Source organism: Podarcis raffonei, chromosome 15 (assembly GCF_027172205.1).
Source record: "Podarcis raffonei isolate rPodRaf1 chromosome 15, rPodRaf1.pri, whole genome shotgun sequence".
In the NCBI taxonomy this organism is placed as follows: domain Eukaryota; kingdom Metazoa; phylum Chordata; class Lepidosauria; order Squamata; family Lacertidae; genus Podarcis; species Podarcis raffonei.
The window spans coordinates 9,822,544-10,076,774 of NC_070616.1; the positions used below are offsets into that span (position 1 = coordinate 9,822,544).

At 44.0% G+C, this 254,231-nt stretch overlaps 1 protein-coding gene across 4 annotated transcripts; it reads left to right on the forward strand.

Annotated features, from left to right (window-relative positions):
• Positions 1 to 99,859: 99,859 nt before the first annotated feature.
• Positions 99,860 to 242,078, forward strand: CALN1 (calneuron 1). 4 transcript variants are annotated; one of them, XM_053366781.1, is made up of 8 exons: positions 99,860 to 99,983; positions 115,214 to 115,311; positions 137,531 to 137,739; positions 170,240 to 170,364; positions 200,961 to 201,104; positions 212,813 to 212,925; positions 239,721 to 239,874; positions 241,092 to 242,078. In XM_053366781.1, exons 3-8 carry the CDS (start codon positions 137,606 to 137,608, stop codon positions 241,217 to 241,219), a joined length of 798 nt encoding a protein of 265 aa, XP_053222756.1. In that variant the 5' UTR covers positions 99,860 to 99,983; positions 115,214 to 115,311; positions 137,531 to 137,605; the 3' UTR covers positions 241,220 to 242,078. The 4 variants fall into 4 exon arrangements, with proteins under 4 accessions (XP_053222756.1, XP_053222757.1, XP_053222758.1 ...); XM_053366782.1 differs by lacking the exons at positions 99,860 to 99,983; positions 115,214 to 115,311 and adding an exon at positions 131,763 to 131,930; XM_053366783.1 differs by lacking the exons at positions 99,860 to 99,983; positions 115,214 to 115,311; positions 137,531 to 137,739 and adding an exon at positions 144,637 to 145,183.
• The last annotated feature ends 12,153 nt before the right edge of the window (positions 242,079 to 254,231 follow it).

Below are 254,231 nucleotides of genomic sequence, written 5' to 3' on the forward strand. Positions count from 1 at the left end.
TTTCCTCCTCCAAAAACTAGGTGCGTCTTGTGGTCTGGTGTGTCTTATAGAGCGAAAAATACGGTATATTCTTAGTTGCCTACATAGGCCTGGTGGAATAGAAAGGTTTTCAGCAGAAGTTGAAAACTTAAAGCAGAAGATGCCTGCTGCATCTCTGCTGGCAGACCATTCCACAGGGCTACACTGATAGCACTAAAGTCTCTATTTATCATTGTTATCAACATACTGTCCAACACCTCAAAGGCTAAAACTGGGATGCCACCTTCTGGGATGCTATCTTCCCATTATTATTTTTTTCCATGAAAGCATGGGTGCCATTACCTTGCACAATTTCACACAGTGATTCCCCCTGAAAAAAGCACCTTTTCAGGCATGGTGCCCTAAAATGGGCATTTTAGGGTGCTGTGCAAGATAAAGCAGTTTTGCAGGAGGGAATTGCGGGAGATCACGGCGCTTCCTGGGGAAGGTTCTCTGCATTTCTCAGCCACTGACATCCTTTAAGAGTGACTATTACAGCACCTAAGGACTGCAAACCCCTTGCATTGCCAAATAGATCTTTTGAATCTAAGAAATAATTGAGTTTCGCCAGTCTTGCCAAGCGGTGGGATTTTACTGTCCGTCTTTCTATGATGAACTGCTGAAGCTGTGCATCAAAATGGGCTTCTGAAGATCACTAGAAATAAATTAAGTGACAGTCTACTTGAGCAACTTCTGTGATTTCATGACTTTTTTTCCATAAATTTTTAGACTTCAAGCTTTCATCCATAGGATTCCAGGTTGCATTCCACCATCTATTATATACAGTGGTACCTCGGGTTACATACGCTTCAGGTTACAGACTCCGCTAACCCAGAAATATTGCTTCAGGTTAAGAACTTTGCTTCAGGATGAGAACAGAAATTGTGCCCCGGCGGTGTGGTGGCAGTAGGAGGCCCCATTAGCTAAAGTGGTGCTTCAGGTTAAGAACAGTTTCAGGTTAAGTACGGACCTCCGGAACGAATTAAGTACTTAACCCAAGGTACCACTGTAGTGGGTTTGTGAAAATTGACCATGATATACTGAAACAAAAATATTTAAGAATATCCTGTATTCTTATACTCACCCCACTTTCCTCAGTGGTCTGAAATTTCAGGCAGGCATTGTCTTGAAAGGAGGTCACAGGAGACGACTTGGGATCTCGTAATATGTGTGTTTATTTATGGACATGTAAGGTTCAGCACATCTCTGTATTATTAGTAGTATTTTGTCAAGTCCAAGACTCTGTTAAGCTATCGCCTAAGGGCAGCTCACAACGACCGTGGGTGATGGATGGATCAGCCAATTTCAGTTTCTAACTTTTCCACACTTTGGTTCGGTTCTCTACATTTCTGCATCAGTTTGTTCTTTTTGTTTTTAAAGTCATCATAAAATTCAATCGCATTTTAGTGCAAAATTTCTCCTGATATGCACATTTTAGATGCAACTTTGCCTGGTGCATGTAAAAACACAGGAAGAACTTGCTGGATCAAGCCAGTGGACCATCTAGTCCAGCCTCCTGTTCTCACAGTGGCCAACCAAAGGCCTGGAGGAAATCTGTAAGCAGGATTCAAGCACAAATACCTGAAGGACCACATCACCCCATAAAAACCATCCCAGACCCTGTGTTCATCATCTGAGGCTCTTCTTTGTGTGCCTCCTTTGTGTTAGGACCTGAGGGTGGCAACACGAGAACGGGCCTTCTCTGTTGTGGCTCCCTGTTTCTGGAAAGTTCTCCCCAGGGAAGTTCACCTGGCGCCTTCATTATATATATTTTAGGCACCAGCCAAAAACATTCCTCTTCAGAAAGGCATTTTGTTGATTAATATTCTACCATCTTTTAAATGTGTCTGTGGGAGGTGTATTGTTTTGCTGTTTTGTTCTACTTATTGTGATGGTTTGTGTATACTTCTCGCAATAAGCACCCTCTGCTCACTCAGAGAGATATTTACAGTTCTTTATTTTACATATGTACAAGCAGCACAGTACAATCATGCATCTGAATCGCCTGGTTCAGATTCGGGGAGTGGTCTTCTCCTGCTTCTCCAACAGAAGAGGTGGGGAACTTCATGGGACATCTCTGATCCCTGTGCTTTAACCCTCTCCTTTACTGTGCCAAAGGCACAGGCATAGGTTCTCCGTCAGTTCCTGAGCTTCCTGTGTGGTGCTGGGGCTCTGCTTCAGCATCGGAGAGCCTTCCCACCTCCTGACTCTCTCCCTCTGCCCCTTCCATCATTTCTTCTCCATCTTCTTCTGACTGTTCCTGCTCTAACTCTTCTCCTCCCCCTGACTCAAGGGCATTCCTTGCAGTCCTGTGACACTTACTTACTTATTTTCATCCTGTATTTTATTCTGTGAACCATCCTGAGATCTTATGAAATGAAACAGATCTTTATAAAATAGAATAAAACTAAAAGCACCCTTCCCTCCTCCTATTTCCAGCAACTGGTCTTCAGAAGCATTACTGCCTCTGACCATCCAAGGAAGCAAAGCGTAGCCACTGATAGCTTTTATGCTACATGAATATATCCAGTCCTTTTTTTCTCTCTCAAGCCATCTAAGTTGGTGGCCATCACTGCCTCCTGGGGGAGCAAGTGCCATAGATTAACTATGAGCTGCATAAAATAGTAATGTAGTACACGAAGAAGTACTTCTTGCAAGCAATTTTCCCTAATTTGATGCATTTTTAATGCACCTTTCCCCTTAAGATACATATTATGTGGCTGAAGAATTGCACCAGAAAGTTCAGAGAAGGGGAAACATCAAAGAGTAACTATGTTTCAATTCGCATGTTGCTTCAGAAACTTTAATTAAGTACCTTCACATTAAAATATGAACCCAACTGAATTTTTCCTCAACCCCTACTGATAGCTTTTCTCACAGAAATGTCACAGTGACACAAGAATTAAAGACCCAAGGTGTATATATATATTATTTTAATGATGTTTCACTCGTAATTGCATTTAACATTTTAGATAGAATGCAGAAAGGAAAAGGTTTTATTTCTGTGGGAGGTTCCTGGGGGCCTACATTTTACAGCCTGATGCTCTCTAGGTTGAAACAAGAAAGCCTATCTGACCCTAAAAGTGGCACAAATGTCCCTTCAGGGTGTTATTCTAAGTCTATCGTGAGTTAGCACCCGAAACCATCTATCCTTGAAACTTCCTGGGGGAAAGTTGTTTGTGTCTTATGCTTGTTTCTATCTATGTAAGTATTTGGCTTATAATTTACTCTGATAGAACTTGCTTCCCCACACCGCTTTCAATCTGGTGCTGAACTAATAGGGTTTTTTGTAGTCCATCTCCCAAATGTCAAGCTTCCCTTAATTCCTAGAGGGGTGGAGAATATTGCCATGTGCTCCCAGCCCCTTGGAGTACAGTAGTACCTCGGGTTACAGACGTTTCAGGTTACATACGCTTCAGGTTACAGACTCCGCTAACCCAGAAATAGTGCTTCAGGTTAAGATCTTTGCTTCAGGATGAGAACAGAAATCGTGCTCCGGCGGTGCGGCGTCAGCGGGAGGCCCCATTAGCTAAAGTGGTGCTTCAGGTTAATAACAGTTTCAGGTTAAGAACGGACCTCCAGAATGAATCAAATTCTTAACCCGAGGTACGACTGTACACTTCTAGCCAGGACTCAAACAGGAGCTTTGTCTAAGATTCAAAGATGCTTGGCTGCGCTCCGCTGAGGTTGGAGCATGCTCAGCTAAGGAGAGTGGGTGGTTGTTTATGGCTGGAGGGCACCTGACCAAGGTCGGTTAACTTTGGAGCAACTTTTGCTAAGGGTGGCAAAAGCTGAATGGCACACAGAGCTAAAGCTGGAACCTAAGAACAGAAGAAGAGCCTGCTGGGTCAGATCAGTGGCCCATCTAGTCCAGCTTTCTATTCTCACAGTGGTCAACCAGATGCCTATGGGAAGCCTTCAAGGAGGTCCCGAGTACAAGAGCATTCTCCCCTCCAATGGCTTCCAGCAACTGGTTTTCAGAAGCATGCAGTATCCAACAATGGAAAGTTCAACATAAGGTTGAAGGCATGCTTGGCAAAGATCAACTAGAATGAATCTATCTGCCCTTGAAATGGCTAACCATTTCGTTGTCATATACCATACTTTTCCATGTATAACACATCCCCATTTATAAGTCCCCCCTATTTGGGGGGACTCAAATTTAAGAAAATGGGGGGAGATGGCACAAAGTTGTTGAACTTTTTGGGGCAGGATTGCCCAAAGTTGTTGAGCTTTTTGGGGGGAGGGGTTACCCAGGGTTGCTGAGCTATTTTTTCGGGGGGGATGCCAAAAATTGCTCACCCGCATGCACCAATCGTCTGTCCCCTTGCCAGTAGAAGCTGCAAATTGCCCGCCCACTTGCCACAGCATCATACAATAAGAAGCACCCATTAACACAGCAACCAATAACATGCACAATAGCCACTGACAGCCACAGCAGCAACCAATGAAATGTCCACCCTATGCACTACCTATGTATAAGACGGCCCCCCACTTTTTAGCATGATTTTAAAGGGGGGAACCTAGTCTCATACATGGAAAAGTACGGAACATAAGTTCATGCATGTTATTGACTGCCTTGTAACAGAGGTTATCTGGGCAACATATGAGATGGATGCAAGAGCAAGTTACAAAAATATGGCTTGTGTTTTCTGACATATATGCCCATCCAAGACAGTCATCCTCAATAGAGGAAGGATTGCTTTATTTTTCTATATATTTTTTGCATATTTTAGAACTGCTGACTTCCCTAGTTAGCGTGAAGCCTTGTGTAAAAACAGATGGCATGGTAAGTGGTTTGCAAATAACTCTTAATGGTAGGAGACAGAAGCAATCTAAATGGACTCTTTTTTTGAGTTACTCTGCATCTTATATTTTATGGGATATCACTGTGGAATTGTGTCAGCAGATTTTTATCATTCAATCAAAGCACTTATGGCTGCAGTCCCAATGCACCCTTGGGAGAAATTGTGCTGAGTTCAGGGAGGCTTTCCTTTTAAAGTAAACACCTCAATGGTGATGTGCCTGCTAAAATAGATTTCATGTGAAAGATTTGGGTTCAAGTGTCAAGAGTTGCAGCCTCTGTAATTTCCATTCTGATTTTTCAACTTGCTCATTCTGTAGCATGAAACTGAATGGAGAAGAACTGAGAGTGGTCTGTGCAGAAAGATGGAAAGAGACAGCCCTACCCTCTATATAAGAATGGCTGATAAAATTATTGGATTTGGCTGAGAGGGCAAAGTTAACAATTAGAGAAAAATCATTACTGACATTTGTTAAGGATTGGAAATTTCTTATGGACTTATTGCATGAGAGGGAAAATGAACTTTTGATATTGGGATTCGAAAACTGAAAAAAATACTGGTTTGTAGAAGATAGAATGGTTGAATTTTAAGGAATGAATATCATATGTAGCTGAGGGACAGCAATGGAGAAGCAGCCTAGATGACTACTTTGCTACTCTGTCCATGCAATCGTATGATGAATGGCTTCTTTTCCTCAGCTCTTGTGTGGCAGAGTCAGCAGAACTGAAGCAGTACATTTTTCAAGCAAACACATCTATATAGGATGAAGCCACACTTCACAATGTTATTGCTCTTGATATGATCTGTGGCTCTCTGAGTCTAGCCGTGCTGGGCTTAGATGATGAAATTCTGTCCAAGGTTGCTTGTGAATTTTGAAGGAGAAGCATTTAGCATATTCCCCATCTACTATACATTTGGGAAAGTGGTTTGTATGCTTTTCTGTCCATCTGTCGGTCCATTCTCTCTATGGGCTTGGTTGCCTCTAGAGATATCATCTGCGAACTCAGCACGAGGGGTCCTGAGATGGGGGCTGTCACGGTCTGTATTTGAACGCTGACATCCATTTTGAATTAAAGTGGTGGACTGAAACTTTCACTTTGGTGTGACCTCGTCTTTTTTTGGCATAGGTTGGGCTGCCACACAAGATAGGCAAAGGCCGATGAAGAAAATAATAGGTCAAAAAGACTGCAAGCAAAGTGAGCAGGACCTTGGATAGCTCCAAGTGGAGCCTAGACTGGAATAACCATTAAGCCTCAGCAGCCTCAGACAGCCCCCACCAGCCTGCCTTCTTACTTACTCATTACCTGCCGTCACCTGCTGTTGGTCTCCCTGCCCTCCACCCTACCAGACCCAAGGAGCACCAGCCACAGCTAACCTAAAATACGCATCAAAAATACTGATTAGCTTTTCTAGTAGGGTTGCTTCCCATACAATTTGGTACCAGTGGTCCATGTTTACTCCTGAAAGGTCCCTCCAGTGTCTAGCCATGATGCTCCTAGCTGCTGCGAGTAGCTGGCTTATGAGTTCTTTGTAGACTATGAAAATCCTTTAATAAAAACAACTAAAAATAATAATAAAAGCAAACATTAAGAACAAATTGACATAATACTTTATCTTTAAAATAAATTATGAGAAAACATATATAGCTGTATAATCCTGCTTTTGCATATGTGAGTTGAACACTCAAGATGAGCCATATAAGTTGGTATTGCCATTGGTCATAAGACTGAAAAGAAATCTGTTAAGTCATTGCAAAGCAATGGGAAACAAAAGACTCATGGTGTGTTTTCCACTAACTGATGAAAGCCTTGTCAGTAATGGAAATTGACAAAATTGGATTGTTGAGGCTATGCTGGAATGGAACCAGGAACTCTGATGAGCTGCTACAGAAGTAACTCCTTTTTGTTGATTATATTTGTCAATGCTCTCATTCAGAGGAACACATTTATTCTGTTTCATAATGTGGGGGATTAGTCATTCAGAGACTCTTTCAAATCTCTTTCTGGCCCATATGCTAAAAGTTTTGCCTTTCCTGTTCGCTGCTGGAGGTCCTTTGTTAGTCATAGATTTTCTCTGATCCTGATTACCTGGATGTAGGAGTAAGTCTCATTTAATGTCTGGGAATTTTACTTTTCAAGCCTGCATGCAAAGAATTGCAGCAATGCTGGCATGCAGGCTGTTGTATGTACTCGCACTGCAGTATGGTGTTTGTAGTACTTAAGGTAAGGTAATGAGGGTGAAAGAAGAGAGAGCAAAATATGGTCTGAAGCTCAACATAAAAAAAAAAAAACTAAGATCATGACCACTGGTCCCCTCACCTCCTGGCAAATAGAAGGGGAAGAAATGGAGGCAGTGAGAGATTTTACTTTCTTGGGTTCCATGATCACTGCAGAAGGTGACAGTAGTCACGAAATTAAAAGACGCCTGCTTCTTGGCAGAAAAGCAATGACAAACCTAGACAAAATCTTAAAAAGCAGAGACATCACCTTGCCGACAAAGGTCCATACAGTTAAAGCTATGGTTTTCCCAGTAGTGATGTATGGAACTGAGAGCTGGACCATAAAGAAGGCTGATCGTCGAAGAAGTGATGCTTTTGAATCATGGTGCTGGAGAAGACTCTTGAGAGTCCCATGGACTGCAAGAACATCAAACCGACCCATTCTGAAGGAAATCAGTCCTGAGTGCTCACTGGAAGGACAGATCCTGAAGCTGAGGCTCCAGTACTTTGGCCACCTCATGAGAAGAGAAGACTCCCTGGAGAAGATACTGATGTTGGGAAAGATTGAGAGCACAAGGAGATGGAGACGACAGATGATGAGGTGGTTGGACAGTGTTCTCGAAGCTACCAACATGAGTTTGACCAAACTGCGGAGGCAGTGGAAGACAGGAGTGCCTGGTGTGCTCTGGTCCATGGGGGTCAGGAAAAGTTGGACATGACTAAACAACTAAACAACAACAAGGTAATCTGACAAGCTATATGTTAGCAGAAATGGGCCACTGCTTGGGGCTTGCAATCAAGCTCAGAGTGTAACATTTACTCCCCAGTAGGTTAAACCACAGAGCCTAGGACTTGCCGATCAGAAGGTTGGCAGTTCGAATCCCTGCAACGGGGTGAGCTCCCGTTGCTCGGTCCCTGCTCCTGCCAAGTTCGAAAGCACGTCAAAGTGCAAGTAGATAAATAGGTACCACTCCGGCGGGAAGGTAAACAGCATTTCCGTGCGCTGCTCTGGTTCGCCAGAAGCGGCTTAGTCATGCTGGCCACATGACCTGGAAGCTGTATGCTGGCTCCCTCGGCCAATAAAGCGAGATGAGCGCCACAACCCCAGAGTCGGTCACGACTGGACTAATGGTCAGGGGTCCCTTTACCTTTTTATGTCCATTTAAAAAGGAATGCAAATGCCACCTTTGATCCGGATCAGCACAGACGACTGCAGCAGGATTAGTTTGATTTTACATATAAAAGTAGCTTTAATATATAGGGCAAGGTTTGTTAGCACATCAAATAATATGCTAAGAGCTTGATCTGATCTTTCTACTTCTTCCCCTGGAGGCATTGCTGTGTTCTGCAGCCGATTCAATACTAATTTAAAAAAAATAAACCAATAAGATCTGAGTTATTCAAGACCACAAAGAACTTTTAGGGTACATATTGAAAATAATAACAAACCGCATCAATAATGCTTAGCATACCTTCTGAGGATTCAAGCTGGTTTGCATACATGAGCTCATTTCATACAACAACATAGCCGGACAGTCTCTTCTCATAATCTCTGCATTACTGCTTGTAATTGGAAGAACTGCCTATAGTCACCTGCTGATTTCATAACAGAGGAAAGATTTGAATCAGAAGCTGCACATGTTTCCACCAGCACACAGAAGAGGTACAACAACTCTATTGATCTCTGTGAAATTATGTGCATGCAGCCCCCTCCCCCCCAATTATTTTTTCTTGACACGGCCTGAAGCATAATCTCTCCAGTGGTGTGTTTACAGATGTGAAATGAATACTGAATTTAGTTTGAAAAGCAGTGGTGGTAAGGAGACTACAGCTCAGTGGATCTGAGCACATGCTTTGCATGCAGAATGATAAAGATGCGATTCCTGGGACCTTCAGTTAAAAGGGTAAACTGGAAGATCAATGGTTCTGCAATTGCCAATGCTTCTAGAAAGTGAGGAAGTAGCAGCAGCCCATCTGTTATTCTTCGATCCAGCACCACGATGGACCAAAATCCTACCAGCTGAACTTTGTAACTAACAGGGGTGCCAACTTGAATAAAATATTTGGGGGAAGGCCGGTAAGCCCTGCCCCCCACATAATCAATCACAAGACACACACACACACCATTTGAATGGCAATGCCCATCAACTTTGGGAGGGCCCATATTAAATATTAAAAATTAAATATTTTATTGTGGGAGCCAAATGGACCTCAACCCCTCACTCGTATGGTAACTAATAAGTAATGCCTGAATTCTTTCCTTCTCCCTCCCAATTGGTTCCCCTTTTCTGCCATATATTTTAGATCAGGGATGGGAAACCTTTGAACCCTCTGGATGTTGGCTGACTCCAATGCTTTTCTTTTCTAGGAAAAAAAATACTGGTACTCACCCGCAAGCAGGGGGAGGAGCCAGCATGTGGAGGAGGGGTGTGGCCTGACACCAAGGCTGGGTGGTGAGTGCAGGTTAGCTGCTTGATGTTACCTTGCCCGCCCACCCACCTACTGGGGTGCTGCTGCCCAGGTGAAGCAGCCTTCCCCCCCCCCGCCTGGTTTTGGGAAGGAGGCAGCAGGGCTCCAAGATCCTGTCAGAGCAGGGGTCAGCAAACTTTTTGAGCAGGGTGCCAGTCCACTGTTCCTCAGACCTTGTGGGGGCCTGGACTTTTTATTTTTTTAAAAAAGAACAAATTCCTGTGCCCCACAAATAATCCAGAGATGCATTTTAAATAAAAGGACATATTTTACTCATGTAAAAACACACTGATTCCCGGACTGTCCATGGGCGGATATAGAAGGCGATTGGGCTGGATTCAGACCCCATTCCTTAGTTTGCTTACCCATGCGTTAGAACATCATGTCTCCTTCCCTAAGTTGGGCAAATGCTTCCTGGGCTTGGGGAAGGAGACACGATGCTCTGATGAGATCTGAGAGCCCTCCCGCCTCCCTGCCAAAAAGGGGTAGTACTGTGTACCATTCTGTACCTCCGGGGGGGGGGGAGCACTGGCTGACTCCAACTTCCAACAGCCCTAGGCAGTGTGGCCAGTGGTGAGAGATGATGAGAGATGGATTGGCAGGTGCAGGCTTACCTGCTGTTTGTGACCTATTAAATTCCCCTCAGTTCCCTGAAGTGATGCTACATGACAGCATTGTAGGGAAAATAAAATGACAACCCCCATCGGATAACAGCTGGCTGAGGTCCCACAAGAAGGCCTTTTGCCCAGAGTCCCCTCAAACCTAGAGCTGGCTTTGACTATTGCAATCCCGCTTCATCCTGGAGCCTGGAGTGCATTCATCACTGCCTGGAAAAGCCATCTGCTCCTCTCTACCTGCAACAAGTCATAAACCACTGCATTGGCACCATCTCTACAGATAAATTCTCAAGCTATTCCAGCATTCCCTGACAAGCTAATTAAGTTAATGAGATTGCAGAATGATTAAACTCAAAGGTAGAATGATCACACCAACAGGCTGTACCACTAAAGAAGCATTTAATACATTACCTTTTTCATAATTAGAATTTGCCATCTGTCCTGCATAGCATTAACGCGTTAAGTGGTTTAACGTCAGGGTTGGATAAAATATTTGCTGCCGTGAACTCCCTACTCCCCTGAATGGTGGGGAAATCTAAGGGGTAGCATTAGTTGCATGTAGGTTGGATGAAACTGGAGACCTGTGGTGTTTTGTAGTATTTCACTTATTTTAAAATTTGCAAGCAGAGCAATAGGTAAAGGCCAAACCCACCAAAATGAGAGAAACCATCCACATGAGTTTACCAAATTCAGATCATCCTTCCAGACTCTCCCTCTCAGGGGTGGGAAACTCTGGAACTTCCATCAGCCCCAGCAAGCATGGCCAATGCCCAGGGATGGTGGGAGTTGTAGTTCAGCAATATATGTAGGTCCAATTGTTCTCCACCGCTGCTCCAGCCCACCCCTTCTTTACAGTTTCTGAACAAATGAAGCTGTCTCATAATTAGCCCATGAAGGTCAGTGGTTCCTAACCCAAGTGCCAATGGGTCTCTAAACCTTGGGCAGAGATTTATTTCCTGGCATTTCTTGGTACCAGACACAAGAGTTCTCTGGGAACAAAACTGACACCCACAGTGTCCCCCCAGCCAGCTTAGCCCTTCAAGGCTTAGGGCAAATGAAACCGGTGACCTCCCACTATGTGCACAGGTCTGGGTGGGTGTTTTGGGTAGGTGACTTAAATCCCCCTGAACTGGGATCCTAGAGAAATATAAGTTGTTGAAGAATGAACCTCAAAATTTATTAATGCAAAGCAGGTGCACTTCTACTGAGGCAACCCCCTCCCAATCTTTCCCCCGATATTCTCCAGAAATATCTCTCAAGGATTTATCTCAACAAGTATAAATCACCTGCTTTCTCCTTTGAGCCTTGCTTTCCATCAATTTATGATGCTACTGGGTTATGCAGATGAAAAGAAGAGGCACCAATGATATAGGAAGCTCATACAAAATTTACTAGCAGCAGCGGAATTACCTGCAGCAATACAGGAGAATCGTTGAGGTGCTCAAATATTAGCGGAAATATAACACTGGTAAAATATGGGGTAGAGAATAAAAAAAGCAGTTGTAACAATGGAGGCTGCTATCCAACTGCTTTTCAAAGATGTGTATTGTACTATAAGATTGAGAGAATTTGTTGCTTTTCTCATGCTTTTTTATTTTTTACAAATATTCCTTCATATTGTGAAATGCTATACATTTAAATCAGTATTTGACCACTTTAAGGAACTGCGGCTTCCACTCAACATTTCTGGAAAGTGTAGTTCAATAAGAGTGCTGAGAGTTGTTAGGAAAGTCCTTGTCCCCTCAGAGAGCTACAGTTCTCAGAATGGTTTAACAATCGATCCCTCGTCCCACTGGCCCATTTAATCCAGCATCCAGATGCTTATGGGAAACCTGCAAGCACAACCCAAGTGCAAGAGCATTCTCCTCTCCTGTGGTTTCTAGCAAATGGGATTCAGAAGCATACTGTCTTCAACTGTGGAGGTAGAATGCAGTCATTATGGCTATGCAGCCATTGCAAGCCTTTTCCACGAATGTGTTTAATCCTCTTTTAAAGTCATCTAAGTTGGGGGTCAACTTGCCGACAAAGGTCTGTATAGCTAAAGCTATAATCATGTATGGAAGTAAGAGCTGGACCGCAAAGAAGGCTGATTGCCAAAGAATCGATGTTTTTGAATTATGGTGCTGGAGGAGACTCTTGAGAGTCCCATGGACTGCAAGAAGATCAAACGCATCCATTCTGAAGGAAATCAGCCCTGAGTGCTCACTGGAAAGACAGATCCTGAAGCTGAGGCTCCAATACTTTGGCCACCTCATGAGAAGAGAAGACTCCCTGGAAAAGACCCTGATGTTGGGAAAGATTGAGGGCACAAGGAAAGGGGGACGACAGAGGATGAGATGGTTGGACAGTGTTCTCGAAGCTACCAGCATGTGTTTGACCAAACTGCAGGAGGCAGTGGAAGATAGGAGTTCCTGGCGTGCTCTGGTCCAGGGGGTCATGAAGAGTCGGACATGACTAAACGACTAAACAACAACAACAAGAATTTGGGGGTCATCTCTGCCTTCTGTAGGACCACATTTCATAGTTTAACTATGTGTTTTCTGAAGAAGAAATTTATTTTGTCTGTCCTGAAGTCCCCAGCATTCAACTTCTTTTTTCAAGAGATCAGTGAAGGGGGGAAGTTTATACATACCTTTCAGAGGTATATACCTTTCACACCTATACATAGGTGTGATGAGCCATATATATTTCCGCTGAGATGAGAGCATAGTTGTCTGCTTTAATGAACATAACCAGGATGCTGAACTGCTCTTCGAAACAAATGCTTGCACATTAACACTGCCACATTCACCAGCCCTTGAGTGGTAGGTCACACTTTTTCAAACTCACCTTCCATAGCAGCTTTGTAAGACAAAGGGACCCTTTTCTTTGCTTCAGGTCATCCTGCTCTGGACTGGAATAGAGTCTGTTCCTGTCCAGTATAGTGGTGTTACAAAAGGTGTCTGCAGAAAGTCATTTTCTACACCAATTAGCAACAACTTTCCAGGGTTTCTGATGAGGAGCCTTTCCCAGTCCTACCAGAAGATGCTGTGGATTGGACATTGGACCTTCTGCTTGCAAAGCAGATGCTCTACCATTGCTGTTGTTGTTTATTAAGTTTGCATACAAAGATTTATTTGGCCCCTCCGAAAAGTGGCAGCCAGTACTTTCTGGTTCGAGGGGATCTGAATAAGAAAGCCTCTTACTTGCTGTTGATCTTATTGATCTTATTGACCCCAAGGTTCATTGGCTTGTGGGCACACAAACAGGGCCTCTTGGGCACACCTTTCAGGTGCATAGATCTGCGGTGATTCTGGAACAATCAGATGAACAGAAGACAATGCTCATTTGGGAAGCTTGAAATCTGGGACCAGACTAGTGATTCAATGGAGCTATGGTGCATAGTGCAGCCCAGTTACTGTAGCTTCATTATGGGGGGTGGGGGTGGAGGTAAAGTGAAAGCAGGATTTGGACACTGTTGTTTGGATTGCCAATAGGTTCATTAGACACCCCACATCACAAGGGACCAGGTTTTGGTTCACAATTAAGCTGCACGTGTAAAATGTTCATCCTAGATGTGCAGCATCTCTCTTGGACTTTATTTCCTAAGCTTAAGCAACTAAACCTTTTAATCAATTAGAAGCAGCTTATGGACTCTTTTTAAAAAAGTAGTGTGCACTCTGTGGACTGATAGCTGAGTAAACCTTATTTAATTTACAGTATCTGGCTCTGTGTCTAAAATCCAATCAATTAAGCAAAAAGCAACTGTGGAGACTTGAGCAGTTAAATAAGACTTAATAGCAAGAGGAATTAAATATCCCATATGTAAAAAGATCATTTTCCCCTTTTCTGTAAAGACTAGGCATGCTTCCAGGGTTAGCTTTCCTCAGAACTGAGGCTTGTTAGCATTTCCCCTCTATTTTGTTATTTTATGTGCTTGTTTGCTCACTAAATCTACATACCACTTGATAGTCAGAAAATTTTCCATTGTGGCTTAATACTATAAAACCAAATCAGCAATAAAACCGCCAGTGCTTGCAGAAATTGAGGTCTTCCTCAATTGTTAAAAATAAGTTTAAGGACATAAGAAGTGTCTGGTGGATTAGGCCAATGACCCATCTAATCTAGCATCCTATTCTCACCGTGGCTACATGGATGGCAAGCTCACAAGTAGGACCTGAGAACAAAAACACTCTCCCAAGCTATGACTTCCAGAAACTGGTATTCAGAAGCATCATTGCCCCTGTCCATAGAGGCAGAGCATAGCCATGGATAGCTTTCTCCTCCATGAATTTGGCCGATCCTCTTTTAAAGACAGCCAAGTTGGTGGCCATCACTTTCTCCTGTGGGAGGGAGGTCCATATTTTAACCATGTGATGTGCAAAGGACTTTATTTCATCTGTCCTGAAGCCCCCAACATTCAACTTCTTTGCGTGTCCATGAGTCCCAAACGCTGCAACCTTTCTCAAATGGAGTTACTCCATTCCTTTAACCACTTAAAATAAGTCTGGTTTTCTGTGGTCTGAACCCCTGGGAGGTGTGGATTTAATTCATCTGGATTCCCCATGGGTGAAACTTTTCCTGCACCGTTCAACTTTTTATAAACCTTTTATTGTATCACCCAACCCACACTTCCAATACAGAAGCAAGCCACCACTGAATTCAGTGGGCGTAACTACTAGCTCAGGATTGCAGTCCTACTTGCCTCCCCCCTTTTTTTGGAGGGAGGAGGACAAAGTTCAAAGTCCTTGAGTTCAGCCTTCCCCATCTGGTGCCCTCCATATGTTTTAGACCATAGCTCACATCATCCCTGAGCATTGGCCATGTTGGCTGGGGTTGATGGAAGCTACAGATCTGGAAGATGGCAGGTTGGAGAAGGCGTCTTTAGGCTTTGCTCATGGGAAAGGTGTACAATGGAGTTCTGTCGGGCATGGAATCATGCTTCTCTCACCCAATTCCTTTCCATTGGGACAAATGTGTGGTTATGTTACTCTTCTCCTGTGAATCCACAATGTCATCGCGTAATACACACTTAATTAAGCTGGTTGTAAGGCAAAGTTGTCAACCCCTCACCCCATTGCCTGCTTGCTTAGTGTCTTTAAGTGAATGCAATACTTAACAAGGGTAATTATATATGGGTTGGAAACGAGCATCTCATAAAACTACAAAAAGCTAACCTTTGGTTGCATCCACCTACTCAGAGTTGACCTGTTGAAGTTAATGGACTTGGCTAACTTAGGGTCAATAATTTATATGCGGTCTACTCTCAGCATAACTTATCTGGCTACAAACTTTTGCTTTTGGTACAGCTATGTGGCTGAGCCCCAGTGAACTTTCTTCCTGCATACATATAATCATAAGCAAGTTCCAGAATTCTCCAGGCTCAAGAGGAACAGTAGACAATTTGTGGTGACAAGCTGAAGCCTCATCCATTCTGAAATGCAGCTGACAAAAGTGAATTAGCTGCAGCTTCTGTGGGAAAGTAGAATATGTCCTTTTTCTTAGGCCCCTAATAATTCTATTCGTTTAATAATTTCAAGATTCCCTGCCGCCACCTTGAAGGCGAACATTTCTTTTCACATACTTGCTACCGTAAATAATGCTTTCTGCTTGCCTTCCCTCCTCCAGTACAGATTCCCAAAATGCTGGGCAATTATTCATCCCCTAGGTGGAGGGACGTTTTTATAATCACTTGAAAGGTAGGATAAATTGCTTGCCCAAGGGTTTGCTATGAATCTGTGGCAGAGCTGAGGCCAGATCCTAGAAGTTCAGTGATAGGTGGCATAAACTAGGCTGTAATAACATCAAGACCTTCACATCTCTCCCTCCCTCCTTCCTGTAGCTTTGTCTTGTATCCCCAAACCTTTCAACAAGCAAACATTAGCATTTGCAATCCCTTGGCTCGCTTTCATTACTGCCATTCCATGATCGACCTTTCCTCCAAGAATGAGAATGTGGGGGGAGGAATTGTTCCCTTACTCTCTTTGGATATCCTATCTATTGATTTATGTCAAGACAGCTCACCCAAGGTTGTAAACTTCCAGTTATTAATATACATTTTTGTTCTTGTGTATGCTTAACTCAGACCCACGCTTGCCTTCCACGGTTTCACATTTTGCAAAATCTTCTGATTAATTGCCTGAGTCTTTGGGGTAATACTAGTAGGTGGCCCAGGCATTCTTAAGGATGGTGCAGAGACAGGATTGGTTGCAGGCAATATTGATACGCTCAGGGAAAACTGAAATGATCTGAAAACTCCCCATTGTACTCAGCTGCTATCTTTCATCACCTTCTCATAGCATTATGCTGTGTGAATCACAGCATGCATTCAAACTAGCTGCATCACAATCTCCAAATTGGACATGTTTAGAATGCAAACCTTCTGCAACACAATGGGAGAATGTTCTATTTTTATTTTTTTGGGCCCTATAGCGCACGTGTTTTGTAATGGGAAGGAAGGTCACTTAGATGATGGTGACAGTTGCAGCAGCTTCCTGCTGGAGACATGTGGGTTATTTGACTTTGTGGAATGAGTGAATTGACCATGGAAAACCCTGACTTTGGAGGGTCTTTTATTATTCTTATTCTTATTATTAAAGATTTTTTTTATTTACAAAAGTGTATGCAATGTCTCTCTCTCGTATTATTTCTCCCCATGTAACATTTTTACAAATCAGTTTCATTTGCTGAGACATTAGGAAGAAAAGGGGGAAAGAGGTGGAAAGGGGGGAAAGATGGGTGGGGGTGGGGTGGGGTTGGGTAGCGATGTTTCTATTTTACTTACCATTTGTAGGGTTTGGTGTCAGGTTCTTTGCTGTTCACTTGTGTTCCTTTAACATCTTCCAAGACAATAATGCCCACTTACACCACAAAGAACTCATAACCCACCTACTTTCAGCAGCCAGAAGCATCATAGCCAGACACTGGAGAGACCTGTCAGGAGGGTCTTCTGAAACCCTGCAACAAACTGAAGCCCACTGAAGGAGTGGACCATTCGGTAGTGGGTGCTGTGCTTATTTTTTTTATTCAGTTGATACCCTGCCCCCCCCCCAGTCCAGGGTACAGGATGGTTCACACCTGGGGATGCCACCCATCCCTAGACGAACATGATCATCCTTTTTATTTGGAAAAGTGTCCCTTGTCCTATTTGGACTTCAAATGGGATGCCTTTTCACATATCCAAGCTCATTCTCATCAACATCCTCAAAACTTCATGGGCAGAGGGTGAGTCCAGTGAGAGGAGGAGGGTGAGAGCCTGAGCAGGAGTTTGTGTGAGCAGAGGGTGGGTCCATGGGGAGGAGAGCCAAGAGAGAGAGAACAAGAGATATTGTGGGATGTGTGCAGAGGCCAGGAGGAGAGAGAGAGAGAGAGAGAGAGAGAGAGAGAGAGAGATTTTGCTTGGGCAAATGGTGAGTCACGGAGAGTGAGAGAGGGAGTTTGTAGGGCATGCGCTTGCTATGGTGGAGTTTTGGATTTTGAATGGGCAGAGGGGTGGCTTTGTAGGCCAGAGAGTAAGAGAAAGGGGTTGTCTGGTATGGGAGAGAGTTTCTGCATGGGCAGAATGGGTGGGGTAAGCCAGACTCAGGGAGTGAGCAGGGTTGCAAGGCCCTGGTGGAGAGAGTTTTTGCACAGCCAGAGGCAGGTGGGTCAGAGACAGAGACTCGGAGTCAGAGGGCAAGAGATAAGGAGGTTTGCATGGGCCTGGTACGTCCATCAGGTGGAGAGTGGGGGTATTGGGAAAGAGCGTTTTTGTGCATATAGAGAGAGACAGAGAGCGAGGCGAGCGGTTTTCAGCAGCACAGGCCTGCTCTGGTGCCGATGGAGAGAGATTTCTTTTCAGAAAGCAATTCATCATTTTTATCACCCCAATCCTTCTTCACCCACTAACCTGTCCTGTACTTTGCCCAACCTGCCCTTTATTTTGCCTGACCAAAGCTGGCAACCCTACTCTCTTTGTGAATTAAAACAGTTACAATTAAAACTTACTTAATAGGTGTAAATGCTTTTTTTAAAAAAATGTAGCCCTATTAAAACATCACTGAAAACACTTGAAACCATTTAAAAGCTCACAAAAAACTACAACACTCACCCTCCAAAGACAGCTGCCTGTTAGTGGCCAAAGGTCTACCAAAACAAAAGCTTTTTGCCTGCTGGTGAAAGGAATTCAGAGACAATGGCCAGCCTAGCCTCACATGGAAGAACGTTCCACAATCTGGGAGCAGCCACCAAGAAGGCTCTCTCTTGTGCCCTCACTGAATGTGTTGGGACTGAAAGACCTCCTCAAAACATCACAAAGCCTTGGCAGGATGCCTGCTAATACCTTTTCTGCACAGGAAGATAGATGTCGTTTCATCTACAGGCAGACAGACACTTGGAGACCTGAGAGTATTATATGCGGTTTCATTGTCAGCTTAACATATCTTCTAAATAATAATAATAATAATAATTAATAAAACTAGGATGGAAAAAAATAATGGACAAAGATGAAAGCAACGGAGATGGGTATTTCTTTCCGGTGCTGTTTTCCTCATTTTCATTTTCATTTTCACACACTGCTAAAGTAGCAATTAGAGTCAACTGGAAGAACAGGGTCATCTGTAAAACGGGCACACTTAACTTCCCACCTTGTACCTTGAGAAGTTTAATAGAACAGCTTGGCAGAAAGTCGATGGGTTCTTGATGGGCTCCAATGGAGCCTGTCTGTCTCTCCCTTCCCTGAGATGGCATGATTGAGCTAAAATGGTAGTCTCCTCAAACCCACTGCCTCCTTCCCAGATTGCAAAAGTAGGTCCCAGGAGAGTCTAGAACTTGGGTCTTCTCTGCATGCCTGCAGCAACTCGTGTTGTTTACTGGTCGGCATTTTAGTGTGAATTCCTCCTAATGAGCACCTTTCCTGTATGCAGTTTTGACTAATATACACATTTTGGCTAACACATTTAAGCGTGACGCTAACAACCAATACCAAAATGAAGGTGTACGAGGCTTGCATATTGAGCGTGCTGTTTTATGGCAGTGAGACAAGGGCAACATACACCTGCCAGGAGCGATGCCTCAACACCTTCCACATACACTGTGCCAGGAAGACTTTGGGCATCACAAGGCAGGACAGAGTCTCAAACAAAGACCTGCTCTCCCAAGCCTACATTCTCAGCATGTTCATACTTCTGTCTCAATGACATCTATGCTAGCTTGGTCATGTCCAGAGAATGAAAGCTGGCAGGATCCCCACAGAGAGCTATCTTCAGGCACCATTGCATACCCTTCAACATTTCTCTGATGAAAATAGAGACATCCCATTATTATTATTATTATTATTATTATTATTATTATTATTATTATTATGTCCCTCCCATCCACTCTGGGGGGCTTCCAACATATATAAAAACATAATAAAACAGTAAACACTAAAAAAATCTGTTGTACAGGGTTGCTTTCCGATGGTTTGGCAGCTGGTTAACTCCATGCCCTCCAACATTTCTTCGATGAAAATAGGGACATCCTAAGGAAAAGTGGGACATTCTGGGATCAAATCAGAAACCGGGATGGCTTCTGTATATCTGGGACGGTCGCTGGAAAATAGGGACACTTGGAGGGTCTACCACTGTCAGACGAATTCTGTGTTACAAAGATGTCCGCATACGAGACACGAAGACTGGCAACATTAACCCTGCTGTGTGGGAATCCCTTGCAAATGACCACAGTGCCTGGAAACAGACTGTGTATGCATAGCAGTGACCAGATGAGGAAATATCACTGGTACATGTACAGAAAGAAGAAATGACACGGTACACCTCCATCAGCACAACCAGACTCCTTCATCTGCCCCAGCTGCAGTAAAACATGTCTTTTCTGTATCGGTCTCTGCAGCCACAGCAGTCCCTGTCTCTTCAGTGAATTGACTTCACCCATGAAGGCACACTCTTCCATTGTCTCCTGAGACAGATGGATGCCAACACAACACATTTTGACAAGCAATTCCACCCCACAAAGGAGCCCAGGGCAGCTAACACAAAAAGTTAAAACAACACCATTGAACTGTTACGAAAAAGGAGCAATGCAGAAGCAAGCACCAGGTGGCTGGAATGGTAAACAGGATGTGGATGTTATTGGATTGTACCGTGGGAACCAGGAACAGTCTATTCACTGCTCTGAGCGCCGGATGTTAGCTCAGAGTGACACATGACCCTGTACTGGAAGTACATGGGTGGAGTTTATTCTCTCTCTGCAGTTGGGAAGCAGAGTGTGCAGACATGTTTTCTCTGTACTGGTGAAAGACAGGAATAAAGACATGTAAATATATTTCTGTCTGGCTCTTTCCCCCTCCCTGGGAGAGGAGTGGGAGGAGTGGTGTGTTCTCCTTCACGTTGAGGAGAATCGCCGAAGAGACCTCCTTTGATCTTGCCGGCAGACGCTGGCAGGAGGTCTTAAGGATTCAAGCCGGGCACCTGGAGGGTGGCCAAATTCCTAAGAGCTGGAGGCTCTGCTCGCTTGAATTCCGACATCTGGTAGCATACCGATGGATATCTGATCTATGAGATTCTGCATGAGAGGTGAGAGGTCGATGAATCGTTGCCATCCTCTGCACCTAAGAAGATAAAGAAAAGCGTCTGCCTGCAGCCAGAAAGCTGAAACAGACAGCTGGACACCGAGAGGAGTGTGTTTTAAGGCAACGGAGCCAGAAAAGGTATGCTGCATTTCGGGCTAGAAAGAATGAACGCAGAAAGGCTTAATTTCTGGTTCACAATAGCTGCGTTTGAAAAACAAGCTCTGAAAGAGCAGGCTTGCATACCAGGAATTCCTGTGGTTAGATAAGGAGTTCCGTCCTGAGCAGGTTGCTAGGCAACGTCTGCCAGCACTTGTTTAAGTTACTGAATGGCCTAAAAAGAGCCTGGGAAATCGAAAGTGTATCTGCGCAGCTGTGCAAGGGTTTTGAAAAAAAAAAAACAGCCCAAAGGTTTGCCTGCCAGTGAAGCAGTAAACAGAGACTTTTGGAGTTTACTGGCTTGAAATGTGAAAGCTGGCTTGAGATTGACTGTAAAGCTGACCCTTGGATTCAGCATGGATGCCAAGAAGGGGGGAGTGCCCCTGAGTGCCATGGTTCTAGATGAACACAGCCGGCATGCTGCACTGGAAGAAAAGGACAGGGGGAGGGAGGAACGGAGTTCTAATTCCCCCACCGATGAGGCTACTGGAAAGGAAGCTGTAGCTTTGAATGTTGTCCAGTGTTACAATTGTGGACAGGCTGGGCATCTTCAGCGGAACTGCAAGAAGCCACGTCAGCCTAAAGGAGCGAAGGGCCGCTCAGCAAAGCCTGAGGCGTCAGGCAAAGGTCATACCAAGACTTCGGTGAGACCTGGAAAGGCATTGATGGCGAAAGGAACCACGCCAGATGTTGGGAACGCGTTTGTAATTGACACTGGAGCCACCGTCCATATGTCCCCACACAGAGGGCTCTTTTCATCGTTTAAGAAGCAAAGCTTCGCTGTGAAACAGGCCAACGGTCAGGAGCTGGAAGCGGCCGGCGTGGGGACTGTCTATCTTAAGAGTCTGGACTTGACAATAAACAATGTTTACTTGGTTCCTGAATTGAAGTTCAATCTGCTAAGTGTTTCGCAGATTGCAAAGAGAGGACTGAAACTGTCCTACGATGCTGAGAGCTGCGAGATCTACAAAGATGGAGAGTTATATCTTTCTGCCAAACAGAAAGATGGACTATATTTGTTGACTTTTGCACAAAGTGATTACATGGAATGTAATTCATCTGTGTCTAACCTAGTTTCTCTTGCAGGTGTGAGCAAGAAGAAGACCGGAGTCAACAGAGCATTTCAGCGGGTGTATGCTGATGTGATTGGTCCTCTAGAACCATCTAGAGGCAATGCAAGATATTATCTTGTGTGTGTGGATCATTTCTCTAACTATGTCTGGGTTTATGTGTTGAGAAAGCCACAGGAAGCCTTGGAGAGGTTTCAAGAGTTTTGTGACAAAGTTAAGAGTATGCATGATGCTAACATTGATTGTCTATTCACAGATGAGAAGCAGATTTTTCTTTTACAGGATTTCCAAAGGTTCCTGCAGAAGAAGGGGATCAGACACAAGATTGCTGTTTCAGCGGAAGCGTGGAACAGGGGTGTCTGTGTACGGGTGAACAGAGAATTGCAAAAGGGGATGGAAGCGCAATTGCTTAGTTCACATCTGCCACATGAGTACTGGGCCGAGTCTCTAATGTCGTTCTGTTATACGAAAATGAGAAAGGTTTCGAAAGAGTTGGGAAGTTCTCCTTTTGAGAAACTGTTCCACAGAAAACCTTCTGTTGCCCATTTCAAGGTTTTTGGGTCTCATGTGAGAACAGAAGCTCCAGGTGGAGTAAAGAATGCCAGAGGCATTTTTGTGGGGTATGAAAAGGGTCTCTACAGAGTAATTTTGTCTGAATCTGGTCAGGTGATTCTCACAAAATTTCTAGAGAGTGCTCCTGAACAGGAGAGAGTGATAGTACACACATTTCCCACTGAGGACGATTCAGATGATGATGATTATACTGATTACAGCTGTAATGAAAGTGATGACACTGATAGCTCGGAGAGCTCAGTTGTCACAGTCATTGAGAGGAAGTCTCACACAATAGATAGGCCTTCACAACTGAAGGATGAACCACTGTTTACCATTGGAACTAGTTCTCCAAAGAGTCCTGAGACTGGACCAGTGAGCAGAGAGGATCAGCACCTCATACGTAGGTCTGAGAGAGTTACAAAGGGTCAACCACCCAAGAGGTACTCAAAAGAGTTTGCTAACTTAGCTGTTGCATGTGTTGCTGTTGTAAACAACCAAGGACAGGTTGGAGCTGTGTCTAAGTCAGAGACAAAGACACAACAGAGAGTTGCTAGCCAAGGTAATGCAGATGCACTCATTCCTTGGAAACCAGACAACCAGAGAGGTACACTGGGGAAACCAGTGGCGGGGAGTTCCAAGGGTGGAACTGAAACAACAGGGGAGTGTTATGTGTATAACAACTGTTTGTTTTCTTCTCTGGATCATGCTTTGCTTGCTGCAACACGCATTGATTCTTTTTGGGGAGGATGTTACGAAAAAGGAGCAATGCAGAAGCAAGCACCAGGTGGCTGGAATGGTAAACAGGATGTGGATGTTATTGGATTGTACCGTGGGAACCAGGAACAGTCTATTCACTGCTCTGAGCGCCGGATGTTAGCTCAGAGTGACACATGACCCTGTACTGGAAGTACATGGGTGGAGTTTATTCTCTCTCTGCAGTTGGGAAGCAGAGTGTGCAGACATGTTTTCTCTGTACTGGTGAAAGACAGGAATAAAGACATGTAAATATATTTCTGTCTGGCTCTTTCCCCCTCCCTGGGAGAGGAGTGGGAGGAGTGGTGTGTTCTCCTTCACGTTGAGGAGAATCGCCAAAGAGACCTCCTTTGATCTTGCCGGCAGACGCTGGCAGGAGGTCTTAAGGATTCAAGCCGGGCACCTGGAGGGTGGCCAAATTCCTAAGAGCTGGAGGCTCTGCTCGCTTGAATTCCGACATGAACACCCCCCCAACACCACCACACACACTTGAAGCAATTTAAAACAATCACACACCCAACCAGTTAACAATTTCAAGGTTGTATAATTTCAATCAGTATCGTTTAGCCATCAAATGTCTGTGTAAAGAAGACTGGTTTTAAATCACTTCTGAATGTTAGTAATGAGGGAGAAAGATTCACTTTCCCAAAGAAATTAGTCCACATATGGAAAACCACCAAGCAGAAGATCTTGTTATGGACAAACTCCAGTTGGGCGGTTACCAAAGGTGCTCCCACCAATAGAACCTCCCCTGCAAATTTTAGGATCCTAGAAGGTTGGTATCAGTAGCTCACTGGTAGCCAATGCAGTTCTTTTTGGAGCAATGCTCCATGGTCCCATCAGGTTGTCCCACTTAACCATCCTAGCAGCTGCATTCTGCATTCTGTCTTCAAGGGCTTCAATGGGCTTCTGTCATCAATGCAGTCCAGGGGGAGGTTACCAGACATGGAGAACTAATGCCAGGCTTTCCCAATCCAGGAATAGCCATAGCTAGCAAACTAGTGTAAGCTAGGCAGAAGCACTTCTAGCCACAAAAGTGTTAGAATTCCTGATCTATGATTGCAGTCATGGGATTTTTGTCTTTCACATGACAGTATATGTTTTGATTCCACAAAGTGGGAAGTGACAGTATCAGGATGTTTGTGTTACTGTGTTCTGTGAAGTGGGACTATTGTCCTTTGTTCTTTCTCTCTTTGCTGTCTGATGCTAGAGAGAGAGGGAGCCATGTTGCAGTGCTCCTTGTGTGTTTATATGTAAATAAAGTAGATTAGCCAAAATGCTGAATTGCTGAGGTCTGTCACGCAAGGTGTGCAAATTCTGTGGATCTCTAAGTGTTCCAGTGTTGGTTGGTCTACCAGGGTCCTACTCGAGTGTAGGCTGAACTCCTGACAAAAAGACACTTGAGATACCAGGTGACTGGTTGGAATCCAAGAGAACTCCCAGGCTATTATTGCATGCATTTTATGCATCCTTTCCCCACAGCATATGCATTTTTTGTACACCATGGTTGAAGAACTGCATCACAAAATTCAGGGAAGTGTGAATTTCAAAGGTTATCTGTGTTTTGGTTCAATTTATTGGTTTTGAGAAGTGTGAATTTGGTAGCTTCTCATTCAATTGCAAACAAAATTGAATTTCTCACTCATTCCTACCTGAGACTAAATCTCACAGAACTCAACGGAATTGGGTTGTGCTTTAAAAGACACATGCCTGTAAAATATAACCCTTGTAAGCTTAGATCGTGTCTGGTTTGCTGACATTTTCATAACACAAATTAACTCCCTATCACAAAAACTGAAATAGAAGGGTAACACATGAGCACAGTCCTCTACAAAAATCTTAGCTGTAGCCATTCTCTTTCTCTCATTCTTAAGCTGGGTCTTGATGGATCTAGCTGCTGTGACTTCTTCTCCACCAAAACGTCCACTGTGATCTTCAAATAAGAGCCAGAAAAACAAGATGAAAGCACCATAAATAGACAGACATGTCTCATTTTGAGGAATTCCACACATCATTCCAAATACATATACTAAACAACTTCACCACCAACCTGTTTCCAAGTGTTCTCACGCTACAGAAAGGAGTCAACCCAAATGTTTTGAAGTAATATAAGTTAGTTGGCCATAATGGTGGTTACTCAACTTTCCCCCTGAGCGTATCTAGCTTTGTTAAAGTGGCATAAAGCAGTGGGTTACATTTTCCTAGGATGCTTTTTTAAAAGTCAAAAGTCTAGTAAGATGGGTGATTTTAACAGCTGGCCAAAGCCCATCATGAACCCATTGACTTTCTGCCAAGCGATCCTATTAAACTTTTCATGGCACAAGGTATGTAGTTAAATGTGCAGCTTTTACAGATGACCCTGTTTGGCTGGTTGACTCTAATTACTACTTTAGCAGTGTGTGAAAAGGAAAATGAGAAAAGGGCATCAGGGAAATATATATACCTATTTTTCCTGTTTTCCTCTTAGTTCTTTATCCCCCCCACCCATGCTGATTTAGGAAGATGTTAAAAAAATTCCTTCCAGTAGCACCCTAGAGACCAACTAAGTTTCTTATTGGTATGAGCTTTCGTGTGCATGCACACTTCTTCAGATACACCGAAACAAAAGTCACCAGACCCTTATATATTGTGAGAGGGTGGGGAGGGGTGTTACTCAGAAGGGTGGTGGGAATGGGTAATTGGCTGATAGGTGTGGTAAACCAGTTGACGACTGTTCACGACTGCATTTGGTCTTACAGGAAAAATCAAGTGATGAGATGGCCAAAAATAGCTTTATCATGTATAATGAGATAAGACTCCAATGTCTCTATTCAGACCAGGTCTCTCCATGGTTTTAAGTTTGGTAATAAGTTCTTATTTTGTTTCGACTATGGCAGACCAACAAGGCTACCTACCTATATTGGGAAGATGTTGTAAGCTTACAATTAAACCATGCATGCTTTCCCCAATTTTCCAAGTGTGTCTGTAGCTAAAAGGACACATCTTCTATGCATGGGGGCAATACCATGTTTTGCAGAAGTACAAAAACACAGCAACATTTTGTCACAGGTCCCACTGGTAAATTTTATAATTAGCACTAAAACATTTTGTTGCAGGTTCCAGTACACGCCACAACAATGCTGATTTCACAACTTTTGCAGACTTATTCTCAAGTGTTTCTCTTAAATAGTCCCAAAACAGTGGAATCTTGAGTTGTGGATGTAATCCATCCCGGAGGCACGCCCGCAAACTCGAAGTGTTCACATCCAGAAGCTCTGCGTCTGCACACGTACACGGCACAATTTAGCACTTCTGTGCATGCACGAGTGACAATGACCGCTCCCCGCTTAAAAACGGGGGGCGCCCTTTGCGTGGACGCGTGCAGCCCCTGGATCTGGAGCGGCTCCAATAACTTAGGCTTGGCCTTGCCTTCCCTCAGGTGGGATACGTGGGGTCTCCGCCTACCTCAGTCATTTGCCCAATCCCACCTGGGGGAAGCGTTGCCAAGGAGACCAGTCCAGGTAGGGGAGGGATTACCTGCCCACACAATAGAGGGAGGATCTTACCTGGGAATCCTCACTTGGCTCCAGAGCTTCTCCCACCCTACCCACCCTCAGTTAATGTCTTATTTTGAAGGTTAACCTTTCTTCACAGGTTTCGCAGGTTAACTTTTCTTCACAGGTATGCGGGCGCTGCTACGTAAGGTCGCTGTTAAAGGGCCGGAAAGGAATTTCCCTGCATTGGCAGGTTTCGCCTTTCCCGTAGCAAAACGTCACAACTTTGGCGGTATCAGGCCTTGGGCGGAATCCTTTAGTCCATCTTCCTCTTTGCGGCGGCGATACCAGGGTTCCCCGTTAAAGGGGTTTCTGAAGGGAGGCTTTGGCCGTGCGCCGAAAGGTTGTCATTGCTCTCCCCTGCGGCGGTGGCGTAACGGGGGCAGCTATCTCTGCTTGAACATATGTTCTCCAGAGCCGGCCCATCCCCCCCACCCACACTGGATAACCCTGATGCTCCCTAGGTCCCCGGCTGGGGACTGGGGAGGGAGAACGCCCAATGCCTGAGCCAAGGTCTACCCACATTTGAAATTCAATAAAGTTGTGGCCAATTTAATCCCATAGCACGTTGTCTCGAGTCGTTATTCCGCATGACGGGGGGACCGCGGGGGATCTGGGGACTCCGCCTGTCCACGCAAAACCCGGAAGTAACCCGTTCCTGTACTTCTGGGTTGCTGCAGGACACAAGACGAAATCACCCAACCTGAAGCAGACGCAACATGAGGTATGACTGTAACTGTATTATGAGCTACACTGGAAGAAGCAAAGATCCCCAGTGTCGAACCAATGATTCTTCAACATCAACTTTGTTGGACTGGTCATGTTGTGCAGATGCCTGATGATCGTCTTCCAAAGCAACTACTCCATTCCAAATTTTAAAATGCCGGTGGTCAACAAAAGAGGTTTAAAGACTCTCTCAAGGCAAATATAAAAAAAAGTAGTATAAACACCGACAACTGGGAAACACTAGCCTGCAAGCCCTCCAATTGGAGAACAGCCTTTACCAAAGGTGTCATGGACTTTGAAGATGCTCAAACTCAGGATGAAAGGGAGAAACATGCTAAGAGGAAGGCGCACTTGGCAAACCCTCACCATACTGAACCCCTCCCCCAACCTATGTCCCCCACTGTGAATTGGCCTCCTCAGTCACTTATGGACTCACTGTTAAAACCATGTTTATGGAAGACAATCTTACTCAGCTACAAGTCATCACCAAAGAAGATTATAAGGTGCCTCAACAATGCTTTCCCTGCTCCAGCCATTCAGTGAGTTGCCTTATCCTGAGTCCAACCCTTTATCTCTCTAGTCCAGGATGGTGTACTCTAACTAGCAGTAGCACTCCAAGATTTTTAACTGGAGATAAGTGGTGGCACCATAGCTCAGTGGTAGAACAGATCCATCATATGAAAAAGGTCACAGGTTCAATCCCCGGTGTCTCCAGACCAGGCTGGGAAAGACTCTGGATATGAAACCCTGGAAAGTCACTATAGATCAGTGTAGACAAGGCTACAAGGAACCAATGGCCCAACTCTTTATAAGGCAGCTTCCTATATCAATAGTACAGCATCTGATGTGCAGCTAGAAGGTCCCAGATCCAATCCCCAGCATCTCTTGGTAGGACTGGGAATACCCGCATCTGAAACCCTAGAGAGCTACTGCCCATCAGGATAGACAATACTGAGTCACATGGACAAATTTTCTGATGGTCTAAAAACAGTTTCCTATGATATTTTGCCCAGGAATTGATACTGGGACCTTTTGCACACACACCACCTGTGCTACCATTGAGCTCCAGTGAGCTCACAGAAAGCTTCTGAGAGCTACCAGAGGCTGATCAAACAATTTTCAATGTTCATACCATTCAATTTTCTTTTTGACAGAGCTTTCAGGAGGAAATTGAAGTTGACACAGGCAAGCGAAATGCTGACCAGAGCACTCTTATAGTTTGCAGAGGCAATAGAAGTAGGCGTTTAGGGTTGCTAGGGATCTCTAAACAGGCAGAAATGGGATTCTGAATAGAAGTGGGGGGGGAGCTGCTTCCCTGTGTTGCTTGTTCTGCAAATGCTGCTCCATCTTTTACCATGTGTTGTTTGTCAGGGATGAAAGAAGGCATTGTTTTCCATTCCACTCTGCGTTTCTTACGCTGTAGTTTGTCCTCTGCCCAGACCTACTCCATTGCTTTCTCTGTCTGCTGTGGCAAATCATCGTAACTTACTTGTTACAGACAGGCCTTCTCTGCAGTGGCTTCCCATCTGTGTAATGCTCTCCCCAAGGAAGTTCGCCTGGTGCTTTCGTTATACACCTTTCGGCACCATGCAAAACCAATCTTTTTAACCAGGCCTTTGGTTGATTTGATTTACATTCTACACCAATCCGGGGGGGGGGGGTTTGTTATTGGCTTGCTGTTTTTATTTTGATTATGTACTTTGTGGTTCTATATTTTGATTTCATTATGTGAACCGCCCTGAGACCTCCGGTTATAGAACAGTATATAAATTCTAATGATGATGATGATGATGATTTATGTTACCATAACGTTATTTCATTCTGTTCATTTCGCTGCAAATGGTGATGGGAAGTAATCAGTCGTGTACTGAAAGCAATAACAGCAAATGCTGCTCTTATTTGCTGAACTGGTTTTCATTCCAGATGGGGGACAAATAAGCAAAATCAGCAATTTCTTCTCCTGTTTCTGCTTTCATCAAAATTCTCGAACCCTACTCATAATCTTATTTATTAAGCTTAGCGAATCCCAACGTTTCACTGAAAAACTCATCAGGAAGGGCTGGAGAGGGACTACCTTGGCCAAAACGATCGAAGCAGCCATATTTATGAGACAAACTCTGTATTGATTTTAAACTCAGTTGTCTCTGGTGTGTCATGCCTAATTCCAGAAATGGAAAACCAGTGTTGTATTTTATCCTTTTCTTGATATCCAGAGTACTGTGTGCCCTCCCATCCTTTAAGCAGATGATATGATATTTTTAAAAAAATCATCATCAAAATCTGGGGCATCGAAAATCCCGTTTTTCTGTTATGAATTTATGAGGGGGGAGGGGGGCAGATTTAGTAAATTTAGTAAAGGAGTAGAATTTAGCTGGGTTTTGGAGGGAAGATACCAGACCAGTGGAAAATACAGGCTGATAGCAATGCCATTAAGAACACAAGGTGAATTAAGTACTGTGCCATTAAGAGCAATTGGCCATGCAGATTCTTGTCCTTCCCTCTGCAGAGAAGTGGACAGAAACAGAATAATTGAGAGAGGCATGTTGCCAGGGGTAACAGGGGTGCGTGATGTCACCAAAAGAAGAAAGGTGTCCTTTTATAACAGGAGTGGTTTTCTGCAAGTTCTGCTGGGAAGGAGGAAGTGGGCAGAACTCCATGTGGTGGCTGTGTAAAGAAAACAAAGGCATTTGGGGACAGTATATACCATGAACTTAAAAAAATATTTAGATATACTTTCCCTAAAAGGCTGCAGGCATTTCTTTTAGGAATGGTTGGGGATGAGATACCAAAAGAAAATGAAAAACTATTTCTGTATGCGACATCGGCGGCCAGAGTTTTGAAAGCTCAAGAATGGAAACATCAAGATCTGCCAACTATCGAGGAATGGCAAACAAAGATGGTAGAGTACACAGAATTAGCCAGGCTGATGGGACGAATTCGTGAGCAGGACAACCAGATATTCCAAAAAGACTGGAAGAAATTTATAACTTACCTTGAGAAACACTGTTTACATATAAGAACACTGGCAGGTCTGAGGTAAACCTGACAATGTATAATTGATGGAGCATTCTATATGAGATTATAGAAAGAACCATGTATAGGTATGAACAGTATGCTGATATAAATCAATGTGGAAATATTATAGTGTGGAAACAAGAAAACCAGAAGAGGGGTAGAGGGAAGTGGTAATCCTGAGAGTTTTAGGTTACTAATCTTGTAAGAAAGTATAAATATATAATATGAAAATCAATAAAAACAATTGGGGGGGGAACCCTCCATGTGGGGACCAAAGAACAACAGCCCTGCTGATTGGCTGTTTCAGAGGGATGCAGGGATGTTGCTTAGGATGCCTCTGAATCCAATGATGTGCTCCTGGGAAGGGCAAATCCCTCCTGAGATGTAAAAGCTGTGAACTCTCTCTCCATAAAACTCATGTGTAAATATGTGTGACTAAACCATATATATATATATTTAAGACATTTGTCTCATTTTACCCAAGGAAACACAAACCCTAGTTAAGTCCCAAGACTCCTTGAAACTTGTTACTGCACGGCTGAGATTGGGGTGGCCTGTGACATTTCACATCTGAAATATAGAGCGCAGGAGACAGCAATGCTTTAGGAATTAGCCGGAGGTGTCAAGGACCTTGTTCATAAAAGATTTTTCAAGATGAGAAAGGAATGGTAATTTTATTTTTGGGAAACTATTTTCTATGAAAGGATTGTGGGAGGATCTGCTAAGCTTAAACGTACATCCACAGTGCAATTATAGTTGACCTTGAGCTACAGAAAAGGAGAAGACCGGAGAGAGCTTTTGGCTTAGAAGTATGCTTTGAAGGAAGGGGGATGGGGAGAGAAGTGTACCAAAATTGAAGGCTTTGGATTTTCTTTTATTTTTTAAAAAAAATCTCGATGGGAAAACTTCTTTAAATGGGCAGCCTGTAAAAGCCCCATAAAGGATTGATTTCTTTAGCAATGCCACTCCCATCCCAAAGGGAGACAAATTTAGCTCACCCAATCATGAATTAGTTGGAGGGGCTAGTTGTGAGACTTCTGTGGCCATGGGTCTAATCATCTGCTCTTCAAGCCAGCTCCCTTCCCCTCTTGCAGTATTTATCCTCCCACCCTGCAAGGGGTGGAATTTCAATTAATTGAAATTGTCCTTGTTTGTCCATCTGCCCCTCCCTCTTTGCCTACTCCATAGTACCTGGAATTCTTGTTGGCTTATTAATAATAGTTTTCCATTGTCTGCTGCTGCTATTATTCCATGATGAGCATTTTAGTTCGGGCAGTAATTGGGCTGCAATAATGTCTAAGATAAGCAGCCTAAGGCATCATTGGACAAAGGACACTCTCTAAATATATTCCATTCTGGCATGGCTGGGGTGTGCGTCCTTGAATGCTGGAAAATGTGGGTGGGGTGCATAGGTGAAATAATAAAGGTTAGAAAGGTAAAGGACCCCTGGACGGTGAGGTCCAGTCAAAGGTGACTATGGGGTGCGGTGCTCATTTTGCTTTCAGGCCAAGGGAGACAGAGTTAGTCCACAGATAGCTTTCTGGGTCATGTGGCCAACACGACTAAGCTGCTTCTGGCACAACGGGACACCGTGACGGAAGCCAGAGTGCACGGAAATGTCATTTACCTTCCCACTGCAGAGGTACCTATTTATCTACTTGCACTGGCATGCTTTTGAACTGCTAGGTTGACAGGAGCTGGGACAGAGCAATGGGAGCTCACCCCATTGTGGGGATTCAAACCACCAACCTTCTGATCAGCAAGCCCAAGAGGCTCGGTGGTTTAGACCACAGCACCACCCGCATCCATATAAATTAAATACACATGCCCAGGGCTCCCTTGGAACAGGATATATTCTGCTTTCCATCCTCCTCTTTGGGATGGGGACCACCAGAGTAAACATGCCCAGGTAATTGGAGGAATGCATCCATACCTGCCTGCACTTGCATCATTAGCTGCAGATCTTCATCTTGTTTAGATGATGACTTGTTGAGTCTTTTTCTGGGTGTGTGGGCCATGTTTTACCTGAATGTCCTAAAGCTGCATCTAGGAAGCGGTGGGTGGTGATGGCCTCCAGATTCTTATTTGTTCCTACTATTTGTAAACTCAAGACAAGAGCACCTGATTATGGAGGTTCTATTGAGCTATGATAGGGAAGCGGGTGGCGCTGTGGGTAAAACCTCAGCGCCTAGGACTTGCCGATCGCATGGTCAGCGGTTCGAATCCCCGCAGCGGGGCACGCTCCCGCCGTTCGGTCCCAGCGCCTGCCAACCTAGCAGTTCGAAAGCACCTCCGGGTGCAAGTAGATAAATAGGGACCGCTTACCAGCGGGAAGGTAAACGGCGTTCCGTGTGCTGCACTGGCTCGCCAGATGCAGCTTGTCACGCTGGCCACGTGACCCGGAAGTGTCTCCAGACAGCGCTGGCTCCCAGCCTATAGAGTGAGATGAGCGCACAACCCTAGAGTCTGGCAAGACTGGCCCGTACGGGCAGGGGTACCTTTATCTTTTACCTATTGAGCTATGATAGCTAAATCATCATTGATAGACCTATTGTACTTCAATATATCACATTTTCCAAAGCCATCAAGCCCAGAAAACTCCGCATCTTGGGACAGTGATGTCACTTCCAGACATTCATTCTGATTTGTTTGCAGGGAGGTTAGATGCAGTTGCATCAAGTGAACATTATCCCATGCTTTTCACTGCAGTCACTTTCCTTATTGCAATAAAACAAAATGTCCAATTTTGGAGGGTATATTGTGTAAGAGCTCCCAATGAACTACTGGTTGCTGGTATGTGACCCAAGAAGTGTGACCCTCTGGAAGCTCCCGAAATCCCATCAGTTCATAAAAAATGAAATACGTTTCTTCTAGTCTGTCCTGAATCTACAGTACTTGCCAATCATTTTCTGTGAGTGATGCCTGAAATCTATCGTTATGAGAAAAAGGTCTCCCTATATGCTTTGTTCAAACAACGCTGGTGCTTTCATTCGCTATCCAAAGGAAACAAAAATGCCCCGCATGAGTGTAAGATTTGTCTTGCAGTGATATATATATGTGCATTCACACATGCCCTTGAAAATAAACCCCTCCCCTTGGCTGCTCCCCTGCAGATAAATAACTGCCCTTGTCTTCTTTAACTGCCACAGACAGTCATTAATGTTGCCTAATTCCCCACTCGGGCACCTGATGGAGCAGAACCTTATTGATTAGCCGCTTGCAGGGGACAGTTGTAAGGTAATTTATTTGATAGATTTTTCTTTTCCAGGTAGCAATTTTGTCAACCTGGTACCCTTCAGAAGGGCATCAGCGACCAGAAATTTTCTTCCCTGTACCACAGTGCTTGAAACATGTCCCCCGCCCCTGCTGTTATGCTTTGGTGTGCAAAGATGTTTTGTGTCCTAAGAAGCATTTGCTTGCTGGTTTCATTTATATCCTCAAGTTCCTCCAGTGACCTCAAGGTGGTGTGTGTGTGGCTCTCTCCCCCCCCCCTTTGATCCACCCAACAGCCCTATGAGGCAGGCTAGGTGGAAAGATAGGGGCTGGCCCCATCATTGTGGTTGATTGCTTTGTAGGGCTGAGCACTGGATTAGGCCAAACCCTGAAACTATTTGGGCTGATTCAGGGGCATCTGGACTTTGGCCAAGTTGGTATCATTGAAATTCTACTCAATATTGACCCAGAGTAGATTCCAATGTATAGTTAGCAGAGTAAAAACTTAAACACGTTGCAGGATTCCCTCAGAATAGACCAGAGACAATTAAAATTTCACCCAGCAGAGCTTTACTGAGCATAATGGTCACAAATCCAATACATTCAGGATCATAGCTGTCAACTTTTCTCTTTTCTTGCAAGGAATCCTATTCGGAATAAGGGAATTTCCCTTAAAAAAAAGGAAAACATTGACAGCTATGTTCAGGATTGGCACTGGCACTGTCTACAAGAAATCCAGTTACAGCATACTTAACTTAAATTTACAATAACTTACAATGAGACTAAACCTTAACACTATATATAGAACACCACACCTGAAGGAAGAGAAAGAGAAAGTGAAACCTAGGCTCCTCCTGGCCCAAATTTTATAATCAGCATGACCTTGATAGAAAAAGAAAAGAGAACCAGTTTAAACCAGTAGTATTCAGCTTCTCTGAAGGTATAACCCAAACATCACAAACCTTCTGCTTGTTTCTTTCACACAGAGCAGCGTCCAGAACCCTCTTGAATTAATTAGAATATGAAAGATCTCTACACATCAGATCAACACTTTCCACACTAAGAAATGCAAACTGACAGTTGGGTGGTGACAACCCCAGAGCCCACCCCCACCCCAAGCTGGTTCAGGATTCCTGGAGAATTCTGAGGCTGTTGGAGGATGGAGCAGTAAGCAAAAAGAAGAGTCAGATGCACTTCACATACTCCTTACAGGGCATGGCCCACTTGCTGGATCATCACTTTGTCGTGGTGAGTGGGCTTGCATGTTCCTATGACCCTTGTGAGCGACTACTCTGTTCTGAACTTAAAAATGGAAAGTGTAATGCTGGTGGTCAACAAAAGAGGTTTAAAGACTCTCTCAAGGCAAATCTTTAAAAAAATGTAGTATAAAAACTGACAACTGGGCAACACTGGCCTGCGAGTGCTCCAGTTGGAGAACAGCCTTTACCAAAGGTGTCATGGGCTTTGAAGACGCTTGAACTCAGGATGCAAGGGAGAAACGTGCTAAGAAGAAGGCACACTTGGCAATACCACACTATGATCAACTCCTGCCCTGAAAGAAATGTCCCCACTGTGGAAGTATGTGTGGATCCAGAATTGGCCTCCACAGTCATTTATGGACTCATTGTTAAAACTATGTTTACGGAAGACAATCTTACTCTGCTATGAGTGATCAAAGAAGAAGAAGAAGAAGAAGAAGAAGAAGAAGAAGAAGAAGAAGAAGAAGAAGAAGACAGGGTATGGGCTGAGGAAACACACACAAGCAAGACTGAATCCTCTGCACACCAGCTGGTGAGTGGAGCATTCACTCCTGAATTGGGTGTGGAAGGGTGACCATCAGAAAATGGTGGGCTGAAGGAGTTTTCTCTCTTTAGTATCTCCCAGAGGCACCAGCTTGCAAGGGTGATGGGGGAGGGAACCTCGCATGCATGACATAATGCATGGAGCCAAAAGTGGCAGCCATGTGGCTTCAATGGTCAGCAGCTCCTCCTCTGCCTTCTCCTGGTGCCACCACCATCAGGAGGCTGCTTTAGCCCTCCTTCTCCTCCACAGCAGCAGGAGGAGAAAGAGGGAGCCCCTGGAGCTGTTTCATGCTTCTCCTCTGCACTTTTGGGACATGGTGGAGGAAGGCAGCCCCAACCCCCAAAATATTGAGAAGGCCCAAAAGGGCTTGGCCCCCCAGGAGCTAGTGCCCCTGGTATCATCAAGCATGATAAGTGCAGACCTTAGGCCTGCTGAAGGTTGATCATCCTAATCTGTGTTAGTTATGGTTAAAATGGAAGCAGGTTGATCTTAACTCCAGATTAGTTAAATGCAGAGCATATCTGTACATGGTTTTTCCTGCCCACAGTCAGCATACATCTTCCCTTCATTGCCCTTGACAGAGAGGGATGGAGGAAAGCTAAATCATAGAACAAAGAGTCTAGGTCTCAGAATGTAATTGCTGGAAGTGTAATCTAGTAGTACAAGCTCCTGCTGTCAGATTTCTCCTCTGGAGTATTTGTATTCCATATACTGGTGCCAATATCTCCTGCAATTTATACTGGCACCCAGAGGTCCCATCTACCACCATTCTCAAAGATGCAGCTTTAATAATTGCCTTGTTATACTGGATTTGCTTTGCACTCTGTGGGGTTTCCACATTCCATCATAACAAGGGTCAAGTCAGGGCTAAAATAACCATGACACAGAAGATCTTTGAATAGGATCCCCTGCAGGTCTTTAGAAGGTTAAACTGTGATGGGAAGGCCAATTATAATCAGAGCCATGGTGCCAACAGGAGGGGATTAACCCTCTGCCCATTCCATTTCTCCATCTAATATCCCCCATTGATTTTCTTCTTCTATGAGAGAATAGATCAGCTGAAATAATCTTTCCTACAGCACCACAGTTCTGAAACACATGCTCATACACTAATGCACCAAATGTAGGTGCTATATGTTTATTTGTGTATTAAATTTATATCTCACTCTTCCTCCCCAAGGAGCCCAAGGCAGCAAACTACTTAAAAGCAAAAACAATGCAAAAGCATTCCTAAAAGAATACCAGTTAAAACATCCTGTTACAACAGCTCCATTGGATAACAGTCTGTTTCCAGGCACAATACAAAGTGCTGGTTAGGAGCTATAACCAAGCTTAGGTCCAAGCTATCTAAAGGACTGTCTGCTTCTATATGAACTTGCCCAGCACCTGAGATCTTGGGTGGAGGCCCTTCTCTCAGTCCTGCCACCTTCATAGGCATTTAAGAGCCAAATTCTGAAACCAGGGACCTCTTGAACTTGTGAAGACTCACTAGATGCCTTAGAACATTTCGGCCAGGTTTCTAAAGTGTCCAGGGAGCCTCCACAAAGATGGGAAGCTTCCCACACAAGAAGTTAGCCACTAATTCCCAGAGGATGATGGAAACAAAGGGAAGAACTTATTTAACCCTCTTTTCCCCACTCTTGTGTTGGTGTATAAGCGAGTAGCTACAAAGCAGTGGAGGTTTAGGATCTGTTTCCTTCTCCTAGATGACTATCCAACCTCTGCTTAGAAACCTCCAAGGAAGGAGAGCCCACAACCTCCCGAGGGAGACTATACCACTGTCAAACACCTCTTACTGTCAGAAAGTTCTCCCTGATGTTTAATTGGAATCTCCTTTCTTGTAATTTGAAGCTATTGGTTCGAATCCTACCCTCCAGAGCAGGAGAAAACAAGCTTGCTCCATCTTCCATGGGTCAGCGCTTGAGATATTTGAAGATGGCTATCATATCTCCTCTTTTCCATGATAATAATAATTTTATTATTTATACCCCACCCATCTGGTTGGGTTCCCCCCAGCCACTCTGGGATGCTTACAGCATATATAAAAAACATATAGGGCTGCCTTCAAATGTCTTCTAAATGTTTTCCAGGCTAAACATGCCCAGCTCCTTCAACCTTTCCTCATAAGACCAGCTCTCCAGACCCTTGGAGTGAGGCTTAATAGTGCTGACAGTAGATGTGTTCTTGTTAGGAATTTAAACATGTTTCTTAGAAGGTTGTTAATAAGAATTTTTAATTGCATTAACAGGTTTACTCTCCTGAGTTCCTTCAGGAGGAAGGGTGGGATTATTCTTATTTTAAAATGTGTATTTTGAGAGAAAATACATATTTCAATGGTTGTTGTTTTAAACCCATTTCCATGTGGGAAAAAATGAGTGGACTTTCCCCCCTAAAAAGAAAAAAAATATTATTGCAGAAACAGGACAATGGGTGAATACATGTTGTGAGTGACACAGACAAGAAATGTGATCTTCCCCATCCATACTCATGGGGAGGACTCATGGCGCTTTAGAGGAAAATAAGGGGCAAGTGAAGCTCATCAACCTTGCAGCTATACTCATTCATGAGAAAGGCAGCCCAGGACCTCCATACACACTGCCCATATAGGTCACTTTGGTGCAGCTAATGCAGCAAAAACAATGTGGGAGGCAGCAGCTTTGAGTTTCTGGTCTCTGTAGCCATAGTGGCCGCTGTGATTCTCCAGTGATTTGACTTCACCCCCGGAGGCACACTCCATTGTCTCTTGAGACAGACTGGTGGCAACAACTCATGGGGCCCCTTGTTCTTCTCCAGGAAAATCAACTGAACCCCTTCATGGTGATCAGCACCATAATTATTGATACAAATTATGAAACAAAGGACTCAGCATTGAAGAACCATTCAAGAGTTAAATTTCCAAGTGTAAGAATTTACCAATGCAACACATAATCACCAAGAAGCAATTTTGCCCTGCTGACAGCCCAAGGTTGAATACAGGACTCTCCAGGAGATGAATGGAGCAAAAGAGAAATCTGAACAGAATTAAATTAGCAGGATCCCTGCAATATTATCTGGACAGCCCCTTTCCAGTGGGAAGGATTAATGCAAAACTGAACATTGCAGCTAATTTGAGGGGTGTACCGACACCAAGCAAGCACATTTCTGATTCTCGAGAGTTATGGAAATTGGATTGACTCTAGAACTAATTGTATGTAGGAGTCTGTGGGGATCTTTTCCAACAAAGCCTTTAGCCATGGCTGGTGCCCTTTGAGACTGGTGGGGCAGAAGGCAGGGAGCCCAACAGTAGGTGGCGCCAGAGCCAATGTCAGTCAGAGCCAACTAGTTCTAGTTTTCTCATCTTCCTTTTCCCTGCTGAGTTCAGTGACATTGAGACTAAGGAGAAGAAGAAGCTGGAATGCAGGGTCACTTCCTGCACTGGTTGTAGGTAAGAAGGCAGGCATGCAGGGAGGTTGGCTGGGGGCAAACTGATGGTGATGTGTGGGCACCCCATTCACCCTAATGGATGAGTCTCCAATGGCCACGTATCTGCCCAGAGACAGCAGCTTTCCTTTTTTTAAAAGAAGAAAGAAACAACAATCAGTTGGCTTCACCATCACCCTAACCATGTTTTTCTGCTCTGTGGGTCTCAATTAACTGAGTGGTTTTATGGTGATATACTTGCTCAGGTTTTACAAATATTTCTGAGAAATATTTGTGAGCAAGCTACTTCCTTGAATTCTACATTTTTCTTCCCACATTTGTCAATCATCCCTGTTTTTTTAAGGACAGGATGGTTTAAGCAGCTGTGAGAAGTGCGGGGAATTGACAAAAACTGGTTATAATGAGGCCAGCTGCCAAAGGTCAGAGAATATCCACAGCTTTTTTTTTTTAATAGAAGCTGCAAAGAGGTTAATGGAGCATTCCCTATCTTCTGGCACAAAAATAGGCAAGGGCAATCCAAGTAATATCATTGATGAAAATATGTTCGGTTTGTTTATGAGACTTGCTGACTGGGAGCTGAAATGTAAAGGGCAAAGCACTTCAAGTGTAAGTGCACGAAAATATTTAAGCAATACAGAATATATTATTATTATTATTATTATTATTATTATTATTATTTATATATCACCCTATACCCAGAGGTCTCAGGGCGGTTCACAGAATATATGAGTGCTTTGATGTGTTTATAATACATTTTGCCACAGGTTAATTATTTTTGGCTTTTGGTAACACAGAGGTGGCCGTTTTCACTGGTGGTACCAGTGTTCTGGAATGTCTTTCCTGCCCTTTTGCCAGCTCTTGAAGACACATACAGTGGTACCTTGGGTTACATATGCTTCAGGTTACATACGCTTCAGGTTACAGACTCCACTAACCCAGAAATAGTGTTTCAGGTTAAGAACTTTGCTTCAGGATGAGAACAGAAATCATACGGCGGTGGCGTGGCAGCAGCTGGAGGCCCCATTATATAAAGTGGTGCTTCAGGTTAAGAACAGTTTCAGGTTAAGAACTGACCTCCAGAACGAATTAAGTACGTAACCAGAGGTACCACTGTACCTGTTTAGGAAAGCATAGGTAAAAGGTAAAGGGACCCCTGACCATTAGGTCCAGTCGTGGCTGACTGGGGTTGCAGCACTCATCTCGCTTTATTGGCAGAGGGAGCCAGCGTACAGCTTCCGGGTCATGTGGCCAGCATGACTAAGCCGCTTCTGGCGAACCAGAGCAGCACATGGAAACGCCGTTTACCTTCCCGCCGGAGCGGTACCTATTTATCTACTTGCACTTTGTCATGCTTTTGAACTGCTAGGTTGGCAGGAGCTGGCACCAAACGTGGGGAGCTCACCCCGTCATGGGGATTCGAACCGCCAACCTTCTGATTGGCAAGTCCTAGGCTCTGTGGTTTAACCCACAGCACCACCTGCATCCCTTTTAGGAAAGCATACCCCTGAGCATATCTCTGATCTAATTATTTTAACTTTTTTAAACAACAACAACATTTTAATTGTTATGCATTTTTACTGTCTTGCTTTATTTCCTGTTTAAATTATTGACGTTTTAATGCTTTGATGCAAATCTTATGTTGTGTATTTCAGTTGTGTGCAATTTTTATATTTTAGACTTGTAAACCAGAGTGGTTTAATAATCAATCCCTCCACTCAATGAACTCTGAGAATTGTAGCTCTGTGAGGGGGAAATGGGGTCTCCAGCACCCTTTGCAAACGGCAGTTCCCAGGATTCTTTGTGAAGCATCATTGTTGTTGTTGTTTAGTCGTTTAGTCGTGTCCAACTCTTCATTGTAATTCTTCATTGGATTATTGTAACTCGCTCTACGTGGGGCTGCCCTTAAGACTGACCCAGAAACTCCAGCGGGTGCAGAATGCTGCAGCGAGACTCCTTACGGGGTCTTCACTGCGAGATCACATTCATCCGGTGCTATATCAACTGCACTGGCTCCCGGTGGAGTACAGGATCAGGTTTAAGGTGCTGGTTTTAACCTTTAAAGCCCTATACGGCCTAGGACCCTCGTACCTACGGGACCGCCTCTCCTGGTATGCCCCACAGAGAAACTTACGGTCTTCAAATAAAAACATCTTGAAGGTCCCAGGCCACAGAGAAGTTAGGCTGGCCTCAACTAGAGCCAGGGCTTTTTTGGCTGTGGCTCCGACCTGGTGGAACACTCTGTCACAAGAGACTAGGGCCCTGCGGGACTTGACATCTTTCCGCAGGGCCTGCAAGACAGAGCTGTTCCGCCAGGCCTTTGGCCAGGGCACAGCCTGACTCCCTCCCTCGGCAATCTTCGCAGAGCTCTGGCCCAATGGTGGCCAGTGGCTTGAATTTAATTAATTTTATAATGAATGATTTTAGAGTGTTGTTTGTGTTGTACTTTTGTATTGTTTTATTGTTGTTAGCCGCCCTGAGCCCGGCTTCAGCTGGGGAGGGCGGGATATAAATAACATTTATTATTATTATTATTATTATTATTATTATTATTATTATTATTCATGACCCCATCACGTGTCTCTTCAAAGTGTGGAGCATCATGTTCTCTTCAAAGTGGTATGATACTACTTTAAGCAGGGATGCGGGTGGTGCTGTGGTCGAAACCCCTGAGCCTCTTGGGCTCATCGATCATAAGGCTGGCAGTCCGAATCCTGTTGCTTTGCCCCAGCTTCTGCCAGCCTAGCAGAATGATGCAATCTTTCCTCATTAGGGGAGTTGGTCTATCTCCATGATCTTGCCTGTTTCTGAACTTTGCCCAACTCTATACTATTCCTTTATATCCTCTCTGTATACCTTTTTGAGGTGCGGCTACCAGAACTGCATACAGTATTCCAATGCAGCTGCACCATACATTTGTACAACGGCATCGCCATATCGGCAGTTTTATTTTCAGTTCCTTTCCTAATGATCCCTAGCATGGGATTTGCATTTTCTTTCTTTTTTTAAAATATTTTTTATTAAGGATTTTCTTGTTTTACAGAAGTGTAGTGCCTCGTATTTTTTCTTCTTCTTCCATGTAACATTTTTACAAATCCGTTTCATTTGTTGAGTTATTAGGGGGAGAAGAAAAAAGAAAGAAAAAAGAAAGGGGGGTGGAGAGAAGGAAGATGGATGGGGTGGGGTCGGGTGGCGGTGTTTCTATTATGTTTAATGTATGTAGAGTTTGGTGTCAGCGTTGCTTGTGTTGTTCACTTGTGTTCCTTTGGTGGTGAGAGAGGTTGGGGTTGGCCTAGGGTGTGATTGTTTGCTTGTGATTGGCTGTGGTGATCTTTGTTTTTGTGTGTGAGTGAGGTGGGTGTGTGTTTTGGATCAGGTTAGCCATATTGATTTGTATGCTGTTGGTGGATTATTGTCATTGTCCTGTTGGGTTGTGTATGTGATAAAGGGGAGCCATACCGGGGTGAAGGCGTCTTGTCCCCGTGTCAGTTTCAGTTTATTAGTTAATTTTTCTAGTAGGGCTGTTTCCCATACTATTTGGTACCATTGGTCCATGCTTACTCCTGACAGGTCTCTCCAGTGTCTGGTTATGGTGTTTCTGGCTGCTGAGAGCAGGTGGGTCATGAGTTCTTTGTGGTGTAAATGGGCATTGTTGTCTTGGAAGATGTTTAGTAGGGCCAATTCTGGGGTGATGTCTATTACTTGCTTAGTTATTTTACATATTTCTTGTATGGCTGTTGTCCAGAATAGTTGAATTTTGGGACACTCCCACGGGATTTGCATTTTCACAGATGCTGCACACTGGGTCAATCTGTGGAGCACTTAACCTTCTCCTCTCTAGGCTAGACATACCCAGCTTTTTCCATTGTTCCTCATGGGACTCCATTTCCAGACCCCCTCACCATCCAGGCTTCCAGCAACCTACCAAGCCTGGCACGAGCATGCAGCCATGTTAAGCACTGGCTGTGGGCTTCAGAGGTTTAGAAAGGCTTCTTACCAGCCTGACTCACTTGCCCAGTCATTCTGCTATCTGCCACTTTCTCTGCCCTGCTAAGTTCAAGCCAGCAGGGTGAAAGGGAGCGTGGAGCTTCTGTCCATGTCAGAGACATGGCTGGCAGAGAGGACTCTGCAGAGGGGGAGGAAGAGGCAGAGGAAAACAGGAACTTGGTTCATTCACACCACGAAAGTGAGATAAGCCCTTCTCGCTCTGGATTGCTGCCTGTAAGGTTTCGCAGCAGCACAGAGATGAAGGAGCAGGATGCAGGTGGTAGTAGAGGGTTGGATTCAACTACAGAGGAGGAGGAATTGGCTGTACCTGAGTCTCCAAGAAGTAGGAGGCGGAGCAAGCGATTGGAACAAAGGAAGACCAGCAGGAAGCAGTGGTGGGCTTGGAGTATATCTGGCCTTGGAAGGGGCCAGAAGCCAGTTGAGTCAACTGATTCGGACAGTGAGGTATGAGTTGTGGGAAGCTTGGATTGCTGAAAGTCTGTTGTTGATAATAAACCTCGACTAGTCAAACTGCCGGTGTGTTGTGTCTTGAGTGGGAGAAGTGCTAAACCTGACAGTCCATTTCCAGTCCATTTTTTGTTTGCTTGTTTACAGTGGAAAGGGAAATAATAATAATAATAATAATAATAATAATAATAATAATAATAATAAAATTTTTATTTATACCCTGCCCTCCCCAGCCAAGGCCGGGCTCAGGGCGGCTAACAAGCAATAATAAAAACAAGTTGAATGAATACAACTTAAAAACAAAATTAAAATACAACATTAAAATATTGAAACATTAAAATATTAAAATCTAGACTCATCGCAGGAGGAGAAAGGAAAAGAAAAAAGAAAGAGGGGGAGGGAATCAAATTGGCTCCAAGCCAAAGGCCAGATCCTGCAGGGCCCTGGTCTCATGAGGAAGAGCGTTCCACCAGGCCGGTGCCAGAGTTGAGAAGGCCCTGGCTCTGGTTGAAGCTAATCTAACTTCCTTAGGGCTTGGGACCACTAGGGTGTTGCTATTTATGGACCTTGAGGCTCTCCATGGGGCATATTGGGAGAGGCGGTCCCGTAGGTACGAGGGTCCTAGGCCGTGAAGGTCCCATACGTACGAGGCTCCTAGGCTTTAAAGGTCAAAACCAGCACCTTAAATCTGACCCTGTACTCCATCGGGAGCCAGTGTAGCTGGAAAAGCACTGGGTGAATTGGAGGGAGAGGAGTGGTAGAGATTTAGGCATGCTCTTGAGCATGACTAGATTTCTTCCTGGAATGGGACCATGTCAGGGGACCTTGACAGCTTTGCTCCTTTGGATCCTTTGGTTTCCATTCTGCTGTACTTCACCTTCCACCAAAAACAAACAAACCCTACAGTATTTGTCCCTCTCTGCTGTGGCAAAACTACAGTATTTATATAATTAATTATGTAATTTATGTTGTCATTTTATTATTCCACTCCACTCATTTCAATGCAAAGAGAACACAGTGAATTTTTTTGTGGGGGTGGGGAGGGGATTCAGTATTAATGTTTTGGATAATGTTCTACTGGATTTTTATTGCTTTGTGACATTATGTACCCTGACTCTTTGCTTGTGATTTTATGATTGTAATTTGTGTGAAGCACTTCGAGATTTTGTTATATTTAGAGGCCTGCGAGTTATTAAAATAAAATGAATGAAAATGAAAAACGTAATCAATTTCATATTAATTTGCAGACTGAAAACAACAGTTGTAATCTTTGGCTTGATTTCTGTTCCAGACATCAAATGAATAAGCAGACATTTTTTTTACTCTCTTTCCTTTTTTGTCAGAATTCTCAGCATCCCAAAGTCTAAGATGCTTCTCAGTTCTCCCTTAGAACATCCTCTTTTGGGCCCAATTGCTTCAATGGGTTTTGGGCCACAGGATCTGACACTGGTTGGAAAATCAGAGATGAAGATATTATGTTCCCTGGGACACCCTGGTATAGAACTGCAGCCTAAATAAAACTCAGAGGTGATAGCAATAATAATGAGGTAATCTGGGCAGTCTTAAAATTTCCCACCAAGTCTTTTATCCATATGATGTGTATGCCATTTACAACGCTACTAAGGTCTATAGGTTCTTTGCGAGTGAAATCATTAAAAGCTTGTATCAAAGTATAAACTTTCATCATTATGCCACACATTACGTAGCCCAAATAAGCAGACTCAATATTGGTTTCTTTTTTCACCCAAGAAGGTCAACTGGATGTACAGAAAAGAAAGCAGAAATGAAATTGAGATAGATAACTCTCCCATATGCCACTAACCCTTGTAATGGACATGATTAATACACCAGGAAATGAGAAATTGTCCTTTCTCACCCAGGCTTTTTGAAATATGATCCAATTATAGTTGAGATAAAAAATAAGAGTCCTCTTATCAGCATGTTTCCTTTACACTTGCACTCAGAGGTAAAAGATGCTTCTTCCATAGTATGGACAATGAACATATTTATTTATTATACAGCTATTATTTCCGTTTATGGGCCACCTAATTAAAAAACATTCCCTATGTGACTTGCAATAAGAGTATAAACAGAAAATAGAAGCACAACCAGAATCGACAATTCAACAATAAAACCGACCCAGCAACGAGCTCAAGCAATAAAATCCAACTCAGCCACAAATCAGCTGCTGGCAACCAGTTCTACTAATATAACAACAGGCTTATTCTTTTTTAAAGAATAATTGTCACCCATTACAAGACTAGAATAAAATCAGCAACGGGGAAATAACGTGAAGTGGTGTTAAAAATATTAAGGGGCATGGAAAAACAAAAAAGTTCTTCCCAGGCACTAAAGGGACATTAAAGTTGGCTCCAGGTAATACTCTCTTGGGAGAGCATTCTTGGAACGACCCTTTTATGCCACTTCTATTACACAATCCATAAGGTTGCTATGTGATTCAAGGTTGGCCACTGGTGTAGAGTTGACCCACTGCGTGTTGGGGGGCAAGGCATAGCACTAGAGGAAGAAAATGAAGTGGGACCCCAAGCTTCTGGTGTTCCCCCCCAAAAAAATGCTCCACTGAGATGCAAATAGAGGCAGGGGTATGCTGCATGCTGTTGAATCTTCCTCCTGATTGCCCATGCTTTCTGCTTAGTAAGACCAGGTTCCTTATTTGACCTAAATTGTGCAACTTAATGAGACCCCATCTGCATTATACATTTAAAGAGATATTTGTTTGTTTTTGTTTATTTCATATACTGCCCTTCATCATAAGATCTCAGGGTGGTTCACAGAATAAAGGCAAAGGATGGGGCTGTGGAAACCCCTGGGTATGTTTCTCAGACCCCCAGGGGTCCCCGGACCATTGATTGGGAACTATTGCTGTAGAAGATTAATCAACCAAAAACCTGGCTGAAAAGGAATGTTTTTGCCTGGCACCCAAAAATATATAATGAAGGCGCCAGGCAAACTTCCCTTGAGAGAGCAATCCATACCACTTTAAACAGTCAATGCATTCCACCTAAATAATCCTGGGAACTGTACAGTGGTACCTCGGGTTACATACGCTTCAGGTTACATACGCTTCAGGTTAAAGACTCCGCTAACCCAGAGATAGTGCTTCAGGTTAAGAACTTTGCTTCAGGATGAGAACAGAAATCGTGCTCCGGCGGTGCGGCAGCAGTGGGAGGCCCCATTAGCTAAAGTGGTGCTTCAGGTTAAGAACAGTTTCAGGTTAAGAACAGACCTCCAGAACGGATTAAGTCCTTAACCTGAGGTACCACTGTAGTTTCTTAAAGGTGCTTAGAGTTGTTAGGAGACCCCTATTACCCTCAGAGAGCTACAACGTTATTTGTTTATTCATTCCATTCACAAAGCTACAATTCCCTGAGCAGTTTATTAATTGACCCAATCCCTCTTCCCAGGGAACTCTGGGAATGATAAAGGTAAAGGTAAAGGGACCCCTGATCGTTAAGTCCGGTTGTGGACGACTCTGGGGTTGCGGTGCTCATCTTGCTTTACTGGCCGAGGGAGCAGACAGCTTCCGGGTCATGTGGCCAGCATGACTAAGCCGCTTCTGGAGAACCAGAGGATATAGGGGCGTCCAAATAACTCTCAGCACACTTAACAATCTATAGCTCCAATAATTATTCGGGGGAAGCCATGACTGTTTAAAGTGGTATCCATCATAGTGCTTCAAATGTATGAATGTGAATGTGGCCCCAGTCATATTAGGAACCCTATTCTAACACCTCGACTTTCTCTGATGCCATAAAGGTAAAGGTAAAGGTAAAGGGACCCCTGACCATTAGGTCCAGTCATGGCCAACTCTGGGGTTGCGGCGCTCATCTTGCTTTATTGGCTGAGGGAGCCGCCATACAGCTTCCGGGTCATGTGGCCAGCATGACTAAGCCGCTTCTGGCGAACCAGAGCAGCACACGGAAATGCCGTTCACCTTCCCGTTTACCTTACCTTACCTTTACTTGCACTTGGCGTGCTTTCGAACTGCTAGGTTGGCAGGAGCAGGGACCGAGCAACGGGAGCTCACCCCATCGCGGGGATTCGAATCGCCGACCTTCTGATCGGCAAGCCCTAGGCTCTGTGGTTTAACCCACAGCGCCACCCCTGATGCCATAGTAGCTGTCTATTTTGAAAGAGGCAAGTTTCCTGGCCTATTTTAGGAGGTGGGATATTTGCCACTCTTGTTCGTTTCTTTTCTGACACCTCTACTTTTCTCATATCACATCCCTTTCCTGAAACCCAGAACTGTTTTTTAATGGTCCCCCCTTCATTTTCCTGAGTCATAATACTTGGTCAGCAAAAAGTAAGGATGAATATAGGACAGAATAATGAAAAGAGGCAACAAGTTCTCCCACTTGATTCCTGAGGCAGGATGGAAAAGATTTACACTGGTATGGCTTTGGTCCTGGAGGGAAACAACCACACAGTTGAATTGTGAGGAGATTAATAATAATAATAATAATAATAATAATAATAATAATAATAATGCTCTGATGATTCTAATACCCTTTATCTAAGTACACCTCCCCACCAAATGTTTTAATTAAACTATCCTCATGTCTTCCCAGCTTCTGACTTTGAGATTTTTCCACTTCTCCATTCCCTCCATCTGACTTTTCAAAGTCCATTTATTCTCCATGTAAATTGGATGCATATTTCTGCCTCTTTTCTTGGGGGTGGGGGAGATGAACTTCAGACAATTTTTGGGCACTGGGAATTTAGCACATATTAGGCAGCTGAGGTTTACATTTCATTTCATTCTTTTACCCTTTTTAAAAAAGTGCTCTGACATAAGTGTTACTACAGAGTGGGTTTTGCTCACGTTGAAGGCAAACATGGCTGTAAACTTTAAACTGGATGTTTTACTTATTACCACCAGGCATTGCTGATTATGACAGAAGCATAGCGGAAACATGGAGAGAAAGTAGAAGTAGACAACTCTGGAAGACTACTTATCTTCCTGTTCCTACATAAATTAACCCTCTAGGGGCTTTTTCCTCACAATACAGTGGGTATTAAATAATTAAATTATTCAAATAGTAAGAACGCAAGAAGAGCCCTGCTGGATCAGGCCAAAGACCTATCTAGTCGAATCCTCTTGTTTTAATAGTGACCAGCTAGATGACCATGAGAAGTCTTCAAAGCAGGACTTGGACTTATCAACTATGATGTCACATGTGATTCCCAAGAACTGGTGTTCAGAGCACATTGCCTTTGACTATAGCAACAGTCACAGATTGCCTTTTCTTCCATGAATTTGTCTCTTCCATGAACTGCATTGCAAAATTCAGATAAACATGAATTTTGCAGGATGACTGTGTTTTGGTTCTCATATTGTTTCAGAAAGTGTGAATTTCATAAATTTGGCCTTAAAATAAGAGCTGGATCAATTTTCCGCCCCTATCCCTACTTAGAGCAAGAGAAAAACCTCTCTTTCCTCCACACCATTCCCAATTGTGTGCAGCAGAAGAAGGGACCCCAAAATGGTGGCAGCAGCTGAGATCAAGGTCAAATTTCCTCTGGTCAGAAGAAGAGGCTGGGAGGGAAGCCTGAAGCCAGATCTTCTGAATAAATTGGCCACAGGGGTGCATAATAAACATGGACTTGTAAGGGTAACTGCCAAAGGTCGATGCCATAAAAGAAAAGAAGAATCAAAAGAACTCATTAAATGTGACAGTTTAACTGAACAGTAAGGAGAAAAATAAATGGCTTCTAAGTGGTTATAGAATCATAGAAACATAGAATTGTAGGGTTGAGTGACACTCCAAGGACCATCTCTTCACCCTTTGCAATGTAGGAATCACAGTTGAAGAAGCTCTATCAGATGGCCATCCAACCTTTCTTTAGAAACCTGCAATGAAGGAGAATCCACCACCTTCCAAGGTAATGCATTCCACTGTCAAACTGCTCTTATAGTCAGAAAGTTCTTCCTAAGGTTTAGTCAGAGGGCTCATCTTCCTCTTGTCCTGCTGCCTTTCCCCAGGGGAAACCACTCTTTAGCGCTCAGAGCAAACAGCAAGCTGGGTTTTCCACAGATGGCTGTTTGGTCTTAGTTAGAGCTAAAGATCAGGTTTTCTCAGGGACATGAGCAGAGCAAGGGAGAAGCCACTTGGACACATGCCTAGAAAGCGTGGGTCAAGCTGAAAACTGCTTGGACCCATGCTTAGTAGGTATGGGACAAAGAGAAGTGTTGACGAACCCAGAATCTCCTTCCTTGTAATTTAAATTCATTGGTTTGGGTCCTACCCACTGGGGCAGCAGAAAAGAAACTTGCCCTCATCTTCCATGTGAAAAGCCTTTAGATGTTTAAAGATCACCATCTTACCACTCAGTGCTCAGCCTTGTTCTCATATTGTTTCAGAAGATCACTCTTCCATCCAGCTTGAAAAAGAGTCTGGGCAGGATCACCTCCTGGGTGGAACTAGAAGACTGGCATGTCTCCAGAAGCTGGCAATTCCTGCCAGTGGGAGGGGTGGGTGGAGGTTTTTAAAACCAGACCACTCATCCATTCCTTGTCTTTCTCTCTGGTCATGGCACCCAACCCACCTTCGTGGTATGCAGTTAGTTTAACTGGCTGTCTTAGTGAGGGCTGCCTTCCTAAGGGAAGAAGGGAAGAAGCCGCCTGCAGGATTGAATCCTCTGCTCAACTGAGGATGAATGGAGAATTCAGTTCTACTGCTGCTGCTGCTTGCCCAGTGTGTTCCCTGTGAGGAATGTGCTGTGGAAGCAGATCTCTGCAGCCTTCCCACCTGACACCCACCTCTTGACAGCTCATGATCATTCCAGGCAACCTGACCCGTGGCAATCTGCAACTGTGTTAATCCTACTTGGTCCAATAATGGTTGAGGATGGTCCCCATCCAATATGTGTGGCACATCCCTGTACAAGTTTATGTGGGCAGCTGATGCAAGAATCTATTCCAGCACTTATATAGAGCCAGGGTTTGCTGTATGGATGGAGGAGTGTCTGCCAAATCTATTTTAGATGCTTGAATCCTGAGTTATTCATAATGTCCCCGCCCCCACTAACATAAAACTTGTGAGTTCCTGTGAGCATAGACAGAGTATTTCCCCCATATGGGGTATAGACCCAACCCAACCCTCTGTGTTCTGCTGTTGAACAAATCTTCTGGGTCACTTCTGTTGTTTCCACATGGTCTTCAAGTCCCAATGTCATGCATTTCACATATTACGAAAAGCAGTAAGAAGGCACTTACTACTACTGTTCTCATCTCTTGGTCTTGGCTGATAATTCAATGATAGGTGAAAGCATGCCACATGTTTGCCACTGCTAATGGCTGTCTAATTACCGATATTTTTGTCAAGCTGAACTGTGCGGCATCCTTAGATGCTTCTACAAAGGGTTATTTAGAAGACTAATTTGTCAATGTTATTGGAGCAAGACACAGCTATTAGTTGACATCTGTTGTTTTCCTTTTGCCGAGTGATGCATTAGCATCCTACTCAGAGAATTTCTTTCTGCATGCTTTCTTGATACGTCCATCAGTGAAGCCTCCACATTTTCTTTTTTTGCAGGACTTCCCCCTGAATTAACGGCTTTTCATTTATAGTGTGACTGTTGCATATTCTTCGAGTGAAGGTTGGTTCATTATGACATATATGGCACTTCCCCACCAACCATAGTCGCTTATTGTGCAATAGACGAAGGGACCACATCCATGTGTCTTGTAAGCAACTTGGTGAACCCTAGCTGATTGGCTACATAGTAGCATGACATCATCTCACCCTGTAATTTGTCCCTGATTGACATGGGGCATTTCAGGATATTGCCTACAGTAGTATGTATGGTTTCATAACACAAACTGGAAAACCAGAAGGGAGTACATCTCTCTTCCCAGTCTCAGACAACGCTTGTCAGATACTGCCCTCTGGATAGACATAGAATCATAGAATCATAGAGTTGGAAGAGACCACAAGGGCCATCGGGTCCAACCCCCTGCCAAGCAGGAAACACCATCAGAGCACTTCTGACATATGGTTGTCAAGCCTCTGCTTAAAGACCTCCAAAGAAGGAGACTCCACCACACTCCTTGGCAGCAAATTCCACTGTCGAACAGCTCTTACTGTCAGGAAGTTCTTCCTAATGTTTACGTGGAATCTTCTTTCCTGCAGTTTGGATCCATTGCTCCGTGTCCGCTTCTCTGGAGCAGCAGAAAACAACCTTTCTCCCTCCTCTATGTGACATCCTTTTATATATTTGAACATGGCTATCATATCACCCCTTAACCTCCTCTTCTCCAGGCTAAACATGCCCAGCTCCCTTAGCCGTTCCTCATAAGGCATCGTTTCCAGGCCTTTGACCATTTTGGTTGCCCTCCTCTGGACACGTTCCAGTTTGTCAGTGTCCTTCTTGAACTGTGGTGCCCAGAACTGGACACAGTACTCCAGGTGAGGTCTGACCAGAACAGAATACAGTGGCACTATTACTTCCCTTGATCTAGATGCTATACTCCTATTGATGCAGCCCAGAATTGCATTGGCTGTTTTAGCTGCCGCGTCACACTGTTGGCTCATGTCAAGTTTGTGGTCAACCAAGACTCCTAGATCCTTGCTTTGGTTGCAAAATTAATTCTTGACACTTGTTAGCTCCCACTTTTTCCCTTGGGAAGAGATTTCACTGTTCCTCATCTGTTTCTCTGGGTAAATAATGAGAAGCTAATATCTTTTTTAGAATAGCACAGTTGTTAAAGTGATTGATAATAGCCATGGACTGCAGTTATTAAATACTGCTCTTCCATCCTCCTGTTTTATATCATGCACGGCAATTAATACAGTTTTGTTTTTCATTAAGTGTGTTAAGTCAGGTACTGAAAACTGCTGACATTTTTGCTTTTTGGAAATGCACCAGCAATCTGTTATTATTGTGTGTCTGTATGTGGGCCCCAGCGACTGAAAGTCTGACTCACCCATGAGGCTATTTTTTTTTTAATGTTCTTTCACTTGAGCCATATCATTGCAATCTGTTTCGTATGTAACCCAAGCTACTCCCCCTGAGCTGAAATGTGGCTCACTTAAAGCCACAGAAATCCCAGCTACCAATGTTCTTAGCACCCTTATATATATTGAGCAATGTAACTGGGTCGGTGTGACATTTCTTTGCAACTTTCATACTGCTGTATTAATCATCTTGTGATAGGAGAATATATTTTTCTCCACCTTCCTTGCGTTTCCAATGAGGAAGCTAAGCATTTAGCCTATTAATACTCTACGAAGATTGCTGTTGTTGTTGATCACCTTCCACACTCATGTCTCAAGGCAATGCACTAAATGCAATAAAAAAGCAGTTAAAAACAGCACAGAGTATAACAGCAGAGAAATTCAAAATCAATACAAAGTAGACGCCCATGGCAGGGACCTATTCATCCTGTTGAGAAAGCTTATTGGAACAAAAATGTCTTCCGCTGCTTCTGGAAAGTGCAGACAGTTCCATAGTACAAGATCAGCCAAACTAAAAGCCCAGCTCAGGTCAGGGGCATAGCGTGGGTTGCTGGTGCCCGGGGTGGGGCAAGTGTTGCACCTCCCTGGTGAACTGAGCAGTGGTCAGTCCCTTTGGCAGCCAGTGTCTAATCAAGGGAGTCTCTCTTTGCAAACCAGCTCCAACCTGGGAGCAGAGATAAGGCAGAAAAATGTGAAACCAGGAGCACTGCTTTGTTGCCTTGCCCTTCTGTCCTTGCAGTGAGGCACTCTGGGCAATGCACGTGGTTCTGGAAGTGCTTTCCCACCTTCCTCTTCCTTCCTCCCTCTTTGGTGGGTGTAGTGGCACCCTCTCCCTCCCTCCCTCCCTCCCTCCCTCCCTCTCAGCTGGCCAGGGGCAGAATGCACGTGGATGTCTCTTTGCCAGCCACAATGAGAAGGGAGTGCTGCCACCCCCAACCTGAAGATTTGGCCTGAGTGCAGCTTACTTTCCCCTGGCTCCAGCCTCAAAGAGGGAGCCTGTTATGGGGGTGCCTGGTTGTGCCCCCCCATCCAGGACCATGCCCCCCTACCCCCATGCTACACCACTCCTCCAAGTTACTGTGCAGTAGATTCCTGCTTTCTTTGGGACTTGGAGCAGAAGATCTTCCACAGACTGGAAACATAGGGGATAAGGTGTTGTGAGATCTTTCTTTAAATCTCTCATGTTCTATCCATTTGTTTAAAGTAGCAAATGGTTCAATTGAAAGTTTCTCTCCCTCCAAGGTAAAGGTGCCCCCTACAATAGGACACCATGCTCTCGTTCCTTTTAAGCAGCTTGGAAGTTTAGAAGTAATTGAGTTCTATCATTCTTTTGTTCTTAAGCTGCACTTAATAAAATAGCCCTAGTTTATCCCATACGTTATGTCTTGCCTCTTTATTTCTGCTCTCCTAATGCAACCAAAACACCAGCATTCTTTGTAATTTGCACTTCTCCAGCATTTGTGATTCACTTCTCCAACCAACCAATGTGTGCAAAAATAATAATCATATGTTAGGGGAAAGGGTGCATAGAAGTGCACACATGAGTGAAAATGACATACAAAAAAACTCATTGGATATGGGAAAATTGCCCGGAAAAAAAATATGTATTTTTGGTATTAAGCATACAAAAAAGTGTCTATTTGGAGAAATTCATACTAATATGATGACAAATTTGTTTTTTTAAAAAATGCAATCCGTTGCAGAAACATGGAAAACTGAAATTAAGTCCAGAGAAAATGAGAAACTGAAATTAACAGATGCTTCCATGCCCATTTCCTACAACTCTATTCCATTACACCTGTCCTATTCCAACTTACCAGAGCATTTGTTAACTCAGACAGCCCAAAGAATGACATTTCTGCTACATAGCAATTTACTTTGGCATGCCTTCTGGGGAAATTTGGGTACAGATGCTTTAAAGCTCTAAAAACCCAAGATTTGCTAAGCAACTTATTCCATCTTTGGCTACTATACATCTACTGCTGTAATGTCTTTCATTGTTCTAATTCCCCCCGCCCTTCCTTTTTCCCAATGCTTTGCAGCATGTCAAGGATGTAAAATAACTTAATTCCAAGAAACTATCTTCTTGGCAAATTGCTCCATAAATAATCCTTTATTCCAGCAGTCTCTGCTCAAAAGATTGCAAAAAAGAAAATGGAAGAGCAGGAGTATATATATATATATAATCATCCAGAGAAGCAAAAAGTACAGCAACTTAACTTGGGATGGGATGGGATTTCCACGCCCACCCCCTTGCTTGGCTGTCTTTGAGGAGAGGACTAGTTTCCATTACTTACTAGACAGAGCCTTGATTTCAAATTTAGTAGCAGTCTGTATACGCATTGTGAACCTGAACCTAATTAGGGACATCCATCCCTCGGCTTAATGTGAACCCATTGTGTCTCCTTTCATCCCCCCCTCATCCAAGCAGTATTCTCTTCCCACTACCACTGCCCACCCCCTTTCTCCACTCTAAACCTGGAGATTTCCTATGCAATCAATGTAACCCTCTTATTCAAATTTTCAAAGCACATGAAATCTCCGGGTTTAGGGAGACAAAACCCACACAAAGGCCAAGACCTACATGACTGCTGGCTGCATCTTCTCCTGATACCATCTAACTCTCCTCGTTTTCAGAATTGCTGCCTTCACTCAGCAGCTGTTGTTCAGAGGTATCAAGACTGCAAGTTGCAGGTACATCTCTGCATGCAACTTTCCTAATGCCCCATTCTTGTGGACCTCCACGTGTTTCAGCTATGCTTCTGGTACCTGCTGATCCTGACAGTGTATAAGAAAGAGTGGAGGCTCAGCTTGGACTCTTTCCTCGAATATGCAAGCTTTCTCCATGCTGGGAGTTGATTTGCTTGTTGCTATTTTTTGTTTGTGTGTGTGTTTTTGTTTTTTTTTAATCAGAATGCATTCAGATGTGCTCAGAAGTAATTATTCTGAATTTGTGAGTGAGGGCTTAGGGATATTGTTGAACTGCAACCCTGGTCACCCTGGACCACTGGCCACGATGACTAGTGCTGATGGTACTCTCCAAATATTGTTGAACAACACCACCCATCATCCTGAACTATTGGTTATGATGGCTGGGGCAGATGGGATCTGAAGCTCTGGATGGCACCAAGATGGGGAAGGTTGCCTTGAAGAGGGAACCAATCTCCTTACACTCTTGTTCGTGGTTGAAAACTTAAGAGATGATTTATGCTTCTACTGTGATCTTCAAGTGCCCTTGTTTCAACTATTGATCCATTATGCTAACTAATGCATACAGAAATAAATACTCAAACAACAAACAAATAAAATACTCAAACAACAACAAACAGAAACCTTGGATAAATATTTTGATTTTTGCATGGATTCAGATCTTATTCCTAAATGGCATCATGTAGAGTTGGAAAGGACCCTGAGGATCATCTAGTCCAACCCCCTGCAAGCAGTAAATTTCAACACATGGTACCCCATCCAATCTGAAACCATACTGGACCCTGCTAAGCTTTGCAAATGCTCTAGCAGTTTTATTGCTGCACCACTAAGTGATTTTTATGCCACTTGATTGTAAAAACCCTCAGAGTGGTTTACAAAAGCAGTTTATTTAATGCAGTATTATACCACTTTAAATAGCCATGACTACCCCCAAAGACGCGGGTGGCGCTGTGGGTAAAACCTCAGCGCCTAGGACTTGCCGATCAGAAGGTCGGCGGTTCGAATCCCCGCTGCGGGGTGAGCTCCCGTCGTTCGGTCCCAGCTCCTGCCCACCTAGCAGTTCGAAAGCACCCCTAAGTGCAAGCAGATAAATAGGTACCGCTTTATAGCGGGAAGGTAAACGGCGTTTCCGTGTGCTGCGCTGGTGCTGGCTCGCCAGAGCAGCTTCGTCACGCTGGCCATGTGACCCGGAAGTGTCTCCGGACAGCGCTGGCCCCCGGCCTCTTAAGTGAGATGGGCGCACAACCCCAGAGTCGGACACGACTGGCCCGTGCAGGCAGGGGTACCTTTACCTTTACCCCCAAAGAATCCTGGGAACTGTAGTTTGTTATATGTGCTGAGGATTGTTAGGAGATCCCTATTCCTCTCACAGAGCTACATTAACCAGAGTACCATTGGGGAGAAGGGTAGATTGTTAAGCCACTCTGCAAATTTTGCTCTGCGAGGGGAACAACTTTCAGCACCCTTAACAAACTACAGTTCCCAGGATTCTTTGAGGGAAGCCATGCCTTTTCAAAGTGGTATTTAAATGTATAGTGTCAACATGGCTAGACTTTGCACATGGGCGTGAAGAAGACCGTGCACAAGGCTCTGGCATGCTCCTGATGTCCAAACCATAGCTTGCACTGCAAACTGTAGAACATAACATCTGAACTGAGCCAGAGAAAAGGAGAGAGAGAGATAACTGTGTTGGGATATAGCCTTGGAAGTAAGGTAAGGTCTTTGTGATTTTAAGCACCTTTTAATGAGGCATAGTGATGTAAAAGAAAGGAAAGAGAATTTATGTGTATTGCAAACATAGCAGGAGAATACGCAGCTACAAAGAGCTTTTTCCTTAAAAGGAACAAGAAAATGACTTATTTCTTTGATGTTTCACTCATTTCCGAATTTCCTTTATGCTGCTTACTTGAATACTCATTATTTCAAAATAAATATGTCACCAAAACATGTTTGGCCTATGTCACCCTCAGCTGAGCGCCTTAGCAATGCTGAAATGGCCTCCTTGAGAGGCATTTATGTATCATTCATAAGGACAGAGGGAGATGGAAATCTCTGCAAAAGACCAGGAAGGTTATTTAAGTTTTTTTTCCCCTTCCAAAAATTGCAGCTTGGCCAATGACTTTGTTGCTAGTAGTTTCGACCTGAGGCGACATGTTCTTTTGAGGAAATTAGGTAATGACATGCTCACTAGTGCTCTCCCAGGTAAAAAAGAAAATGGACTTTTGTATATTTGTAATTAGAGCCGAGACAAAATGCCAAAATGACCATGGCCTCCACCATCACAGGCAGCAATGCCTCTGAACACCAGCTGTTGGGAAATGCAGGTTGGGAGAGTGCTGGCGGGCTCATATCCTACTTGCAGGTTCCCCTGTGAGAACTCGATGGGTTGCTGCCAATCAGTGTGGGCAGTACTGAGCAACGTGGATCAGTGTTCTAAGGCTTCCTATGCTAAGACCTGAAAAGGTTTCTCATTATTTGAACATCTCGAAAAGCATCTCTCCTGGGTACCATAAGAAATAAGAACTGTCCCTGGCACATAAACAGCATTAGTAGGAGCACATGAACAACTGAGAGTGTATTTTTGTTCTCCCAATCTCGCTTCTCTGACAAGGGAATGTAACGGCCCTCTGTGCCACTCAGGAACCCAAATAGTGATTTGTTTTGTTGGTTAGTTTTGATAGGCAGTCTAATTAAAACCTAATAAGGGTACTGAGCTGCACATCAAACTAGGGTGTTCATATGTATAACATGCAGTAGGCTTGACACCAGAACATATTTTTCCCCCTTTCTAGTTGCCAAGCAACAGCATCAAAGCAATCAAATGGAGAAGGGGTTGAAGAAACAAGCTGGCTCCCTGCTCTGTTTGCTTGCTGACAAAATAGGTGAAGACAATTCATTCTGAACTTCTCCGGTGTCAAGCCATCCTGATCATCCTGAAGTTGCTTTGAATTTGGTGTCACAAGCTGTGTGGTGGTCTGGAGGCTGCAAGCACAGGACTCAGAGCTGACTCCAAAAGACAGGAAGACCACTGTGCCTAAGGCTGATGAACAGGAGGTCCCAGAGGAACCACTAGGGCCTGTAGAGTGAGAGCCTGGTCCTTCACGGGCAAATTCTCCTAGGGCACCATATGCTTCCCATCACTAGTCCAGTGGTTCAGGAAGTGCACCAGGTGGGAGACTTTGGAAAAGAGGAGGACTGGCCAGAGGGTTGGCCCTTTGAAGCTTTGAAGTTCTCTACAAGGGGATCAACAAATGAAGGTGGCTATTGGAGCACTTCTTCAGTGGCCCTTGGTCCCCCCCCCTTTTTTTCTCTCTCTCTGAACATTTGGATTTGAGTAGACTCTGAGATACCTACCACCAGCAGCTGGTGTAGCCAGATGCCCCCATCCCACATGTTTTATTAGTTCAAAAGCCTAATTAAACATTAGCAGTTTGAACTCTGAGACTGAAGCAGAAGCTGGAGGAGGGGGGCAAGAGGCAAAGTGGAGACAGGCTGCTGAAGAATCCAGGGAGTCTCCACCTCCTGATGCGATCAGCTCCATTCCGCTCTGGGAGAAATGAAACAGGCAGAGCAGAGGGTGGTTTTGCACAGACACAGCCTGAGACCGTGTGGGAAAGACCCTGTCCCGGGGTGGAGGAAGGGGGGTAGAGTGGGGGCAGGCCACCCCAGTTGTCACCACTGAGGGGGGTGACAAAATGCCGGGCAGCACTCACCAGGGGCCTGCAGCACACCCAAGCCAAGCATCTCTCCTTGGAGTGACGTGGTACCTTGTGCACCGTGCTGCCCCAAATGGTCCACCTGTTGCATCCCCCTCAGCTGTAGGGTGGCTGAGTGGGAGGTGGCATGCTCGGAGGCCCCATGGTGTGTCCTGCCCTGGTTCGCTCCACCCCGTGGATGGTTGGCCCCACCCCTGGGCACAGGGTATGCACGCTGCCCCAGGCGCCCAATTTGTTTGCTTCGCCACTGCCCTGTCCTAGTGGACACTGAGAAGGCAGGGACCTTCAGTCCTCACAACTGGTTCAGCAGGGGCAAGGCCTGCGAGAAAGAGTTGCTGAGACCACTAGGCATGAGCTGTGGTTTGCTTCCTTGAATAAATATTTAACTGCACTGGCCTTGGGTGATTTATTGTTTTTGTCACTGGCCTATGCCTGACTCCAGCCCTGACAGTGGTCTGTGCATAGTCCTAATTCATAACTCATTTTAGACAGCAGGTTGAACCATAATACCACCAGATCAGCATAAAAACAGCACAAAGGTTGCAGTATATTTGGGGTTGTTTGCTTGAGAACTGTTTCTGGCATCCATGAACCATGTAGTCTGGCACAGAGCCAATTCTGAGAAGCTATCCCCCCCCTTTCCTTTTTAATTGGTGAAGGCAGTCACTTTGTGCTTCTAGTAATTAAAATCTCATTGAAGAGTTAATTCCCTCTCTCTCTTTCCCTCTCAAACACTCAACTAATCCTTAATTTGACATGGGTCAGGAGATGAGATCAGGTGTTCCCTTCTATGTCGGCCTTCTTGACCGTCAGAGCAATAAATCTGCTTCAATGCATTAAATAACAAACCCACAGTTACCAGAACAGGGAGGCAACCAAGAGAAAAGAGTGATCTCTGGAACTTCTCTCAGGATGTCAAATCCACCACGTGTGTTGAGTTGTTTCTGAAAGAGTTGTGTATTCCAATTTATGAGATGGCTTTAAAAGAAGATTAGACAAATTTATGGAGGATTGTTCTGTCAATGGCTAGGTGTTCTGTCAATGGCTCTCAGGATGTCAAATCCACCACGTGTGTTGAGTTGTTTCTGAAAGAGTTGTGTATTCCAATTTATGAGATGGCTTTAAAAGAAGATTAGACAAATTTATGGAGGATTGTTCTGTCAATGGCTAGGTGACCAACGTAACATTTGTAAGTTTCTCTACATAATGTTTTGTGTTTTATTTGATATTATTTAACTCTGATAAACATTCAGCTATTAATTTTTAACTAGCTTAATCTTCCCTGTTAAAAATAATTGAGAAGTATTTAATGAATTATGAAAACTATGAGGCGGGAGAGAGGGAAGTCGATAAGCTCGTATGAGCAAATAAGTAAAGAGTGTATTAAGGATGTATTTAAATATTATAAAATGGAAATTCAATAAAAAATATTATTAAAAAAAGAGAAGTATGCCACGGATATTTTAAAGGTATATGGCCCTTAACATTCTCCCAGGTCACTCCTCTCACTGTCCCCTGCTGGCTGGGAGGTATTGTTGAACTTGGATAATACCGTATTTACCAAAATCTAATGCTCACCTTTTTTGCCCAAATTATGTTGCGAAAATTGAGGTGTGCATTAGATTCGATGACACATTAACATTTGCCAGCAAATACTTCTTTTGGTTTCAAGGTTCTGAAAATTGAGGTGCGCATTAGATTCGATGGCGCATTAGACTCAAGTAAATACAGTACCTCTTGCTGTGTGAGTGGAGGAAAAAGATGTGAGAGCCTACTGCACAAACATTACATTTGTGGCCCAGCCTGCTTTAATCTCTGATCTTGCCCAGCACTGGAATGTGGTTCTTTGAAGGTGGTCTGGAAGGGAATTTACTTGCTTCATAAAATGTACACACTGCTTGATTGTAAAAACAAAAACGAAGTGTGTGCGGGTTTGTTTTTTTTAAAAAAAACCCCAATAAAAACAAGAAATTCAAGGGGGAAAATCGCAATACTTTAAAACATACAAAAAGTTAAAATGCTAAAACAGATGAAAATTCTCACCAGATTTTCTAAGCATCTGGGTAGAGTAAAGGTAAATGAACCCCTGACCATTAGGTCCAGTCGTGACCTACTCTGGGGTTGCGGCGCTCATCTCGCTTTATTGGCCAAGGGAGCCGGCGTACAGCTTCCAAGTCATGTGGCCAGCATGACTAAGCCGCTTCTGGCGAACCAGAGCAGCGCACGGAAACGCCGTTTACCTTCCTGCCAGAGTGGTACCTATTTATCTACTTGCACTTTGACATGCTTTTGAACTGCTAGGTGGGCAGGAGCAGGGACCAAGCAACGGGAGCTCACCGCGTCGCGGGGATTCGAACCACCGACCTTCTGATCAGCAAATCCTAGGCTCTGTGGTTTAACCCACAGTGCCACCCATGTCCCCAAGCATCTGGCTAGGCTGGCCTAAACTAAGAACATTTTTAGCAGCACTGAAAAACTACAGTGAAGATACCTGCTGGATATCAATAGGCAAGGAGTTCCAAAGTGTAGGTGCTGCCACACTAAATGACTGAGTTCTTACAAATGTGGAATGGGTATTGTGTGGCAGCATAATGTAATCTTTGGGCTGAAAAAAGGTCCACCATCCCTCAACTTAAGCTCAGGAAACACTGTTGCAAAGGTAAATTGTGTTAGGAGGGCAGAAATAAAGAAACAAGGCACAGGTTATGGAGTAAACATCTGTAGGAGCTGTAGAGACATTTGAACTGATAGTGTACTAAAAAGGGAGGTGGTGACGCTCTTCCCAATTCCAATCCATTCTAGCCATTGGAATTAAGTTTGTCTCAGCAAATGTCACTCTTAATGAGCCACTGAGAAACCTCTTTAGTAAGGTTGCTATGGCTTTCCTTTTCTTTGAAAGAAAGAAAGAAAGCCAGGAAAAAGCATTACAGTAATGCATTTCTGATTTACTATAATCTGTTCGGGATAAAGTTTAATATATACCAGACAGAGATTCCACAAGGATGGTTTTATATTTTTGTGTCTGGTGTTTTCTTTCAGAGCAATGTGAAGTGTTATCGACCTGCTGCAATCAATGTTGCTTTGAATGACAGAATCATAGAATTGTAGAGTTGGAAGGGACCCCAAGTGTCATCTAGTCCAATCCCCTTCAACCCAGAAGGCTCAACTAGATCATACATGACAGATGGCCATCCAACCTCTGCATAAAAACCTCCAAGCAAGGAAAGTCCACTACTTCTTGTGGGAGACTGTTCCACTGTCCAACAGCTCTTGCTGTGTTTGAAAAATGCCTAAGTTTTAACTGGAGCAGACCAGCACTGCAGGGGGTTGAATTAGATGACCCTTGGGCTGGGGTCCCTTCCAATTCTGCAATTCTATGAGACTTAAAATTAATTGACCTAACCTTGTCATGTTCATTGGTTTCAAAAGGTCTGCTCTAAACAAAATTCAGTTGAATGCCTCCTCAACATTCCAGGATGGGGAACCTACAGACACCTAGATGTTGACTACAGCTCCCTCCACCCCAACCATTAGGCATGATGTCTTGGGCTATTGAGAGTTGGCATTTTGCAACCTAGGGGATGCCACAGTTCTCCCAATCCTGTCTCACATGAACAACCTAATGAAGCCTGGTGTCTCCAAAGCAATTCCAAAGGAGGTGGTGGAACACAAACTTCCCACTTCTTTGCCAACAATGATAAAGCCCCACACTGTTCATTGATTTGTGCCTCCAACATATAAATTACTACCAGGGTAAAGGAAGTGACAACCCAGCATCTGCCTAATTAATTTTATTCTAAATTAGTGATAGAGTTATCCATATTAGAGGGAATGGATTGATTTTTGGCTACTTTCCACTTCTTGTGTTAAGCATTCTTTGTACTTTTTTCCCTCCCTTTTATGTTCTATATTTTATCCTGCCATATTAATCTTGCAAAGCATCTATCTTTTCCCCCTTGCAATTAGGACTGTCTAGGGAAAATGCAGTTTGCAGCATTCACTTTATTATCTTAGATAAATTCATTATGAAAAAATAGTGACTGGTGTGGGGGAGGAGTATTAAGACAAGATTGGGACTTCTGATGAAGACATATGCAATACGGCACTTCCCTAATGGAAGTGGTAATTGCCTTTGAATTGATAATGTTGTCAGACTCTTTTTAACAGCAGAAGTAACACTTTGGGAAGTAGCAAGAATAAACTTCTTAAGAATGAGCCAACAGTTCCTATCATGCTCATGCTCTGGTTTTGAACTAAAATCTGGTGGTTTGGGATCCACTGACTAGAACAGTCTTGCTTTACAAATTGGGGTTGGTCCATTAGTATGAATGGGGCCCTGCTCCAATAACTTCAGTCTGCCCCCAGCCAGCCCCCACCAGCTACAATAGGAAGGATGGCCCCAGCCAATGGGGCCCATTGGGAGTTGTCCATGGTCCTGACTCAGTTCAGCCAAGCACCTCCTGTTTGCGGTTGGCTAATGGTGGCTGGTCCGTTCAGGTGAATGGAGCACTACCCCACCAATCTCAATCTGCCATCAGCCAGCCCCTACCTGCCTGTCTTCTTACTTTCAGGCATGGCCCTAGCTGTTAGCTTCCTCCTCCTCCTCCTCCTCCTCCTCCTCCTCCTCCTCCTCCTCCTCCATCTCAGTGTTGCCCTTATAACTCAGCAGGGAAAGGGATGGGGACAAAACTAGAATTAGCTGGCTTGACTGTGATGGACTGTGGATCTACTTAAAGTTGGTCTTCTTGACTTTCACCCCATCAACCACCCCTGCCATTCTACTATGGAACAGTGAAACTTGCATGTACCCAAGTTAACCATATTCACTGAAGTTTGGAAATAGCAGTGGGATTATATTTATTTACTTGTGAAATGTAATAGCTTTTTATCAGATGGTGCACATGGTGGCTAACGGTAAAATACAAGATAACAATCAATACATAAGCACAGGTAGGTAAAACTTCAAATGAACAGAGCAATCAGTTGATGAGGTTGCAATGTTTACAGTGGCTATAACAGTCAGCTTAGGATATATTCATTTAAAAAAAAATGTGGCACCATTTCTGATTATTTTCCTCCCACTGGCAGGAACAGATTGAGAATGCAATAAGAGCCCTGCTTGATCAGCCCAAAGACTCATCCAGTCCAGTACCATGTTCTCATAATGGCCAACTAGATGCCCATGAGAAGCTCACAAGTAGCACCTGAGTCAACAGCTCTTTTCCCATTGATAAGCTAGGAGCCATAGGACAAACCAGAACTGAGGACCAAAAAATAAGTCAAAACTAAAGGGCAAATGAGAAAGCAGGGCTGAGAAATGAACTGGAAGTCAGAATCATAGGAACATTAGGAAGCTGATTCATACTGAATTGGCCTACTTAGCTAAGTGTTGTCTACACTGATTTGAAGCGACTCTCCAGGGTTTCAAAGAGGTCCCTGTCCTACCTGAAGATGCTGAGATGCTGAGAATTGAACCTAGGATCTTCAGCATACATGTATATGCTTTAGAATTCCCCTGGAACCAAGGACTACAGAAACATACCAAAGCCCAGGGAGCCCATGACACTCAAAAAAATTGTAGCTAGGACAGGAAACACCAATTTGCAGAGGGATCCAGTGGCCTGCCTGGCTGAGCAGCATCAATAGGGCCTGGCTGAGCTTACTACTGAAAAACCTATGCTGGGCATGGGGAGCCTGCAACCCTCTAGATCAGGCATAGGCAAACTCGGCCCTCCAGATGTTTTGGGACTACAGTTCCCATCATCCCTGACCACTGGTCCTGTTAGCTAGGGAACATGGGAGTTGTAGTTCCAAAACATCTGGAGGGCCGAGTTTGCCTATGCCTGGTCCAGATATTATTGGAATCCAACTCCCACCCGTCCCAGTCACTGATAGTCAGGGATGCTGAGTGTTATAATTAAACAGCACCTGGAGGACTACAGGTTCTCCATCCCTGGCAGCTGCTCAGGCGCTAACAGCTCCTGGCATGGGAAACATATATTTTATTCATAAAGGCCTTTGGCCTCGTAAGTTGACTGTAATGGCAACGGTAAATGTTGCAGTTATATCAGCCAGCTGTTCTTTTGATCTGTTTTATTCGTTTTTTATTGACATTTCACCTACCTGCGTTTGTTTCTTGATGGCTTATGAGGTATCTTATTACATGCAGCCCAGCTTGTGCTGTAATATGTCTGTTTCAGCTGTCAATAAGCTTCCCCCCACACACTCCAAATGGGAAGCAAATCAGATAGAATTGGACAGAAGGCGGGTTTTTGAAAGTTGTCCATAGCAGCAGAATAACATTATGTCAGGAATCAAACTTGCCTGGTTTATTTTGTTTGTAGGCATTTATGCCCTAACGCCCTTTGTGAAGATCTCAGGGTGGCCTTAACAAAGAACAAAAACCTCCTAAAGTTATAATTACGACATTCAAAGTAAATAGAGTGATGTCACTGAAAACATCGCTATGAAAAAGAAACCGAAATAAGACAAAGTTCTGTAAAATTGATCAGCAGAGATCATTGCATGCATTTTATGTACCGCTTTCCCTAATTTATGCATTTTTGTAAACATTGTTTGCAGAACTTCATCACAAAATTTGGAGAAGTCTGAATTTCTAAGGATGGCTGTGTTTGGGTTTGCATACTGGTTCAAGAAGCGTGAATTAGGCAGTTTCACACTGAAATGAGAAGAAAAAATGAACTTCTCTCTCATCCCTAGTGGATGGGAAAACACTAATATCATGGCAACTTAGTGCTCACCGGGAATGTAAAAAGGCATCATTTTTCTTTAAGAACATATGTATTAAAGATTTTCTTGGTTTCCAAAAGTACATGCATTGTCTCTTTATTCAGGTTGTAGAGTCTTTCCTACATTTGATGTGAGACATTAGTGTTGTATACAGATTTTTTTCCCTGTCACATGCAGCGTGGTTTCATTCCACCACAGTTCACCTTTAGGTTAGATTTAGGTTTGATGAGGTCCTAAGCTACTGAAGGTAACGGGGCCCTTTATATGTGATCTTTTAGGGAGTAGGCTAGCAGTCTGGGCCCATTACTTACATCATAGGAGCCTACACAATCCAAAACAAAACACTGTTGCTTTATGTAGGTTTTATTGTTTTTTTTTATCTTATATTTTGGAAATGTACATCCAGGTTTTTTTCCCTTTAATTTTTTTTTTTTGGGGGGGGGGCAAGAGACTGAGGCCCTAAGCTATAGCTTGTTTAGCTTATTCATAAATCCGCCATTGCAAAGCTTACCTTATTCAGCTCACTGTCCACAGTAACAAAAATACATAACTAGCATAATTTCAGGTAGCATTGTTGTTCCATTATTACACCTTTTTCATTTCAATGCAAATATGGGGGGAAATGTTATCAGTTATGTTTCTCTTGTGAACTGAAAGCAACAGCTAATACCAGTCACATTTGCTAGATTGATTTCCATTCCAGACATGAGCTGAATAAGTGAGCGTTAACAACTTCCATTTCTGTTTTTGTCAGAATTTTCTGACATCCCCAGTATGAACATATCCTTATTGCTCCACTCTCATTCATTTCCCAACCCGTTCTTCTGGAGTCCAAACTTCTGCTGGAGATCAAACTTTTTCAAAAATCCAAAAACTTTCTGCTGTACGCTGTTTATTGGCAAATGCTTTTACTTTATTTTATATAAAAAATAGAACCTTTTGTTTTTAATCATGTCCAAAGATTTATTTTCCAATATATCATCCTTGTAAGATACAAGTTTGCTGCGGGTTTGAGCTGCAATAAGTTTTTTATTGCGACAGCTGCTATCTGGTATGAAATTGACAGTGAAAGAAGAAAGGTGAGGAGGTTAGCCAGTTCTACAAAGGATGACTTTAGAAAAAAAAGGAAACACCCAGTTGTAAATACTGGTTTTTCTACAACCATTGTCAATTAGAGCTTTATGCTCAGGATATATGCAAAATAGGGAGGTGAAGTGAGGAATGAATAATAAAACTTGGATTCAAAAGATGAACAACATAAGCAAGAGACCTGCACTAGCAGTTGGTACTTCCAGAAGGCTGGGAAATAGACTTTCCATCATTGCCCCCCCCCCTTTCCCTTTTTGCTGCTGTCATCCTCTTCTGGAGTAAAGACATGGGAGCCATCTATATGTCATCTACCCCTCCCCTCTGAACTGTATTTCAGCCAGGTTATTTGGAGTGCAGCAACACCAGTACCATAAACTTTATTGCTGGTTAACTCTTGCTTTGCTATGCATCTAAGCCTAGATTGTTTTTTGTTTGCTTGCTTGCTTGCCTTTGAAATATTGCATTGATTCTTGTGGTTGCCAAATCATCATTTTTCGACGCTTTTTAAATTTAGTGACATATTCTGCATTTTGGATATCTGTATTTCAAATGCTCTGCATTTCGATGTTTTGAATGTTTGCTGTAAATTGCTTTGGGCACGGCTCATTGTGGAAAAGAAGCATACGAGGAAGTCAATCAATCAATCAATCAATCAATCACTCCATCTTCAGTCTCTGAGCCCCCAGCAAGTCACTCTGGAGGAACCCTCTGAATCCCATATTTGGCAGTTCGCAATGTACTGCAGAAATGGGGAGATGAAAATCGGTCACTCCCCTGGAGAAAGCTGAGCCAGGAAGAACTTTGGATCTAAGCCATTGATTTCTTTACATTCAATAATATGTGGAGGCATTTATTCGGAGCAATTAAAATAATTTTTTTATCTGAATTTCGGCTGATGCTAGCATTTCCCATCCCCAAAGGGTCTTTAGCATTTGGCCAGGATGAAAGAAAGAAAAATCCAGTTTTAATGCTTAATCTTCTCCTTTTTGTAGGTCAACTGGGAGCTAGTACATCTTGAATCTTTTTGGGATAGAATACTTAGATAACTGCCCCTTTTAACTGAGGATCCAACAGAGGAACTAGTATGAGTTGCAACAAGCACTGCTATTTCAGTATCTGCAACTTGTACAATTCTGACCCCCATCTTTCCCTTTGGCACCATAAATCTGTGAGCCATTAAAAAGGAATTGTGGCTTTAATCCAGGTTTATGGCCAAGGCCATGAGAAGCCTATCTGCTGTTAGAGATTGGAACTGGTTCATTTTCTGCTACCATCCTTCCATTATTTACATTTCTCATGTAGTTTTAGACCCTATTACAGGACCTTAATATTTCTCCCAAGGTGGTGGTAGTGGGAGAACCCCATCATGCAATTAAATAATGTTTGAGGGGGTCACAGGGCTGCGGTGCACAAGTCTACACCTGATCACACTGGGCACTCTATCACATTCACTGCTGACCACATGTTTGTGGACTGTGCATAGCCTGTGAACTGCCCTGAGACCTCTGGGTATAGGACGGTATATAAATTCAGTTAATAATAATAATAATAATAATAATAATAATAATAGCCTGTGAGCAGTGCTTTTTTCTGGAAAAAGGTGGGGAAACTCATCACAAAGTTTGTTTGCTTGCTTGTTTATTGCAGACACAGTTGCAATGGCACACACACCATCTCAGTGACTAAATGTTGTAGTTGTTGTTTAGTCGTTTAGTCGTGTCTGACTCTTCATGACCCCATGGACCAGAGCACGCCAGGCACTCCTGTCTTCCACTGAATCCCATAGTTTGGTCAAATTCATGTTGGTAGCTTCGAGAACACTGTCCAACCATCTCGTCCCCTTCTCCTTGTGCCCTAAATCTTTCCCAACATCAGGGTCTTTTCCAGGGACTTTTCTCTTCTCATGAGGTGGCCAAAGTATTGGAGCCTCAGCTTCAGGATCTGTCATTGATCTGGATTATAAATGGCCACAACGTTATTGATTGCAGATACAGGTGTTTTTTTGGCTCAGACATCTGTTCCAGTCCCACCCTCTCCCAAACAACAACAATAATAATTTAATTTTTAAAGGGTAAGTTCCCACAGGTTCCTGCTAAAAAGAAAAAAACCTGCATGTGAGCCCAGTTATGTCATTTCCGCCATGCCATTCACACCCAATGTCATTCATGATGTCAGGTGTGGGGCAGGTAAAGGCACGCCTGGAACACTTGGGAGCTAAAGGGCATTTCTGATGGTTCCTTGGCAAGTGGGACTCCGAGGGATCCATAAGAAGGTAAGAAGAGCCCTCTTTCCCATCCTGTTCTCTGTGATGAGGCTGTTTGCCTTATTACACTAAGGAAGGAGCTTCTTAGGAAGGAGATGAATGGGAAGGAGATGAATGGAGTTGGTTGTGCAAGAGAAGATCTCTTGAATACTGAATTTCTTGACTTCATCTCTGTGTGCTATAGGGAGGAAGAAGAAGGAAGAAAAGGCTTTCCATTCTCAGTGCACTTTTGATCCCCACCCTGCACTCAGCTCTCACCCGTGGCTACTAGAAGCTGTCAGCATGCAACAGCAGCCAAACCCCAGGAATGGCTTTGGTGAGGGTAGCTGATGGAACTCAAAGCTCAGTGAGTTAAGGACAGATTGACAGATTGCGTGGCGAGACCAATAGCAGGTCCAATGGTCAAGAAGGTGGTTTCTGAACGTGCTGTAGAGGGAAGTAAGGTGGAGCTCATCAACCTGGGAAGGGACCTCATCTAGGAGAAGGAACTCTGACCTGCCAAAAAGCTGAAAAAAAATCTTCATGTATGCGACAATGGCCGCAAGAGTTCTGGTAGCACAAGGATGGAAGACTGAAGAAACCCCAACTAAAGAATCATGGCAAGAAAAATTGAGGGATTATGCAGAACTGGCAAAACTGACATATAAGCTACGGGACAAGGATAACTGTGACTTTAAAGATGAATGGGAACCCTTTCAAAGTACCTGAAGACGCAACAAAACGAACTGGACTCCTTGGCAGGTTTTGAATAAACATTCACAAACTTTTTATTGATAATAATCAAATAGTTTGAGGATCTATACAACTTTGTAACATGCAGAAAACAGCAGTCTCAGAGAAACCAAAGACTGGAACTGAGGGAAGTCGGGGGGTGGGGGTGGGTGGGTTTTGTGTGGGAAGGGGGAAGGGAGGAAAAATGGGGGGGAACAAGGATGATATGTTTTTGGATAATATGTCTTGTTTTAATTTTGAATTAAAAAACTAAAAAAACCCCCTAAAATAATAATATTTTTTTTTTATCTGAATCCTAAACCTCCACTATCTTGCAGGATATATTCAAGAGTAGAAAAGGATAATGAGTAAACCCTACGCAAATCCAGACTGGAGTCCCTAAGGCGGTTCGATGGCACCTTGTGTGCTTCCTTCTGGCAACTCCTGCAGCCAAGCTGGTATTGCTCTGCTTTCCTTTGGACCACATCAGCGAGGCTGAGAGTCTTGTCATCTGGGCAGCCAAGGACCTCCATACACACTGCCCAGGCTTGTCACTTCAAGACAGATGGATGCCAACAAATTCCTCCTTTACCCTATCCCCTCCCAGGAAAGATACTCTTACCCTTTCAGCATTTGCCACCAGAGATGGGCAATCTCTGCCCCTCCGGATGCTGATGGACTACAACTCCCATCAGCCCCAGGCAGGGCGATGGATGTTGTAGCCCAAAAACATCCGGAGGGCACCACATTGGCCACCCCTTGCATAAACTGTGCTGAAAACTTAGCTACTGTGGATCATCTATCCCTGTCATTCTTGCTAGAGAGCAGAAGTAAACAATTTCCCATTTCTCCTCCTCCCCTCAAGCTCTCACTCTTTGGTTGAAAGCTGGTATTGATCTCTTTCAATTTAGAATTAGGGAGGATATGGATTTTCTGCCCCTTAAGAGTCTATTCACTCTGTAGCAGCTGGACCTTTCTAGACACTGTTGCTTTTTCCTCTCAGGGACTCTACAGCCACCATTAATTTATTGGACACGATCCAGGGGAAAAGTGTCACTTCCCACCAACACCAGGCAGAAGTACTTCTGCTGTAGGGGACATCATGGTTTCCCAGCTATCAGGCGGCTAAATCAAACCACTTGATAAATGGTGATTCTGCAGGCAGCAGACATAACTATTGAGACGGCCTACCAGGCACATCCAGACTTCTCCCTTATTGGATTGAGGCAGCCCTGGATTTTTCAAAGCTGCCACACACTTGGTTGACTATTTTTATTGCCACAATATAGCAGGAAATGTATTTCTGCTGCCGCCCCTCGGACATTGTCCTTTCTCCACTGCTAACCTTCTCCAGAGCTGGAATTCACATCTAACACATTTTTTAAAAAATAAGCTGACTATTCTAGGCATTGAGATAACACCTCCCATTGTGTGGGGATGGGGATATCCTTGGTGTGAATAAAGGCATTTTAGGATGAAAATAGCTATGACATTTCAGAGTGGTGGGGATCTTTCACAGCAACTTTTCTGCCTTTAGAGCACACAGTTGCTTTCCCTATCCTGCAGTGAGCTCTGATCAAATGTCTGTTAGAAATGGAGATGAGTAGAACAGAACAGTTTTGTTCCATAATTGTTCTGGGATTTTATATCAACAGGTTGGTTTTACCTTGGTTTAATTCCATTACAGCGGCAAGAATGTTACTTGCCCAAAAATGGAAAGAAGAAGAAGTCCCAGTGAAAGAACAATGGATACAAAAATTTATGGAATATGCACAAATGGGGAAACTTACCGGGGGGGGGGGGAATAAGAAATAACAAACTTTTTATAAAATAATGGAAATGGTTTATTGAATATTTACGAACAAACTGTAAACAGATAAGAACATTGGCAGGATTATTGTAATAACCCGCAGTTTTATAAGAGTATATATTTAAAGTAGATGGATAAATGAGTAAGTTAAGTTAATTTGGAATTTGCAGAATATATATGTGTGTTAGTGTGTGTGTGTGTGTGTCTGTGTGGGAACCACAGAAAGAGGGGGGAAGGAAGTTGAGTTTCAAAATGTTAAAATGATTGCAAAATTATTGAAAATGTATAAAATTGAAAATCATATATATATATATATATATATATATATATATATATATGATTTTCAATTTTATACATTTTATACATGATCTATATACATATATTTGGAAATCTGGGTTTTTTTTAACATAGAAGGCTGGATTTTGCATATGTATCATTTCCTTAAAGGTGGAATAAAGAATAAGTACATTTTGGGTGGTCGGGTGGAAAAACCACTGCAGGCTACTTTACTGAATGTGCAAGATGTCATATACCAGGTAAACTGTTTTTATTGTGATTTATCTATGACCTTATAACCATCCCGTGTTGGGAATATATTTGAGCTTGTTTTCCGTTTTGCACATGTTGTTATTTCTTATACTTACATACTTGGAATCCTATTAAAAATAATTTATAAATTAGTTGAAATTTTTGTAGTTGATGTACTAATTATCATAATAAAAACTGTACATACATATTTAAAAGGTGGAATAAATACGGATGGAGAAAAGAATCTTAGATCCATCCTCTGTTCTTTCTTTCCTGCCTATCAACACAAGCTCTGTCATTTTAGCATGTGTTGCGCAGCTAACATGATTGCCTTTAAAGAGCTGTCTTCCAGAAGTGAAGAAAAAGCTACTATTGCTTTCTAGTAAGGCCTGTTAGAAATGTTTAAGTTGACAGTAACATTTTCTCTCTTTTGAGTAAGCAGTTTTTAGAATCCTCAGATCTCTAACCTGATCCCTCTCTAATCCCCGCAAAGCTTCTATTAGGAATACTTACCTTAGCGTGTAAAAACCAGTGGTGGGATTTTCCTTGCTTTTGAGTCACAATTAAGATATCGGCACATTTTGAACTTAATGCTAAGCCAAACCAATGCAGTACCACAGCCAATAAATGTGTACAAAAATTTCTATAATAGGAAAGAGGGTGCATGCAAATGCAAATATTAGATAACATAACATGTTATTTTAATGCATTGCACTTGAGCAAGAGTTCAATCCTGAACCCGCATACAGTGGTACCTTGGTTTGCAACCGTTTTGGATTACAACCACGTCAAACCTGGAAGTGGTGTGTGTCCCTTTTTTTGGATTACAACCCATTTTTTGGGGGGAGCCCCATTGGTGAAGGTGTGCCTTGGGTTACAACCAGTTTTGGTTTACAACCAGAACTCCAGAACGGATTATGGTTGTAAACCAAGGTACCACTGTACCAAAATGTCTTATAAGAAGAGGGTATCATTTTTCTGATACATTTTAAACTGCAAATAAAATCCTACAAATCTGTGAATGTATTGAAAATAGAATCATGGAATTGTAGAGTTGGAAGGAACCCAAGAGTCATCTAGTTCCAACCCCCTGCAATGCAGGAATCTCAGCTAAAGCACCCAGAACAGATGGCCATCCAGCCTCTGCTTAAAAACCTCCAAGGAAAGAGAGTCCACAACCTCGGAAGGGAGACCATTCCAGTGTCAAATGCCTCTTACTGTCAGAAAGTTTTTTCTGATGTTTAGTGGGAATCTCCTTTCTTGTAACGTGAAGCCATTGGTTCAAGTCCTACCATCCAGAGCAGGAGAAAACAAGCTTGCTCCATCTTAATAATAATGTTGCCTAATGCAGTACAGTGGTACCTCAGGTTACAAACTCTTCAGGTTACAGACTCTTCAGGTTACAGACTCCGCTAATGCAGAAATAGTACCTCGGGTTAAGAACTTTGCTTCAGGATGAGAACAGAAATGGCGCGGCGGCAGCGGGAGGCCCCATTAGCTAAAATGGTACCTCAGGTTAAGAACAGTTTCAGGACCTCCAGAACAAATTAAGCTCTTAACCTGAGGTACTACTGTACTCATATAATAAGGTACTGATTTTTATGGTGAGTAGATAGATAAAAATGGATTGCCGTATTTTTCAGTGTATAACACGACCCCTATTTTTTAGGACTCCAAATAAAGAAATCCCCCATATGCACTATCTGTGTATAAGACACAGATATAGTCTTATACACGGAAAAATGCGGTATTTGGGTATACAGTACTTCCTTTCTTAGTTATTAAAATAATTTACATAGCACTGTTCATTTCAAAAAGGAATAAGCAAGGTGGTTCACAAAGAAATAAAAGCTACAGCAAGATAAAAGGAATAAAACCAATTTGCCAAAAACAGCTACCTATAATTAAAATGTGAATGCAGCATTTAAAATACAGTCTGCTCCCTGGTCTTGGCGCCTATGAAGTTTGTGATGTCTAGATCAATCTTAGCTTCCCATAAAAGTGTTACAGAGTGTGCTTCATGACTCTGGATTCTTGATTGGATGTGGCTTTTAAATGAATGGTTTAATTAAAAACCAGTGTTGCAGTAACAGATTTAAAGGAACCACCATTTCTTAAGGCTCTAGCTAACTATTTTCCATTTAACATAGCAATTCATAGCAGAAGAAAAAGCAAACATAATTTCTCCCCCAATCATATATTCACTAAGGAAAATTAATGTTTAGGATGAACACTGTTCAAAGCAACAAACAGATTTGATTGCAATATTTACAAATGTGATCAGTCCCCCCAAAGGCATATATACAATGTGCTTAGTTATTAGCTGATGCATCCCCCACCTCCAATTGCCAATGTTTTATGCTTGTCATATTTTATCATGCTGCCACTGATGGCTTATTGTACAGAACTATTTTCTTGGTTTTGAATTGAAAACAGTAGCCTGAAAATCTTAACATTGTGAATGAGCAGGATCAGCATTTTGATGCTTTACCGCTTGCAAGATTCTTGGTTTTCTAACCTGCTATAGGTTTAAATTGGGACAGCAAAGCTAGATGTTAAGGCATGGCCTGAAGGCAGAGGAAACAGAAATTGAATCTGAATCAGAATTTACATATTCACTTTCCTCCATTCCCTCCTTATTCAGTTTCCTCCATTGTTCTGTTTTCTTTTGGGATGTAGAGGCTCCTCTTTGTTGGAATAATTTGAGCAGAGGCCAGATTACCATCTGTCAGGGATGTTGCCATTGATCCCACAGCACCTGCTGAGTTGGGGTTAAGACAATATCTCTCAGAGTAGGAGGAGTAGCAGCCCAAGGTTGGAAGAGGAGAGAGTTCAAGCATAGGCTTGGTAGAGGTGTCCACCTCATCACAAAAGGAAGGGTGAGCCATCTGGTTCAGACTCCACTCCACTCCACTGTCAGCGAGCAAAATCTCCATGGTAACTGAGGAGGTGGCTGGTAAGTTGGCAGGGTCAGCTGAAGAGGTGGCAAAGGGAGAGTCAGAAGGTAGGGCTCAGGTCATGTTGCCAAGAATGTGGTGGTTTCTGGGACTCCACATTCAGTCTCAGACTCCTCTCTGTAGGAGTGCATGCCTGCAAGCACATTCTTCTCATTTTGGATTGCATGAATCAGTGGCGTAGTATGGGTTGCCAGAGTCCAGGACTGTGGAGAGGTAGGGAAACAGACAGAATACACATGTGCATTCAACTGCCTAATGGCATCTGTCTCACCCAGGAGATCACAGCCACAGAGAAAAGAAGAGCTGTTCCATTGTCTGGAGATGTCACTTCCTGGTTTGCATGGAGAAGACGTTTTCAATGGAGCCCAGCGACAGAAGCACTGGGTGTTGAAATTTTGCACCCCTAACAACTTTTCCCCCGGCTAACTGCCCCCATGCTCCCTCCATGCTACACCACTGGCATGAATGACTAGCTCCTCCCCACACTTTAAAAGCAGGGAAGGAGGGACATATTGAATGTTACCTACGTATTAGGAATGTTAATTTAAGAGTTCTGTTGTAGACTTATGAATCATGCATTGTGTGTCTAGTGCTAATGCTTGTGCTGTGTGCAGATGTTTGAATAAGTGTTCCATTTTCCTTGAGCCAAAAGTCCAAGGGATGTGTCCAAGAATGGAAGTCAGGATGGGTGGTATTGTTGCATCCTGCACTGAAGTTCAATTGGATCAGATGAACTCTATAGCCCCTTGGAACGCTATGTTTCTATGATTTTATAATTCTGTGAATTTTGTTTAAAGCATTTTTGGCACAATTCTGACCTCTCTTCTAAAAAAAGAAAGTAAGAAAAGCAATTTCAATGACACAAAAATGCTAGGATTTTAAGGGTTTGTCACCTGCTGAAGCAAAGCAGTATTATTTTGAGGTAGCCATAAATAAGTCATTTTGGTGGAAAGTTGCTTAATCTATTTTGTCTGTCTGTCTCCCTTTTCAGCCACTCAAATCACAGAGCTTTTACCACTTCCTTTGAATAAATGCACTACCCAAAGCAGCAACTATCTTTGGAGAAATGTGTGTCAGGAAATAAAGCTTCAGAAAAGTCAATTGATTTCCAGCTGTTCCAGTTGAGAAACTGTAAAAAGAAAACTAGAGCAAAGAATGCAGCTGTTGCAGTTTACTTGAGGTTTTCTAACCCAACTTGGCTTTCCATAAATAAGATGTTTGAAATGGAGTGGGAAAGTGGAAGTCTTCTTTTAAACTTTTAGATCAGTGGTTACCAATTAGACCCGCGGTTTTTTGAGAAGCCAAGCAGTGGAAACCCTACTTTTCGACATGTTTATATCTCTGTCGTAGTTTTTGTTATGTGAATAGTGTCACTATACCCTCCAACATGTCCCAGCACAAAACTGGGATGTGCATCTTCTGGGCTGCTCTCCCACATGAATCACATGACCCTGAGAGAGCATGGCACCCAAAAACATGTTTTGGGGCACCGTGATCTCATGCAAGACTCGTGGTTGGCTGCAATCTCACACATTTTTGGATGCTGTGCTCAAATTTAATAAACAACAACATCTTGACTTGTTGACCATGGCTCAAATTAACATTTAAAGGTAAAGGTACCCCTTCCCGTATGGGCCAGTTGTGTCCGACTCTGGGGTTGCGTGCTCATCTCGCTTAAGAGGCCGGGAGCCAGCGCTGTCCAAAGACACTTCTGGGTCACGTGGCCAGCGTGACGAAGCTGCTCTGGCGAGCCAGCACCAGCACAGCACATGGAAACGCCGTTACCTTCCCGCTATTGGACCTATTTATCTACTTGCACTTGGGGGTGCTTTTGAACTGCTAGGTGGGCAGGAGCTGGGACCAAATGACGGGAGCTCACCCCGCTGCGGGGATTCGAACCGCCGACCATGCGTTCGGCAAGTCCTAGGCACTGAGGTTTTACCCACAGCGCCACCCGCGTCCCTGCAAATTAACATTTATTGGCAGGTAAATCCAAGAGCTCAAAAAGGACAAGTTCATCCCCCCCCCACTCCCAAGTCCGATTGGACTTCCCTGAGATGCTGGCATCCAGGCCATCAAAGAGATTGTCACCTCCTTTTATCTTGATTTTATTGTTCCCTTCCATTAGCATTTGGCTGGAGAGGCATGTACAGGACATAGGACAGTGAGTATCCTTGGAGAGTCAGCATTCAAGGGTACTGTTCCAAGGGAAAGCTGTTCAATATGAGTTTTGGCCGCACTCAGAATTGGCAAACAGTGCTTTGTTTTTTTGTTTTCCCCAAAGTCAGCACTTTTACTCCATTGACTTGTTTTCAGACTTAATTCACTTTGCCCTTTTCTGTCCCTGGATGCTAATGCTCACATTGGAAAGTTGATTCTCTGCCCCTTGGAGGAGATGAGTAATTCGGCAACCAATAACTCCACAACTAATTTCTTGCCTTAAGTATTCAGTTTCCCTCCTAGATTTTGAAACGAGGGTGGGATTGAGTGATGAGGACGAAAATGCACATGCCACCATAGTTTGTGATTTTTCTTCTTCAAGTCCTTAGATTTACCTGAAGATAGATACTTCAGATCCTCCATGCTTTCTGGTTGCAACTTTGCAGAACTCCTTCTGCAGACTTCTCAAATGCAGGACATCAATTTTCAGTCACTACTTGTGTGTCCAGTAAACTGGTCTTTCACTTGATCCACTTATTAGCTCATCATTCAAATCATCAGGTAGAAGAAAACATTTTCCAGGACATAAAAATGTTATGCAAGTTGGAGAAATAGATCTGAATGGTGACAGTCTTGTTAGGAAGTTTGCAGATATTAATCTTTGTTAATTCCAGCAAACAAAGCACTGAGGTTAGGTTGAAAACTAGGGAAAAAGAAAAAAAGACCAACAGTGTGGTGTAGTGTAGTGGTTAAGAATGGTAGACTCGTAATCTGGTGAACCGGATTCGCATCTCCGCTCCTCTCCTCCACATGCAGCTGCTGGGTGACCTTGAGCTAGTCACACTTCTTTGAAGTCTCTCAGCCCCACTCACCTCACAGAGTGTTTGTTGTGGGGGAGGAAGGGAAAGGAGAATGTTAGCCCCTTTGAGACTCCTTTGGGTAGTGATAAAGCGGGATATCAAATCCAAATTCTTCTTCTTCTTCTTCTTCCTCCTCCTTCTTCTTCTTCTTCTTCTTCTTCTTCTTCTTCTTCTTCTTCTTCTTCATTGTATCTGTCAACTTGATCTCAAAGGGAGGAAGGAGTTTGGATAATTCACTACTGAACTGAACTTTTCTGGGATGAGTATTGTACTCATTTTTTAAATCACTTCTGTATAAATCACTGCTTACATTCTGGAAGAACTGGTTTGCAGTGAGAGCACACAAGAGGCCTCTCTAGTCCAGCATCCTGTTTTCCACAGTGCCTGAGCAGATGTGTCTCACAAACCCACAAGTGGAACATGAGAACAAGGATGGATGGGCCTGTCAAATTCAATTCATTTTGCCTCTAATTTATCTAAACTTAAACTCAGTTCCCCATGCTTTTGCAGCAGTTTGCAATTCATATTATTATTTTTAAATTCTCATTGAAAACTATCTGCATTTCAATTTATCCCAACAAACACATTTTTGGGCATTTTAGCACTATGGGTTTAAACCACAGAGCCTAGGACTTGCCAATCAGAAGGTCGGCGGTTCGAATCCCCACGACGGGGTGAGCTCCTGTTGCTCGGTCCCAGCTCCTGCCAACCTAGCAGTTCGAAAGCACGTCAAAGTGCAAGTAGATAAATAGGTACCGCTTTGGCAGGAAGGTAAACAGTGTTTCCGTGCGCTGCTCTGGTTCTCCAGAAGCGGCTTAGTCATGCTGGCCACATGACCTGGAAGCTGTACGCCAGCTCCCTTGGCCAATAAAGCGAGATGAGCGCCGCAACCCCAGAGTTGGTCACAACTGGACCTAATGGTCAGGAGTTCCTTTACCTTTACCTACCAATTGTTGCAAAGCTATCCCCCCTAATACAAGGCATATCTGTGCATTGCTTGCCCTGATCCTGTGCCTTTTTGTATGCATTACTTGGCACTGCAAAATCTGGAGAAGCAGACAGCAGTGAAAAGAGTTAGATATGATTTAAAGCCATTGGGCATTGGAGAATAGGATAGTAAAGGCACCATCACGTCAACATACATGTCTAGGGATGAAGTTTCAGAATTTGAGCCCCACCTCATAGAAGTCTCTTGAACAGGGCTCACTTTTTCATTATACGTAAGAGAGTATTCATTTCTTGAACCAGCATCATGAGTTCATATTGGATACTTGGGGTAGGTGGCTCCTTTAAAAATGAGATGAAGAAAATCCTCCATGAGGAAAGGTTGCAACACTTGGGACTTTCTAGTTTCCAGAAGAAAGGGACAAGTTAGATAAGTTGAATTATACATAGTGCGGACAAAGTGGATAGATAAAAGTTTTTCTCCCTCTTTCAAAGCAGAAGAACTCAGAGATATCTAAGGAAGCTGAATGCTGAAAGATTCAGGACTGACAAAAGAAAGTACAGCACATGGTTAAACAACAGAATTTGCTCCCACTCCCAGGCAGTGATGGGCACCTTGAACAGTTTTAGAGGCAATTTAGACAAATTCACGTAGGATGTGGCTATTAGTGGCTACTAGCTTGGACAGGGATGTTCCCCCTCTGCTGTCACAAGAAGTATGCCTCTGATTAACAGTTCACTGGTGAGGAGAGTGCTTGATCCAGCAGGGCTCTTCTTATGTCCTTCTGCACAGGAAGCTGTCAAAGGCTTGAGTTATTACAAATCAAAGGAGGTATCTTCCTGGCAGAGTTTTATTTAGCACTTTGACAACTTGAACATTCAAGGAGTGTCCGTGACTTATATTGTGTGTCAAGGGTGACTCTCCCTCTGATGAAATGAGTTGCAAAGTATCTTTTAACAATGCATTAGATAGATAGTAGATAGATAGATGATAGATGATAGATAGATAGATGATAGATAGATGATAGATAGATAGATAGATAGATAGATAGATAGATGATAGATAGATATAGATATAGATAGATAATAGATAGATAATAGATAGATAATAGATAGATAATAGATAGATAGATGACAATACGGGTGAAAATAATATACAAAAATGCATCATATTGCAGGAAATTACAATGTGAACATTAGTCAAAAGTGCAAATAATAGTGTTTATTGGGAGAAACATGCACTAAAATGTTGTTGATTTTCATGAGGTTTTTTTTAAAAAAAATATTGCACATTGCTGCATTATGGGAACTGTAGCATGAAGGCATGCCACTTGTGTGTGTGTGTGTGTTTTTAATGTGTGATTGGCTTGACAATCTTTTAAAAGCAGTCCATTGTTTACGAGACAAAGTTACCCCCTTTGAACAATTGGTCCTGGAGAGTTCCATTTTATTTAATTCCCACAACCACCTAACTTTTTATTTATTTATTTAAAGCAAAAGCCATTTTTTTTACCCTACTCTTCAGCTGAAACAAGGCTGTCAGAGCGCCTTGCATATGGATCAGTAAAAAGCAAGACAGTCCCTTTTGCTCAGGCTTACAATCTTACAAGGCACAGCACAAAAGGGAAGAAAACTCAAGCATCAATTCTTAAAGTTTTGCAGTGATGCTTAAAAATAGCCAGCTTGACTGAAAATGGGTCAGGGAGAAGGGTAGCCAAAGGGAGCTGGTCTCTCAGCAGAGGTGATACGCCAGCCCTGCCTCAGATCATTCTCTCTCCCCAACCCCCTGCAGTCTTCAAGGTGCTGCTAGGTGACAGGGATGGCAGAGAAATTTGATACAGCTTAAAATTTTGATTCATTTAAAGATGACTCTATTTGATCCACCGTTTCTGAAACTATGCGAATTGAAACACAACCTCTGTGAAAATTCACACTCCTCTGAATTTTGCAATGCAGCTTTCCTGTTAAGTATTGTTTACAAAAAATGCTTGTAGAAGGATACAAAACACATAATAACACATGCTTCCCATGAAGATTACATCCCAAAATGCATTATAGTCAAGGAAACATGTTTGCAAAATGTGTATATTAGGAAAAATTGCATATATGATATTAGGAGAAAGTTGTACTAAAATGCTGGTGAATTTTCATGAGGATCTTTAAAAAGGTATCAAGCTGGTTTAGAGAGAGGGGGGAAAGTGGAGAAATGAACTTAAGCCTGGAAAATTGAGAAACTGAGAGAAACCAGAATTGTCAGCTGAAGAGAGAAGGGCTGATGGAGCTGGTCTTTCAAGGTTCGTGACTTGATTCCACCAAGATTACATCTGCACAGTGTATGCCCAGCCCCTGCGTGATGTGAATTTTTCTTACTTGGAAATCTCAAGCCAAGGTAATTGTATGAGTCAGGACTGATCAGAAGCCAGAGTATTGTTCAGTGAATTGCAAACCATTTAAAAAAGCTACATAGCTTTATACTGAGTCAGGCCATTGGTACATGTAGGTCAGTATTGTCCACAATGGCTGGCAGGAGCTCTTGGGGGTTTCAGGCAGGGGATACTCCCAGCCCTACCTTGTTGGAGATTGAACAGGAGACCTTTTGAATACAAAACAGGTGCACTACTACTGAGCTATGGCCATTTCCCAATTGACACCAGCAATCGCTTCCTGATCCAGCTATTGTCTTTAGCTCAGTTGGTTAAAATATGGTGCTGATAATGCCAAGGATGCGGGTTCAATTCCTGTATGGGACAGCTACATGTTCCTACATTGTTGGGAGTTGGACTAGATGATCCTTGAGGTCCCTTCCAACTCTATAATTCTATAATTCCAAGCACTGGGCCAGAGGAATGCAGTTGACTCAGGTGCAAAGTAGACACACAAGACCACTGTGCTCTCATGCAGAAAAATCTTTTACTTTTCTCCAGGGGCAAACAAGTTTCCCTGTGAAAATATAGTGGCTTATTGTGGCTCCCCTTCTTTGGAATGCTCTCTCTGGAGAGGCCTGACTGGCACTTTTGCTGACTTTTGGGTGCTAGTGAAAACTTGCCTCACCACCCCCAAACCTTTTGATAGGCTGAGATATTGGTGTGACACTGTTTCATTCCTGGTGTGTTGCCAAAGCTCCCTGCGCTTGTGGGGCTCGCTTTGTTTTTATGGTACATATATAGTTATATTTACATTCTGAAATTTGCTGTAAATTGCTTGGATAATAAAGCCGAATAAAAATGAAGATGAAACTGAGGGAGATGGAGCAGCAGCCAGGATCAAAAGACCAATCAGGAAAGTTCAAGCCATGAGAGAAGGGCCAAAAGGCAAGTTAGAAGAGCTGGAAAACTAAGCAGGAGGCAAAATTGAAACATAACCAAGAATTCAGGAGCATACTAGAACTCAGGAAGACTCTGTTGCTCAAACAATGCTCAACTGGAACATGAACCACCACCACTCCAGACATCCTGTTTTGTGTCTATATGAGCAGAGTCAGTGAAGGCCGCTATATTAGGGCAGATGGGGCAATGCCCTGCCAATCTCACCCTGCCCTCGACCAGCCATTTCCCTGCCTTACAACCAGTCCAGAGGTGGCCCTGACTGTCAGCTTCCTCCACTTCCTCCTCCATTTCAGTGTTGCCCTTGTAGAACTCAGCAGGGAGGAAGTGGAGACAAAAGTTGGCTCTGCCAGTCATTGGTTCTGGCTGCACCTACAGTTGGGCTCCCTGACTCCTGCTCTACCAGTCCAAATGGGCACCAGCTACCATTGGGCTGAGTCAGTCTAAGTGTAGGGATATGGAACCTCAGGTCCAGGGGCCAGTTGTGATCCTTTATCTAAGGAAATATATCCTGGTGAGGCTGTTGCCATGCATCTCCCAGGAGTGCCCCCTCTCTCTGCCCACCTGTCATCACAGAGACTTCTGTTTTTTTTTAATTATGTTTATTAAAATTTTCAAAAAAGAATACAAAGGAAAACAGAAAAGAGAAAAAGAAAAAAAGAAAAAAGAAAAGAAAAAGAAAAACAGCAATTAAAAAAGTTTACCATAATTATATTCCATACCCAATTTCCTTGACTTCCCCACACCTACCCTTCTTGTATTCCAATTCCAATTTTTAGCTCAGCAATTTTTATCCCCCCCACTTTACCTTATTTCCTCTAATTCAATTATCTTAAACAAATTTTAACTTCTAAACCTCTATCTTTATATTTCAAAACTTATTCTTAACATACTTTCCCTAAATTCCTCCATCAATTTAATTAACCTATTTAAACTTAAAAATCCCAATCTTTATACACGAAACACTTATTTTTGATAATCTTTTGCTAAGGTCGGCCCCAAATCTCTCCCCAAATTCCCCATTTTTATGTTAGTGGCAAAAGCCAACTTAATTAAAACAGAATCATATTTTTACACCCTTTAAATTCCCGAAGCCCTCCCACCCCCTTTCCCGGTTTCGATCCCCAACCAAAGTCCATCAGTCCATCCAAAATCAGCCTGGCGATCTCACATCCGAGGCACTTAACCCTCTCTCAATTTCTCTCTGCCGGTTTTCTTGATAGTCCTTTATTTTAAATTCCGAATCTCGAAGAGGCTCTGTTCCAGTAAAATCCATATTTCTTCCAGCCAGACCTCCATATTTAACAATGGAGCCAAAATCTTGTTTCTTGCTTCTCATAAGTTCAAATGTCCCAAAGACTCCAATCTCTGTACTGTCCATATTTATATTCCATATGTCTTCAGATCCCCATAAGAGGAGATCTCTCCAGATTCCATTCTTCACTTCCAGCCAAACTTTCATTGTCATGTTCTTATTTTCAATTGCTTCCAACTTAACAGGCCTCTGGCTCTCTTTAGCCATCTGCAACATCCCAGCGCCTCCTTCTTTCTCATATTCTTTAAATGGCATCTCAAATGACTCAGACTCTTTCTCCTGTTTGGCTATAAGGATTTTTGTATCAGCAACAACACTTCCCTGTTCATCTGCAGGAGCTTGAATCATATCCTTTCCAGGTTCAGCAATTTTGTTTACTGTTCCCTTCATTGTTATTACACTCATAGTCAAAACATCTGTCTGCTTCTGTAGATTTCCCAAAAGACGAAAGGTCTTTTCCAGTTCAGCCAGTATTTTTCCACTTACAGCCATTTTTGTAATGTCCTGAACCCCCTCTAGAGGGATTCTAGTTACTTAATGACAAATTAACCTTTTCTTCTTTGTTTTTAACAATTTGTTACCAAATTGTATCAAATGTAACCAGCCAAGACAGCACAGACACAGTTCTCCTTTTTTTTCCAGCTTTGACAGCTAATTTGACAGCTGTCAAAGTCTATAAACCTCTTCCACAGGCTCTCTGCCCGATCGCTCCCGGGTTTTGGGGGAGGGGTGAATTCCGTTCTCTTATCCTCCAGCACAGTCACTTAAATTGGCCCAATATAAAGTTAATTGCGCTTTTCCACAAAAAACAAAAGACATTCACACAACCTTAGTAATAAAATCCTTGCTTTACGATGCTTACAAGGCGGGCAGGTTGACTTCCTTTTTAGCACCTTACCCGATCTTGCCGAATTCCCAGAAGTAATTTTCCCTTTTAAGTCCAATTACCGTGTTACTCACGGGTCGTTACTTTGATCCAAAAGTTCAAAAGAAGAAGTTAACGCTCTCCGTCCATGGCATGCGGCTTCACTCAGCAGGGGAAGCAGTCGAACTCTCAGCACCACACCTCCCTCCGTCCCCCGTTCCGAAGCCTTTAAAAAGGCTTCTTTGCGGGTCGGGGGGGCGCGCAAATGGTGCCCACCAAGTCACCAGGTCCACAGGCTTCAGCGCCTGTGGTTTCTAAGGGTCCCCGCGTCGCCGCCGCGGCAGAACCCGACCCCTGTTGAGCAGATTCCCTCCGGAGCTCGGAGGGAATCCGCCATTAGACTATGGCGCCAACCCGGAAGTCCATCACAGAGACTTCTGAAGGACTTTCTTGCCTTGATGGGAGAAGAGGATGGTGACCCAGTGAGACTACTAACAATGTATCAAAAGCCTTTGCAACCAACCCAAGGTCAACTTAAATGAGATTATCTCAGATTTATATAAAAGATTATATATTTGAGGCTACTGGGAGAGCACCAAGGGTTAAAAGGGCACATGGAAGATCTAACCCAGGGTGTACTATAAATGGGAAGCTATATGATCAAAACCTCCACTTAGAGCAATATCAGCAAGGGAATTTCAACAGGCAAAGCATGTGCCATAATATTGTATTGTGTTCATCTCAAAGAGACCCCAAATTCCTTTTCTCACCTAAAACATCCCTTTGCTCAGCATTCATTTCATAATCAGAACACCCTGTACTATTCACCCTCTTCTTGGCTGCTGAAACCAGCATTGCTTATTGGTCCAGCTCCAGAAAAGAAAGAAAAAAAAGCCCTCCCCTCTCCTCTATTGGCTGTAAGCCTTTGGAAGGTTGGCAGTGCCTTTAAAGCTTTTATGCTGATAGAAGTTGAAAGACGATAATCAGAGACATATAAAGCTGAGTAAAATGCAGTCGCCATGCTCTGGAAAGCCCACGTTTTAACAGCCTGCAATGCTAAAGTTGTGTCTAGTCTGATTTAATTTTAAAGGAGCAAACTGGTAATGGAGTGTAAAATGTATGCGGACACTGTATTGCTTTCACCTGTGCCAGAGTTTCGTCTGTATGTCCGAAAGGGATGTATATGTGTAAACTGAGATGAAGTAGTGGCTGATTCATTCTGGCAAATGGGTCAACTTAATCCAGTTCCCAACAGCCTTGGTGTCAGCTTCTTCTTCCTTAGTCAGTGTGGTGTAGTGGTTAAGAGTGGTAGACTCGTAATCTGGTGAACCGGGTTCACGTCCCCGCTCCTCCACATGCAGCTGCTGGGTGACCTTGGGCTAGTCACACTTCTCTGAAGTCTCTCAGCCCCACTCACCTCACAGAGTGTTTGTTGTGGGGGAGGAAGGGAAAGTAGAATGGTAGCCGCTTTGAGACTCCTTCGGGTAGTGATAAAGCGGGATATCAAATCCAAGCTCCTCCTCCTCCTCTTCTTCTTCTTCTTCTTCTTCTTCTTCTTCTTCTTCTTCTTCTTGTCTCAGCCTTTCCCTTGCATAATTCAGCAGGGAGGAGGAGGATAGGGATCAATCTAGCAATCATTGGCTCCGCCCATCATTGGCTCTGACTCCACCCACTGTCTACTTTCCACCTGCTTCTTCAATGGCACTAGCCACCACCGCTGAAATAGTTTTCCCCCGTGTAGTGAAAGCTCGATTCAGATTTCTTGCCTGTCATTGGCTGACTCTGTGGCCTCTGGTCTAGCCACAATCTCTCTGCCTCACTTGCACATCTGTAAGATATGAATAACAGATGGATCTTCTTGTCCTCAGGTGTGGTGGAAAGGGGGTGTTGTATCACCAAACAAATAAACAATGGCCACACTAGCCAGCTTCTTTTTGTGGTGAGAGGGCATACCCTTTTGTATTTCTCCAAGGACAGCAAAAGTGTGCTGATTAATAAGATTCTAGAGGTGATATAAATCCCTTGAAATCTTAAATTTGTCCTCTCCCCACAGATTTCCATTTCAGCCTAATGATTTTTTTCTTGTCAAGCCACAGAGTACATTTGGAGTTATGATGTTCTGCATTTTATGCTGTTCAGTAAAGGCTGCCCTTTGAAATATGGGACATCTGTTGCCCCTGCAGGAGGCAGAAAAGTCATCATGCAAAATGCACCATTCCCTGCATCCCATGCTACAAAAAGACGCAGAGCTTTGATTGTGATGGACGTGACAGATGGGCAGGGGCATGGCTGATCCTTTAGGAGGCAAATGGTAAGAAAGACTGAATGATGTAAATGGCAGATGGAAGTGGAGCAGAGGAGAAAACTGAAAGCATTTTCTGCTTTGAAAAGTGATTGGTAGAGCCAGAAATTAAGCAAACTCTCCAATATCAGTCCTTGCATAGCATTGTTAGCATGTTCTGGGCATGTGAATGTGATGTCACATCCTTCCATATGCAGCAGGGTGTTTTATATAGCACAATTAAGTCCACCACTCCCTCCCAACCTTTTTTTTTGGGGGGGGTGAGAGCATTATGCATCATTCAAGCTTTTTCCTATCCATACGATAACTGTAGTGTAAAAAAGAAGAAGAAAAGGAACTCATTAAGTGCTCCTTCTTCTGCACTAGGGAGGTGTTCTAATGAAAATCCCACAGCTCTCCAGAGCATCATCATGAAGAAGAGCCATTTGATCTCAACAAAAGTTAAAGAAGTTTAAAATAACTCGGGGGGGGGGGGAGATGTGTGGAGAGGGGGGGAATCGCTTCTTTGTAGCCATGTCTCTCTGTGAGATTGATTAATTTTGACATGAAGAGGGCAGTGGCACACACAGATGCTGGAGTGCGGGATTCTTTGACCGAATGGGTGCCAACCTGAAAATGCAGCATCCGTATCTGGAATCACCAGATGCGATGATCAGAGACAAAGATGACAGCAGTGATATAGGCAGGAAGTACCTGTTCGTAAAGGAAGGCTGATCTACGCGGAGGACCACAAATGACAACATTTTGGAGGTCCCAAGTTGCAAGGTGGTTAGATTGGTCCCAACTAGGGCCAGGGTCTTTTCAGTACTGGCCCCGACTTGGTGGAACACTCTGTCACAAGAGACTAGGGCCCTGCGGGACTTGACATCTTTCCGCAGGGCCTTCAAGACAGAGCTGTTCCACCTGGCCTTTGGTTTGGACTCAGTCTGACCCGTACGTTTCCCTCCCCTTATGGTTTTGATCTATGGGCTACTTTTAAAATGAGGCTGCATTTTAAATTGTATTTTTAACCTGTATTTTAAATTGTGTTTTTTCACCCCTATTATGTTTTTATTGTAATTTTACTGCTGTTAGCTGCCCTGAGCCCGGCTCTGGCCAGGGAGGGCGGGGTATAAATAAAAATGTTTTATTATTTTTATTATTATTATTACTACATGTTCACAGGGATCATGTGGCGAAGGCATCCTTGGAACTGGGCCACATCTGAACCATGTTTAAAGCTGTCATTAGCTACTAGCCAATGGGACACGGGTGGCGCTGTGGGTTAAACCACAGAGCCTAGGACTTGCCAATCAGAAGGTCAGCGGTTCGAATCCCCATGACGGGGTGAGCTCCCGTTGCTCGGTCCCTGCTCCTGCCAACCTAGCAGTTTGAAAGCACATCAAAGTGCAAGTAGATAACTAGGTACCGCTCTGGTGGGAAGGTAAACGGCGTTTCCGTGTGCTGCTCTGGTTTGCCAGAAGCGGCTTAGTCATGCTGGCCACATGACGCCGGCTCCCTTGGCCAATAAAGCGAGATGAGCGCCGCAACCCCAGAGTCGGCCACGACTGGACCTAATGGTCAGGGCTCCCTTTACCTTTACCTTTAGCTACTACCCATGATGACTATGCTCTTCTCCTTATTGCAGGCAATAATGCTTCTGGATACCAGCTGCTGGAAATCATTGGAGTGAGGAGTACTCTTGTGTATGCAGGCTGGCCAATGTGAGAACAGGATGCTGGACTAGACTGCCCATTGGGAATTGACTCTTTATATGCACGGATTCCACGCAGGGCAGCAGCTGTTTGCCTCGCTTTTATAGGACAGTTTATTTTAATGCGTTACAAAAAGCCAAGCCAAGCAAGTGCAGAGAGCCTTCGGGAGCGGGGGAATAAAATAACTCTGCAGGCTGCATGGACTCAGTCAACCGGTTCTGTTGACCTTTCTCTCTCTGTCTCTCTGGCTTGGAATTTTAATGACTATTCAATTATCATGTTGACATAAAACTCAAACATTAGAAGTCCCACTTGAAGGAGGCAAGGTTCCTGACAGGACAATTTAAAAGGCCTTGGTTAAAGAAAAGAAAATCCATAATATAATAATTACCCTTTTCGTAGATCTACGCTCTCCTCACCACACCTTCAGTGGCTTTCGAAAGACTGTTTAATTTTCAAATGCGATTATACTAAATCATCTTTATTGAGCGTTACATTCAGCAGACGAATCTTACTGTGCTTCAAATAGTTTGCCAGGATTTTACAACAGGTTATCAAAAAGCCCATCGCAACAGCGGACCATGAGTGCTTCCAATCACCCTTTATTTCATAATTTATTTTCCCCTTTTTATTGTGATTTTCAGAGAAAAGAAACGGAGTTTATGTTAATTATTTGGCACACAAGGCAGGTGTTGTGTGTAAATGAAAGTCAGAGGTTTGGGTACTGCCCACAGGTTTAGATACTGAAACTATAGAGATATGAGGGAAGAGGAGTAGGAAACTAAAGATACAAAAGATGCATATGAGGATACCTGAACAAAGAGAGAAGTTATTATAAACAAGACAATTAACATCCACAGCTGAGACTAGGAATGAGCAAATCTGTCAATTTCAGTTTCTTTCAGTTTCTCAGGTTTTTTTCAATCTTAAATTAAGTTCTCCATGTTTCCACACCAGGTTGTTATTGTTGTTAAAAGGTCCTCATGAAACTTCATCAGGATTTTTGTATGATTCCTGCCCCTCATAAACAGATTTTTCTGTGCAATTTTGCCTAATATACACATTTTTACAAACCAATTTTCCCTAATACAGTGCATTTTTGCATGGTTTTTCCTTTTCTTTTTTATAAGATATTTATTAAGATTTTTTAAGAAACAAAACAAAAAGGTCATAACAAAAAAGAACATACAAAAAGAAAAAATTACAAAAAATACAACAATAAATGACTAAAACACATAACAACACACACACACAAAAATAATAATTAAAAAACAAATCAATTTTTCACATTTTCCAGAATTCTCATTAGCTTGTTTCTTTGACCTCCTCACACCTCCCTTTTTTGTATTCCCAATCACATCATTAATTCAGCAAATCCTTTTTTTTAATTTAACTCAATGTTTGAACAAATTTACATCTTTATACTTTAACCAATTATCAAACCATTTTTACATATTCTTACTGATCTTATTACTAAGTCCACTTAGGTCCAGTCCGACATCACTTTAACATTCATTGATTTTACAGTATTTCTGCAAGTAGTCTTTGAATTTCTTCCAATCTTCTTCCACCAACTCTTCTCCCTGGTCACGGATTCTGCCAGTCATTTCCGCCAACTCCATATAGTCCATCACTTTCATCTGCCATTCTTCCAGAGTGGGTAAATCTTGGCAAACCAGAGTGGCACATGGAAATGCCGTTTACCTTCCCGCTGGAGCAGTACCTATTTATCTACTTGCACTTTGATGTGCTTTCGAACTGCTAGGTTGGCAGGAGCAGGGACCGAGCAACGGGAGCTCACCCCGTCACAGGGATTCAAACCGCCAACCTTCTGATCAGCAAGTCCTAGGCTCTGTGGTTTAACCCACAGCACCACCCGCATCCCTATACCTGCCTATACCTTCATGTTACCGGCCTATACCTTCCTATTAATTACTAACTGATTATACCAACTGTTTAACTGACTCCTCCTAACAGATTCTCTCACTCACTCACATCAAACTATCCCAACCCACAGACGTATCCTCTCTCTCTCTTCTCTAACACCTGATTGACTCCTTAACAACACTAACTCTAACTCCTCCCCTTGGGTTCCCACTGGCCAATCGCTTCACATTCATTTAACCCTTTCCTTATGACCCAGCATGATGTCACCTAGGAGGGCAAATGCCACAGTGCCCCCTCAAAAAAATGTGCCCAGGGCAATGGCCCTCACCAGCCCCTCCTGCATGCTACGCCACTGCCCAGCAGGGCAAGACAGCATTTCTCATTTTGCCTCAAGAAGTGAAAAAGCGCAAGCTGGGTCAAATATATGGTGGAAATGTAAAGAAAAAGAAAGTACTTTTGACCATATGTGGTGGGAATGTAGAGAAGTTTAAAAAAAGGGGGGGGAAATGATATATAACGAATTGAAAAAAAATGTTTAAAATGACATTTGTAAAACAACCAGAAGCATTTTTGTTAGGAATTATAGGACAAGACCTGCCAAGAAAAATAAAATTATTTATGTATGCTATAACGGTGGCAAGAGTCTTGTTAGCACAAGGATGGAAGAACGAGGAAATCCCGATGAAAGAACAGTGGCAAGAAAAAATTGATGAACTATGCGGAATTGACCACATTGACATATAAACTGCGTGACAAGGACAATCATAACTTCAAGGAAGAGTGGGAACTTTTCACAAACTACTTAAAAAGATAACAAAATGACTTGGACTCCTTGGCAGGTTTTGAATAAACATACACAAATTTATTAGTTGAATATATGATAGACAAGGCAAGGATATGTATAATTTTAGAATATGCAGAGAATAATATGTGCAAAGAAACCAGAGAGGGGAGCTGAAGGAAGTCCTGGATGGGGGAGGGGAAAAAAAAGAATGTAATTGAATAATGTAATTGAAAATATTAAAAAAAAAAAAGAGGTGAAAAAGTGCACAGCCTACCTCCACTGTTGGCGTCAGTTACAGGGATTTTCAAGAAGGGAGTGTGTTGTTGTGCTTGCAAACTTCCCATAAGGCATCTGGCTGTCCAGTGAAAGAACAAGTAGATGGGCCTTGGACCTGATCCTGCAGGGCTTGCCTTATGTTCTCAAGGCAACAAGAGGATCTTAGATCATTTTTGCATGAGCAGAGTAAACGACCATCAAGACAGTTCTAGTCTCCCAACTGGGTTCGGGAAGAAAAGATCCAAGATTCAAAGCTCAGTTTGGGTCTTTTGAAGAAAGGCACACATATCCATTCATCATTAGTCCTCTTCCTTTTTATCTTCTCCTTCAACACCTACTGCTGTTTTCAATCTAAATCACAGGATTGCTGCCTATTTTGTTTCATTGAAGCTCGTGTGTGTGTGTGTGTGTGTGTGTGTGTGTGTGTATATATATATATATATATATATATATATATATATATATATGAATAATGGAACCCTTGCAATTATCATGCAGGGATCCTGTCAGTTGAATCATTGTTATTTAAAAATAAATGTCTCTGTCTTTATGATTAATGCAGCATTACAAGACATATGCCTTCAAAAATCATGAGTCAGACCTCATCCGTACTAGGGGATTGGTTTTAAAAATTCATTTACAGTTATATGCAGTAATAACATATTAGGTTTCTTTCTTTTTCTTTTTAACTATCAATCTCTTTCTAGTCTACCTTTTTACAATGGTATAAAAGGTGGGTTGCCCCAGATTTAAAACAAATGAACAAACTGCTTATCCTAAAAAAACGAACTCACAACAAAACCAGCAGTGGCAGAGACATAATCAATCATGGACAGAGGAAGAGCAAAGCCTCCCCCTAATAATAATATTATTAATAATAATTATAATAATAATGATGATGTTGACTTCACCAACCACATAAAAGCAGGCAGTCTGGGAACAACACATACTTTTTTTCAGAATGCTGATCTGAATCCTGAGCCCCGTAACAAAGTAGCTTTTGTTGTGGACGCTTACACACTTCATTTCAGCTACAATGCAACTCAAAGACAAGCCTCTCTAATGGAACAAAGGAGTGTGTGGGTGTATGTATGTGTGATACCTGAGATCTTCTGGTACCAAATCATTAAGGGTTTAAAAGCCAAAGCTAGCACCTTGATTTGATCTGAGAAGGAAAGTGGTAGGCAAGTGCCCCAATTTTCCAGGGACAGTCTCAGAATTACAAGAGCCATCCCAGCTTCTGATTTGAAGACAGTGAGTTTGGGGGAAGGGGGAGCTCAGAGACTTAGTGGGTGCCTGGGGAAGACACCAAGAGCTCTTCAGAGCTCAGGGGTACCATACTGGTGATTCACACCCTGGACCACATCTCCTGTGAGTCGCTCCCTGGAGGACAGAAACTATGGACAGAGCTGCAGTCCCTCAGTACTACCTTCTGGAACCTATCCAGCAGGTGGAACTCAAGCCACCACTAAACAGTTCCTGCCAAGTCCAGAAGAAGGATGAAGGCAGGGACTCCCTTGTCTTTATTGAGCTATATGCCATTCTGTGACACTTTGGGGCTGAGAAGCAGAGTAAAGATGCTTTAGATAAGAATACTATCATTGATATCAAAAGCTGTAGAGAGACCAAGGACATACCCTCTAACACTTATCTGATGAAAATAGGGACGTCCCATTCCATAATGATAATTTTACTATTTATACCCCTACAAGTGTCCCTATTTTCCAGGGACGTCTGTGATTTAGAGAAGCCGTCCCAGTTTCTGATTTGATCCCAGAATATTCCCATTTTCCTTAGGCTGTCCCTATTTTCACTGGAGAAATGTTGGAAGGTATGGAGTTATCCGAAGGGCCACTAGGGGCGCATCAGAAGATGGCTGACAATAACATCTCTCTGACCCACACGAGGTAATTTGGAGGCTGTGATGGGAGTAAATAGCCTCCCTACCCCCCCCCAGGATTGTGGGGGGGACTGCCCTTGCCTGCTGTGCCCTATACCACCCCCGAATTTGTGGGGATGGGGGGACTAGGCACAATGCCCTCCTGTGGGATTTCGGCGCTCCTGGACGCCGTCTCTGATCCGCACCACTAGCTGCAAGAACTTCAAAAGAAACAATTTGGATGAAGCGAATGCACATATTTCAAGGAAGGAGGGGGAGTAAAGACTGCTAACAGAAGAGATCTCTGATAAAACAAGACGAGTCGGAGGAACAAGTATAAATCATGAGAAGATACGCCAAGACTCGGTATGGCAAAGGGGCTGATGGGGGAGGGGGGAAAAACTTTCTTTCCTTTATGTGATTAAACAAGAATCCCCCCCCCCACAGACACAAGTCACAAGTCAGAAATGTCGTTGTAAGGACTTAAGCTGTGGATTTAAGGCTGTGTGGAGATAAACTTTCGAACCAAAGCATGTTTTAAGAAGAGCGTGGAATGTATAAGGGATTTGGAATGACGCAGTTAAAAATACCGTCGCCATGTTGTGAAGTTCTGTCGGAGGACTTAAGTCTGGGAGGAGAAATAGAGAAATAGAGCTGTTTTTATATTGTGGGTGAAACTCCTCAGAGGGACTTAAGAACGACAGTTCTGTAATTAATGATGGAAAGAGCGATGTTATTTATGAAGGCGATGATATATGGAAACCATCTCGATTTGAGGATTGGAAGAACGGAAAAATTCACACAGGATTATTATTGGTGTTTATCGGCTTAAGGAGACTATCAGAATAGATCATAAAGAAAAAAGAGAAAATATATGAACAAGATGTGATGTGGAAACAGCAAGATAAGACTGGATAGAATTATGAACTTTGTTTGGACTGATTTGGACATTAACGCAGTAGCAAGAAGATGATCAGAATCCCCCTTAGGATCTTGAAATATGGGTCCCCTCAACAAAATTTAAAATTCAGCTTTGTAATTCGGAATTTATGTGATGTGATGTGATTTGATTTGATTGGCCGGTTAATAAAAATATTTTTTTTAAAAAAGGAAGGTATGGAGTTATCCAACCGCTGAGCTGTCTGAAGACAATCCTGAATAGGGAAGTTTTTTAATGTTTACTGTTTTATTATGTTTTAATTATGTTGGAAGCTGCCCAGAGTGGCTGGGGCAACCCAGTAAGATGTGTGGGGTATAAATAGTCAAATAATTATTATAAGCATTTTGGATACGACGTCCCTATTTTCATTGGAAAAATGTTGAAAGGTATGGCCTCTGTTAATCTAATGGTTAGACTTTTCCTCACAGCTGATGCTAGCAAAAGACACCTTTCTTTCTGCTCTTCCTATAACTTGAGCATTTTGTTAGCCCTATGCTTTTGTTGTTGTTGTTTAGTCGTTTAGTCGTGTCCGACTCTTCGTGACCCCATGGACCAGAGCACGCCAGGCACTCCTGTCTTCCACTGCCTCCTGCAGTTTGGTCAGACTCATGTTTGTAGCTTCGAGAACACTGTCGTTGACAAAGACAACAGCCCTATGCTTACTGTTTGCCAATGCCCCTAGCACTGAGGTTTCCAAGAACCTGGCTGTCAGATAACCTAATGTAAGGCATTGTGAAAAGTGAGATGCACAACCTGCTGGTCAATGACAGAGGTTGCCAAAGTTGACCCACAAGGGCCAAAGAAAGATCTGGTGCCCAAACCAAAAGAATCTCCATCCTTGATGTATCCCATACTTCGTTGGAGTGGAGAGGAGGAAGGAGAGAGAATAAGGCTAGTTAGCAGTGTTGTTTTGCTATGCTAAATACTCCAACTTGGCCTCCTTTGATTTTGAGGTGTTAATTATTTTCCCAGAGGCTGAAAGAAAGCTTATTTAGCTGCCTTCAAAGCTCAGTTGTTCCTTCTTTGTAGATCGCTTCAATCAAACGTGTTTCTATCTCTTGCCATATTTATTTCTGCCTTCTGCTCCTGTAATTGGCTATACACGCTTTAAAAGCCTGTGCTTGTTGAGTTAGCATTTTTCTCTAAGTTGCTGGAAATGGCAGAATCTCTCCCTCTGGAGCACAAACCTCTTCTCTCTCCCCTAGTCCAAGTTACCAATTGTACTCCCTTTGGGATTAACCCTTTCAATTGTACTTCTGCATTGTAATTGCATGTACAATTGCCTTTTAAAGAGCTACAATTCCCAGAGTTCACATAGAAGATGGACTGATTGTTAAACCACTCTGGGAACTGTAGCTCTGTGAGGGGAATAGGGATCTCCTAACAATTCTTAGCGTCCTTAACAAAAGACAGTTCCCAGATTTCGGTGAGGGCAGGATAGTCATGACTATTAAAGTGATGTGTTTGTGCTTTAAATATACAGTGCTCGTTAATCTCTGCTGAGCTCTGTTTTAAGCTACATTTTTTAATTTAATTATGTTTTCAGCTGGCTGACATTTCTTTCTGACATTTTATATGCTCTTAATATGTTTTGCACACAGTTTTATTGTGCTAATTCTTATTACATCATGTGGATTTTTAAGGGTCTTTTTGTCCTTAAAAGTTTTAGTTACTTTTTTATGGGAAGCTGGGATATAAATGTAACAAGTAATGAATATTAAACACAATAAGCTAGAAGAGTTGCAGAAAATAATTTTTGTGTGTGTGTTTTAAGGGATAGATAAAATAGTATGTGGACCGAGAACTCCCAGAAGTGCAAGCTGGATTTAGAAGAGACAGAGGAACCAGAGACCAAATTGCAAACATGCGCTGGATTATGGAAAAAGAGAGTTCCAGAAAGACATCTACTTCTGCTTCATTGACTATGCAAAAGCCTTTGACTGTGTCAACCACAGTAAACTATGGCAAGTTCTTAAAGAAATGGGAGTGCCTGATCACCTCATCTGTCTCCTGAGAAATCTCTATGTGGGACAAGAAGCTACAGTTAGAACTGGATATGGAACAACTGATTGGTTCAAAATTAGGAAAGGAGTACGACAAGGCTGTATATTGTTTCCCTGCTTATTTAACTTATATGCAGAATTCATCATGCGAAAGGCTGGGCTGGATGAATCCCTAGCCAGAATTAAGATTGCCGGAAGAAATATCAACAACCTCAGATATGCAGATGACACAACCTTGATGGCAGAAAGTGAGGAGGAATTAAAGAACCTTTTATTGAGAGTGAAAGAGGAGAGCGCAAAATATGGTCTGAAGCTCAACATCAAAAAAAACGAAGATCATGGCCACTGGTCCCATCACCTCCTGGCAAATAGAAGGAGAAAAAATGGAGGCAGTGAGAGATTTTACTTTCTTGAGCTCCATGATCACTGCAGATGGTGACAGCAGCCATGAAATTAAAAGACGCCTGCTTCTAGGGAGAAAAACTATGACAAACCTAGACAGCATCTTAAGTGAGAGCTGAACCATAAAGAAGGCTGATCGCCGAACAATTGATGCTTTTGAATTATGGTGCTGGAGGAGACTCTTGAGAGTCCCATGGACTGCAAGAAGAACAAACCTATCCATTCTGAAGGAAATCAGCCCTGAGTGCTCACTGGAAGGACAGATCGTGAAGCTGAGGCTCCAATACTTTGGCCACCTCATGAGAAGAGAAGACTCCCTGGAAAAGACCCTGATGTTGGGAAAAATTGAGGGCACAAGGAGAAGGGGACGACAGAGGACGAGATGGTTGGACAGTGTTCTCGGAGCTACCAGCATGTGTTTGACCAAACTGCGGGAGGCAGTGGAAGACAGAAGTGCCTGGCGTGCTCTGGTCCATGGAGTCACGAAGAGTCGGACACGACTAAATGACTAAACAACAACAAAAATATTGTGGTTCTAGTTTATAGAAGAAGAAGAAGAAGAAGAAGAAGAAGAAGAAGAAGAAGAAGAAGAAGAAGAAGAATTATTTATATGTGCTGTAAGCTGCCCAGAGTGGCTGGAGAAACCCAGCCAGAGGGACAGGGTATAAATAAAGTAGTAGTAGTAGTAGTAGTAGTAGTAGTAGTAGTAGTTAGATTCATTCACAACTTGATTGCAGGTATTGCCACACAGATTGATTTCTTACAAATGCAGAATGGGTATTATGTGGCATCTGTAACAGAATGAAATGGTCAAGTGGACATATATGAGATAAGGCAATCTCACAGGTAAAGTGGTCCCAAGCTTTAAGGCCATTATCTACTAATAGTAACATACTGAACTTGGCCTGGTTCAGATCTCTCATTGCTGGTGTAACATGCCAGCAAGGTCTCCATCCTGTAAGCTATCATGCTACAGAATTGGGGGGGGGGGGGTGAAGCGGTGACCCACGCCCCCTTGCGGCAGTGATCCCAGGGTTCCCCGTTAAAGGGATCTTGAGGGGAGGCATTGGACATACACCAAGAGGTTGTCATTGCTCTCCCCTGCGATGGTGGCAAAATGGGGGAGCGGGCTCTCTGCCTGAACATATGTTCTCCAGAGCCAGCCCAATCCCCGCGCATTCTGGATAACCCTGATGTCTCCCAGATCCCCAGCTGGGGACTGGGAAGGATAAACGCCCAATGCCTGAGCCAAGGTCTCCCTACATCTGAAACTTAATGAAGTTGTGGCCAATTTTAATTCCATAGCAACTGCCCCACCCCATCCCCCCAAAAAACACAGCCCAGTGAAGATCAGCAGGTACTGAATACTCAGTGCCTGTTTGGGAAGGGCAGAAAACTGGAGTTGAAGTGGAGGCTGAATCAAGTTTCCGGAAGAGGAGCACTCCACAATGTAGCATTGTATTGATGGATCTGGCATGATTCACCACTACTGGAAGGAACAACAACACAACTGCAGTGGAGAAGATAGTTGTGATATTCCTGCCCCCTGACCACATTTACACGCTTCCTCCATTGGCAGTCTAAGGGCTCATCCATACCTCTGCTTGTTCTGTGCTTCCTCAGCACAGGTCCATGAGGTTTTTCTTCAGCCCTGTTGCTTTCTCCAGGTAAACCGGTTGTTTCCCACGAAATCATAACAAACGTCCATTGGCACAGGAGAAGCAGAAGAATATGCTGAACAAAGGGAACTGTGGTTAAGTCCAAAAACTATACACAGAGTAACATTCAAGGTTGTTGCTGCCAGCGTGGTGTAGTGGTTAAGAGCAGTAGACTTGTAATCTGGTGAACCAGGTTCGCGTCCCCGCTCCTCCACATACAGCTGCTGGGTGACCCTGGGCCAGTCACACTTCTCTGAAGTCTCTCAGCCTCACTCACCTCACAGAGTGTTTGTTATGGGGGAGGAAGGGAAAGGAAATTGTTAGCTGCTTTGAGACTCCTTGAGACTCCTTAGGGTAGTGATGGGGGACGCGGGTGGCGCTGTGGGGAAAAGCCTCAGCGCCTAGGGCTTGCCGACCGAAAGGTCGGCGGTTCGAATCCCCGCGGCGGGGTGCGCTCCCGCTGCTCGGTCCCAGCAGCTGCCAACCTAGCAGTTCGAAAGCACCCCCGGGTGCAAGTAGATAAATAGGGACTGCTTTATAGCGGGAAGGTAAACGGCGTTTCCGTGTGCGGCTCTGGCTCGCCAGAGCAGCGATGTCACGCTGGCCACGTGACCCGGAAGTGTCTCCGGACAGCGCTGGCCCCCGGCCTCTTGAGTGAGATGGGCGCACAACCCTAGAGTCTGTCAAGACTGGCCCGTACGGGCAGGGGTACCTTTACCTTTTAGGGTAGAGATAAAGTGGGATATCAAATCCAAACTCTTCTTCTTCTTCTTCTTCATTTCAGTTTGGATTTTTACAATGTTGTGCACACCAGAGAAAAGGGATGATGATGTCCTTCACCCAGTTGCACATTAACTGATTTGTTTCCCGGTGCCTGCAACCCCACCTGACTCCAGTTCATCTGGACATGAGCTGTCTTCTGCACATGTGCAATGGCTGCCTAGAGTGTCGGACTGGGACCTGAGAGACCAGGGTTCAAATCCTCACCCAGCCATGAAAGCCTGTCGCTGTCTCCAGAGGCAGAGCTAGCTGCTCTGGCACCTGGAGCGGCCCGCCGGGGTGGGGCTAGCCACCCATGGGGGTGCAACGGCGCACGTCCTAGGGGGTCGCCGTCCATGGTGATGTCACCCCCTAGGGATCAAACCCACCTTGCTCCGCCTCTGACTGTCTCTCAGCCTAACCTACCTCATAAGGTTGCTGTGGGGATTAAATGAGGAGGCTACCTAGAGCTCCTTGGAGAAAACAAGTAGGACATAAATGCAGTAGATAAAGCCAAACCCCACACAGCTTACATTTGCAAATCAGGTGGAAGCTGTTTTGTGGGAAACTGCATCAAGCAAGCAAGAAGCTACAGGATGCATATGCATGGTAGCTAGCAGCATGTGCACTCACTTCAAAGAGGCTGCTGGATGAGGCCAGTAGCCCCTCTAGCCCTGCATTGTGCTCTCAGAGTGGCCAACCAGAAGCCTCTTCCAGGAATCCCACAAACAGGACCTAAGCGCAACAGCAACTCTCCCCTCCTGCAGCCTCCAGTAGCCTGTATTACATAACTGGTATTCATAGACATCTACTCTTGCACTCCTTTCATGTTGAAGCATTGCTTTTCTACCTTTCTACTTTCAAAAGCCTCTTCTGTGCCTTTAAGATTACCCTCTCTTATTCCAAGCAGAGCCTCGGCTCCTTCAAGACCATCCAAATCTATTTTTAGCCAATACCACCAGGATCCCTTCCTGAACGCCAGCGGCCCTTTCAATTACTACAGCTAGGATCCGGTCCAAAACTCTCTTCAGGTGCCTTCAGATTAAGTCAATCTGCCTCCTTTCCCCATAAGGTAAGATTTATATGCTTTTTCTAGTTCTGCTGCAGTGCTTTGCCACCTTTGGGATCGAGCAAGCTGCCTTCCCCCTTAGCTGCATTCAGGGGGGAGAACTGTAGTCTATCCCTATTACTCTCCCCCCACCCTACTGGTGTGCTTCTGGGGGGATATGTTAGCAGTTCATTGATGCAGGTGAACTGGGTGAGTTGACCTCACCTTTTCTAAAACCCATTCCGGGATGCTTTGAAACGAGGTATCGTTTTACAAATGAAATTGGGCACCTGCATCTTTGCAATCAGACTTGTAGCCTCTATTTATTTGGGTGGAATTTCCCCCAGTGAAAATGACCACTTTCATTATTGAGATATGTGTTTACTTTGGGTTCCTTGGGAAGGATTTGGACAGGAGTCGTCTTGCTGCTTTTTAAAACAAAATAAGACGGAAATATTGGACGCTGGGAGGACTTGCACATGTATCATGCTGAGAGCATGTCCCACATAAATAGTTGTTTACATGGAGAGAAGGAGCCTCGTGGATAATTATCATGGGATAATTTGGAAATGGAGGGTGGGGGAGTTGTTATTTAACCTTGATTTTTTGCCCCTTTAAAAAACGTTCCATTTGATCTGATTGTTTACTTGAATCAGATGCATCTTCTCCCAGTTGTGGAAACTTTTTCAAGCATGAAGTCTTTAAAGCACTTGATCTGGAAAACCACATTCACATCCATACCCACACCATACAAGTAAAGCACTCCCATGCTACTGCAATAATCGTGGTTTCTTTCCAAGAATCCTGGGAAGTGTAGTTTGTTAAGGGTGCTAAGGGCTGCTCAGAAACCCCTATTCCCCTCCCAGAACTACAACTCCCAGAGTTCCTTTGTTAAACCACTCTGTGAACTGTAGCTTTGTGAGGGGAATATGGGTCTCCAACAATTCCCAGTATCCTTAACAAACTACAGTTCCCATGATACTTTGGGGAACCTGTGACTGTTAAAGTGGTATAGCAGTGATTTAAATGTATGGTGTGAATGTGGTTGTATATATACGTTCTGCACAAGCAGATACCCAAAGGGATATTTAGCATTTAAAGAGCCAATTAAAGTTCACTCAATGACATATGCCCAGTCTAACTTGGTTTCCCTCCCCACCCATTTATTATGCTAAGCTTCCCCATACCATATCACAGGTGGCTTATGAAGATTTCCTTTAATGTAGGTGCTACTGTTCAGTGAGGGACACGGGTGGCACTGTGGGTTAAACCACAGAGCCTAGGACATGCTGATCAGAAGGTCAGCAGTTCGAATCCCCACGACGGGGTGAGCTCCCGTTGCTCGGTCCCTGCTCCTGCCAACCTAGCAGTTCAAAAGCCCATTAAAGTGCAAGTAGATAAATAGGTACCGCTCCGGTGGGAAGGTAAACGGTGTTTCCGTGCACTGCTCTGGTTCTCCAGAAGTGGCTTAGTCATGCTGGCCACATGACCCAGAAGCTGTACGCCGGCTCCCTCAGCCAATAAAGCGAGATGAGCGCCGCAACCCCAGAGTCATCCGCGACTGGACCTAATGGTCAGGGGTCCCTTTACCTTGACTGTTCAGTGAGCTGTCTGAATCTGTCTGGGGCGCACAGGATCAGTAGGGGAAACCTCGGGGAGTCAGCCTGCTTAGGAATCTGGCCCAGAAGAGAGCTAACTCCACTGCTGGCTATTTGGATTGATGGGGTGGAAGGCAGGGAGCCGAAGTCAGAACCAATGAGAGGTAGGGCCAAGTACTTCTAGTTTTGATCCCCTCCTCCTCCCTGCTGAGTTCTAGCAGGGCAACGCTGAGACTAATTAGAAGCTGACAGCCATGACCACCTCCTGAGTTGGTTGTAAGAAAGAGGTTTGGGAGATAGGTATTGGCTGGTGGCAGACTGGCATTGGTAGGGCAGTGCCCCCACTCACTCTAACAGACCAGCCTCTATAGGTCAACTGCACACTGGAGATGCTTGGCTGAACTGCTTCCCCCACAGGTCTTTATTAGTGGAGGTCAGGGAAGTCAGCACCATGGAGAACTCCCAGTGAGCCTTGCTGATTGGAAACCTCCGTCCTATTGTAGCTATATAGGGATGGTATCTGAAGGCAGATCCACACCATACATGTTTAGGCAAGTCTACCCAGATATTTAGAAAGTTGAGGTCATCTTAATCCGTTTTAGTATTTTAACCATTGCATGTTTTAAAGCAGGGTTGTAATTTTTTCCCTTAATTTTACTGTTTTATCTTTTGTCAACCTATCTGAGGTTTCTTACAATCAAGCGGTGTGTAAATTTTATGAAATAAATAAACAACACATCTACAGCACATTAAATACTTGTTCAAACCACATGACTTCCCCCAAAGAATCACGGGAACTGTAGTTTTCCTATAACTGAAATACCGCTCCTAGCACCCTTAGCAAACTACAGTCCCTAAGATTTTTTGGAAGGAGTTATGTGCTTTAAAGAGGGACACAGGTGGCTCTGTGGGTTAAACCACAGAGCCTAGGACTTGCCAATCAGAAGGTCGGCAGTTTGAATCCCAGCGACGGGGTGAGCTCCCGTTGTTCGGTCCCTGCTCCAGCCAACCTAGCAGTTTGAAAGCTGTACGTCGGCTCCCTCGGCCAGTAAAGCAAGATGAGCACCGCAACCCCAGAGTCGGCCACGACTGGACCTAATGGTCAGGGGTCCCTTTACCTTTACTATGTGCTTTAAATGTTCATTGAATGTGTTTTAAATGTATAGTGTGGGTGGATCTGACCTTGACTGAAAGCTAAATCTGAAGCCTTCTCAGGGGTGAAAGAAGCAAAGTGTGGATGAGAGCCACATACTGTGGCCTTTCTCTAGGAACCCCCCCCCAGCACAAAATTGGAAAATGTAAATAGCGTTGGAGGCATAACTTTTCATTAGTACCACAGAATAGAAATAAAAGATTGAACTCCCCCTCCCACCTGCTGTGACCTCAGTAACTATCGGAACCCCAGGGAGAGATATTTGCATTTCAAACTAATGTTTATGTTAAATACAAAGATGCATCTAAAGTCACATCTAACTTGATCAAGTAAGTTAATGTTTCTTGGTCTGTTCGTTAATGAACTCCCTTTCTTGATTAAGCCCTGAAGCCAGTTTTGTCTTTTCTTCCTGCTTTCTCAACCACGTATAGGAAACATTTGACCCTCCAGGTGCTTCTGAACTGCATCTCCTACCATCCCTAGCCACTGACCATTCTTGCTGAGGCTGGTGGGAGTTGTAGATCAGCAATGCCTGTAGGGTTACACCTGCTCTATCCCAAAGATCCTAAGCTTCCACACATAGCTCCTGTTCATTGAGTTCTCATTTTCTGAACCATTTCTACCAGATGTATAGCTATTTGTCCTGCAGTGGGAAGTGGTTCCCTAGTACCAGACTAATACCCCAATTCTCTCTTGTACCAGATAGAAATGCTTACAGGACACTGGAATCAGTTTCAGATGTGTATCAGATACACAGCTTCTTGAGCAAACATGGTAACAGTTCCCGCCAGTTATATTATAACTGAAGTGTCTGAATGTCTTCAAGGGCAGTCCATATATAATGCATTGCAACCATCTAGCTGGATGAATACCAGGGTTTGGATAACTGGAGTTTGGGCTATCTGACCAGAAAGGGGACAAAGCTAGAGTAGATATATATATGTTACACTTTCCGGTGCCATAGGAATGTTGGCTAAACATCCAACTCTTAACCAAGGAATACTTCTAGGTTAGCTTCATCTATTAGCAAATGCAAATTAAAGCAGGGTTTAAAAGTCAAAGAGTGTCTTTATCAACTGTTCCAATTAGTGTTATTTATGGGCATTTCCTAAATTCAGGGATTTACCAGGAAATGTCCAAGTTGCTCAATCAGCAATTTCATCACCCTTAATAGGATAATCGCTTTCCTTGAGTGATAGGATAATCTCTCTCTAGCAGATTGTACCTCCAGACAAAGATAAACTGTGATTAAACAGTCAAAAGACCTTGTCTATTTGATGCAAACTTGTAGCATCCTGTAAACCTTTCAAGAGAAGGAAAATAGAAACTTTTGACCTTATGTCAGCCCAGCCAAGTCAGGAGGTCATAGGTCTTTGATATCAAAGGTAAGCTGCATTCACATGGCGGTTTATTCCATTTTCCTGATGTTTCCTTAACTGTTAGTAACTGCATTATATTCGAGTTTTCGCACAACATAAATTCCATTTCTGGAAATATAGCAGAGTATAGCTCAAAGTTAGCGCTTATTTCAGTGTTATTTGCAAATTAGCTTTCTTCTGGAAGCAAACTCAGAAATGACGAATCAGTTTTTTCAGTGTTTCACTATATTTCTGGAAATGGTCATTATGTATTATGTATTATTATGTATTATTATGTATTATTATGTATTATTATGTATTATTATGTATTATTATGTATTATTATGTATTATTATGTATTATTATTATTATTATTATTATTATACCCCAGCCACTCTAGGTGTCTTCCAACACATATAAAAACATAATGAAATTTCAAGCATTAAAAACTTCCTGATATAGGGCTGCCTTCAGGTGTCTTCTACAAGTTGTGTAGCATAAAAGTTGTGCCTTCAGGAAATAGTGTTATGGCTATGCAGCCTACCCCTCCCTCTTCCCAGGCCACACCATGAAGGTGAATAGGAAGGCCTTGCTGCATCACCATCCCCTGGACTCCCATAGCACCAAGCAGATGAGGCAGTTTTGCCTCAAAGGTGGCCCCAATCCAGCTCCAGAACCCCAGTAGCAAGCTTTGGGACCAACCCATCACCTTGAAATATGCTCAAGGGGAATCAATGGGCTGAAATAAAGCTGTTCCCCTTCCTGCACCTAATCGCCCACTGGGACCAAATTAAGTAACATGGCAGACCATCTAGTGCAGGCATGGCCAAACTTGCCCTCCAGATGTTTTGGGACTACAATTCCCATCATCCCTGACCACTGGTCCTGCTAGCTAGGGTGATGGGAGTTGTAGTCCCAAAACATCTGGAGGGCCAAGTTTGGCCATGCCTGATCTAGTGCCACCAAGCAGCTATTTAGCATGGAGTAGGAGACATGGGACATGGGTGGCGCTGTGGGTTAAACCAGAAGTTTGGCGGTTTGAATCCCCACGATGGGATGAGCTCCCGTTGCTTGGTCCCAGCTCCTGCCAACCTAGCAGTTTGAAAGCATGTCAAAGTGGAAGTAGATAAATAGGCACCGCTCTGGCGGGAAGGTAAATGGCGTTTCCGTGCACTGCTCTGGTTTTTAAATTCTCATTGAAAACTATCTGCATTTCAATTTATCCCAACAAACACATTTTTGGGCATTTTAGCACTATGGGTTAAACCACAGAGCCTAGGACTTGCCAATCAGAAGGTCGGCGGTTCGAATCCCCGCGACGGGGTGAGCTCCTGTTGCTCGGTCCCAGCTCCTGCCAACCTAGCAGTTCGAAAGTACGTCAAAGTGCAAGTAGATAAATAGGTACCGCTCTGGCAGGAAGGTAAATGGTGTTTCCGTGCACTGCTCTGATTCACCAGAAGTGGCTTAGTCATGCTGGCCACATGACCCGGAAGCTGTACGCTGGCTCCCTCAGCCAATAAAGCGAGATGAGCGCCGCAACCCCAGAGTCGGTCACGACTGGATCAAATGGTCAGGGGTCCCTTTACCTTTACCTAGGAGACAAAATCAACCCACAAGCCAAAACATGTGTTATCCAAACATTCCTACTCAGGCCGTAAGTGAGCAAATAAATCACACTGAGAGACAGGGAGAGAGGGAGAGTAGGTGCTGCTGCAAAGAGAAGTGAGTGGGAGGTGGTTGGCTAGCCCTTAAATAGGAGGCTGCCTCTTTTGGTCATTGAGCTACAAATGCACCCTGCCAGTCAGTAACAAGGTGGAATGAATTGCAGAACAGGGCTGTTGAAAATATTATGAGCAGGACAAAGTTACATTATGAACCAAGTAATTGCAACATTACTCTTCTGCTCTTTTTTGTTGCTAGGAATGGGATTTATGCATCGTACACACATTGCTTTTCTTCTCCTCTCCTCCCTAATGGGACAAACCTTGCAATGTATGAATCATGTGTACTGTGCTGTTCTTATTTACATTTATTCATCACTTACTACATTAAATGCCTCGAAGAGACTGACAATGGTAAAACAAGAACATACAAATGCAAAGGTTGAAAACAACACTACTTGAATAAAATGGCATTATTTATGAAAAGTGCTTATCTGGTGATATCATAAGAAGGGACAACAGCCTAGGGTGTCATTTTGTCATGTAGGTGGTGTGTGTGTATATATTTTATTGATTGTTATTATTAATAATAATAATACCAAATGATCCTAATTAAAAACTAAATGTTGCCTCTTCACCCAGGTCTTAAAGGTTGATAATAATGGTACCAGGTGTAATAAGTTTTGGTTCTCATTTCTCAGAAGAAGCCACTTCACTGTAGTTCAAATGAAAATTGTCTCCCGAGTGGCCGTTCCCTACCTGGAGGCCCACTGCTGGAATGCTTTCTAGGATGGCTATGCGTAGAATCATAGAATCATAGAATCATAGAATCATAGAGTTGGAAGAGACCACAAGGGCCATCGAGTCCAACCCCCTGCCAAGCAGGAAACACCATCAGAGCACTCCTGACATATGGTTGTCAAGCCTCTGCTTAAAGACCTCCAAAGAAGGAGACTCCACCACACTCCTTGGCAGCAAATTCCACTGTCGAACAGCTCTTACTGTCAGGAAGTTCTTCCTAATGTTTAGGTGGAATCTTCTTTTTTGTAGTTTGGATCCATTGCTCCGTGTCCGCTTCTCTGGAGCAGCAGAAAACAACCTTTCTCCCTCCTCTATGTGACATCCTTTTATATATTTGAACATGGCTATCATATCACCCCTTAGCCTCCTCTTCTCCAGGCTAAACATGCCCAGCTCCCTTAGCCGTTCCTCATAAGGCATCGTTTCCAGGCCTTTGACCATTTTGGTTGCCCTCCTCTGGACACGTTCCAGTTTGTCAGTGTCCTTCTTGAACTGTGGTGCCCAGAACTGGACACAGTACTCCAGGTGAGGTCTGACCAGAGCAGAATACAGTGGCACTATTACTTCCCCCTTGATCTAGATGCTATACTCCTATTGATGCAGCCCAGAATTGCATTGGCTTTCTTAGCTGCCGCGTCACACTGTTGGCTCATGTCAAGTTTGTGGTCAACCAAGACTCCTAGATCCTTTTCACATGTAGTGCTCTCAAGCCAGGTGTAAAACACTCCCAGACCCTTACAGACCCTACCTTCCCCTCAGGTAGACAGAACCTTGTCTGCCCATAGAAAATCCCAATCTCTGAGACAATTTACAATCTGATCCCACTGACAGATAAACCCTATCTGAGTCCACTCAAATAGTGAGAGGTTATTTCTGCCTACTCAAGACAGAAAGTCCCTAACTGTGTTCCCTGGTCCCAGTCTAACCCAAAGAAAATCCAGGCTTCCTCTCTCCCAATTGGTCCCTATCTTGCCATTAACTGTCAGCATCTAAGTTCCACTTTCTCTCTCCTGAATGGCTGATCAACACATCACCTTCCTCTGGTTCCTGGGACATCAGGAGGCAGACCAGGAGGCATCACAGAGACCTCTTTCAGAAAGAAGAATGGGAAGTCGGATGAATTCCCCAAAGTTCTCGATTAGAGGGTAACAGCTGCACAAACAGTTAATCTTTCCTCTGTAGCCTGTGACTTGAACTGGTGTAATTTCACATTTGTTAATGGAAAACTCTGCTGGGAGACATTAGCTTCAGTTCCATCGGAATGATGGGATTTTCTTTGATGTAATGTACATTTGGGATTAACGGAAGGCGATTTTTAAAAGGGGTTTAAGTTTTAAGTAGAAACAGACAAGCATTTTCCTTAAGAAAATCCCAATCAAACATAATCTAAACTCACAGTTATGTGTGGTATTGGGTTAATCTTGAAAAGAAGGGGTCAAATACTCTATTAAATATTGGTCTGTAACACCATGCAGTTACAGTCCTTTGAAATTCTTCCAAAATAAAGACCTATCTTTTCTAATATACATTGTTTTTTCACAGCCAGCCAGTTTTGAGGCACTAAAATGCTAGAAATATGGTCTAGACCAGGCTTCCTCAACCTTGGCCCTCCCTCCAGATGTTTTGGCCTACAACTCCCATGATCCCTAGCTAGCAGGACCAGTGGTCAGGGATGATGGGAACTGTAGTCTCAAAACATCTGGAGGGCTGAGGTTGAGGAAGTCTGGTCTAGACCAGTGGCAGCCTATGTGATGTCCTCAAGGTGTTGTTGGACTACAACTCCCATCAACCCCATCTGACACGGCTAATGATCCAGGAAAAATGGATGTCGTAGTCCATCAACATCTGGAGAGCACCTTGTTGGTTACCCCTTCTCTAGATTATTCCTGTTGATAAATCTAAAGGTGTCCTGCCATTTCCTCTTAAGAAGTCATTGATAAAATTGCCTTTGTATGAAAGACATCTCATCAGGTGCAGCCCATAGTTAACTATGAGAGGCATTCTGTGCATTGCAGTGTTTTACTGCTTTGATCTTTTGAACTGCTCATACCTGATTTATTGGTAAATGGATAGTTACAATCTAATTTTCATACAAATGTTTATTGTATTTGTACAACCCTTTAATCATGCTGTCAATGAAACAGCGTGTCCTCAGGTAACAGCTTCTCATTAATGCACACATTAAATAGATTTATTTCTATCATCCCTGTAACAATGCATCAGTGCTCTCAACCTTATGCTGCAGATGGAGGGACATAGCTTAGTGGCAGGGCTTATAGAATCATAGAATTTTAGATTTGGAAGGGAAAATGAGGGTCATCTAGACCAACGCCTGCAATGCAGGAATTTTTTTTGCCCAAAGTGGGGCTCAAACCCATGATGCTGACATTAAGAATGCCCTGCTCTACCAACTGAGCTAACCCAGATATCATGCTTTGTAAGCAGAAGGTCTCAGGTCCACATCCTGGTATTTCAAGAGACAAATTCAACATCTGCACATTTCTAGCCATGAACTGGGCTTGCTATCTGTACTTCCCAAACCAGTGTTCCACCTTTGTTCTTCCACAATGTTCCAATAAAGTTCTCAGCTGAAGAACTGCAACAAGATGCATTTAAAAATGTGTGTTTTGAGAGGCAATGGCCACATTCATACCATGTAATTAAAACACTACTGGACTATTTTAAAACTCATGGCTTTTCTAAAATAAGCCTGGTGTTATAAGAAAAAGCTGCTCCTTTTTCCCTTATGGGTTAACCAAGAGCCCATGTAGAGTCCTTAAGTAGGTTCTCCATGGGTAGGAGAAAATAACAGAGGCCAACCAGAGAATATTGAGAGGCAAAGCAGCTAGTAAGCATGGACTTTATTAAACTGTTGCAACAGGGTCCTCCACTCACCCCATGCAGAGAGAGAGGAGAGTAACCTAGAACAATGGTGTGCAAGCTCTTATATAGACATTTGAAAATTACCTCCCCTGTAGCTCTCCAAAACATCATACATACATCACTGAAAGGACTGTCTACAGCAGAAAACCTGTCTGCCAGGATACCTGATAATGGTCACTGGTTGCTTTTACCTGGGCATCCTGGCCATTCTTTTGTGATAGTAAATACTCAGTTCCTGAATCCAGGTCACAGGCTCACCCTATTCGTACACAGATATGCCCTTAAAACAGGATTTGTGAGCAAAGAGCATTCCCATTTCCTTCCTCCTTGCAGAGAAATATTTGAGATCAATTTGGGAGAGTCAAAATGGTTTCAGGACTGCTCTCTTCTACCATTTCAGACATGTAGTTTGAACACATACTTATGTATGTGTTTGCCTTGTAAATTTATGAACATATGATTTTTATATATGACACCTTAAAATTCCTATCACACTGGTAGCTGTAGTTAGCTAAGGATGCTGAGAGTTTTTAGGAGACCCCTGTTCCACTCACAGGGCTACAATTCTTAGAGTAGTTCAACAATCAATCCCTCTTTCTGGGGACCTCTGGAAATTGTAGCTCTGTGAGAGGAATGGGGCTTCCTAACATCTCTCAGCTCTCTTCACTGGCTTTCCCCCCACCCTGAAAACCATCATGCCAAGTTTGGTAGTATCCCAAGAGGAGGCCAAATATATGTTTTAAAAAATGGCAATATCATGCTATTTTCTTGGGTGCTTTTCTGGGCATTGTACATATTGCTGTGATGAGCCTAAATTGATTCCTTCCTGCTTCTGCAACATTTCTCTGTAGTTTAATGGACTTACTGAGTGGGCCATAAAATATAATGTGAAAAATCTAAATGAAATATATAGCATCAGGGAGGGAATGGCAAATATAGTTATAATGATATTAAAACCTTGAGCACATTGAGGTTTATTTCTGTGATTTAATATTCTCCATTTAAAAGGAAGGCTTTTGTTGCATTAGTGTTTCAGATAATGTTGTGGGCCTCCGAAAATCCCAATGAAGTTAGGTTTATGAATCGGTGGCCGTCGCGCAGCCAAAGCTTTCATTTGTTTTCTGTTATACTGTCCAGTATATTCCCACCTGGTGACATAACCATGCCATCAGCACTCAGTAACATATCACAGAGATTAGAACATAAGAACAGAACTGAAGATTGTACATGTGAGAACCAAATTAACAGATCCAGTCATCCTTGCCAATGGATATCAGTGGCTACTAGCTGCAATGGTTATGCTCTGCCTCCAGAATCAAATACAGAAATGCTTCTGAAAACTATTTGTGGAAGTCAAGGGAAGGGAGAGAGCTCTTTTGCTCAGGTAGGTCCTGTTTGCAGATTTCCCACAGTGGTTGGCCACTGGGAGAACAGGATGTTGGACAAGATGAGCCATTAGCCTGACCCAGCAGCTTCTTCTTATTTTCTTAGTCCCATTCCTTTGTTTAGTCTAGAGGACAAACACTCAAAGAGGGCCATCATTGATACCTGGCATGGCAGCGTCTGGAGTTCAAAAAGGTTCTAGCATGGTCTAAGCTTGAAATGGGCACTATATATATATGAAAAGTTCAAAGAGCATCCACGTGTGACATCTTTGTCCCTTGGGAAAGAAAACATGAATGCTAGTTTTCTTTATTTCTTTATTTCATAGCTCAGTTGGTAAAGCATGAAACTCTTAATCACAGGATCATGGGTTTAAACCTCACCTTTGGCAAAAAAAATTTTTCCTGCATTGCAAGAGATTGGACTAGATGACCCATGTGGTCCCTTCCAACTTCACAATTATATAATTCCACGATAATTCTATGGTTTATTTCACCTTATGTTACATTGCATATGACCATTTACTTCCAGGTTCTCTGGGGTTGCACAAAATTTCTTTCAATTTTTGTGCTGCATTTGTTGCTCTTCCTGTGCAGAGTAGACCCAATGAAAATAAGGAAGACGACTAACTTGGGTCCATTAATTTCAGTCCGTCTGAATTTAGTAAGCTAGAATCGCTTGTTCATAGCTTTTTAGAAAACCTCAATAAAAAAAAATGATTCAAAAGGAAAATACATGCCTAGTTAGGCTACCTGAAAGGTTTAGCAGCTGCTGAAAACATTGCCGTGAACACACCATATAAAAAGCATATTGGTACTACTGGCTATTTTATTTGCAATGCCTCTGTTCATGTTGACTTTTCTTCAATCGCTTGCACTGCAGACTGAGTTGATAAACCCAAGATCTCATTTCTGGTTAGCCACAGCCGGTTTAGATCCTATCAGTACATACACTCTCATGTATAAATCCACAAATGCCAACGGGGGCATTAAAAATTGATGCCCACTTGAGAGCGGCCAACTGCCTTGTAGATTCTTGAAAAGAAAGCAATCCAATCCAATGGGAATTGAAGGTTCAAGTCTCCAGGTTTATTCCGTCTCTACCAGCACTGCAACTTGGTCCTCATTTTGCTGGGAGAAAAAGAAATACCTCTTCATGTTTCTAGAGCAGTATTTTTATATTAATGAGCAAAATGCAGCCGTGCGGATGTCATTATAAGCAACATTGCTGTATCTCAAACCACAGTAATCTAGAAAATAGTTCAAGACAGACGCATTGAGATGATGGAAAACTGATCCTGTAATAAATTGATGAGTGTGGGTGTAGCTTAGGTGCCAGAATGGCTACTAATTGGTTTAAATGTATAAAAACTATTATAAAGTAATTGCACTTAAAAGGCAAAATAAAACAATTCCATCATTGCATTAAAACATCCGTAATTAAAAGGTACAATAAAACAAACCAGTAAAAATCATAAAAATTAAAACAGTTGAAAAATCCAAAGCAATTAGATCAGGAAATCCAAATTCAGGAGAATGCTTGCTTTAATATATTGTTTTCTGAAACACTTCCCTCCCACCCAATATAGGCTCTCTTTTTTGTTGCAAAATTTAGATAACTGCACATTTCAAATGATGACAGTGTTTCAGTTCCCACTTCAGGGAGTGCAAATCTGAGAGATTCACCTTGAAATGCAAGCTGAATTGAATGTCTCACCCCTCCCTACTTGAACTTGACCCTGTTCCTTTGCTTCCTCTGGAATGAATATGATATCCCATTCCAATTGCTGAAAACCTCAGGAAATGAGAGTGTTCCTGTATTCAGATCCTGCTCAGAGGCTTCCCACATATATCTGGTTGGCTACTGCGAGAACAGGGTGCTGGGCTAGATGGGCGATTGGCCATCTAGGCTCTTTTTCATTAAGGCTCTTTTTATATCTTTATGTTCTGCCCTCCTTTGGCATGTTTTGAATACTGTTTTCTGCTCTCCTTCAGTTGAAAATTTGCTGATTAAACCAAGGCCTTGCAGTGGAGGGTTTATGAACTGAGATGAAATTGAGTTTTGACTTGGCATTCACAGCCTTACACCATTTATAACTGAGAGGTTGGCAGAGCGGTTACATTGCAGGCTAAGAGATGGGATACAGTCTTTCAGGCTTGCTGTTGTAGATGATAGTTTCTCAGAACAATGAATCTGCCCGAGGTATTAGAATCCTGAACTTTATTCACTTCTGGACTGCTGCCATTTGAGAATTCATTTCTCATCTCCCAACCAGAAGCGATATCAAACATCTAAGATGTTTATAGGCCCAGTCATAAAAAGAGAGAGACTGACTACTTACATAGTGCCAAAACAAGGAAATGCAACCAAAAGGACACGGATTTGCATAAAATCCCCATGTGCTAATTTATAGGTATAAATGTAATCTTAGAAGAATATAATATAATTTAAATGTAAACACAGGGCCCCCTCCCAGTTTGTTTGTCTGATGAGTGTGTTCTCCAATGTATCTTTGATGTAGTAATACTGTGTTAATGAAAGATTTTTACTGCACTTACAGACCCTCCAAGTGTCCCTATTTTCCAGGGACAGTCCCGAATTTACAGAAGCCATCCTGGTTTCTGATTTGATCCTTGAATGCCCCTCTTTTCTTTAGGACGTCCCTATTTTCATTGGAGGGTGTGGAATTATGCAAACCCCTGAGCCAAGGAGATAAGTAGGTTATCTCCTTGGCTCAGGGGTTATCTCCTTGCAACCTTTGGAAGACATTTGAAGGCAGCCCTGTATTGGGATGTTTTTCCAATGTGTAATGCTTTATTATGTTTTTGTATGCTAGAAGCTGCCTAGAGTGGCTGGGGCAACCCAGTCATCATCATCATCATCATCATCATCATTGAATAGGATGTGCCTATTTTCATCAGAGAAACAGTGTTTTAGTATGGACTTAAATATGTATCTCCATTGTAAATTCATTGTGCAGACAGGAAGTCTCTTGCTTCTATCAACCTTCTGCAAGACGATCTCGGATCCTTTGCACCTGAAAAGCAGAGCTGACATTGCTAATGATTAATAAATATATACGAGGACAAAAAGACTTGGACAGAAGGAGAAAACAAGCACATTCAGACATTCTTAGACCATGATTCATTAGAGTAGTATCCAATGCAAAACCATTCTACTCTGAGCCCATAACATTCAGACAGTAAAATATATACAGTGGTACCTCGGTTTAAGAACGGTCCAGTTTAAGAATGATTCGGTTTACAAATTCCGCAAAACTGGAAATAGTGTCTTGGTTTGAGAACTTTACCTTGGTCTAAGAACAGAATCCGAACGGTGGAAGGGCACTGGTGGCAGGAGGCCTCATATGGGAAAGTGCGCCTCGGTTTAAGAATGGTTTCGGTTTAAGACCAGACTTCTGGAACGGATTAAGCTCGTAAACCGAGGTACCACTGTATTGTAAAGTTGTGGTTTTTATAGTCATCTTTTTTAAAAAAAGAAAGAAAGAAAGAACACAATATGATTCTGAGAAGGAAACCAGTCCCAGCTGTCTGAGCTGAAAACAGAATGACTTTGGATGAATTTCCGCTCATTTATTTGTTTATTTACAGCTGCAATGACTGTAAAATATCTCATTTGTGAAAGGGAGAGGAAAAGTATACAAGGGGGAACTTACAATAACTACTTTCCTAGTACAGTGGTACCTCAAGTTACAAATGCCTCAGGTTACAAACCCTTCAGGTTACAAACTCTGCTAACCTGGAAGAGTTACCGCGAGCTGAGAACTTTGCCCCAGGATGAGAACGGAAATCGTGTGCCGGCGGCGCAGTGGCAGCAAGAGGCCCCATTAGTGAAAGCACGCCTCTAGTTAAGAACAGTTTCAGGTTAAGAATGGACCTCCGGAATGAATTAAGTTCGTAACTAGAGGTACTACTGTACCTTCTTTCTTCAGTGTTATGGGCCTGCTTCGAAAAAGCAGATTGCTGTGCTATATATACACACACACACACAAATGGAGGGGAAAGGAGGTGATCTTATTATAAACTTGGGCATGCATCTCGCAGTTAACAAACTACTTTTTTCCCATCCCCGCTCCAGAATTGCAGCATCTTCTTTGCTCGTCAGCATCTTTGCTTACTGTGCTTTACACTCCGTATTATTGATTTACAATTTGTTGCTCGCTGCCGCTGAGTAAACTACTACCGTTGCTTTTACTACTTGCTTTACTGACTCACCCTCAGCAGGATTGGATTTTGGAGGCTCGGCAGGCTGAGGTGCCAGGAGATGGCTCTTCGGGGAGATGTTGTAGCAAATTGGGAGTTTAGCTCTTTAAATGGTATCAGTTACTTTAAAAAAAGGAGACAGGCAGCCTCCGGATTCTTTTAATTAAGCTTGTCCTATATTCTGTCTTTGCAAGTTGCTGCACTCATTCTGGCTCCTTCGGAACAGTTTAACCAACCACAGCCATCATCACACCATGGATTATGAAAGAGGCTTCCCCAACATCCTGAGTAGGTAAGATATCTTTCTAAAATCTGGGGAGGTGGGGGCTTTGCAGCTGACATATATCCATGTATATACAGAGGGGGGGTCAGGCAAGGAAGGTTGACATCCCCCCCCCCGCTTATCTTATTCCTTTTCCTCGTATTATGCTTCTGCCTTTGCTCTCAAGATAGAAAATGTAGAAACTTGGCTCCCCCACCCTTCTCGTCCAGTGATTGAGAGAAGGAGAAGGTATGTCGCCTCTTGATTTGTAACCTGAGGGATGTAACTTTCTGCTGGGGAGAGCAACATTTGACTACAGTTTCATGCTGTGGTTTCTGTGGTTCCACTTGGCCTGAGACCTGTCAATCATGGTAGGAGGTGATGAAGCTGTGATGATTTCCCATTCGGTGTTCTGAGAGAGCACACCTTGTGAGATGAGACCAAAGGGAGATGTGTGCCAGCACTAGAGATCTACAGCAGGGACCAGCCAGGTCAAAAGGGGAAATTCAACAGCCGGCTATCTCACCATTTACCTCACAAGCATCATGCGATTGGTGGTGTATCATCCCAGAATATGAAAGCCCAATTTTAAAAACATGCATACCCCATCATTCCTAACCTATCACCTATGCAGCTAATCCTTTTTTTAAACAGCCAAATAAATGACCATCACCATACTTTTGATAAATGAAATCCATTGCAATTTTCAGCCCCCCCTTTTCTTTGGAAGGGCATAAAACTATATAAATTTGCTATATTCAACCCCCGTGCACCAATTCATCAATTAATCGGGTTCTTACTATGAAGAATTTTTCATAAATCTAACACGGCAGCAGTATTATTTTCTGCATTTTCTATAGGGGTGTTTTGTACAGAATAGTCACTGCTGTATAGTAGTAATGGATGTGTTTATAAATTGCCTCTTAGTCGTTGCACTGTGTCAGAAGAGCATTTAACCACATCGGCCAATGGATTATTATTCTTTTCCTCCAAGAGCACTGTTCTCAGCAGAGACTTATCACTATGGAAGAATATTGTGGGCACTTCAAGATGACCTGTACATCCAACATTCATCCTGATTTGTTTGCAGGAAGATTAGACAACGATGCTCGCTATTTAATGAGCATTCTGTTTGATTTGTTTTCGGAAGGGTTAGATGCTATCGTGTCGAAGCAAGTGTTTCTTATCCTACAATTTCCAGTGCACATTTTCTGTAGCAGAAAGCAAGATAATTTGGGGAAGCTGGTTTGTTGCATTACACCTCCCAATCAACTGGAATTTCACAACCTAAATCTTCCAGTAGATCGGTGATTCTCACTCAAAAATAGTGACAGTCTAGAAGTGCCCTGTATAATATGGTTTATGTGTTCCATTGACCTGAATATAGCCTGCCTTGGGAAACACATGACAAAGGGCAGACCATAAACAAATACAAATAAATAAATAAATTGAAATAAATAAATAAATAAATATTAATTCTTAGTTCCCTACAGCTGAACTGTTCTTAAATTACGCATTGATCGGCACTCCCTCATTTCCATCTCATGGTTGTCCATTAACATTCTTGTATCTTAATGAGCTTCTCGTTGTCTTTGCACTGGGGAATTTCCTGGTGAACGTAGAAGTTCTCCTTGATTCACTGGTGGCTGGTGCCCCTTGGGACTGGTGGGGTAGAAGACAAGGATCCAAAATAGTAGTGGGAGCAAAAGCCAATGACAAGCAGGGCCAACTAATTCTATTTTCGCCTCTATCCTCATCCTCCTTTCTGAGTTCCACAAGGGCAACACGGAGACCGAGGAGGAGGAAGATGGCTGCCAGGACTGTTTGTAAGTAAGAATGCAGGCCTGTGAGGGATGGCTGAGGGCAGACTGAGGGCGGTGGGGCAGTGCCCCATTTGCTCCAGTTGACTCATCCGCACAGCTCAGATGGAAAGTAGAGGCATGGAAGGGGGCGTTAAAAGTGGCAGTTCTTCTCAGTTTTTGACAAACGACCTATCCACTTGATGATTTGTTGGTTGGGGTGTGGTGCTCCTAACTCCAAAGTTGCAGGCTGAATCCCATATGGGACAGCTACATATTCCTGCATTGCATGGGGTTGGACTAGATGATCCTAAGGGTCCTTTCCAACTCTACAATTCTATGATTCTATGAAGAGTTACAAATCTGCAGCGTGCTCTCTCGTTCTCTCTCATACTTACATACACTTGCTTTCAATTCCCTTAGCATGCAAACCAATAATGCATTACAGATTTATGTCACATTAGAAGAGGGCTTAATTTTATTTCGTTTTCAAGGTTCCGGAGCCGAAATCTAAGTGCAGCGATGCTCTGCTCATGGGTGCTACTGCCTGGTGCAATTCAGTGGTCAGGGAAATTTTACTGTGTATGCTTCATCAACCAAGCCACCATTGAAAGTACACAGAGCGAATGAATGTTGCGGTTGGGTCTTGTTACAAACACCAGTTTCCTAAAACAAACTCTGAGGTCCTATGCAATTTAATAATAATAATAATAATAATAATAATAATAATAATAATAATAATAATAATAATTTATTATTTATACCCTGCCCATCTGGCTGGGCTTCCCCAGCCACTCTGGGTGGCTTCCAACAAAATATTAAAATACAGTAATGCATCAAACATTAAAAGCTTCCCTAAACAGGGCTGCCTTCAGATGTCTGGTAGTAGTTATCCTCTTTGACATCTGATGGGAAGGCATTCCACAGGGCGCGTGCCACTACCGAGAAGGCCCTCTGCCTGGTTCCCTGTAACTTGGCCTCTCGGAGTGAGGGAACCGCCAGAAGGCCCTCAGCACTGGACCTCAGTGTCCGGGTAGAACAATGGAGGTGGAGAAGCTCCTTCAGATATACTGGACCGAGGCCGTTTAGGGCTTTAAAGGTCAGCACCAACACTTTGAATTGTGCTCGGAAACGTAATTCTGGAATTAGGAGCTATACCTCATCAGACCTTGGTCAATCTATCTCAGTTATTGTCTATGCAGAGTCGCTGTGGTACTCCAAGGTTTCAGCTGGTGGTCTTTCCCAGCCTTTTCTGGAAATGGCAGGGATTGAACCTGGCATGTGCATGTTTGTAGGGCAGGATAATCAGAGCTTCTCCCCTAGCACTTTCCCGGGGCCTGTGGATTTCTTCTGGATGATACAGCTGTATTTAACATGTGAGCTACCAAGCACCTCCTATGCTAGCCTACTATGTACTTGGCTGCCAGTGCTAACAGATGAATCAACCACCAGTCCCATCAGCTTACTTGCCTGAAGCGGGAGGGCAATTTGTCCTTTGCCTCAGCAAGAAAATGTATTGGGATGGCACTAGTCATCACCCCAAAAGCATATTAAGTCTGCAATCCAATGTACTAGGGTTGCAATATTTCAAAAAGTGAAAATCCAGACACAAAATCTACACTTCTGATATGGGTTGCCATATGTCCAGATTTCCCTGGATATTTCAGTGAGTTCCCCCTGGGCACAGGTCTGGGAAGTTGAGGACGTACGTACACTTACTTGGGAGCAAGTTTCATTTAATTCAATGAAATTTTGGCCCTATCTGTTTTATATACTGGATGCAGTATCATAACACTTTAAATAGTCATGGTTTCCCAAAAGAGTATTCTATGGGAACCATTGTTTGTTAAGGGTATTGAATGCTGTTTTGTTGTTGTTTAGTCGTGTCCAACTCTTCATGACCCCATGGACCAGAGCACGCCAGGCACTCCTGTCTTCCACTGCCTCCTGCAGTTTGGTCAAACTCATGTTAGTCTCAAAGCGGCTAACAACCTCCTTTCCCTTCCTCCCCCATAACAAACACTCTGTGAGGTGAGTGAGGCTGAGAGACTTCAGGGAAGTGTGACTAGCCCAAGGTCACCCAGCAGCTGCATGTGGAGGAGCGGGGACGCGAACCTGGTTCACCAGATTACGAGTCCACTGCTCTTAACCACTACACCATGCTGGCAGCAACAACCTTGAATGTTACTCTGTGCATAGTTTTTGGACTTAACCACACTTCCTTTTGTTCAGCATCTTCTTCTGCCTCTCCTGTGCCAATGGACATTTGTTATGATTCCGTGGGAAACAACCAGTTTCCCTGGAGAAAGCAGCAGGGCTAAAGAAAAACCGTATGGACCTGTGCTGAGGAAACACAGAACAAGCAGAAGTATGGACTTTGACTACCAATGGAGAAAGTGTGTAAATGTGGTCAGGCGGCAGGAATATCACAACTATCTTCTCCACTGCGATTGTGTTGTAGTTCCTTCCAGTTGTGGTGAATCATGGCAGACCCGTCAATACAATGCTACATTGTGGAGTGCTCCTCTTCCGGAAACTTGTTTCAGCCTCCACTTCAACTCTAGTTTTCTGCCCTTCCCAAACAGGCACTGAGTATTCAGTACCTGCTGATCTTCACTGGGCTGTGTTTTTTTTTGGGGGGATGGGGTGGGGCAGTTGCTATGGAATTAAAATTGGCCACAACTTCATTAAGTTTCAGATGTAGGGAGACCTTGGCTCAGGCATTGGGCATTTATCCTTCCCAGTCCCCAGCTGGGGATCTGGGAGACATCAGGGTTATTCAGAATGCGCAGGGATTGGGCTGGCTCTGGAGAACTTATGTTCAGGCAGAGAGCCTGCTCCCCCATTTCGCCACCATCGCAGGGGAGAGCAATGACAACCTCTTGGTGTATGTCCAATGCCTTCCCTCAAGATCCCTTTATTGGGGAACCCTGGGATCACTGCCGCAAGGGGGCGTGGGTCACCGCTTCACCCCCCCCCCCAATTCTGTAGCATGATAGCTTACAGGATGGAGACCTTGCTGGCATGTTACACCAGCAATGAGAGATCTGAACTAGTTGTTGGTTTGCTACCAGGCCAAGTTCAGTATGTTACTATTAGTAGATAATGGCCTTAAAGCTTGGGACCACTTTACCTGTGAGATTGCCTTATCTCATATATGTCCACTTGACCAGTTCATTCTGTTACAGATGCCACATAATACCCATTCTGCATTTGTAAGAAATCAATCTGTGTGGCAATACCTGCAATCAAGTTGTGAATGAATCTAACTACTACTACTACTACTACTACTGCTACTACTTTATTTATACCCTGTCCCTCTGGCTGGGTTTCTCCAGCCACTCTGGGCAGCTTACAGCACATATAAATTCTTCTTCTTCTTCTTCTTCTTCTTCTTCTTCTTCTTCTTCTTCTTCTTCTATAAACTAGAACCACAATATTTTTGTTGTTGTTTAGTCATTTAGTCGTGTCCGACTCTTCGTGACCCCATGGACCAGAGCACGCCAGGCACTTCTGTCTTCCACTGCCTCCCGCAGTTTGGTCAAACTCATGTTAGTAGCTTCAAGAACACTGTCCAACCATCTCATCCTCTGTCCTCCCCTTCTCCTTGTGCCCTCCATCTTTCCCAACATCAGGGTCTTTTCCAGGGAGTCTTCTGTTCTCATGAGGTGGCCAAAGTATTGGAGCCTCAGCTTCAGGATCTGTCCTTCCAGTGAGCACTCAGGGCTGATTCCTGTTAGGAAACCCCTATTCCCCTTACAGAGCTACAATTAGCAGAGTGGTTTAACAGCCAATCCTTCTTCTCAGGGAACTCTGAGAACTGTAGCTCTTTGAAGGGACTAGGAGGGGGGGGTCTCCTAACAACTTCCAGCACTCTTAACTACAGTCTCCAGGATTCATGGTTGTTTAAAGCCATTGGCTGCTGCTTTAAATGTATAGTCAGATATGATGTCAAAAATCATGATTATTTAAACACGAGCAACTATGCACTCCCCCAAATCTATTCTAAGGTTTTTCCCTAACTCCCCAGAGCATATTTGAGGAGGTAAAGGTAAAGGTACCCCTGCCCGTACGGGCCAGTCGTGACCGATTCTGGGGTTGCGCGCCCATCTCGCTTAAGAGGCCGGGGGCCAGCGCTGTCCGGAGACACTTCCGGGTCACGTGGCCAGCATGACGAAGCTGATCTGGTGAGCCAGCACCAGCGCAGCACACGGAAACACCGTTTACCTTCCCGTTATAAAGAGGTACCTATTTATCTACTTGCACTTAAGAGTGCTTTCAAACTGCTAGGTGGGCAGGAGCTGGGACCGAATGACGGCAGCTCACCCCGCCGTGGGGATTCAAACCGCTGACCATACGTCCGGCAAGTCCTAGGCGCTGAGGTTTTACCCACAGCGCCACCCGCGTCCCTTGAGGAAGGTGCAGGCTATTCAGGGGTGAGAGAAGGGGTGAAAGTCCCATTTTACAAGTGGTTGCACTGATGGGACAGGTTAGTTCATGGGTAGGCAAACTAAGGCCTGGGGGCCAGATCTGGCCCAATTGCCTTCTAAATCCGGCCCATGGACAGTCTGGGAATCAACGTGTTTTTACATGAGTAGAATGTGTGCTTTTATTTAAAATGCATCTCTGGGTTATTTGTGGGGTGTAGGAATTAGTTCATTTTTTCTTCTTCAAAATATAGTCCGTCCCACAAGGTCTGAGGGACAGTGGACTGGCCCCCTGCTGAAAAAGTTTGTGGACCCCTGATTAGTGCCCAAGGTCTCACAATTTCCTTCCTTCCTTCCTTCCTTCCTTCCTTCCTTCCTTCCTTCCTTCCTTCCTTCTTCCTTCCTGGCATATATAAAATATTGTAATCCACAATAAATAAGAAACCTTATACCCATATAGCATTTATTTTTAATGGCATGTCATTGTCACTTGGGTTCCTGTGGCTTTCTCTTTCATTATGTTGCCCCCCCCCCCTCATTTTTGGCTAATAATTCATCTCACACTCACATTGCCCTCTTTTGCAAGAGGTTGCAACCAAGTGCCTTTCAAGTATGAATTCTGCACAGAACAAGGCAGCGCAGCAGAACAGGCTGCTTGTGGTGGTGACACATGCGCTCTGTGGAAAGGGGACAAAGGAGCTATTTTGTCACCTCTCCTTTCATGCCACTGATGTCTGCTTGTTCATGCAGAGATCATGGCCAGGTGCACTGTAGGCCGAATGACTTTCAAGGTAAGAGTCTTAGCTCCTGCTCAGGCCTGAGAAGCAGGTCAGGTAACAATCTATGTTGTGCCTCAGGCATTTCACTCCAGAAGAAAGAGGTGGCGGAAGAGCTGTCAGTTGCTTCATCTTAGCAGAGCTACAAGGTCTGCTCTCGCTGTATGACGGAGGGAACCGAGGGATGAATTATGGGAGGGCTGGAAGGAGGTCAGATAGAAGGAATGCCAAACGAATAGTTGCAGGAGGGTGCATTGTTTTAGGGATGGGAGACATACTTGAACCAGCTTCCATTTAAAGAAAACCTCACCCAATTCATACTTTCTGAAACAACAAACAAACCAAAATACAGCGATCCGTCAGAAAATTCGCTCCCCTCCGAATTTTGCAGCGCAGTTCTCCAGTCCAATAATGGGTAGAAAAAATGCATGCTGTAAAACTGTACTTATAAAGGCAGATATTAGTGAAAATAACATGCAAAAATGAATTAAATTACGGAAAAAGCCACTTCCAAAAATGTGTACATTTGTCAAAACTGCAAAAAAAAAAAAGTTTATTTGGAGAAAATAATGCCAAAACACTGATGCATTTTCATAAGGGTTTTGCGAGCTAGTGTTAAAATGTAGAGAACTGAACTTCAAGCTCAGGAAAATGGTTACCGTAACTAAGAGAAGCAAAATTGACAGTTTTGTCTGTCTCCAGCAAGCGTGCAGAACCTTTGGCCCTCCAGATGTTGTTTCAGGCAGAAGTCTCTCTTAGTCTTACCTGGGAATGAAATGGATTGAATCTTGGAAACACCCCCCCCCCCCCCGCATGAAAGGTAGATGCACTGAACCACAGCCCTTTCCCAATTATTCAGCTTACCCGCTTACCAGGAAGGGAGTCTGGACTAAACAATTTGCTCTCCTCCTCTCTCTGCACACATGGACATTTACCTACACCTGCCCTGCTAAGGCTTTATGGGGAACAGCATTTTGGAGGAAATGGGAGGTTGGCAGAGAGGAGTTTATTTTCTAAGCCTGCTAAATTTCCACTAAAATGATGGTGATGGTTTTTGTGTGTGTGTGATGGTTTCTTTTTTAAAATAAATAAATAAATAGCAAATTGATATGGGAAATGTGGAGAACATGGAATCATAGAAGCATATATTTGTAGAGTTGGAATGGGATCCCAAGGGATATCTGGTTCAATCCCCAGCAATGCAGATAGGAAAGAATGAGAAACTGGGAGAAACTGAAACTGAAAGGTTTCTCCATCCTTATTCCAGGCCATGTGAGACTTTAAGGAAAGGGGGAAGATAATGTTTGGGAGGTGGGGTAAGGGGATGGTAAAAAAGGACCCCTGGATGGTTAGGTCCAGTCAAAAGCGACTATGGGGTTGCGGCACTCATCTCGCTTTTCAGACCAAGGGAGCCAGTGATAGCTTTCCGGGTCATGTGGCCAGCATGACTAAACTGCTTCTGGTGCAACAGGACACCATGACAGAAACCAGAGTGCACGGAAATGCCATTTACCTTCCCACCGCAGCTGTACCTATTTATCTACTTCAATTGACGTGCTTTCGAACTGCTAGGTTGGCAGGAGCTGGGACAGAGCAATTGGAGCTCACTCCATTGCAGGGATTCGAACAGCTGACCTTCTGATCAGCAAGCCCAAGAGACTCAGCAGTTTAGACCACAGTGCCACCCGCGTAAGGGGTGAGGGCCCATGGGGAAGGGTGATTTTAGGGTTCAAACACTATGGGGCTTGGGAATTCCAGGAATTTAAAAGTGGTCCCCACACTTGAGCTAGGCTTTGTGCAGTTCCCAGACGACTTTTTCTGAATGTTGTCAGGGTCTTTAATTTCAACATCACAAAACGCAACTCCATTTCTTCTGTTAAATCTGAGGCTGAAGTAGCTTGGCAGATGGATAGATCTATTTAGATTACAGGGGCCTGACTTTTATTTGCCATGGATTCTGAGAATGTTGAGGATTATAGTCATTTTCAAAATCAGCCATGGCTATAAATTAGGTCTTTTGTTCTCTTTAATTAAACTCTGCATTCTGTGCTCATATAATCTGAGTGACAAAAAGGAATCCGCTGGAGGATGGGTGGGTATTGAGACATCCTCACCTGATAGAAAAATTAAAATCGACCTGGGCAAATAAATTAAAATGGAGCTTGGGAACATGGCTTAAAATAATAATAATAATAGTTTGTGTGCTGTTTGAGTCATGTGTTAGAAGTTCTAACCAGTTTCTAAAATAATTTCTTCTTTTGAAGTGCTTAAATCAGGAAGAGAGTATTTCTAGGGTTTTTTATGGAGGATGACCCCAGGGTCTCATGTTTATTATCGGCTCTTACATCTTAATTGATATGGGGCTTTGGAACATTTCCAAAATGTTCTGAGCTATAATTCATTGAGGGTGTCATGTAAAGCTTGGGGGGGGGGAGAGTACGGAACAGATGGCACACAGACCATGCTCATGACTGGGGAAATCGCAGGGACCGAGGTATCTTGCTGCTGTTGTTTACTGCGAGAGTCAAACGTTTCCTAAATTAGAACAGAATAGGTATGCCTTCGTAAACATTGTGTGCATGGTTGCAATTGAAATTCTGTCTAAACCTGAAATATGGCCAAGATAGATGAGATGAGGACTCAAAATGCCCGACTTCCCAGATTTCACCCTTCCCACCCCCCAGCAAATGTTTTTGGTGTCCCACAATGGCATCTGGTTGGCCACTTTGAGACCAGGATGTTGGACCAAATGGGCCACTGGCCTGATCCTGCAGGTTAGTCATATGCTCTTATGCAAATGACACTTGCAAGTGCGCATTTTCTTTAACAGGGCAAATAGCAGACTCATTTGTGTGTGGGGGGGAGATGAAAACCCAGTGATGAAGCTGCATGCTCCGGCACCAGCAGCAGAGAGCAGATGGGGGCATGGCTGGCACATGTCCCTGGGGTGTGGCATGCGTCCTGGGGTGTGGCGCACCGCTTGCAGGGGCAAGGCACCCGGTGCAGTGGGGGGGTACGCGGTGCATTTCTGGGGTGTGTGGCTGCAATGGTACACCCCTCCCCAATGCTGCTGGGAGCGGTGCGCTCCTCCTGCCCCCGTTCCTTTGCCAGTGGAAAAACCTTCCTATTATCACACCATATTTGAAAGCAGTGCCGGATTAAACCCTGCAGAGGCTCCTAGGCAGTCGAAATCTCAGGAAACCCCCTTGTAAATTCTCCTAATTTGTTTTTTATTTTACCAGCCAACAATTTTAATAAACCAACGGGCAGGCCCCTTAAAAGGTGTGGGGTCCATAGGCTGGCACCTGCTCTGCCTATTTGGTAACCTGGCATTGTTTGAAAGCTAAGATATTTGCCTAGGCACAACAAAAAAAGATCGGAATGAGATGTCATAGATTTATTCTTTATAGTCACAATATTTTGCACTGAATTAGGAGTATATATCAAACGAATCCTATGTATCAGCCTGACGGCTGACAGTTTAAATTAGACTTATGAATTAAAAATGCTCATGAAACGGTAGAACATCTTTAAGCAAAATGTGTCGTTCATCACACCTCACAACAGACGTGTCTGATCTGGGAGTTGTGGAGAAGGATGGAGAAGGATGAAAAGGTGTCATGAATGCAACCTGGGATTGGAGGGGAGAGTCACAGAGCACCAGAGTTCTCAGTTAATTCCATCTGTTCAAGAGCTTTCAATCATACCACACATGCACCCATGTTATCGTTTCCAAAGATAGTTGCTGCATCTAGCTAGGTGGCAAGTATAGTGGCACAAAGGGAGGCAGGGAGGTAGAAGCTGGTGGAATTGCCACACTTGTTCTCGGGGAGCTGTAGAGGTTTCCACCCCAAAATGGCTCTGTCTCCGGAGTTCTCATATTCTGCTATGGTCTTTCTTACACAACAATTAGGGATGGTAGAGTATGTTGGTTTTAGTTTCTCATTTCCCCACTCTTTAAATTCAGTTATCCTCATTCCCACATCAGTTTGTGATGATTTTTTTTTTTTTTGCAAAAGAAAACAAATCCCACAAATATAATGCATATGTGCAGTGCTTCTTTTCTTTAAAAAAATGTTTACGGGTACCCTCACTCTGACTCAAGAAAATCACCATTTTATAATTCAAAATTGGGGAAAATGAATACAGTAAAGGGACAAAAGTACAAAGAACATGCATTACCTCATATTACACAGCTGACAGCTCACTGTAACTTCCACATTCTCATGAGGTTGTGAGCACTAACATCTTCCTGATTCCTCTGATGAAAAATAGTTAGTAATTATCCTACTCATATTGAACTACTGCCCCTCAATGAAGCCAAACTTCCACCATTAAAACACCACACACCCACATTCCACACTGCTTCATACATTAAACGCTCGCTTCCGTCTGAGATTTAGGAAACACCAGGAAAGGAAATGAAGAGGCCATTGGGGGTAGCAATGGAAATTATGATTCACCATGCTGGAGAAGAAACTTCTTTTTTTTAAGTTAGTTTCTTCTCCTGTTAGATTCACAAAACGTTTAGGGGTATGCATACCCCTGCGTCCCCCCAGAACAAAGCACTACATATGTATATGTTATTTTCACTTATACACATTTTACACTATATGCGCATTTTACACATTAAATTTGTTTTAATGTGGCTGATTTGGTAAAAAATTGGGGGAAAAATCAATAAAATGATTTAGCATAGAGTTGTTGTTCAAAATCATAATATTTTAAATGTAACAAAATTGACTTCAACCTGTGAACATCATCGGAGGCCCTTCTTCATGTGCCCCTTCCACAAGAGGTCCAGAGGGTAACAACATGAGAATGGGCTTTTTCAGTGGTGTCTCCCCATTTGTGGAATGCTCTCACCAGAGAGGCTTGCTTGACACTTTCATTCCATAGCTTTAGGCACCAGGCAAAAAATGCTCTTCTATAAGCAGACCTTTGGTAGATTAAACCATCTATGGCATTTTATAGGTGTTTGTGGGAGGTGGGGTTATTGGTTGGTTGGTTTGTGTTTGTTTGTTTTTCATGTATTTTGTGTTCTCAGTTTGTATTTTTATGCTGTAAAGTGCCCCGTGATCTTCAGAGGAAGGGTGACATGTAAATTTAATACAGTGGTACCTCGGTTGTCGGACATAATCCATTCCAGAAGATGGTTCGACTTCCGAAAGGTTCGACAACCGAGGTGCAAAGGACGGTCTCCAAAGTCGATGGAGAAAATAGAAGGGGGAAAAACAGCAGAAGCCATTCAACTTCTGAGGTGTTTTCGAAAACAGAAGCATTTACTTCTGGGTTTTCAGTGTTTGAAAACCAAAACATTCGGCTTCTGAGATTCCAAGGTACCACTGTATATAAATAATAAATAAATGTAATTAATAAAAAATAATAAGTATTGAAAGACTTAAGGTAGGTTGAAAGCTTCCCAAAGATAAATGACTGCTTACTTCATATACCCACAAGATCTTCAGAGTCTTCCTTTGCAGAATCTTATCTGACATTGCAGTTGTGTGACAAAGGCCCCAAATCAGATTAATGGAAGCAATTTCTACCAATAATATGGGCCGTGGGGGGTGGGGTTTGGCTCCAGACCATGTTGGATGGATTGAGGCTGATTAAGAGGTGATATGAAAGCCATCTTCAGAGCTGGTAAATGATTGATTATACCATTTCTACCCAACAGCTGCACATCTACATGTTTGTTCCACATTCTCAAATAATTATAAAAGCCTGGTGAATTCATGCTGAATTCATCCTCAGCATGGATTATTCTTCTGTATGTTGAATAACAATTATGGTGCAACAGCCCCTTCTGGCAGTTTTACCTGGGATGACAGCTGATTGCTCTGCAGTTTCCCGGACTTCTGCAAGGTCCCTTTTGATTTCTTATGATATACTTAGATATTTTATTTTAAAAATCAACAATTTCATACTTGAGTTATCTAAGTACTTCCGAGGGAATGACACACTCTGGTGACTCGCAGCGTTTTGCTTTTCTTTCTTTTTTTAATTGTCATTTTGCTCTAACACACAATCTCTTGCCACCTCTGGTTTCTATACTTCGTCATTGGTACTCCCTGGAAACAAAGACTCTGGGAGCTTAACAGCATATTTATTGTTAATATTTCATTTTGCTTCTCTTGCAATTTCTCTGGCTGCATTCAGAAGGCAATTTACTCCATCTTCTCTGTGTTTCCTTACATCTTAATTTCCATGTTTTATGCGACCTTTAACAGGACATAAAAGCTACTTCTGGAAGTCTAGTGGAATTTAGCAGATGTTTAGCATGCATTTCCTTGTTAATTGTTTCTGGGGAAAATCAATTTGCAACCTCGTTAAGTCAGAAAATCGGGGGTGGGGTGGGGTGAGTTCTGCACTGTAATTTCACACAACAAAATGTGGGGCTGTATGCTAACATACAATTCTTTCCCACTGCTTACAATTTAGCATCACATGGTCGTATATTGATCAAAAAGCCACCGTTCCATAGCACAACAAGTACTGCCATGTGAAAGGGACATTAGAAAGTGGGACAGAAGTGCCGGCATTATAATCAGGAAAACTAGCACAATAGTTTTCACAGCAGAATTGCACCTGCCATCTTCTTCAATGCTTCTTTGATATATAACTGTCACATCAATGGGCTTTCACTGCTATCCTGCTGTATTTTAATAGGGGAAATTGCTTTGCAAAGATGTAGTAGACACTGGGGGAAATCGCATACAAACATGCATGTCTTAGGAAAAATTTCACTAAAATGCTGATGCATTTTAATGGGGACATTAAAATAAACAAATCACAAACTGGTGTGGAAGTGTGGAGTACTAGACGTAAGACTATATAAAAGAGAAATGGAAATGAACAGATTCACTCATCCCTACGCAAGAGAAAGGGTGCCTGGGGACTCTGGGTCTCTTTGACTGCAAGTTGTTGCTGAAACATCTTCAACATAGAAACATAAGACTGTAGGGTCAGAAGGAATCCAAAGGGTCATCTTGTCCAATTCTCAGGAATCAAAGCTAAAGAATCATTGGCAGAGGGCCATCCAATGAAGGAGAGTCCACTTTCTTCTGAGGTGGTCCATTCCACTGTCAAACAGCTCTTGCCATCAGAAAGCGAGGAAGAATCACATTTCATCTCATTTTAATGTATTAGTTTGGGTCCTCCCCTCTGGAGCAGCAGAAAACAAGCTTGCTCTATGCCTTCAGATAATTGACATGTCTTCAGATAACTGAAGATGGCTATCATATCACTTCTCTGTCTTCACTTCTTCAGACTAAGCATACCAAACTCCCTCAACAGTCCATCATAAGGCTTGATTTCCAGACCCTTTATCATCTTGGTTCATCTTGGTTCCAGCAGTTATGGTTGAGGTTTGGTCCAGGAGACCAGAGTAAGGCCTCCTCCTTGAGCCTTCCTGTTTCTGGAAACAGCACAGGTCTCTGGCTCCTTACTTCTTACACCTGAACCTTGTCACCATGCTGTCTGCAAATCCACTATAAGACATTCTGTACACAGTCATAGTGGGACATACTTTGGAGAGGAAGGTCTTTACCCAGGTTGAAGCTACAAGTGAGTGCCTGTGAGCCAGGCATTTTCCTCCTGCTTTGAATCCCCTCTCCACCTTTTTCATGCTCGACTTCGTGTTAAGGGAATTTCACATCTGCTCAATGATGTGACTAAACTAGGGCAATTTCAAGCTTTATTAGCAGCGTCAGTTTCCAAATACCGCTAAAACGAGAATCAACAGCTGTTCCAGGCACAGTCCCTTTGGAGAATTCAGGGCCTTCATGTTCAGCGATTCAGAACTCTCTAATAGTCCTAAAATTGGATCTATTTCCATAACATGGCGTGAAAGAAAAATGTGTTGGAACATGTAGGACAAGTGTTAGCGGTGAAGAACATAAGCCATGAGCCAATGTCCCATTCTGGCCCTCTGAGAAGGCAAGGGAGCTGCCTAGCAGGTTAAGTACCAATAGAGTTGGGTTCTAAGCACAGGCAAAACACAGATGTTCCAAACAGAAAGACCAGAGAGTAAAATGAATGCAAAATTCACATGGCATCTCATCGCTTCTCCACATACTTATCAGCCTGATCATCACATTCTCTTTCAGAGGGTGTTGGGAAATTTGTTTCCAATGTCGAGTAGAAATAAATTAAATGGAGGGACGACAATATCTACAAAATCCAAAAATTATTTGTTTATACTCCCCTTGAACTTCTCCTGATAAAAGTCATCAGTCAAGGTGGCTAAGGCTGTTTCAGTGCCACAGGTCTGAACATCAGTTGCTGGAAAGCGGCAGGAGAGGAGCATGTGCCTGTGCTTACGTCCTGCTTGTGGGCTTCCCATGGGCACCTGGTTGGCTACTTTGAAGACAGGATATCAGGTTTGATGGGTCCTTGGCCTGATCCAGCAGTCTCCTCTTATGAAGCCAGATTGAGATGGGTCTAGATCAGAAACATGGGTCTCCAGCTGTTTTTGGACTACAATTCCCATCATCCTTGACCACTGGTCCTGCTAGATAAGGATGATGGGAGTTGTAGTCCCAAAACAGCTGAAGACCCCAGTTTGGGAAACAGTGGTCTAGATACCTTGGATTACAAACACTTCAGGTTGCGTTTTTTTGGGTTACGGACTGCTGAAACCCAGAAGTACTGGAACACTGTATGGTGGTACCTCGGGTTAAAGACGCTTCAGGTTACAGGCGCTTCAGGTTACAGACACTTCAGGTTACAGACTCCGCTAACCCAGAAATAGTACTTTGGGTTAAGAATTTTGCTTCAAGATGAGAACAGAAATCGTGTGGCGATGGCGTGGCGGCAGCAGGAGGCTCCATTAGCTAAAGTGGTACCTCGGGTTAAGAACAGTTTCAGGTTAAGAACGGACCTCCAGAACAAATTAAGTTCTTAACCCGAGGTACCACTGTGTTTGATTTATTTAACAAAATGCATATATCGCTTGATGGTAGCAGAACCTCTAAGTGAAACCACAAGAAGCTTCCCCCAGGTTTGCCTGACACTCTCTGGCAACCGTCCTCTGAATCACCTTACCAGTGAAGGAAATGTTATCAACTGGGTGGTAGTTGTCCTAATACCAAAGACCAACCATGCCTCCCCTAATCTTTCTCTGTCCTGCAGCATATCATACCCAGGCTCTTTCAACCACTCCTCATTGGACTAGCCGCTCTAGTGATTTAGCAAGACTCATTCCCAGCTCTTAAGCAGTAGAAGATTCTAATTAATTGCCGTTGAAAGAATGTAGGGCTGAAGAAATGCTGATTTAGCTTTTGGCTTGGTTCACTGTGTAACCCAGTCCAGCTTTTGAACAGTTTCATGCGACACTGCTTTGGGGTTGGGGGAGGGGAAAGAGAGTCAGTTCTTAAACAAGAAAAGCATTGTAGAGATCATCGCCTGTTTCCTCTCTCCTCCTCCTTAAAAAAAAAAAGTCAACTGGTGATAAATTGATAAAAATTCTAGACCTCTGGGCTGGCTACAGTAGGTTCAGGTGAGCAAATGAGTGCAGGTATAGTCATCCTAAACTTTGTCTTACATGAATTGCTTTTGGAAGCAGACAGCATGGTTCTGTGAAAGCGATCTCGCTAGAAGAAAAGAGGTCTAAATCCTTTCTTTGCGATAACAGGATTTGAAAGGTATCTATAATACAGTCTTCTACTTTTAAAGAGAATATTTAAGTTTCCTTTTCTCGTGTGTATGGTCTTTTTAAAAAATGCTTTGTGGAGGAAGTCTCTGTATTATAAAATGTGTGTGCCTGTTGGTGGGTTTGCTTGTAGTTAGAAGAGCTCGTAGTTATAAAGTCTGAACAGATGCATTTCTTCCCTGAACGCCTGTTTGGTGACTTACAAAGTTTTGTTTTAGCCTCTGTCTTTTTGATAGGAAGCGAGTGTTCACTTCTTTCAAAAATAGTATTAGAGCCATAGTGAGGTCACTATGACGCAGAAGAAAGGTGTCAGCATGTTTTGGTGAATCCTGCAGTATGCAGAAGAACAAAAACTGTGGGTTGTATCCAAAGTAGCGCTGAATAAAGTGTCCTGGCAGTAGGACTGCCCTGTTTTCCTCCCCTCATGCCCCCTTCTGCTCTGGAGGGTTGCTGGAACCCCAAGATTTGGGGAGGGGGCATGCAGAGGGTGAGAGAAGAAGGGAGAATGTCCCGCTGCACAAGTGGAAAACCTCACACTGACAGCAAACACTAATTGTATGCACATACCTCAATAAGACACTTGTGAACTGTGCATGTGTGATCAAGGTCACTGGGCTACAGGAGTGTGTTTGTCACACTCTTCAGCCACTCTTCCCAGAGCACAAAAAGCAGTTCATGTTTACAATACGATAATACAATACGATAATCTTTATTGTCATTGTCCCATACAGAACAACAAAATTGAAAAATCTACATAAAACATTCAAAACCCAACAAGCCTGCTATCCCAGCTATCCCAACCTGGTTAGCCCCCTAAAAACTCTGGTACCCCATTTTTAAATACAATATACTCCCATAGAGATGACCTTATGCTGTGTTTAAAACCAAAATCGCATTTGGGTAGAAACCATTTCTCAGGTGGCTAGTCCTAGTCTTTATAACCCTGTACCTTCTTCCAGAAGGCAGAAGCTGAAAGAGATCATTTCCGGGGTGTGTACTATCCTGCGCTACCTCTGCAGCTTTCTTATGGCACATGGATGCATGATCCACGGTGGGAAGAGTGCACCCAATTATTCTCTCCGCAGTCTTTACAACCCTGGACAGCATTGTTTTTCCCCTGAAGAAACATGCACGACACAAAAGGGAAGTGGTTTGAGGAGGGAGGAGGAAATAAGCAAACTCAGCTTCACGTTCTGAGTTGCAAGCTGTTCCAATGACCAGCTGGGATGGAAAAGTTCAAGGAGAGGGTAAATGAAAGATGTTAGTCAGTTTGCAGAACCAATGCCCTGGGCCTGCGTCTTTCCTCTCCCCTCCTTGGTGTAGTGACTGCTGCCAAGTGACAGGCATTACTTCCCATCATGGCTGGGCTACTGTAATGTGCTCTATGTGGGGAAGCCCTTGAGCCTGGCCCTGAAGCTCCAACTGGTGCAGAATGCAGCAGCTAGAATGCCGATGGGCACAGATGGCTGGTGACACATGACACCTCTGCTAAAACATCTGTACTGGCTGCCTATATCAAACCAGGGCAGGTTCAAGATTCTTGTGTTGATATATAAAGCCCTGAGCAACCTGAACCAAGATCCCTCAAGGACCACTTCAGCCCTCATATCCCAACTTAATCACTGAGATTATCCAGAGTAGCGCCAATAGTTTCGCCCCCTGTTATAGAGACATAACTGGCCACAACTAGAAGTCAGGCATTTAGTGTCGCTGGTCCCATGGGGTGAAATACTCTTCCAGCACCATTTTTGCAGGAATCCTTGCTTTTGACTTTTGGGAAACTCTGCATAGAAATTTATCATTTTCCCAGTCATACAGTTCTCCACATTTCCACATGTAGTTTTTTTTTTTTTTTTAAGAAGTCCTCATGAAAATTCATCAGCATCTGAGTGTGAATTTCTCTCAATATATACACACTTACATGCAATTTCCCCCAATACCCACCATTTTTGCAAAGCAATTTTCCTTAATATAAAAAGACATAGACTACTGGAAAGTGTGTATATCATATAAAAGACAAAAAGGGATCATATGTATTATGCTGCTGACAAACTGTCTTGCAAAATTCAGAGAAGCACAAATTTTTGAAGAAAGGTTGTGGTTTGGTTTGTGCATTGTTTCAGAAAATGTGAATTAGGTTGGTTAGCCTTTAAATGGGAAAGGAATGATAATAATAAAAATCCTCTTCCCTGGATACAACTTGGAGGTGGTGCAGTCAGGGAAATATTTTATCTTAACTGTCTTGTCTTTTTTTAAAAAAATTGATATTTATTAAGATTTTTCCATTATAATACATAAAAAAATAAAAAAACGAAACAAAATTTTTTAAAAACACATAGAATTCAACGTCCTTATTTTCAATGACATATTTCCCTGACTTCCCCATACCTCCCCCTCTTGTATTCCAATTCAGATTGTTGGTTCAACAAGTTCTTGTCCCCAATTTTTAACCTTTTTATATTTAATTCATTTTAGAAAAACCAATTTTAATTTATAAACATCAATATTTAAACAACAGTTCAACAAGTTCTTGTCCCTAATTTTTAACCTTTTTATGTTTTATATTTTATATTTAGTTCATTTTGAAAAACCAATTTTGCCTTATAAACATCAATAATTATACATCCGTGCTTATTCTTAAAGCCTTTTCCTAAAGTCGACCTAAATTCCCTTCCACGATTTCCTCAATTCTCATACAAATGACAAAACAAAATAAAAGCAAAACAAATTATAATTATACACCCTTTGGATTCCCAAACGCCACCCCCCCTTTCCCGGTTCCAATCCCCAATAATCGTCCATCAATTATCTTAACTGTCTTGTCGAGCGCCCAAGGGTCCCAATGCCATGAAGGAATGTTCATCCAACCATCTTTATTGATAGGTCTATACAAATTTGGACCACGATGCTTGAAAAATAGTCTCACCTGTCATACACCCAGTCAATCACTGTGCCCTGCATATGAGGGCCTCTTGCAGACACCATCTTATCAGGAGTTTCTTTCGTTCCTTGTTAGCACTTCTAGATAGGGCCTTCTCAGTAGTGGCACCTGCCCTGTGGAATGCCCTCCCACCAGATGTCAAAGAGAAAAACAACTACCAGACTTTTAGAAGACATCTGAAGGCAGCCCTGTTTAGGGACGCTTTTAATGTTTAATAGACCATTGTATTTTAATATTCTGTTTTCTGTTGGAAGCAGCCCAGAGTGGCTGGGGAAACCCAGCCAGATGGGTGGGTTATAAATAAATAATAATAATAATAATAATAATAATAATAATAATAATAATAATAATAATTTAGCACAATGTATAAATCAGACCTTTAGTGTTGTGGATAATTGGAATTCCCTTGCCTTGGGTATTAGGCAAGTGCCATCTCTGTTTTCTTTTCATCTCCTATTGATGACCTTCTTCTTTCAAGAAGTCTTTTAAGCCAAGATCTTTCACAGCTTGCCTCTATATTGGAATTGTTTTTATGGTTTTTTATTGTTTCCATCACTTGTTGTTTGCTGCCATTGGTTCCTTTGGGAGGAAAGGCGAGATATAAAGTTAACAAATAAATAAATCAAGCCTAGTTCTCTCCAGGTTGAGAGGCAATGTGTCAATGCATAGTCCTCATGGATGTTCATTAACATGTTAGTGCAAACATCTCCTAATCTGCACATTTTTATAAGCAATTTAAATATACATATTTTTGCAAAGCAGTTTCCCCCCAAATAATTTTTTTTGTACATGAATACAGGTATTTTTAAAATGCACTTTCATATTACTTGGCTGGAGAATCTCATTGCAAAATTTGGAGCAGCACGAATTTTGAAGGATGTCCAGCTTGCGTATTCTTTCAGAATGTGTGAATTAGGTAGATTCACATTTAAATATGAACCAAAGTGGATTTCTCTCTTGTCCCTACCAAAGGATAATAGTTGCTGGAGGGGACACACAGTGATGAAGAGTCGTTACATTCATTCATTGCCTATAATCTTTCACAGAGGCATTTGGCATTCAGCAGAGTCTTCTGTTAAGTATGGAGCAGTCACAGAAATATAGACACACCACGTAGGCTAATAACTGTGAAAGCATATATAATAGAATAATGATATCATTCAAAAGGTAGAAATAAATCTATTAGAGTTCATGTATACAATGTAACAGACTAGTGGCACAGAACGTTCAAGATAGGCACCAGAGGTCAGCCTCACAATGGTTATTCAAAGGTTTCAACAGAAGACGTCTCAAAAGTCTAAAAAGTTTTCTCAATAGTTTTTCAAAAGTTTCAATGGAAGACGTCCCAAAAATCTCAAGGACAGTGTTTCCGGAATTGTGCTGGTCCTGAGGGTTAACCGTGCGGTGAGGTCCAAGTCCAGTCCGAGGTCAAGGGTGCGGTATGGAGGCTGTCCATCAAAGCTGAAGCTGGGTCCAAGGCAGGGAGTCGGGTGAGGTCATGAATTCTGGCAGAAGAGCAGGACAGGGTGCAGGCAGGAACAGGCTACCAACAATGTTGCTCCTACAACCTGGGACTGGGGCTGACTGGCTTTTATTTGCCCCGAGGCATAGGGCAGCCCCAGTCCACAGGTGAGTCGCCTCTCCTGGCCTGGAGGCGAGCACTCCTCCTGCGGGAACTTAGTTCCCTCCACCTCTCTGCCCTGAGCCTCTGCAGCTCAGGAGAGGCTGGAGGGTTACCGGACCCAGAGGCAACCCCAGCTTCCCCTGATGGGGCTGAGAGTGGAGCATCTGCAGGCAATGGGTCCTCCATCACCTCAGAAGCCAGAGTAGACTCAGCTGGTGCCTGCACCTGAGGATTCATCACAGGTGAGGACCCTTCGGGCTCAAGCCCCAGCCCCGGCTCAGCTGGTTCTGAAGGCGGGGACTCCTGTGCAGGCTGGGATTCCTCAGGTTCAGCCTCCGAGTCCGAATCCCAGGCCATCACAGGAATGATACTACTGTTTCATGATAGTCTTCATCAGCTGAAAATACAATACAAAGCATACAACCAATGAACGATAACAGAATTGATCTACCCACATACACATTGTATAATAAAACAGAATATACAAAACAAAGAGTATAAAGAAAGGTACGTACCCAAAGTATGGAGCAGTAGCAACAGCAATAAGGCTCCCTCTTTAATGCTGAGGTACTACTGTGCCCCCCCCCCCCCGCTTTCTGGGAAGCCTGGGAAATGCAGCATTCCTAAGGCTCCCCCGGTTCCAAATTTCAGCACCAACTTCTGTTGTAATGAAGCTGGCACGACCTCTCCAAATGTGACATTTACAAAGCAAGCAAATAAAATGCCATTCCAGCAATAATTCCTTATGACTTGTAAATAGCTGAGGCCATATCCATAAATGCAGGCCATTTACAAACAAATATACTCTGGTAGCATCGAGCTTTTATGACTCTCCAAACATCTGCTGCACAGTTGCAGTGGTTCGCTCTCGTCCTGCTATTGCGAAGGAATTAATTGTTGTTGTTTTGTAAAGGAGGGGGTGGAGAAGGAGGGCAGCATGAATAATAAGGGGGGGGAATAGTTTATTTTAAATAAACTATAAACTGGTGCAAGCTGTGCAGTTAACTTCCCGTCTCATTTCTTTCAGAGTCGCATTGCTGCCTTTGATGTTGTCCTGAAACACTTGAGCTTCTCCCGGGAACAGCCACCTTTCTTCTGCCCAATGAGGCTGACAGCACAACATGGAGAGGGTCAGCCCAAACCAGAGGAGGACCAAAGGGAAGACTCTCCCACTTCCAACGAGAGGATACTGGAAGACTGTTTGCAGAGAAACAGAGAGCTGGAATTTTCCAACTGGTTAGTTTCATGATTTGTTTTCTCTTTCTTGATTTTCTAATGATAATCACCACCACCCCAAAGCAAATCATTCTACAGGGGGACAGAGCAAAAAGGACAGTGGAGGCTAGTCCATTGGGGCAAATGGGATACTGTCTCCCACAACCTCAGTGTGTCACCAGCCAGCCCTCACCTGCCTGCCTGCTTGTTCTAGCCAGCAGGGCCAAAGTGAGCTGTCCATGGTTCTGACTTCCTTGACCCCTGTTGAAAAAGGCACCATCATTATTACAGTGGTACCTCGGGTTACAGATGCTTCAGGTTACAAACACTTCAGGTTACAGACTCTGCTAACCCAGAAATATTACCTCGAGTTAAGAACTTTGCTTCAGGATGTGAACAGAAATTGTGCACCGGCGGTGCAGCAGCAGTGGGAGGCCCCATTAGCTAAAGTGGTGCTTCAGGTTAAGAACAGTTTCAGGTTAAGAACGGACCTCTGGAACGAATTAAGTACTTAACCCGAGATACCACTGTATTTATTTAAGGCATTTGTAAACTGCTTAATAATGTGCTTTTCTATTTGGTGCACATAAAAACAATGCAGAAAATGGGACAATAAAGTAACAACAAAGTTATCACTTACTTAAAATGCTTGCTGGAACGAGAGTGTCTTAGTCATACACCTGCTGCTTAGCAAGGAGGGTTTCTGTCTTATTTCAGTTGGGAGGGAGTTCCACAGGCTTAGGCCCAGAACACTGAATGCACAGCTTCTAGCTGTTATGAGTCATGCGTCTGAGACATAGGAGGCCACTAACAGAGACTCTCTGCAAGACCTCAGACAACAGGCAACAAAACTCTCAATGAGCAGCATTCTCATCTGCAACCAGAAGGTTCCCTGTACATTCTTTTCCATAGAGCTAAGTGGGAGAGAGCATTTAGGTGAGTGCAAAGGAGCAGGGATGGGCAATGAATAATTACTGATGCACTGCACAAGACCTTGGCAAGAAAAAAAACACACCACACTATTATGAATGAATGAAATAAATAATTCACTAAAAGAAAATCCACACAGAGAGAAAACCCCAATAGATATGAGATAAGCCAATCAGCAGCTTAGAATGATCATGTGATGCTCACTCAAAACAAGTCCAACCTTGAAACCAAATATGCAATCTATGAGGCATCTTTCCTTAGAAGGATCCATTGTGATTTCCATACGGCATCTGAAGCTAAGACAACTGATGGCATGCCTTATTGTACCTATTATACGTCAGCTTCCATTCCATTTGTTGAAAACCAGTACTTGGCAATATATTCTTTGGAAGAATGCAAAGCCTTAAACCAATGCTTTGGTGTGGTTTGCTTTCTCATTTGTTTATTTCCTATCTAATATCACACCTGCCTAACTTTGGTTGAAATTAGCTTCTGAAATGCTCTTCAGGATTTCACCCCACATTCTGGAGATTCAGATGAGCTGGTCTTGTTACCAAAGCAAATGTGTTCCATTTGGAATTCCCAGTTTTGCATAACTTTTAAATTTCTTAATTTGTTAGCATCTTGGTTTGCAGATCCTTCTGTTTCCTTCCTGACCCATAAGAGGCTCCACTGTAGTTCACAACTGTTACAGAAAATAAAAAAGGAGAATATTAAAACTACTATGAAACTCAACAAAATTAAAACAGACCACAGAGTCAAACATACTATTAAAAGATTTATGATTTTTAAAAAAATGTTTGGATTGCCCATAAAAGCCATCAGTGAAGTCCACACTATCCTTAGGAGAGTTTCACAGCTAAGGTGCTGCCACCAAGAAGTCCCCATCTTCTGTCATCACTTGTCAAGACTTCTTCAGTGTCAGAACACTGAGCAGAATCTTGAGTGATAAATATACAGTATGTTTAGCTTGGATAAGAGACTGAGAGATGATAGCCATCATCTAATATCTTAAGGGCTGTCATGCATGGAAGACGGAATAAGCTTGTTTTTTCGGTAGTCTTTAGAACGAGAGGGGCTGGAAACTGGTGTCAACATACTGATATACAGAGGATATATATCGGTGCACAGAGGTGACTGTTTTACTGTACTGCTTCCTACATGATGGTGTTAAGACATGGAGTGTGCAACATATTAGGATGACTCTTGAGTTGGAGGGCAAGGAGGGCATTCAGAAGAACCACACATTCATGACAGGTAAAGTGCCATCTGTAGAAGGCAACATAAATTGATTTCTGAAGTGCTTTGTGGTTCCTCGGTGATCCAGGTTTCAAAAAAAACCTATGCTGCAAACAAGCATCAGTTGAAAGAGAAAGTAATGCCTTTAAGCTTACCATAATGTCATGGCTCCAGGGTGGGTTGATGGGGGGAAAGAGGAAACCATGAGCCAAGTGGGGGAAGAGGGTATAGGGAAGGCTCCATTGTGACTGACAGGTCAAACCTGCAATCAGAGAGAATAATTTTACCTGGAAACAAAAAACAAAAAAACCCTTTTAATTCGACCCCCCCCCCCAAAAAAAAACCCAACTTGGCAAAATCAGAACTTATGTCTCTAGTTCTGGGATGAGGAGAGCAGGAGGCAGAGCTGCTTCACAACTGACAGGTCTGGCTTGTAATCAGAGGGAATGATTTACCAAGAATCAACCAATCCTAGAGCTTTGGGGACAAAGCAGCTTTGCAAAAGCAGAACATATGTCTCCAAGCTTAAGGACAGGGAGGGGAGAACGCAGAAGCAAAGCTTCATTGTGAGCAACAGGTCAAGCTCAAAATCAGTGGTAGTGATTGTATCCTATTTTGATGTTACATTTGCAGATGTGTTAGGCTGTTTTGGATTCTATGTGAGAAATAACAGGGGGGAAATGATGGTAATGATAGGATTTGCTTTCTGTGTAGTATTAATTGTTCTTCCCACTCAAGAATCAACTTTAATGGTGCCCAGCACAAAATACCCTGGGTCTATCCGCCAGTAATTTGCCAGCGTTTGTTCCTTGTGAGGCTAGTGTGACCGCAAATTTAATATTCTATCAAAACAGGGGAAATGTTATGCAGGGAAAAGCATCGTAATTGTGAAGAGCTGGGAAAGAGACAAAGCAGTCACAGATGGACCCCAAGCCAAACTGGGCAGTCTATGAAATGCCACAAATCAAGGTGGACTGGTTTCTGAAGCTTTGAATCAGGGTGTAGACCAAATCTTGCAGCCGACTCACACCTCTCCCATGCTTATCAAAATCAAACTGTTTCAAAAAGATATGCTGGTTGATCCCACATCTCAAACAATGATTCGGTTTCCAGTAGGCTGCCAGAAAGACATTATGTTCTGTGTGTGTTTTCAAAGAGAAACCAGCTTGACATGTGCCCAACTGGTGTCCTGGAATGTAGCTGTTTTCCTGTGTCTAATCTAGCATTAGACACGGAAAAACAGAAGGAGGGGAGAATAAAGTTTTATTTATCACACTCCCAATTTACATGCATTAATCACCTTGTTTTGATTCCAGCCAGGAGATCATTCCCATTTAGTCAGGCCAGATCCTGGGGATTTTTTTTTAAAAAAATAATTAATCATTATGTGTGTGGTTCTTACACTATCAAATTTATCAATCTCCTGGTGGTAAAATTCTAGTATTTGACTGGATTAGAAGGAACAAACTTTACTTAGCAGTGTAAGAGTTGGGTAGCAGTTGCTGTTACCCAAATGTATACAAAACTGAAACTAGACCGTTCTTCTCAGCTTCTTTTCTCTGCTGGTCTTGCCCAGAACTGATCCTGCCCTCTATCCACCAAGGGAGCACCTCTGCCATGTAGAGAACCATTTCAGACCCTCCAAGTGTCCTGATTTCTTAGGGATAGTCCCAGAAATACAAAAGCCATCCCAGTTTCTGTTTTGATCCTGGAATGTCCCATTTTTCCTTTTTCATCCCCTCCACATCTTGGAGAACAATTAAAAGGTAGGGGTGTGTGTGTGTGTGTGTGTGTGTGTGTGTAGGTGCAAAAACAGAGTCCTCTTTATACTGAAAATGAAATTCCTGCACCAAATGAAGGAAATGGTGATGATGGCATACAAAGCCCTTCCAATAACTTTGAAGGAAAAGGTCACCAATCCACCTTAAATTCTTTAATTGAAATGCTTCGGCAGCCAGCCATTTCTTAGGAAACGCTTGCAGTGTTGATTCCTTTATTGTAAACGGGGCCTTATTTGGAAGTAAGCCCCACTGTATTCAATGGAGCTTACTCGCAGGTTATTGAGTAAAGATTGTGCAGCCTTACACTACAACCTGAAGCATTTTTACTCAGAACTAAGTCCCACTTAGTTCAATAGGATATACTTTCTGGCATGTTCCTGAACATTCTCACAGTTTCCATTAGTATTAGTACCATAGTATCTCGGGTTACAGATGCTTCAGGTTACAGATGCTTCAGGTTACAGACTCCACTAACCCAGAAATAGTACCTCAGATTAAGAACTTTGCTTCAGGATGAGAACAGAAATCGCACGGCGGTGGCGTGGCAGCAGCGGGAGGCCCCATTAGCTAAAGTGGTACCTCAGGTTAAGAACAGTTTCAGGTTAAGAACGGACCTCCAGAACCAATTAAGTTCTTAACCCGAGGTACCACTGTATTAGTATTAGTATTTTAGTATTAGTATTATATACCACCTTTTTCCCTGAGAGGGATGCAAGGCAAATTACAGCTACAATTTTATTTCATTCCCTTTATCTGCTGAAGATGTTGTACATGATCCCTTCCCTCACACATTTTTGCTTTACAACAATCCCGTCAGGTAGTTTTCATGGAGAAGTTTTAATTGGCTCAAGGTGACAGATGTATATGTGTATATGACATCTATGTGTGTGCAGAGAATCAGATGCAGGAGGAGCTTCCTGCTGTAGAATAGAATGCCCCTATTTTCATCTGAGAAATGTTGGACAGCATGCCATTTCTAAATCACTTTAGTTCCTAGTCACATTGCAGGAATAAGTTATTGAGCCAAAAGTGTTGTCTGAAAGCAAATTATGCAGCAAGCTTGATGAAACTAAGTGGGTCTGGGCCTAATCACAAGCTGTAGTGGAGCAGCATTTTCAGGAATATTCCTGGCTGGGTGGAACAGTCATTTGCAGTCTAGTGATGGGAAGCTTACTGTGACAAGTAATGACAGTGGTAGCTGTTTATTTTTTAAATTATTATTTAACTACCAGCTGCATTGTTCAATGAAGTGAGAGTAACCCAGAGGGTGCCATTCCTCTGAATGTCAAATGAGCTTCCACTTCCCCTCTCTCATACCTGGTGCTAAACTGGTGCCAGACATGGAGTCCTCTAAGGATGAACCAGACACCCCACAGATCGAAGATCCTCAGAAGCAGGTAGGGTCTCTGACAGACAGTACTGAGAATCCCCTTCAGGGCCCTTCTGGTGGGAGACCTGCTGGAGAACCTGTGAAGCTATCGAAGGATGAGGTGGAGCCATCTCTCAGCACTGGAGAACATGGGCACCAAAAAGTCTGGACCTAGACCAAAGAGCAATGAGGTACAGACGTTTTGGTGCCCATGTTCTCCAATGCTGAGAGATCAAAGAGTTAGCTCATGAGTAAGGGGTCTACATCTGCACTCAGTGGTTAGGAAAGGTTCCTTGCCTGAAACCTTGGAAAGCCACAGCCAATCAGTGTGAACAATGCTGAGTTACATGAACCAATGGTCTCCCTCGGTGTAAGTCAGCTTTCTATGTTTCTAAGCATGTGATGCAAAGTATTTTAGTTGTGAGACTCTGTCCAATGAGCCTGGACAGTTGCAGTTGTATCTCCAGTCTTGATTACAACAGCCTGTGAAGTCAATGAAGTCATTATAGACATTCATAGATTTGCACTGTATGCCATTTGTTTAATTGTTTGTTCTGCATTGTGTTTCAAGAATAGAAATGAGCTTGGCTGGAATATTCCCCAGAAGGAGCGGTACAAATAAGAACAAAAATAATAATACCATGGTTCAACGGGGAAGATGTTGGATCTTGGAATATACGTTGCCTTTAGATGACTTCTTTACTGAGAATGGTCCCAATTTGTTTGTGGGGAGGTTAGATGCACCAAGCAAGAAGTATCACACACTTTCCCCCATCACTTTCCGTCTTGCAAAAAGTCGGACTGGTTTTTGGAAGGTGGAAGAGCAACCAGCTTTAATTGCATGACTTGGGTTTCCCAAGAGGTGATTGAACCACACCGCAACATAGCAATGGTCTGGAAGCACCCAGTGACTGATAGAAATCAGATTGCAACTACTAATCTCCTTGTTGGTGTATGTGTGTGTTTTCAAATCCTTTGGAATGCGGGCAGCTGCCTTGGAGAAAGTCAGACCATCTGTCTACCTAGCACAGTATCACCTACACTGACTGGCTGCACAGGGTATCAGGAAGAGAGTCTCTCCCAACCCCACCTGGAGACACCAGGGGTCAAACATGAGACCTTCCGCATGCAAAGTAGATACTCTACTCATTGAGCTGCAGCCTTTCCCTAGAAGGATTTGTGGTCTGACTTGTCAGTACTAATGCAGCGGACAATTGAGCGTTTCCAATTGAGCGTTTGCCCCATATACAGGGTCTCAATATACCTCAATAGCAACGCCTCTGGGTATCATATTGTTAGGTCTTTGAATCATAACATACAAAGCACAGAGGACATTCTCAGTCTTACCTGGAGATGCGGGGAGGGGAGGGCCGGATCTGCCACCTTCTGCATGCAAAGCAGATGCCCTACCACTGAGCTACGACCCTCCCCTCCTTTTTCGCATTTCCGAAGAGGTTATTGGGGGGGGGGATCTACAGACAAGGTTGGTGATTGATGCCTGGTAAGGAACGGGTTACTGTGAGACCCCGGCGTCCAGGCACCACGAGGACGAGCCGTCTGCTTTTTTTCCTCCTCTTCTCGTGCTGGAGTTTTAGCGTGGGCGAGACGAGGCAGGAGGAGCTGGAAAGCGCGCACGCCGGGGGTGGGTGGGCTGTTTAGAACAGGATTTCTTTCCCCCTTTCCAGGCTTCCACGGAAAGGAGCTTGTGCTGGGTGGCTGAGCTGCCGTTGGGCAAAGGTGCGTCGCCGCTCCCCCCCCCCATCCCCACGGAAGCGGGTGGGGCCGGCGTCTGCCATGGCCACCTGCTGGGTAGATTTGTCCCGGAGCGCAGCGCGTTTGGGATCGGCCGGGCACCTGTGGGGACCAGCTGGGCGCACCTGAGCTGCAGCGAGCTGTGCGCCCCCTCCCTCCCTCCCCTGCTGCTGTCCCTCGAAAAAGGGAGGTTTTATGCGGAGGTTGCCGGAGACCCCCTGGGGGGCCGGCGCGGGTTCTCTTTCTTTCTCTCCCTCGGGTGAGAGATCTGGGGCGGCGGAGAAAAGAAGGCAAGGAGAGACGCGGAGAAAGAGGGGGAAGCACGACGGAAGGGAGGACTGAGGAGGCGGCGGGATCCAGACCTGTAGGAGCAGCAGAGCCGCCTGCCTGGAAGGTAAGACCCAACCGCCCCCGCCCTGCTTTTCCTCCTCGGCGCACCGCCGCCGCCTGTGCGCGCAAGGCTCCTTCTCCAAACGTGCCCAAGAGAGCGCAGCGCACGGCGATGCTTTTCGCTCGGGCACGCGAGGACCGCGGTGCAGGTGAGCGAGCAGGTTGGCTTCGGGGGCTCGCGACGGCTCTAGGCAGCAGCTGCTGCTGTAGCTGCTTCTGAAGGACAGGCGAGGGTGGGAGAGATCCTGACGAGGAGAGACCTGTTAGCAAGCAAAAGGCACTGGAGAGGGTGGCGGAGGAGCGATAGAGTTGATCCGGCTTGGGTCTGCTGTGTCGGTGGCCGCTGACATTCTTCCCCTCCAGGGCTGGGTGTGAGCGGCGTCCTCGGAAGCAGAGTGAGAGCTGTTCTGTGGGTTTTGGTTACCGTGTGTGGTGTGGAAGATGCTTACATAAAATCAGGATGAGCAAGGAAGCCACAGCAAGCTGCTGGTTCTTCTGAAGGGGCCACAAGATTATCATAATAATAAAAAATCTGGAATGTGATTCCTTTTCAGTGCCCCCGGGTTATTTCCCATGTTGGTCCTACTCGGAGTAGACCATCTTGAAATGAATGGACCTAAGTTTGCCATGCCTGTTGAGTTCAATGGGTCTCCTCTGAGTAGGGAGGGAGCCCCCTTCTCTTTAGTGTGGCTTGAGCTTTGGGTTTAAGAGAAGGCTCTCTTCCAGAATTGGCATTCATCTTCTAGCGTTGGGAGGTTTTGCTCTTCAGGGAAAGGCTTAGGTGTCACATGAAAAATGTACCCCTCGGATTTATACCTTGGAAAGAGATTATTGTTCTTAAAACTGTGTCCTGGGTATAAGATGCTAGCAGAGGAATGAGGGACAGTAGTCACAGGAAGGGTTCATTTCTTATTTGGGAAGGGTGAGAGTGGTTGTATGTGGAAAGTGGTCTCCTCTACCCTCATGTACTCCTGCCTTTGTAGTCCTCTGTCTCTCTCTTCTATGTTTAGTTAATAAAAACATAATTGCTTAGGGCCTTGGCTCTGTGGTAGATCACCTGTTTTGCTTGCAGAAAGGTCCACGCTCATCCCCAGCCGGTTCCAGCTAGGGCTGGGACAGGAGAGCCATTGCCAGTCAGACTAAACAGATGGACCCACAACAAGCTAGATGGACCCAACTCAGTAGAAAGCAGGTTCTTATGTTCCTCACACACCAACATGTTTTCCCTGGGCAACCAGCTGCGGAGAACATCGGGTGGACCATAAGGAAAACAACAACAACAACAACATCTCAGTGTTGTCCTTTCTCTCACTCACTACCGCCCCTTCCATCCCTCTCAAATTTCCCTCCTTGTCCAAGATGCACAGATTCTGCAGGACTGCAGGAGAGCTGAGGCTTCTCTCATAATGGAAAACTCGCTTGACTAGGGCTGAGCGCCCTGGGAAAGATGGTTGGGTTCCAAAAATAACTACGAAGTTGCTAAGCATCAGGTTGTTCCATTCAGGAGAAAACTGGGGCGGGGGGTAAAGTGTGTAGTGTGAGAATAGGCAGGAAAGGTGGAATATTAAGTAATCAACAGGATGTCAGGCTGCATGTCAATTTATGTATGTGTTTAAAGCTGGACGGGCCTTAATTTGTGCATAATGCAAAGACCCAAGAGAACATTACACAGAGACTTTGTTATTAGGTATACCAAGGCTCTTGGACAGGGCAGACTCAATTTAAAATGAGCATTGGAAGGTCAGCTGCATTTATACAGGCAAGTCAGTCTACTAATCCTTCTAGATTAGGGAAGGGTTGTAGCTCAATGGAAGAACATCTTCCTTCTACGTGGGGGGGGAAACATGTGCTCTATCTCTGAGCAATGGTTCAAGACCTGTTGCAGGTTTGCTTCTTGGTTTCATTTCTCTTCCTTATGGCAAATAGGTTTAATTCATGGCTCTCTGTACACAGCAGAAATACAGTTCAGGAAGCAAGCTGTTTTGGCAGGCTGGCAAACCACAGGGCTTTCTCAAAGGTCCCAGGCTTCCTACCTGTCAGAGACAGCAATGTGTCTGAATATGATTTGCTGGAAGCCACAGGATGGGGAGAACATTGTTGGGGCACATGTCATGCTTGTGGGCTTCCCAAAGGCATCTGTTTGCCCACTGTGAGAACAGGATGGGTCTTTGGCCTGATCCAGCAAGACTCTTCTTGTGCTCTCAAGTCAAATCCTGGGATTGCAGATCCTTGTACCCATAGACAGTGAGGGCGTTCTGCATGCAGAGCATGCTCTCTATTCAGAGAATTCATGTTTTGCACACGGACGTGCCTGCAGCTTTTTGCACAAATGGCATTTCTGCCCAAGATGCAGGAATATCAAATACCTACTCATTTTATAGGAAGTTTAGGAGCAATGGTACATATGCAAAGGGGTGGGGAGGCAATGCAAATAGCTTCTCCGCTTGGGAGCTAGAAGTAAAATATTCAGAGTCACCCCTTAAATTAGAGAAATGGACAAATTAGAGAAGTTTATTAATGCTTTAGTCTCAATCTAGCACCTTTTTTTGGCGTAGGCACTCAAAGTGTTATCTTTGCAACCTTGTTATCCTGAAATGCTGAGTATAAGTTTGATTGGACAGTCACACTTTTCCATCTCGTTGTGTTTACTTGGGAGTTAATCCCACTGAGTTGAGTGGGGATTAATTCAGGTGAGCCTGAACATCACTGGTCTTCAACAGGTTGGTTGGGAGCCACTAGTGGGCTGAAGCTTGATCCAAGGTTGATCGCCATAGGAACACAACCATCATCCAAAAATATGGTGAAAGGTTAAGAAATGGGTCCGGTTTGCAAATACCTGTTTGGGTTAAAAGTTGATCCTGGGTCCGAAAAGGTTGAAGATACCTGGTGTATAGAATTGCAGCCCTAAAGGTTGTTTCAAAAGGTGTTGCTTCAAAATAAATGCCTAAAAAAATACACAAGTTGCAAATTCATCACTGTCAATTATGTCTGGGCTGTTAGTTTACTTAGTAGTAAGTTCAGGGGGTGATTTTTATTTTATTGAGATGGCAGAGTATGAGGAGGGGCAGTTTTAACCATTTCTTTGTATATGTACTCCGCAAAAATGGTCCACTTCTATAGAAAAAGAAAAAGCTCCTACTGGCTTCTATTCGCAATCCTAATAATTCATTGCAGTGTGTGTATGCTTTTCATGGAGATTGCTGTCAGAAAGAAGAGCTCTCTCTCTCTCTCTCTCTCTCTCACACACACACACACATTTATTTACTTACTAGATATTAAATACACATAACACCCTAATGTGATTGGCAGCAATGCACTTAACATCAATAGGCACCCAAGTACTTGCAAGACCACCTCCCCCAATATCAGCTACCTGAGACCCTATGATTGACAGGTGAGTCCTTGTTGATAGTGCCACCTCTGGGGGCTACCCGCTTGGTGCTGGCCTGTGACAGGGCCTTTCTGGTGGTGGTTCCCCATTTGTTCAGTATCCTCTTTGGTGGGGGGGTGTCCCTCATTGTTGACCTTTGAGAGGAATTTGATAGATAAAATGTATTGTTCCTGGCAACCCTGAAATCACTGGTTGAGAGAATGTTTTTTAACTGGTTTTAGAATGCGTTAAAAAAAATGCTTTTTTATTGTTGATGTGTCTACTGCCTTGAGCCCCTTTGGGATGAAGTGTGGGATAATGATAGATGATAGAATTCTAGTTAGAGACCCTTAGTTGAGAGGAACACTCTGAATTTTTTCTTTTCCGTCCACTCCCAGAGTTGACCGGTGTAATCCCACAAGATTTTAACCTACTACCCCAAAACTGCATGCTCTGCCACTGAATTCAGAATCAATTCACATTTTTGCATCTTGGGTGTTCATGATGACCCACTTAAACTTGGGGAGCTGGCGTGATGCTGGGTGGGTGAGCTCTGAATAGGAAAATTCAGGTCAAATTATTCTACCTCCATAAACTTCACTTGGAGGCCACAGATAAGCCTTGGCTACATTGAGGAGAGAGTGATGCTGACCTAACTTGCTGGGTTGTTTTAAGGATTGCAGCAAGATAATGTGTATGCTTCAAGCATTCTGAGAAACTACCTGAATGTCAAGTATGAATGTCAAGTCCTAATTATTATTGCACCATCTCCAGCCTTTGCCGTGTGCTCCCATTTTGCTTTTGCTTCTCTACCTTAGGTAATGGATACTAGGGATCATTGTAGTCTTTGTTGAATTAACAATGCAAATCCTGAGCTATTTCATGGTTTAATAGTTTTCCTAAAGAATATATGTTTGCTAGGCTGTATGTTTGTCTTGAGAACATTGCTCTTCTCTGGAACAGCCTTCTTTGCATCACAGTGTTCCAATGAACAGATGCTATTAACACCTCCCAGTTCTTCCAGGAACCAGCTCCAGTCATGTACCCAGCCACATATCAACGTACTGTCACTGTGTCTTCCCACAGCACTTTGGAATTTTCAAAATGTTTTACCATCTAGATGTTTCCAGAACTCACAGTAGGGCAACATCTTTGTTAAAGGTAAAGGTAAAGGGACCACTGACCATTAGGTCCAGTCGTGGCCGACTCTGGGGTTGCGGCGCTCATCTCGCTTTATTGGCCGAGGGAGCCAGCATGAATAAGCCACTTCTGGCGGACCAGAGCAGTGCACGGAAACGCCGTTTACCTTCCCACCAGAATGGTACCTATTTATCTGCTTGCACTTTGACATGCTTTCGAACTGCTAGTTTGGCAGGAGCAGGGACCGAGCAATGGGAGCTCACCCCGTCACAGGGATTCGAACTGCCAACCTTCTGATCGGCAAGTCCTAGGCTCTGTGGTTTAACCCAAAGTGCCACCCGTGTCCCAACATGTTTGATAGAACCAGCCAAAAAAAGTCACAAGCTTTCAAGTTCTCCAACACTCTTCATTGTCAAGCCTTTTCCCATTTCTGGATAAAAGCCTGTTCACTCTGTTGTGACTCTTGAGTTGTCTTTGTGGTTTTATTCTTCTTTTAGGCCAAGGTTTCCCAACTTTGGATCTCTGGTTGCTTTTTTGGACCACAACTCCCATGATCCCTAGCTAGTAGAATTAGTGGTTAGGGATGATGGGAGTTGTAGTCCCAAAACAGTCAAAGATCAAAGTTTCGGAAACATTGTTCTAGGCCAACACCTGTCATTTATGTCAGGGGCAGGAACCTGTAGTCCACTATATGTTGTTGGACTCCTTCAACCACAGACAGCATGACTGATTCTTGGGGATGGTGGTATTGTAGACCAACAGAACCTAGAGGACCATAGGTTTCCCATCTCTGATCTATGTGATGATTGCAGAGAAGACAATCTTTTGAGGCAATGCAATTGTTCCACTGTACAGATCTGAGACCAGAAAGGACTGGTGTTCCCAAAGGGTTGCCGTTCTGCGTAGAGCATCTGCTTTATATGCAGAAGGTCTCAGCTTCAATCCCAAACATCTGCAGGTAAGGTTGGTAGAGAATCCTGCCTGAAATCCTGGAGAGATGCTGCAAGTTAGTGTTGACATTACTGAGCTAGACAGAGCATTGGTTTCACTGATTATAAGACATCTTCCTATGTTCCTAAGCCTTATAGTAAGTCTACAACAGAGGTGGGGCTTGAACTCAGAGCTCCCTGACCCATTTATTCTGGTGTCTGCTGCAATTTGTTTGCCCTGTAGGGTTCCTTATGCAACTATTTTTATCTAAACTCATAGGCCATATTTTTATTTCCGTCTTCCTCCAGGGAACTCATGACAATGTACATGATTCTTCCACCCACCCAGTCTCATTTTTTTAATTTATTAAAAATATTTGTATATTGCAATTTGGTTAAGAAAAAAAGAATAGCAATTATAGTGCAATAAAAGTCTTACGGATCACCAGTTAACTATTATGGACAATGTTTCTTTTCTTAATTGTTTGCATAGCCTGAAAAGTTTTCAGCAAATGTTTGAAGGTTATCATGGAAGGCGTTTGCTGAATCTCTACTGGAAGAGCACTTCACAGGAGCAGGCCACTAGCCCTGAAGACTTGATTTGGATGAAAAATAAGCCTCACCAACTCCAGCGACAACCAGCAGTGCCCTTGCTGATGCTCTCAATGATCAAGCTGGGGTATAAGGGTTCAGGTAGTCCCAGAGGGACCCTGGACCTAAGTTGCTTAGAGCTTTGTAAATTAATTCAAGAACCTGGTTCAGTAGTAGATGGGCTACCAGTGCAGTTGTTTTATCCATGGTGTCACATGCTGGCAGCCATCCAGGTGGGTAGCTCAGTTGGTTAGAGCATGGTGCTGATAACGCCAAGGTCACAGGTTTGATCCCGTATGCATATTCCTGCATAACAGGCATTTGGACTTGATGATCCTCAGAGTCCCTTCCAATGCTATGATTTTATGTGCTCCCATCTGTTATCTCATCACTGCATTATGCACCAGCTAGAGCTTTGGACCAGACCCAAGGGCAGCCCCACATGGTGCAATTCTTACAACAGTCCTGGGAGGTAGTTAATTCTGAAAGACAGTGACTAGTCCAAAGTCTGACCTGGTATAAGAAAGGATTCCTCTTTGTCCATGAGGCTCAGTATGGGACTCAGGCAGAGGTTTCCCCTTCACTGATGATCTTATTGTTTTAACTGGAGAGATGCCAGAGGGTTGAACCTCAGACCTTCAGCCTGTACAGTCTGGGATCTATTTATTGTTTTATTACCACCACCCCTTCACCACACAGAACTATAGTCCCATATGGAATCACAGAATTGTAGACTTGGAAGGCACCCAGAGGGTAATTGAGTCTGTTCCCCTGCAATGAAGGAACCTCAGAGCCAGTGTGGTGTAGTGGTTAAGAGCGGTAGACTTGTAATCTGGTGAACCGGGTTCGTGTCTCCGCTCCTCCACATGCAGCTGCTGGGTGACCTTGGGCCAGTCACACTTCTCTGAAGTCTCTCAGCCTCACTCACCTCACAGAGTGTTTGTTGTGGGGGAGGAAGGGAAAGGAGAATGTTAGCCGCTTTGAGACTCCTTCGGGTAGTGATAAAGTGGGATATCCAATCCAAACTCTCTTCTTCTTCTTCTCAACTAAATCACGCATGACAGATGGCAATCTAACCTCTGCTTAAAATCATCCAAGGAAGGAGAGTCCACCACCTTCTGAGGGAGTCTGTTCCACTTACCATCCGAAAGTACTTCCTAATGTTGGGGTCCTACCCTCCAGAGCAACAGATATAGTTACCATATGTATGCTGTTGACATATGTCAATCTCCCCCCCCCCCAAAAAAAGTGCCTAATCCTGAGATCATCAGCATGGCACCCATGGGTGCAATGAAAGCCTTGATCACTGTCTCCATCAAGAGATGGTCAGAGCAGTGACTTTCCTTATCCTTTAAATCCTACATAGAGCTGAAGGAGGAAGTTGGAAGAGCTTTTGTTTCTAAGTACTTTCCAATGTTCAGATCAGCAGCTGAACAGAAAGGGGAGAGATCTGGGTGGCAGAGAGACAAAAAGAGTGTCTGATGGAGGGGAGGCAGGAGGGGGGGAAGTGGGGTGCTAGGGAACGTAGGGGAAGAGAGTGTGGCATGCCAGGGAGAAGTCTGGCGTGTACATGCAGGCACAAGTCTGATCCAGTAAAACAGATCCTCTTGAAATTGCATAGTATTATACCCCAGTCAGTTGACTTTGATCATCTCAAGCAGCCCTCCTGACTGTCCCACAGCTTTTTAGTGTAGTGGCACCAGCACTTTGGAGCTGGCGCAGTCCCCAGTGAAATTGGGCAGGCACCCACAAGTCTGATATTTTGCTGCCTGCACACAATGAGTTTCGCCACTCATTTCCAGAGATTTAATTTGATTCGTTGTTAGTCATTTGTTCTGTACTTTATGTTTTTATAATTTTATGATGTCTTAATGGTTTTAATGATCTATATATTGAATGAGCTGGAAGTTTATAAAATGATGATGATAATGATGATTATACTGGGTTAGAGGGATGAATGGTTTAGCCCAGAGGTTTTCAGCCTTTTTGAGTCCACAGCTCCCTTAACCAACTACTGTACATTCTTTCTGTGGCAACCCTGTAGGGCTCAGGAGCCCAGTTATGTCAGCCCTTGCCTGCAAAGCTGGCAGTCTCTCACCCTTTTCCAAACACCCTCCTTTGTGGAGTATTCCCTCGGCCTCCTCTCCTCTCCCCTCTCCTTGGGAGTCCTCTGGGCAGCTGCCGCCGCCACCCCTGGTCTCTGAACTGCGCCCCCTTGCTCCAAAGAGAGGGGCCTCCCAGAGGCACCATTCATCTGGGGAGCTTACAGCCAGGATTGCTGCAGTAAACAGTTGTGCAAGCCTTTGGGAGGCAGAGACGTGAGAGGTCATCAGAGGAGGGAGAGAAAGAAAGAAAGAAAGAAAGAAAGAAAGAGGGACAGAGGCCAGTGCTGTCCACGGCACTCCTGACCATCATTTAAGGCACCCCAGGGTGCCACGGCACACTGGTTGAAAACCACTGGTTTAGCTTAATTCAGGCTTCCTCAGACTCAGCCCTCCAGGTGTTTTGAGACTACAATTCCCATCATCCCTGACCACTGGTCCTGCTATCATGGGAGCTGTGGGCCAAAAACTTTTGAAGGGCTGAGTTTGAGGAAGCCTGGCCTAATTGGTAAGATGAGCATTCTCTGTTAAAAAGATCAGTGCTGCTGGATCACATGGAATCCATTTAGTCCAGTATCCTGTGCTTGGCAGTGGACAGCCAGAGAGGCCTATAAGAATGGCATGAACACAAACTGCCCCCTCTGTCAATAGCATTTAGGATGAGTCCACACCTGTGTGCATGTGTTTGTATTTATATTTCTACCCTACCTTTCCTCCAAAGACCTTCGTTATTCCCACAGCAGCTTGAGACAGACTGAGCTCAAATATGACCAGTCCTAAGGTCCTATGACCCACTTCTCTCACATCCTAGTCAGACAATGTGGTGAGACCCAGGCAGTTGCCTCTCAGGATAGCATTGGGTTATGCTGGGCCTAAGTGGTTCATCAGGGGTAGGCTTTGGGAAATTGGGACTGTTCCTGGTATTGAAGGAGCTAACTAGAGCACATGAGTCTATGAGCTGCCAGCCTGACAAAGGGCAATGCGTGCAAAAGAAAGAGGGGGGTTTGCCCTGCCGGACTTAAAACTGTACTATGAAGCAGCAGCTTTCTGCTGGCTGAAAGATTGGCTACTTCTGGAGAACACAGACATTTTGGACTTAGAAGGGTTCAATAAAGACTCTCCTCCCTGGAAGAGAGGGGAGTGGTTGTGGGCGGGAGCCCGAGCTCCGCCCCTGCCCGGGGGCCTTAGCCCCCGCCCCTCCTCACCTGGCTGGTGCCCACGCCCACCGGAGGCAGCCAACCAGGTGTCTCCGGGGGGCGTGTTTAGCAGCTTAATGCTGCGGCTCCAGCTCCGCCTCCTCCTCAGTCGTCGTCGTCCCGCAGCGAGTCATCAGCTAGCAGAGAAGAGCCATGAGATTTGGAGTCGGGGGGGGGGTCTGGTTCCTTGCATGCCTTTTAACTTTAAGAGGCTTGCATGCGCTCATTGCTTTACTGCTTTTAAAAACCCAGGCATCCAGGTTTGCCTTGCTGTGTTCTCTTTTCCGTGTAAAAACCTACATTTAACCTTCTATTTCCCCCCACTCCTGGTGCTTGATTTGTTTGTGCCCAGCACGTGCCCCCAGCGAGGTCTGAGTGTGAGTGTGGCTCCATCTTTCTTTCTCCCTCGTCTCCTCACTTTCCTTCCATTTTGGCCAGGATGCTTGTATGTTTTCCCCTCTATTGCCCTTGCCTGTCCAATTGCATGGCTGGTCTGGGTGACTGAGTGGGTTTGCCTTACATTTAATTTGTTGGCCAGGGTGCTTATGTGTTTTTCCCCTCCATTGTCCTTGAGAGCCTGTATGGGACAGCTAAATATTTCTGCATTGCTTGGGTTGGACTAGATGATCCTCAGGGCTCCTCTCCAATTTTAAGTCGTGTGTGTGTGTTTGCAGCGTGTGTTTGTGCCTGCCGTTTATTGATTATTACTCTTCTAGCGTGGGTTTAATTTACCCTGCCATCCCTTCCATTGGTACCACTTAAATCGGGAGCCCACTGTAAAATTTAAAGGCTGCTGGGGCTTGGAATACATTGTGCACTTAAACCTCACCCCTCTTGGTTTCTCTAAGCCACCCCTCTAAGCCATCGCTTGATGTTTGGGGGAAGAAATAAGGCAGGGCTTGGGGTGGACAATTCAGGGTTTATGATCAGGAAACCATTCCTCAGCACTGCATGTTTATACGTTTAGAACCTTTGAAGGTGTGCCTTTGCCTGGTTCTTGTCATTGGCTGCATTTGCCAGTACAGGCTCCCTAAAGAAAACTGCTTTTAAACAACAACAACAAAAAAGGTTTTGGCTTATAGTACCTTACTAAAAAGTCCAGGTTAACTCACGGTTTATATTTCCACTTCATTTTGGCTCACTGTAAAGGACAGCTATTTTCCTTTTCTTCAAACTTTTTCCTTCATTTTACTCCCTCCTTACTGCTGGCTGAAAGATTGGCTACTTCTGGAGAACACAGACATTTTGGACTTAGAAGGGTTCAATAATAGGTTTGGTTGGCATGCATATATATGGTATGACAAGGTAAAAACACACAAAGGTTTCAAAAACCATATTGTTAGGAAAGCATTATACAATGTTTGGATTCGTTATAAAGATCTGTTGGAAAATAAAACCCCTAGGTGGTTGTCACCAATGGAGGCTAAGGAAGTCAAAAAACTTAACATGGAATCTAAATGGCCAAAATATTGGGAAATTATAGAACAAGAAGGAGGTAATGTGAAGTTACAAAGCTATGAGAAACTGAAGTCTAAAGTAAGAGATTGGCTTCATTACTACCAGATAAATGAAGTATTTAAACAGGACAGGAAAATTGGCTTTCAGGTGGAAAAGTCAAAGTTAGAAACAGAATTGTTAGAACCCAATACTAAGAATTTGTCTAGAATGTACAATTTGCTGCTGAAATGGAATACACAGGATGAAATGGTTAAATCAGCTATGATTAAATGGGCGCAGGACATTGGTCATGACATTATGTTTGATGACTGGGAACAGTTATGGACCACCGGTATAAAATTTACGGCATGTAATGCCTTAAGAGAGAATATTATGAAAATGATCTATAGGTGGTACATGACTCCAGTCAAGCTTGCAAAAATCTATCATGTGCCCAATAACAAATGCTGGAAATGTAATGAAACTGAAGGTACTTTCTATCACCTTTGGTGGACGTGCCCAAGGATTAAGGTCTTCTGGGAAACGATATATAATGAAATTAAGAAGGTGCTTAAGTGTACCTTTCATAAAAAACCAGAGGCTTTTCTCCTGGGCATGGTAGGCCAATTGGTGTCAAAGAAAGATAGGATGTTCTTTATGTATGCTACAACAGCAGCAAGAGTGTTACTAGCAAAGTATTGGAAGACACAAGAACTACCCACACTGGAAGAGTGGCAGACGAAGGTGATTGACTATATGGGACTGGCAGAGATGACGAGCAGAATCCGTGACCAAGGGAAAGAGACGGTGGAAGAAGACTGGAAGAAATTTAAACTTTATCTTAAAAACTCCTGTAAAATTATTGAGTGTTAAAATGTCATGGGTAAAGCATAGCAGATTTGCAGCGATAAATGATTGAACAAGAGGAAAGAAAAGGGTCAAAGAAAGGAATTAATAAGTAATTCAGACCAGGGGTTGCTGAAAAATTTAAAACAGGGATGCAGAAAAGGGAGGCATGGGGAAGTCGCTGAAATTGGGTATATGAAATTTTTTTTGAAACTATACATGTTTATATGTTTGTTTGTTAGTGTTTGTTGTTTGTATTGTCTTATATTATATGTGGAAAACTAATAAAAATTTTATATAAAAAAAAAAAAAGACAAAGGGCAATGTGAATTTTAGCAAGCGATCGGCAAATCAATTTCGGTTTTCCCATTTTGTTCCAAGTCCTAAGTCAGTTCTCCACATTTCCACATGAGGCTGTGATTAAAAAATATAAATCAAGCCCGCATGAAAATTCACCAGCACCTTTCTGGAACTTTCTCCTAACATACACACCTTTGCACACATTTCTTTTTTTGCAGTGTACTTTCTCCTAATATCATAATGCATTTCTGTAAGCTGGATTCATTAATATATGCACTTGTATGCACGCTTAACCCCATGCATATTCGATTTCATATACATCACTTGGCAAAATGTGCAGAAGTGTGGATTTTGAAGGATGGTTGTTTTTCTGTTTCAAATTATCTGGGTCCCACCTTTCAATATGAACTGGATCCAATTTCTCCCCTGCCTCTAGTTGTGGCTTGGCGGTACAGTGTATATGCTCTGCATTTAAGGATGCTGGGGTCTACCAGAAGCATCATTAGACTCTCCTGTCTGAAACCCTGGAGAGCTGCTGTCAGATACTCAGTGTATCCATTACTGAGCATGATAGACGGAGGGTTTGACCGGGGAGAAGGCTTCTTCTTGTGTTCCAGTGAAAATTCACTCTCGCACGAACACACTGCAGTAGTTCTTTAACAGCTAAAGCTACACTGATCACATGTACTTCTGTAGATCCCATATTCCTTGTTTTGGTTTACTTCCATCCGTTCTAGTCAGGTGCTGTGATTTGATTTGATTTCTTTTTGCAGGAGTATTATTATTATTAATAATAATAATGTCAGTTCTATACCACTTTATATTTTTAAGGAATAAACCCCTCAAAGCAGTTCACAACACATTAAAACGTCAAATGAAACAGTCCAGAATAAAACATTACCGAAGAAAGTCAGCCATGACATACATACGCATTCAAAGCAACTTAATTTACAGGAAACTAAAATATTGTCTTAAGGATTTCAAAATAATTCATTACAAAAGAGGTCAACTACAGAATGCACATTTAGCATAGCAAAGTGGGCAAAGAAAGAAAGAAAGAAAAGATCTTAAACATTTCGAAAGAAAGCATTACTAAAGGAAGTCAAATAGAAAATATTAATTGGATGGAGCATCTGTAAACACCGCTGCCTTTTAAATTCTACGCACAGTGTTATGGGCACAGCCTGTGTTTGGTTTAAACAACTGTGCAATGGTTTGAATACATCTGGGCCCTGCTTTGAAAAACTGACTCATGACGGCACATTAATTTTTACTCAACCATTAGGAAAATTTGCTCAGAAAGCTTATGTCCTCAGCTGATTCCGAAGGATTCTATGCTGAATTGTGTATGACGCGAGGGATGCGGGGAGAAGAGGTTATGTTAGGTGAAGTGTTCAGTTGGCTTGCAACGATAAGTTATTGAGATTCTTGTGGATGGTCATATTGAATAATCCATGCGAAGGAAAACGCTGATCGTAAACCTTCGCTGCCTTGTGGGATATCTTCAGCAGAATAAAAGGCTAAGGGGTAAATCCTGCACAAATCAAATAATGAAGGGAAGTAAAAAAACATACAGCATCCTCAGGTAGACCCTGAGTCAAATTGGGCAGCCTCGAGTCATTGTGGGCTGCTATTCTGAAGTGCCAAATTGGTATCTGAACAAAATCTTATAGTCTATTTAGTTTGTACACTCCTGTTTGGGAAAAGCAAAGTATCTGCTTTTTTTAACCTGTCTTTACAGAGAACAAGTTTGGAGGGATGGTGGCGCCTGATTTTTCTTTTAAAGTTCAAGTAGTACAGCAGGGGAACTGTGATTCAAATGGAAGTGTCAAAGGATGAAGTTTTAGGACTTGGTTGGCTTTAAAAAATATTTGTTTGTTTGTTACTTTGCCTGTGTGCCATTCATTTGATATTGCAGTACTTCAGAGAAAACATTGCTCATCACTAAAGTCAAGCTTTGGACCAAAAAGCTAGAAGATTGACAATTGGTATTATGTTGGCTAAAATAAAATTTTAAAAGGCTCCACAGAAAATGTGGGGAATGACAGGTCTGCCAGCTTAACTTACTTCCCCTGTAGATTGGTAGAAAGTCTTTTCTCCTTTCTGAAGGCAAGTAGCAGGTACTCGAAGGAAACAGAAGCTGTAGAAACCCCATGTTAGCCTCTCACATGAGTGGGCCTTCTTCAGCAAAACCTCCAAGTATCCATATTTTCCAGGGACAGTCCCAGATTTACAGAAGCCATCCTGGTTTCTGATTTGATCCTGGAATGCCCCACTCTCCTTTAGGACATTCCTATTTTCATTGGAGAAATGTAGGAGGTGGATATGGTAGGACATCCCTATTTTCATCAGAGCAATGTTAGAGGGTATGGAATTATCTGACCCCAAAGCCATCTGAAGGCAGCCCTGTATGGGGAAGTTTTAAAATGTCTAATGTTTTATTATGTGTTTATATATGTTGGAAGCTGCCCAGAGTGGCTGGGCCAACCCAGTCAGATGGGTGGGGTATAAATAGTAGTAGCAGTAATCACTATAATCATAATAATTGAATAGGACGTCCCTATTTTCATCGGAAAAATGTTGGAGGGTATGTGGGCAGGCAGAGTCTAGGGCAGGCTTCCTCTAACTCGGCCCTCCAGATGTTTTGAGACTATGATTCCCATCATCCCTGGCCACTGCTCCTGCTAGCTAGGGATCATGGGAGTTGTAGGCTAAAAACACCTGGAGGGCTGAGTTTGAGGAAGCCTGGTCTAGGGTCTGCACTCCCTAAAGGGTCCACCATGACTGGTAACGGTGACCCCATTTTTTCTAATGTTTAAATCCTGGTACTTGGAATCATCTGATGAGTGCTGAGAGCCTTCTCCGTAGAAGCAGGCTCCTAGTGTCAGTCAGCTCAGCCTTCAGATGGGCTTCATGAGTCCCTTTTAAGTTGGCACCTGATGTCACAATGATATATGGTGATTGACAGATGGATGACCCACCCACTAGTTAAAGCTGTCCGGAAGACAGAGAAAGGATCTGTTTTAGTTTCTGTTTTACTCTGAATTCCACTGAATACTTGCAGAGCAACAGTGTAACAGGGCTGTTGCTTTGATGCCTTCCTTTGCAGGCTTCTGAATAGCATTTGGTTGTCACCGTGTAAAGCAGGATACATTCAAAACCTATAAGAGAAAAGAGCCAGAGTGTTGTAGCGGTTAGAGCATCAGACTAGGACCCAGAAGTTCTCAGTTCAAATCCCCACTCAGCCATGAAGCTCACTGAGTGACACTGGGCCAGCCATTACCTCTCAGCCTAATGTACCTCACAGGGTTGTGATGGGAGGAAGGGACTTTGTACATCAGTTTGAGCTTTTTTGGAGGAAATATTGGGCTATAAATGCCATAAAATAAAGAAGTCATTTCATTACATCGCATAGCATGTTTCTGTCCAGTATTCCATTTCTGCTGATGCTTTTTGTCCATGGCAAAAGATGGTTTAATTGAAGAGAGTCAATGAAATGTACTTGCAATGTCCTTAAAGATCTCACCGTGTTCTTAGTACCAAAAAGGGAAATGAACTTATTTTTAAGTTGACAACTTAAGTGCTTCTCATTCAGGCTGAAGACGTCCGTCTGTTGCCTTTCCAGGTTAAACCCTTTCTGCTTTCCCCTCCTCCTTCTTTTAAAGGCTGATGAAAATACAGTGGTTAGCCACCAACATGGAATTAAATGCGTTAATAACATTCGTGTTTCTTCTCATTTGCAAATAACCAGAAAACAACATGGGATGCGGGTGGCGCTGTGGGTTAAACCACAGAGCCTAGAACTTGCCGATCAGAATGTTGGCGGTTCAAATCCCCGCGACAGGGTGAGCTCCCGTTGCTCAGTGCCCACTCCTGCCAACCTAGCAGTTTGAAAGCACGTCAAAGTGCAAGTAGATAAATAGGAACCGCTCCAGCGGGAAGGTAAACGGCGTTTCCATGTGCTGCTCTGGTTCGCCAGAAGCAGCTTAGTCATGCTGGCCACATGACCCAGAAGCTGTACGCGGCTCCCTCGGCCAATAAAACGAGATGAGCGCCGCAACCCCAGAGTTGGCCACGACTGGACCTAATGGTCAGGGGCCCCTTTACCTTTACCTAGAAAACAACAGCTGCCCAGTGTCCAGTGTGTGTGTGTGTGTACATAGGAATGGTCCACGGACAGTGTTTTAAGTCAAGCAAGCGATTTGCATTCTTAAAGGAGGAAAAATAAAATCTGTTCTGTTCACCAGGCTAACAACCTATGGATGGGTTTTGCTTTCTATTTAGTTGGAAATATGATGTATCTTTTGATCTTCCTTCATTGCAGGGCATTGGACTAGATGACGCTCAGGTCCCTTCCAACTCTACAATTCTATAATCTCTTCTCCCCACTTTCACATACGTTCCTTTGCCAAATAGTTTTGGATCACAGTGAAAGTCAACTTACGAGTGCATTAGTCACAATATAAATGATCTTGCATTTTGACAGGGGATAGAGGCAGTTGCACCATTGCCAGGGGAAATGGGTATTTTGCTGACAGCTGACTTCTGATGAGAATTGGTGTCGCTCACAACTTTTGACTTTCATTAGCGTCTTGCGAAGAAAGCGCAGAAATCTTACGTAATGAGATTATTGGCGTATATAAAAAGGGGGGTATGCTGGAAAATGCGCCGTTTGACATGATTGCTTTTCATTAAGGGCATCCTGCTTTTGAAAAAAGAGATTAAAGGATTGAAATGCTACTGCAAGAAAGGAGAAAAGATGTTAGTTGGATATTGGTGCTTTTGGTGCTCAGAATGGATTCATTTTGGGTGGGATGGAGATTCTTGTGCTGTCGAAGGGTTCAACAGGGGAGCTGAATGGGGAAGAATTGTAGCTCAGAGACAGAACACCTGCCTTGTAGGCAGAAGGTTCAACCCCTAGCGTCTCCAGGCAGGGCTGGAAAGATATTGGAGAGCCACTGTCTCTTAGGGTCAGCAATCCTGAGCCCGATGGATCTAATGATTTGACTCAGTATACAACAGATCCTTGTGTTCCTTTGATCACAAAGCTGGAGACAGTCCCTTGAATGTAATTTATTTATACCCATAAATGTCTGAGGCCTAGTTCTCACTGAGGTGGACAACCAGGGCCTGCATGACTAGCTTCAAATTGCATGTTGGGGCTCCAATGATAGGATGCCCCTCCATACACAACAAACTTGCTGAACATTCTAGCAGGGAGAAAATATTTAGCTTAGTCTTCTTTCCAGTGTGCAAGTATTCTCTGTGTAGGTTTTGTTTTGTGCTTTTGCTGAGGCTGGGGGTGGGTAGGAGTCTTTATGCTGTTGATTCCCTCCCAGCCATGGATCCTTCCATTCCTATTCTGACTGTCAGGGAGAAATGTTTTGCTGCCCTCACTCTGTTGACGCTTTTGCCCTCACTCTGATTTGGCTTTTAAGATGGCACTGTGAGAGTGTGAGCAGGAGAAGGAAGCAAAGTTTCTTCTCGGCAAAAAAAAAGGAGGGGCATTGAAGGGTCTTAGAAAGGAAGGAAGGGAAAATGAAAGAGAGAGAGAGAGAGAGAGAAGAGAAACAGGGGAAAATTATTAGTGGGAGCAGGAAAAGAGTTGAATGGAGACTGTGCGGTTTTGTGAAATCTTTTACTCCCTCCCAGGCCTTCCCCAACCCCATCCTGGCCCCATAGCTCAAGCTTTAACTTCCTTGGGAACTTTCAACAATGCTCACATTGATTTTCTGAGTTTGTTTGTTCTGTAGGTCTAACATGCTTGCGGTGAATTCACCCATTCAGAATTTCAGAGATTGCTGCAAAATAAATTGTCTCTCCCTGCCTCTTCCCCTGTACCTGCCCTTGAGCAGAGCCAACCTAAATTCACTTCACTTTGGAGTAATGGAGTAGCAGCTAATTGTCTTCAGTGAAGGTGCTGCAGTCAGAAAGTGGTGACTCAAAAGCCATGCTTTGTCCTTTTTATCAGATTTGCAGAGCAAGCTATCCAACTTCCATTCTGGGTTTAAACAATAGAAGTACACGTAAGGGTGAACGCAGAAGCAACATTATAAGTGTAATAATTAGACAAACTCAGCACATTACAAGACTTTTTTCCTCTCTAGGGCATAGAATGTGTGTAAGATGTTTGTCATACTTAAAATGTTCTTTCTAATATGATTTGGGTCAAAATTATGAATGTTTTGCTGGAAAAAATGGACTTTTCTGTAACAAGGGACAATAAAATTTAAGGTTTTCTTTTTACTATGTCAAATGTAACAAATCTTATAAACAGTCTCTCCCCCCTTGCTTTTTCTGTTTTTCTGCTTTGTTCTGTTCCAGAAGATGAAAAACAACCCCTAAAACAGACATTTAGCATGAATTTTACTATCTAACAAGACCATTGATCCATAAAATGAAAGCAATAAACAATGTACTGTGCTGTAAAATCAATACAACAGTATTGGTGATTTTTTAAAAAAAATGAAAATGTGTTTTTTTTTTTCTTACCTGCGCTGATGATAGCCATTATTTGGATGGGGGGGTCGGGGTCCTCTTCCAGATTCAAAATTGGTGACGCTTCTCCTGCCATTCCTTCCCTTGCTTTTTTTTACACCACTGCCACCTACAGTGAGTGGGCTTACCTGCCTTCCAGCTGGTGGGTGGACTTACCTGGCTACCTTGCCAGGTAATGGGGCGAGGGGATGGGGCGAGGGCTGGTAAAGGGCTGATGCTCTTTGGCTTAGGCTCATTTTGTTTTCCTAGCAGGTTCATCGCTTGACCTCGCTCTTGGTTAGGTAAGTGTTCCTCGTCAGGGTTTAGGACCATAGTGTGGCCTGCTGGGCCTCATGCAGCCGGCACCTCTTCCACAACTTTGGGGGTGAGATGGGGGCCATGGTGTGGCCTGCTAGGTGTCCCGCAGCCGGCGGCTAGCTGAATCGCAGCCATACAGGCGGTGTTGCCTAGGAGCACGCTCAGCTTCCGAGGCAAAGTTCGAAAACCAGAACGCTCATTTCCGGGTTTCAAGTGTTTGGGTTCCAAGTTGTCCATGAACTAAGCCTTTCAAAAACTGAGGTACCACTGTATTATGCCAGTCTGTATTGTGTGGGGCTATATGTCAGACAAGGCGAGAAGTTGGTGGTCTTGGTAGATATTGGTGCCAATGACGTGGGAAAATGTTGAGGTGTGGTGCCAAAAGACAAAATTCAATGTGAATATTTTCAAGGTAGATTTCTCTGAAATGCTACCTGTTTCATGTGCAGGGCCAGCTAGATAGAAGGCTGAGAGAGTCTCAATGTGGGGATGAGATATTGCTGCTCAGAAGAGGGGTCTGGATTTGCTACATACTGGGGAACATTATTTTTTTTAGAAACCTTCCGAGACCTGGGAATAGTTTTGGACAAACTTCTGGTGTCAAGTGATATATTTCAGCAAGCATTTTAAGCAAGTTTTGTAATGTTATGGTTAGTTCTCACAGAATTGATCTTGTCTGTATCTTTTAACCTTGCTGTACATGGCTTAGAGACCATGGTGATAATGGGTATATAAATGGTTGGAATAAATAAAATTAATTAATTAATTGACACAAAGTAGGCAAGGAAGGTGAATTTAACTGTTTCCTCCCATGCTGCGGCCCTTCCTGGCAGAATTCCTTCTCTAAAACTGATATTTGCATTGGGAGGAAATGAATGGCCACGGAGATTTTCCTTAGGATTTTAGCTAGGGAGGAAAGTGTTAAACTATCTTTCCAGGATTTTAGCTAGATGGGAAAGTGTTAAACTATCTTTCCATGCCTATTCTAATCCTGTTGATTCTCTCTCTCTCTCTGGCACACACATTTACAAAACTTTTCACTTTGCACTCTGACTAACCCAGAAAGGTGTCCGTTGAACTGAAGACAGTTGGGCCCTGGCCCTTAGAACCATGGGGCTCAAAGGAGGTGAAGCCCAAGACAGCCTCTCAAGTCCTCTTCATTGCCCAGCTGCAACACAGCAGCCCTGCAATGCTGCCAGCAGGTCCCCAGACAGAAGGGAACCTGGGATGCACTCACACAATTACTTTTCATTGCCCCAGAATGCCTCCATTCACCTTTGTGGTTTACTCAGAATGTAGCAGCAGCCTGCACTCTCTCTGAGCCTCCCAAGAACCTCAGACGAGTGCACTGGTCACTTACAACTCCAATCCTAAACTCCCAGCATAGGCACCAGCTCCTAGCGGCCCAGCTCTTTTGCCCCCCCCCATATGACCCCCCCAATGTTCAGAATGGTCAGGGGATGGAGGAATCTGAGTATAGCATGGTTTCAGTGGCTGGCTCCTCCTCCTGCTACCATGAAGGGAAAGCCTCTAGCCAGTGGTTGCAGTGGGAGGAGAAAGAGGAGGCCAATTGTGGAGGCGAGTGAAGCACAGTGTGGGTTCAGTGGCTTCTCCTCCTGCTGTTGCCACATAAGGGGAAGCAATCCCCAGCCAATGGCAGAAGCAGGAGGAGGAGGAGGCTGGGTATGAAAGAGGAGAAGCCGTTGACCACTGAAGCCACTCTACTGGTGCGTTCAGCTCCACCCCTGGCTCCTTCTGATGTCTTGACTTCACACATCATGCACCATCACACCATCATGCCTGTGCCATCATCCCCCTAATGTTCTGCACAATTTGTCACCTCTCCCTCCCAGTAACCTGAATGCCAAGAGTCTAGGTGCATGGGGATTCCAGAACCTGAGGTTGGCAACATACACACTTCAGCAGTCACTAAGATGCAAGGACACAGTTGTCCTCTAGTCTAGTTTAGCCCTTGAAAGTAACGGCGTTGGGAGGGCAATCTGACCAGGGTCCTGATGCTTATGGAGGAGTGTTTTGATCTTTTCCACTTTGTGGCATTTCCTTCGTTGAATGCTCCTGCCAACCTTACACCAGTACAGTGGTACCTCAGGTTAAGAATTCATTCCGGAGGTCCGTTCTTAACCTGAAACTGTTCTTAACCTGAAGCACCATTTTAGGTAATGGGGCCTCCTGCTGCCACCACACTGCCGGAGCACAATTTCTGTTCTCATCCTGAAGCAAAGTTTTTAACCTGAGGTACTATTTCTGGGTTAGCGGAGTCTGTAACCGGAAGCGTATGTAACCTGAGGCGTATGTAACCCGAGGTACCACTGTATTTGTGTCTCCCGCTTCCAACACCTGCTCATCCACTTTGGATAGAATCAGACCAAAGGTGAATTCAGGATCGCTGTTCACTTTCATTTCTCGATGCTGTCACATTCACCTCACACCCTGATGGAGGGTTGTGTGCCCCCTGAGGTCCAGTTTCTGGCATGTCACCAATCGCGTTGGAGTTCAACCACCATTCTTCTGGCAGCTAGCAAATTGGGAAGCTGGCATCATGCTGCAGTGATGTGTGTGCTTGGCAAAGTGTTAGTTTGCAAGAGCATTGAAGTGACTTTGAGGTTCTGCATTTGCTGATGGAGCTTTCTGGGGACGAGAGAGATGACCTTGGGTTAGCAAGGAACTTCTCTGCGTGCAAATTGGGCCCTCGCTTGAACCAGGGTCACCCCCAACATTCCCATGACAGCAACAGAAGCTTGATAAGGTGTGCATTAACTTGATTAGAAGGTCTTCAAATGTCACTTTCAAAAGGGATCTGGGAAGATCAGCCCAGGCAGGTTGCAAGATTCAGAACCACTTTCCATGCATGTGTTTCAAACAAGGAATTAGTCTTGTGAGGATGGTGCTCCTCCAAATGGAGGAAGGTTTCCCCTACTATTTTGGGATGAAGTGGGGTATGTGGATTCAAAATATGCTGTGTCCTGGTGTAGGACGGTGGGGTGAGGCCACACCTTTATAAGGCTGCCTTGTGGGGGCCATGACCTCCTTCCCTCAGTACCCTCCATGAGGTCTAGGACCATGTTGCTCTCCATGGGGGCTGAACAGGATGTGGTGGGAGTGGTGGGGGAGGTTTGGGTGGGGGTGGGTTACAGAAAATATATGCCTTTCTTCAAGCAATGAGGGCTGGGTGGCATATGCAGCAGAGTCCAATTAAACCAAGGTCAAGGATAAAGAATCAGTCTAGAGACAAAGTCAGCCAACTGCTGTTGATATCATAGGGAGTTCAGGCAAAGCACAGCAAGGCCAAGCACCGAGGAGAGAGATACCCTTGTTGTCTCTAGCAACAAGAAGGCTTAAGAAGAAGGCCTTTTATACTATGGGTCTGCAACAACAACAACAACAACAACAACAACTGGCAGTACAGGAGTTATTGGGGATGTCTTGCTCATGAGTAGGCTAATGCACCATATCATTTGTCTTTAGCCTGGACCCAAAACTTTTGATACTGGTGATCTTGAGGCTTTGGGTTGTGGTTTCTAATCACAGCTAGTAACCCAAGGGGTCCTAGATACTAAGAAGGAAGGCAATGGATTTTGGGGTGTTGATTTTAGCTGTTTCTTTGAATCAGGTCTCCAATGCAGTATACGTGAACGTCTTGAATTTTAAGTGTTTGGTTTCAAGCCATATCTTAACTTAATAAACTGGCATTAATAAAACCCTTCACTGTAATGTTTTTTTGCAGCAAGTTCAGGGGGGAAAGATACTGATGTAATTTACATCCACATGCTCGGTATGGGACAATTGCTGATAAGATGGGACAATTTTGGAACACTCTGTCCAGTAGGAAAACAAGCAAGCCAAAAGCTATCCGGTATTTTAGACTTGGCAAAAGGTGCATCGATTTTTCTTTTCTATAGGACATTTGATGAGTAAGTTGGTGCTTTGGAAGTGCAGTTTTGATAGATTAGGATGCAAAGTGGCCTTTAACTCTCAGTGGCAGGGAAACTGGAGAAGGATCTGATAGTAAAGAAAACTGCTGCAGTTTTCATAATGTGTAAATGAAAATAAACGGGCACTTCTACTGGAATCAAATGTTTTATGTATATATGTGTGTGTGTAGTTTATGTGTGTGTACACACACATGCAAACAAACAAAGGAACAAACCACTAATAAGAAAATATCAGAATGGTTCACAACAACTGTACGCAAAACCATCCATTCAAAACCATATTTAAAAAGTTAAATTCAGAAATTGGCTAACTACTGTATTCTTAATTGCCTGCATAGTTGTGAACAGAAAAGTCTTCAGCAGTCATTTAAAAGTTAAAACAGAAGGCACTTACTGAATCTCTATTAGCAGAGTGTTCCAAAAATATTGGGCTCATAATGCTAAAGCCTTGCCAGCTCAAGGGATGACCAACAGCACTCCTGCAGATGATCTCAGTGATGAAGCTGGAATATAAAGGTTCTGGTAGTCCTTGAGGTACTATGGACCTCACTTGTTTAGGGCTTTATAAAATTAATGCAAGGACCTTGAACCTGGCTTGGTAATAGATGAGCAGGCAGTGCAGCTGCGTTAAGAGTGGTGTCACTACTACTTCTCCAGATGCCTTCATCAGCAGTCTACCTTCTGCACCAGATGGAGCTTCCAGACCAGACCCAAGGGCAGCCCTTCATAGAGCACATTGCAGTAATCCAGCCTTCAGGTTAAAGCTTAAGATTTATTTAAATAGGTTCCCATCTGCAATATATATTAAGTGCAGTAATATACCTTGTGAGACATCTTTGAGAGAAGAAAAGTCTAAGGAGTAAACCCTGAACAAATTCAGAGTGGAGTGTCTAAGACGGTTGGATTGCATCTTGTACTCCTCTTTCCAGCAACTGTGGCAGCCAAGCTGGTGCCAAATGTATTGCTATGCTTTTGTTTGGAGCACATCAGTGAGACTGAGAGGGGGTCTTGTTGTCTGGACAACCCAAGACCTCTATACAAACTGCCCAGGCTTGCACCCAGAGAGGTCACTTTGGTGGTGCTGATGACATGGGAGTTCCTGGTCTTTGCAGCCCCAACAGGTACTGTGATTCTCCAGCGGTTTGACAGAATCATGGAGAAGAAGGCTGTGGATGACTGCTAGCCACAATGGCTATATTCCACCTCCAATGTTAGGGTCTGTATGCCTCTGAATACCAGTTGCTGGGAGTGACAGGCAGGCAGAGTGCTCTTCTGCTCAGGTTCCCAAAGACATCTCATTGGTCCCTGTGAGAACAGGATGCTGGCCAAGTTGGGCCATTGGCCTGATTCAGTGGGCTGTTCTTATGTTCTCGCATTTTGTGAGTCACTGATGAGGTGGGTGGGCACAAAAGCCAGTGCCATTTTGGCTATGTCACCACAGTTATGGAACACCCTCCCAATAAAAGCTGTCAGGATGCTGTCAGCAGCTCCTGGCTGGTTGCCCAGGAAAGTACAAAGACAAGGAAAAGTTTCTTATAGCTCTTTTGTATTTAAATCTTTACACAGAGAGGCTATAGGACCCAGCCTCTTGGATAATGGCGTTGTCCCAAGTGAATCTGCACCCCCAGTCTCTCCCACTTCCTTATTCCTCATTCTTATTGTCTCCTCTATGGGTACTGCTATGCGTCCTCTGTCTTTGAGCTCTTTGCTCTCCTACTTTTAAGGCTCGCCAGGTTCTGGGAGATGGAAGGTCTGGAATGCTTTCTAATGACAATGTGTCAGCAAGGTGCTGCTCTGGCTCTCCCAGGTTTTCCCAACTTCCCCTCTCATCTGTCTCTGAGCTGCTGTCTCCCTCAAACCCCTGTTGCAAATCTATACGGTCTTCCTCTTCCTCCTCCCTGGAAGGGTCAGGAGAAGGAGGCTGTCTCCACCATTCCTCCGCTGCCCAGCCCTGACAAAAGCCCATTTGCATCTATTGCTCCTCACCATTTGACAAGCAATACATATTTGGTTCTATATGAAAGATTTTGGGGATAAGTTAAGCCTGGGATGTGGAAGGATATGGCTTGAAGTTATCCATATGTAAAGCAGTATTTCTGATGCAGATGCAGTGGAGATCTTTGATGCTGTGTGTTACATATTTAATATTTGGTGTTCACATTTCCGTAAGCTGTCTTAGAGGTCCCCTTGGGAAAGAGAGGACACAATATTTCAGAACATAAATAAAAAGCATTGCAGTGGTGTTCAACCACCTTAACTCTTCAAGATCTCTATTATTCAGTCAAATTAATTCACCCTTTGTTTTATTACTCATTCCAGAATTAGTTGTTGCTTGTTTCCTGAAGAAGCTTGGACTGCTATTCAAAGGAGATCTCACACAGTTTCTTCTCTCTCCCATTAGGGAGAAGATGCCATTCCACCATGTCACGGCTGGGCTGTTGTACAAGGGGAACTATCTGAACCGGTCACTCTCAGCTGGCAGTGACAGTGAGCAGTTGGCCAATATCTCAGTGGAGGAGTTGGACGGTAAGTATGATTCACCAACAAGTTGGAGAATCATGGCGCTCCATTTTTAAAAATTAAATCCTTATGACCTTGCAAGTTGTGAGTTGAAAGATATGCATGGGATGGGCCAGAAAACGGTTACCTTGGTAGTGTTTCTGAAAATTTAAAATATTCACTTTAAAAATAAATAAATTGTGAGATTGCTGATCACAGGGACTAGATTCCATCTTCCCATGCATCTATTGAAGTCCAATTGAAGATGGCATAAGGTAACTCCTCCCATGGTCCTTTCTCAGATCAACAAACTGGGAAGCTGCAAGAGGATACATGTTGGAACAAAAAAAACCCCCAGCCCTCTTAATTTCATATATGCACTTATGGGGTCTGAACTGGAGGTGAGAGACCAGGAGCAAAGCCTTGGGGTCACAGTAGACAGCTCAAAGAAGATGTCAACCTAGTGTGCCATAGCCATGAAAAAGGCAGATTTCATGCTAAGGATCATTAAGAAAGAAATTGAAAAGAAAACTGCCAATATCATCATCCAATTACAGTATGGTACTGTCATGGAGTTCTACTCAGTATTGATCCAGAGCAGACTCCATTGTATAGTTAGCAGAATAAAAACTTAAAACACATTGCAGGATTCCCAAAAATAGACCAGAGGCAATTATATTTCATCCAGCAGAGCTTTACTGCTATTGAAGGCAAATGAGCATAATGGTCACAAATCCAATACATTCAGGATTGGCACTGTCCATAAGAAATCCAGTTGTGGCAGACTTAACTTAGACTTACAATAACTTATAATAAGTCTAAACCTTAACACTAAGCATAATATGTACAGAATACCACAGCAGAAGGAAAAGAGATAGAAAGAGAAAGTGAAACCCAGGCTCCTTCTGGCCTTACTTTTATAGTCAGCATGACCTTGACAGAAAGAGATAAGAGAACCAGTTTAAACCAGTTGTACTCAGCTTCTCTGTAGGAATAACCCAAACATCACGAACCTTCTGCTTATTTCTTTCACACAGAGAAGCTTCCAAAACCCTCTTGAATTAATTAGAATAGGGAAGATCTCTACGTATTAGATCAATACTTTCTGCACTAAGAAATGCAAACTGACAGATATGACCACATTTGGAGAACTTGTGTACAGTTCTGGTTGCCTCACCTCAAAAAGGTTCTTGTAGAGTTGGAAAGAGCTCAGAAAAGGGCCACAAAAAATGATCAAGGGGATGGAGCAACTCCCTTACAGAGAAATGTTGCAGAATTTGAGAAAAGGTGAGTAAGAGGCAACGTGATAGAAGATTAGGAAATTATGTATGGCATGAAGAAAGTGGATAGAGAAAGGTTTTTGTCCCTCTCTCATAACACTAGAACTCAGGGACGTCCAATGAAGCTGAATGTTGGAAGGTTTAGGACAGATAAAAGAAAGGAATGTAGGCGCAGGTTAATTCTGTGTCCAGGGCAGCTGTTTATCAGCTCCATCTGGTACGCAGGCTGAGACCCTACCTGCCCATGGACTGCCTCGCCAGAGTGGTGCATGCTCTAGTTATCTCTCACTTGGACTACTGCAATGCGCTCTATGTAGGGCTACCTTTGAAGGTGACCTGGAAACTACAACTAATCCAGAATGCAGCAGCTACACTGGTGACTGGGGGCGGCCACCGAGACCACATAACACCAGTCTTGAAAGACCTACACTGGCTCCCAGTACGTTTCCAAGCACAATTCAAAGTGCTGGTGCTGACCTTTAAAGCCCTAAATGGCCTCGGTCCAGTATACCTGAAGGAGCGTTTCCATCCCTATCATACTGCCCAGACACTGAGGTCCAGTGCCGAGGGCCTTCTGGTGGTTCCCTCACTGCAAGAAGCCAAGTTACAGGGAACCAAACAGAGGGCCTTCTCGGTAGTGGCACCCACCCTGTGGAACGCCCTCCCACCATATGTCAAAGAGAAAAACAACTACCAGATTTTTAGAAGACATCTGAAGGCATCCCTGTTTAGGGAAGCTTTTAATGTTTAATAAGTTATTGTATTTTAATATTCTGTTGGAAGCCGCCCAGAGTGGCTGGGGAAACCCAGCCAGATGGGTGGGGTATAAATAAAACATTATTATTATTATATGTAGCATATATTTAAACTATGGGACTTGCTCCCTCAGGAGGCAGTGATGGCCAGCAAATTGGATGGCTTTAAAAGAGGGTTGGACAGATTTGTGGAGGAGAAGGCTCTCAACGGCTACTAGCCATAATGGCTATGCTCTACCCCCAAAGTTTGAGGCAGCAATGTTTCTGAATACCAGTTGCTGGAAGCCACAAGAGGGGAAAATGCTGTTGTGCCACTTTCTGCTCCCTGATTTCCCACAGGCATCTGGTTAGCCACAGTGAGAACAAGATGCTGAAGCAGATGGGCCTTTGGCCTGACCCAGGGGGCTATGCTTATACTCTGATGCTATTTTCACAATCAGAGGTAGCCAGGACTCCTTGACCTCCATGAGATGCATTATTTAGTTGTAGCTGTCCAAATGTTGGAGGAGACTCTTGAGAGTCCCATAGACTGCAAGAAGATCAAACCTCTCCATTCTGAAGGAAATCAGCCCTGAGTGCTCACTGGAAGGATAGATTGTGAAGCTGAGGCTCCAATACTTTGGCCACCTCATGAGAATAGAAGATGCCCTGGAAAAGACCCTGATGTTGGGAAAGATTGAGGGCACAAGGAGAAGGGGACGACAGAGGACGAGATGGTTGGACAGTGTTGTCAAAGCTACCAGCCTGAGTTTGACCAAACTGCGGGAGGCAGTGGAAGACAGGAGTGCCTGGTGTGCTCTGATCCAGGGGGTCACGAAGAGTCGGACACGACTAAAGAACAACAACAACAGCTGTCCAAATAATGCTGAACTCCAGGTCCCATCACCTCCTAGTCTTTGCCCATGTGGGCTGTAGCTATTGGGAATTGTAGTTCTGCAACATCTGGATGGCCACAGGTTTCCCCACCCCTGTTTTACACAATTTGTTTATTAGCATTAGACAACAATCCAGTGAGGTGGGACATGAGAGCTGCGCATGACCAGTCCCTTCTTAATTTTTATTTTCAGACAGGGCAGGTTTGTAGATGTGAAGGCAATGCTTCAGACCTGACTTCCTCCATTCTGGTTAATCTTACAGAGAGTTTTGGGTATGAATGGGTTCTCTTTAAGGGACACCTGTTCCACACGCACACACACACATGCACACATATTCTGATGCTCAGTTCAGGGTTTGCAGTGGCACGTCCTTCTTCTGAACTTGTAGATGGGCTTGACTCATAGACTTGGTTATGAACGGAAATGTGTCTTTCTGAATGAAAGTGTTTCTGTAGTGGAAAGAGGCATAATGGCTGCTCTCTCTGATAACTGTGTTATAAAAACTGTGAGTGTGAATTCGGCACATTGGTTTCTGCCTTGTCCCGACCCCCACCCCCATGCTTGAGTTGCATGAAGTATCTGTGTACGTGTGGGGTTTTGTTTTGTTTTCTGCATAATGTCGCTAGAGCTTTTTGCTAATAGTCTGTTTTTCTTCACCTGTTAGACAATCAGTTTCTCATGGGAATTCCCAACGCATTTTTTCCCCTAGCACAGTTTTTGCTGCATTAATAGCTTCCTGATGATGTCCCAGTCTTTCAGCTAAGCTGAAAACATTTGCTTCCTAGGGGCACTTAAAAACGAGAGGCAGAAAGTTCCATTTGTGTTGAAGATGATTTGGATTCTCTGAGATCTCTGTAACAGCATGCATGGGTAGAATGCTTGTTCCCCTTAATACTGGCTGAAGTAATACAAAAACTAGAAGGATGATCTCTCTCTTGAACTTTTTAGCAGTAGTTTTGTTCTATTTATAACTACCTGTGCTATCTTTCTTGCTAGCAGAGCAGCCCATAAGCTTAAGGGCTCAGCAGGGTCTCTAAGTGCCTTCTCCTGTGTCAAACGGTGCAGAGTCTCAAAACCAAACTTCACTGAATGAAAGTTTAGTTTAGGGCCCAGTTCAAAGGGTGGTGTACTCTTTCTCAGCAGCCTTCCTTAGTACCAGTAGTGTAGTGTCAGTTACCGGTGCCCAGGGTGGGCACAAAATCGCATGCACTGCCCAAGTGGGTGCCAGCCTAGCCATTGCCGCCACTGCTAGAGCAACCCCACCCATACCAGAGCAAAGCAGGGCCATGCTGAGCTGCCTGCCTGCCTGTCCACACAGGGGGGAGCCCAGCTAGTTGGTGTGGCCCTTGGTGGGCAGAGAGGAACACCAGCTCTACTGGGGACGCGTGTGAGCACCTACTTTGTGCCCTCTCAAAAACTGCGTGCCTGGGCCTCACACAACCCACGCTACGTCCCTGCCTAGTACCCCCACCTGCCACCACCCCTTAAGCTCATGGAGTATAAGACTATCAGTGCCACTGGTGGGGGGCTTTCTTATTTCAACACGATTCCTCAGTGAAGATCTTAGTAGGTATCTGTGCTTGGTTTGGAAAGATTTTTGCATATGCAATTGCGCTCTCTCTCTCTCTCTCTCTCTCTCTCTCTCTTTCTTTCCTTCTCTCTCATTGTGAAATTGCTTCAAGATGTCATTAATAAAAATTATAAAACTGCCATATCTGCAAGAAAACTAAGAGAGACCCATTCCCCCTGACGTTCCAATGTTCTACGTGATGGAGATTGCTTTGTAAAGATAATAATTCACTCATGAGATCCCCTCCTTACACTCTGAAGAAGTATAGCATGGGCACAAATGGACTCAGCTGAGAGTGAACTAGGGCAGAACTGATCACTCTCGCCTGGGAACAAATTGCAGCACAGCCAAGGCGCTCAGGCGATCCAGTTGACAAAGGTTAGTCATCTAGGTGATGATCTGTCAGCTCTAAAGCTGGCTTAAAGATACAGCACACTGCACCCAGGTCATTGAATTGTCCACTGTGGTGAGCTGGGTGTGTTTAAACAGCACATAGCTGCCCCTTTAGCTTAGGTGACTGGTGCAAAGGAACCCACCCCAAACCAAGGACAGGTTCAGCCATTATAAACCTCAAAGTTTCACGTCAAGGCTTCCCAAACCGGTGGCTTTCTTGGCTCCTTGATGAACTTAGAAAGTTTCCATGGGCCTCAACCCAAATCCTTCCAAATGTAAACAAAATAAAGTCAAGGAATATCAATATATCATCAACATTTCTTAGCGCTCAAGCACCATGAAGGAAGGAATAAGGAAGTAAAGCAAGTGTAAATAATGAAACCATCCTTTTTACCTTCTCTAATGAGATGGATGGACCTGATGAGCTTTGACAAGTGTGTGAATACTGGGCTGGACGTTTGTGAGTTTGTGTCTTAAGTCTAAGAATACCGTTGTATTGTGGAATTGTTGTATTAGATACAGAAGTTCCCTAATGGCAAGATAGGTGCACTCTGCACATGCCCATGCCAGTTATCTATGAGAATCTTAGTTCCTTATTAATTTTTTTGCACTATACCTCATGAACTTCTTTAACAGGCCCCTTTTGACCCCTGCACAGTCCCATCAACCAGAGAGTTTACCCAATCAGGTCAATGCCCATCTAGTCCAGCATCCTGCTTTAACAGTGGCCTACCCTAGTCTAAAGCTTATAAAGTTCTCATTACTGTTAGTATATGAAGCCCTTAACAACTTAGGACCAGTCTACTTGGGAGATCGTTTTACTGTATATATGTCCATTGCTTTGATCTGCAGAAATTACACTGTTACAGGTACCAAATAATATTCATTCTGCATTTGTAAGAAGTTGATATTTTACTGTGACAGCACCCACATTTTGGAATTCCTTACCTTTTGACATCAGGCAGGTTTCTTCACTGTACTGTTTTTAGCACCTACTCAAAACATGTCCATTTAGACAAGCCTACTATGCACATGTCTTTTAAATCTGTTTTTAGCCTATCACTGGTTTTAGTTACTATTTGAGTGTGTTAAATAGCTGCTTTAAACTGTTTTATGTATGATTTTATTGATTTATTCTTTTTGGTAAACTGCTTTTACAGTCAAGCAGTACCTACATTTTATGAAAGTTGGCAACCATTGAGCTAGTAACTTGAAACTTGCCATGCATGATCTGACTGACGGCATCCACAGATATGCCAAATTTCAGATGCCTCTGATACAAATTGCCACAAGTATAGGAAGTTTAAGAATGTTGAAAATGGACCTGCTGACCATTTTCACTCATTTTCTTAAATGGGCATTTCGTATACCTCACTCCAATTTTGGTGAGAGCTTACTAATGGACATTATTTATTGTTGTCAGGGAAGGCAAACCTTAATTCATTTTGTGAAGTTCCAAGCAGCGCTTAAAAACCACTCAAGCTTTTATTGCCTATTAAATCCTATGGCACCAACTACCTGCGACATGGATACCGGTGTTTTGAAACATATTTTTTGGGGGGTGGGGGACTTAATTGTTTACAGAGGGCACCACCTAGTGGTTGACATGTGCAATACTTATTGCTTGGCTTATGGAATAGAACAGTGTGGTGCAGTGGTTAGATGTAAGGTTGCTAATGTTTGTTTGTTTGTTTGTTTGGCCAATGGGGGCATCTGGGAAATTCAGAACCTGCTGTGGACATGGCATGTGCATCCTGAAATGGTACCCATCCACACCAGCCACTCACAGCTCCACACTTCTAATGACTTGTTAGCGTTCTGTTTCATATGTTGTTTTTTTAAATCATTCAGTATACTGGAAATGTCGCACAGCTAATACTTGAAAGAACCCTGAACACCCACTGGTGGCATGAGAGATTATGTAAACAGAGAGGGGAAGTCTTGATTCCTTAGCCAGCCCAGAGAGAGAGAGAAGAGGCAGCAGAGATTCTGAGAAACAAAGACAGAGTTTTAGTGCAGGTAATTCTGAGACGGGATCTATTTCTGTGCATTTTGGGGTGATGTTCCTGTGGGAGAGAGGGGGAGATAAATGGTGGAGTGGATTTGTGCCGGTGGAGGAGAGTAGAGGAGACTGAGAGTTCCTTCAACAGGAATTGTTTGGGGGACATTGTGGGGTGGGGGGTTGTCCTTCGCAGGAATCCTTTTGTGATTAGCCACCCCCAAACACAGCAGTCATTTTCTGGCATTGCCTATGGCAGAATGTACCCACAGGCCCGAAAAAGGTGGGGTTTTTTTTAGTCAAATCTGGGGGTTTGGAGAGAGGCACAAAGCAGCTGGAGATGGTTGAGTAAACTGGGTTTTGTGAATAGCTGGTGAATAGCCAAACCTTGAGACTGGATTATTATTGCTCTTTGGAAATGATCTGGAAGATTCAGCTAGTGCAGAACACAGCTGCCCAACTGTTGACAGGTTCAAGGTCATGGCGTGTGGGTGTGTTTTGTATGTAGTTTTTAAAAATGTTAATGTTTGGTGTGTGTTTCTTTTTCTTTTTCTCCATGGTAAAATGTTTTTAAATTTGTGGTTTTAAGAATAAGTCACTTGGAGAACTTTTGGGCAACAAGTGACAAATAATTCTAGAACAGTGGTACCTTGGTTTAAGAACAGCTTAGTTCATGAACAACTTGGATTAAGGATTCTGTAAACTTGGAAGTAGGTGTTTTGGTTTGTGAACTTTGCCTTGGAAGCAGAACATATTCTGCTTCCTGTTGAGTGTGTCCCATTTGTAAACTGAGTCCCCCGCTGCTATGGGAAAGCACGCCTTGGTTTAAGAACACTTTGGTTTAAGAATGGACTTCTGGAACGGATCAAGTTCGTAAACCAAGGTACCACTGTAAATTCTAATTCTACTACCACCACAATTAGTAACAATGATCATAATTCATTGAGATTAAATTAGGTGTTAATTGGTCCAGTACCTTCAAGTTAAGGGGATCTGTGTATCACATTATACAAGGATTCCTGCTTCTGTTGAATTGTCAACTGAAAGAACTGAGGGAGCACAGAAGGCATGTGAGGAAAGAGACAAAGAATTGGAGCTAAAGTCTTGATTTAAGTCTTTCCCAGCAGTTCAAATGCATTCATCTTTGCAATTTGGCTTCTTTTTGGGTTCTCATTTCCCCCCTAGTCTTCAGTTCACCATATTTTCACATTAAAAATAAAGCCCTTACAAAAAATTGTTGGCATTTTAAGACGTGTGTCAGGGAGAATGTAAAGCACTGTAGAGTCCTCGCTAGTAAATTGTACTCAGAGTAGTTCCACTGAAATTAAAGTTAGTCACGTCCATTAATGTAAATGGATGTAACTCTGAGCGTGATCAAAGTTGTATGTAACCTTTAATGGGCATTTCTCCATGTATATTTATATGAGACATTTTGCAGAGTATACATATTTTGGCAAGCAATTTCCCCCAATAAGGATGCATGTTAGTTTTCACTAATATATGTGTTTTAATGGATATTTCCCACTAATATGTGCATGTTTTTACACATGTGGTGGAACTGTATCCAAAAATTCGGATACATGGGAATTGCAGAGGATAGCTGTGTTTTGCTTCACATTTATTTTGCTTAGGCAAGTATGACAGAAGTCGGTTGTTAGTAGGGAGTGGCATTCAGACGACTGTAAGGTAGCCTTCCTTATGTTTACTCAGGATGGGGGTAAGATGGAGATAGTCACCAGGTTTCTGCAACATGCAATGAGGATTCACATATGTTATACTATACAACATTAACTCAAGTGTTAGATGCAGGTTTTTGATGAGTGATTTTATTGTACTGAACCCTATTGGAATCTTGTATATATGACAATGAAGGTTTGAGAATTTGATTTGATTTGATTTAACTGAAGTAGGTTCACCCAAATTTCTTTCCCATCCTTGCATCTGGACTGAACTCTATAACTTTGTTGGAGCTGATGGGAACTGCAGCCATTATAAACTGGCTTTGCATCAGTCTGGACAAATCCTGAAGAAATTTCTGCCAGTACAGGATTTGTCTGGGGTGAGTCACTATCGCCCTGGCTTAGGTCCACCTGGAGCAATCCGGAGCTATAGAAAAATGGATGTGGCAGAGGATATTAAACAAAAAGTTGGGCAGCAAGGAGATGGGAGGTGGGGAAAGAAGATGCAGTTGAGACTCTGCCATCATTGCAGCCTCCTACTCACCGCCTGTCCCTTGGGCCCCAAATCAGATTGGAGTGGGACAGCTCTGTTCTAAACTATAATCCTATCAAGGCCAGATTTAGGTTTGATGGTTTTGAAGGTAATGGGGCCCTTTATATGTCCAGCTGTCCTTTGTCAACAACAAATTGTCACTTTTTTGTGTTGAATATATGCTATATGGTAATTTATGGACCTAATAGGTATCTAAAGACATTTGCACATAACAAAAGATGTATTTTATCAAAGTAATTGTTGAACTAAAATACAATTAAGAAGTATATTAATAGTGATTTTTGGGGGGCGGGCAAGAGAGTGGGGCCCTAAGCTATAGCTTGTTTAGCTTATACGTAAATCCAGCACTGAATCCTATGCAGGTTGCTCAAAATAAGCCTTGACAAGACTAGGCAAGTTCCTGGGCAAGATTGGGCAAGTTCTCCATGCTGGAGAGCCAGCGTGGTGTAGCGGTTAAGAGTGGTGGACTCGTAATCTGGTGAACTGGGTTCGCTTCTCCGCTCCTCCACAGGCAGCTGCTGGGTGACCTTGGGCTAATCACACTTCTCTGAATTCTCTCAGCCTCACTCACCTCACAGAGTGTTTGTTGTGGGGGAGGAAGGGAAAGGCGATTGTAAGCCATTTTGAGACTCCTTAAGGGGAGTGAAAGGCGGGATATCAAGTCCAAACTCTTCTTCTTCTTCTTCTTCCTCCTGGAGCCAGCTCGCAGTGGTGAATTGGTTTTGTTTCCTGGCATAGGTACACCCCATTGTCCATTTGTTATCCTGGCTGCTAGATTTTGGAGGTGACTCCTAAATCCAATGTGTGGCAGCTGTGAAAAGGGAAAATGTCATGCCAGGAATCATTAGGAAAGGAACTGGGGGGGAAACCCTGCCAATATCATTATACAAAACTATGGTGTGATAGCATTTGGAATAGTATGCTCCAGAGCTAATTACCCTCAAAAATTTAGTCCTAGCAATGCCATTTATCATTTGTAGTAGTGTGAAAGCATTTGGATTTTGATTTGCCTTTCCCCTAAACACATACCTTTTGAAAGAGAACTCTTAAAAAATCAACACACAACGATGCAATTTTTAATTGATATTAAATTGTGTAACTCAAGAGTAAATTGCCAGGTTGAAACTGACATGCCATCCATAACAGGTGTCTTGGGAGGATTCCGATGTGCGTTAAGGGTTTCTATTTAAAACTGTGCCATATGGGTAATGATGTCTACGTTTGAGCAAATTAATTCAGGCAGCCGGAACACCACTTCAGCTTAAACGCCTGGCAATTCTTGCACTGCCTCAGACAGGTTTATGCAAACTCCTTTGTCTCAAATGCCCCCCTTTGCTCCTTTTAATATTGCAAATGGCTAAAAATGCAGTTCACAGATTGGAAATATATCTAACAGTGAATGGGATCATCACTGCTGAGTCACCCCTACAGGAGGCATTATAATAATGGGCTATTGTTGGAAAGGATAAAGGAAGGAGGAGAGAGGATAATAAATATATGTTGGGGGGAAATCACATAATTCCTAGGTGGGCTTTGGGCGAGTTGGGAAACTGCAATGATGCATGCAGCCCATTGGGCCAGGATGGGTGGGTGAAAGGCAAAGCCAGGGCTAACAATATTGGTATTTATACAAGCTAATGGTGAAAGCAATTGGATTGCCGTTGCAACAAAGTAGGTCCCAAAGCCGTTTCTTGGGAGGTGGAAGCTCAGAGTGTGGAAGCTCAGAGGCAAATAGCTTGCTCAGGAAGTGTGGAAGCTCAGAGGCAAATAGCTTGCTCAGGAAGTGTGGAAGCTCAGAGGCAAATAGCTTGCTCAGGAAGTGTGGAAGCTCAGAGGCAAATAGCTTGCTCAGGAAGTGTGGAAGCTCAGAGGCAAATAGCTTGCTCAGGAAGTGTGGAAGCTCAGAGGCAAATAGCTTGCTCAGGAAGTGTGGAAGCTCAGAGGCAAATAGCTTGCTCAGGAAGTGTGGAAGCTCAGAGGCAAATAGCTTGCTCAGGAAGTGTGGAAGCTCAGAGGCAAATAGCTTGCTCAGGAAGTGTGGAAGCTCAGAGGCAAATAGCTTGCTCAGGAAGTGTGGAAGCTCAGAGGCAAATAGCTTGCTCAGGAAGTGTGGAAGCTCAGAGGCAAATAGCTTGCTCAGGAAGTGTGGAAGCTCAGAGGCAAATAGCTTGCTCAGGAAGTGTGGAGGCAAATAGCTTGCTCAGGAAGTGTGGAAGCTCAGAGGCAAATAGCTTGCTCAGGAAGTGTGGTACCTCGGGTTACATACGCTTCAGGTTACAGACTCCGCTAACCCAGAAATAGTACTTCAGGTTAAGAACTTTGCTTCAGGATGAGAACAGAAATCGTGCTCCAGCGGCGCGGCAGCAGCAGGAGGCCCCACTAGCTAAAATGGTGCTTCAGGTTAAGAACTGTTTCAGGTTAAGTCCGGACGTCCGGAACGAATTAAGTACTTAACCCGAGGTACCACTGTATAGCTTTTTCAGGAAAATGAGTGCAGGCTGCAATTGTATACAGTGGAGGGTGATTCAATAGTGCAATTGGGACACTGCCCCTATCAACCTCAGCCCATCCCCAGCCAGCCCTCCACTTACCTGTCTTCTTACTTCTGACCAGTACAGACATGGTCATGCCTATACGCTTCCTCCTCCTTTGTGGATCTCCTTCAGTTTGCCCATGCACATAGGTATCAATCACTGTTGCCACCATCTAAGCTCATGGCAATGAAAGAAAGGCCGTGACCCCTTTCCCAGTCAAGCACAAACACTTTGAAGCCCTTGTAGAATTTAGCAGCAAGGAGGATCGGACAAAATTAGCTGGCTCTGCCTGTCATTGGCTCTGCCACCACCTACAGCTGGTCTGCCTATCTTCTGCCCTACCAGCCCCAATGGGCACCATTGGTGGGCAGCAAACTAGGGTTACCAGATGACAGTCTTCCTCACTCCGGCAGTGTGTCCTGAAACATGTGCTCTTTTTCTGGGATGGTGGGCCTGCCAGAACAGCAGAAAATAAGCTTGCATCATCTTCCATGCAAAAGCCCTTCAGATATTTGAAGATGGCTATCGTGATACTTCTTAGTCTTCTCTTCTCCAGGCTAAACATACCCAACTCCCTCAACCATTCGCCAAAGCCCCCTTTATGATTGTTGTTTATCCTGGAGAAGAGAAGATTGAGAGGTGATATGATAGTCACCTTCAAATATCTCTAGGACTGTTGCATGGAAGATGGAGCAAGCTGAGAGGAGGGCCTGAACTAGTGGAGTCAAATGGCAAGAAAGGATATTTCAACAAAACATTAGGAAGAACTTCCTGGTGCTGAGAGCTGTCCAACAGTGGAATGGACTATCTCGGAAGGTGGTGAACTCTCTTTCATTGGAGATTTTTAAAGAGACATTGGATGGGCATCTGTCAGGTATCATTCAGTTGTGATTCCTGCATTGCAGGAGTTTGATGACCTTTGAGGTCCCTTCCAACTCTACAGCATAGCTGTCAACTTACAGATTTGAAAATAAGGGACCAGCAGCCTCGCAAATAAGGGATCAGCAGCCAAAATAAGGGATTTTCAGAGTGCAGGTATGTTCGACTTCTGAACCCCTCTGAGCCAAAAGCAGAAAGCCCAGCCAGCAGCCAAACAATGCCTCAAGCAGTGGTTCCCACAGCGCAACAACCCGGCAAAGGGGTGCAGCAAGGAAAACCACCGTCACCGCTCCGCTGGGAAGCGCTGAGCAAAAGCGAGTCCCCAGGCAACACAGCCGATTTGATCGGCACAAGGCATGCAAGCTCCACCCCCCCAGTCATTCTTAGACTCCTTACTGGGTGAGCAATGCAGCTAAGCAACACAGTTGGAGCCTCCCTCCTCCCTGGCTGGCAGGGAGGGAGGGAGAGGAGCTGCTTCCTTCGAAACCCGGGAAATTTAAGAGACATCATCAGTGAGGGACAGCAGCGGGACATGGCGCTGGGATAAGGGACTTTCCTGTCAAATAAGGGACGGTTGACAGCTATGCTCTACAGTTCTACAATTCTATGATTCTACATCAGGAAGGGAGAAGATGTCAGGGATGAGGGCAGTCACTACTTCTCTTGTGAGAGTGTTTAAGGGTGAGGGTTTTTTTTTTTGCAAAAGTACATTCATGGTTATAGGGACTGTGGTGCAGCGAGGCAGGTACGTGAATTGGGGCCTCTCCTTGTGCTTTGTTCTAGGATCAAACTAAGAATTCCATCTGTAAGAATTCAATCTCTTATCTTCTCATAGCTGCTCATAGCTTTCCCTTTTGGAAAGTCGATGAGAAGTTTGTCCCTAAAGGAATGGTATTACAGAGTCTGGCTGCTGACGCCAGCTGGCAAGTTACGCAGCAGTGCAGACTGGCTAGGAGAGACATGGAGCATGACGCATTTGAAGCAACCTGGACACCCTTTCTTGCATTTATTAATTCCAACCCAGGGGAACGCTAAACTGTCTCTACTTTACCTATTATTTTGGGAAGGATTCTTGAGTTGAACTATAAATCTATATATGTGAACTTGCTTTGTTTATGTACATTGCATAAGGGACGTAGGAAGGTGCCTTATATTGAGTTTAAATCTTGGCCCATCCATCACAGTATTGGCCACACTGACTGGCAGCAGCTCTCTGGGGTGTCAGTCTAGGTTCTCACTCAGCCCTAATGGGAGATGTCGGGGATCGAACCTGGAAGCTTCTGCAAGTAAAACAGGTGCTACAGCCCTTCCCCCACAAACTGCATGATTTGTAGACCGCTAGATGTGGAGCACATAGGGACGCGGGTGGTGCTGTGGGTTAAACCACAGAGCCTAGGACTTGCTGATCAGAAGGTCGGCGGTTCGAATCCCCACGACGGGGTGAGCTCCCTTTGTTTGGTCCCTGCTCCTGCCAACCTAGCAGTTCGAAAGCATGTCAAAGTGCAAGCAGATAAATAGGTACCGCTCCAGCGGGAAGGTAAACGGCGTTTCCGTGCGCTGCTCTGGTTCGCCAGAAGCGGCTTAGTCATGCTGGCCACATGACCCGGAAGCTGTACGCCGGCTCCCTCGGCCAATAAAGTGAGATGAGCGCTGCAACCCCAGAGTCGGTCATGACTGGACCTAATGGTCAGGGGTCCCTTTACCTTTACCTAGATGTGGAGCACACTAGAGCTGGGTGATATATCAATATATTATCCAAAACCAGTTTGAAGTCCATATTGTGGTATAGGTTTCATTATTTTCGACCTGGGAATATATCACAAATCATGATGTGTGTGTGTGTTTGTGCACTATGCAAAAATCATGATGCAGGGAAAACTGTGAAACCAGCCCATACCTCTACATATTTCACACATCACGATATATCAGTATATCACGATATACTGATTTCACACATCATGATATATCAGTATATTGTGATGCTTAGCTGGTGATATATTGCAACGTTGAAAGCCAGATATCACCTAGCCCTGGTGTTCACCTCTACAGTACATAGTCCCATCCTTATTTCAGATGTTGTGATATTTTGGTATATCACAGTGTTTAGCTGGTGATATATCATGATGTTGAAGAACAGATATTGACCAGCCCTAGTCATGTCCTTCATTTTCAATGGGTCTACTCTGCACAAGACTAGCATTAGATACAAGTCATTGAATGTGGTCTAAGAACTCTGCAGTTCTTATAGGTTTGTGAGTCCCGTCCCCCCCCCCCCCGTTTCCTTAAATGGTGATTACAGAAATGAATAATGCACTGAGGGGAACAAAATGCAGCCATTTTTAAATGTTTTATTTACAAGCTGTGTCCCCCCCCCTCCCCGCTCCCCCAGCCGGGATCATCTGAGCGCTTAACCATGCATTCCCATTCTCATTTTAGCACATCATTGAATATGCATCTGAAAGCTATGATCTGTACCTGTGACTAAGGTCCTATATAATTAGGAGGAAGTGTTTTTATGTCCCACAGTGATCTCAATAGCAGACCTCTCATAGCAAACTCTTTTCTTTTTATAGTCTTGTATTATTAAACTCAGTGTGACTTGACAACACTTTCCTGTGTATTGCTAAAAAGGACTCTGTGCACAGAACCACAGGGTAGGTTTTTGATGCTGAGTCATCCAGAAGGTTTTGGGGTTGTTGTTGTTGGTTTTTTTAAAAAAAATGCAAGTCATTTATTAGTGTTCATGCAATTTTAATGTAGGCCTTTTATTATTATTTTTCTGCATCTCAGTTATCACAATACTGCTGTTGTGGGGTGGACGCTCTCAAAATTGACTTTGTGGCAGCAGTTCTGGAAGGGGATCTGGCATGTTTACATTTTCTGTCTGGGGGGTTTGTTCCCCTGATATCCCCAGGGTGCATATAGGTTGCATCCAAGGCTAGTCCTAATCGGAGCAGACCTGTTGAAAATTCAGTGGGTCTACACAGAGCATGACTTAGTTTAGGGTTGGCATACATCTGGAATTTCCTGGACAAAGCCTTGTTCTCAGCATCTGGGTGGAAATCACTGAAATGTCTATGAAAACCCAGACATATGGCAGCCCATGTCAGAAGTGTAGCTCTTGATTTCATTAAACTGAATTTTTAGATTTTGCATGTCTGGATTTTCGCTTTTTGAAATATGGCAATCCTGACTTAGTTGGATACAACCCAATGTATCTTGCTTCCATTTGAAAAGCTGTGTGGTCAGAGAGTAGTTTAAAGACAAAGAACCCAATGGAGACTGGTTCATTAGGGTGAATGGGGCACTGCCCCAACCTACCCACCTTCTTAGGTAAAAGTAAAGGGACCCCTGACCATTAGGTCCAGCCGTAGAAGACTCTAGGGTTGCGGCGCTCATCTCACTTTACTGGCCGAGGCAGCCAGCGTACAGCTTCCGGGTCATGTGGCCAGCATGACTGAGCCCCTTCTGGCAAAACCAGAGCAGTGCATGGAAACGCCGTTTACCTTCCTGCCAGAGCGGTACCTATTTATCCACTTGCACTTCGTGCTTTCGAACTGCTAGGTTGGCAAGAGCAGGGACCGAGCAACGGGAGCTCACCCCGTCGTGGGGATTCGAACCACCGACCTTCTGATCGGCAAGGCCTAGGCTCTGTGGTTTAACCCACAGCGCCACCCATGTCCCTACCCACCTTCTTACTTACAACCAATTCAGGAAGTGGCACTGACTGTGAGCTTCCTCCTCCTTAGTCTCAGTGTTGCCCTTGGGGGATTAATTGGCTGTGCCTGTCCTGGGCTCCACCTCCCTTGTTTTCCCTGGTTTCTACCTTACTAGTCCCACTGGGCACCAACCATGACTGAAAGACCCCTCAGAAGGGCTTGAAATTCCCATCAGTGACACCTGGAGAGTAAACTGAGTAGGCACACAGCTCAACTGCTCACAGTCTTTCTCGCTATGGTGAGAGATATATTGGGGATGTATCTGACAATACAGTGGTACCTCAGGTTAAGTACTTAATTCGTTCCGGAGGTCGTTCTTAACCTGAAACTGTTCTTAACCTGAAGCACCACTTTAGCTAATGGGGCCTCCCACTGCCGCCACACTGCCAGTGTGCAATTTCTGTTCTCATCCAGAAGCAAAGTTCTTAACCCGAGGTACTATTTCTGGGTTAGCGGAGTCTGTAACCGGAAGCGTATGTAACCCGAGGTACCACTGTATAGATCTGCTAGTGCAAGAGAGTGACAATGAGGGGAAGCTGATGAAACTGTAGACCTGTGGGGCAGAATGAACTAGAATAAAGTGCATGAAAGAAGGGAAGAGGGGGGCCAGTGGCTCAGCAGAGCTTGAAATGCATATTCCATGTTTTTTTTGGGGGGGGGGAGTACTGGCCCCTCTGGTCCAGTGTCCTCACATCCTTCCAAGACATTCTTGAAGTTACTGCAATGCCTTAATTGGCTTTCATATCCCACCCCCCTTTTCTGATTCAGTTAGCATTAACTTAAACAAATTATACATTTTAAATAACTATTAAGTTTGGTACTCCTTTTTAAAAAATCAATTTTGCATGGTCTTCAGTCAGTGTTAATAGGGTTAGAGAGTTGCTGCAGTTAAGCTCATGCCAAGTTTATTTCTAGCATAAAAAGTATGAATGAATTTTGTGGCAGGATTGAATGCCTTACTCATGGGCTGATACAGTTTACAATTAGGGTTGCTATGTGTCCTCTTTTTCCAGAATACATCCTCTTTTTCAGGGGTAAAATTTCTGTCCGAGTGGATTTTTTAAATTTGCCAAAATGTCTCTGACTGTACTTTCTGATGTGATATCGACATAACTGGTGGATGAAGACTTGCTTTCCTCTTCTTTTCTTCTGCCCTGCTCAGCAATATATCACAGCTTCTATAGCCTACAAGGTAAAGGTAAAGGGACCCCTGACAGTTAAGTCCAGTCGCGAACATCTCTGGGGTTGTGGCGCTCATCTCGCTTTACAGGCCAAGGGAGTCGGTATTTGTCCGCTCTGCAGACAGTTTTTCCGGGTCATGTGGCCAGCATGACTAAGCTGCTTTTGGTGCAATGCAACACCGACCCCAGAGCAGCGCACGGAAACACCATTTACCTTTCCGCCAGAGCAGTACCTATTTATCTACTTGCACTTTGATGTGCTTTCGAACTGCTAGGTTGGCAGGAGCAGGGACCGAGCAACGGGAGCTTACCCCATCACGAGGATTCGAACTGCCAACCTTTTGATCGGCAAGCCCAAGGCTCAGTGGTTATAGTAGGGGTATTTAAAATGAGAGTCGTCATAGTGTCCAGTTTTTTGCTTTTCAAAACATGGCAGCCCTATCTTATACATGGGGGCGCCTTATACATGGAAAATTACAGTATAAGGAATAAAGTTGTATCTCAAGCAATCTGGTCTTGGGCTGTTTATATCCTTATATGTGAGTAGTAACACCTTGAACCTGACTCAGTAGCAAATTGGCAGCCAGTGAGCATCCTGTAAGTAAAGTACTATATGATGGCAGTAGTAGTCACAAGCAAACTAATCACTATGTCCTGCACCAACTAAGCCCATTGCAGTAATCCAGCCTGGAGGTTGTCAGTGCATAGAAAACTGTAACATTAGCAGCAAATATATTCCCAATGTAGAATGGATTACTTGGTATTCAACTTGTGGCTGAATACTTGCTTTCCTCCTCTCTTCTCCTGCCCTGCTCAGCAATATATCACAGCTTCTATAGCCTATATATAGTAGGTAAAGGTAAAGGTACCCCTGCCCGTACGGGCCAGTCTTGCCAGACTCTAGGGTTGTGCGCTCATCTCACTCTATAGGCCGGGAGCCAGCACTGTCCGCAGACACTTCCGGGTCACGTGGCCAGCGTGACAAAGCTGCATCTGGCGAGCCAGCGCAGCGCAGCAGGTAAACACCGTTTACCTACCCGCTGGTAAGCGGTCCCTATTTATCTACTTGCACCCGAAGGTGCTTTCGAACTGCTAGGTTGGCAGGCGCTGGGACCGAACGACGGGAGCGCACCCTGCTGCAGGGATTCGAACCGCCGACCTTTCGATCGGCAAGTCCTAGGCGCTGAGGCTTTAACCCACAGCGCCACCCGTGACCCAGTATATAGTAGAGGTGTTTAAAATGAGAATCGTCAGAGCATCCTCTTTTTTGCTGTTCAAAATATGCCAACCCAAATCTATGTCTGTTATGAGCATTGATGTCTGCCGTGCTTGATCTGATGGAGGCTATTTTTTCCCTACCTTCACTGTCAGAGGTGATATGCCTCTATTACCAGTTCCTGGGGTTATTCATTGCCCTTTTAGTCCTGTCTGTGGGTTTTTCTTGAACATCTGGTCGCCACCATGAGAGCAGAATACTAGACCTGAGGGGGTTTTGCCCTGGTCTAAGCAAGGCTTTGCTTGTGTTCTTGAAAGGTAACAACAGTGTTGAGAATAGCAGTGCGTGCTAGACGTCTAGGTTTCTTAGTTGAACAAAAGTTGAGCAGTATGTTTTGGCATTTAATACATTAATAGAAATAGATCATGAAACATGTTGGTTTTACTTTACACTGTGTGTGTTAGGCTGCGTTTGGAGGACTGTGATTAAATTTAGGGTCACAAAGTAAAATGATCTTGCATTGTTACGGGGGGGGGATGTAAGGAAATTGCTTATTGCTATATTTAATACCTGAGTACATTTTAACTAAGACACATATAGATATAAATGGATAGAGATATAAATTTCATTCCAAAGTTCATCCTTGTCAGATTTGTCAGACACAGCATTGAACTGGCCACTGGTTTAATTCAGATGAATGAGCAAGGCATTTTGCTATGGCCATAAACATCAATTAATTACCTCTCCTGTCTTAATTATGACGGGCTTTTATTTCTAAGTGTAGCTTGCAAGCAGGATTGAGACATGGAGATTGCTAAATCAATACAAATATCAATTAGACTCAACTTTGTAGTCCAATTAACTTCATAATGCCTCTAAACGAAGTGTGAAAACTGAACTGCTGCATTAGCACCCTTCTGCCATAGACATAGGCCAAGAACTCTGGCCCCCTGTTCTTCACATCTCCATCACAACAAGCACTGTGATGAAGAATATTATGTGGCCTGTTCAGATGGATTTCTTTTAAGACAGCAATTGGGGAGCTGTAGCCCTCCAGATATTGTTGGTTTACATCTTGCATCTCACCACGGATCAGGTTGGGTGGAGCTGATGGGAACAAGTGCAACAGCTGTAAATCCTCCAACCAAATTTTAAGCAGATGTTTGAAACCACTCCCCTTCCCTTATGATTGAGGTGTAAATTAAAATTTTAATTATAAGTTGATGCGTTGGCCTAATGCTGAAGGTTCATATCACGATATATCACCCTTTATAAAATGCACTGAGAGAGCAATACTTGGAATGTATTTTGGGGAAAGATGGGGAAAAGTCTGACCACAAGTCTGAAGGAGGCACATTTTTTTAGCTACAGTCAGTGCTTTTTTTCTTTAAAAAATGTTTAGGGGTACTCTCATTTTCCTACTCATCTTAAAATACTGCCCCTCAATGAAACCAAACTTAGATTCACAAAATGTTTAGGGGTCTGCGTACCCCTGCGTCCCCCCAGAGGAAAAAAAAACACACACTGGCTACAGGTACTGCTGGGAGGAGGAAATCCTTGAAAAATGGGTGCCGCATTCTGAATTTAAAGTCTGTTATATGCTTTAATTCATTCAGGTTTCACTTACTTTTGTTCAGATCTGTGCAAATTCATTTCATTTCATTTGAATATTGCATTTTAATGTGTGTTAACTCCACACTCTGCACACCTGCAGTTCAGGGAGGCAGGGAAAAATAAGCTTGAAAGACTGTGACGAGGAAAGAGGAGCAGTGCCGTGTATTCCAATGTCGTTGAGGCTTAGAACATGGTTTTCTCATGCTGACAAAATTTGATTTGATTTGATTTGATTTAAGGGGAGACATAGGACAGCCCCTGTAAGAACATGAAAAGAGCCCTGTCTAGCTCAACATCCTGTTCTTACAGTAGCCAACCTGATGTCTATGCGAAGCCCACAAACAGAATCTGAGCACAGTAGTGCTCTTCCACCCCTGTGATTCCCAGTGACAGGTATTCAGATGCATATTACCTTCAGCAGGGTTCCTGTTGGCATGAGTTTGACAGCAGAGCTTTTTAAACCAGTGCTGGACTATCACCTTTCAAGGATGCTGTTGTGACACCTTGCCTTTAGCAGAGTGCATCCTCCGGTCTTTTCAAACTCTACAATTCTGATCCCCAGGAACTGGCATTCGGAGGCATAATGCCTTCAACAGGTGAGGTTGAACAGAGCCTGTACCTTTAGTGATCCCAGTAGCTGCTGGTTTTAGAAGCTATTATTTGACTGAAGGTGGGGTGTGTGTGTCTTGTGGGCTTTCTTAATGTCCTCTCTACTCCCTGCCCCCAATTTGAGCCACGCTCCATATACTGGGGCTGCCTTCTAAGTCCACTGTTGATCCTTCCCCCTCTAAGCTGAAGATAAAAGCACTATCCTACTTTTTGTGTGTGTGGCAGAGGGTGTGATTCACTCATTGGAATAGAACCCATTTGTACTGTTCCTGAATTCTCTGAAGATATTTTTAGATGCCACCAGTCAAAAATATTATTCCCTTAACAGCCTGTTTACAAGGCTTGTGTACTGCTGCTTTTTTGCTTGTTTAACTGCTTAATTGCTGGGTTTGGGCTGTGATTCGTGGAAGTAGGGCAGCGACTCAACCTAGTTGCTGAAGTGCAATGCAGTTGCATCTGAAAGTGAGCAGATCTCAGTAAGGTCATTCCCACTGTGTTTTCAAGGTTGTTGCAGGGTGTGGGGGGGGGGGAGATGAGCTGAAAGCTGCAGCAAACTATGAACACAGAACACCTTAGCTGGATTACCAGATGGAGCTGGTTGACAGCCGTTCCTCACAGAACGGAGAGCCAGTGTGGTGTAGTGGTTAAGAGCGGTAGACTTGTAATCTGGTGAACCGGGTTCATGTCTCAGCTCCTCCACATGCAGCTGCTGGGTGAACTTGGGCTAGTCACACTTCTCTGAAGTCTCTCAGCCTCACTCACCTCACAGTGTGTTTGTTGTGGGGAAGGAAGGGAAAGGAGAATGTTAGCTGCTTTGAGACTCCTTAGGGTAGTGATAAAGCGGGATATCAAATCCAAACACCACCACAGAGGGAAGCATTCACCACCCCACAGGGCCCATTGCTCAGCACATGCTCTACCACTGAGCTATGGCCCTTCCTCAGTTTTGGGGAATCTCAAGTGGTGCAGTGCTGTTGCCCTCATGTCCCTGAAATCACCTCATCCCTTACATACCCAATTGATCACTGCAGATACCACTTGATCAGATGGTCCGTCCTGTACAACAGAGGAACATGGGGCTTGCAGTGTGATGATGCCTGCCCTTGGGAATTCCCTTCTGTTAAATATTAGACAGGTGCCATCTCTGTTGTCTTTTTGGCACCAACTGAAGACCTTCCTCTTACGACAAGCCTTTTAAAGCAGAGAACTTCCTCAGCCTGTATCTGTGTCGGAATTGTCTTCAGGTGTTCTCCTGATATCTGTTGATCTCAAGATCCAACCAGCTTCAGCCCATGCCATGCCAAATCCTGGCCAATGCGGCCATTGGATTCCAATTGAGGTTCAGATTTGCTGAGAAGCAATTCAGTGGAACCAGGAGTGAAGCTTACCCAGCAAAAGCTGCACATAGCTCATTGTAACTGAACTGAACCAGTCAGTTTGTTAATGAACAAAGCCTAATGGCATTATTAAACAGTATGAAATGGAATTACGAAGAGTTATAGAATTCACAGGAAAGGAAACAAAGTTACACATTATGAAATTTAAAGCAGCTTAAAGCAATTGGGTATAATGTGCGAATGGAACTAATAAATAGCATTGGCAAAGCAATCAATCAGAGTAAATGGCATAATCTCCTCCTAACAACTCCCAGACCATCTAGTAGTAAAACAGTTCTACGTTCCCTTTCATATTAGATCAATACAATTCACAATTGTCAGTTTTGGGAAACCTTGTAGTCTTCTGCTTGAGCAAAGCACGTGAAGTTTTTTTACCATTACTTTCATCACCTGTGTGGGCAGATCCGCCTAATGCTTAGACTATGAATTACCACGGGGGGGGGGGGAGCAACTGGGACCCCTGTTGTATCAGTGGCTCTCCATGCAGAGCCCTTTAACACACTTCTGTGCTGCTTTGCCAAAGCATGATATGCTTTTGCCTTTGTTTAGGTTGAATGCCCAGAGTGGCTGAATAAAAAGCAAGATGTGGGAGTATGAGGGGGGAGAGGTCCCAGGAAATGGATGAGCGGAAGAGAACAGAGTCTCGGAGCAGCACGAGTAAAACTGGGGTGGCTGCACTTAGAGCCAGAGGCGAAATAGAATCATAGAACCGTAGATTTGGAAGGGATCCCGAGGATCATCTAGTCCAACCCCTTGCAGTGCAGGAATATGCAGCTGACCCATATGGTGATCGAATCTGCAACCTCGGCGTTATCAGCAGCATGCTCCAAGATAAATTGATTCTTTGGGGTGACCCTCAAGTAAGGGAACATTGTAGAATTGCATGATCAGGTGAAGAGAACTACTAGTCTATTATTATTAATTATTATTATTATTATTATTATTATTATTATTATTATTATTCTATACTACCCTTCATCCGATGATCACAGGGCAGTTTACAATCTAAAAACACATATAGATAGTATAGCAACAAACAAAAACAATACCCTTCTCCCAGTTTCAAAGGCCATAGATTGTTTAATTAGCGAAGGGAGAAGAGGAATGCTTTCACTTTATACCTAAAGATATTCAGTGAAGGTGCCAAGCAAGCCACCCTGGGGTGGGCATTTCACAAGTGGGGAGCCACCACAGAAAAGACTCACTCTCGTCGTTGCCACCCTCAGATGATGATCACAGGGTCCAGGTCGGATCATGTGGGGAGAGGTGGTCCTTGAGGTTTTATGGTCCTGAGCCATTTAAGGCTTTATGGGTCAAAACCAAGTGGGTGTAGAAAAGCCCTACACCTAGGAAATTAAAATAGAAATGGGGTCCTGTGATGAGAAAGGGATTTCCAGACTGTGGCAGTAAGGGTCTCATGAAGAAATCTCTGAGGCCACTTGGTGTTCTGAGAGTCCTAGGAAGCTGAAGAAGGAGATAGGTGACATGCGAGTTCATTCTGCCCCAAATTCCACTTCTCTGAATGCCAGTTTAACTAGAAGAATTTCCAAAAGTAATTCCAAAATTGATGTAGAGATTTCTATGCCTTTCAATTCCTTTTATTCTTTTATTCTTTTTTTTGCACCATTTCCCTCTAACTGATGTTCTAATTATGAAACACTGCCAGGGAAACAAAGCAATCAGGACGCGATTGTATGTGTGATTGTATCAATATTCCTTTCGGGTGTCATTTTGCCGGAGAGCATTTTGCGAGAGCGCATGTGAGCATCAGTTAAAGACTGCACAAACCCAACCTTGATGAGATTGTATGCGTTCACCAGACACTCAGCCATGCTTGCCTCTTCACCTGTTACAGAGTAAAGGGCACTTATGTACCCAGTTTCAGTGCACTGGTAAGTCAAACACAAAATGACGTCCATAGTGGAATTGTGTTTAATCATTGTTTGCAGGGCTGTCAATCTTTTAATAGGTACTTGCCGGTTTGGTATGTGTAAGGCTGTAGGAAATGGCAGCTGGTTCCCTTCAGCTATGTTTTAATACAAAGGGTACTCCGGTTGCTAAGAGACCAGTGCTTCAGGTTTGGACATATTCATGCATACTGGATCGCTTATCTTGGTGAATTGGATGTTGACAGGACCGACGTCAGAAATAATAGTTGGGGGCAGGACAGAGATAACGAGTGGGAGCTGCAACAAAATGTGACTATGTACAGGATTTCAGGCACAATCTTCCATTTCCACCTGGTTTTCTATTCCCAAACAAGCAGCTAGCATTCCAAAACCAGTGAACATGCTCAGACTCACTTCACTGTTTTAAACATACTTCTGCAAACCATTGTGATTTCTCAAGCCTGCTGATACCTTCCTCTTGTCTTCAGGGATGATAAGTAGCGGCTTGAGCATTGGAAAGAATGGAACTCAGGTTACCTGATCTCCCATTTCTAGAAGGAGGAAGAATAATCTTTTTCAAATATATGTGCACTCTGCTGTTTCAGTGTGAGCGTTTCTGTTCCTTAGTGGATTGGAGGTGGAGGTGGTGGTTTAATTTGTGCTGTGCTTGGAGTCCTCAACCATGCTATTTTCCTAATTAAAACAGGATAAGGCAGGCAAGCGATTATACATTCCTTGTTGTACAACAGTGGAAATGTCTCTTATCAGGGGTGCGGGGGAAATCACAGAAGGGCTGCAGCTCAGTGGCAGAGAATCTGTTTTTCAAGCAGAAGGTCCCGGGTTCAACCCCTCACATCTCCAGGTAGCGCTGGCAGAGAGACACCTGCCTGAAAACCTGCCAGTCCGTGTACATAATACTGAGATAGATGGACTTAATGGTCTGATTTGGTAGAGGAAGAAGAAGAGGAGGAGGAGGAAGAGGAGTTTGGACTTGATATCCCGCCTTTCACTCCCCTTAAGGAGTCTCAAAGTGGCTAACATTCTCCTTTCCCTTCCTCCTCCACAACAAACACTCTGTGAGTTGAGTGAGGTTGAGAGACTTCAGAGAAGTATGACTGGCCCAAGGTCACCCAGCAGCTGCATGTGGAGGAGCAGGGAAGCGAACCTGATTCACCAGATTACGAGTCCACCTCTCTTAACCACTACACCACGCTGGCGTAGATAAGGCAGCTTCCTGTGTTCTTACAGTATTTGAGGGAGCTGGAGGGCCCTAAAGTTTCTGGGCACTTCCATTCAAATGGTGTGCTTGCATTGCATCATGGAATCAATTATGCAGAGTGGGGCTTACCTGCCCGCGCCCCAAAAATATTTTATTCAAGTTGGCACCCCTGTCTGTTGTCCTTTTAGCTGGGTGTTCACAGGACAACATATCAGCACCCAGAAAATGAGCATAGGCATGAGCAAACCTGTCATTTTTTGTTTCTCTCAGTTTCTCATTTCCCCCCAATCTAAAATTCAGTTCTCCACGTTCCACATCAGTTTGTGCATATTAGGAAAAATTGCATTTTTTAAAAAAAGCATGTGAGGAGAAATTCACACTAACATGCTGGTGAATTTCAGATGAAAATGCTGAGAACTGAATTTAGGATTTGGAAAATGAGAAACTCAGAGAAACAACAATTGACAGATTTCTCTGATCTTTTGTTTGAGCCAAGAACTGCACCGGAACAATTTGGAAAGGCAAAAACTGAGTAGATCACTAAAATCAATCTGGACGCAAGTTTGAGTGGTGCGGATTGAGCCAGTTTGTATCTAGCAGTGTGGCAGAAAGCAACTCTTTCTCAGCAATTTCATTTGGAATCGGGACTCATTAAATTCTTTGGAAAATATCTGTCAGGCGAGTGCCAACCTTAAGGTTTCAGAGCCTGGTTTTGCGGCTGTTTCTCAGCGTTGAGAGAAGAGTCCAAGAAAGATGTTAGACAGATGGGCAGTGCTGCCTAACCCAGAAAAACATTGTAAATAATACATAGTGTTTTCTTCCAGTTTTATGTCTCTCCCCACCCTTGCCACCAGCCATAGTTACAGTTATGGCTGTTGGAGAGAAACTGGTCATGTGCAGTGATACTTTTACTGCCTCCTCACAAAATTCATTCTGTGGAAATGACAGAGAGCGTGCAATGCTTTCATGGGGACTGCTGTGCTGTCTGAACTGTTTATGCTGACTGGTAGTGCCTCTCCAAGTTTTGAGATAGCATTCTTTCCTAGCCCTACCTGAAAATTCTGTGGATTGAACCTTGGACCTGCGGCATGCATGATGTTCAACCACCGAACTACCTCCCTTCCTAATTGTCTCTGCTTGCCAATAGCAATTCCCTATCACTGGTAAATCATTGCACTCATGAATGCCCTGATTTTATTTTACAGTGGTATCTTGGTTCTCAAATTTAATCCATTCCGGAAGTCCGTTCCAAAACCAAAGCATTCCAAAACCAAGGTGTGCTTTCCCATAGAAGGTAATGCAAAATGGATTATTCCATTCCAGACTTTTAAAAATGACCCCTAAAACAGCAATTTAACATGAATACTATCTAACAAGACCATTGTTCCAGAAAATGAAAGGAGTAAAGAATGTACTGCAGTCACACAATCAATCAATCAATCAATCATTCAGTAGCTGAACGAGGTTCCACACAGTCACAAAAACAAAGCAAAAAGAGTCGCAAAAACAAAAACGCAAAATAAATAGCAAAAACAGCATAACACTCAAAACGGAGCACATTCGACTTCCGAAAAAGCTTCGCAAACTGGAACACTTACTTCCAGTTTTACAGTGTTTGGGTTCCAAGTTGTCTGAGTACCAAGGCGTTTGAGAACCAAGGTATCACTGTATTTTATTTTCACCTCTATTACACTTTTATATGTTGGTGTGGATTTCGCTTTGTCATTCTTTAGGCTCCAGATTTTTCCCCAGAGAGCGCCCACAAGTTAAATCCCTTGCCTATGGCACAAGGAGGCGAAATCTCTTGGGTCATACCCTGAGACTTGGCAGCCTTGACACATTAGAAAAAAAAGGATGCTTTTGTTTGGGCCAGCAGAGTCCCTAGTTTACTAGAAACATTGGACCGAGTCTCTAGGTTCTGTTTTGAAGCCTAAACTCCGTCACGAAGAGCATGTTCTGCCAGACTCCTTCAAAAGCTGCAGCCGTGACTCAACCCAAGCCCACTCTCTGCTCTAAACATGATATTGAGCCCTGGTAGGAAATCATCAAAGCCCTTGCAGGCTGTGGAGCTAAACAGGAGCTTCCCTATGGGCATTTTGAAAATCCAAGATACTTCTTAAACAAGCCAGAACAACGCTAAATCATTGACACACACAGCCAATAATCATGACCAGATTGCAAGATAATTGTTCCCCATAAGCAGTTTTAATGAGTGAAGACAGAGCTCCCAAACTCCACTGATTTGAATTTTTCATTATTGTTTGGCTTCCCTTGAAAATGCTCAAGGAACCTCAAGTTGCTTTTTCAAGGCATGGTAGCTTTCAAATCGACATTGCTTGGAGAAGCAATGGAGGAGGGAACGGGCTTCCCTTGCAACATGACGATGGCCCAAGGCTATGATGTGTGTCATGAGTCTCAAGGCATCACATGGAATGCCAGGTAGAAATGGATGAGGAGGTGAAAGAGGAGGATGAAATGGGGGGAGAACAGTTAACAGAGCCCTGAGGAAGTGGGTAATTCCTAAACCCTCCTCCTTAGTCTATGAAAATCTGGGGAGCAGGGAGATAAGTCTTTACTTGGCACCAAGAGATATCAAAGAGGTGGAGCTCACTGGGTTGAGCATTCCACAGAGGGGGAGCTGCAACTGAAAATACCCTCTCTCTTGCCTCCAAGCCCCCCTCAGTGGATGGGCTGGGGGCTGGGGAAAGGCCTCCGAAGATCCAGGGTATGTTCACATCAAGAAGAATTCCAGAAGAGATTACCGTATTTTTCGCTCTATAGGACGCACTTTTCCCCCTCCAAAAATTAAGGGGAAATGTGTGTGCGTCCTATGGAGCGAATGCAGGCTCCTTGGCTTCAGCGATAGCAACACGAAGCCTCTGAAGTGCAGAGGGAGTGCTCCCTCCGTGCTCTGGAGGCTTCGCGTTGCTTTGGCTGAAGCCTGGAGAGCCGTCTGAAGCCTTCAGAGTGCAGCGTGAGTTCCCACTGCGCTCCGCAGGCTTCAGGTTCCTTTCACTGAAGCCAGGAGAGGAAGACTCTCTTGGCTTCAGCGGAGAGGGAGAGCTGCGCAGCGCCCCTTCAGCCAAGCAGGAGGAGAAATGGAAGGGGCTCCGTTTCTCCTGCCGCTTTGCTGAAGGGACGCTGAGCAGAGAGGGGGAGAATTTTTTTTCTTGTTCTCCCCCTCTAAAACAAGGAGCGTCCTATGGTCCAGTGAGTCCTATAGAGCAAAAAATGTTATCACGATCAAGGGAAACCCTTCTCAATTTGCAGTTTGGAGGGTAGATGTAAGAAGACCGGGGGTTTTGGTGGTGCTTTCATACCAGCTATGCAATAGTTTTCTAGGGACGTTTGCATGGAAACTGACTAGGACTTGTTTGTCTCTACCTTTAAAGAGCACGATGATTTTAATTCCCTTATTTGGTGGTCATAGTCCCTGTCTTTGCTTGCTGCTTTTTGCTCCTTTGACTAGTACAACTGAATTTATTACTTTCAGTCACAGACCAGTTCCAGCTCACATACAGTATCAGGGAAGTCATAAAACATGATAGGGATATATTTTAATTTGCAATTGGGTATTACAGGGACAATACAGATATAGCAGCAGTTAAAATATATGTTAAATCTTAATCACTAAAATATAACCTAAAATTGTCATTTAAGGCCTTTGACTAGTATTGTGCTTTATTCTGTTGGTTATTTTGTATTTGAGTTTTATGCTGGGTTGGGTTTTTAACTTTCTTTGTGGATCTGGGGTGGGTGAGTATTATGGCGATAGGTTTCCTTTTTGTATGATGCCTTCAGAACTTGTTTAATGAGGAACTGAACAAATATAATATAAGTAATAAAAAAATGGGGGGAAATGTGAGAGGGTGTTTTGGTTCATTCATACACAATTAAGCCATTGAACACATCTGTGTTTTCAAGCCAATAATATTTGGACAATTGGGGAGCAGGCCTTGAACCCAACCTGCTGTACTATATTCACCTTCAAGTTCTTGGAACTGAAAGCTTGCTTTAAACATGTTTGGTCTCTCTCACCCAGTGAAACCTTTTTCATCTTGATCTCGAGGACTCGCTCAAGAGATGGAAGAGTGCCACTGTTCTGAGCTAAGAACTTAACCAAGGGAGCGTATGGGTTTGACTCCCACGGGAAATATGGCTCTGTTGAATTGCATCTCGTTGTTCCATTGCATCTGCATGTTCTGCCACAGAGTTGCCAATCTCCTTTCCTAGAGAGAGAGAGAAGAGACTGCGAAGCAATCTGTTTTATTAGTCTTATATATCAAAGATGGGGGATTTATTTTGACAACTTATGTGTTTAGTGTACCTCCTCCTTCTATGGCCTTGAGCACATGGTTAACTTCCAGATTGACTCTGCTTACCAAACATGCTGCCGTCCTCTTGGACTTCCTGATCTGTAGCAAGCATTTGAGATGAGTTTCTGTTGTGGTTATGAACAACTTTTAAGCATTTTCCAATCTGGTGCTCTCTGGATGCTTTGGGCTACAGCTACCACCACTGTCAGTCAGCATGGCCAATCATCAGGGACAATCAACCCACTCTCTCATCATTTAGAAAAACTTCCTTCATTTGGCTCCCTGAAGGCTGCTGGTGTTCACTATTTGTAACCAGCTACTGGCTTAAAAGTATTGTTATAATTATTATTACCCACTCCTCACCACAACGAGAATTCAAACTTAAAAACAGTTAAAACAGAGTAGAGTCACAGGAATTGGGTGGTTGCTGAAACCACACATCTCAGGTGTCAAAGAGGTGTGTCTTGAGCATTTGCCAAAAGTTGTATACAGTGGTACCTTGGGTTACATACGCTTCAGGTTACAGACTCCGCTAACCCAGAAATAGTGCTTCAGGTTAAGAACTTTGCTTCAGGATGAGAACAGAAATCGTGCTCTGGCGGCACAGCGGCAGCAGGAGGCCCCATTAGCTAAAGTGGTGCTTCAGGTTAAGAACAGTTTCAGGTTAAGAACGGACCTCCGGAACGAATTAAGTACTTAACCCGAGGTACCACTGTAGTAAAGAAATCAAAAACACCTTTGTGGGAAGGTTATTTCAGAACTTAGGGACTGCCACAGGAAATGCTGTCTTCTTGGCCAACACCACCGGAACGTCTGAGGGAAATGGACCAACAAAGAGGACCCCTTCTTCTGATCTTCACCCCTGGGAACCCCCTTGCCTTATTTTTTAGTCAGAAAGTAATTCTAAAAGAATTCAGTGCACAATATTTCTCTCCCTTCGCTGCAGAAATCCGCGAAGCTTTCCGAGTACTGGACCGCGATGGCAATGGCTTCATTTCCAAACAAGAGCTGGGGATGGCGATGCGCTCCTTGGGATACATGCCTAGCGAGGTGGAACTGGCAATTATCATGCAGCGCCTTGACATGGATGGTGAGTCCTCTTTGCTTTCATCATGGTTTTAGGTCATGGGGGGGGGGAGGAAGGACTGTAGTTCCTTTGCATTCTTCACATCATTTCCATGCAGAAAGTCCCAAGTACCATCTTCTGGTGCAGATGAGAAAGACCACTGTTTGAAACCATGGAGAGCTAGATGGACCAAAGGTCTGGCTTGATCTAGGTTCTCCATAATTTGTGGAGAGGGTATCTGGTTGAAGGAATTGTGGGGTGGGTAGCAAGGGAAGCAACTGGCTTTGGGGAAACCACCAAGGTTAGGAAATCCATGAGTGAAGTGAGATGAGAATTAGCATAACATGATTTTCTCCATGATGCTTATGTCTGTTCAAACTTCTAGAAACAATGCCTGAAGCTGCTCAAACTTTTATCATGCTTACAATGAAACTCGTCATATCTAGGATTAAACTATTGGTTCCAATTGACTTAATCTGGTGTCCTTTCTACATAGTATGTTTGTCCTCTAGTTTCTCTCTGCATATGCCGTGTTCAGTATATGAAGCTGCATAAATGTTCACAAAGGACATAACCTCCATCTGCACAAAATTTAGCAGTCCGTTGCATACAATGGAATACTCCCCTAATATCAAGAGTATGTAGAAGCAAAGGAGAGAAAAATGCTGAGAGCAGTGGTGGATGGTGGTTGGGCAGAAGACAGAGAGGCCAAGAATAGGTGGAACAAGAGCCAGTGACAGGTGGAGAGAACCAATGATGGGCAGAGCCAAATCATTCTGGTCCCCCCCCCCCATCCTCCTCCCTGTTGAGTTCTACCAGGAGCAGCACTGAGACTAAAGAGGATGGAGTAGACAGCCAGGACCACCCCCAGATGGGTTATAAGTAAGAAGGCAGGCAGGTGGGCTTGGAAGAAAGATGACTGATGTTGGTGGGACAGCTCCCCATTTGCCTTTAAGAACCAGCCTTCACTGGCTGAGAAATCTCTGACCAGATATTTCACTTCTTTAATTTTCTGGCTTAGTCTATGTAGCTGTGGAGGTGTCAGTCTATCATGGGAGCTAGGCTGGTGAAGGAGGAATGGAATGAGTTATAATAAATTGCACTCTGAGGAGATCCACTGGAATAATTGGACCTAAGTTAGTCTTGTCCATTAATTTCAATAGGTCACCTCTTGAGTAGGAATAACATTCATGGAGGGGAGCATTTGGTTGCAGACATTTTTTCAACCTAAATTTTGTTAAATAGTGGTAATTATAGGATCTTTTGATTATGAGTGCCACAATATATTGGTGCATTTATTTCCCACTGAATTGGAGCGGGCAGGGGGCAGGAGCAGGAGCAGGAGCAGGAGCAGGAATTCAGACCAAGGCAGCTATTTTCTATTGCGAAACATTTGCGTCCATCCATTCGGCAAACAGGACAAGCTAATGGGGGTGCAGATGTTTCGATGCATGCTGTAGGTGACAAACGTACCAATCCATGCTGATTACTCTGTGCTCATTTCCAAGTACAACTCATTGGTTTTTGACAAACAGTTTCTACTGGCCTCAGGTGTTGCTTGGTAGGTTCATACATCTGCTTAGCTATGGTGCTTTAGGTTTTGTAATGGAATTGAAAGTTTCATAACAGAATTGCCTTTCATCTCCCTTTGGTTCTGCAGTATGATACATGAGCTCTCCTTCAGGTTGGGTTAGATGACTGGGACTAATTTTATATTAACTGTACTGACTATTCCACCATGTTCAGGCTCAAATCAAGGTGCTGGTTTCACTTGTTCATTGATATATGTCATCCTTCAGCCATCTGTTTCCCAGGAAGGTTTGCAAGGAGATAATTTTCTTTTCTTTCTTTAACGTGTTTATTACCTGCCCTTCTCCATGCAGTCCTGGGATGGGGCACATACAGAATCAACATAACAGATTAAAATTCAAAAATGAACAACCATCAGACATAATAGATCTGCTGAGGGGAGGGTCATTTTTTTTAAATCTTCCTTTCAATTTCCACCATCAAAGGCCTGAGCAAAAAGGTATAGTAGCTGACCCAGCAACTGGAGGCTTGCAATGTCTTGAGATGGGTAACTTTGAAGAAGGCAGCATTCAGCAAACTGGAAGCCATCACAGGCAATGTCATCTCAATCAAAATTGCCCCTTGCACATCACAGGGCAGTGGTGCTGCTAACAGGGTCTCCCTTGCAGATCTTTACATCTGAACAGCTCTGTGTGGGTGGAGCTGCTCCTTCAGATATCTGGCGCACAAGTCATTCAGTCCATGCATCCACCCATCTCTTTGGTATGGACAATGACCAGTATTCAAAAATAAACATTTTCCAAATACAGTGGTACTTCGGGTTAAGTACTTAATGCGTTCCGGAGGTCCATTCTTAACCTGAAACTGTTCTTAACCTGAAGCACCACTTTAGCTAATGGGGCCTCCTGCTGCCGCCACACCGCCGGAGCATAATTTCTGTCTTCATCCTGAAGCAAAGCAAACCCGAGGTACTATTTCTGGGTTAGTGGAGTCTGTAACCTGAAGCGTATGTAACCTGAAGCGTATGTAACCCGAGGTACCACTGTATATAAAACCATACCCAACAAAATAGAGCATCAAGAGAAACTGATTGCTGCTTCCAGTAGCATCTTAGAGACCAACTAAGATAGTTATTGGTATGAGCTTTTGTGTGCATGCACACAAAAGCTCATACCAATAACAAACTTAGTTGGTCTCTAAGGTGCAACTGGAAGGAATTTTTTTATTTTTTTATTTTGTTTCGACTATGGCAGACCAACATGGCTACCTACCTGTAACTGATTGCTGCTAACTGCCTTATGCTATAGAAACACCAGGCATTGATAGTAAAAATAAAAAGTTTTCTGAAATTAATTCATAGAATCATAGAATTGCAGCATTGGGGAGCCCAAGGATCATCTAGTTCAAACTTCTGCAATGCTGTTGTACATGTTCATTCAAACATAAAATAATAAAAAAATACAAAATTATACATGCACAACAAAAGGATAGCAGACTTTTTTCACTATGATTGCATGTGGTTCCAATGTTCTTTAAAAGAAAATTAACCAATAAAGATGAATGAATACAACAACAAACTTCTGCAATGCAAGAATCACAACTAAAGATGAGATAAGGATTTGCTGAACAAATAATTTGAATTGGACTACAAGAAGGGGAGGTATGAGGAGGTCATGGAAATATGTCATTGAAAATTAAGTATTGTGAACTATATGTGTTTTTAAATTTTTTTGTTTGTTTTTTGTTTGTATAAAAATTGAAAATTTTAATAAATATCTTTAAAAAAATAGAATCACAACTAAAGAATCCCTGACAGATCACCATCCAACCTCTGTTTAGAAAATATTAGTGACTGAGAGTCCACCACCTTTCGAGATAGTTCATTCCACTGTTGAACAACTCTCACCATCAGAAAGCTGTTCCTGATGTTTCATATTGTTCAAATGCCTCCTGTGAAATATTTGGAATTCTTAGTAACATTTCAGTTTTAAGTGGGAATATTGTAAGACCCAAAGAACAATAGCCTGGTATTTATAAATAAGACTACTCTCTAAATAAATTTTACTACTCTTCAATGCCAATGCTAATCCTTTTTCAAGGAATAGTGAATGAAACAAACCAAATTGAGAGAGAGAGAGAGAGAGAGAGAGAGAGAGAGAGAGAGATCTTAATTCAATTATATTGTTTTTCTTCATTTCTTTCTGTATGTTATATAAGTATATGTTCTTGCTTAAATAAATATATTCAACATATACTGTATAACATCATTAAACAAAAAATGTGTAAACAGTATACGACTATATGCTTACCCAAGATTATTGAATGTTTCATTGAGAAATTAGCTTCATACTCCTCTCAAGGCAAAACAGAATAAACACCACTTCCATGAAACGTAATTTATAATGACTTTGAGTTTGTATTCTAATGTGATTAATCATTAATTATGAGAAGCAGATGTTGCAGACAGGCAGCTGAATAAAGCTGGCCACTGAGTCCACCAGGAATTTAAAGTGAAAATCCATAGTGCCTCATGTTTGCATAATATTGCATAATATTACAGAGACATATGGATCTGTTCTATAGTCTAAAAAAGAAGGATGTTACTCAGAAGGGTGTTTGCATTCTACAAATGTAAAATCAATGTAACTTCTGAAGTGTTAGCAGGCAACTGCACGTTCCTCTCTTGTAGTTTCCAGCAACTAATATACAGAAGCATGTTGCCTCTTGAGAGTGGAGGGAGAACATAGCTATCATTAACAAGTAGCTGTTGATGACCTTATCTCCCACGATGCAGAAAAAACTGGGCCAATCCTTGCTCTAGGGCAGGATTTCCCAAACTTGGGTCTCCGGCTGTTTTGGGACTTCAACTCCCATCATCCCTAGCTAGCAGGACCAGTGGTCAGGGATGATGGGAATTGTGGTCCAAAAGCAGCTGGAGACTCAAGTTTGGGAAACAGTGCCCTAGCCCATGCATGGAGGGTGGGAAGGGGTCCTTTGAACAATAAAGCCCACCCCCCTCCAGCCAAAACAAATGCACAAATAAGGAACCGGGAAGTAATTGTTCAGGCTGCAAATTGTTTTGGAGTGGGTCGGCATCCACCTTAATTCATTTAATTTTATTTTTGGCATATCTCTCACATTCTCTTTTTATCATTGCATTTTCAAGTGATCTGCCACTGTGTAAATTGTCTTTTACTGCGTTGTCACTTTACATGATACACAGTTGCTGGTAATCCAAAGTGTCGTGTGACTGATAGAATCTGACTTGATGTCCCTGCGCAGAAGGGAGGAAGGTGTCCTTCCTATCTTTCTGAAAGAGATGCTTTAGAAGATAGGAGGCTCTGCTCTTCTGCAGATTTGCTGCCTCTCTGTCCAGACCAGGTCACAAATAAAACCGAGTTTAGTTTTTGTGCATTACACTTGAAAGGCAGGGCATAGCTTTTGGAACAAGGGTGGCCAACATTTCTGCATCCCCTGGAAGGGCCTAGAAATGTCCTCCTTCCACTGTGTCTGTGATTGTTGTTTTTCATGTAGAAATAGGTCCATACACAACACAAAACACTGTTGCTGTATGTAGGTGTCAGGGAACTGCCATCGGCTCAGGGGCGAGAAGAGAAAAGCCGGATGGATTACAGAAAGCCCCCAAAGATCGTGGGAAGCAGCACTTCCTCAGCGGAGGAAGGTAGCCATGCCTCTAGTGGAGAGGAGATGCAAGGCTCAGAGGAGGCAAGGCGGTGCCAGGACACCTTGCTTGAGCAAAGCGGGGAGGAGGGAGGTCCCCCGTTACCCAAGCCTGCTTTGCGCAGTAGGCTTCTGCGCAGAGAGGGGAGGCGCAGACTGGGCGTCAAGAAACTTCTCTGCTGGGGAAGGTTTAAGGACCGCCCACTCTCAGATTCTGCCAGTGAATGAGCAAGACACGGAATAGAGGCGCTCTGCATTCTAAAGGTTTTTATCACTAATAAAAAAGCTTTAAAACAGACTATTGAGGCATATCGCCTGATTGCTCTCGAGCAACCAACCGATACCTCTAACAGTAGGTTTTATTTTATTTGTTTTTTATCTTATATTTTGGAAATGTACATCCAGTTTTTTCCCCTTTAAATGTTTTGGGAGACCTCAAAAGAGTGGGGCCCTAAACTATAGCTTGTTTAGCTTATATGTAAACCTAGCAGTGGGCAAGTCACATGACCTTCACCACGATCTTACCCTGAAAGAGTGCTTGGGGGTGGGACAAGAGCATGGCGCGAGCGCATGTGAGAGCACAGCGCCCAAAATGGCTGCTGCCATCTTGCGTGGAAAAAAAGTGGATGTCCCACTTTATCTGGGATATTTGGTGGGTGCGCAAATGGTGTCATGCATGACCAAATCTAATAGTGAAGGGAAACGGGTGGTGCCACCCTAGCAGTCAACCCTGGGACAACTTGACACCTGTCCAAGTTGGACCATGGGGTAGGGGGGGTGGGGAGGCCAGATAAAGATTTGGTTGCTGCAGCCAAAAAAAAATTCCTCAGCCCTGGTCTTACATAAAGTGACTAACTATGTAGTAATGGCTATCGGTTATTATGGGATACAGTTATTATGGGATGCAGCCAAGAGTCTACCCTTCATTTACTTTCATTTTCCTAGGCAGGTGTGTAGCCCTATTTATCATTTTTAAAAAAACTCTTTTTGCTGGGTCTTCAAAAGTGAGTCACCCTACCTTATATTAATAATGCAATAAGGTGAAAAAGAGGACCTCTTTAACAGGTTAAAATTCTTTCTCCCTCACCACTAGTAGAATGAAAAGGATTCACCAACACAGACAGAACTAGGCCTAATGAAGCTTGCACCGGAACAGTCATAAACTTGGATAAACTACTTGCATAAACTTGCATAAACTACTGCCCTCAGTTACAGGTCCAAGTTGTTGTAACCCTCAGCTGACGCCCTCTTTGGATTTTAGAACTATCCCAATTATGTACATATTATCCACTCCACAACACTTTACTCTGTGACACATTGTATCCTTCTGTCGGAATCTAGTTTGGACAAGACTGTGATTTTGCTTTCCTTCAGCAACAATAACCCCCGTAACGACATGTTATGTAATAGCCGGAAACACTGAAAACAGCTGCAGAGCTCATTTGCAACCTTTGCCTCCTGTTACACAATTTTGTAGCATATTAAATTGCTTACGGTTTATGGCTTGTGTGTGGTCCAAACTCCTTAATGCCCTGCTGCTCCTCGTGGCATTTTGATCTGTTGCTGACCACACAGAACCAACACGCGGAGAGGGGGTTGCACTGGCAAAAGTTGGCATTGCTGGTTGATTTTATTAATTTACCTTCCACAAGTGTATGATGGAAACTAAAAATTAGGCTGAAAAATTAGGGTGATAAACAAAAATTAGTTGAAAATGAACTCCTTTGCAAGTACAGTGGTACCTCGGGTTACATACGCTTCAGGTTACAGACTCCGCTAACCAAGAAATAGTGCTTCAGGTTCAGAACTTTGCTTCAGGTTGAGAACAGAAATCGTGCTCCGGCAGCGCGACGGCAGCGGGAGGCCCCATTAGCTAAAGTGGTGCTTCAGGTTAAGAACAGTTTCAGGTTAAGAACGGACCTCTGGAACGAATTAAGTACTTAACCCGAGGTACCACTGTATATAATGCTACTTTTTTCTCTTTCTGTGGAAACATATTGAGATGGTTATTTAAACAGTTGATCTCAACTGATATTAGTTTTGCAGCTATAGCAGAGCAGGGGCTGCCCCACTCTGTTTGCCAAGTCCTTGCTGTCCCCACCCACCCAAATCAATTCCCTGGATTAATGCATTGATCCTGTTCCCACTCCATGCAACTACTAACCTCACTACTGAATTTCCCAATCCCATTAATTTTGCTCTTCCATTCTGCAACCTTCCTTTGAACCCCCTTTCACCTTCACTCCCATGCCCATGATTTCCTCTTCTTCTTTTGGACTACCCGTCTGCAGACAAACCATTATAACCTCCTGCATTTTCCTGCTCCCACACATTGCAGTTTGATACAAGCTTAAATAAAGCAGGTGTGGAAGGATGGGGTGAGGTGGGGGACACTGGAAGGTGTCAGTTTAAAACAAAGTTTTGTATACTGAGAAGGGAGTTGGGAGATGTTCGGTTACATCAGTTTTTTGGTGTTAGCTTCTGTGTAGTGTTGCCATGTTTTGAAGAGCCAGAAAAGAGGACACATTTGCCAACTTCTGCTTTTCACTATGGATCGCTATGACTACCCATGAAAGAGAGGACGTGTCCTGGAAAAGGAGGACATATGGCAACCCTCTGTGGTTTCCCCCTCAGTGTTCCTCCATCTCAAACCTCTGTCATTATTTGAAGCACCATTTTTTTTATCTCTGTGTTCTTCCATGAGTTGTTAAGAGCTACAATTTTTAAAGCACTCTGGGAATTGTAGCTCTGTGAGGGGACTAGGGGGGTGGGGCGGGAATCTACTGTTCCCGGGATTGTTTGGAGGAAACTATGATCATTGTGGTGGTACAAGAGTGCTTTAAATATTTGATGTGGATGTGGCCCTTTTACTGGATTAGAATAATAGAATCATGGAATTGTAGAGTTGGAAGGGGCCACTACTGCCATCCAGGCCAACCCCTTGTAATACAGAAATCTTTCACCCAATGCAGGGCTCAAACCAGCGACCCTGAGTCTCATGCTCTACCAAGTGAGCTATCCCAGTACACTGGTACCTTGGGTTAAGAACTTAATTCATTCTGTAGGTCCGTTCTTAACCTGAAACTGTTCTTAACCTGAGGTACCACTTTAGCTAATGGAGCCTCCCACTGCCGCCACACGATTTCTGTTCTCACCCTGAAGGAAAGTTCTTAGCCCGAGGTACTATTTCTGGCTTGGCGGAGTCTGTAACCTGAAGCGTCTGTAACCCGAGGTACCACTGTAGTCCGATGAGTTTTCACCACTTCTTAGTTTAAATACATTTTTAACTGGCTGTTGATTTATTGCTGCATTGCTTTATTGATTTTTTTCCCTGATTAGCTTTACCTGCTGTCTGCTTTTAATTTGTATATATTGTGTTTGGGTTTTATATGATGATTTATCATTAATTTACTGTATCTACAAACTGACATTCTTGGAGCAGCTTGCAATATATTTCAATTTCGGATGCAACTAAATAGATGAGAGTGAATGGAGCAAAAGCATCTGCAAGTCCCCCCCCCCCTTAGGTGTTCCATATGCTAACTCCACTTCTGAATCTGGGGGCCAAGGCAGGCCTCTAAGGAAACAGCAGCTGTAGAGATCCAGTGTTGGCCTCTCACATAGTGGGCCTTCTTCAGCAAACCCTCCAAGTGTCCCTATTTTCTAGGGACAGTCCTGGATTTACAGAAACCGTCCTGGTTTCTGATTTGAACCCGGAATGTTCCACTTTTCCTTAGAACATTCCTATTTTTATCAGATAAATATTGAAGGGTATGTGACCCCCCAGCCAAGGAGATAAATACCATATTTTTCCATGTATAAGACGTTCCATGTATAAGATTTTTTTTCTTTAAAAAAATTAGGCAAAAATTGGGGGGTTGTCAGTGAATGCAGAGGGGGGCGGTTGGGCAGTCGGGCGATTGGCAGTGGCAAGCAGACGGGCAGGTGAGCAATTGGTGGTGGTAACCTACCCCCAAAGAGAAACTCAAGGGTGAGCTCTTCCCCCAAAAAACTCAACAACTCAATAAATATTGATTTCTTTAATTTTGGGTCCAAAAAAATAGGGGTTGTCTTATACATGGGGGCGTCTTATACACTGAAAAATACACTAAGTTGAAGGCAGCTGGCAGCTGGCAGCAGAGGAGGAATGGTGGAGACCGCCTCCCCAGCCTGAGCCTTCCAGAGAAGAGAAGACAGTTCAGAATTGCAACAGGGGTTTGAGGCAGGTCACAGCTCAGAGGCAGATGAGGGGGAAAGCTGGAAAATACAGTGGTGCCTCGCAAGACGAAATTAATTCGTTCCGCAAGTTTTTTCTTCTTGCGAGTTTTTCATCTTGCGAAGCACGGTTTCCCATAGGAATGCAATGAAAATCAATTAATGCGTTCCTATGGAGACCGCTTGCCAGGCTGGCGGTGTGGAGAAGGGCTTTTCTCCCCACTGCAAGCCTTCAGGACAGGTACGGGAACAGAGGGGAAGGCGCACAGCGCTTCTCCTCTGTTCCCGGGGCTTGCGGTGGGAGGAGGGTTTTTCCTCCCCACCGCCAACATTCAGAACAGCATTCTGAATGTTGGCGGTGGGAAGGAAAACCCTCCTCCCACCGCAAGTCTTCAGGACAGCCTTCCGAAGGCTGGCGGCGGGAGAAGGTCTTTCCGCCCCACCGGCAGCTTTCGGAGGAGTCTTCCAAAGGCTGCTGGTGGGGCGGAGAGACCTCCTCCTGCCGCCAGCCTTCGGAGCAGCCTTCCAAAGGCTGGCGGCCGGAGGAGGTCTCTCTGCCCCGCCGCCAGCCTTCGGAGGAGGTCTGAGGACAGTGGGGAAGACGCGCTGCACTTCCCCGCTGTCCCGGAGATTTCCCTATGGGCTTTCGTCTTGCGAAGGAAGCCCATAGGGAAATTCGTTTTGCGAAGCACCTCCAAAACGGAAAACCCTTTCGTCTAGCGGGTTTTTCGTCTTGCGAGGCGTTCGTCTTGCAGGGCACCACTGTAATGGGAGAGGAGGAGGTAGAGGAAACACAGTAGGGCAATAGCTGAAGGACACAGTGTCTTTAGAAAGCATTCCAGACCCCCCCCCCCGAACCCGGCGAGCCTTGAAAGTAGGAGAGCAAAGGGCTTGGAGACAGAGGACTCTACAGCACCCATAGGGGAAGTGATGATAATGACGAATGAGGAAGTGAAAAAAAGGAGAGTCACTCAGGACAACACCATTATCCAAGAGGCTGGGTTCCAAGCCTCCCTCTGTAAATACTGAATAAAAAAAGCAGATGGTAAGAAACATTCCCTTGTATTTGTACGTTCCTGGCAACCAGCTGTGGGAGTTGCTGACAGCCGCCTGACAGCAGCCCTGTACAGTGGTACCTCAGGTTGCAGACGCTTCTGGTTACAGACGCTTCAGGTTACAGACTCCGCTAAGCCAGAAATAGTACCTCAGGTTAAGAACTTTGCTTCAGGATGAGAACAGAAATCGTGCTCTGGCGGCGTGGCAGCAGCAGGAGGCCCCATTAGCTAAAATGGTCCCTCAGGTTAACAACAGTTTCAGGTTAAGAATGGACCTCCAGAACGAATTAAGTTCTTAACCCTAGGTACAACTGTATAGGGAAGTTTTTAAAAATGTTTAATGTTTTTAATGTTGGAAGCTGCCCAGAGTATCTGGGTATGTCTTCAGCTGTGGCCATAGGTGAACTGGAGAACTTGCTTCCACAAGTGACAATGATGGCCACCACCTTGGGTGGCTTTAAAAGAAGATTAGACCAATACATGGAGGAGATGACTATCAATGCTCTACTACCACAGCTGGAGGCAGCAGGGCTTCTGAATGCCAGTTGCTGGAAGCCACAGGAGGGGAGAGTCTTCTTGTGTTGGAATCCAACTTACTGGTTTCCCACAGACGTGTGGTTGGCCACTGTGAAAACAGGATGCTGGATTAGATCGGCCATTGGCCTGATCCAGCAGGATCTACTGATGTTCTCATGTAGCTGATATCTGTGACGACCTTGGCTCCTAGTGACAGATACAAAGAAGCTACTAGGGAAGCAAACCACCAACAGACCTCATGTTTCTCCTGCCATCATTTTCTTATTAATTCTTCCCCCTGTTCTTAGTTCATATCTGCACCATTACTTTCCCCCAGATATCCTGGGAAACAGCAGTTTGTCCCAATAGAGCTACTATTCCCAACACTCTGAAAACAAGTACAGTTCCCAGAAGTCTTTGTGGGGGAGCTATCTGCTTTAGAACAAGCTGGGAAAGCTCAGTTGGTAGAGCATGAAACTCTTAATCTAAAGGTCGTGGGTTCGAGCCCCATGTTGGGCAAACGATTCCTTCATTTCGGGGGGGGGGGGTTGACCTTTGTGGTCACTTCCAACTCTACAATTCTATGCTTCTAAGTATGGTGTGGGTAGGATCTTAGCTCCCCTGGCTGCAATTTGCAGAAAGATGTGTTATAAATTTGTGCCACAAATTAATAAAAAAAATCTCTTAGCGTGGTATTGTTAATAAAAACTTGTTGTCGTCTGCCTTTCTTTCCAGGGGATGGTCAAGTTGATTTTGATGAATTCATGACAATCCTTGGACCAAAACTGGTGTCATCAGAAGGACGGGATGGTTTTCTGGGGAATACAATTGACAGCATATTCTGGCAGGTTGGTGGCAAAGTTGTGCTCAAAATGAGAAGATGTGAGCATTTCTGAAAAGTTATCTTTCTTTTCCTGATCCCCATTTCCCAATGTGTTTTTGTTAAATGTTGAAGAACATTTTAGTGGAAGGATGTTAAAAGTGAGAGCTGTTTTTCAGCAGTGAGGGGCTGTAGGCTGCTGCTAAATGCAGCAGGGAACTCTAAAACAAATACTGGGGAATTTTATGAAAAGGGCAATGAAGATTTTGAGTGGAGTTAAATTCAGGCTCGTCTGTGCTCATTTCCTTGTGGTGCTGTTTGTCTTCATAGGTGTCTAGGGGGAAACCCCTGAGATGATGTCAAGTGATATATAATAGGGGTGGAATCCTACATAGCCCTAAGGTTGCATTCACATAACAGTTTATTTTGTTTCTCTATAAGCCAGTCAAAAACATGTCTTTTTTCATTAGGTCTTTGGCATTTAATTATCTGTAGCCTCCTCGGATGGATGGGATGTTCTAACCCTGCCTTTTAAAAATAGGATTGTCTTTTAGATTTGCATTTTTTTAATGCTGGTTTTCATGTAGGAATGTTTATATATTGTAAGTCGCTGTACGTTATTTTGGTAAAAACACTGCCAATGAGTTTAATAAATAAGTAATAAGCAATGTCAAAGTAAACATACATACCATTTTAAAGCTTGCCACATGCCCTACAGCACTATCTAAACTGTTTATTTTCCGGCATACAGTGAAACCTCGGTTGTCGAACGTAATCTGTTCCGAAAGACCATTTGACTTCTAAAATGTTTGGCAACCGAGGTGCAATGGGCTTCGGCAAAGTCCATTGAGAAAATAGAGAACCACGGTTCAGAAGCCGTTCAACTTCCAAGGCACATTTGAAAATGGAAACATTCACTTCCAGGTTTTTGGCATTCGGGTTCTGAATCATTCGGCTTCCGAGACTCTCAAAAATGTTGAGCTTCTGCAGCCATGAGCTCTCTGTGACAGTGCTGCTTACATGCTGTCAGGGAACTGCCATCGGAGGAGCAGGAGGTGAAAGGGCTCACAGAGGCTGAGAGAGACTATTCGGCTGAGGAGGGAACCAGCAGGGGGAGAGGTGGAGTTCCAAGGGAAAGTGAGTCAGAGGGAGGGCTCAGAGACACTTCCAGCGAAAATAGTGGGGAGGTTTCAGGACCTCCCATAGGGACACCTACTCCTCGCCGGAAACCGTCACGCCGAGAGTCCAGAAGACGCGTTTCCGTTAAGGAGCTTTTATGCTGGAAGAAGTTCCGTAAACGCCCACTGTCCGATTCTACGAGCGACTGATGGAGCCATGCTTAAGGAGCTCCGTCACAGACAGAGGTTTGTGGACTTAGCCAAACTCTGAGGGACTAGGATTTTACGCACAAGCCGCTCACCATCCCATCACACATGCCTACTCTTATTTGGTCCACAGTCAAAAACCTCTTACCTTCATGAAGTTCTTCCCAATGTTCAACTGGAATCTCCTTTCTTTTTAGCAATAAAACTGCTAGCAGATTTGCAAAGCTAAGCAGGGTCCATCCAGTATGATTTCAAATTGAGGGGGGGGGGTGTGTGTGTTGAGATTCCTGCATTGTCCCTTCCAACTCTACAGTTCTACGATTCTAAGGGACACGGGTGGCAATGTGGTCTAAACCACTGAGCCTCTTGGGCTTGCTGATCGGAAGGTCGTGGTTCGAATCCTCACAATGGAGTGAGCTCCCGTTGCTCTGTCCCAGCTCCTGCCTACCTATCAGTTCCAAAGCAAGCCAGTGCAAATAGATAAATAGGTACTGCTGTGGCAGGAAGGTAAATGGTGTTTCCATGCGCTCTGGTTTCTGCCACGGTGCCCCGTTGTGCCAGAAGCAGTTTAGTCATGCTGGCCACACGACCCGGAAAGCTGTCTATGGAAAAACATCAGCTCCCTCAGCCTGAAAGCGAGATGAGTGCCACAACCCCTTTGCCTTTGACTGGACTTAACCGTCCAGAGGTCCTTTCCCTTTACCTTCTACAATTCTATGAATTCACTGGTTTGGGTCCTCCCCTCTGGAACAGCAGAAAACAGGTCTGCTCCATTTTCCATGTGACATCCCTTCAGATATTTGAAGAAGAGTATCAAATCACACACAAACCCCAGTCTTCTCCATGCTAAACATTCCCAGCTCCCTCCATAATTTATTATGTGGTTTCGTTTCCAGCTTTGATCTATGATTAGATCTCACCAATATTACCAAGATCTATATCAGCACTGTGCAGAAGAGTGAGGATGGCAGGCATCTCTCTCTTGTTTCTCTTCATTAGTAAAATTGAAGCCTGTTAGTGCGCACAAGTGCATTAGCGGGGGACTGCATTTGCAAAATAACGCGCATAAAGTGCTGCCCTGGTCTGGTAATTGTCACCTTGGGATAAAGCCCAGTTGAGTAGCTGTTACAATTAGATTTGTCACCTTACCAAATAAAATGTAATTGCAAGAGCCCAGCGGCTAGGCTTTCCTGTACAAGGCTGAATTGCATGGGGAGGAAAATCCTGTTAGTGAGAAGAGTTCTGAGGACCTGTGGGCTTCTAGCCATGATGGCTATGCTGTGACTCCACAGTCAGAGGCAGCAAAGTTTCTGGGTACCACTTTCTGGAAAATGCAGGAGGGGTGATTGCTCTTGTGCCCGGGCCATTGGCCTAATCCATCAGGCTCTTCTTATCTTCTTATAACATACTGGTCAGGATGCTAAACAGGAACCCTGTTATCTCTTGCAAGAAGGTACACCAGGCTCCATCAGATACCGCTAGGCCCAAGGCTACCCAGTAGTTAAACTATATAATGATATAAGAGCTTCCACACACTATTTGCGTGCTGAGGTCCCCCAAAACACCCCTACCCCAATAACTCACACATCACTCATAAATTTTTGTTTAAGGTTTTTGGCATAATTTTGGCCACAACTTTATTAAACATACAAATTGTGAGTGGTTGCTTAGGCATTGGTTATGACTATCTGTCCCCCCCGCCTTGGGGGACAGCACTGACTCCCGGATTCCAGCGAAAGCCAGTGTGGAGGAACAAGATCAGGGATAACTGGAGCTGCGACACAGACCCTCAGCTTCTCCCCGCATGCTCCCAGGGGCTTACGCGGCCCGCACCCGATTCCAGGGGTTTGGACGAAAGAATGGTAAGCCCCTGAATTCCTTTAACGGAATTCCCGTGCAGCAGCAGCAGCATTGGAGGGGCAGGCACAGCCAATCCATACCCCTCCACCAACCAATTTAAACCAATGCCTAACCGCCAACCTTACAAGTTGTGACGATTTGCTATGCAGTAGGCAAAAACCAAATGGCACACACTAATCAGCCAAATGGAAAAATTCCTACCAGGCCCCCGCACCAAGGCGGACGACCCCATGACAGGCATAGCAAGGTCAAAGCACAAGCCCAAAAGGGAGGGCGGGCGGGTGATCTGGTTCCCACATTGAAAGAGAAAGCAGCTTGCTGTGAACCTTGTTTAAATAACCTGTTCCCACCCCCAAATTGGCAACATCAATTTTATCCCAGCAACTCAAACAGCCAATCCTTGCCAGGCCTCTCTATCTTATCCTGCCTGGCAACTACAGGGTGTCTTGCTAGGCCCCATCCGCAACACGTGCTCTCCTTTAGTGAGAACATGCTTTATGAAAACAGATATAGGTGGTGTGAGAACATATAGCCGCTTTGAGGATGCTGGATTAGATTGGCCTTTCACCTGATCCAGCAGGGCTCTTTATATGTTCTCTATTTAAAGAATGATGGGCTGCTGCTGCTGCACTGTGAGTTGGGAAGGCTGCTCCCTCCTCAGGCTGATTCCACCTGGCCCAGGGGGCGGGGCCCAGACTGACTCACCACCGCCACAGCTTAAGAGGCCTCATGAGGCACTGGGACACTGCTGCTGCACCGTGGGGGTTGAGGAAGGCCGCTCCCTCCTGTAGGCCCACTCCACCAGGCCTAGGGGGCGGGGCCCACACTCGCCACCGCTACTGTTTTAAGGACACTGGTGTTGCCGCAGCAAATGTTTAAAATGTTTTTATATATTTTAAAGTGTTTTATAGGGGTTTTTACTTTTTACTTTGTTGTACCACCGTGAACGGTGGTTTTTATTGATGTATTTTTATCTTGTTCCGTTTTATTTTGGTTTGGGGTTGGATATTGAGTGGGGTGGGGATTTGTTTTGTTGGTACAATTGTTTTTGGTTTGATTTGTTTTTCTATTTTGTAAATGGAGGTTGGTTTGAGGCTTGGGATTGCTACCGTAGTGGGGCAAGGGAGGTATGGTGGTGGGGGCAGATGTCATAGGCGAAGGGGATCGAGATACGGATATGCTCGTACCCCTTCCAATCTGCGCCCCATCCCGAGGGACGAAGGTAGGGTGAGCAAGGATTACTCACCTCCGTCACTGGTGTTGTGCAATGCCAGGTCTATAGGCAACAAAACCGCCACCCTGAGAGACTTCTTCACCTCGCACGGGGTTGACCTGGCTTGTGTGACGGAGACCTGGGTGCGCGAAGGGGAAACTGTTACCTTACGAGAGATGGCGCCCCCGGGTTTCTCCGTCCTCCACCAGTCGCGGACAGTGGGCCGGGGGGGGAGGGGTGGCATTATTAATCCGAGAAGACTGTTCTTTCAGGGCTCTACCATCGCCATCGATCCCCGGCATTGAATGTGTTGGCCTAGTGTGGGGCTCTGAGGTGAGCTTGGCTGTCTGGCTGGTGTACCGGCCACCTAGCGCACCAGCAGCCACCCTGTCAGGCCTGCTGGAGGCGGTGGCCGGCTGGGCCTTGGAGTTCCCTAACCTATTGGTATTGGGGGACTTCAACATCCATGCTGATGCCACTCCCTACTCGCAGGCTCTGGACCTGGTGTCTTCCATGGTGACACTAGGGCTCTCCCAGTTTGTTTCGGGCCCCACACATCAAGCAGGCCACACGCTGGATTTGATCTTTGGCGCCGGTATAGATGTGATCATGTCTCCTTCGATGAAGGTGCCATGGTCTGATCACTACGCACTGAAAGCCAGGATTGATTTTCCACCCCCACCCTGCTTAGGTGGCGAGCCAATTTGGGCTCGCCCGCAGAGGCTGATGGACCCTGATAGATTCCGTCAGGCCTTGCGGGACCTTGCTCCCCCTGGCGACTCATTGACTGAGCTTGTTGAGGGCTGGAATATCCAGCTCCTAGCAGCCATCGATGAGATCGCACCTAGGCGCCCTCTGTGACCCCGCAGAAACCGGGCTCCCTGGTTTACCGAGGAGCTTCGGAAAATGAAGCGGGACCTCAGACGGCTAGAGCGAGTATGGCAGGGTGCCCGTGACGGAGCCTCAAGAACATCTTATAGGGTTTTTATGAAAACCTACGAGATGGCAGTGAAGGCCGCTAAGAAGTCCTACTTCTCGGCCTCCATTGCCTCCGCTAGCTCTCGCCCGGTGCAATTATTTAGTATAATTAGGTCTTTAACGTCCCTTGAAGGACAGCCAAATTTAAATAACAATTCGACACACAGCTGTGAGGCATTTGCGAGCTTTTTTGCGGAGAAGGTCCTGTTGCTCCGCCATGACCTCCCTGCCAATTTGGATACAATAAAGGAACTGGAGGCCCCTCGACTGTCCTCGGGTCCAGTATTGGACCACTTTGACCGGATATCCCCAGCCGATGTGGACAGACTCCTCCAAGCTGGAAAGCTCACCACCTGTCCTCTTGACCCGTGCCCGTCTTGGCTGATTAGTGTGTGTCCAGACGAGGTGCGGGCCCCCCTGGGTGATATCATCAATTTGTCCCTTGGCACCGGGATATTCCCAGGGGAACTGAAGGAGGCAGTGGTGCGTCCGCTCTTAAAGAAAACATCATTAGATCCTTTAGATCTATCCAATTACCGCCCGGTTTCGAATCTTCCATTCCTGGGTAAGGTGATTGAGAGAGCGGTTGCTGAACAGCTTGGTAGGTTTCTGGATGAAACATCGGCTCTCGATCTATTCCAGTCCGGCTTCCGCGCTGGTCATGGGACCGAGACAGCTCTGGTCGCCCTAACAGATGATCTCCGCAGGCAGCTGGATCGAGGCGGGTCGGGGCTGCTGATTCTTCTAGACCTGTCAGCAGCCTTCGACATGGTCGATCACGAACTCCTGGACCACCGCCTTGCCAACGTGGGGATCCAGGGCACAGTCCTTCAATGGCTGCGCTCGTTTCTCTCTGGTCGGGGACAGAGGGCGGCACTTGGGGGGGAATTGTCATCGCGCCACTCCTTGGTGTGTGGAGTGCCTCAGGGTGCGATTCTCTCCCCGATGCTTTTTAACATCTTTATGCGCCCCCTCGCCCAGCTTGTCCGGAGTTTTGGGCTGGGTTGCCATCAGTATGCCGATGACACCCAACTCTATCTGTTGATGGACGGCCATCCTGACTCGGCCCCAGATACACTGACCAGATGTCTGGAAGCTGTGGCTGGATGGTTACATGGGAGCCGGTTGAAGTTAAATCCTTCGAAGACAGAGGTCCTCTGGCTGGGACGGAGCGATATGGGATTGAGCGGGCAACTCCCATCTCTTGCGGGGGTGCAATTAGTGCCAGCATCGTCCGTTAAGAGTTTGGGTGTAATCTTCGATACCTCCCTCTCTATAGAGGCGCAGATTACAGCTATAACAAAGGCGGCATTTTTTCATCTCCGCCAAGCTAAGCAGTTGGCTCCTTATCTCTCTCGCCCTGACCTAGCCACTGTGATCCACGCGACGGTCACCTCCAGACTGGATTATTGTAACTCGCTCTACGTGGGGCTGCCCTTGAGACTGACCCAGAAACTCCAGCGGGTGCAGAATGCCGTGGCGAGACTCCTTATGGGGTCTTCGCTGCGAGATCATATTCATCCGGTACTATACCAGCTGCACTGGCTCCCAGTGGAGTACAGGATCAGGTTTAAGGTGCTGGTTTTAACCTTTAAAGCCCTATACGGCCTAGGACCCTCGTACCTACGGGACCGCCTCTCCTGGTATGTCCCACAGAGAAATTTACGGTCTGCAAATAAAAACATCCTAAAGATCCCAGGCCACAGAGAGGTTAGGCTGGCCTCAACTAGAGCCAGGGCTTTCTCGGCCGCGGCTCCAATCTGGTGGAACGCTCTGTCACAAGAGACTAGGGCCCTGCGGGACCTGACATCTTTCTGCAGGGCCTGCAAGACAGAGCTGTTCCACCAGGCCTTTGGTCAGGGCGCAGCCTGACCGCCTCCTCTGGCAATCTGCACAGAATTTTGCTTGATGGTTGCCATTAATTTGATTTGAATTTGATTTTAATTAATTTTATAATGAATGTTTTTAGAATGTTGGACTATTTTGATTGTTGTTAACCGCCCTGAGCCCAGCTTTGGCTGGGGAGGGCAGGATATAAATAAAATTTATTAATATTGTTGTTGTTGTTGTTGTTGTTGTTGTTGTTGTTGTTGTTGTTGTTATGTTTTACCATATTGGCCCGAATATAATCCACACTTTTTTTTTCCAAATTCCGACCATGAAAAGTTAAAAGTGTGGGTTAGATTTATGACCTTATGCTGCTGGCAAAGTGGTGTGGCTCCCCCCCCCCATAAGCAGCCTGGGAGCACAGGGCATTGTCGCAACACCTGCCCGCCACTCCCAAGCCTCTGCCGAGCCACCGGAAAGAAGGGGAAGGGGGGAAGGCCGCTGGCAAAGCAGTGTGGTCCCCCCCTCAAGAGCAGCCCAGGTATTGCCTTTTCTCTCCCCTTAATGCAGCTTATTTGCGGGTACGGCTTATATTCGGGCCAATATGGTATTTGCAAATCTTTGTCATACAAGAGAACTTAAAACCAAACACACACACACAAACACATTTTTCTCTTTTTTTCTTTCAGGATTTTTACATACATTATTTCCTTCCAGTTTTTAAATTTCCCATACAATTTTTCCTTCCCCTCCCTTCCCACCCACACCCATATCTGTTGGAAGGGTTCAAACATCTATCCTCAGCCACAGGCATAGCGTCTTTAGTTTCCACCGAATGTGTTTTGTTCCAGTAGTTTCTATCCATTTAAGATAGAAGTTCCATCTGTTCCTTATCGTGATGGACTTCTTTTTTTATTTGAGTAGGGAGATCAAATACAAATTTGATCTCTGCAGAGGGGACAGTGCTCCAAAAAATGAAGCATTTCCTCCTCTGCAGAGACCTAAGGTTCATCCTGTAACTGACAATCATGCTTCCAGTACCAATCAGCTGATTGGTGGTTGTGGCAACCCTCTTTGCATGTTGGCCAGTTTCAGTCCCCTGGAATCATTGCAGCAGGTGATGGACAAGTGGGTGGGACTGTGGAGGTGGCCGGATCCAGTTCCTCACTTCTGATGTGTATTGGCACACCCACCCACACAATTTCCCCAGCCAAAATACAAAAGGAAATTATCCATTATATTCAACTTCTATAATAACCTTCTCCGTCTGAAATGTTTGTGGATCAAAATGAATTGATCTTGTCTCTAGAGGCAAAATAAATAGCACACTATGGGAAGCAATAATGTGAAGTGCCAGCAGAAGCAAGATCATTAATTATATGCCCTCGGTTGCATTTGGCCTATAAAAGGAGCATCTTTGCTCAGCTATTTTTATTTTCGAGCTGATTTAAATGTTATTTCAAAGCTGTGTAAATCTCCGGCTTCAGAATGGAAAGTGAACCAAAGTGGGCATTTTTCTGCTGCTGCTGCTGCTGCTGCTGCTGCTATAATTTCTGAGAAGTTGTCCATCGCCTCTTTTTAATCAAATTCAAACCCGCAAAATATTGAGTTGTTATGTGATGTGAGTAGCCCATTTTGAAAAAGGGGAGGATGGCTGACCACACAGGCAAGTGGACCATTTGTTCCCACTAGGGCTGAGTGCCTGATTTGACCAAATCTCCAAATGAATTGGGCCAATTCCGGGAAAATCCAGGCTTTCCCTGAGTCAACTGTAGATAGCCCTGAATTGCCTTGGGCTATCTAGAGTGACCTGAACCGGTCAAGTGATGGTGGTCAGGCAGAGTCAGGCATCCTCTCCTCCCCCAATAGCCTCAGAGGCAAGAAGAACAAACAATTCGTATTGTATGGCTTTTTATTCAGTCATCTGGTTGCAAGACAAAGGATCCATGTCTCCATGCATAGGAGATGTTGGCTACTCTGAGTCCCTCCTCTTCCATCTCCCACAACATCCTGGAAGCCTACAGGAAGTCACAGGAGTCACATCCCTCTGCATTCTCTGGGTTTTCTTCCCCTTTTCTTTTTTATTGGTTTCCACATATTACATTACAATACAGATGTACCAAAGCCAACACCATTTCTTCCCCATCCCCCCATACATTTACATTTCCTCAATCCATCATATTATTCTTTCCTCCTTCCTCCCACTTCCCTCTGCCCCCACTCGATTTCCTCCACATTATACAATTTACAATAATCTTTGCATTCTACAATCTTCTCAAATCATCTGTATATTCTTATTATCTTTCCTTACTAATTTTTATTCCGTCCAGTACTTCACATTTTAATCTAGGCATATTAGCGTATCTTTTTTTTGAGCAATATTTTGCCATATATTCATCAAAACATTTCCTTCCCTCTGCATTCTCTGTTTGTGAATGCGGAGGGACCTTCTAGCCCTTGAACTGGGAGGGTTTTCCATACTCTCCAGGGAGGTCCCTGTTGTCTCCTCTCTAATTCCCCCCTCCTCACCCTCCACTATCTCATAATTCGGGATTTCCTCATTCAGCTGGACATCATCCCTGTCTCTCTCTGCTCCTGAAACTGCTGGAGACGGGGAGGGTGAAACTTCCCACTCCTCCTTCTCTTCTGAGAAGAGCCGATCAGACTGAGGGCTCATTTCCCATTCCTCCTGTTCAGTCCAGTCCCTGACAGGCAGGAAACAGTGGCAGGCTTTGGGTGGGAAGAAGGAAGCCAGGTAGGCAGAAAGAAGAAAGTCAAGTGGGCAGAGAGAAGGAAACTTTGTGAAAAAGCTTAGGAGGAAGGAGAAGAGAAGGGCTGGATCTAGATATATATATATAAACATTTCAGGAAAATGCGTTGGAAACCTCATAATGGGAAATCACGTTTCTGAAAGACTGAACTCTACAGCGCCATCTGATGTCACATTGTTATAACACATTTATAACACCCCCCCCCCAATGTATCTGAGTCCAATGACCTCCCTGCCTGAGTGCATCTTCCAGGGAGTGGTGGTGGTGGATGTCTTTGGATGTGGGGTGTTCCTTTGCAAGTGGATTTTCTGAAGTGTAGGTGGGTTACCATGAGGCAAGACACAGTGATAACAGCAAGAACCTTTATTGAACTAACAGAACTGGACAACAGGGGCAAAGCAACTGCTCATATACATTTCTGAAGGCCTGGGCCACTCCCACTCCCAATGTGATTGGCTGTCTAAACTTCCAAGCTGCAAATCATGACTCAGAGTTTAAGGACTAATGGCAGAGGCCCAAAACCTGAAATGTCCTGTGATTGGATATCATGTATCGAATCAGAACACAGGGGCTCAGAATCCTTAGTCCAGATTCAGGCTCAAGCAAACACAGACCACTGAATACATAACATTTTCCATCTCACCTTTCCTATCCATTGACTGCCTCTCCTTCCTTCCTGATGCCCCACCCCCTGAAGCAGCACCCCCCCCCCAGAATCGAATCCTCTGCTCCATGGTTACTGAGCAGATTATTCAATTGGGGAGGAGGGGAGGCAGTGTGTTTCTTTGAAAGCAGGGTGCTCCTTTGGGGACTCCACTCACCTGCAGTACAATCCTTTGCAAATCTGTGAAGATTGAAACCAACGGCACCCCACTCTAGATGGAAGGGGAGTAGATGCAATGTCTCATTCCCTCTTCTAACCATACACAGGATTGCAGCAAAAAACGATATTTCTATATTTGGTGTGGGCGGGCATGTGACTTTCATCTCTGAATGGGTTTATCAGCACAAAGAAATATTTCTTGCATTTTTGCAAACCATACAATGCTATTAGTGTGTGTGTGTGTGATACATTAAAAAATAGGTAAAAATCAATTAGGTATTGCAATGTGCGGTATGTGGGTGTCGCTGTGGCCTAAACCACTGAATCTCTTGAGCTTACTGATCGGAAGGTTGGCAGTTTGAATCCCCACAACGGGGTGAGCTCCCATTGCTCTGTCCCGGCTTCTGCCAACCTAGCAATTCAAAAGCACATCAGTGCAAGTAGATAAATAGGTACCACTGTGGCTGGAAGGTAAACAGCATTTCCATGCACTCTGGTTTCCGTCACAGTGTTCCATTGCACCAGAAGTGGTTTAGTCATGCTGGCCACCTGACCCGGAAAGCTGTCTGTGGACAAACACCAGCTCCTTCGGCCTGAAAGTGAGATGAGCGCCGCACCCCATAATCACCTTTGACTGGACTTAATCGTCCAGGGTTCTGTTACCTTTTACCTTATGACCTCATGCATGTTTATTCAGCTCAGAAGCAGTCTTCTATTTAGTGAGATATTTCCTGTTGTTTCCCATCTTAAAAAGATGTTGCGAAATGGCTTCTGCTGGAAGTTTACTAGCAAACCTTAGATCTGAAGTGGTGGTGTGAGTGTTATTTTATTTGTGCCATCTGTACCATTTAGAAGGCAATAGTGTATCATGTTGGATTTTTCCGTGACATATACATGAAGTACAGTGCAGAAAAAAGCCTGGGGGCAATGAAGACTATTGTAGTAAGTATGCTTGCTTTCCCACTATGGAGTTAGAATGCTTGGACTAGAACCTGGGAGACCAGGGTTCAAATCACTGCTCAGCCATGAAACTCAATGGGTGACCTTGGGCCAGTCCCTGTCTCCAAACCTAATCTACCTCACAAGGTTGTTTTGAGGATAAAATAGGAGGAGGAGAACCATGTATGCTGCCTTCAGCTCCTCAGAGGAAAGTGGGAATATAAATGTGAAAAATGAATAACAAAGATTAATGTAGGGCTGAATTACTAATATGAAGTAGACACAGCTAGGAGAGTAATTGCTGTTTGAGATCTATAAACATATTTGAGAAATAACATTTGCATGGAGATTTCCAGTTCTTTGAGAAGCCATGAGTGCTAAATGGTGCCTTTTATAATTTCTAAGTTGATTTCCAATTAAAACTTGCAAGTTTTCTCTGTTGGGAATTTCTCACACGTCTGGACTAGAAAGTGAAGACTTTGCAAGATTATGTGTTCCCTTTGATTTGGAGGAAATCCAATTTCAGCATCCATTGAGATTTGAAATTTGGAGGCAGGGGGAGGGACATGCATGCAGGATTCTTAGATCTTGTAGCTTCTAAGTCATCCCAACTGTTTTCTCCTTTTCATCTTATTTTCTTATTATTATTTTAGTTTAACTCTATGAGGTTAATTGAATTGACATAAGATTAGCATACAACCCATTCTCTACTGGGGCATTATCATGCTACAGAATTGGCTTAATAACTTGCATCAAGGGGCTTGGGTTTCTATAAACCTGGTCCAATAAACCTTATCTTCCTGCTAGAATCCAGAAAGTTTAATACCAAGTAACCCGTTCTACATTGGGAAGATGTTTGCTGCTAATGCTGCAGTTGTCCATGCACTGACAACCTCAAGGCTGGATTACTGCAATGGGCTTAGTTGGTGCAAGACATAGTGGTTAGTTTGCTTGTGACTACTACTGCCATCATATAGCACTTTAATTGGAGGATGCTGACTGGCTGCCAATTTGCTACTGAGTCAGGTTCAAGGTGTTACTGCTCATATATAAGGATATACACAGCCCAAGACCAGATTGCTCGAGATACCACTTTATTCCTTATACTGTATTTTCCCATGTATAAGGCGCCCCCATGTATAAGATAGGGCTGGCATGTTGTGAAAAGCAAAAAATTGGACGCTATGACGACTCTCATTTTAAATACTCCTACTATATGTAGGCTATACAGTAGAAGCTGTGATACATTGCTGAGGGGGCAGGAGAAGAGAAGAGGAAAGCAAGTCTTCAGTCACCAGTTATGTCAATATCTCATCCAGAAAGTATAGCCACAGACATTTTAGCAAATTTGAAAAATCCACCTGGAAAGAAATTTTACCCCTGAAAAAGAGGATGAGCACATCACCCCATAATCACCTTTGACTGGACTAGAAGATGCCCTAGAAGACTGGGTTATCGTTTTTACTTTTATTATGCATTTTGTGGTTTTATATCTTGATTTTATTCTGTGAACCGACCTGAGACCCCCGCGGATAGGGTGGTATATAAATTCAATACATACATACATATATACATAATATTTTTGAAACCCAAATTAAGAAATCAATATTTTAAACATCAAACAGAACAACTTTGAACTTTTTTTGGGGGGGGGAGGTCGCCCAAAGTTGTTGAGTTTTTTTGCAGAGGTCGCCCAAAGTTAGGGCTGCCAAAGCCCAAAGCCCTGTGTATTCACCATCTCTATGTAAGACATCCCCCACTTTTTGACTAAAAAAATTATCAAAAATATTCTCTTATATGCGGGAAAATATACGGTAAATATCCAGCTGGTCACTATGATTCTCCCAAAGATATCAGAAGCCTGCTCTGAAGTCACTCAGCCTCTTCCTGATATACAGGTGTGGTGCGTGCTGCATTTCTGCTTGAGGTGAAACTCAGTGCTTTTCCTCTTATCTGCATTTTCAGCAAAGCATCAGCTTCTATCCAGATCCCAAGAGATCTCATGCACTATTGTGAGGTTTTGGCAAGATCTCACAACATCCCTCTGGAAACCAGTGCCTCTGCCAGGGCCATTTCTCCACTGGCAGTGTAGGTGGGAGCAATGGAGTAGTAGTAGTAGTAGTAGTAGTAGTAGTAATAATAATAATAATAATAATAATAATAATAATAATAATAATTATACCCCATCCTCCCCAGCCAAAACCGGGCTCAGAGTGGCTAACACCAAACATATAACATACAGTCATACCTCATGTTACGTCCGCTTCATGTTATTTTCCTTCAAGATACATCCCGTGGTGACTCGGAAGTACCAGAAAGGGTTACTTCCGGGTTTCGCCACTCACACATGCACAGAAGCACAAAATGACATTACACGCATGCGCAGAAGCGGCAAATCGCAACCTGCATGTGCGCAGACATGCCGCTGCGGGTTGCGTTCTCTTCATGTTGCGAACGGGCCTCCAGAACGGATCCCGTTCGCAACCAGAGGTACCACTGTATTAGCATAAAATCAGGCAATCAATTAAAATACATCCTAAAATCAAATCAGAATCAAAGTGAAATCCAGTCAGATGGCAACCCGCAGATTAGGGTTGGGGACCTTAAATGCTCACCGGCTTAACGGTTTGTACTGATCTTATATGAGCCTGTGAGAAAAGTTGGGGGGCCACATTCATACAGGTTCTTATAAGGAGAGAGGGGGAGTCAGACTGGACCCCGGCAGAAGAGGAAAGGCAGGTTCCACACCTAAGGCTCTTGCCGCTCAAGGCAGAAGCTTCACCTCACCTCCTCAGTGGGTTGATTCTGCTGATCTTACATGGGACAGAAGAGTAAAAATCAGCATTCAACTGAAGCAAAATTTCTGGGGAACTTCTAAGCAGGAGCCTTAAAAGTGTCGTTTCTTGGTTGTGTAGGTGATTTCCCAGAGGGTCACAGGACATCAGGGATTAAGTTCGGGAGAATAATACACCTGTCAGGGCTTTTATTGTGTTGATACGTGGTCTTGCCCGCCTTTATGGTTCTCCGCTGTGCCTTTTATAACCCAAGTGAAGTGTCACTCAGCTGATTCAGGTTGCTGATGTCAAAATTAATCAAAATTCTCCTGACTTCATAGCAGTGTGTTTGCATGCAATACGTAGCGCTGCTTCCCATCACGGCATCTCCTCTCTAAATCCTTCTCTCACTTGCAGTGGTTATTCTTTTTTAAAATAACAAGCAAGCCAAGCACACCTGCATTAGGGCTCCATTTGCATGTGCTATGCTGTCAACTCCTCTCCCCCCCCAAAAAAAATGGTGTTTGAATTTTCTAAGGATGCATCATTCTTGCTTCAGGTAGCCCTCCCTTCTCTGCAGCAGCACCCGGCATAGTAATGAGGCGGTTACCATGGAAATATGAGCATGACTCGTTCTGCCGTGTAGCTCTTCTGATTTTTATGAACTTCTTTCCAGCTTCTGGAAAGCTTCCCGCGGAATGTGTGCGATAGCCGCGGAGATGAGAGCACTGCAATGCAAAGTGAAATCTCTCTCACACACATGCACACACATAAACACACATATGCACTCCATTATTATTTCAATGAGGCTATTTTAAGGACAGCAATAGGGGGTGGGAAATGAGTAGACTACAGGAATTGTTTTAGTTAGGAACACAGGAAAAATAGGAACCTGCCTTACGCCAGACCTATTAATACACCTAGTTCTGTATTATCTCTACTGACTGGCAATGGCTCCCCAGGGCTTTAGGGGAGAGATGGAGATGGACTGGAGCTGGGGAGAGATGGAGATGGAGATGGACTTTTGCTTGCAATCCAGGAGCTCTACCACTGAGTTGCAGTCTCTTCCCCCCCCCCGCAAAACCCCCCAGCCAAGACCAATGTATTCCCTTCCCCAGTACAGTGGTACCTCGGGTTAAGAACTTAATCCGTTCTGGAGGTCCGTTCTTAACCTGAAACTGTTCTTAACCTGAGGTACCACTTTAGCTAATGGGGCCTCCCACTGCCGCCGCCACACGATTTCTGTTCTCAACCTGAAGCAAAGTTCTTAACCCGAGGTACTATTTCTGGGTTAGCAGAGTCTGTAACCTGAAGTGTCTGTAACCTGTAGCGTCTGTAACCTGAGGTATCACTGTATGCCTGAATGAACGTCTCCACCCCCATCGTTCTGCCCGGACACTGAGGACCAGCTCCGAGGGCCTTCTGGTGGTTCCTTCCCTGCGAGAAGTGAGGTTACAGGGAACCAGACAGAGGGCCTTCTCAGTAGTGGTGCCCACCCTGTGGAACGCCCTCCAATCAGATGTCAAGGAAATAAACAACTACCTGACTTTTAAAAGACATCTGAAGGCAGTCCTGTTTTGGGAAGTTTTAAGTGTTTTATGTTTTATTGTGCTTTTAATTCTGTTGGGAGCCTCCCAGAGTGGCTGGGGAAACCCAGTCCGATGGGCGGGGGTATAAATAAATTATTATTATTATTATTATTATTATTATTATTATTATTCCCCATCCATATATTTTAAAACAGGAAGCTGACTTATACTGAGTCAGTCCATTGGTCCAACTAGTTCAGTAATGTCCACACTGGCTGATAGACAGGAAATATTCCCAGTCCTAAGTGGAGATGCCAGAGATTGAATCTGGAACCTTCAGTGAGCCAGAACCACCAGCACTTAATACTTTTGTCTGAGTTTTTCTCTTTTCTTCCATAAAAAGAAATCTAGATTTGGAAGGGACCTCAATCCCTCTCAGTAAAGCGATGTAGTTCAATCCCTCTCAGTAAAGAATCTACAAGGCAGGATGTAGATTATAGCTTCCCTGACAGATGCTTAAAAATGCTTAGGATTGCAGTGTAAGGCTGCCCAGTCTTGACCAAGTTACCTGGGAGTAAGCTCCATTGAATACAGTGGGACTTCTTTCTGAGTAGACACTGTAAGGCTCCATTTACAGCAAATGAATCAACACCCCCCGTGTTTCCTAAAAACAAATAAATGGCTGGCTGTAGAAGCATGTAGTTAAAGAATTTAAAGAAGATTGGCTACATTTTCCTCCAAAATTACAAGAAGGGCTTCGTATGCCAGCTTCGCTATTTCCTTCATTTAGTGCAGGTTTCTACTGGTTTTTCTCCAGTAGAAACAGGGCTTTGTTTTTGCACCTACACTCACACACAGAGAGAACACTTTAATTATTCTCCGAGACATGGAGGGGAGGAAAAAGGAAAACCGGGACATTTCAGGATCAAATCAGAAACCAGGATGGCTTCTGTAATTTCGGGACTGTCTCTCGAAAATCAGGACATATCTTTCTTTACAACACTCCTGTGAGGTAGGTTCAACAGAGAGGTTGCAAATGGCTCAAGGTGACTGATGTCTGTATATGAAATACAGTTTTATGTCAGGTTACATACGCTTCAGGTTACAGACTCCGCTAACCCAGAAATAGTACCTTGGATTAAGAACTTTGCTTCAGGATGAGAACAGAAATTGTGCGCCAGCGGTGCGGCGGCAGCAGGAGGCCCCATTGGCTAAAGTGGTGCCTCAGGTTAAGAACAGTTTCAGGTTAAGAACAGACCTCCGGAACGAATTAAGTACTTAACCCGAGGTACCACTGTATGTAGAATCGGATCCCCTATTTTCATCAGAGAAATGTTGGATTGCCTGCAAAATACCTGGTCAGCAAGAACAAAATGGGACATCACCGAGCCACAGTAATTATAGCAATTGTTCCTCTACATTCCAGAAGCAACTGTGTGTTTGTACATATTTTGTTTCATCTACCATAAATAGTGTGCATTTGCAATGTCCCCAAAGCCAGTGGCTTCTCTTGGGCAACACTGAACTCTCAGTTGTTGAAAAGCTTATGTTTTTGTTATATTGATTTCCAAGCTAAGTGAGTTGGCCAACTGAGGATGGGGGGAAAAAAGAGGTATTCCAGTCTAATGGGCCTGCGACCTTAAATCGCTTCAATTAATGTCTGACTGAGCATTGGAGTATGCGCTGGCTGAGACTCCCTATGGCCCTGAACATAGCCCAGCAACAAAATGTTCTGTTGGTCTGCGGCTTTGGGGATTTCGCTTGCCAATGCAAATTGCTCAGTATCTCATCCTAGGTCCCTGTGTTTGGGAAGGAAAGGTTCGTTTACAATGATATTTTTGGTCTGCTGGCTGCTTTGCTTTTGATTGCTGAATAATCTTTGCAGTCTGAAAGAGTCCTCCAGTCGTACTCCGATGAGGTTGGAGGGGACAGAGAAGATGAAATGGCTTTTCCTGCTTATGGAATTTAGGGGTGCAGATGGAGGGGAAGCTGCCTTGATATGTACATCCCCTCCTTTCTATTAGAGCAGGAAAAATGCTTGGGAGGGTAGTTTTGTTTTTTGATTGAGAGTTTCTATAGGGAATTGGGGGTAAAGGTAAAGGTACCCCTGACCATTAGGTCCAGTCATGGCCGACTCTGGGGTCGGCGCTCATCTCGCTTTATTGGCCGAGGGAGCTGGCGTACAGCTTCCAGGTCATGTGGCCAGCATGACTAAGCCGCTTCTGGTGAACCGGAGCAGTGCACAGAAATGCCGTTTACCTTCCCGCTGGAGCGGTACCTATTTATCTACTTGCACTTTGACGTGTTTTCAAACTGCTAGGTTGGCAGGAGCAGGGACCGAGCAACGGGAGCTCACCCCGTCGCGGGGATTCGAACCACCGACCTTCTGATCGGCAAGTCCTAGGCTCTGTGGTTTAACCCACAGCGCCACCCGTGTCCCAATTGGGGGTAGGGGAGTATTTAATTTATACAAAGTAAACTTACAGGTATAAGGTTGATATCTGTCTTTCAATTAAAGACAAATGTGTTGGACAATGACCAGGGGCATAGCTAGCTGCTCTGGCACCTGGAGCTGTGGGGGCAGGGCGATCCATCCATGGGGCCGCCACAGCGGTCCACCCAGGGGGGCGGCATGGTGAGCTGCCCACGGAGTCTGCCTGGCGAACGCAAGCCCCACGCTGCCGTTTTGGGCAGCATGGGGCCCTGATCCACCGCCTCACTCCCAGGAGAGACACGTGGCTCAGGCACACTGCAGGCCAGGCCCCACAGTAAGTGCTGCCCCCCGCAGTGTGCCATTTTGTCACCCCCTCAGGGATGACAGCCGGGGTGGGCTGCACCCCCTGAACCCCCCCTTCCTACTCCCCTGTCAATCACAAGCTGCGCTTTGGCTCTGTAAAAAGACAGAAGTGGCACACTTTGTTCCAGGACAGCCCACAAGCCAGTCTTGGTCTGCCAAGGAATCCAATTTAACCCGCAAGACCATTTCTCCGAAACAAACCCTGCCTGTCAGTTAGCTGCCATTACTGGGTGTTATCAGCTGATAAGCGAGCACAAAGTTTAATCCTGCTGGGTGCTGGATTGCCAGCTGATAAGTGAAGAGTTCGTTCCTGCTGACCTTGAAGCTGACCTTGTCAGGGTGTTCTCAGAACAGTGTCTGCCATTCATCAAATGCCCAGGTAAACAGGAATGTTTGAAAGCTCCTCCTGAAACTCAGTGAAAGAGACAGACACAGCTCACGGGGGGGGGGGGCATTCCACAAATGGGGAACTGCCACTGAAAAGGCACTGCTACGTTATGGGTCCATGCCAACTGGGCAGCCCCCGGTGGTGGCATCACCAACTAGGGCTCAACTCTCTATCATAGGGTATGAGATGGTTGATGTTGGACAAGGTGCTCGTTTAGGTCCTTGTGTTCCAAGCCATTTGGGGGTTTGTGTGCTAGTACTAACACCTTGATGTAGTGTAACTCTACCTGGGGACCAAATGACAAAGCGCTAATTTTAAAATAGTATATTAATAGAGTTTCAAACTATATTGAAGAAAGGGACATTATATCAGCTGTAGAACATGTGCCTTGAATGCAGAAGGTCCAAGTTTCAATACAGTGGTACCTCGGGTTAAGTACTTAATTTGTTCCAGAGGTCTGTTCTTAACCTGAAACTGTTCTTAACCTGAAGCACCACTTTAGCTAATGGGGCCTCCTGCTGCTGCCACGCCGCCGGAGCACGATTTCTGTTCTCATCCTGAAGCAAAGTTCTTAACCCGAGGTAATATTTCTGGGTTAATGGAGTCTGTAACCTGAAGCGTATGTAACCTGAAGCATATTTAATCTGAGGTACCACTGTACTTGACATCTCACACCAAAAGGATCTTGGGTAGCTGGCAAATACCTCTCCCTAAGACTTAGGTTTATCAAACATGAATCCTAATATTAATGTAAAAGTTTTGATGTCTAGGTTTTCACAGTGTTTGCGTGTGTGCAAGTGTGCAGTGCAGACTTTTGCTCCTTGTGGCAATATTTGTACATTCCAAACTCCTGCATGGCTCCCTGAACTGTTTGGACATTCTTCATCCCATCTTGGAAAGGAGGTTAGAAAACATCAGAGCAAATGCAAAACTGAGCCACCCTGAGAGTCTCAGGTCCCATTTCCACTATCAAATGAAAAGGTCTAACTCAGCTATTAGTGCTAGAAAGCAGAAAACGGTCGTCCAACCACACTGAAGCCATTTGTATGATTCATGGACATGTCCTCCCACCATAGTGAGAAACAGATGACGGTTATTATTTCTTTTTAATGTCATCTGTCACTCCCAGGAGAGAGAGAAATGAGCCTGTCTTATGCACCATTGAAGATGGCTCATATGAGAGCAGATCTTTCTGCAAGTCAACCACCAGGGGCTTGATCCATCTCTCCATTTCATGGCTAACAGTTTGCTCTCATTACAGAACTTCACCTCTTGCAGATAGGCAGGTGCTAGGACCTTCTGGTATCCCTTTAGGGCAGAAGGGATCTCTTTTGTGTTTTCCTAGGGAGGGGCAGTCCGGCTATGTATTCAGGGGGCCAACCATTTTCCCCTTGGCCAAAGTAAAAGAAGAGCAGTATTCAACCCCAAGGAATGCATTGTATGTCTTGCAACAATCATTTATTATTTCTGTGTCTTGGTTAACTTGCACAGCTTAACCATAGCAGTAAACACAGAAAACTGCCGTATACCAAGTCAGGCTGTTCGTTACTCCAGCTCAGTATTCTTGACATTGGCTGGCAGCACTTCTCCAGGGATTCAGACAATCTGAACATGTGTAGAGGGCAACCAAGATGATCAAGGGTCTGGAAACCAAGCCCTATGAGGAATGGTTGAAGGAGCTGGCTATGTTTAGCCTGGAAAAGAGGAGACTGAGAGGAGATAAGATAGCCATCTTTGTTGGAAATGTAAAGAGGTAGATGGTACATTTTATCACATGTGGTGGCAATGCAAAGTTATAAAGAATATTTTGGGAAATAATATATAATGAATTGGGAAAAAAAATGCTTAAAACAACTTTTGTTAAAAAGCCAGAAGCCTTTTTATTAGGAATAACAGGAAGGGAAATACCCCCAAATTATAAAAATCTATTTATGTATGCAGTCATGGCCGCATGAATATTGATAGCCTAATGCTGGAAAGAGGGAAAAATTCCCACAAAAAAAGATTGCCAAATTAAGTTGATGGAATATGCAGAGATGGCAAAATTAACAGGAACACTCAGAAATCAGGAGAATAACAAATTTAAAGATGAATGGGAATTTTTTATTGCATATATGTCAAAGCATTGTATACAAGTTGATACATCAGCAGGATTCTAAAAAACATTTGCAGTATTATGATGATAGATAAGAATTAGATATATACAGACAGAAAATATGACTTGGACATGCTTGAAATAACCAAAAATAATGGAAAAATGGAGATGGTAGAGGGAAGTCATGGGACTGGAAAAATCCCACATTGTGTTATTGTATTGATGTTTATTTTATATGATGTTTGTTATGGAAAAAACTAATCTTCTTTTTATAAAAAAAATAAGATAGCCATCTTCAAATATCTGAAGGGCTGTCACATGGCAAAGGGAACAAGCTTGTTTTCTCCTGCTCTAGAGGGTAAGACTCAAAGTAATGACTTCAAGTTATAAGAAAGGAGATTTGGACTAAACATCAGGAAGAACTTTCTGACAGGAAGAGCTGTTGGACAGTAAAACGGACTCGCTCAGGAGGCTGTGGAATCTCCTTCCTTGAGGGTTTTTAAGCAGAGTTTGGATGGCCATTTGTCATGGATGCTTTAGATGAGACTCCTGCATTGCAGAAGGTTGGACTAGATGGTGCTTGGGGTCCTTTCCAACTCTTCAGTTCTGTGCTTCTATACGTCTATGACTTTCCCAGTCCTACCTAAAGATTAGGGATGGGAGATGCCATGTGATAAAATTTGGGGGCATATTCTGGCATGCAGGTGTTTCCCATGAATTTCACTGGTAAATCGTGGAGGAACACAAGCATCCATGTGCATACAGGGTGGTGAAATGTGTAGTGACATCCACTGTTGTGTCGCATGCCACACCCACTGGTATGAATTAAATTTAGTGTGGCATGGTGGTATATTGATTTTTTAAACAAAAAACTAAACACAGTTCCGTAATGCAACAGGTGTAAAAGGAATATTGTTAAATGAGAGGGAAGCGCTGCCATTACAACCAGCAAAACTAACACAGCCATCCCCATTTTTGACTGCAACATTAGTGTAACGTTTAAACTCAGCTCAGCAGCATAGCTATGGTTTATTAGCTTTAGGTATGGTAAGGGGGACGTAGGTGGCACTGTGGGTTAAACCACAGAGCCTAGGGCTTGCCAATCGGAAGGTCAGGGGTTCGAATCCCCGTGACCGGGTGAGTTCCCGTTGCTCGGTCCCTGCTCCTGCCAACTTAGCAGTTCAAAAGCACATCAAAGTGCAAGTAGATAAATAGGTACCGCTGCGGCGGGAAGGTAAACGGCGTTTCCATCAGCTGGTCTGGTTCGCCAGAAGCAGCTTAGTCATGCTGGCCACATGATCCGGAATCTGTACGCCGGCTCCCTTGGCCAATAAAGCGAGATGAGCACCGCAACCCCAGAGTCGGTCATGACTGGACCTAATGGTCAGGGGTCCCTTTACCTTTAGCTTTATGGTATATAAGCTTGGTTGCTTGTTAACCATGGTTTGTGGTTGGTTTATAAACCACAGGTAATGTTAACCACAGCTTACTGCTGTGTATGAACCCACAGTCATACTGCCATTTCAAAAGAAGTATCAGACTTTCAAGGGCAAGCTATGCACTTAACGTAATGTATAGATTGCTGCTTGCAGAGTGGATGCCAGGATGTTCATCTAGTCTACAGTCAAGGTACCATCATTGAAAAGATCCTGGACCCTCTCAAGATGACCTTAAAAGCAGCCATGGCTGTTTGCTGCTTGCAGTTCTAACCAGAATATTGTTTTTCTCTTCTTACTCATGACCTGCCAATTTTCATGCCATCAGCTGCTTTACCACAGAATACTAATCACCAACTGAGGAAGGTGGGGGGGGGGGAAAGCATTTTTCTGTAAGCAAGCAAGTTGGCTTGATTCCCCCCCCCCACTGCTCCCCCCAAAAAAAACCCCCCACAACCCTGATTGTTAGGCAGTTCACTGACATGATGCTACTAAAAATAACATCAAACCGTTGCAGTGCATGGTCCATCTTTAATCCTATGTCTTCTGCGATGCTCACCTGGCTCGCCTGTTGAGTTGTAAGCAAGGTAATTTGCAGCTTCATTTTTCTCTATTGTACTTCCTTCTAGAATGAATATAAAAGCGGTGTTACTCATGACAACCACCGTTCATAAAACGGAGTTGTGGGTTATTTTAAAATCCTGTGTTTGGCTACCTCTTGTGGGTATTTCGGGAACAGCTTGCTCATTCTTATTTTTTTCTCTGAAATATGCAGCCTTCCCATAGCAGCTGCACAGTTGCAGGATTTGATCTCTACATTGCCTAGGATTGTGGGGTTTTTTTCCTCTCTCCCCAGACTGAGGATCTCTAATACTTTTGCTTAATAGAATTTATAGAAAAATGTACAACTCTTGAGGAAACCACTGCAAATTCTCAGTGGAAGGTGGTGGACGTTCCTTCATTGGAGGTTTTTAAACAGAGGTTGGGTGGCATCTGTCAGGAGTTCTTTAACTGTGATTCTTCCATTGCAAGGGGTTGGACTAAATGAACATCAGGTTACTTTCCAATTCTACAACTCTATGCTTGTACAGTGGTACCTCTGGTTGCGAATGGGATCCGTTCCGGAGGCCTGTTCGCAACATGAAAAGAGCACAACCTGAAGCGCCGTATCTGCGCAGGTGTGCTGCACGATTTGTCACTTGTGCACATGTGCAAGCTCCGAAACCCATAAGTAACCCTTCCTGGTACTTCCAGGTCACCGTGGGACGTAACCTGAAAGAACGTAACATGAAGCAAATGTAACATGAGGTACAACTGTATACAGTGGTACCTCAGGTTACATATGCTTCAGGTTACATACGCTTCAGGTTACAGACTCCGCTAACCCAGAAATAGGACCTTGGGTTAAGAACTTTGCTTCAGGATGGGAACAGAAATTGTTCTCTCACGGCACGGCGGCAGCAGGAGGCCCCATTAGCTAAAGTGGTGCTTCAGGTTAAGAACAGTTTCAGGTTAAGAACAGACCTCCAGAACAAATTAAGTACTTAACCCAAGGTACCACTGTAGTGTGCTTATAACAAAAATTGCTCAGCTCAGGATGATGCCCCTCGCAACAAAGCAGCTAGAAACTGCCATTCTGATGCGAAAATTTGACTATATATATATATATAACCCCACCAGACTGAGGTTCATAGTTGAGTGCAGAGTTAAATTATGGAACTTCCTCCCATAGGAGGCTGTATTATCACCAACTTAGATGGCATTAGTAGATAAGACAAATTTATGGATGAAAAGGCTATCTGTGGATGTTAGCCATGATGGCAATGCTCTGACCCTGTGCTTGGAGGCAGTAATGCTTCTCTATACCAATTACTTGAAAACAGCAGGAGACAAAAGATCTCTTGTGCTCAGATCCTGCTTGCAGGCTTCCCATAGGTGCATTTGGTTGGCCACTGCGAGAACAGGATGTTGGACTAGTTGGGCCATTGGCCTGATCCTGCAGGTTCTTCTTATGAATGAAAAAATTGCTCACTTTTTAGAAATGTATTTGATGATGCATACAAAAGGAAGGAGGTTCCAGGTCTGCTCCTAGACATCTCCAGCTTGGGTTGGATGAGTTGGAAACATTTCTGCTTGGGAATCTGCTAGAGATTTTGCCAGTTAAAGCAGACTTTTCTGCACTAGATAGGCTGCAAGGAGGGTTGGGGTGGATGACAGCACCCCAGTGCCACCAAACACATTCTTCATTTTAAGATTTCCCCACCTTCCACAAGCACTGTGATTAGGGGGTTCTTGGTTAAGGTGAGAACATTCTACCCTAACCCTGTGCATTATGATCAGAGTTGATACCTGCCCTGTGTTCTGCCTATGTGTTATTTTACCTGCCAGTGTGGTGTAGTGGTTAAGAGAGGTAGTCATGTAATCTGGGGAACCGGGTTTGCGTCTCCGCTCCTCCACATGCAGCTGCTGGGTGACCTTGGGCTAGTCACACTTCTTTGAAGTCTCTCAGCCCTACTCACCTCACAGAGTGTTTGTTGTGAGGGAGGAAGGGAAAGGAGATTGTTAGCCGCTTTGAGACTCCTGGAGGGGAGTGAAAGGCGGGATATCAAATCCAAACTCCTCCTCCTCCTCCTCTTCTTCTTCTTCTAATTGCAACATATTTGAGACTGTCTGTCTGGCCTTCTGAAACAATGGTTTGAGATGTAGATTGCTACAAAATAATTCAGGATAACCTGGTCCACTCTGTAGTGATTTGTAGTTGCTTGACCTGATCTGAACAGGGCATGAATCATCCCAAATTGCCCTGATTGAATTCAGGATTTGACCAAATCCTGTGCACAGCCCTATGAGACCATGAACCATTGGCATGCCTCTCTCTTGCCTGAACGGAGGGTGGAGATGGAAAGGAGCACGTGTATAAACCTTTTCCCTTTGTGCAGTAATCTACATTCCAATCATGTTAGAAGTGGGTCTTGAGACCTTCAAAATAAAATCTAAGCAGAATTGGTGAAGCAGCAAAGAATTTATTGAATAAAAAACATTCTTGCAAAAGCGGGTATCCAAAGGAGGCACTGAGCCTCTAGGGCTTGCTGATCAGAAGGTCGGCGGTTTGAATCCCCACAATGGGGTGAGCTCCTGTTGCTCGGTCCGAGCTCCTGCCAACCTAGCAGTTTGAAAGAACGCCAAAAAAAGTGCAAGTAGATAAATAGGTACCTCTCCGGCAGGAAGGTAAACGGTGTTTCCGTGCGCTGCTCCGGTTTTGGTGTTCCATTGTGCCAGAAGCGGCTTAGTCATGCTGGCCACATGACCTGGAAAAACTGTCTGCGGACAAATGTCGGCTCCCTCGGCTTGTAAAGCAAGATGAGCGCTGCAACCCCAGAGTCACCTGTGACCGGACTTAACTTTCAGGGGTCCTTTAAGCTTATATTTTCTATACCTGGAGTGCAGGTTCCCTCCCTTGTCTCACATTGGCTGGGTACTGCAAGGTTTACAGTCTATCACGACTGCCTAATTATCCTATTAACATTTCCCTTATTTGATTTCTTATTTCTATGCATTTACATAGTGGCTTAAGTGACAGATCCGCATCCTGACCACTAACAGGTGTAAGCGAGTTCTATAGCTGCTGAAGCTTACAATAAACTGTCTTTCAGCCACAAACTGTCCCATTTATGAGCATTCTAACCACAAGCCATCAATATCTGAGTCGATCTGGACTGCTGACACTTGTCTACTTATTGCAACCACGTTCTGACTACAAGCTCTAAATATCTCCAGTTGCCTGGACTTCTGACAGTTGACCAACTGTTACATGTGAAAAATCAACATCCTCATTCCTCACAGTCATCAGAAAGTTGAGAGTCACATTCTTTATGCCACCAATGTTTGCCTGTTGCCTGCCTGTTATTGGCACGTAACTCCAGGAAGCCTGGCCACAAGATAATGTGGCCCTCAAACTTTGGCATGGTTTTTTTTTGGGGGGGGGGTAGTTATTCTGATTCAAATGTGAAAGGTAATGTGTAGTGTGTGAACGACAATTCAAACTAAGTTCTCATTGACTTCCCACAGTTTGACATGCAGCGGATAACTCTGGAGGAGCTGAAACATATACTGTACCATGCGTTCCAGGACCACTTAACAATGAAAGATATTGAAAACATCATAATCAACGAGGAAGAGAGCTTAAATGAGAACTCTGGCAACTGTCAAACAGAATTTGAAGGTGAGGTTCTCTTGCATATCTCAGGCAGAACAGTTTGTTCAGATCACTCACCAAGACAACTTAAGTCAACTGTGTGGCAGTCTAAGGCATTCTTGCATAGAGACATGCCCATCTACTGCCCCAGAAAAACCAGGACATCCTGTTTCCCCCCACAAGAGCATGGCAGCCATTTTAGGCGACTTGCTCTTGTATGATTTCGGACCAAGATCTCACACTGCAATCTCGAGTTGAATTTTGGGTACACAATTTCACATGGGTCATGTGCTGGAGCGCCGACCCGGAAGGCGTCTTTCCAGATTTGGGCCACATTGTATTGGAGGGTACATAGAGATGCACCCATATTTCAGATTCTAAATTTCCAGGCTTTGTTTCTGAAGTGAAGGTCCTGGACCCACATGGTTAAATGCTTTGCAATTATGGGTTGCATCCAATCCTAGTCATACTCAGAGTGGGCCCATTGAAAGCAATGGACATGACTGCTACTGTAGGTCCATTAATTTAAGTGGGCCTACTCTGGGTTGTATCCAACTCAATTCCAATCAAAGTAATTAAAATGGACGGCTGGGCTACATTTTGTATGCTGCGTAATGTGTATCAATAATGATCAAATTGATAAGTACCATACTTTTCCTTGTATTGGACGAGGTTTTTTGAATCTCACATCTAAAAACTGGGGTCGTCCAATACACAAATAGTGGCATGGGGAGAGAAGCAGCCTGTCCGGTTGGCGGGTGCATGGCTTCCCCCAATGCCGCAGTGAGCAAGGAGCGATCTGGGGACCCTGGCTGGGGGCGCAAAGCTTCTCCCGATGCCACTGTGCTCAGGGAGCAATCTGGGAACTCTGGCTGGTGGCACACAGCTTCCCCTGATGCTGCAGCAAGCGGGGAGTGATATGGGGTGCTGACTGGCAGGAGTGCAACTTCCCCCATTCCCTCGATCATTTCCTGAACGCTGCGGCATCAGGGGAAGTTGCCCTCTAACCATCCAGCCGATGCCGCTACGCAAAGGAAATGATCTAGGGGGTGTTTCCTGCCTACAGCTTCGTGGGTGGAGAGGCTCAACAACTTTGGGCCATCTCCCCTCATTTTCTTAAAATTGAGTCCCCCAAAATAGGGGGGGGTGGGTCTTATACATGGGGACGTCTTATAGACGGAAAAATACAGTAACTTTAAAACAAAAAGGTCATTATGCTCTCTCTCTCTCTCTTTCTCTCCTAGTGCATTCTCAAAAACAAAACCGACAGACTTGTGTACGGAAAAGCTTAATATGCGCTTTTGCTATGGCCTTTATTATCAGTGTCATGTTGATTGCAGCCAACCAGATCCTCCGAAGTGGCATGGAGTAGCCATATAACACTGTGAAACAAAAAAACGATCCACGCATGCGCATGCTGTCCGGTGAACTTTCTCCCTGATCAACTTTAAAAACAAATGGGAAAAAAGGAGGAGAGATCGCATGGGTGACGGAATGGCGGATGGATAAGGACAGACGGTTCGATAGAGAACCCCAGGCCAGCAGCGTACCTGTAAATCAACTATATCCTCTTGGCAGGGACATAAAAGGGCTGTCTTAATGCTTTAATGGTTTTTGTTTCCTAACGCAATAAAAAACAACCCAGAAGAGCCCTGAATTTTTATTTTTGATTTTTTGGCGTGGTGGCAGGAGATCGGAATGAGGATTCACATTCACCCAGCGGTATTTTGTGGCCACCCAGAAAATGCGACACCAACTGGAGACAGTTTTGCCGCTAGCTATCTTACAGAAACTCTGAAGCATATCTATATCTATATCTATATATTTCTAATGGTTCAGCTTTCCCAGGAAATTGAAATCTATACCACCATAGTAAGCTTAAAAACCATCCATTTTTGCTTATCTTCGTCTGACTTCAATGGTTCTGTTTAACCCCACTGGCATTGCGGGGGATTGTACAGGGACAATCAAATGCATAATTAACAAATTATGCAGTCCGGAGGATTTTGTTCATTTGTTAAATATAAGACCGTGGCCCACCACCATTTTGCTTCTTTTTAAAATTATTATTGCACTCCCTGTGTCCACTGCCCTTTTTTTTTCCATCAGGGTTTTTTTTAAATCAGATGCAGCACCCTGGAGATTTAAGGCCAATGCAAAGTCTTCCTACCACATTTTGAAACAGTGCTGTGATAGGCGCCTACTTCATAAATGGCTTCATATTTAATGTACAGTCAGTCTGTTGACCTTCCTCTAGTCCGTCTTATTCAAATGTTTCTGAACCTAGTCACCATTTGCTCCCGTTTTACAATGCCAATCCATAACTAGAGGAAATAAATTTTAAAAAAATATAGAGAGAATAACAAATGATTTGGGGAGCGCAATAGCAGGCTCTTTAGGGCCTAAAGCCCCATAATGGTTTGTCAGGGGGTTTATTGATCAGAACCTGGTAGTCTGATATATGACAGTCCAGCATCCTGTTCTCTCAGGGGCTGGCTAGATGCTTGTGAGAAATCTGAAAGCAGGACATGAGTGCCACACATCTCTGTCCACCTGCGTTTTCCAGCAACTGGTATTCAGTAGCACAATCTCAATGGCAGTGGCATAGCCATCATGGCTGGAAGCCAAAATCCATGGAGCGAGAGGGCTAGAGATGGCCACCAGCCATGATGGCTGTGCCCTGCCTCTACTGTCAGGGAAACTATGGCTCTGAATATCAGTTGTTGGAAACCACAAGAAGGGAGAGTACTCTTTTGCTTGGGTCCTACCTGAGGGATTCCCACCGGCACCTGGTAGGACACTGTGAGAGCAAGATGCCAGACTGGATGGACTGTGGGCCTGATCCAGCAAGGTTTTCTTATGTTCTTCTGAACCATGCCAGGAGCTGAATGAACCCATTGACAGGAGCAACTTTCATTTCTGCAGAACAGGTATTGCTCAAAAGTGGTGACAAAGATGGAGTTTCAAACAACTTCTGATACCTAGGTGTCTGTTGAGGAGTTCCCAACTTAAAGCTACAGTGATATACCAGGTTTATTGGGAGTAAGCCTGACTGAAAGATTTCAGTCGTCTTCTTTTTTTACTTAGCATCCCCAATAAAAACATAAAAACTATTAGGTATATATATAAAAATGTAAACATATGGATATTATACAACTAATTATACTTATATTGACAAAATGCCTCCTTTTCAGGCAGTCAATGCACCTGTGCAAATGTAGCCATTTAAGGCATGGTATAAATGGCTAAAACATACCCACACACATTGGTATTATTCAATCATAGTAGCAAATGGGAATGGTTTTATAGCTGTCAAAAGGTTTCTTCCAAAGTCTGGTTTATAAGGAGATGTCCACTCAATAGGATAATACTGTTTTGTACATCTGGAAATGAAGCCCATTGTAGATGTACATTTCCTTTTGAGAAGCTGCAGTCGTAGCCAATGAGTTTTGCCCAGCTGTTCAGTTCAGTAGTCTGAAACCCATTGACCTGGGAGTAAGTCTAGCTAGTTTCCAAAATCCATGGAGGGAGAGGCCTAGAGTTGGCCACCAGCCATGATGGCTGTGCCCTGCCTCTACTGTCAGGGAAACTATGGTTTTAAGGAGCAAAATTATTAGCAACAGTAGAAAGAAATGTGTGTGAATGACCCTCCTCCACATTGGCCATAGTTTTGTCCTCACTGGGAATATTAGAAAACCTTTCTCATTACATTCTGTGTGCATTGTGATTAGATTTGATCATAACACAATTTTTGCATGGGGTTTAGTGATTTTACACCTCCTCCCCTAAACAACAACAACAACCCAGTTTGATGTCAAAACACAGTCCGACACCAATGTAATAGCAAATTTATAAAACCTAAGCTGAGACAAAGATATTCATACACTTTTCCTGCCCCAGCTGTTCCATTATGTGGTTAAATCCAATTATCATTGCTCAAACCCTGATCCTGCACAGGTGTGAAAAAAGGTTGCAAAACCAATTCATTCTTGCTTCACCAAACTAGTCTAGAGTTGAGCCTCACTGCTGCACAAGTATCACAGTGCCACTTGGGAGAAGTTATAGTTCAGTGGTAGGCAATACCATTTGCATATACAGGTAAGCAGAGCTAGGAAGGATCTATGTCCAAGACCCTGAACAGTTACAGGCCTGTGTAGACTCCAGAAGAGTCTACTTAAAATTTAATTGCACCCTAGGTTACTATTGATGAGTTTTTTGGGGAGGGGGGTGGAGTAGAAATGTCTCATCACAGCCAGCTTCTCTCATGCTCAGCAACATCCCTAGAAAGATATTTTGTCAGACGTGGAAACATGGGCAGGCCCAGTGTACCCTTCGTCTTAAGCACATTGTAAGTGTTTCTATTTATTATAGAAGATAGTTTCTTAGAGTATAGTTATGTCGCCGGGTCAGGTTGTTCTGGTTTATTCCAAGAATTATAAGGGTTTTGTATTAGAACTGGAGGGGGGGAAATGGTTTGTTACCCCATTAAAGCCTTTGCCCTATTCTCACAACTAAAGATTACATTGTATGCATGGTGGGGTCAGGGAGAGTCATGCTGCCCCCTCAAATTCCACTCATTTAGTTGAAGACCTGAATTCAGCCTGTATTTCTGTATAATAGGGCTGTGCACAGCCATCCCAACCCAGAGACTTTCATCCCCAAATCAATTCAGAGGTGTGTGCCATGTTTAGTTACGGTTTGTAAAAATCCTAACTAAACATACAGTCAGGTGCTGGGGAAGGAAAGGCTCCTTTCTCCCCTTTCCTGATTGAGAGCAAAGGGACAGGGTGCTTTCCCCCCAAAAAGCACCCCACAGGATTGAATCCTCTGCTCCACAGCTGTTCCCTACAGGGAAGGCACTTGCGAACGACAGAGCCCTGCAATATAGCTTGTCTTTCTTCCCGCCTCACCTTGCCTCTCCTATCTGCCTGACATTTCCACCCACTGACATCTCCAGATCAACCTGTGCAACCAGCCCTCACCTGAGTCAGTTCAATTTGGTTTGGGCTTCAGCCCAAGCTGGTGCACAGCCCTGCTGTGGCAGATTCCCAGGCAGGTTTTCCAATGACATGCAGGTCCTTGGCTGAATGTGAAAAAGATTTGGACCTCGGACAGCATAGACCATCTCTCCCACTGAACGTGTGAAAAGGGCTCTCGTCCATTTTCATTCCTTCGATTCCAGCAATGTTCGTTTCCTCCTATGTCGACAAAACGTTATTTCAAACAAAAGTGCAGGGAAGGTGGGAATGGTGGCAAATAAACCTTGGTACAGATAAAATCAAAGGAATAAATTTTGAAATAATGTCCCTTGCATGCTACCTTTTTTAAGAAAAGAACTTATTTTAATATATACACACATTATATATTATTGCACTGTACAAAGTATATAAAGGGAAGAAACTGCCATATATCCTGCCTATTTAACCAAACAGCACTGTAAATATCTTATCTGTATAAAAAAAAAGTCTAATTTTAATCACTTATGCAATAGTAATAAAGTTGCTTTCTTCTTTTGAGTTCTGGTATCTTTCCACCAACCTTCTCTTTCAGTCATGAGTAGGGATGAGAGAGCAATTTTACTCAGTTCACATTGAAACCCTAAATCTGTTCTCCAGAACAACTGGCTGGCATGGGAAGGGACCCAGTCACACAAGATGACTCACCAATGAGGACAGGTCTGCAGATAAAAACATGGTGGGTGACAAAGCATCACTCCTGGTCCAAACATAATCAGAGACAAAGTCAAGTAGCAGTCCAAGGTCAACATTACAGGAAGTTCAGACAAAGTACAATACATCAAGGCAGGGGAACCAGAACCAAAGAGCTGTGTTGTTTCCAGCAACTGGGAGGCTCAGGAGCAAGCCTCCTAAAAACAACCCTAACCAGAATGAATGGATGAATGAAACTTTATTTGCGTCAGCAACAAAAGAACATTGCGATATACACAGAACAAAATAAAAAGTTAATTATATAAAACACTGTTTAGGGGCCTGAATCAGCAATCAAACAGTGGACCTTATTCTGATTGCCCCAGCTAAAAACCTTGCAACCTTTGCTCTCGTCTGCTCCTCTTGATCTGCGAGGAGAAAAGACACTGTGGCAGTGGTTGGGTGACCCAGAATGGACAATAAAAGAGGGGTGATAATCTCGTCCCTCAGGTCTTTGTAGAGAGTACACGCCAGGGGGGCATGTGCCACTGATTCGGTGCTGATATCTCCACAGGGACATGAGCATTTTTCATGTGGAATCTGTTGGAATTGTCCCTTAAGTACAGCTGAGGGCAATACATTCAGTATTGTGAGAGTAAAAGCATGTCTATATTTTGGAATTGCAAGGTTATACAGAGCCCTAACCAGAGCTGCTGGCAGGGATCACTTACTCATGGGTAGGCCCAAGCAAACCAATGACTCTGGATCTGTAGACACATTCTGTGCTGTAGCTCATTCACCCAGACTTAGCACTCTCAAGGACTGCAAGGGAGCTCCCACATCTCCACTGACAGTTCTTGGGGTTCTTCATCAGGGATCTACCTGAAAGGCCCTTCAAGGAGATCATCAGCATTGGAGTGAGGGAGCCCTGCGTGTTCCTCAATGTCCTCAACCTGTGGGCTCTCTGGTTCATCTATGTCTGGCACCTGGTCAGGGCTAGGCATGACACGGGAAGAGCAGAGAAAACCCCTCAGCCCATACCTATGATTCTGTGGCAGCAATGGTCACGTTGCTGCAGTGGCCACCAAACCAGAGAACAGGTAGAATAGAGAACAGGGCAGGCAAAATATAGTGCAGAAGTCAAGCTTACTAACTTCAGAAAGCAAGCATACTGATGGAATAACTCTGTGGTAGTCCTGTCTACCACCCCATTGGTGGTGCAGGCAGAAGTCACTAAGTGAACATGACTAGGTAGATCCAGGGAAAGAGAGAACAGTGTGGTGCCCACCATGAGACACCACAAGGGGGTTCAAGAATGAAATACAATCTATTGGCTAATGGAAACAAATCTGGGAAAGGTCCACAACTTCTCATGCATGTTCAGTCCCCTGATGGAAAAGAGCAGGCTTCTTCAACCTTGGCCCTCCAGATGTTTTGAGACTACAATTCCCATCATCCCTGACCACTGGTCATGCTAGCTAGGGATCATGGGAGTTGTAGGCCAAAAACATCTGGATGGCCAAGGTTGAGGAAGCCTGGAAAAGAGTGATTTTCTGGAGCACCAATGCAGTCAACATAGACTGTGCACCCTAAGCAGTATTGTACCACTTTAAGTCATCATGGCTTCCCACAAAGAATTCTGGGAAGTGTAGATTGTTCAGGGTGCTGAGAGTTGCTAGGAGACCCTTATTCCCACCACAGAGCTTTAAACTCAATATTGTTTTAAATATAAAGTATGAGTGTGGCCCTGGTATTGCTATTGCCACTCTACTTTTATATTTATTTGCATTTCTAAGCCACTTGGAGACCTTTGGCTAACAAGTGACTAAGAAGTCTAATTGATAAAAATAATAATAGGCACTTGCCTTTATTTCTAAGTTAGCCCTTTATTCAGAATAGTGAGAGTATATACAGTGGTACCTTGGTTTAAGAACAGTTTAGTTTATGAACAACTTGGATTAAGAACGCTGCAAGCCCGGAAGTAGGTGTTTGGGTTTGTGAACTTTGCCTTGGAAATGGAATATGGGAAAGCACACCTTGGTTTATGAACGCTTTGGTTTAAGAACGCTGTCCCCTCAAAAAATAGATTGAGGGGGCTGAAACTGTCTGGGCCCCTAAGAGTCAGCCCCTATGTTTCCACGTACTGGGTGGTTTCTATGCCATCAGGGTGAGTACATGCTATCAGGATCCAGACTCACCTGTTCAAAAGCAATAAACCCATTAAAAGTAGCAGTTAACCACCAGAGGGCAGAATGAGACAGTGAATGGTCAGTTTGGGACTGAAACCCCTCCTGTCTTTTCCCATTTATACACTTTGTATCATCAGTGTTTATCATACATATCGATAGAAATGTGATAGATTATACACTGTAATTGGTTAATTTCTGCATAATGTGCATTATTTCATTTACATGCACCATGCTCAATTATATTGAGCTCTTGGGTACATTCCTCCCCCCATTCTTTGCTTGCTGGAACGTGTATCTTCAGGGCAGAATACTTAGCAAAAACAATAATAGAAGAATTATTGTTGAAATACCATGTCAAGAATTAGTTCTGTTACCTTCTGGAAATGATATTCCAAGCAGAAACATCTGTTATTCCCCCACGTTGGGTGCAAATTGTGGGGAAATAGTCAAATCCTAAAATAATATTTGCTTTCATCCTGTGGTTCCATTAATTTTCCTGTTTTGCCATGAAGACTGCCTTGGTGGTTTTCCATTGCTAGATACAGTAATGATGTTTTAGAAACTGTTATTTTATGTGTCTTCTGTATTTGAGTTTTTCGTTTATTCAATGAAAATTCTAAAACTTCTGATTCATGGCCTGGGGAAGATAAATTCAGTTGAGAGCAACACACTGCCTACATTTTAATATTTATTTCAGATGCTGACAAAAAAAGCACTGGATGTATTTATGCACCAAGGCTGAGGTCAACAAGAGAAGGGCATTCCTTTTGACTTATAGCCCAAAACTGAACTCTGAAAAGCATGCAATAAATTTCTTAGAGATATCTTCGAAAGGAGGTTACAAAGACCGAAATGCTGGACACCAGATAGCTATTTTCAGACCTATTCCATTTCACCCACATTTGTAATGCAGATAAGGTAAACATAATATCTTTAAGAACAGAGCAGAAGTTTTTGTGACTTATTTATTGGCACAAGAGTATAAATCAGGACAACTTAACTATCAGCTTCAGGAGTTAAAACATAAGTTGTTAAATATGCATCAGTTGCTGCATAAGATGGCTCCTTTAAGTAGAAAATCAAAACTCCAAAGAAAATAAAATAAAATTGTCTTGGTAACCCCAGTGTATAAACCAGTTTGGGGTTTATACATTGGACCCTGTTGATTCTCCTGGATGTCAAAAATGACTTTTGAACATGACTCCTGTTCAAGTTGCGTAACTTGGGATCCAGGTACAATATTAGCAGTGGATAACTGGACAGGCAGAAAAAACCTGACAACCAGGATTCACTTTGTATGAATGAGAGAAGACAACACTCATCAGTTTGCTAAAATTTATTCGTAGGAATACAGAAGGCATCCACAGTTTCTGTATACACTCACCACCAGTTTGAAAAATCCAGGACAACATGGGAAACAAAGGAAACATTTTTTAAAAAAAGACTATATTCCTATTTTAAGGGGAAATAAATCTGATCGTTGTGAGTCAAACCAGGCTATCACCCATTTGATCCATTTGCTTTAACACTGGGAAGTGGGGGCAGGAAGAGCCATTTTATGGAAACATCAGTCACAAGGACCTTTAGAGCATCATCAAAGTCACTCTTTTTTTTCTAAAATGAAAAGTGGCCATGCAGACAACTTGCACATAGCAAACAGGTCAACTAAGTGCATCTTTATGCAAGGTGAGTCTTCCCCAACCATAGTACAACAAAACAAAGCAAAATCTCTTGAGTTCCAACATTTCAGGGCTGTTTACCTCAGCCATGCCATTTTCTGCTCACAGGTGAAAGCTGGATGAGTTATTGCCTGATTGTTGTGGTGGGTACTTCCAACTCCCATCTGCATAGTCAATTGCCAGGGATGATGGGAGCTGGGTGCCTTTCCATCTCCACCAACAGCTCAGACATTTACTTTAAACTGTGGACAGCCACCGCTATCACCACCACCTCTCCCTATTTTTGCCTTTGGGGCCCATAAAAGTTACACCTTTGAGAGGGAGGGTGGAGAAGAGATATATCATGACTTTTGTGCATGCCTGTAAATACACACCAATCCAGGAAAAGCAGTCAAAACATAAGCACTCATGGAGGACCACCTGGAAACAAGCCATGGAGACCAAGTCCTATGAAGAAAAAGTTGAAAGCCTTGGGCACGTTGAGCTTGGAGTACAGATGATTGAGAGGCCCTCCTCCATGTCCCCCTGGCACTAATGTACAGTGGTGTCTGGTACTCATGCATGCTGGTATGGAAAAAGGACGGGAGCCCAGAAGTGGAAGCAGAGTCAGTGAAAGGCAGAGCAAACTAATTCTAATTTAGTCCCCAACCTCCTCCTTCTCCCTGCTGGGGTTTACAAGGGCAATACTGGGGCTGAGGAGAAGGAAGCTGACAAGCAATGCTCCCCCCATTGACTGGATCCAAGTACAAAGGAAGACAGGTGGGGTGGGGTTGAGGACAGACATGAGGTTGGTAGGGTGGTACCCTCATCACCCTAATGGACCAACTTGCACTGCTAATGTGCAAAGGCAGATGGCTACCATAGGCAGCTTTTCTGGTAGTTTTCTGGTAGATGGCTGACGTGGCGAAAAGAGGGCGAGCCCCGACCGTGCCAGCCCTAAATAGGGCAAGCCACGCCCCCCCAGCCACCCAATTGGCTGGCTGGGCGGACGATGCAGCCAGGATTCCCTCGTTCTCGCGGGGGCTGCAACCCAGCCCCCACGCACGTGGGGTGGGCGTGAAGCCCGCAACCCCACCTTCTTGCCAGGTCCTGGAAGTGGCTTTCTGGTAGTTCTGCCCCACCTATGGAACACCTCCCACCAAGAGGTTTTCTTGGTTCTTACAACCATTCCAAGGTCTTTTGGATTTTTGGATCTTGTGGGCAAAATTTGCTCCTACAGACTTTATAAGAAATGATGATATGAGTGGTAAACTCTTCATGATATTTGAGGAACTTATCCCTTAGAGACTACAAATGGATTGGTGATATCAAAGAATAGCTAATAAATGAGCCATTTTCATGTGTTTTAAAGGTCGGAACATACGACAAAACTGACAATAAAGGGGATCTGGCTAAATATTAGGCAGGACTTTCCAATTGCTCAACCTGGAAAAATCTGAGAATATGGTACTCTCCTCTCCTTTGCTAGAGGTTTCTCAACGGTGGCTGGATCTATCAACTGTAGCAGCAGTTTACATGTACAGTGGTGCCTCGCAAGACGAAATTAATTCGTTCTGCGAGTTTCTTCGTCTTGCGGATTTTTTTGTCTTGCGAAGCACGGCTATTAACGGTACTGTACCTGTACTTAGCGGCTTGCGGGGCTGGCGGCGGGGAGAAGCACTCTTCTCCCCGCCGCCCGCCTTCGTCTTGTGAAGCAAGCCCATAGGGAAATTCGTCTTGCGGAACGACTACAAAAATGGAAAACTCTTTCGTCTTGCGAGTTTTTCGTCTTGCGAGGTACCACTGTATTGGCAAGGAGTTGGACCACATTACTTTCATTTATTAAATATATTTAAACAATTTACGGTATATAACACTTAACTAGTCTCTAAGCAGGTACCAATTGAGGGACTAATCTTAGGGTTCTAATGAATTCCACGCATCAGTCTTAGTGTTAAGTGTTTACTCCTGAGTAGGGATGGAAGTATCTGCCAATTTCAGTTCTTTCTGTTTTTCCTTCCCCCCCCCAGCTTAAATTCTGCTTTCCATATTTCTGTAACAATTTGAGAGAAAGAAAAAAAATCATGAAAATCCTTCAGCATTTTGGTTTAAGTTCTTCCTAATAAAACACATTTTTGTATGCACTTTTTGCAAGCAGCTTCTCCCAATAAAAGGCATTTTTGCATGTTATTTTCACTAGTATCTTTATTTCTAATGCACAGATCCCCCCAATACATGCATTTTTGTAAACATTGGTTGGCGAACTGCACTGCAACATTTGGAGAAGTGCAAATTTCAAAGGACGGCTGTGTTTCAGTTTTCGTAATGCTGCGGAAAGTGCAAATCTGGATGATTCAGCTTTAGATGCAAGTTGAATCAAATTTCTCCCTCATCCCTATCCTGGGTGTTTACTGAATTGGGCTAAATGTTGCTGAATGTTTTTGGAATCGCAGCTAGGCCTAATCTGTTGTTGCTTAGCACAACTTAGCGCAACGTGATACAAACTGAACTCTTCTGAAATAAATCATGCCTACAGTCTTGCTTTCTCTTGAAGTAAGAAATGTTTAGCTTAATGCACGAGCACACAGAGAGCACATCTCAGCAATGGACAATTATTCTAGTAGCTTTGAAAGAACATTTCAGCAAAAAGGCTCCAAAAGCAATTGACATGAGAAAGTCCCTGCCTGCGGGGATGCAATGTGGGACTGGGGACTTGACCACTTATGGGTTCCATGGATGGCAGGGCCCCATGGATGGTAGGACCTAAGGGAGTAGCTTGGGGGGGGGTTGCCAGGGTGATGGCCCTGGGCACATTTTTCAGGGGGGCACTGCGCCTTTGGCGCCTTACATCAACCTGCCAACCCTGTGTCACTTTGCAAGGCTGGGATCTGATCTGAATGAATCACCGGGTAAATCTTTCACATCAGATCTCAGACTCACAAAGTAGCTTGGGATTGGCAGGGTGGCATGAGAAGGATGCAACACCTATGCATCCTTCGATCCCAGCCTTGTCCTTGCTTAGTGAGGCTGGGATTGAAGGATGTGTGGCTGTTGCATCATTTTCACACCACTCTGCCAGACCTGAGCTGCTTTACAAGACTCGGATGATCCAAGGGCTAATTCAGCTGAGCTCCCCACTACATGGGCTGGCAGGTGGTATAGCATGGCCCTGCTTGACTCTGGTATACGGGGGGTTCATGTCGTTAGCGAGGACTGGGCTGCCATTATGGGCTCCATTCACCCTCTACACCAGGCATAGGCAAACTCGGCCCTCCAGATGTTTTGGGACTACAACTCCCATCATCCCTAGCTAACAGGACCAGTGGTCAGGGATGATGGAAACTGTAGTCCCAAAACATCTGGAGGGCCGAGTTTGCCTATGCCTGCTCTACACCCTGTTCTCCAGTTGTTTGTGTGAGTGCCCCGGGCACCGGCAAACCATGCTATGCCACTGGCAGGGCCCACTGCTGATGTCTCTCATAGTTGCCCTTTTCTAATATATATATATATATATATATATATATTCCAACTCTATTCTCTGGAGAGCACCAGGCAGTTCAACTGTTTTTAAAAAATTAAATAAAGCTCGAAGGCATTGCAGGGAATTGACATGATGCCCTTCAGCTACCTGGCATTCACCACTTCCAAACAGGGCTCACAGAAGCTTCCCTTGCCTGCGCTTTGGGGGCTTTGCAATTGGGCAATATCTTCCGCCCACATTCTTTTTCTTACACCTCAAGTGAAAGGATTAGTGTCATCCCCCCCGCCACCCGCCGGAGCAATGAAATCTAAAAGTAGGAATTGGAGAATGGAATTAAAATATCACTGAGCTGCCAGAGGGATACAGAAGGCCTGACAGGTTGGAAATGTGACAATGTGAAAATGAGAAAATGGCAAAGTAGTTAATTTTAGGGCTCACAGCTCTACAAAGGGAAGAACCTTTCAACATGTCTAGGGCAGAAAAAAAAGTCCAAGCATTAGCGTTTACCACTGCCTTGCAGGTTGCTAGTAAATAGTCCGGGATTATCTCTTAAACTGACCAAATGATGTTAGGAATCTCCATGTGTTTGCATGAAATATTCCAGAAAGGGCTGCAGGCATAATTGTAAGATGAGGGCTGCTGGGTCAGACCAATGGCCCATCTAGTCCAGCATCCTGTTCTCATGGTGGCCAGCCAGATACTTGTGGGAAGCCCACAAACAGGACCTTGATGCTCCCTACCTGTGATTCCCAGCAACTGGAAATTAGAGGCATGACTCCTCCGACAGTGGAGGGAGAACATAAGCCATATATAGCCTTCTCCTCCCTGAATCTGTCCAATCTCTTTTTAAATGCACCCAAGTTGGTGGCCATCCCTGCCTCCTATGGGAGTGAGGTCCATCGTTTAACCATGGACCACATGAAGAAGCACTTTCTTGATCTTCCAACGTTCCAGTGAATTTTCTCTTGTCAACTCTTGTTTGCCTTTTCTCTCAATTAAAAAGTCTCAAGCTATGCAAGAGGAGAGAGATGATATGTGTGTCTGTCTGTGAAAAGGAACATTTCAGGGAAAGGCAGAGAAGGCTGAGGACAACTAGATGATTAGGGCTGGATTTGGCACATTCCTGAGGCAAATCAGGGCTATCTGGAGGGATTTGGGCATTGGACGAGTTGGTTCAGACAGCCACGGATCACTGTAAGTTGGGTTGGATGGCCCAGGTGGATCCATAGATGGCAGCCAAGACCATATGACACCAGTCCTGAAAGACATACATTGGCTCCCAGTATGTTTCTGAGCAAAGTGTTGGTGCTGACCTTTAAAGCCCTAAACGGCCTCAGCCCAGCATACCCCCATTGTTCAGCCTGGACACCAAGGTCCAGCTCTGAGGGCCTTCTGGCGGTTCCCTCCC

Excerpts from the sequence above, each read along its gene's own strand:
- CALN1 (XM_053366781.1), top strand. The coding sequence starts at position 137,606 with ATGAGGCTGACAGCACAACATGGAGAGGGTCAGCCCAAACCAGAGGAG. Across the intron at positions 137,740-170,239 it reads GAGCTGGAATTTTCCAACTG|GGAGAAGATGCCATTCCACC; the intron begins GTTAGTTTCATG and ends CTCTCCCATTAG. Across the intron at positions 212,926-239,720 it reads TTGACAGCATATTCTGGCAG|TTTGACATGCAGCGGATAAC; the intron begins GTTGGTGGCAAA and ends GACTTCCCACAG.